Source organism: Phallusia mammillata, chromosome 6 (assembly GCF_965637545.1).
Source record: "Phallusia mammillata chromosome 6, kaPhaMamm4.hap1.1, whole genome shotgun sequence".
NCBI classification, from domain to species: Eukaryota; Metazoa; Chordata; class Ascidiacea; order Phlebobranchia; family Ascidiidae; genus Phallusia; species Phallusia mammillata.
In genome coordinates this window covers 26,859,597-27,142,742 of record NC_137257.1, presented here as the reverse complement: position 1 = coordinate 27,142,742, position 283,146 = coordinate 26,859,597, and the positions used below count along the sequence as shown (strand labels likewise).

The 283,146-nt window shown below is 37.0% G+C and overlaps 24 protein-coding genes, 7 long non-coding RNA genes, 1 other non-coding gene and 1 pseudogene across 39 annotated transcripts in view; 19 read left to right on the top strand and 14 right to left on the bottom strand.

The window, feature by feature from the left end:
* The window catches only part of LOC145232479 (aldehyde dehydrogenase, dimeric NADP-preferring-like), a 6,212-nt gene extending 2,741 nt beyond the window's left edge, over positions 1-3,471 (top strand). Inside the window, exons 8-12 of the mRNA XM_080097110.1 lie at positions 1-8; positions 562-728; positions 1,023-1,122; positions 1,296-1,438; positions 2,462-3,471. The exon at positions 1-8 is cut by the window's left edge and continues 156 nt beyond it. Of these exons, the coding sequence (XP_079953236.1) occupies positions 1-8; positions 562-728; positions 1,023-1,122; positions 1,296-1,438; positions 2,462-2,512 (469 nt within the window). The 3' untranslated portion in view covers positions 2,513-3,471. The remainder of the gene's footprint in view (positions 9-561; positions 729-1,022; positions 1,123-1,295; positions 1,439-2,461) is intronic.
* LOC145232478 (major facilitator superfamily domain-containing protein 12-like) lies at positions 3,465-10,907 on the bottom strand. Its single transcript, XM_080097109.1, has 13 exons — positions 10,733-10,907; positions 10,454-10,601; positions 9,789-9,999; positions 9,405-9,528; positions 7,623-7,746; positions 7,187-7,309; positions 6,649-6,716; positions 6,003-6,050; positions 5,646-5,783; positions 5,338-5,508; positions 4,684-4,778; positions 4,447-4,601; positions 3,465-4,189 (listed from the first exon to the last, which is right to left on the bottom strand). Exons 1-13 carry the CDS (start codon positions 10,841-10,843, stop codon positions 4,164-4,166), a joined length of 1,542 nt encoding a protein of 513 aa, XP_079953235.1. The 5' UTR covers positions 10,844-10,907; the 3' UTR covers positions 3,465-4,163.
* A 2,620-nt stretch (positions 10,908-13,527) lies between these two features.
* LOC145233739 (major facilitator superfamily domain-containing protein 12-like) lies at positions 13,528-21,798 on the bottom strand. Of its 2 annotated transcripts, XM_080098511.1 has the most exons (12): positions 21,658-21,798; positions 18,596-18,806; positions 18,336-18,459; positions 17,802-17,925; positions 17,145-17,273; positions 16,612-16,679; positions 16,191-16,238; positions 15,839-15,976; positions 15,266-15,436; positions 14,774-14,868; positions 14,169-14,323; positions 13,528-13,964 (listed from the first exon to the last, which is right to left on the bottom strand). In XM_080098511.1, exons 1-12 carry the CDS (start codon positions 21,782-21,784, stop codon positions 13,939-13,941), a joined length of 1,416 nt encoding a protein of 471 aa, XP_079954637.1. In that variant the 5' UTR covers positions 21,785-21,798; the 3' UTR covers positions 13,528-13,938. The 2 variants fall into 2 exon arrangements, with proteins under 2 accessions (XP_079954637.1, XP_079954638.1); XM_080098512.1 differs by lacking the exon at positions 15,839-15,976.
* LOC145233740 (uncharacterized) lies at positions 14,822-14,995 on the top strand. Its single transcript, XR_013861174.1, has 2 exons — positions 14,822-14,877; positions 14,953-14,995. It is a non-coding gene; the product is annotated as an uncharacterized LOC145233740 (long non-coding RNA).
* A 2,422-nt stretch (positions 21,799-24,220) lies between the features above and the next one.
* Positions 24,221-42,988, bottom strand: LOC145232198 (clathrin heavy chain 1-like). Its single transcript, XM_080096738.1, has 33 exons — positions 42,820-42,988; positions 42,513-42,720; positions 41,696-41,845; positions 41,551-41,623; positions 41,040-41,199; positions 40,468-40,632; positions 39,343-39,516; positions 38,876-39,073; positions 37,783-37,890; positions 37,142-37,330; positions 36,353-36,535; positions 35,950-36,087; positions 35,446-35,667; positions 34,711-34,834; positions 34,112-34,257; positions 33,577-33,720; positions 33,127-33,269; positions 32,460-32,694; positions 31,895-32,017; positions 31,357-31,502; positions 30,903-31,086; positions 30,269-30,461; positions 29,935-30,092; positions 29,508-29,672; positions 27,204-27,311; positions 26,818-26,985; positions 26,295-26,444; positions 25,834-26,025; positions 25,424-25,531; positions 25,248-25,361; positions 24,965-25,186; positions 24,819-24,894; positions 24,221-24,748 (listed from the first exon to the last, which is right to left on the bottom strand). Exons 1-33 carry the CDS (start codon positions 42,859-42,861, stop codon positions 24,582-24,584), a joined length of 5,076 nt encoding a protein of 1,691 aa, XP_079952864.1. The 5' UTR covers positions 42,862-42,988; the 3' UTR covers positions 24,221-24,581.
* A 1,869-nt stretch (positions 42,989-44,857) lies between these two features.
* LOC145232937 (crk-like protein) lies at positions 44,858-47,440 on the top strand. The gene is made up of 3 exons (XM_080097600.1): positions 44,858-45,568; positions 45,782-45,892; positions 46,292-47,440. Exons 1-3 carry the CDS (start codon positions 44,909-44,911, stop codon positions 46,406-46,408), a joined length of 888 nt encoding a protein of 295 aa, XP_079953726.1. The 5' UTR covers positions 44,858-44,908; the 3' UTR covers positions 46,409-47,440.
* A 538-nt stretch (positions 47,441-47,978) lies between these two features.
* LOC145232936 (dynein axonemal intermediate chain 7 homolog) lies at positions 47,979-56,355 on the bottom strand. Its single transcript, XM_080097599.1, has 15 exons — positions 56,181-56,355; positions 55,455-55,601; positions 54,811-54,951; positions 54,119-54,256; positions 53,645-53,782; positions 52,938-53,118; positions 52,707-52,793; positions 52,322-52,431; positions 51,657-51,747; positions 51,277-51,449; positions 50,401-50,626; positions 49,850-50,064; positions 49,183-49,347; positions 48,730-48,840; positions 47,979-48,368 (listed from the first exon to the last, which is right to left on the bottom strand). Exons 1-15 carry the CDS (start codon positions 56,181-56,183, stop codon positions 48,057-48,059), a joined length of 2,238 nt encoding a protein of 745 aa, XP_079953725.1. The 5' UTR covers positions 56,184-56,355; the 3' UTR covers positions 47,979-48,056.
* Positions 56,356-61,607: 5,252 nt separating this feature from the next.
* Positions 61,608-65,451, top strand: LOC145232371 (tetraspanin-18B-like). Its single transcript, XM_080096982.1, has 5 exons — positions 61,608-61,758; positions 62,230-62,424; positions 62,685-62,855; positions 63,725-63,973; positions 64,871-65,451. Exons 1-5 carry the CDS (start codon positions 61,696-61,698, stop codon positions 64,919-64,921), a joined length of 729 nt encoding a protein of 242 aa, XP_079953108.1. The 5' UTR covers positions 61,608-61,695; the 3' UTR covers positions 64,922-65,451.
* Positions 65,452-65,764: 313 nt separating this feature from the next.
* LOC145233547 (tetraspanin-9-like) lies at positions 65,765-74,605 on the top strand. The gene is made up of 5 exons (XM_080098297.1): positions 65,765-66,193; positions 66,670-66,864; positions 67,191-67,349; positions 73,901-74,101; positions 74,342-74,605. Exons 1-5 carry the CDS (start codon positions 66,128-66,130, stop codon positions 74,393-74,395), a joined length of 675 nt encoding a protein of 224 aa, XP_079954423.1. The 5' UTR covers positions 65,765-66,127; the 3' UTR covers positions 74,396-74,605.
* Positions 74,606-84,417: 9,812 nt separating this feature from the next.
* Positions 84,418-86,897, top strand: LOC145232372 (tetraspanin-18-like). Its single transcript, XM_080096983.1, has 5 exons — positions 84,418-84,546; positions 84,750-84,944; positions 85,719-85,889; positions 86,228-86,380; positions 86,568-86,897. The coding sequence occupies exons 1-5, from the start codon at positions 84,487-84,489 to the stop codon at positions 86,628-86,630; spliced, it is 642 nt and encodes a 213-aa protein (XP_079953109.1). The 5' UTR covers positions 84,418-84,486; the 3' UTR covers positions 86,631-86,897.
* A 3,079-nt stretch (positions 86,898-89,976) lies between these two features.
* LOC145232907 (uncharacterized) lies at positions 89,977-91,877 on the bottom strand. The gene is made up of 6 exons (XR_013860950.1): positions 91,455-91,877; positions 90,890-91,388; positions 90,793-90,819; positions 90,517-90,604; positions 90,243-90,361; positions 89,977-90,083 (listed from the first exon to the last, which is right to left on the bottom strand). It is a non-coding gene; the product is annotated as an uncharacterized LOC145232907 (long non-coding RNA).
* A 7,030-nt stretch (positions 91,878-98,907) lies between these two features.
* LOC145234576 (growth hormone secretagogue receptor type 1-like) lies at positions 98,908-102,225 on the top strand. Its single transcript, XM_080099288.1, has 8 exons — positions 98,908-99,019; positions 99,376-99,557; positions 99,929-100,093; positions 100,332-100,484; positions 100,745-100,890; positions 101,401-101,512; positions 101,575-101,703; positions 101,964-102,225. Exons 1-8 carry the CDS (start codon positions 98,942-98,944, stop codon positions 102,223-102,225), a joined length of 1,227 nt encoding a protein of 408 aa, XP_079955414.1. The 5' UTR covers positions 98,908-98,941.
* Positions 102,226-104,282: 2,057 nt separating this feature from the next.
* LOC145234116 (allene oxide synthase-lipoxygenase protein-like) lies at positions 104,283-110,522 on the top strand. Its single transcript, XM_080098893.1, has 14 exons — positions 104,283-104,366; positions 104,731-104,923; positions 105,470-105,595; positions 105,683-105,934; positions 106,270-106,354; positions 106,590-106,746; positions 107,264-107,518; positions 108,058-108,250; positions 108,450-108,530; positions 108,600-108,718; positions 108,792-108,911; positions 109,148-109,282; positions 109,801-109,899; positions 110,254-110,522. The coding sequence occupies exons 1-14, from the start codon at positions 104,340-104,342 to the stop codon at positions 110,431-110,433; spliced, it is 2,022 nt and encodes a 673-aa protein (XP_079955019.1). The 5' UTR covers positions 104,283-104,339; the 3' UTR covers positions 110,434-110,522.
* Positions 110,523-117,578: 7,056 nt separating this feature from the next.
* Positions 117,579-124,943, top strand: LOC145233373 (sodium-coupled monocarboxylate transporter 1-like). The gene is made up of 14 exons (XM_080098092.1): positions 117,579-117,736; positions 118,126-118,236; positions 119,083-119,173; positions 119,596-119,713; positions 120,121-120,188; positions 120,619-120,773; positions 121,222-121,362; positions 121,730-121,859; positions 121,967-122,055; positions 122,118-122,224; positions 122,519-122,679; positions 122,789-123,131; positions 123,537-123,724; positions 124,207-124,943. The coding sequence occupies exons 1-14, from the start codon at positions 117,594-117,596 to the stop codon at positions 124,279-124,281; spliced, it is 1,920 nt and encodes a 639-aa protein (XP_079954218.1). The 5' UTR covers positions 117,579-117,593; the 3' UTR covers positions 124,282-124,943.
* A 479-nt stretch (positions 124,944-125,422) lies between these two features.
* Positions 125,423-127,220, top strand: LOC145233374 (uncharacterized). 2 transcript variants are annotated; one of them, XR_013861072.1, is made up of 6 exons: positions 125,423-125,837; positions 125,935-126,070; positions 126,179-126,290; positions 126,471-126,533; positions 126,615-126,739; positions 126,859-127,220. It is a non-coding gene; the product is annotated as an uncharacterized LOC145233374 (long non-coding RNA). The 2 variants fall into 2 exon arrangements; XR_013861073.1 differs by lacking the exon at positions 125,935-126,070.
* A 636-nt stretch (positions 127,221-127,856) lies between these two features.
* Positions 127,857-129,695, bottom strand: LOC145233375 (uncharacterized). 4 transcript variants are annotated; one of them, XR_013861074.1, is made up of 5 exons: positions 129,225-129,695; positions 128,977-129,128; positions 128,774-128,885; positions 128,337-128,460; positions 127,857-128,217 (listed from the first exon to the last, which is right to left on the bottom strand). It is a non-coding gene; the product is annotated as an uncharacterized LOC145233375 (long non-coding RNA). The 4 variants fall into 4 exon arrangements; XR_013861076.1 differs by lacking the exon at positions 128,977-129,128 and adding an exon at positions 128,540-128,601 and having other exon boundaries at positions 129,225-129,679; XR_013861075.1 differs by lacking the exon at positions 129,225-129,695 and adding an exon at positions 128,540-128,601 and having other exon boundaries at positions 128,977-129,214.
* A 788-nt stretch (positions 129,696-130,483) lies between these two features.
* On the top strand, positions 130,484-136,721 carry LOC145232240 (sodium-coupled monocarboxylate transporter 1-like). The gene is made up of 13 exons (XM_080096796.1): positions 130,484-130,709; positions 130,954-131,064; positions 131,131-131,221; positions 132,442-132,559; positions 132,613-132,680; positions 132,738-132,892; positions 133,373-133,513; positions 133,749-133,878; positions 134,459-134,547; positions 134,756-134,859; positions 135,160-135,320; positions 135,698-136,004; positions 136,456-136,721. Exons 1-13 carry the CDS (start codon positions 130,567-130,569, stop codon positions 136,671-136,673), a joined length of 1,836 nt encoding a protein of 611 aa, XP_079952922.1. The 5' UTR covers positions 130,484-130,566; the 3' UTR covers positions 136,674-136,721.
* A 2,034-nt stretch (positions 136,722-138,755) lies between these two features.
* LOC145232238 (TATA-binding protein-associated factor 172-like) lies at positions 138,756-164,558 on the bottom strand. The gene is made up of 42 exons (XM_080096794.1): positions 164,475-164,558; positions 164,260-164,348; positions 163,840-163,966; positions 162,772-162,886; positions 162,480-162,611; positions 162,077-162,182; positions 161,903-161,957; positions 161,681-161,787; positions 161,378-161,501; positions 160,753-161,007; positions 160,534-160,612; positions 158,948-159,045; positions 158,555-158,698; positions 158,159-158,283; positions 156,232-156,355; positions 155,992-156,096; positions 155,529-155,675; positions 155,073-155,200; positions 154,730-154,913; positions 154,320-154,481; positions 154,037-154,127; positions 153,351-153,544; positions 152,805-152,982; positions 152,582-152,739; positions 151,830-152,060; positions 151,492-151,626; positions 151,080-151,146; positions 150,043-150,191; positions 149,448-149,600; positions 148,720-148,857; positions 147,773-147,909; positions 147,007-147,084; positions 146,439-146,568; positions 145,939-146,080; positions 143,268-143,398; positions 142,798-142,920; positions 141,760-141,937; positions 141,083-141,266; positions 140,417-140,546; positions 139,731-139,931; positions 139,230-139,413; positions 138,756-138,968 (listed from the first exon to the last, which is right to left on the bottom strand). Exons 2-41 carry the CDS (start codon positions 164,289-164,291, stop codon positions 139,255-139,257), a joined length of 5,436 nt encoding a protein of 1,811 aa, XP_079952920.1. The 5' UTR covers positions 164,292-164,348; positions 164,475-164,558; the 3' UTR covers positions 138,756-138,968; positions 139,230-139,254.
* On the top strand, positions 144,387-145,830 carry LOC145232239 (uncharacterized). Its single transcript, XM_080096795.1, has 3 exons — positions 144,387-144,605; positions 144,927-145,037; positions 145,366-145,830. Exons 1-3 carry the CDS (start codon positions 144,426-144,428, stop codon positions 145,516-145,518), a joined length of 444 nt encoding a protein of 147 aa, XP_079952921.1. The 5' UTR covers positions 144,387-144,425; the 3' UTR covers positions 145,519-145,830.
* Positions 164,559-165,164: 606 nt separating the features above from the next.
* Positions 165,165-170,189, top strand: LOC145234575 (uncharacterized). Its single transcript, XM_080099287.1, has 8 exons — positions 165,165-165,234; positions 165,902-166,063; positions 167,074-167,220; positions 168,114-168,256; positions 168,527-168,779; positions 169,031-169,133; positions 169,260-169,342; positions 169,433-170,189. The coding sequence occupies exons 1-8, from the start codon at positions 165,165-165,167 to the stop codon at positions 169,690-169,692; spliced, it is 1,221 nt and encodes a 406-aa protein (XP_079955413.1). The 3' UTR covers positions 169,693-170,189.
* Positions 170,190-172,078: 1,889 nt separating this feature from the next.
* On the top strand, positions 172,079-181,803 carry LOC145232040 (uncharacterized). The gene is made up of 10 exons (XM_080096542.1): positions 172,079-172,150; positions 173,505-173,672; positions 176,347-176,490; positions 177,815-177,951; positions 178,203-178,479; positions 178,954-179,031; positions 179,309-179,429; positions 180,293-180,372; positions 180,674-180,775; positions 181,058-181,803. Exons 1-10 carry the CDS (start codon positions 172,093-172,095, stop codon positions 181,801-181,803), a joined length of 1,911 nt encoding a protein of 636 aa, XP_079952668.1. The 5' UTR covers positions 172,079-172,092.
* LOC145232044 (uncharacterized) lies at positions 179,535-182,168 on the bottom strand. Its single transcript, XR_013860817.1, has 3 exons — positions 182,109-182,168; positions 181,048-181,858; positions 179,535-180,739 (listed from the first exon to the last, which is right to left on the bottom strand). It is a non-coding gene; the product is annotated as an uncharacterized LOC145232044 (long non-coding RNA).
* A 283-nt stretch (positions 182,169-182,451) lies between these two features.
* Positions 182,452-186,468, top strand: LOC145232043 (large ribosomal subunit protein bL9m-like). The gene is made up of 6 exons (XM_080096545.1): positions 182,452-182,532; positions 182,884-183,034; positions 184,953-185,071; positions 185,197-185,334; positions 185,722-185,823; positions 186,261-186,468. The coding sequence occupies exons 1-6, from the start codon at positions 182,452-182,454 to the stop codon at positions 186,324-186,326; spliced, it is 657 nt and encodes a 218-aa protein (XP_079952671.1). The 3' UTR covers positions 186,327-186,468.
* Positions 186,469-186,855: 387 nt separating this feature from the next.
* On the bottom strand, positions 186,856-198,541 carry LOC145232041 (inositol polyphosphate 5-phosphatase K-like). The gene is made up of 11 exons (XM_080096543.1): positions 198,482-198,541; positions 197,005-197,115; positions 196,258-196,366; positions 195,260-195,373; positions 194,818-194,987; positions 194,280-194,391; positions 193,975-194,052; positions 193,309-193,420; positions 190,435-190,559; positions 189,828-189,962; positions 186,856-188,826 (listed from the first exon to the last, which is right to left on the bottom strand). The coding sequence occupies exons 1-11, from the start codon at positions 198,493-198,495 to the stop codon at positions 188,578-188,580; spliced, it is 1,329 nt and encodes a 442-aa protein (XP_079952669.1). The 5' UTR covers positions 198,496-198,541; the 3' UTR covers positions 186,856-188,577.
* Positions 198,542-198,544: 3 nt separating this feature from the next.
* On the bottom strand, positions 198,545-200,444 carry LOC145232042 (dnaJ homolog subfamily B member 6-like). The gene has a single exon (XM_080096544.1). The coding sequence runs from the start codon at positions 200,350-200,352 to the stop codon at positions 199,444-199,446; it is 909 nt and encodes a 302-aa protein (XP_079952670.1). The 5' UTR covers positions 200,353-200,444; the 3' UTR covers positions 198,545-199,443.
* An 825-nt stretch (positions 200,445-201,269) lies between these two features.
* On the bottom strand, positions 201,270-209,620 carry LOC145233574 (transmembrane 9 superfamily member 2-like). 2 transcript variants are annotated; one of them, XM_080098330.1, is made up of 15 exons: positions 209,425-209,620; positions 208,745-208,903; positions 208,372-208,487; positions 207,937-208,066; positions 207,631-207,755; positions 206,924-207,020; positions 206,413-206,595; positions 205,959-206,060; positions 205,454-205,601; positions 205,041-205,098; positions 204,580-204,739; positions 203,183-203,334; positions 202,460-202,571; positions 201,830-202,001; positions 201,270-201,685 (listed from the first exon to the last, which is right to left on the bottom strand). In XM_080098330.1, the coding sequence occupies exons 1-15, from the start codon at positions 209,539-209,541 to the stop codon at positions 201,624-201,626; spliced, it is 1,893 nt and encodes a 630-aa protein (XP_079954456.1). In that variant the 5' UTR covers positions 209,542-209,620; the 3' UTR covers positions 201,270-201,623. The 2 variants fall into 2 exon arrangements, with proteins under 2 accessions (XP_079954456.1, XP_079954457.1); XM_080098331.1 differs by lacking the exon at positions 201,270-201,685 and having other exon boundaries at positions 201,771-202,001.
* Trnas-gga (transfer RNA serine (anticodon GGA)) lies at positions 204,338-204,411 on the bottom strand. Its single transcript has one exon. It is a non-coding gene; the product is annotated as a tRNA-Ser (tRNA).
* A 316-nt stretch (positions 209,621-209,936) lies between the features above and the next one.
* LOC145233575 (kelch-like protein 7) lies at positions 209,937-237,039 on the bottom strand. The gene is made up of 13 exons (XM_080098332.1): positions 236,910-237,039; positions 219,553-219,710; positions 219,107-219,227; positions 216,548-216,701; positions 215,668-215,885; positions 215,330-215,479; positions 214,811-214,934; positions 214,463-214,554; positions 212,699-212,900; positions 211,922-212,065; positions 210,835-210,993; positions 210,364-210,517; positions 209,937-210,291 (listed from the first exon to the last, which is right to left on the bottom strand). The coding sequence occupies exons 2-13, from the start codon at positions 219,663-219,665 to the stop codon at positions 210,171-210,173; spliced, it is 1,752 nt and encodes a 583-aa protein (XP_079954458.1). The 5' UTR covers positions 219,666-219,710; positions 236,910-237,039; the 3' UTR covers positions 209,937-210,170.
* On the top strand, positions 222,551-224,943 carry LOC145233552 (uncharacterized). The gene is made up of 4 exons (XR_013861135.1): positions 222,551-222,656; positions 222,960-222,989; positions 223,904-223,980; positions 224,171-224,943. It is a non-coding gene; the product is annotated as an uncharacterized LOC145233552 (long non-coding RNA).
* A 17,161-nt stretch (positions 237,040-254,200) lies between the features above and the next one.
* LOC145234099 (uncharacterized) lies at positions 254,201-256,934 on the top strand. The gene is made up of 2 exons (XR_013861273.1): positions 254,201-255,966; positions 256,385-256,934. It is a non-coding gene; the product is annotated as an uncharacterized LOC145234099 (long non-coding RNA).
* A 2,028-nt stretch (positions 256,935-258,962) lies between these two features.
* On the bottom strand, positions 258,963-261,565 carry LOC145233321 (uncharacterized). Of its 2 annotated transcripts, none has more exons than XM_080098032.1 (6): positions 261,304-261,565; positions 260,491-260,666; positions 260,223-260,286; positions 259,903-260,090; positions 259,671-259,731; positions 258,963-259,479 (listed from the first exon to the last, which is right to left on the bottom strand). In XM_080098032.1, the coding sequence occupies exons 1-6, from the start codon at positions 261,540-261,542 to the stop codon at positions 259,170-259,172; spliced, it is 1,038 nt and encodes a 345-aa protein (XP_079954158.1). In that variant the 5' UTR covers positions 261,543-261,565; the 3' UTR covers positions 258,963-259,169. The 2 variants fall into 2 exon arrangements, with proteins under 2 accessions (XP_079954158.1, XP_079954159.1); XM_080098033.1 differs by having other exon boundaries at positions 259,179-259,411.
* An 11,304-nt stretch (positions 261,566-272,869) lies between these two features.
* On the top strand, positions 272,870-273,600 carry LOC145234574 (zinc finger BED domain-containing protein 5-like; annotated as a pseudogene).
* Positions 273,601-273,653: 53 nt separating this feature from the next.
* Positions 273,654-274,373, top strand: LOC145233760 (protein FAM200A-like). Its single transcript, XM_080098540.1, has one exon. The coding sequence runs from the start codon at positions 273,695-273,697 to the stop codon at positions 274,205-274,207; it is 513 nt and encodes a 170-aa protein (XP_079954666.1). The 5' UTR covers positions 273,654-273,694; the 3' UTR covers positions 274,208-274,373.
* The last annotated feature ends 8,773 nt before the right edge of the window (positions 274,374-283,146 follow it).

Genomic DNA, 283,146 nt, shown 5'->3' with positions numbered 1-283,146 from the left:
TTACATTGGTAAGTTACATAAATGTTTGACCACCTTCTAACAAGGTGGAATGTTCAGCAAACAAGGCATGCAAAGGTGCTTGTGATTGGACTGTTGTTACAGAGCCTGTGTGGCTCAGTTGCTGGAACTAACCCATGCCTTTCCAGAAGTGGTTAAGAGGCTGTAACTAAAAAAAACATGAAATTTTTGAAAATCAATACCAAACCTTTTATGATTTACCACTCATAAATTTATGATCTGACTAATTGTGGCTTCTACAACAGTGTTTTAGCTGTTTTCTTATGCCACTGTTTTTGTTTGCGACACTTCACATGTCAAAAAAACAAAATAATTGCTTACATTTATCGCAACTTTGAATTTATGATAAAGCTATTAAACATACAATGCAAATTATCAAAGCTAATTTGTCAATCAATAATGGCATACTATCTGCATTTTTATCAATTTTATGTGAATGTTTTTTGTATGGCTATTTACAATGGTGTTGTCAGTGTCAACTTGGTGATCGGTTCATTTCATAACATAAACTAACAACTCACCTTACTGCATTCTATGTTCCAGCTCCAACAGTTTACCGAGACATTTCTATGGATGATACAATCATGCAAGGGGAGATATTCGGCCCGCTGATGCCGATTATCTCCGTTTCCGGACACGAAGAAGCGATTCGAATTATGAACTCAGGAGAAAAACCGCTTGCGATGTACGTTTTCTCAAACAACAACAAGGCAAGAAACTATTTGAAGTATAAGCTGTTGTAGAGCTCTTCTGGCAAATGTATTTTTATTAGAGCTCTTCTCGCAAATGTATTTTTATTCCAACATTTCCTATACAGGTCGCCTTCATCAGGGTAAATATCACTGAATGCGCATAGTAGTACAGTGCACGATAAAGGAATAAAGAGTTAAACGCAAGCTCATCACAACGCATCAAATAAAAATGCCAGAAGAGCTCTATAAACTTGAAACAATTTGAAGGTTAAATATTTGCAAACCTGATGACAAACTTGTGTTTTTTTCCAGGTTGTAGATGATGTTTTGGACAACGTGTCAAGCGGAGGAACAACTGTCAACGATGTTCTGATGCAAGCTGCTGTGCCCAATGTTCCATTTGGGGGAGTGGGTAAGATGGGTTTAAACTAAACATGGAAAACTAACAAATCTTGGAATATGGGTTTATTACGGTCAGTGGATAACTCATTGGCAAAGCTTCAATAAGTGGTTGAGATGAGATTAGAACCAACAACCTTGCGAGCACATGTGCTATTTTTCATAATTATCAATTATTATTTGCAGGCAACAGTGGAATGGGTTCGTACCACGGAAAGTTTGGATTCAACACCTTCACGCATGAGCGACCAGTTGTTCAACGGACACAGGGAATGGAAATGTTGGTCGAGTCGCGTTATCCTCCGTACACTGAAAAAAATCTATCTATGGTGGGTAGTTTAATTGTTATGTTGCAAGATTTTTTTTTATAGAAATCATTACAAAAACACTAGAGCAGGGGTCGCCAACCTTTACCACTCAAAGAGCCACTCAGACCAGTTTCACGTAGTAAAAAAACACTGGGAGCCACAAAGTCGTTTTAAAATTTAAAATAAAATGCAAAACGTTTTTAGTCTTATGGCATTCGACTTTTTGTTGTTAGCTAGTGTTTCATTGCATATTAGACACACTGGTATACTAGTCTCGTCAGCAGAGGAAACAACTTTACGTAGCGTTGCATGTTCTGTTTTTTTGCAGATTTGTATTCCTTTGTTAACGCGTTTGTTACGTAACAATTACCAAACAGCTATTGTTACGCGCGCACACACACTGCAAACAAAAACAGTATTGTCTCATATTGCGTATTAACCTGCGCGCCGCCAGTTTGCCTCTTTTATACTTCACGTTTGATGGTATAGAGATGGTGTTGCAGGTAACTACAACAAGCGAGTACAGTCATGCTACTGCACTTCTATTTTCGTGTTCGACTTTTGTGTTCGGCATGATCGTCACATAATTTTTATTCAAATGTACAACATTTGGTAAATTCAAAAACTGAGCCGCATCAGAGGGCTCAAAGAGCCGCATGCGGCTCCGGAGCCGCGGGTTGGCGACCCCTGCACTAGAGAAATATTAATAATAAAGTTACTGAGTGCCTAAATGTATAGTGTTGTACTTAGTTGTATATCACTAGCTAATTTATCTGCCATGTTCAGGTTACATGCACACACACATATGCAGAAACATGTAGAAAAATGTGATTTCCACACGATAGTCAAAACAATATATGCAACCTGGCAGAACTTTTTCCTGATTTAGTGCTCTGAAAGCAAATTTTGGCAAAAAGTTGCCCAGATTCGAAATATTTCGATACCGAGTACTAGTATCGATACCACTGAAATCATTCGATTCTAAGTACGGAGTACTCGTCCCATCACTAATGTCAACCTTTTATGAATTCATTTAACTTTCAGATTTCGTGGTTGATATCAGAGAAGAAAGGAGGATACTGCAACATTTTGTAACTAATTAAACATAATTTGTTCTGAAGCATATTGCAGTGGAAGCTGAATCCTAACATACCAGCATAAATTGCATATCCATAATGCACTTTTATTGTTCATTAATTTACATGTACAACCAGTTCAATTAGATAAAACATTGTCACTGCATTTAAGCAATCAAATTTTTGGAGTGCAAGTTGATTGCTAGCAGACAGGGTAAATCATTTTTTCTTCATGTTTACTGTAAGACAAAGATTTATTGACAAGACAAGGAACAAACTTTTGTCAATGCATTTCTGCTTAAATGTGTGTATGTTGTATTCTATTACATGTGAGGTTGTGTAATAAATGCAATTATGTTTTACGAACTTCGAACCTAATGCTTCAATTAATTCGTCGTTCTCACATAAACATGATGTTTTGCCACTAAAAAGCAAAGTACTTTCGTAGTAGACAACAACTTTGCCATTTAATGTTTGTTTTGAATTTGCAAGAAACCAAAAAAAAAATCATTAGTATGATACCTAACACATTTGTTTAAAGCATTATCTTTTACATCACACCTATCATTAAATGTTTTTAGTACAGAAGTTTGACATAACTCTGCATTAACTTAGAGTCTAAGTAAGTCTTAGACCAAGCAATCCACAAAATCACAGCTTTGCCCAATAACAGTCTACTCTTTCATGTTACAAGCCTATTTTCAAGACAATGAACACATTTTTGTGTATTGCATTTCAGCATAATTGGGTGATTGTTTTATTTCATGTAAGTTACCTGTTGTTAAAAATTTAATTATGTTTTAGGAACTTTGAACCTAATGCCTCAATTAATTTACAGTACTCACATAAGCATGATGTGCCAATGATAAGCAAATCAGTTTGTAGTAAACAACACAACTGTCAGTGCAATTTTGATATTCAAACGTGTGTTATCGAATTTACAAGATATCTAATAAATTATTTTGTGTGACAACTGAACGGAATGTTTTTAATGGAGTTGGTAAAAGTCTGAGCATAAGTTTCTGAAATGTGTTCAACCTATTTAACTTAGAGGAAGCAATCTACCAAACCACAGATTTTGCCAACAACAGTTTTTTGCGAGATGGAAAATATATTTAGGGGAAAAGATGGAATGTTATCATACGATAGTGATTGTCAAAAGACAAATATTGAAGGAAAAGAAAAAAACTTTACAAAGAAATAAAGTGCACAGCAAAGTTTGTAAAAATTTCTGACAAATTTTGCTAGGTGTGTAATGTTTTCATTATGTATCTAAAATTCATTTTGTGGCAAACACTGTTTTGCTAATAAAAAATAGAAAAATTTGAAGTAATAGATCTCATGACTTGAAGCAATGTAATGAGACAAATACAAGTGGAAAGCACAACTTATGCATTGAGGCTTCCATGTGGGTGGATTGCTTCATTACATAAAGTGTTATTGTTTGCAAGGAGAGGTTTTTTGTAAGGTTAAATTCCCAACATGAGTTCTTTCAAGCACCAGCATTTCATGGTTTCACGCCAGATAATAGCGATGTACCGATGCCAAAACAAATTTTGTGTGAACAAGGCAAATAACTGAACACAATGCAATACTGTAAGAGCAACTAATGAAATATTGCACAAGCTTTCACAGGTAATATGAAAAAGTTTAAGCATTCCTCTGTTGTTTCACTCAGATTGTTGGTCATCAGAACCTGATTGTGATAAACAGATGTATTGTTATGTAATAAAAGCACCAAGCCAATATATGAGAAGCTGCAATGCACACTGTTTCAACCAATAAGGTCCCATCATTGCAGCTGGTGACAAGAGATCGGCCGTATTGACTAGTGTAACCATACAACGGTACTTCTGTTTGTTGGGAGCAGCAAGAAAACTTATAGGTGGAAACATTGTGCACTGTCTGCAAGATGATTGTTTGCTCACAAATCTTATATGACATCATACATACCATTGTGTTGTTGTATGTTTTCAATTTGTGACGATGGTTTTATTTTCTTTGTGAATTTTATTGTAAATAATGAAATAAGAGCCAAGACCATAATTGCACCAATAACGTATGACATAACTCCACGAAAAAATACCGCACATCTGTTACATTCACATCTGAAAATGTAAAAAATACATTTAACAAAATGTCCTGCAAAAACCATTAATTTTTTACAAACACTGAACGCAGTCGACTCACAAACATGGATTGAGGTTTTGAATTATGACAACAGCAACTCCATTGGACACTTTGTCAGTTAAACTCATTGCTCCATAAACAAAAGCTCCGGTTCTCTGAAATATGTGTATCGTATCATGTATTGAATATTACGGTGTATATGGGTCAACTTTGAGCAACCAGCTATTAACAGAAGAAACAAAGACACTGATGAAGCTGGAGTGAATGAATACAACACAGGAGGCAGGAAAACTATCAAAGTTTCAATAGTTGCTTCAACATGCTGGAGATATGAAAATATGTAACTGAAAATTATGGTGCATGTGGGCCAGGATTTATATATTTCACACCTTGTAATCAGTGGTGGGATCACATTTTTTGTCAGCCAGGTCTATCACAAAAGTCATATCTTTAGCCGGTTCTGTTACAAAAAGTCCATTGACAGTAACCAGTAATGCTAACTGGTTCGCTGATCGCATAAAATTTTGTTAAACGGTTCTATAGAACCTGTGCGAACCGGCTGAATCCCACCAATGCTATAATATAATCTAAACCTTATCATCTATGTGAGATCAAATGGGCTTAACACAGTGTTACGAGCCTTTTGTTTTGCTTGAAAAATCCCATACAAATATACCTTACCCGAAACAGCGTTATCATTAGCAAAATACTTACAGTTGCTTTGCCGATGAGCTTTGCTGTCATTGATAGTGACATCACAAGGATGATTGATGTTCCCATCCCGAGAAACACGGCCATTCCGAACACCATAAAACTGTTCATGGGAATAAAGTGAGCCCAGATACAGGCTCCCAGCACCAACAAGCCTCCAAAGAAATAAACAACCTGCAAATATATTTTGGCTGTATTTGTGTGAAGAAATAAAATTGTAATTTCAAATTTCATCCTTTTTTTTCATTAGTATTTACAGTTAAATATTTTTCTGACATACTTTTCACCAAATTTTAAATTTTGTCACTGACCTCCTGTGAAATGAAACTTGTGACCGGTCTCACTAACACAGCAGCCAAAAACCCAGACAAGTAAACAACAAGTGGAACAACAGCAATGTATTGTTTGTGTAGTTTTAATGTGTCTGTCAAATACATTGGAATGTAGACCTACACAAAACAAATGATACTATTGTTTTTAAGTCCCGATAAACAGAAAGTACATGATAAAAATCAAATGTGTCTTCTGCAGAAAAAGTATAAAAAGCTTTTTTTAGTGTCACAATATTAAGCTTTAATTAGGTAATGAGTTACAATCTGCAACTTAGCCCCACATAAATTTTCCCCCAAAAAAATTATTTGCACCCCAACATTTAATTTAGATTTTACCTGTGAAAGGTTCACCACCAATCTTGTGCACATGTACAACATTGCAGTCTGCAACAACAAGTTTGTGCTTATTTAAAGAACGTTCACATATAATGTTCATTTAAAAATAACACACATACGAAGTACAGCAATTGATTTGTTTGAAGAAAAGTGTTTAAATTACAAGTTAGCATGGGACAATGCTAAACATGACATGCATTTTATCAGTTTCCTATTCTGGTGGCAAAGGTTTGGGTCACAAGACGTTCTGGTATTTGTATTACATAAAGTCCAGCACTGAGTCATGTTTCATTCATGTTACAAATCGTGCAAGTCACCAGCTCAATATCTTGGCACAAAACCAACTAAATTTGCAAGTGCTGGTTCCTTATACAGCTTTTGTCATAAGATCAGGTCAGAACTTTCAACTTTCTCACTCCACTGAATAAATTTGCATGTTTTGTTTGAATAAGAAACATTTCACCCATAATTATATTCTGATGTATGACTAAAGGGTATGACTAACTCCAACACAAATACCACAAAATGTTTTAAGGTAGAAAACATTGCACAGTTTAAGAGCCTTAGGTCAATTAATTTTAGCTTGAAGTATCCACTACACAATTTTACTGTTTATGTTTGCAGTAAAACTTTTTGATTCACTCACCTGATAAAACATTGGTTTCTTGAACCAGTCATACCAGTGGTTTATTGAGCAAGCGATTGTTGTTATTTCTAAAATAAATAAATAATGGTTACTTAATGCAATTTATTTTTATCACAATATTTCGACAAACTTCATCACAAAAAAACAAACAAATAAAAAGAAAGCTGAACAAAATGAAAAATGCCCATATTTAGCATCAAAATGGAGACAACTTTCAAAATAAAAAATTTTGCACAAATTTGGACACAACTCAATGCAGCACATATTTAAACCTCTGCAGAAGTTGTGCTCATCAATCAAATCACTGTATTACTTTCCACGTCTGCCAGACTCTAAACCAGACAAATAGGATTTTTGCCAAGCAAAACAAAATCGCACATTAGCAAAAGCGGTAGTTAGCAATATTTTGCACTTTGCAGCAATTCCAATCCAACAGAAAAGAAAAATGATGGTGTTGTTTGTCGTAACAGTGCAGTGTATCAAGTTCTCAACATATAAGTTTTATTTGTGACGACTTGCAATTACACAATTTTTGTACCTGGAGTTTTGATTTGAATGATTGGTGTGTTTTCATCCCGTCCCTGGATCAGTGGTGTGTTTTCATCCGGTCCATGGATGAGTTGTGTGTTTTCATCAGGCACAACCTGTCCTTTTGATTCACCTGCAATATAAGGCAATGTTATCCTATGTTGTAAAAAGCAGCACTAAAATGTGAAAGCATAAAGCCAATAAATGTTAAGCCGCAGACAGTGCACAATATTTTGACTTACAAGGTCTCATCAGTGCAGCTGGTGACAAGACATCTGCCACATGGGCTAAGGGCGGCCATCTAATAGCACTCCAGTTTGTTAAGAGTAACATGGTAAAAAGCCAGGCGTGCACTGTCTGCAGTTCATATTAAAATGGATGGCAACAGTTTTTTTCAACTCTTTATGGTTTAGTGCAACGATAATTTTGTTGATTAACTTGCTCACAATTTTCTGTGCAGAAATCTTCTGGTTCTATAAAAGAGTGACGCCGTGAAGGTCCTTCCTTTAATCCGAGATGAAAAATCGAAGAAAACAAAATTCCAGTTCCAACAACAATTAGAACAAGCGTCTGGAATATGCAAACAAAAGTTTGTTAAAAAACAAATACGATGAAGTTTATAACGAACATTTTTTCTGCTTTTAGGCAAAAAAGTAAATGGTAAACTAGAAGGGTGGCTTAGCACATATTGCCATTGCACAGACACTGTGACCTATTTCTTAACATATATTTACATCCGACACTTATTTTATATTGGGTCCCATATCATCCACTGTTTTTTATAACCTTAGTTGCTTCCGCAAGCAGAAACTCATGGGTCCCCACACATGCAAAGTTGTAAATAATGCATTTCAATAGATAACAATGAGAAAGTTTGGTATTGTGAAGACAAACACAGTGATCGGTGCTGTGCATAAATAAATATGCTATATGAAGTACAAACTATTTAAATTTATTCCATTCATACATTTATAAAGGTTTTTCTATTTTATGACTATCTGAGAAAAAAGTGTTAAATAGTGACAAAATAGGCCAAAACACAACAATCAGCTCCTATTAATGGTGAATTGCACTTGACTGTAGGAGTCTAGTGGAGTAAATGATAGAGCTACAGATTTTAACACAATAACCAACACCTACGAATTATACACTCTACTAACTGTCCAAGTTTAAATTAATTCATACATTGTTTAAAAAATGAAACCATTTTGGGGGTTAGTGGGGTAAATGTTGGGGGGACAGGGTTGAAGATAACAAACAACAACCATAAATAGCACACTGTATAAGCTGTCCAAATTTCATCAAATTCGGACAATGTTTTAAAAATTCACCCTTTTTATGGGGCTAGAGGGGTAAATATTGGGGTTACAGGGTTAAACACAACAATTGACACCAATAAATGACAAATTCTGCAAGCTTTTCAAATTTCACTAAATTCCAACACTGTTTAAAAACTCATCCATTTTAGGGGGTCAGTGGGGTAACTGATGGGGTTTAACACCCAAAAGTATAAAATATGAAACCACGATGACCCAATTAACAGTCATGTAAAATTTTATCCAAATCAAACAATGTTTAAAATTCTGACCACTAGAGGTGTTATCAGCAACATTCGCCAACGCTTCTGACGTCATAAGGCTGTTAATACCCCTCTGACTGGCACATGGAAAAACATCCACCAAGTAATGCACAAACACAAGTACCATATGTACTGGTGCCTTTACTATACCATTACACCACACAAATCTTTCGTTTGTGGTGCGTAGCAACATACAAAAACGTTTTACATTTTGGGGTCTAGCGGGGTAAATACTGGGGTTATCAAGTCAAACGAGCAGAGGACACATCTGCATGACCATATCTACCATCTGTGAAAGTTTCATCCAAATCCATCAAAGATTTGATGCCAAAAGTGCATGGACAAACTTCGGCGGAAAAAAGAAAAAACAAAGAAAAAAACAAAACTGAGTGAAATCAATATGCGTCCCCTTCAGGGAAGGGGACCCATAAATAGACAAAAACAAACAAACAATGGGAAAGATGACAACAATGCTTAAACAATAGTTGCTGTTGTTAGGTAACCCTTCATCATAATGATTCACCACAGGAAATGCTTTACAATCAGGCCAACACGATAAAATAGAACTGGACACAAGTATAGCAGAGCAACAGATTAGTGGCATCCACACTTTCAACAACCATCAATGAAAAAATCCAAGTGATCTTACCCGAAAAGCTGGTGCATCAGCAGGGGACAGTTCACTGTTTTTAGACGAGGGTGATGAGGGGAGTCCAAGCACCCCCCAAGCTACACCGTACACAAATATACTGCTTACAACTGTAAATGTATACCTGGAAAAGCATTAATATTAGAAGTTAATGCTTGTTGTGCTTTTGTAATAAATGTAACAGGGTTGGAGAGTTAGAAGTTAGGTTAGGGTCATCAATTGCGATGCCCTTACAAAAGCAGTAAAATAAATTGACCCGCTACTTGAGGCAAAATGGGTCCAAAGCACACTTCTATGCAAATGTCGTAAGAGTTTAAATAGTATATATGTAACTTTTCCCATCTGTTGTATATTTCAATTACATGTTTTAAGGAACAATTTTACCTGATAGCGTTAAGAGTAACTCTTTCCCCGTCATCATGCGTCAAATCAGGAATTAACGCGAGATGGTTAATTTGTGTTGCCGCCCAACCAAATTGAAATATAACGACAAGGGGGGCATAATATATAAACTGAGCATATTCTGGTGTGTTTTGTCCACAGCCAATACACTGCATGTACAATAATGGGAAGGTAAGTGCCACAGAAACAGAACCTAAACAAAAATAAAGCATTCACAAACCATAAATTTCACCATATCACTATTTCACAAACATTTGTGATACTTGGGCAGAAACACATGGGTTTAAATACATGTAACAATTTTAATCGTAATTTTTACAATAAAGTCCAGGGCTTTGGAATAAATTACAGCATCTAATACATTGCTTCAATTTCACAAACCGTGCACCAAATTTAATTTAACAGTGGCAATTTTGACAAATTTACTAACTTCAGTGAGTTACAGTGCGCAGAATGCTTTATTAACACTTTCGAACAACCGGTAAATCTTTAATCTAATAACAACTTTGTCCATTGGGTTACATTTTAACAACTTGACCACTAGATCGAAAACAACAATAATGCACCAAACCAATATTTAAACAAGTAGTATACCATCACTGAAAACACCAGCTTAAATGTACGATGTACACTGTTTGAAAACTTACCAACTAAGTGCCACGATTTTCTCCTCCCGTATTTACATGAAATATTCGATCGGTCAGATTCGAACCCAACAAAAGGTGTCGCAATTCCGTCAGCAAGTTGTCCGACCAGCAAAATGTTTCCAGCCATGCTGTTACTGAACTCCAAAATCTGGAAGACGAAATACTTGTTGTTATTTTGTTCAAAGGCTAGAGCAAGTGTTAGTAAATTAGTTTAGGGAAACTTTGTATAGCTTACAACATTTTCTTTCATGTATTATAAGCAAATACAAAAAAACTTACCTCATGAAAGAAAACTAATAAATAACTAAACCACATCGAAGCACAAAGATCATTAAGCACATGTCCAACTCCGTAACAAAACTTTTCACGTTTTTTCAATTCCCGATTCATAGTGCAACACTAATCAACAAAAATTATGTAAAAAAATATTCACATTCTGAAAAAATGATTTGTTGTTTAATAAATTAGTGTAAATCGACAATATTCTATAATTCTATTTGATACCTGAAATTTTTTAAACTTTGAAAAAGCATAAAAGCAGTAACTTTCTGAAGTCGTACTGTGTGGTAAATCTGCAGGTGCAGCCCATATAATATTATAACAACACAAAAATTTCTTTGTAAATCACAAGGAAAAACAACTTGTGACGTAAAGTTTAAAGTTATATAACTGTGACGTAATGGTAAAGAAGTACACTGTACATAAGAACAGTTGTTGTACAGCTACAAACGTTTGTTCTCAGCACATGATACACATAAAACAAAAACGTAGTTGGTTTATTTATTACCATTCTAAAACTATTGACAAGATTAAAAACGCCTTTGATACGTCATAATGGTAGTTTTCTGTCATAATTGATAGCCATTAGCCACATTGTAACAAATTATAGACAACACATTTATAAATACCTAGTAAACAGCCACAACTATGCAAGCTACATTAAACATACCAAAATAATATTAACACACAATAACATTTGTCAACAAAGCGATTGAAAGTAGTGAACCCGCCAAAACAAGGTCATAGGTGTGTTCACTCAAGCACGACGATTCACGTGCTCATGTGACATGACGTAACAATGTAGGTTAATTTATAACCCAACAAACAACCGAACAATGGCGTATGCTGGACGAGCTATTTTCATCTTGTTGCACCAAACTACACGCGAAATTGTAATGTTATGCATTAGCAGTGGTGGGATTCAAATTTTTTTCAGCCGGTTCTGTTACAAAAAGTCCATTGACAATAACCAGTAATGCTAACTGGTTCGAGACGGTTCTACATAACACATATTCTTTTCAGTTATATTTTATGTTCTGTTCGTTAAACCACGGTTTTTGCGTAATGAGTCTGCCGCCAAGCTGTCCGTATATCTGACACTAATTAACTTCTGCAGTTGGAGTAAATCCGTTCAAGCCTAAAAACCGAAATCATGTCACGTTATTGTGAAGCGATATTATATGTCACACTAACGATTCATTAATGTCTTTTGAAACATCAAGTGGTTGAATTTGTAAATTCATTTCGCTTCTGGAAATCTAATTTAAGTTTTGGCAAACCTGGAAGATTTTCTTCAAATAAAACAGAAAAGTAATGCAGCCAAAAAGTTTTTTTACAACATGAAACATTATTGCTGTTAAAGTATCACTCCAGCAGTGCTCAGCTTTTCGTTGTATTACATTTTTAGATTCAGTTATGTAACAATTGTCCGATTTAAAATACCATGGGTAGTAGCCTACGCCAGGGGTCCGCAAATAGTGGGTCGCGAGACCTTCCAGTCTGGGTCGCGAAATATATTAAATTTCCCATGAATATAAGCATCGCATCTACAGTATTAATGAATTTCGGCTTTTTTAACTTTTTCATTATTATTGCATTGTTACGTATGACTACGTAACTATGACATAAAGTATATGTAATAATGCAAAAAGTTAAGCACACGTATGCAAGCAAGCGTTTTCTGATTAGCTGTATTCTCAACACAGAGCCCACAGTTCTCATTTGTTAGAATAAATACGTTCGTTTACCTACTGTTTTATGTGAAAATAGCAACTGACAATAGCATAATAGCAGTCTTAATATTGATATTTAGTTGATCAGTATTTTCCACAACCGTACATGCTAAAATGCTTGGGTCGCGAGAATTTAGAGCAATTTTTTTAGGGTCGCGCCAAAAAGTATTTGCGGACCCCTGGCCTACGCCGCCACAGAAAGGTTGGGAATCGCTGGGTTAGTAGAATGGATTAAGCGTTGCGTCGTTCTAAAATGGCCAACCCAGTGTTTTTCGGTGGTTTCTTTTCCTGTCGAACCCCACCCTCTTTCCGTAACACGGGTGGTTAGTTTATTGGCCCCCTCGACTGGTTCCACCAACGTCACGTTGCATGTATTCTAATAGTGTACACCAGCCTCCGGTATCGAAAACTGCGGCAAATAAATACTTGGGTTTTGAAATGTACTGCATTCGCTTAAACTGCGGGTGTCCAACCTTTTTTAATGGGGGCCAATTTTTATCAGGTGCAGCGACGCCCACGGGCCAACGTTTTTTGCAAAGTTTTTAACTGGACAATTATAACACAAAATTTACGCCATTTAAATAAATTTTGGGATTTTGTTGCGTCAGCACCATGTATACTTTTTTTTCGCCGGTAAATAAAGTTCAATGGAAAAGCTTTTGCGTGAATTTGCAAGTAGCTAAAACCCAAAAACCTAATTCAAATTGTAGCGGGCCATACCCGACAAAATTTGAAACAACAGTTGCGGGCCACTTGAAATGCCGCTGCGGGCAGCACTTTGGACACCCCTAGCTTAAACCAAGCGGCAACTACAACGCATAATGCCAGCGCAAGAAAGTTTAGCTTGTTTAAGCAAAACTAACCACGCATCGCGCAGTAACCTCCTTCTGTTGTGTGGTTAAAGAAAAGGTTATCTGTAATAAATTCTTTTTTGTCAGTGCTATACCGAGTCCGAGTCAAGTCTTTTCACAACTGGGACTCGAGTCCTTTAAAAAAGGTGACTCAAGTCTCTCTAACACTGCATTAACTTAGACAGAGCAATCTACAAAATCACAACCTTGCCAACAACAGTTTTCTCTTTCATTTTGTCTGTTTTCAAGACAAGAAACATTTTTTTGTTACTGCATTCGAGCATAATTGTCTGCATGTTGTGTTTTGTTTTATGTGAGTAACTGTGCAATGTTTCCATTATCACCTCAAATTCATTTTATGGCAACAATTTTTGTGTGAACAAGGCAATACTGTAGTGCAGGGGTGGGCAACCCGTGATCCGCGGGCCAAATGTGGCCTATGCTGCTAGAAGCAAAAGCGAATTTCAACGAATATAAAGATGCGGCCCACAATCTAATCTTGGTAATTGTATTGGGCCCCACAGTGACAAAGGTTGTACACCCCTGCTGTACAGCAAGTAATGAAATAGTGCACAAGCTTTTGCAGGTAATATGAAAAAGTTCAAGCATTCCTCTAGTTGTTTCACTCAGATTGTTGGTCATCAGAACCTGATTGTGACAAACAGATGTATTGTTATGTAATAAAAGCAAGTCAATACATAATGCACACTGTTTCAACGTATAAGGACTTATTAGTACAGGTGGTGGCAATACATTATCGGTATAAGCTACTCCAGTTTGTTAGATTGAAACAGTGTGGACTGTCTGAAGGTTTATTGTTTGCTCACAATCCTTATATGACATCATACATACCTTTGTGTTGTTGTTTGTTTTCAATTTGTGATGATGGTTTTATTTTATTTGTAAAAGTTGTTGTAAATAATGAAATAAGAGCCAAAATCATAATTGCACCAATAACGTATGACATAACTCCACGAAAAAATCCAGCGCATTTGTTACATTCACGTCTGAAAAGTTTCAAAAAATATATATGTAACAAAATTTCCTGCAAAAAACATTAAGTTTGTAAAGACGGCTAGAAAGGTGGCTTTCCCACATATTTCCATTTTTACATTGTGCACCCTATTTATCAATTTACTACACACCCCATTGGTTCTACAAACATGACTGTTTTTGCAAGCAAAATGCAAATTAGTCATGGTAAAAAGGTTTTAAATTTTTTTTATAGATTTTTTGACAAAAAACATTATGCGTCCACTTCAGGGAAGGGTACCCGTAGAAGGGTGGCTTAGTACATTTTGCTATAGCATGTACACTACAACCTTTTTCAATCGTAATATATTCCCTATTTTTTACATTAGGTCCACATTAGCCAATGTCTTTATGACCTTGATTTGTTTCAACAGGCAGAAACACATGGGTCCCAAAAACTGCAAAAGACAAAAACTGTGACTCACAAACATGGATTGAGGTTTTGAATTATGACGATAACGACTCCGTTGGACACTTTGTCAGTTATGCTCATTGCTCCATAAACAAAAGCTCCAGTTGTCTGAAATGTGTAAGTTTGTTTCATGTTTTAAAGCTATCTCACATTTACACACAATATTAGCTATATCATTTCTTAATTTTACAGCAATCTGAAGCTTTCAATACACTCAAACCAGTCTGTGTTTTCATTGGCAATGTAATTATTGTAAAATCAATTACAATTTTGAAATAACTTTTTCGAAACTTATTCTAAAGATACATTTAGTCATGAAGTCAAATGGGCTTCACACAGCAAAGTAACAATACAAGCCAATTGTTCTGCTTCACACATAAATGCATTTCACCAGGAACAGCACGACCATTATTTTATCACTGAAATGTCCTCACCTTTTATGAACTTGACATTATACCTGGCAGCAATAGCTTATGTAATTATCTCTGGTTAACGGAATACTTACAGTTGCTTTGCCGATGAGCTTTGCTGTCATTGATAGTGACATCACAAGGATGATTGATGTTCCCATCCCGAGAAACACGGCCATTCCGAACACCATAAAACTGTGCGTGGGAATAAAGTAAGCCCAGATACAAGCTCCCAACACTAACAAGCCTCCAAAGAAATAAACAACCTGCAAAAATATTTGTATTATGTCATATATTTTTCTACTATTGTAAAAGCATAGAGCCAATAAATGATAAGCTGCAGACAGTGCACAATATTTCAACCTATAAGGTCTCTTTAGTGCAGCTGGTGACAAGAGAATTGCTTGGCCATTGTGAGCCAGTTTCTTCTGTGGTTTATACTCGGTTGTGGCTATGGACAGAATAGGTGAGGCATGGATTTTTAGCCTGTTACTCCTAACGAACTGAAGTGACATAGATGGCTACACTAGCCAATACGGCCGACCAGCTGCACTGATGAGAACTTATAGGTTGCAACAGTGTGCATTGTCTGCCGCTTTTCTATTAACATTTGCAGTTAAATATTTTTCTAACATACTTTTCACCAAATTTTAAATTTTGTCACTGACCTCCTGTGAAATGAAACTTGTTACTGGTCTCACTAACACAGCAGCCAAAAACCCGGACAAGTAAACAACAAGTGGAACAACAGCAATATATTGTTTGTGTAGTTTTAATGTGTCTGTCAAATACATTGGCATGTAAACCTACACAAAACAAATGATGCTGCTATTTTTAAGGCCTGATAAACAGAAAGTACACGATAAAAATCAAATGATTCTTCTGCAGAAAAAAGTATGAAAGATTTTTTTAGTGTCACAATATTAAGGTATTTATTGATGCAATAAGCAACCTCGTGCTTTTAGAATACTTTAAGAATTTTGCAGTTAAAGTATAGTGAACATGTTGGTCACATTTTACCTGTGAAAGGTTCACCACCAATCTTGTGCAACTGTACAACATTGCTGTCTGCAATAAAGTTTCTGATTGTTAAATATATATTTACATATTAAACTAAATTTCTATAAATTAGCAGTACATATTAACAAAATGCTTCACGAAGTACAGCGATTATTTTTTTATGAAGCAAAGTGATTCGATCACATTTTCTTGTTTTATTTAAACAAGAAACATTTCACCCACAATTGAATTCTGATGTATGACTACAGTGTATGACCAACTCCAACACAAATACCATGAAATGTTTTATGGTAGGAAACATCAAGTTAAAAACCCTAGTTTTGTTAAAAAACCTTGTTAAGTTAGCATAAATATCCGCTACACAATTTGTTTTCATGTTTGCAGTAATTTTTTTGGGAGTAAAACTTTACAATTTGCTAACCTGATAAAACATTGGCTTCTTGAACCAATCATACCAGTGGTTTATTGAGCAAGCGATTGTCGTTATTTCTAAAATAAATAAAATTATGATTATTTATTGCAATGCAAAATCAAGTCAACTCATTTTTATCACAATAAAACCCCATTCAAGAAAACTGCCCAAAATTGAGAAAACAGTAAAAAATTGGCACAAACTTTGGACACAACTCAATGCAGCACATATTTAAACCTCTGCAGAAGTTCTTGATCAAATCGTTTCATAACTTCACATGTCTACCAGACTCCGCTAAACCAGACAAATAGCATTTTTCCCAAGAAATAACACATTAGCAAAAGCGGTAGTTAGCAATATTTTGCACTTTGCAGCAATTCCAATCCAACAGAAATAAAAAAATGATGCTTTACAAATATTCATGGCCTTGTTTTTATTACACTTCATTGTATTAAGTTCTCAACATATAAGTTTCATTTGTGACGACTTGCAATTACGTACACAAGTTCAGAAAAAACGTTGCAATATTTGTCATTTTTTACCCGGAGCTGTGTTTTGAATAATCGGTGTGTTTTCTTTCGGTCTCTGGATGAGTTGTGTGTTTTCTTTCGGTCTCTGGATCAGTGGTATATTTTCATCTGGCAGTGAGACAACCTGTCCATTTGATTCACCTGCGATATTTAAGACGATGTTATCCCAATTTGTGGAAAACACCAATAACTACATTATATTAGATTTTAAGTTATATTAAAGTTTCTGTGTTTTCTACTTTTTAAAACAAGGTTCTTTGATGGGGTGATTGTGACCATTTTTGGAGTTGGGGGGGCATAATGTTACTGATTGTACAAATATAGACAAAACAACGCTAACTCTACCTCACAAGCAGATTTTTAACAAAAGCAAGGCACCAGAGGCGCATGTAATATTTGTTGTTTTGTGATCTAGAGAGCAAGGTTTGGCATTTAATTTGCCACAGGGGACACTTTATGTATTGTGATGGGCCATACCTTTAAATGGCAATGCGCTTTCCCATAAACTTGTTTCGCTTTTACACCTCAAATAGGCCTACTAGCACTTCCCAAATAGCAAAGTAATTGTATCATTTAATTCGGTGAATTTAGTGTAAGTTGATGTTGAATGTATGGGATTCTCCTCCACCAAGCTAGCCTATCAATAATTTAGTGCATTAACTTGCTCACAATTTTCTCTGCATGAATCTTCTGGTTCTATGAACGAGTGGGGTCGAGAAGGTCCTTCCTTTAATCCGAGATGAAAAATCGAAGAAAACAAAATTCCAGTTCCAACCACAATTAAAACCATTGTCTGCAAACAAAAAGATTTTGAAAAAAATGATGAACTAATATATAATGAGCATATTTTGAGCTTTTAGGCAAAAAAGTAAATGGGAAAATAGACAAAAACAAACAAACAATAGGAAAAATCAAGTTTATAGAGCTCTTCTGGCAAATGTATTTCTATACCTTACCAACGTTTTGATATCCTATACAGGGCGCCTTCATCAGGGTAAATAACACTGAATGCGACTAGTACAGTGCACGATAAACAACTTCACATTATGCCTGGCAGCAATACCTTATATATATACAATAGGCAAGATGACAACAATGCTTAACCAATAGAACTATGTTGCTGTTGTTAAGTTACACCATATCATAATGATTCACCACAGGAAATGCTTTACAATCAGGCCAACATGATAAAATTGATTTTACCTGAAAAGCTGGTGCATCAGCCGGGGACAGTTCACTGTTTTTGGACGAGTGAGGTGAGGGGAGCCCAAGCACCCCCCAAGCTACTCCATACACAAATATGCTGCTTAAAACTGCAAATGTATACCTAAAAAACAGTAATATTAGAAGTTAATACTTGTTGTTGCTGTGCTATTGTGATAAATGTGTAAATAACACTTCTATGCAAACCACATTAAGGTTTTAATAATAACTTATTGTACATTTACATGTTCGAATCCTACCTGATAGCGTTAAGAGTAACTCTTTCCCCGTCATCATGCGTCAATTCAGGAATTAACGCGAGATGATTGATTTGGGTTGACGCCCATCCAATTTGAGATATAAGAAAAATAGGGGCATAATATATAAACTGTGCATACTCTGCTGTGTTTTGTTTACAGCCGATACATTGCATGTACAAAAATGGATAGGTGAGTGCCAGAGATACAGTACCTGAACAAAAAGTAAAATAAAGATGTCACAAACTATAAATTTCACCATGTTACTGTTTCACACACTTTGGTATGATAATGTAAAACTTAGGCAGAAACACATGGGTATAAAAACATGCAACAATTTTGATCATTATTTTTACAAAAAGGTCCAGGGATTTGAAATCAATTGCACCATCCAATGCATTGCTTTGATTGACTTCATTCATTATTGGCATTTTTTCCGCCTTCGCCTTATAAGGTACTACACAATCTTTTAAACTACGCCATAACTAAAATTGCACCAAGTATTATGATTTTTAATACATTATTGTTTTTCGCACTACAGCCAACAAATCAGGCTATCATGCCTGAGGCGATATTAAACACCACACAACTAAAATTATGAAAAAACACAAGTATTCTGATTTCTGAACTGTTTGCCTGGTAGTAAAACTAAAAACGCGTAGCGTACGACTTCGCGTGACGTCATAAATGATTCGGTTGAATTTATTCGACAGCACTGCCGAATATTCGGTTACGCCGGAACCGAAAATTCGCCGATTCGGTACATCTCTAGTTTAAGGGTGAATGTAGAGTGGTCTAATTAAATGAGGAGCAACAGGCAAATTTGGGATCTTTTAACCCAGGGGTGTCCAACACGTGGCACGCGTGCCAAAAGTGGCACGCAGAGCATTTGAAAATGGCACGCGAGCTTTTGCACATTTAGATGAGATGGTAAACATTAGGATTTGTCACGCAAATTAAATTTGTTTCCATTGATTCTTCTTGGCCTTTATTTTAACTTATGTAAAGATTACCATTAGTAAAGTTACACAACCCCCAGTCTGCAGAGTATGGCAGTTCCCGACGAGATCTCGCGCGTGCAGGACCTACATGTTACGCGTGCGCGCGTGCACGACCCGTAAGTTCGCGTGCAAGACCAATTTCAGCAGGCGCAAAGCAAGTAAAAGAGGTCAAGACAGGCCAATTAAATGCCTTTGGTGCAAAATTTTCGCGTGCAAACCCCAAAACTTGGCGTGCAAAATTTTTAAATTTTTTTTTTTTTTTTAAAAAACAAAATTTAAAGCCTCCTTGCCATAGGCGTAGAGTTTTAAAAAATGCCTGGGGTGCGACTTTTGATCAATAGCGCCGATACCTATACCATGTGCAGTATATGTACCTGTACGATACTTCGGCGGTATGCGACTATACCGTATATACCAATACCTTTTCTGTGTTTTAGCTTGTAGTTTCTGTCACATTATACTGTAAATAGTCACTTGGCACATTTCTTTGTGTGGTTGGGGTGTTTGCTGTGCGTCCAATAACGTATGCATATACCGAAAGGACGATTTGCCGAATCAGTAATTTTAACAACGATTTAGTTTTTAAAGAACTTGTTACGCAGGAAATAAAAGTAAAACCAATTCACGTTTCAAACATAGCTGATCGTGTATTGTTGACGCCCAAACTTAGGTCATCTTGAATTAAGTTTGTGTCGTTGCAGTGCTTTGCAAACGGACATTAAACACGGCTTAGGAATCGGTAATGCAAACCTACATAACAACATCTAAAAGCGGGTATAAGCCCCTTGCATTGTTTAATGTTGGCCCATGGACTTCATTAACGAAAAAAATGTAATTATTTTTATTTCAGAAAGTTATTGCGCCACATAACACTAAAACGTTAGTGAGCGTGCCATTTATGTTGCGTTTCAACCGATGTCTGTTCAGTTAATTACGTCTTGTTTTCAGTTGGAAATACATTTTACAACCGACGTAACTTCAACAAAGATAAGTTTTTGACGTTACACAAAGTACTCCAGTGCCCCTTGCAAGCTATTTGCACTTGTGTCGCGTAAACAGAACAAAATGTTTCTGGAGTATAATAAATAAGTTTACTCGCACTTGACGACATTTTTTTCTAACCATTTAATAGGGTTCTACATATTGGCCAAATATTCGGATTGAGCCCGTGCCGTTAAGACGTTTAAGACATGGTTTGGAAAAAGTACCAAAGGTTGGCACGCGAGTATATTTTGAAACCAAAATTGGCACGGCGGTGTGTTCGAGTTGGACACCCCTGGCCTAAACCATAGGCGTGGAGTTTAAAAAAATACGGGGGTGCAACTTGTAATCATCGGCGCTTCTACCTTTTCGTAAACGTGCTTTATAAGCTGTAGTTTCTGCCATATTATGTTGCAAATAATCACTTGACACAATTTCTTCGTGTGGTCGTGACATTTTATGTACCTGCTGAACGATTTGCCGAATCAGCAATTTTAACGACGATTTAGTGTTAAGTAATTTGTTACGCCAGGCTATAAAAGTAAAGGCGATTCACGTAACGTAGCCGACTCAGTATTGTTGAGTTGTGGCGCTTAAACTAAGGTCACCTTCAATCAAGTTTAGGTCGTTGTAGTGCTTTCATTGCAAACAAACCACGGCTACAACACCTAAAAGTGGCTATAAGCAGTGGAAAGATTCAGCCGGTTCGCACCGGTTCTATAGAACCGTCTCACAAAATTTTATGAGACCAGCGAACCGGTTAGCATTACATGTACTAAAAAAATAATGACAGAAGGTTATTGCGACTAACAACGCTAAATAAACATAAAACACGTTTCAAAACCGACATAACTTAAACAAATGTGCGATTTTAAAGTCATACAAAGGTCAAAGCTGGGGGTGCGCGCCACCCCGCACTCCAGTGCTATTACAACAATTTTGTCCATTGTTACATTTTACCAACTTTCAGAGGCGTTTAATAAGACTACACAGTAGGCTACACCTTGCAACACAAGCAAGGTCCAAAACAGCAATAATTTGCCGAAAACAGACCAATTTAGTTTATGATGTACACTGTCTTACCAAATAAGTGCCATGATTTTCTCCGGCCATATTTACAGGAAATATGTGTTCGGTCTGATTCGAACCCGATAAAAGTTGTTGCGATTCCGTCAGATAGTTGACCAACCAGCAAAATATTTCCAGCCATACTGTTACTGAACTCCAAAATCTGGTAGATCAAATACTTTTTGTTGACAGTTTTAAGTAAACTAGGGTTCCCCTATTTCTCGACTTTATCGTTTAAAATGTATTTTTTAAGAAAAATTTCCGGTTGTACGCTTTTTTGCTTCTGATAGCGATTGCAAGTGGTGATTCGCTGCCAAACCAGCAAAAAACGAAGCGACTGTAGGTCCGTGTTATAGATATAACGCAACTAAGCGCGACTACTGCGTGGGAAATGTGAAAGTTTAGTGGCAACCTAGTATACACATAGTATATGCATGGGCGCCGGCAGAAAATTTTGCAAGAGGGGGCAAATTTTGGCTCATACTTTAATACATCAAAAATTTGTTACATATGAAGCCATAAATCGTGCACTTCACAATTGAGTTGCCTAAAAGTTAAAGCATTGAGCGATGTCACAAATCCCCACGCTGCCACTTTAATTAGGTTTGCTGCAAAATATGTTAAATTGAGGTACACTGAAATTCCAAGGGGGGTCAAGTGCCCCCTCTTGTTCCTACGTGCCGGCGCCCATGAGTATATGATACATAGCAAAGCAACATAGTATTGGAATATACTATGGTGGCAATGCACGCTAAAAGTCGCTGTTTCGGGAGCAAAAGAAGAAAGTGATCTGCCCAGTGCGCTCTAGGGTTGATTTAAAGCAACAATTACATTTAATAAGATGTGTCTTTTTTATATTTTGTTTATTGATACATGGCGTAATTTCTTGCCAGAAGTTTTTATTTATTTTTCGAGAATCGAGACTCGATTTTTTTCGAGATTTCTCGAGAATTTCTCGACAAGAAGAAACTCTAGTATCACTAACATAGTTTTGGGAAACTTGGTATAGGTTACAACTTTTTTTAAAAACTTACCTCATGATAGAAAACTAACAAATAACTAAACCACATCGCAGAACAAAGATCATTAAAAACGTGCCCGACTCCATAACAAAACTTTTCATAGTTTCGCAATTCTCGAGTCATAGTGCAAAACTAATCAACAAAAATTATGTAAAAAATATACTAATATTCTGAAAAATGAGTCGGTGTTTAACTTAGTATGTACCAAGTACGAGAGAACAGTATTCCATTTAACACCTAATTTTTTGTGCTGTGAGATAATACTGCAACCCGTACATAACTAAAACAAACCCAAATTCTCACACATAAAATATCTAAACCCGAAACGTAACTGGTTTATTGTCATTCTAAACCTTTTGACAAAGATTAAAAGGAGTTTAATACGTCATATACTTAGTTATCTGTCATAATTGACATTATAAAAAATTATAGACAACACATTTTTAACAACCACAACTAAGCAAGCTATACATTAAACGTACCGAAATAATATTAACACCAAACTACACTCGTGTTCGCCATATGTTTAATATTTCTGCACAACATATTCTGTTCACTGCACAACGCTTTTTCCGCTTTTTTGGTTTTGCCTGTATAACTGCAGTAACATTAGTATAACTTCCGCGGTTAGAGTAACTCCGTTCAAGCCCAAAGAACGAAATCTTGTCACGTTATGTCACAATAACGATTCATAATTGTAGGTCAGAAGATAAAAGCGGTTGCAATTTTTCGCTTTTGGAAAACTAATTTCGGTTTTTGGCGGGCTTGGAAGTTTCTTTTTTCAAATAAAACAGAAAAAGGGCAGCCAAAAAAACTGTTCTTACAACACGAAACTTCGTTCTGTTTAAGTCTTGTTTTTACTTTAGCCAATTAAAGCAGTTACTCCAGAAGGGCGCGTAGATTAGCGCAGTGCTGGGCTTTTCGTTGTTTTACATTTTTGGCTTCAGAACGTAGAGATTGTCTGGTTTGAAAATTCTTTCCAAGGGTGCTTGTAACGCGGTGACGATGGGGTCCGCGACCACAGAAAGGGTGGGAGCCACTACATGCTTGTAACGCGGTGACGATGGGGTCCGCGACCACAGAAAGGGTGGGAGCCACTACATGCTTGTAACGCGGTGACGATGGGGTCCGCGACCACAGAAAGGGTGGGAGCCACTGGTTTAGGAGAACCGATAAAGCGTTACAAAGTTCTAAAATGGCCCTTGTGTACATGCTGTTGCTGCCAGACATAATATCAAGTTTAAAGAGCTCTTCTGGCAATTGTATTTTTGTTCCGACGTGCTGTACAGGTCGCCTTTTACCCTAATGAAAGCGACTTGTATGGGACGTCTTCGAATAAAAATAATTGCCAGAAGAGCTGTATAAACTTGATGGCCCTTGTGAGTTTTCCAATCCAATATTCTACAAGGATTCGTTCCACATCCAACAAAATTTTAAAACATCCAATACAACCTGACCGACTGCAGTCAACATATAACGAACCAGATCACCCCCAAACTGCTATTGCACAGAGTAAAACACTTAAATTGTGAAACTAACATGATCACATCTTCACATTGCAAGATACACGCCATATTTATTTGATACAGGTTTAATGCAGCGACCGTGTAATACGAACTATACAACAATTACACGTCAAACTACGTAACAATTACATGTATGTGACGTCACAAAGTCATCAGGTCATCACGAGAGGGCGCACCTCTCAATTGGAACGAATATTTTTGCGAATCATTTTCAATATTTTACTTTTTGTCGATTTTTTTCACTAAACTCACACAAGAAATAACATCAAGAATGATTAGTTGTTAATTTGGCAAAACTACGCGCACATATTTCTACTGTTGCACAACAATGACCGAACAATGACATCGATTCAGTTAAATAAATGATTTTTGTAAAAATAAGCAACTTGTTTTACATTCCGAAGTTGAACCCGGACCCCGGCATCATACCCGGTGCTGCCCCCATAGGTGGAGCCCCCATCGCCCCAGGCATGGCACCGGGCATTTGAGGCATCTGGGGTGGCACGAAACCGGGTTGACCGTAGGTTGGACCGGCGGTGATCATTAATTGGGGATTATCTGCACAACAAACACAAAGTCATTACGTCACACACAGATGACACGAACACATTATGACGTCACAACCAACCGTAGACGATGGGTTTGTTTTCGGTTTGTTCCTCTTCCTGTTTCCTCACGTTCTCCGACGTCTCGAGTTTGTCCACCTGTGACGTAACACACAACAATGACAATGATGACGTCACACAGTGATGACGCACACTATCGCTGACGTACCCGGGTGGTGTATTCCCTCATGACTTGTATGAGGTAGGGCATCGCGTAATCGACGATCCCGTGTCTCCATGCTTGTTCCAACACGACATCGGGACGCAGGAGATCGTAGCAGGTGTAGAGACCCGCGGAGAAACACTCGAACCTACGACGGTCCAAAAACCACTCCAACAACTCCTCGGCCAACTCTGTGTCACGTGATTCACCGGCATACGTCATCGCGTCCTACGTCACAATGCGTATTGTTGTAGTGGAATGTTGTGATTGTTGAGACAATGAGTGTTACCTTGTAGAGGAGATCTTTCTTGCAGAGTTCGACCGATTGCTTCCATCTGTTGTTGCCCTTATACAAGTAAGCGGCGATTCTGCGGAACTCGATCAACTCGTGTTTCTCGAGTCTCTGCGCCGATAAAACACGAAGTTACAAGCGACAAACTCGACCGGGTGAAAGTTGAAACTTACCTGAGCCAAAGCGATTGTGTCGAAGTTGTCGTATGCATCGATCGAATTTCTCAGTCCAGAATAATCCTCTTCCTCAATCAACAAATCGTTCAGCGCCTCGTTGATCGCCTGTCACGTAACAAACACATTATGACGTTGATAATCACATGCCAGTGGTGGGATTCAAATTTTTTGTCAGCCGGTTCTATCAGAAAACTCATATTTTTCAGCCGGTTCTGATACAAAGGTCATGTTTTTCAGCCGGTTCTATCACTAAAAGTCCATTAACAGTAACCAGTAATGCTAACCGGTTCGCTGATCTCTAATATTTACGTGCGACGGTTCTATAGAACCGGTGCGAACCGGTGCGAACCGGTTAAATCCCACCACTGGGACCAAACTTCACGTTACGTTGTAATGTGGGACTGTACCTTATTGTTTGTGTTCTGGACCGATCTCAGATAAGGTTTGACAAGTGGCAAGCACGCCGCCTTGCGGAAGAACGCTACCGCCCTCGTGTGATCCATCCTGGGTGAGAGAACTGTGAGGAGGTCGTTGATCAACATCGGTTTGTAATCCAAGTAGAATTGAAGGGATTTGTAGTAAAGCTCGATGTTGGCGACCTGACGAAAGTTGCCAAGTTTTAAACGAGGGCAAAAAAGTTTTCAAGGCGCAAGAAAAAATAACAAGAAGTGATCAAATCAACGGAGAAACGCATGTTTAAACAATGATAGAACGCTATTTTGGATTTTAAATTTAATGTTTAAAAGTAACTTGGCCAACTTTTTTGGTACTTCTATACTTGAATTTGCTCGACTTAGCCAATCTATAATGATAATAATCGGTGACAACGATCGTTAACACATCAATAATCTAGTAGAAGCAACGTTACCTTGGTGATGATATCCTTGTACTGACTTTCCCTCCACGCATCTGTGGGATGAGCCATCATCGTCACCACAGCATTGTCATACTCCTCATATTTGTCGTACAAGAAAACCAGTTCGGCCCACAAGTGAGCTTGTTCCGCTGCACGGAGAACCTGAAGAGAAAAAAGTGAAAAATGTGTAGAAACATTGGCCGATTGTCTGTTGGTTTGGATGGATGCTTATTACACTCCTTTCAATCAAAGTGCTCACAACTTTATGAAAAAATGCCGACAGCAGTTTTCTTTTTTAGTGTTTCACGACAAGGTCTGTACAGGTCACCAAATTTTATGAAACGACACAAAATGGGGCAATAACATGTTATTTCCATGTGGTAATGGCTTCGCGTGCCAACATTTTTGGGGGGTAATAGTGAATTTTGCCAGCTGATCGTAATAGGAAGCAGAAAAAAGAGTGTTTTGGAACCAGGGCTTACCAATCTTATCTGTTTAGATAGAAAATAAAACTAAAGTAAAAATAAATTTCCACCTTTGGAATGTTGACTCTGGACCAAAACAATTCAAGGTGCTCCCTCATCTTTCCTGGCTTGTATTTCGAATAAAGGATCGCCAACTCTGTGAACATTCCCATGTGAGCGCGTTCTAGTCCCAAAGCAGCCTCTAACATCGTGATCAGCTCCTCGAAATATCCACGATCCTACAAACAACAACAAATTGTTTATCCACGAAACCCACTTAAAATTGTAGTTAGTGATAAAGCGTTCATCATTGTGTTGTTGTAAAAAAAACGTGGATTCTGAAAACTTTAGGGCGTCGATTATAGGCCTACATCTTTTGCCTTTTATTTCCATGTCAGGTCGTCAACCATGACAAAGTGAAGATACCACGTCAGAGGCGCCCTCCAGTGTATCTCACCTGGTAATAGTTGATAAGTTCTTCCAATTCATCGGCATGAACCACGATGTGAAGTCCACAGATTTGAGCGAGGCGGAATTCCTCGGCGTCCACACAAGCGAAGCAAACCTACACATTCAAGTATTAGTTGAGATGAACAATAATTCAAAACTGGGATCAGCCCTGGAGAGTTATCTAGCCTATGTTTTGCTGTATGAGAATGCTTGGGAGACCGGCTGATTCAGCATAACGCCTTCAATGGGCCTGGTGTACTATGATTTCTCCAAGTACCAGTTAAGCTGACAGCTAAACTTCGGGCAAACACGATATTTGCCCAACGCATGACAGTTGTTAGTGATGGGGATTGATTGAAACTTGCGAGTTAAATCAAATACTCGGTATTCTAATTCGGACACAATCGGATTACAACTAGAAGGGTGGCTTTCTGATATACTTCCATTTTATATATTCTATACGATATTTACCAATTTACTATACACATCATTTGATCTACACATATGATTGTTTTTGTAAACAAAAACTAATGGGTCCCCACACACGTGTTTGTGCGGATTTACGGTAAACAAATGTTGCGGTGATTTTTACATTCTTAAGGACAAATTTTTAGAAAGCATTAACCCAACAATAAAAAAAATTGTTCGTATTCTTTTTGCACTATTATTGTCATATAATTACAAAAACATTAAAAAAACGTAACAAAGACTTAAATCTAATCTCTTGCTTTAACCCAGATATAGTCCTCCAAGGTCGGGCAATTTTTTTTAGAAAGCTGTAACAGTTGTGTTACAGACACTTTAAATTAAAAAGCAATTTGCTACAAGTGTATACATAACAAATTGTTTTTCATTTAACTTTGTTTCGCAAAATGAGTACCATTGACCTGTAGTAACCTCTCAGGGTGCACACGCCAAACGACTGTTTGACCTTTTGACACCGTTTTCAATAGCACGCCGTCATTCGTGTTCAACAATACTGTTAAGCCTAATTTATACATGCCTTGAGTATTGACTCCTAAATTGATTGTTAAAAAAACGCTATGTTATGAAGAAAGTTCTGAGCTGTGTTTGTAATACCGACTAGTTGACCTTAAGTAACCCGTGATCATGCGGCGTTGGCCGCCAACGAGCATTTAAAAAAACATTTATTTGGCAAAAAAGTCAAGTTAATTTTTTCATCTTAACTTTTATTAACAAAGTTTTTCTTGACATATACAAAACCGAAGCACGGTTATTAGGCTTAAATCACGTCATAGGTGTAAAACCTTCGCCAAAACTAAAAATGTGAGTGATAACTTAATAAAACGACATAGCATTGCTGTGCAAAACAGCTGATTTCTAATCACTGAAACGATGTCTCGTAAAACGTCTGTCCGACGTCAAGCTGAGCCCTCCCGCTATCGTAAACCAGTGAGTTACTCTCTTGGTACTTCTGCCTACAGTGTCTTTCTTGACCAAACGAGCGTTAGACACATTTACGTTTCGGGGGCCTGTGGGTGAACCTCTGGGTCATACGGGGTCAAAATTCACATGGACCATCTTTAGACCAATATCTGTAATGTGTGTAAAATTGAAAAAGTTTGAACCATTCTTTCTTGACTAAAACGTGGGAACAATAGCCGCGCTAAAAATTTCACGTTTTGGGGTGCTGTGGGTGAACCGAGGGATCAAACGGGGTCAAAATTCACATGGACCATCTTTAGACCAATACCTATTATGTGTGTCAATTTGAAAAAGTTTGAACCATTCTTTCTTGACCAAAACGTGGGAACAAATCCGCGCTAAAAATTTCACGTTTTGGGGGGCTGTGGGTGAACCGAGGGATCAAACGGGGTCAAAATTCACATAGACCATCTTTAGACCAATATCTGTAATATGTGTAAATTTTAAAAAGTTTGAACCATTCTTTCTTGACCAAAACGTGGGAACAAATCTGCGTTAGAAAGAAAAAAAGAAAAAAGAAAAAAAGAAAAAAAAATATAGACAAAAACAATATGTGTCCCCTTCAGGGAAGGGGACCTATAATGACAACATAAATGACGTAATAAACTTGTTGTTACATTTATTGTTTTTAAAACTTTGATGTTCCACTTTTCAACTTTCAGAATGCAAGTTTCTCTTGCTTAATGTAGAAGAAATCATCTTTTGTTTGCTTTACGGGCTGCACTAGCTGCCGATCTCTCGTCACCAGTCGCACTTATGAAACCTTATAGGCCGAAACAATCTGCACAGTCTGTAACTTTTGCTTGGTTTCATTTTTTTGTTGTTGAAGACCTCAAGTGGGATTAGGTCAAGATTTGATTCTCACCTCCTTCCATGTTCTGGTGGAGTTCGCTTTTCTGGCCGAATCCACCGCAGTCTGGAACTCGCCCAGGTGAACCACGGTTGATGCGAGTCGAGCGAAGTTGGAAATGTTGTTGAACAGAACTTTCGCGGCTTCGTACATTTTCTGGTCGAAGCAACGGTCTCCAACCTGTGTGAAAATAAGGGATTGAAGTATCAGTTTTGAATTTTTGGTTGCATGTTGCAAAAAAATATTGAGAGATTGACAGAACACCTAAAAAGGTAAAAATTAAAAAACGACTGAGTTTGAATCAAAATGTTAAATTCGAAGAACCTTGTCAAATGATGTCTTACTAACACGGCCACACAGCCTTAAACCACTTAACTGTGTAGTTATTATTTATTACAGAATCTCCAATTAATTCAACAGTCGCATTGCAACACTAGGTCACCTGTTGTATGTTGGCGTTATTTGGTCCACTGATAAACTCTTCCAGGTCAGCGAGACGGTTGGTTTTTGCGAAAGCGAACACAAGTTCAGTTTCCACGTAAGATTCTCGGGCTTTCTTGCGAGCCATCTGCAGATAACGAACCAAATCCTCCCAATTCTCTGCAGAAAAACAGCAGGAATTTAATACAAGTCGAAGTGGGGTTTGACACTATTTGTATTTTATTTTATTTTCATTTTTTTTTTTTTTGGGGGGGGGGGGGGGGGGGGTCAAACCAATTTAGCCCGACATGTACACGTCACAACGAGCATTGACACGTCACAGTGATGACCCGCACCTGATTTGTTCGAAGCTTCGACCACTTCCATGTATGAGCTTGGATCGTCAGCTTTTATGTAAGAATCGATCGCTTCCTTCACCATTCCAGCGTTGAGTTGAGCCCGAGCAAGTTGCGACCAAACTGTCGGCTCGTTACAACGCTCGGCAAACTCGTAAGCGCGGTCCAAGTTGTTCACATGCTCGATCAAAACCTAAGGATAGGAGGTAAGTTATTTGTCTCAATTCAAATAAACAGGTGTTTTGTGGTGTTGAATAAACGTTTGGACAAAACACAGCGAGGAAAAGTGGTTAGCGCAACCGCCTTGTGCTCGGAAGGTTGCGGGTTCTAATCCTATCTCGGTCGAATGTGTTTCCCTGAGCAAGAAACTTATGCGGCATTGCTCCAACCCAGTGGAAACCGGATGGGCTGAACTCAATTGATGTTTCACAATTAAACTGCGATTGCATTAGGGAGTGTAGCACTTTCAAAGTCAAGGAATAATTTTATATCAATATTATAAACATTAAACTTAAAAAAATAATGTAAAAATATAGCAAACTGCAAAAGGGCTTCATAGGCTTATTTTAATCCGAATACTCGACTTTAAGAATTATTGAAAAGGTGGCAAAATTTAAATATCCGTAAAACTTACAGAAATGGCCGAAGTGTTGACGTCAAACTTGTTGAAGATTGCGAAAGCCTCCTCGAACAATTCGTTCTGTATCGCGATGTTAGCTATGTCAGGTGCATCGTAATTATCCAACTGCATGATGTAATCCATAACACGTGTGCTGTCTGCCTTGATCGCAGTGAGAATAAGAAGGTTCTGCAGGTTCCTGTCGAAACATAGAAATCATAAATATTAGAGATGGGCCAAAACATAGAGATAATAAACTGTTAGAGATGGGCCAAAACATAGAAATCATACATATACACTTGTATTTTTTGTCGTCCACTGTTGAAGAGCTATACTGGTTCATGTATAACATTGCGCAGTAATTGGTTCTCAAACTACAGATGTGTAAAAGCAAACGAATTTCCGCTGCTCGTAGTGATGCTTGGCGGAGCCCGCTTTAAGTAGCATTGTTATGTAAAACAAACAATACCTGTGGTCAGAGAACATGGAACTATCGAGCACAATCTTCTCCAGCAATTCAATCAGTTCGTTCGGCAAATCTGCTGCCATGAAAGCCTTCACAGCAACAGAGATTTCATCCGGGTCTTGGGCTTCACCGAGGGCTGTCTGCACAACCTGGAAACAAAAATATGTTGCATGAAAATACAATTGCAAAATGTTCGAGTTCCGTCTTGTCCACAATATAATGACATGACGGGCAAATTTTAAGAACATAACTTATGACAACATAAATAAACGTAAAACGCCGATTTGATCGCAATTACACAGATTTCTAACATATTTCAAGGCCTTTAAACATTTCATACAAAACCGTATTATTTCCCCCACCAGAAAATTTTACCTGGTCAATGTAATAAGTTTAATTTTGTCGTAATGACCAGACTGGCCAATTTTGAAAACAATTTATTTCTATAACTCATGACATCATCAATAAAAGTAAATAAGCAAAGAAGACCTTGGGCCATTTCATACAGAACGTTAATATTTCCACAACCAGCAAATGTTACCTGGTCAATAAGTTGCCTCCTGTACTGGTTGGTGTCATCCAATACTTTCCCCCACAATTCAACGTCCTTACGACGAACCAAGTAACGAGCCTCAGACTTGAACAGGGAATTCTCGTTGCAAAGCTGAAAAAAAGATAAAACTCAATCCACATGAAAGTTTTAATGTGTTGGTTGTGAAGCTGGTTAAATACGGGAAGTTTTATACAGGAATTTCCTCTTTTTATGATCAGTATACAGATTCCGGTTTACATAAAAGCGTTTTAACTTGCTTTAATTGTTCTGTGGAACAGATATTCAAGCAACAATAAATTTTACCGCAGTTCATAGGTTTTTAGCAAGTAAGTTATTACAAACATCAGCAAGAAGCCCATCTTCTTTTTTAGCTGTATTGGTGTGTTGATAAAACATAAATTTTAGCTTCAAAATCCGACTTAGAGCCAAAATCCGACTTTGACAAAAAATTTGAAAAACTCCGATTAATATCACAAATTTGCAAAAATCGTAGCTAAAAACTGCAACCAAATTTCCCTGCCAAACTGCTACTGGGTCAGAAAGTCCATCTTACCGAGATGAGCTCATCATCACAGAGTCCACGTTCGTAACACACACAAGCCATGTGAGGATCACGCTTCTCACAATATTTGCCAACAACACGACTATCGTAGAAGGGATTTTCCCGCAGAAACCTCTCAGGGTTGTTATTTGAATCGATGTAGATCTTCGCCAGTGCATTGTGGGTAGCTGGTTCCTCCGAACCCTCGTGAACCCGAGATTCCAACCAGGGAAGCAACAACTTCAACCTGACAACAAAACACATGCATTGTTGAACTCAATTCTCAGTGAATTTTTGTTACTTATCTTAGCTTTTCCAAAGTATCAGCCCATTTTTTGATGTTTTAACCAAAATTTTTAAATTTTTAAATCCGGATTCTTAAACAATATCAAGAACTCAGTTCTTAGTAAATTGTTTTGTTATTTATAAAACAATCATTTATAAAACTCAGCTCCTCTTACAAAACCTTTTGTTACTCTCAAAAGCCTAATTCTTTCACAATTATATACGTCTCTTTAAAACTTAATCCTTCCACAAAAAGGTCAATAAATAGTTATCTGGGCTTTTAACAATACTATTGTTTGTTTCAACTAAAATATTAACATGAACAGACTGTGTTAACAAAACTGCATATATCTGTGACTGTTCCTAACTTCAGAACCAATCAACAATTCTTCACCTGTTTCTCTTCTCCACTTCCTCCACGAGTTCATCAGTTGAGAATTGCCCTCGAACAACCAGGATGAGACTTTTGATGACGTCCTCCTGACAATCAACATCCAATAATCCTCCGACAACCACCGGGAGGCGAGAGGGATTCACCTACATGTAAAGAAGGAAAGTTGAAATTTGGAAAAGTGTGGTTGGAAAATTGAGTATCTTTATGTTACATATTTACATTGACATAAAAAGTATTTTGGTGTTCAGCTGGCAAAAAGAACACTAAAATGTGCAAAACACTTTGCAGTGACAACACAAACACAACCAAAAGTTATTTTTTCAGTTTTGGATTAAATCTAAAATATGTGAGTATGTGAACTTATGCTTGAAACTTTGTACAACTAGGTATTATTGGAAAATAAGAATCATCAACTAAGCATATGACTTTATTGAGAGAAATACCATTTACCTTCTGTACATAGATCTCAATGTACTTCTGCATGTTGTTGCGATATAGATACAAAACCAGATCGTGGATGAAATCGTAACGGTCACACACGATGATCAGCGGAAGTTGATCGGTAAGTTTCGCCTCCTTCAGGAAATTTTTCACCTGAAACGACGACAAAGTGGTGAAACACAAAAAAAATTTGTGGCATAAAAAACATTGTTGTACTAACCACATAACTAAACTGTCTATTACTTTCACAAATTTAAATAATAGAGCAATAAACTGCATGCTTTCAACAGTAAAGTGGGTAAACACAAAAAATAATTGGCTGTGTAAAATATGAGCTCTTTTTTTCCAAACCACACCATAAACCTCTCTATAACATCCATGAATTTGGATGATAAAAAATAACAATTTTGCAGGCAATAAACCACAATGCTTTAGTAACATCTTTTTCAGACATCCCAAGGTATCAACCTTTGATATTATGCCAAACAACAACTTATATATCATAAAGTATTGTTGCCTGCTACACTGTGTAACTGCCTTGTACCTTATCTGGATCGTAACAATTGCTCTCGCGACAAATCCTCTCAACCTCCTTGATCTGGCCGGTCTTGCAAGCTGCCTGGATGTATTTGAAGTGAACGTCAGGATCTTGGCTGAAATTCACGATCGAACCAAGGAAATAGAAAAGACCTGCGAGGAAAAATAAATGTGAAAACATGTACTGGATCTGTTAGATTTCAAGGAATTGAAACACCTATTTGTAATTCTAAGTTATTTGTCCTCTTAATTTGTTGTTTGCAACGGAAAAGTGCCTTCACTATACTACAGTGTAATCCAGAACTACATTTGTGTTGAGCATCCGCACGGTGTTACAGTGTACAACAAATTTTAAACCAGTTCTGTTAGGTTTTTCATTAGGATTAGGACTTAAAAAACCGATTTGGAATTCTAAATTATTGTTTGTAATACTGTTTTTCATGTCTTGCTAAGTTTTTTTGGCCAGTAAAGTTGGAAAGTTAAAATTTTTTAAGCAGCACTTAACGCAAGTAAAGATAGACATACAGCATTGAATAATATAAGATACAATATTGCACATTAAGTTAGACCTGCCACTAAAAGCACTAGTTGTGTGGTGTTGTTTACCTTCATAGCTCTTGAATGACTCAAACAACTCAATAAGTTTTTCGGTTGTCAGTTGTTCGTGGTATTTTGTGGCAACTTGCACACAGATTTGCAGATTCTGACGAATGTTGGCTGTCAGCATCGCCTGTGCGGGGGGAAAAGAGCAGAAATAATATATGAAGTTGCTATTATATTTACAATGTGGAAAACATAAGAGATGAAAGAGATTTCTTCTGGATAAATCTAACCTTGCTTAACCATGTTATTTGTAAAGGAAAATTGCAAAAAAAAATAATTTAAAGCAGCAGCTTGTATAAGATACAAATAAAAACATGGATTTGCTGCAAGAAATCACGAATGAAGTTCTGTCATATTTACAACGTTGAAAACAGAAGTGGTTTTCTTCTCCACAAAGATTGAGTTTTGTGTCATTTGTGAGGGAAAATTGCAAAAAAATAAAATTGGAGCAGCAGCTTGTATAAGTTAGGCTGTGCCTTGCCATATGGTGGTGAATGCTTGGTGACCGACTGATTCGGTATGATGCCTTCAATGGGCCTGGCGTACTATGCTTTATATATGAGTGTGCCGTGATCGCTGGTCTGCATCAACGTCTCAGGGCTGATCCCAGTTATTTATCTATGTCTTAACTTGTACAAGTTACAAATAAAACTTTGCACATAGATTTGTTGTAAGCTTCGACTGCATTGAAACTTCAGTTGGTTTTAAGAACAAGAAAATTGCGACTGAAATATTTACCTTGACGCATTCGAGTGAATCCTCAACGGACAAACTTCCGAAGTAGTTGACAAGCCACTCCGGGTTGAGCAGATGAGTGTGTATGATCGCACGCTTGATATCGTACAAGTCCGTGAAGTGCTCCAACGCACGTTGCAACAATCCTGCTTTCTCGCAGAGCTGAGCGACGTGAGCTCGGTCGTAGTGAGTGAACATCTGGTTGCCGAGGATCGCGTCTGCTACCTAGCAACAGATGAAACAACAATGGTTACATTTTATCTGAATATCAAAATAAAATACCTAGATTTCACTTCTGGAAAAAAAATCATGATAACACTGGCCAAACAATAACTTAAAACTAACATGGGTGACTTATTAAGAAACAAGTTTTTTGGATTACTACAAACTTTGTAATAAATTCTAAACCTCTAACTTTGGTTTTAGCAAGTTCAAACAAACAGAGGTTTTCAGCAGGGTAGGTACATGCATGTAGTTTGGTTTTAAACAGATTAATATTATCTGTACCTGTGGAGCATGCATCAAATTCATCTCAAGCAGACGAGTCTGTAGGGCTCCCTCCGCTGGTCGGTTGTTCTTGAGCGCATCAAGCAGAAACGCAGTACATTGCTGGATCAAGTTTTGCTCCATGAAAACATCAACAATCTAAACATGAAAGTTTTCAAAAGTTAACAATCAAATCTACAATAAGTCAACTTAAATTTCAACTTGAAAGACTTCAATGATCTTTAAATCAAAAGCACAACTTGGCAAAAATATTACGAAAAAATTCTTGCACAACCCAAGCAAGAGGTAGATGGGGCGAAACCTTATCTAAAGACTGAAAACACAACTTTTTTTAACTGAGCCACAACTTAAACAACTTGAAAAAGGGTGTGAGAGAAAAACTTCTGAATGTGAAATTTGTTACCTGAGCCACATCAGCCAGAGGTTCATCGTCCTGAACGAGCATCATCGCAAATTGTTTTCCCGTTTCAGGATTAACTCTCATCAGATTTCTCAGCAAGAAAACATAATCCGGAGTATAACCAACTTTCTTTGCATACAAAACGATCTTCTGGAACTGACCGGTCTCGGCAAAACACATAATCACCTGCAACAACACAGTGGTGAATATCTTGTTCAGTGTTTAACCAACCAACACATGGGGTAATCAACATATACTGAGCAAGGAATTGAAAAATGAATCTACCGATCACATTTTTTTTTACATTGCCTTGCTTGTTTATTCTACTTTGGTTACAAAACACAAGTTAAACTGTGGAACAACAAAAACTGCACTTTTCAGTTTATCTTCAAATATATTACTGTACAATTATTGGTGAATAAATAAAAGTGGCAAGTTTGAATTGGCCTAAAGGCAGTGAGTTGTTAGCCAATGTGTTTGGGGAAAATTGGTTTAATTTGTGTTTTAGGAAATGCCGATTGTGCCCTTGGTCGTGGGCAAAAAAATCAACATTAGTTTATGTCGGCAAAATCTTTAAATGAGGTTTTAATGTAGCACAGCCAAAAGTAGGCGCTAGAACGTGGCATGTCTCTAAGTAAAGCTAACATGTGTAGCACAGCCAGAAGTAGGGGCTGGAACGTGGCATGTCTCTAAGTAAAGCTAACATGGAATATTAAAACTAACACAAGTATCCTGTAAACTTAGAAAAAAGTAAAAACCCTAAAACCGCTCTGATTAATCTTTACAACCTACCTTTCCTGGCACATTGGCTCGTAGGTAGATGGAGAGAGCCAGAGTGGAGTCGTGAGGCTTCACAAGATCACCAAGCTCCTCCGAACATTCTAACTTCTCTTCTTTCAACCATTTCTCCATCAGCTGTTTACGTCCTTGTTGCAAAACGGGACGACACAACTCAAGCGACTCAAACTTGTTCAACTTGCCCTGAAATAAACAACAGAAAAATATACTTTTTAGGATTTGTTAATAAAAATAGTTTATTTTTGGTCAACAGTAGCAAATCAAATAATATTTTTGGCTCTGTGCTTTTAACTATACATACCTATAAAAATAAAACCAAATTATTTGTATTTGTAAAATCTTATGTTTTATTTAAGACAATTTTTTGAAAACATGTTTGACAACATCTCAGTCCAGCTTTGTGCGAAACTTTGCTCGTAAGTAACGGAAATGAATTATTTCTTTGGAAAATGAAACCAAAATAACTTCTGCTTTTGTGAAATATTACACTTAAATTATCTTCCACCATTACACAATGATTTTCAGATGAAACTGCTTGTTTTTTTAAGTACCGATATGACATGTTTCATCCTTATATAATATTTCCATAAACTCTTCAAGTGTAACAATGAATGGTTGAATCTACAAAAGTTTACCTGGTCAAGCAGAATCCCAAAGTACTGGAGCAGTGGTGGTGAACTTTGACCTGGTTGCATAGGAACAGAGAGAAACTTCTGAATGGTTTGAGATGTTCGAAGGATTCCCTACACAAACAAATTTCACAAGTTAAAATGCAACTGCGCTACAACATATTGTGTGATAATAAGCTTACTTCATTGTAGATAAAAAAAATGTGGCTACAAAAAAGTTTCTGGTAAGATGGCAATTTATGTCCAAAACACAAAAAGAGTTTAAAATATTGCCTTATTGTGCAAGGTGGTTGTATATTACATAATCTTGTTTTTAATGATGTAACAATTACTCTATTCTTCCTTCACAAACTAATTCACTTGTGAAATATACATTTTGTGATAATTCAAGCACACGTATTTGGTTGTAGGTAAAAATGTAGCAGTTGTATATTATATAATCTTGTTTTTAATGCTGTAACAACTACTGTAATCCTATTGCATTGTAGTAAGAATGAACCAAATATCAAGATAGCTGAATTGAATGCACCAGTGCAAAGTTGTAAAAATGCCGGTAGTTGCATTTAAAGTTGTGCTGGACAAACATTTACTAGAAACTGGTGGCACATCGATCAATGATTTAAAACAAACAGGGACTGCCTGGTGCCAGACCGATCCATCACTACTTATTACGTCATGGCTTCCTCAACTGAGGAGTGCAGCCCATGCCAAGCCACGGAAATATGAATGAATTATTTCCACTTGTTATAACTTGTTGGGACTTTTTGTATTGTTGTAAAAAAATATGCAAGCAATAATATGATCTCAAAACTACAAACAGATTTAAGTTGAATTCCAGATTTTTGGAAAATGTCATAATTTATGGAAAGTAATTTTTATAAACAACTTCTTGTTGTATTGTTTGATTCTTATACTTTTGTACATTAATTGTTCTCAAATTTCACCACATTTTTGAAATGGTCTTGGAAATATTGCACCTAAATGTTCAAATTCTCAGCAAAAGGTCGCATCGAACATTTCAGGCCATTTAAAGTTCTTGATGTTTAAACTTCTTAAACAAACTTTAGGGTGACACCAACTTGATAAAGCAATATGTTACCTTTGGTGCATTTGCCGCGACCTTCGCAGCCTCTGCATAGTTGCCTTGTGCAAACAGAGTGTTAAACTTGCGGGAGAAAAGCTCCTCTGCACCGGCCAGATTATTGCGAACAGCAAATCGCAAAGCAAGGTCTGGGTTCTGAAGAGTGTTGGTGATGTAAGGGACAACGTTCGTGTCATCCACTGAAACTGAGAGAACCTGACAACGAAAATATAAGATACGTTTTTCACCATAACAACATACCCATGCCACTTAATTCATATATACTTCAAGTACATCTACAATTTGAGGAACAATTATCAAAAAGTGTTTAGTGCAAGTTTTAAATAAACTACAAAAAGCCTTGCATCCCTCAATTTACCACACATTTTATTCAACATTATAGTTAATAGTCACTTTAGAAGCAAAACTTCAATGGACGGTGATTTGCATACATCCACCTCACACACACACACACACAGACGTACCTGTCCCTTGCGATTGACGCCGATCAAACCACTGGAAGCTTCATGGGGAGCAGTGACGAAGATTGTGTCGGCACTGATCCGGTTCATAAAGATGCACACTGCACTCTCCAGATCGTACATGTGGATGTAACCATACTTTGTCACCACAAACACTACGTTGTGCTTTGGTGAAACCTGGACAACGAATATATTCAGTTTTGAATGTAATACTGCACCCTTTACACACACATGAGTTAGGATTTTTTGCTGTGTGAATACTTTTTCCGATTATAACACCAACAAAACTAATTAGACATTGAATAAAAATGCCACATTTCAATACAGTATAATTTTTTACCTAAATAATATTGGATAAATACAACAAATATGTTTGTTAAAATTTCCAGGGGTTGGTGGGCAGTGTTACATTGGTATTATTGGATTTATAAAGGGGACAGAGCATCAATGCACCAACTGCAGTAGTAGTTCAATACAAGCAGACCCACTTAATTTGCACTGCTGCTATTTCCATGTTAACAATTAGCAAGTCCATTTAAATAATCAATACAGTGTTAAGGAGGGGATATAATAATAGAAACACCAGCCTGGATTAGTGTTTCTTAAACTTTTTTACCCAAATCGCTACTGTGATATTAACAATTTTGTGGCACACATAATGCAATGGCTACATCTTTTCATTCCAGTTTCCAGTTTCAAACTTGTTTGAGAACCACTAGTCTATTGGGCAATCACTATTGTTTAGTTACAAGACAAGTCAATATGTGTTGGGGATGGAATATTTGCTAAGAAAAGATCTGCTACAATCCTCTACAGAGCTTTGTTAAACACATTGTGAATCTTGGCAAATATAGCCAGATATCATGTGGAAGCCATGCTTTGATTTAAATTGAGTTTAAGCTTTCCATCTATTCCCATTGTTTTATCAACTGGCATATATATTTTTACTTTGAATAAAATGTTTGTGTGTAAAAAAAACAAATTTTGATTTAACAAATTGTGTTTTGATTTAAAATAGTTTGTCGTTTTGATTTAACAAAATGTGTGTGTAAAATTTTGAACAGATAAGAAACCCCACTTTTTGTTTCATATATTTTCATTTTTAGTTTCCACGAAATATTATCCCACCTGCATTGCAACTGGGAAATCGTTTGAAGCTTCAGGAGGGAAGAAAACGTCGACAGCTTTCTTCGCAAACGGTTGGTTTCCAGTGGCAGGCGTCCCAACTTCAATAATATGCAACTTGCCTCCTTGTGGCCCACGGACGGCAAAACAAAACAAAGTGGATTCCTCCTGTGTAAATATGATGTCGTATATAAGTTGGTGTCTAACAGTGTTTTTACATGTGCATGTGAAGACAATCATAAATAGTAAACCAAAGTGACAATATGGTATTATCACATACACACAAAGCTTTTTCTGTTGCATTTTTATGCTATAATATATTAATTAATTGTAAAATTTAGGTACACAAGAAACGGACTTGAATACTAGCTTTATTAGGATCAAAATTGCTAGCAATGTAGAATAAAAAGTAGACATATTTTCGTTTGTGCCTTATTTCACTGATGATGACAAATTGTTGTTGTACAAACGTTTACTCAATAAAATGTCCATGTTTTATTTTACATCGCTGTCAATTTTGTTCTTAGTAAATTGCAAAATTGTAGTCAAATGTGATATATTGAAGTCAGTAGTACCTTGTTTCCTTCCAATTTCATCTGAGCAAATGATGCAGCGTGTCCTTCGATTGGTTGACTCACTCGCCGTTCAACCGAGTACAACTGCATTGCACCAACCACTCGATTTGCTTGCGCTGAAATTCCAATCAACAGCAACCACTTCTGCTTGGCATCAGTCCTGATAATAAAGTAATAAAAAATATTGCCCGCATGTGCAGTTTATCATACAACTGGACATGTAACACTTTTTTATTGTAATATTAAATAGCCTGTTTAATTTACAAAATACATTCTAACAAGTAAGTTGGATTGTCTGTCTCTTTAGTATTTTACAAACTTGGCTTGTTACAGCTTTAGATAAAAAAAACTGTTAAGACCCAATGTAGTTTTTCAAATCTATTTTGAGAGATACTTAAGTTGGATTTGACTGTTTATTGTATTGTGGATTTTAAATTTAGCTGCTCAACACATATATATAGTGTGGAAGTGGCCTATAATTAGTTCATGTGTTTTATGAATGATGTTTCACCTGTAGTTGATGATTTGACAGTTCGCCAAACTTGCATGTTTATCAAACATTTTCACAGGTTGTTGAGAATCACCTGAAAAACAATCAACAAGGTTACATTCATCTTGTCCCTGGAATAGTTCAACATGTTAGTTGGAATACCAACCTTCCATGCTCCAGTGGTAAACTGAAGTTTCCGTCACCAAACCAATCATGTTGGTTGAAATCCATTTCCAGAATACAACATCCTCAGTCATTGTGTGAGCTTTAAGCTTCGACTTCATTTCCATGTTAAATATCTGAAGAGTTCTACCAGCTGTGGAATAAATACAAAATCATGAGCATAATGAGGTAATTGGACTTTACCATGGAGATAATCTATGCTTCACTGATTTTATATGTGGAACTCAAGTGACATGGTCCATTTGGCTAAAACTAGACACATTGTATGTGTATGTATAAAATAAATGGATCTTGAAATAAAACACTATTGTAAATTGTTGGTATATTATAAGATAGAATTTAATTGAGATGTTCATCCACGCCAATAAACATTCAACACAAAGGACTTAGTAAACAATGAGGATAAGCATTGACTGGCCACATACACACATCCATACATACAATACAAATGTAAGGCAAAAGGATACACTGAACAGAAATTATTTTATCAAATGTCACCGATTATATTGTTGGTAATGGTATTTATAGTTAACTTTACAGTCTTGCCTGGCAGTTTGTTAGCTACCAAGCAGGAAATTCAGTGTTATTATTGAGTGGCAACCAGTGGAGTTTTTTTCCTGGACACAGATTGTCCTGTCAGTTTAACTTGGTAAACAAAAATACTTTGGTTTGTTTGAAGAAAGGGAAGAAAATGAAAACTGCGGACCAAAGAAATGTCACCCCCGGTCAATATGTGTATTTTTTTGAGCGGAACTGGAGAAATATATTATTTTTTGAGAAAAATTAATACTGATTGGTACCTTTCAGGGCGATCACTTTGCTTGCTGGGTTCATAATTGCTGACTCAGCTGAAATTGGTCTTCGTATTGGATTTGCTGAGTCAGCAAGATCGATAATGACAACCTGGGCTTGTTCAGCAACTTTTTCTCGGACGCAGATGTATTTGTCCGACTCCATTGTAAGAGTCGAAAAACCAATGTTGGCCGCATTGATGCCAATGTTTTGCAGCTAAAAATATAAAATCATATTTATTAACCATAATTATTTAACTAAAGTCCATAATTATTTATATATGTATGTAAATAAACAATTTAAATGGGAACACACCTGCAAATGCTCTTGGAATTTGATGGGCAGATTTTGAGCCATTTTGTCACTTGTTACTTGTCACTTATCTTATCGAAAAATTGTTCGAAAAGAAATTAAGTTATTGACAAACAAATATTTATGTACAACTCTATCTCTCACTCGTTCAGTCTCCTGTAAAAATCAAACGTTTTCAGCTGGAAAACTTGGATAACACAAAAAAGAACCTTAGACAAAGAACCTTAGTATATGTGATTGATATTAAAAGTTTTTAAACTAATAATGGTTAACAACGTGGAACTTGCTAAATTTGTTCTAAAATTGAATTGTTATAATAATCATAAAACAAATTTAACAAACGAAACTTGTGATTGTTTTAGCCCCTTGCAAGCGAATCAAATCAACCAAAATTTCCGGTTTGGTAAATTTATCAGCGACATTGTGGTACTATGAACGGCTGGCGAAATTAACTCAACTCAAAGAATAAGACAAAATACGAATTCGTACAAAAATTTGAACAAAAAATACTTTTTTAGCAAAATTACCAGCTGCATAAAAGTCTATTACAACACACATTTCTTCAAGAAAAGTAATTTTATCTAAATTCCCGTCTTTTGGCGTCCTGAACGTTCAGTTCCCTAATCAGTAATCACGCGACATGAAAAGCCGACATCGAACTGAAACGTCACCGGCATTTATGACGTCATCCATTCATATGATTTCTCTGCGTTTAAAACAAATATTAGCGCTTTTGCGGGTGAATATAACATAAATTGACATTATTAACATTCTCAAGTACAAGACAAGTGTATAAAGATTGTTTTGGGCTGTTGTCAGTTGTTAGGTTATGTTTAAATTTTGAAACAAAGCGAAAGTATTTTTCCGAATGGAAACCGCCCATCAGGATCATGTGACCCGGAACTACTCAAGCGTGCACTTTCCCAAAATTGGTTCCGGTTTCTTTGTTTCAAATTAAATTTTGCAACAGACGCAAACACATTGTTGTTTTCCAAATAATCGTCATTCCCTGGTGTGGTACATTATAAATGTCGACAGTTTTGCAACGAATAATTTTTTTAAACCATCTCATCGCAAGAACAGCGAACAATTTGTTTGTTTCCAAACATAAGCCATGACCTGCTAGTCGTTGCCGTTCTAGGGTTCATACCCCGACCGTAATTGATGAATTAATGTATCAGGTTCGCGGCGGGTGCAGTTCCGACTCACGCAAATGAACCAACACAGTCTCAACATATGTGGGCTGCACAGCAAACAAATTCGTTTACTTTTATTCCTTGTAACAGACGTAAGCCGGATCTGATTGTGATCATATTCTACCAGTGTCGATTCTTATTGTGTCAAGTTCTAATCATTCTTTTAATTCAATTGTTCGCGGGTATAAGTTCCGCATCGCCAACTTCAGTACTTCACCTAACTTACGAGCGATGACATTTTGTGCGAGTGTAATCGTGACATTTGAAAATTAATTTATGACATCTATGAATGTGATAACTAACAAAATTGTTTAATTTTCACTTTTTACCCAGGTAAAAAAGGTATTTAGCCGCAAACATCAAGTGACAAGCAAATTTGATGTTTGTTTGTTTGTTTCCAAACAAATAACATTTACAACAACCAGTTCCGGTCTTATACTTTCTAATGTTGCAATACATGAACCATGGTGAAGTTACATATGATTTCGATGACAAGACCTGCCGAGCAAGTTCGTGATCGAGATTTTTTTGCAAAACTATTTTCGTTTTTGTTAATTTCGTGTTTTTTCACCAATACTCTGGGATGGGTGCAAAATACTTTGTGTAAGTTGTGAAAATATTTTAAATTAGAGAGTTTAGCATGTGATGGTGCAGAATTAAGTTGGCTCAAAAGAGGTGTGCAGGTTTAAATTGCTTATATGAGGGTGTTTTAATTTTTGTGTACAAAAAAACAATTGATATTGTTATGTAGTTTTTGGCTAGAAATATTTTCATAACGTAATAAAACAACTTTTGATTTGAATAGTGTATAGTATTTGACTATTTTCTGATTCCACTGAAACATTAGCACTAAATAACCTTTTTGTTCCATAGAAATTAACGCAGTGACATTAGTAATGGCTTCGGCCAATTTTGACTCACAAAATAAAGATTCCTGGTATTTTGGAAAGATTGGCAGAAAAGACACACAGGATAAACTCATCCAGCAGCGGCATGGAACTTTTCTTGTTAGAGACAGCACCACATGTCCGGGAGATTATGTTCTCTCCGTCAGTGAAAACAGCAAAGTCAGTCACTACATAATCAACAAACTGCAAAACAAACTGAAAATCGGCGACCAAACATTTGACTCGATGCCCGAGTTGCTTGACTTTTACAAAGTACATTATCTTGATACAACTACCCTGATTGAGCCAATATTGAAACCTGCACCGGTCGCACAGATCGCCGTTAATAGCCACCAGCCTACTGCATCTCCAACAAACGGACCGTCGCAATCGACTGTGGGTAAAGATGTAGTTGACGGCAGCAACACTCAGCGACGTGAACCTTCTGTCCTCGTGCGTGCTATGTTTGATTTCAAGGGCAATGATTCAGATGACCTGCCGTTTTCCAAGGGAGAAATTTTAGAGATAATTGAAAAACCCGAGGAAAATTGGTGGAACGCAAGAAATGCACAGGGACAAATTGGCCAAATTCCTGTTCCTTATGTTGAGGTTCACATTCCAAATAGGAATTCATCGCCAATAACATACCAGTTTCCTGGATTATCCCAAGTAAGAACGCTTATATTCTTATATGGTTCATTGAAGTTGGATAAAAGTTGGTTTACAAAAATTGTTTGTTATAGAAGTGGTTAAACAAATGTGTTTTCTGAAATGAAATGTTTTCTTCTTGGATAAATGTTGATTTACAAAATATATATTGTTCCATCTTGTAAGAGGTGGTTAAAAATTTTGTTTTTAAAAATATGAATCATTTCTTTTCAGACCATATCAAACCGTCCGGTTTCCATGCCAACGATAAGCGATCCTGTTTATGCAGAAGTTATTACGAGGCGCGTTCCGAATGCTTACGACCCTACAGCACTCCGATTAGAGGTTTGTGACATAACAATGGTATTTCACTTTCTGTATGTTTGTTAAACATGTGAAATAAAACATTAAAAGTCTGTTTTATTAAATCGTTGTTTCAGGTTTCATGATATGTTTATTTTAGGTGGTGTGTCACTTAATTATCACCCTAAGGTTAATTATAATTTGCCAGTTATTATTAGCACTAAACTGCAGGTGACATTAATGACTCCCAGTAGAATTTTTCATTTGCATTGTCTCAAGCCATTTGTTAGGCTAATCATGTTTTAATTACTTTTTCAAGAAAAAGGGCACTGTAACAGATCTAAAGGGATTTCAAACTATCACAGATGTTTTAGTAGTGTTGATTTCTGGTAATATATATGATTGTATTTTTTTGTGACTAAATGTAACATTTTTGTTAAGGTTGGAGATGTAATAAAAGTGACGAAGATGAACAAGAATGGGCAGTGGGAGGGGATTTGTAAGGGTAAACAAGGGGTTTTCCCATTTACCCACGTCAAATTGATTGACAAATCGTGAAATGCAACACACAAGCAATTGGAATAAAAAAATTTCCTGTCTTGTATGGATGAATGTCGCAGGGGGGAGTATGGAAAATAATTTAATATGTTTTATATTTTATATTTGCAAGATTGAAAGCATGTACATAAACTCGTGTTGATATTAAATCATATGTCACCTATGTGATTTTCTTGTTGTTTAAAACGTCAGTCGGATTTTTAAGTTTTATCAAATGTTTTGTTAATGATTTTTTTCTGCAATCCTATAGCACTGCTAAACAATACAAATGCAGCCAAAATATTAACAAACCTAAATGCTGAAATCGAAATAAGCTGTTTTAAAATTATCTTAAGAAACAATAAAGTATGTAAGACACAGCACAACAATGTTTTATCTTGTAATAAAGATTTTACGCTTTTAAATGTTTTGTTTGGATTTTATGCTGAAATAAGTTTTGTTGATTGCACGAAAATGTTATTGTTGTGATTCACTTATGACCGTGTTGCAATTGTTCATGCACGAAAAATTTACCAACAGAATTGAACTTGTTGGTTTGAATATTGTTGAGCAACATGTGAATGAACTGGATAAGTGTAATTTCTACACAATGAATAACAGTCGTCCTTGTTGCTATGCCAACAGTATGCACATTCGCTGACAGTTTTTCCTAAAGATCGTTTGTGTTTATCGATGTCTTTAGTCACTAAATACTTTAAGGTTTGGTCAAAATATTTTAGAAAACATTTTGATATCCCATTTTATGGCCATGTAAATTTAAAGTCAAAACTTGTTATTGAAAAAGTCATTTCTTAAACAATCCCCCATCTAAACACTGAATTGAATATGTGATATTGGTGCTTTTTTAACTTTGTGCCTTCGCATGACAAAACATCACTGAATATTATGTTGTTTATGGATTTGTTTGTAAATATGTTGATCGTTGTCGTCGCAAGTTTCTATTTTTCTCACTGCTGCGGCCTCGAGCCTGTAGCAATGAATGGTGGCGACATGAACTTCTTGTTTTAACCAATTATAATTAACTTGTCATTATAGTCTGTGTGATATTTTGTGTAAAGGTCAAAATTAGCATTGGTTGCCATCTTACTGTTTTTGTGTGAAGGAAAGTTGTAGGACAACAAATCATTGCTGTGTAGACGTTCAGTAGTTTCATATACTCCCATTGTTTTACTTGAAATGAGCAAAAGTTCATGATTAATTTAACTTGACTTTGATGCAAACTAACAAATATTCACTTTACACATGTTCTGCTTAGTTTTAGAACCAAGTATTTATTTGTGGCAAATAGTTATGGAGTTCATTATTAAGTCACATTATGCATTGTGATGTCATTATAAACAACCTAGTTCTAAAAATAGTTGTCCTTTTATTGGGTGAACTTAAATTCAGGAACTAAATTATGACATCACACTTCATCATTAAGTTATTTTCGGTGAAACAAAACTGTATCCTTGTATGACTCATCAATACCTTCTGTGACATCATAGCTTTCCCACTATTACAATGCAAAAATAAAGTGAGGTACTTTTTGAAAAAAATGCAAATTACTAAAAGAAATACTAGTTACTAGTTGTGTACCAACATCATAAAAATAAACTTTATTTCATCTTGTTACAAAAATATCATTGCTCATTTAGTAAATTACACTTTACGAGAAACTTATAACTTGAGTGGCTTTCAATAGAGTAAGCACAGTGTCCACAAAGAACATATCACAGCTGGTTGATCTTTTCACAAGTGACGTGAGTAATTTGCCGACAGGATCTCCCTTCAGTGATGTCATACGCAGAGCATGTATGACATCACAATGGTATTGTGCATCTGATGAAAGGTCGTCGCAGTAACTTTCGTCGTACTCCTGAAGTGCTGCTTTATAACAACGATCATTGGAGCATGCAAAAATCGACCAATCATCATCCGGGACTGGTCGTGCATCAGTGGTCACATACAGTGGTGCAGCCTTGTGTAAAAAAATATGAAAGGAAAAGTTTTGTCGCAAATCAAACTGATTTCACTAAAACTTTCATAATTAAATTATTTTAAACTGTTAAAATCTTGCAACAATCTGGCCATTCCGTTACAGAAATCAAAAAAATCATAATAAGGCATTACAGTTTCAAATCCTTCAATAGGTCTGTACCCATATTATAATTGGATACTGCATTTAGATAAAAATGATTTTGTTGATAAATAAGTTCAGTTAAATTGGTACTGCTGGTTGAAGTAGGTTGGGTGTGAGCCAGTTAAACCATAGTTCATATGCAACATGCAATTAGTAAGATTGACTGCAAGATCCAGCAGCAGATAAATTTGAGGCTTACTTGAAATAAAACTTTATTTTTTGGTGCCTCGCTATTCCATTTACTCCACGAAAACGCAAATGCTGACGACAACAGTGCCATCTGGTGGTAAATATAATCCATGTCCACATCCTGGGATGAAGAAGTTAAAATATTTCAAAAAGAAAAGCGGTATAAAAAATTGGTATGTCTTTCAGAACAACCAAATGTTAATTCTATCTTCAAAACACAGGTCAGCACACAGCAACCCACAGACCGTTAGCAGTGAAACAGAAGTGGTAAAAAATTTGTACGTTTTTCAGAAAAAACAAATGATAATTCTATCTTTAAAACAAATATCACAACGCCCTTAACAAACCCCAAAATGAGATATTTAATACCAGGCGTCAACACACAGACACTCAAAGTGAATTAAGAGTTTGATACAAGGCTACGCAAAACTTAACTTTCAAAAATGAAAATGATTTTCCAAACCTTTTCCTGAACAGTAGCAAACTTGTTAGCATCAGAAGCAGGAAATATATTTACTCCGGCACTTTGGATTTTAGCAATGAGGAGTTTTGCTGCCATCCAATGGCCATAAATATGTGAAAGTTGCGGAATTTCCTCGTCTGGTTTCACCAACATGCACTGTCGCTCCTGTAATAGAAACAATATTAACAAAAATGAGGTTGGTGTATTTTTGCGACAAGTTTCAGGAAAACATCGGAGGTCATGACAGGATCAGAATCCACAGCCTTCAAAGTGTTGAAATTAATATTTAACAATGTTGGAACCAAGTAGTTTACTGTTAGGTTATTTTTTAGTCGGTGGTCAGCCCTGCAGTACCATCAGTTATTATGGTACAAACTCAACGATTACAACTGTTGCTTAGGCATCCATCATCACATGTTTATTTCAGCTAGGGTCAAACAAATTAATATTTCAGATTGCCAATTTTTCTTGAAACAAAATGTCTGCAAGTTTGATTGACCTGTCATTCTGGTGAATTATTACCCAAGCTTTAAAATTACAACAACACAATATATAAAAAAATCGAAGTGTAAGATGTAATAAAGTACAACTTCAAAATTTAATGCAGTGGCGTGTAATCATGTCAGTGTTACAATTGGCATATTACCATTGATCGACATAAGCTCACCTTGACTTGGATATGGATCTCGGCAATTGCTGCTGTCACCGTAAGTTGTGTTGCATTGACACCTAGTGGTCGTAATTCCCAAGACTGGAACGGCATGTTCAGGTACGTGTCCTGCAAGAGGCAAAAACTTCCAAACTGGGATGTTTTGAAGTTTAAAATCCGTTTTTCCTCATCGTAATTTAAATCTGTGATGTTTGATGTTTTCCAATGCTTGTCTGCAGATGTATAAAATATTTGCACACAAAAGTTAAATGAAGTTTCAGTTTACATCAGTGGTTTCCAATCAAATTTAATTTAAAACCATGGAAAAAACGGTGTAGCTGGAGACGCATATATAAAATGTCCAATTTTGCCCTCCACTATTTTGAGCTCCATAACATTCCATTGTTGCACAGCTATTTCCAGCTTGGTGATTGCTACAGTACATATTTGTCACTATGCGTTTTTTTTTTACCAAGCAATATAAACCCAACCCAATTCAACAGCTAAAAGTTTGCCAATTATTACTTCATGAAAAAAAAAAAAAATTTAAAAAAATCCTTGATCCAAACCTTGATCGTCCCATCTAGCTACTTGTGGCTCCTCAAAAAATGAAACATTGTTGGGCAACATCATTGTGATCCCGATCGGGGGTTGCTGCTGCTCCAGGGGGGTTTTAGCTGGGGAAGCACCTTCTTCCCCATCTCTGGCATCTGGGGTGGCTGATGGGGCTCGCGAGGGGGTTTTCCTTAAATGTTCCGACGGGTATTTCACCTGGGTCAGCGGTTCATCAATGATCTGCAGGAAGTCGACAAAGGAGTTGATGAAATAGAACTAAAATAACATTAAAATTACAAATTTTTTCAAATTTTTTAAATCATTAAGTTATCCATCTATATAAATTCAAGATAAATACATTTCGCCAATGCCGCATCTCAGTATCTACAGGCAAGCACAAGACTATCAATTGGTGAAACACACATAAAACAATGATAAAAAATGCATAAAATTAATGTTGAAAACTGAACGTTGAAAGCTACTGCACCTGAAGTTAACATCAAGTAAGCTACACTGAGTAAAAGCATTACTGTGTAAACCAGCAGTACAAAAGACACAAAGACAAGATGAAAAAAATCTATTATAGGCAACTAGACACAAACTTAGGACTGTAGCAATTTTGCATTTAATGTTTAAAACAAAAAAATGAGAATCCTCATAATTTCTAATAATTGTCATGTATAATGTTGAACTACAACCAAATCAGATCAAAATCACAGCATAAAGGACACAAAAGACAAGATGCAAAATAAATATAATCCTTGGCATTTACACTACACACAAACTTAACAAGTAGCACTCCGGAAGTTTTGTGTTTGATTATTAAAAAAAATTAACATTTGTTTGTAATTTCTAATGATTGCCATGTTCAATGTAAAACAACAACCAACCTGAGTTAGGGTCCAACCTTTAACAACTTTAGGTTGGGGAGGCAATCTTGCGAGGTCGATGTGATACACCCCACCTAGTGGTGTACATTGTCGTAAATCCACAACATCCGGGTCAAGAATTTCGTCATCCTCCATTTCTATTTTGATTTCTGGTGTTGCACGGGATTCCCCTGCTGTGAAAGTATGTGATTGTAAACTTAAAAATTTTCAAAACATAACTTACAAAACACGATTTTACAAACAAAAGATTTCTTAGGTAAAACCAAAAACAGACTAAAAACTTTTGACAAGTCTGAAGTCGTGACTGGTGATTTACGATATACTACACACAGTAAAACCAAAAATTCACCACATCTCCGTTGTCAACAAACCAGTCTCACCATCTACATTGCTCCCTTCTTCTTTTCCCTCTTCTTTTCCTTCTTCCTTTTTCTCTTCTTCGTCCTTTCCCGATGTTTCACTCATTCCACTCTACATAATAAATGACCAGTTTATTGATGCCATTAACATTTTAACTTTGAGCAAATGGAGTAGCTACCCAAGGTATTCTGTTTCACCATGTCATGATTCGCAATGCTAATAGAATGCAACACTGAGAAACTATCACACATTATAGGTGGAGTTTTCCATCTTTAACACTTAACTGATTTATTTTTAAACTGCATCCATACATTTTTCCAACAACTAAGTATGCCAGGCCTATTAAAGGCTTTATACCGCATCAGCCGGTCTCCAGGCATTTCCATATGGCAAGGAGAGGCTAGAATACCTAGCTTGCGGTGAGATTCAAACCCATGACTGGAGTCATTTCAGGACTCGCGCTCCACCAACTGAGCTACACAGGCTCAGTGGTGAACCCACTGAAAGTCGAATCACAAGCACCGCTGCCTGCCTTGTATGCTGCACATGTCAGCTTCGTAGTAGTGGATCGCCAGATCGACCAGTAATCCGTCGGACATAAATTCATACTGGGATCAGTCCTGAAGCGTTTATGCAGACAACCGATGACGACAACTTCATTTATAAAACAGTTTGGGAAACCAACCTTTCTTCCATCGTTTGAAACAGATTTGTTTTCCTCGGCCTCGTCACTTTCATCAGTCTCTCCATCTTTCTTCTTTCCTTCTTCATCAGCAGGAACTTCAACATTCTCAGCTGATAAAAAATACAAATGGCTTATTTATTCATGCACATAAGATACACCCTAAATCGGTTTGCTGAGGACAAAAATTTTAGAGTCCCTTAATAAACAGAGCAAACCAAATATATTTTGTTTTCTAGTTTTCAAAAATTTATTGTCTTTACTGCATTAGTAAACATGTCATTTATTGTTTCATAGAAAATATTGTTAACGTTAACGGCTTAGATGATAGATGACAAACCATGTATTTTGAATTAAAAAAAACAGTAAAATATTCCACCATCTCTACCTTCTTGTTCAACTTGTTTCTTTTGCTTTGCATGAAAAGTGCTGCATTGGTGAGAATAATGGTCAAAGTTTTCTTGTAAAATCCGAACTGAAAAAAAAGTCAAAAATTATGTGATGTTGTCTATTTACACGTAGCAAGCACTTGGATTCTTTTTGCTGCACTAATAACACAAATGCATGAAAAATAAGTAGGTAAAATCATTTTTGTTAATTCTTGAATTGAAACCCTCACCTGCAATATCAGACATTGCAAGCAGTTTTGGAAGCTCAAACGTCACTTTTTCCGATTCAAACTCGTACCCTTTGAACCTTGGATTTTTATTGAGATTTCCCCATAGCATTATGACCTCATTGTCGCCCTTGACAACCTTCTGGAGGTTACCAGTTTCCGAATCTGCTTCGTAGCTCGCTTCCTACAAATGAGTAGAGTTAAGTTAACACCAGAGAAACAAACAAGTTATTAATGCAATAAATCATGGTACGCCAGGCCCATTGAAGGCGTTATACCGAATCAGTCGGTCACCAAGCATTCCCATATGGCAAGGTATATGTTAGTAATATCTAGCCTGTGGTGGAATTCGAACATACGACAGGAGTCATTCTGGGACTCCGTGATCGCTGGTCTGCATAGATGCTTCAGGGCTAATCCCAGTTATGAATTTATGTTCATCTTAATTAATGAAATACACTGTCATAAATATTACATCCTTTTTAACTTAACTGTTGCGAAAGCCTATTTTGTAAACATCTAAATAAATTTGGATTTACAAAATTAGAAAAACAAAACACTTATTTATAATTTCCTGTAAATTAATTTTTGGCCTTTAACTTAATTAAAAAAATATTCCAGTGCAACCAGCTACAGTTCATCCCAAACATACACGTTTGAATAAAATGGTTTAAACGTTTCAGTGCAAAAAGCATCTGAAGGTTTCTTACCTTCAATAATTTCAGTGTTGCATCGTCATATCTGGATAGAAGTAAACTTTGTAACGAGAGAATTGTTTGTTTGTATTCCAACGCAACGTCGTCACTTAATACACAATCCTCCAATAAAAAGTTCAACTCATCAATAAGCTGAAAACATAAACAAAAACGTTTTGATGTGGATGTGCACCTAAACATATATTTGTTTTAAATAATTGCAAAACTACTTTAGCTGATTTGTTTGGATCATTGTTGTCGAAATCAATGGAAAGAAATGCTTCTTCTGTCATACTCAGTAGTTTTTGCACTATTTGCTTTTTTAATTGAGGCTATTTTTAATCAACCCAAGAACTGTAGGATTTCACATACTATGTAACTTGTCAACGATTGTTTTTAACTTTCATACTTTTAAATCATTAATTTTCTGGCCAAATTATATTTTTTATAATATTATGCTAAAATAAAGTAAAAGCAATGCAATCTCACACTCAGTATAAGCACAGCATCCTCCAATACAACATTCAAATCAGGTTTCCCATTTTCTTTGGTCAATGAAATAAAAGTGTTGATTTCCTTGGACGACGTGGGGTCTGGCTTCCCTTCACATCTCATGTAACGCTCCCACTAAAAATTTTACACAACTGTGAGAATTGTTACACACAAGATAAAATATCTATTTATCACAGAGCCTTTAAAAACATGATACAAATACATCTAAATGTAATACATTAAAACCAATCGATGATAAAATCCTTGGAAAAACAGAATCAGTCGGTTTTAAATGAAGGAATATATATATTTCTAAATTTTATTTGCAATAGTTCCTGCTAATGTAGCAAAGAGGATATGATTAAATTGCTCCAAGCATTCCAACACTATTATTACATCACAAGTTTCCAAAGTGCTTCTTGTTAATTTCAGAACCAAGAAATTATATAAGAGTTTCTCAAACTTTTTAAACCCATAAGTGCACTTATTAAAAAACATAAATTTTAAGGTGCACTATTAAATATAAATGTGGAAAAATTCATAACATAACAACTTTTCATGTTACATGGGCAATCTCACTGTCATTTAACAAATTTGTCGTTCAACTGGTGTAATGCTAAACAAAATACTAGTCAATGCGATTATCAAACACATTTGCATGAGACCATCATCAGCCACTTGCTTTACACCTGGGCATTTGCTCTCCTGTCGTTTTCAACTTGTTCCACGGCGACGTCAACGGCTTCAACTTCTTTCCGTGTTTCTTCTTCCTCATTTTCACGAATCTTCGACAGAATCTCGAGTCTTTCAAGTTCCAACTGTTCCTTTCTCTACAAACAAATCATCATCATGTTAAAAACTTTAAAGGCTTTAATTTACCTTAAATATCAAATATAAGATGTGTGGCTTGTAAAGAGCCTTTTAGTGCTGCTATTTCGAACCCATTAAGTATAATCAACCTCTACTTCAGAATGCCCTAAACTGGGTGGTTAGATTCTAGGGCCTCATCGACTGGTCCCACCATCGTTCCCCTCAGTGGATTTTACTCACTCTGCACCACACTCACTTTCCTGTGAGCACCCACCACATAACGCTTTATAGTACGGTGTAGCTGCAGCGCGTTTAATCAGGTCCACCAATTGTGCCCAACACTTTTTTTGTGCTCCATAACATCTATTTTGCGCAGCTATTTCCGGCTTGGTGATTGTTTGAGCGCAATTGTGTCGCTATGTTTCTTGAACCAAGCGATAAACTCGACTCAATGCACATATAAATACTTTCCCAAGACAATAACTGTTTAGTTTTGCCATAAAATTAATGGAAATATTTTCACCTCCTTCTCAATTCTCTTCCTTTCTTCTTCTTCTGCCAGAAGTTTTGCTTCATCTTCTTCCACATTTATTTTCTCTTCCTCTTTCTTGTCTCCAGGGCGCCCTTTAGTGGGCGTTGACTTCCCAGACCGATTAGGTGATTTTGGGGGCTAAATGTTAAGATATTGCTTTTATGTGTACTTGTTAAAGAAGATATGTTGCATAATTTGTTAGATTGCAGCATTTTTTCAGTTAAAGAAGGAAATTGTTTATTTCTTCTTAGACACACCTACAGTGCCACCACCACATCGGCCGGTGGTTTAGGTGTGTTGACCGCAAAAACGGAGACCCCAGTAGTGACAAACTGCCACATGTTAAGCACCACTAATAATTATGCAGCAATTTGACAACACAACAGAGTCAGCGAAAACACAAGGCTACATACACAAGTTTATTAAGAAAAAATACTACCACAAGTTGAAGCAAACCGTCACAGGGAACAGATTATATATATAGCTCAGAATTAAATAACATTATTTTTTATTTAGATTGCAAAGTTTACTAATTCAATTCATAATCATCATTACAATACAAAAACGCAGCAATGCAAAATGTTGTTCAGAGTATGAAAAAACTGTTTACAATAAGAACATTTACGGAGGTTTCAAATTGCAATAATTTACTTCCGCTCAAAGGACACAACAAGAAACGTAACAGATAAAATACCGGTATTTTATTGTATTTCTTACCATTTTGATGTTTGGTGAACGAAGTTAAAAAACTGATAACCGCCGGCCGAATAAATTTGCACCATAACAAACTCTTTTTTAATCCGTTGCAGTTTAGATTAACAAACCTTTGTGGAAATGTTAGTTTTGCAACAACAAGGCAGATTATTGCAAAGATTGACAAGTTAAAATGTTTGGGCAAACTTATTTATGAAAGCGTGTTGTTAAAAAGTAAATGTGAAACAAAAACACGCAAAACGATTTTAAAAGTTGAGGATTTAATAAAAAATACTTTCCGCATCACTGCCTATCGTAGCGATGGCAACACTGCGTAAATTAACGGAGGCAGTGAATACTAAAAAGTTTTACAAAATAAATACAAAAAATAGATAAGTATTTAATTTGAACACTAAAAAAGTCTTTTGTTTAGGTACAAAGAAAAAAACGGGAAAAATATAGGCAGAGTAGAATTGCGATTCAGTGTGTGATGTTTTTACCAAAGTGACGCGAAAAACGTGATGATTTTTAATTAAAGGACATTTAACAAAGAAAAACAACTTGCCAATAGTTTCCTAGAATTGTGCAGTTCTAAAAATTTCATAATTCAATCAGGCCAAACAATGCGATTTTTTGCAACATGTTCAAAACATATTATGTGTTATGGGAATGACAAAGAAACTTTTTATGTCGAAATTCTGACTCAAATTATCATAGAAAAACTTTTGTTCAATAAAAAAAATGTGGCAAATTCACAATCATTTCGACAAGCGTACTTTGGCGAACAGGAAAATTAACTGTCGACGAAGCCTGGCACGCGTGCTAATATTTATCGTGTTTCAATCTATTCTGCGGCAGCACACTTGTGCGTTTTGTAATTTCACTTAGGCCTACTGCCCCGACAGAAAAGTAAAATAGTTGTAATTTGAAATTATTTTACTAAAGGTATTGAAAAAAAAAACAATCAAAAAACGGTTTGCTGATTATTGGCAAACAGGTTGGACATTTTAAACATTAATAAAGCTTGAAAAAGTTTTGTCGAAACTGCACACCTAATTTTCCGATAATCGTCTGTTTTCCAGATTATATCGCTTAGTTTTGTCCAAGTTTACATCCGACATATAAGCACAATACACCGATCCTTTTCATCGACGCGATATCGCGCCAAAATCGATGTTTTTCCATTTTCCATTGTTTTCCTCTCTTTGTAACAATAGGTTTCGAACGCATCCATTGTGTTGCCGTGACAACCTGAGGCAATAATCTCGTGGGGCTCAGTCGTGAAGAACACTTGAAACACAATGCGATCCTTGAAGAAAAGAAAAAAATATGTTTCTTTCTCCAAGTAGCAATCGCTTGCTGTAGCATAACTGAGAAATTATGACATTGTTTTCAAATAATGATAAAATGTTTATTGAAAAGGTTTACTATTTTAGAACAAAGTGAATAACAAACAAATGCAGAAAATACATTTCAACGCTTGAAAGATTACAGTTATTGACTTTGACAAGGCAAATATACTGAATGTAAATGGGAATTATAACCAATTTGTGTTGTTGGCAACTGATTTTGAAGAGCCCTTGATTTGTTGAACGCTCTATACTGATTACTGAATGTTGTTATTGCGAATGTTCAAGCTGAAACAACTGACAGAAAGGACAGTTGTGTGTTTAACCAAGCGAAACTTCGTTCAGCAACAAAATTTCGGCTGAAACAGAAAGAAACTGAGCGGTTCGGTGACTTAATTGTAAAGGTGACCTGGCTTAGTTACGTCATGAATGCCGATTGTGAGTATTAAATGGCTTGGAGGAATTTCAATGAGCAAGATTGTGGTTCGGGCGATTTGCCTCGGGCTTTTCACGTGAACATTAGCACGAGTTTACGCCTCGATTCAGTCGAAAAGAGGCGAAAGCCTTTTCGTGAACAAAGCGTTGACAAAAAAATTACTAAACGCCGCAAACGTTGTTAGTCAGAGTTCGTTTCTTCTACCAATGTAAATAATTCTATTTCTATTTCAGGTACTTTTGGTATTTTGTTAAATTTGACTTGTGAACATTTAAATTGATTTTAGGGTTTACAGCTGGTATCAAATTTGAATACGTTTCAAGCTATATTTGTGCCATGGTCTTCTTATGGCAACAATTCACCACAACTACAATTACTCAAGCTCTATATCATTGTCACATGATTGTTACGTCACTATAGAGAGGCGTTAGTTATTGTCATGGGAATGTTACGCAGCTGCAGTTATGCGCGATGGTAGCTCTTAACACAAGTCAGACCCGGTTTGAGATGAATGTTTCCACTGGTAACAGTTAACTGGTACTGGTGAAACCTGTTCGCGGTAATTGTTGAGTAATTACAGAAATATATTTATGGTAACGCGCGTTTCATGTCGAAACAAGGAAACTGTAATGTCTGTTTGCGGATATGTCGTTTTCATATAATGTAGTGTTAGCGCTAAACCCAAAACAGTGTTTGCGAATAATACAGGCATTGTTGCAACAATAGAGTGGAACATGTCGATTGTTGTTCACAATATAATGCGATTATTAAAATGTGCAGCATTGTTTCACTAAAGATTTGACTGTGACGTTTCAATGGTGCATTGTCATGTTAACAACAGCGCAGCTTGCTCGTAAATCTTTTGGCTTTGTGACGTAATATTAGGACGACGTATTGCGAAAAACGTTTGTGTTTTTTTAAGTATTGTGGCGTAAATGCCAGTCGTGTTAGTTTACGTCGAAAATTTTGGCGCATCGTGTCCTGATCATTCTGGAACGTGATCAATTGTCAGTGACTGTCACGTGATTCTAACCACGCCTATGCTGCTGTCCCTATATCTGCTCGCAGTGTTAGTGAAGTGGTGATGTCTTGCAGTGCAGTGAGGTTTGTAACCTGCAAAAGGCTGTAAATACACGCTTTTCGATTCGGACAATCTTGATAAACTAGCCATTACTATTGTGTTGATTCTATTTGAATAAGAACGACTGAAGAAGCCCTTTTCGGTGAAATATCTGTTGACTGATTTTGATTAGGGGGCACTGGTGCTTCGTCAATTAAATACTATTGTGCTAAGCGTTTTAGCGTTTTGATAATCTATGGTCAACTTCCGTAATGTGGAAACGTTTTGCGCACATGTATTCGCTCTTGATTTCTCATTAATATTGCGTCTACACATGTCAGCGTGTGGAACAAGCATATAGCTGCGTTGTAACAATACATTAATTGTTATAGTATTAAAGTAATTGCAGTAACGCAGCACAGTTGCACATCAAAACGTAGTTGCAGAATTGCAGCGACAGATAAATTGCAAGTTAGCTTTTAAGTTGATTGTTATGTCATTGTGCCTATTAAAAGTTGTGGAACTTTCCCATTGTCTCATGCAACAAGTGATACAGAATTGGATTGTTGCGTCAGAGATGAACAAATTCACTAATGAGTCTTAGGTGTTGCTTGCAATATCCTGTATGATATATTTCGGATTATTGTGAATGCAAAACACGTCAACGATACATCAACGTATGTTGTAAAAACATCCGCCCCTTGTGAGTCACAACACTGCTTTGTTACGTCACAATCCGTGATCTGTTGTGCGACTTTATAAGGAAAACAATTAGTTGCAGGGTATTGCCAAATTTACAGACAGATACAAGAGTTTTTTGCATTAGATTTCATATGAATACAGGTTGAGTGCCCGGCCATGCCCCATTGAGCACTGATAGGCCAGGAAACAGAGAAAAAGGCGTCCAGTGTGAAAACCAGAACGAAAAGTAATGTGTCTGTTTATGATGTCACAATTGCGGCGTGAAAACGGTAGTGGCGCCGTTCACAAACCGCGAAACAAGTGCATTTTTGTTTGTTAATTATTTGTAACAGTCAGAAAGTTGAACAGCTGTGAAGAAATTAAAAAAACATAAATTGCCTTAAAAGCTAAACAAACGTCGTTTACCAACTCCGCTGGGGAGAGAAATTACAGCTAAACGACACAGGAAAAACGTAGGGTATGTGAAGCAGCAGCAGTTAGTAACACCTCGTTTGTCTCAAGCAGGGTTTTACCATGTTCAACTGGCGTGTTTTTATAAATCTGACATATTTTGTTGTTGTTTTTTGCCGAACTGCGTTGTCATCAGGACATTAGTGCGTAAAATGTTGAGTAGAAACCCCATACGCGTTTCAGGAAGCGATCAAGCCAACGTGCTGTGTGTCGAACCCAAACTTATCAGTACAGCCACTAGTCAAACTAAACCGATGGTAGGTCTTGGTTAAAAAGCGCGTTTTTTGCACAGAAAATGGCAATAGTTAAAATGATTCACTTCAAACGGAAACTGCTGATATCGACTTTACTGTTGTGGCACAATTGTCGTTTGTTACAGCACAATGCGATCGTGTACGTGTTTATGACTTGTCCGGCCAGTTTTAATGCAGCAGGTTTTTATTTGTTACAAGTGTTAACAATAAACAACTCTTGTGCAGCAGAATAACGATAGGGCTTATGTGCGTGGGGACAAGTACTGCTGTATGTAGTTTTAACTGGGTACAGATGGAACGGTTTAATGTTGTGAGGGATTTGCAAAGTGTGTTGTGTTGTGTTGTGTTTACAGTCTGTTGGGTTGCAACACAATTTACAGTTGTTTGACATTTTTGAGTGGTAGACTATGTTTCTATTTTAACAATGTTTTGAAAACTGGCAACTAAAGGAGTTGATTTTAATGCAAGCTGTCCAAATAAATTCAATATTAAGCCAGTTCCAGTCAAAAACATGAGCGCTATTGTGTACAGCGTAAACATTTGCCTTTACAGCAACAATATATTTAACAATACAATGTTAAATGCATGGATTTAATTTAAGAACACAGACAATGCTTATTGTGAGGTAATACGCAGTGCATTTTGAAAGGACAAAGCATCCATTCGATTAAGCTTCATTCTAATACAGCAGGAAGCGCATTGTTTATCACAAGGTTCATTATTTAGTCACAACGCGTCATGTGATTCGTGATGATTACGTTGGGATTATATTTTCGTCTTTATACGTGGGATGATAGGCTGCTGGAATTATAATTACAGTCTTTCGTGTATAAGCCGTGTTGTCAAATTGCTGGGACACACTAAGATATGTTTAACTTTCTGCCGATTCAATGAATAATATATTATTCCAACGCTGCAATGTAATATATGGGGCTGTTTGTTGCATAAACAAACCCAAACAACGGTTTTTTTGAAGTCAAACAAGGCCATTGAAACCCAAGTTCTATAACAAGAAAACGTTGTAATACCCATTTTATTGGAATTGTCCGAACAGCAACCATATTTTTGCAAAGTTTGCTGAAAGACTAGTTCGAGCAGTGCAAAGTAGTGTACGTGACCAGTTATGATTATGATGCACGGCTGGAAGTGTATCTGGTCGCTGCAAATTGCTTCTGCAAACTTATTTAGAAACGAACCTCAATTCCATTGTGTTTCACAGGACGTAGGTTACTGAATAATAACTGTACAGAAATTTCCTTGTGACGAAACAAACAACCGAAACTTCATAATGGAGGGCTGCGGGATGAAATGTCTCAAATACACCATGTTTATTTTCAACTTTATTTTCTTTGTAAGTAAAACTTCAACAAAGTTAACCGTTTTCTGACGAATTAGGATCAAAGAACTAAAGAACTGCCATGTATTATGACGTCATACAGTTGTTTGTAGAGTCACGAGACTTCACAAAGGGGCCGAAAATAGATTTTTTGTGAGAAGTGCGATTATGGGCCCAGACTTTACGCAAACAGTACTTTCCAATACTGAGTAAATGTAAACTAGTACTATTCACTGTTTTCGTGGTAGCCAAACGGTTAGTGTCAAATGTATTAATTTAGATGTTGAATTCCCAATACCAAAACTTGATTTTTTTTATTGTTTAATGTGCTTGTTGCTCATATTAGTGTTTTTAAACACAAAAATCGCATAGATCACACACACACACGAAATATTGTTTTAAAAATACTTCATGTATTCAGAGTAGTTTACAGTTTGCCTGTTATAGCGTCTTACATCTCAGTAACACCTTGATATTGTCCAACAGCTTGCAGGAGGAGCATTGCTGGGATTGGGAATCTGGGCAGCAGTGGATTCAGCCAACTTTATGCAAATCGTCTCCACTAACAGCGCTATATTCGACGCTGTCTACGTCATAATAGCAGTGGGGGCGGCCCTCCTCATTATCTCATTCCTGGGATGCTGCGGAGCAATCCAGGAAAACAAATGTCTGCTCGGGACGGTAAGTTGTGACCTTCATGTTCCTGTCAAGGTCAAACAATAAAAGTCTCCAACTTCACATGTCGCTATAAAGCCCAAAGTGACGTCATACTACAAAAGGCGTGTTTGAAACTGATCTCAATTTTACATTGGATATTTCGTTAACTTTTCAATACCTAGTTAATTTGGCATGTGCAATAATTTAAAACGTTTTGTTATGATGCAGTTAAGCCTTGAAATAAAAATTTTGCCTCAACCTAAACTTCCGTGTGTTGTTGACAGTTCTTCGGCATTGTTCTGATCATCTTCATTGTTGAAATCGTTGGAGGAATCCTCGTGTTTGTCTTTTACCCGAAAGTGACCGAGCAGATCGTCCAATCCATCAACCAATTCGACGACACTGCAAACCCGAAGAATGACATCACTGTCGCATGGGACACAACACAAACCCTGGTGCGTATTGCCCATAGCAACGTGACGTTGGTGTGATGTCACGCCCTGGATTACTTGAATAAGCTATATAAGTTTAAGTTATAAGGCACCAACACTTGCAGTCATACTTACTTTGTGTTTTTGTTGGTAAAAGTATAGAGTTTACTTTAACACAGGGGCGTGCAACATACGGCCCGCGGGCCACAGTCCGGCCCGCCAAGCTGTTTAGTGTGGCCCCCACCAACGCACTGATTATGATAAAAATGCAATTCTTCTGAGAATTTAGCAAAATTTTCCCCAAGGTTTTGGTATATCTCAAGTTGCTATACGTAACAAATATAAGCTTAATCGGCGTTTTCCAACCGGTGGATCATGCAGCAGTTGCAACTTGCAAGTAGCCTACTGCACCGAATGTGACGTAACAATGGCCTTTGTCTAGTAAACAATTGTTTTGTGCGAAAGCCAGTGTTGCGCTAAAACTCTATGTGTGGCCCTCGCTTGAGGTCCGGAATTGGTTATACGGCCCACCGACGAAAACTGTTGCACACCCCTGCTTTAACACCATCAGTCAACTTTGATACAATGCGTGAGAAGGAAAATGAACTAGAATGTAAATACGTTTGAGGTTGAACGTCATCAGTTATGACCGCAACACGTTTGAACTAGGCTTTCATAGCACACCAGGTCTATTAATGGCGTTATAACAAATTAAGTCAGTTTCCAAGCATTCCCACATGCCAAGGCGTAGGCTATAGAAAAATCTAGCCTTTTGTGGGATTCGAACCAACGACAGTCTCTCTACCAGCTGAGCTACACAGCCTCAGTAACGAACCCGTCGAAAGTCGAATCATTTTGGTTCATCGTAACATTCAGATGTTTTTCGTTTCCAGTTCCAATGTTGCGGATTCAACAGTCCAGGAGATTGGAGATTGAACACGGCGTGGACGAAGCAGCCAAATTATACTCTTCCTATGTCGTGCTGCAAGAGAGACCTCATCTCAATCACTGGAAACTTCACTGATTTGGTCGGGTGCAAGAATGAAACTGTGGGATCGTTCAACAACATCGGGTGTGAAGCGACACTGAAGACAGCGTACTGGATCGTGGGTGGAGTCTGCCTGGGAGTTCTTGCTGTAGAGGTGAGGACTTGTGTTGTTAAAAAGTTGTCTTACATGTGAGTTGTTGCTGCCATTGACATGGACCCCAAAGCAAGGACATTTTCTTAAACAATATTTTTTTCTAAAACACTGCCCTTCAAAATAAGGACAAATCTTAGAAATAAGGACGGTATGGCAACCCTATATATAAGCTGTTGCTGCCAAGCATAATATCTCTGTGTTATTTACCCTGGTGAAGGCGACTTGTATAGGACATCGAAATGTTAAAATACTGCCAGAAGAGCTTTATAATATTAAAAGCAGCCATCTTAACATTTATTGTGATTATTTCAAATCACAAACTTCAGTTAAGCAAGAGTTGATTTTTTGTCGGAAAAAATTGGTCCCGAGTAATTTTGTCGAGAAGTATTGCATAAGTTTCTAACGCAATATACCCTTAATGTATGACAGTGAAAACATTGAGCTTAAGTTTTGTCAGATTTTAGTCCAATGTGTTAATTTTCAAATTGTAAAGTTACCCATATTCATATGAAATGTTCCGGTTGCATTAAACGACACTGCCCATATGACGATTAAAGTTACAGTGTGAAAATGCTGTAGTTTGTGGATTTGCCGCAGTTGGTGTGTTGATATGATATAAAAAGAACAGGATTGTAAAACCTAAACAATGAAAAGCATCATTAAAACAGCTCTTTCACATTCTTTTATTGGCGACAACTCACTAAAATGCCTCTGGCTATAAGGCAGCCAGGATTATAAGTGCTTGTAAATTATATCACACAAGTTTGGAAAAAGTTATTTCCAGGTTTAATAGCTTTCTTATAAAAGGCAAACATATTTTGTAACATACAAACATAGTTACCTGATGGAAAATGTTGAACACTTTGTACCCTAACATCACCTTTTCTTTTCTTTCAGTTGCTGGCCCTCATCTTCACTTGCTGCTTGTACAGATCCGTGGACAAATGAGCACGTGACACAAAAACATCCGATCGTGACGCCTGTACATATTTTTCCCGCCTTAAATCGTGTATAAGTGCAGTTATTATTGCATCATAATGTGGTACCAGCTTTCGAATGTATTCACCGACCATAACACCCATTGTTATAGCCACTATACAGTTTGTGCAGTCATAGAAAGCCCTCAAACCAATGAAATTATTCGTCCATGTTTTGATTTCAAAGTTTATGACGTCATGTTTTGTCGCAAAGTTGAATTATTTTTGATTTCTATGTTGCGCCAACTTTGGCGACGTCATTTTGTTAATGTTATCCAAATTACGTTTAAATTACAATTGCGTTTATGTTACCTAATCCCGACCTTGCTCATGAGTGACACCTTGTGGAGAGTTGCTTGATGGTGTTTTACACTAATGACGTGCAATACAATCGCCATGCATGACCGGTTTTAGTTTACAACAACTCGAATTTGTTGATATTTTGTTGCTGAAGTTGCTTTGTTTAGAAATGAGACGCACAAATAAACTTTCAAACCGAAACATTTTGGTCTTTTACAACAAGTATTACGTCATAGGAGAAGTTGACATTGATTCGATTATTTATCTTCCTAACAAGTCTAATTATTGTCAAACAATACTCACGAACAATCGCGATTGTTACAAAAGAGAAAACTCTTCTGGTGTAACCGTTCGCCTACTCAACGCGAAGATCGAGTTACCTACGTCACAATGGGGTCGTCGCAACTTCATTGTGACGTAATGATAGCTGATGCGCCCTGGAGATCACGTGATTCGCGGATCGGTTGTTTTGAGATTTTGATGTGAAAAGTTTTCTTCGCTCAGTTGAAACTTCAGGACAACAGTTGGTTGTTTCAGGATTTACTAAAAAGCAATGGGAAAACCAGTTATGAGGGGTTTGAAAAAGTTTGGTAGCCTACAACAAATGTTAGTTTAATATTTAATGTTTGTCGGGTTCAACTAGGTCAGCAGTTTGTAAACCAACACAAAATATTGAAAAGTAGCTTACAGTTTTCACTACTGATACAGACAATAGCGTTTGTTGAAAGTTAAAACGTCCTATAGCAAAAAGATTTTATACAGCACGATGTTTAACAGTTAACGAACAGATTTATAACTTACCGAATTGGCCTGTGCAATTCTTTTACAGGTAAAAACGAAAATAAATAATTCGTACATATTTTATTAAAATCGAAAAATGGAATCAAGTTATATCAACGGGTTCCATAGAAACGCAGTGTGCTTTTTCAGCTTCTTAGTAGCGGTAAGTACAGCTATATTTGTGTACATCTATTAACTAATCGGCTCTAATCAGAGTGCCGTGAATTGGTTGAGAGAAAGTTCAAACCAAAAAATAGACAAAGGGGTTAAACCTCACTTTGGTTAACTTGGTATTTGTTGAAAAGGAGTAAACTGAAACGCATCACGTTCTTTTCAGAAGTAACTTATGACATCAACAAAATTATTAGTTTGCTGAACACACAAGGCCTGCAATGGGATCTAGACAGTGGTGGGATTCAAATTTTTTTTCAGCCTGTTCTATCAAAAAAGTCTTATTTTTCAGCCGGTTCTGTTACAAAAAGGTCCTTTGACAGTAACCAGTAATGCTAACCGGTTCGCTGTTCTCATAAAATTTTGTGAGACGGTTCTATAGAACCGGTGCAAACCGGCTGAATCCCACCACTGGGTTCAGGTCTCTAGCAAGGACCAACAATAAACCGCTTACTTGAAATGTTTCAGCTTGGTGGCATCGCATTGGTGGGGGTGGGCACATGGACGGCCATCACCATTCGTGAGTTCCCCAACTTGCTGGGTGAGGGAAACGGGATTTTTGTTGCAGTTCATCTCATGATCGGGGTTGGAGCTGCGATGGTCGTATTCTCTTTCTTCGGATGTTTGGCAGTTTGCATCAGCAGCAAGTACCTCCTCATCGCTGTAAGTCGGTTCTAGGGGTTGGGAAATTATTGTTATCAATATTTTACAAACACAGTAACTTATCAGCGAATGGAATAGTCGAAAAAAAAATTGTAAATTCAAATGTATTGTGATTTTTTTCATACTGTTCAATACAAACATGAAAAAAAAAGTTTAAAATGCCAATTTGTTTAAACCTTTGCCATACTTCATTTTTGGCCGTTTTTTTAATATCACTTAAGTTAGTACTTTAGAAAGATAAATTGGCTTTTATTTAACTTCGAAAGATCAGCTAATTCCATTTATCGATATACTGCAGTCGTAAATAATTCCTTGCTGTCATCCAGTACATGTGCATCATCTTCCTAATCTTCCTGGCGCAAATGGTCGGATCTGTTCTTCCATTTGTCTTCTTCCCCATAGCAACCGACGAAGCGCAGAACAGCATCCGTCGCTATGGCAACGATACCAGTGTCAGAGAAGGCTGGGACAGAATCCAAGGAGTGGTAAGTTATTGTTACCTAAAAATCAAGCTACAACTTTTTTTCGATAAAAGACAAAACAATAGTAATGTTTTTGTTTTAGATTGTTTTCACAACAATTTAGTTGAGGAAATCCCTTTAGCGAGTGGTGATTTTTAAATTTTTCCAACACGAAATTAAAATTACTTAAAAGTAGGCTTGCCATACGTCCCGGTTTAGCCGGGACTGTCCCGGTTTTAAGGGTCTGTCCCGGTGTCCCGCCCGGTTAGCCGATATGTCCCGTTTTTTTAAGTTTATGCAGCCATCCGGTACGTCTAATTGACTCTCACCTGTGTTGCTATTAAAAGTGGATTGTCTTGCTTTGGTTTGTTGTTCACTACATTCATTTTGATGAAAGTGGCATTGTTGCATCACTGTATAATTGTGAGTTGATTGTTCCTGCTTTCATTGGATAAGTATAGTTGGCTGCAAGATAGTTTGCTAGATTTGTGAAGCACTTTAAAGTGTGACAATCAGACTGCTAAAATTTTTCTAAAATGCCTAAAAGAAAATGTAAATTAACTAGTCAGCTCAAAATAGACTACCCATATATACGAGAGACGCATGATGACAAGGTTCACTGTGATCGTTGTCGGTCTGTTTTTTCAATTTGTCATGGTGGTCGATCAGATATCAAAGAACATTTGGAAACCAAAAGGCACAAAACTTCCATTGAGGCAGCAGCGTCGTCAACTCAACTGACAACATTTTTCAAAAAGGTCAATTCAAACGAATCTTTAATCTCAGCAGCAAAAGAGGCTACATTTGCGTTTCATACTGCTATTCATGAAGGGACTCGACACCTTGTCGTTGGTGTTTGAGCTTACAATCACTAAGATCGAGTCCAACCCGGTACCCAAACGGCAATGCGCCATCCTGGGTATACGTCTCTGAATAACTACCTTACCTACTATGATGCTTTACAAAGAAATGAAACAAAATGCTGGATCGAACGTGGCCCAGAATAAAAACGTTCGCGTTCCTGCTGACAACCCACAGAGCCCAGCAGGTTCGAAAAATAAGTTAGGCTCCATTGAACTCTGTAACCAGACTAAGATCCTTTCACTTAACATCGAGGGAAGTTCAATGCCCAAATGCGAATATCTTGGGAAAATCCTCCACCAACACAGAGTGGACATCGCATTACTCCAAGAAACCCACGCTACAGCAACATCACCGGAATCAAAGACCCGAATACCAGGATACACTCTTATTTCAAAAATCTGCCATGACAAATACGGGATATGCACCTATGCCAAAAACCCTTCTGAAGTGACAGGATTGCAATCAGTCTTAACATCCAACAACACTCACAGATCAGCAGTAAAAATCAAAGAACTAACGGTTGTTAACTTGTACAAACCACCAAACAAAGAATGGCCGAATCCTCCTCTCCCACCCTTTCCTCGCCCCACTGTTTACATTGGGGACTTTAACAGCCACAACACCGACTGGGGATATAATGAAAACGACAAAGCAGGCGAACAATTAGGACAATGGATAAATGACACAAATCTTCATCTACTATACGACCCCAAAACCCAGGGTACCTTTCATTCCTCAAGATGGAACAAAGATTATTCAACAGATCTATGCCTCGTATCAAAAAACGATAACCTTGATCCATTGCCAGCAACTACAGAAATTCTGCCCTCCTTTCCACATAGCCAACATCGGCCCATAATAACTACAGTTGGATTAAAAATTCCTATCATCAACTCCCTTCCAAAAAACAGATGGAACTTCGAACAAGCTGATTGGGAAAACTTTGCTAAAGCCGTGGGCCAGACATGCATCCATATTCCTCCATCAGCTCAAACAATACCCAGATTTCACAAACTAGTTTTAAAAAGTGCAAGACGCTACATTCCAGGAGGTAGACGAAAAAGGTATGTTTCCTGCTGGTCAAAAGAAAGTGAGGCCTTGTTCAAAGCTTACGAAGAAACAAATGACAATAATACAGCAGACCAACTATTATCATCGCTTAATAAAGACAGGAGAAACAGATGGATCAGTACAGTTGAGAATCTCGACTTCAAACACTCAAGCCGTAAAGCATGGGCACTTCTACATAAACTGGACCTTAATTCAACATCAAAGCCCAAAACTGCAGCTCCGATAAGTGCAAACCAAATCGCAAAGGAAATTAAACAACGAGGACACCATAAACCAAACCACACTTTTGAAAAATCTGTAAGAAAAGAATATCAACAACTATACCGCACATACACGGAAGATTCCAACCTGTCATCACATATACTAATGTCAGAATTAAAAGAGGCGCTAAAGCAAACAAAAGCGAGCAAAGCTGCTGGAATAGATGGAATTTACCCAGAAATGCTGAAACATCTAGGAAATAACAGTCTTCAATGGCTGAGGACCGCATTGACAGACATTATTCAAACTGGACAACTTCCCAAAGATTGGAAAATAGCAAAAGTGATAGCAATTTTGAAACCAGGAAAAGATCCAACCAACCCAAGCAGTTACAGGCCAATTTCTCTTCTATGCTGCACCTACAAAGTTTTGGAAAGAATCATACTTGCCAGAATAACGCCACTAGTCGAACCATTCTTACCCTCTGAACAATCTGGGTTTAGAAAACATCGTTGCACCAGTGAACAAGTCCTTGCTTTAACATCACACATTGAAACAGGATATGAACTAAAAAACACAACTGGAGCCATATTCGTAGATTTATCAGCTGCCTACGATACAGTATGGCATGATGGTCTTCTACTAAAACTAGCCAAAATAATAAAATGCAGAACCATGCTGCGAATCATATCAAAAATGACAGGTACTCGTCGCTTCTACACATGTGTAGGTTCCGACACCAGCAAAACTTTTAAAATAAAAAACGGGGTACCTCAGGGCTCCGTACTGTCCCCTACACTATTCAACATATACATCAGAGACATGCCTAAAACCAAATGTCTTAAATTCGGCTATGCGGATGACTGGGCACTAACTTATCAAGGAAATTGTCTAACAACGATTCAAAACCAACTCACAGCTGATCTCACCACTCTCCAGGAATACTTCACGACATGGTATCTACAAATGAACACCACTAAAACAGTGACAACTCTTTTCCACCTGAACAATCACCGCGCAAACCAACAACTCAATATTATAATCGATGGAAAGCAACTGCCAACGGACCCCAATCCGAAGTATCTTGGAATAACATTAGACAGAACTTTAAATTATAGACAACATTTGCAGAAACTATCAAACAAGATAAAAACTAGAAACTCACTGATCAACAAACTAGCAGCCACTAGATGGGGAGCAAGTCAATCAGTCCTGAGAACATCTGCCTTGGCTTTGTGTTATAGCGCTGCAGAATACTGTGCTTCAACATGGGAGCGTAGTACTCACAATAAAATTGGACATCCAACTGAACAGAACAATGCGAATAATATCAGGAACTCTAAAATCCACCCCTATTACTTGGCTACCAACAATGAGTGCAATACCTCCCCCACACTTACGACGCAGAGCATCAGCTATGAAGATGATACAGAATCTTCAAACACTTCCAGAGGAAATTCCCCTCACCAAAATTATAAGACAAGCACCAAAAACACGTAGACTAAAATCCAGGCATCCAATCTACAACTTAGAGACTGACAACACTTTCGATATGACTGAAGAATGGAAACAATATTGGTTTAATAACATGCCCGCTGGAGGAGAGCTAGTAGACGACCCAACAACTCCACTGCCAGGTTTCGACTTAGCACATAGACGTCACTGGGTAGCAGCGAACCGACTGCGATCAAAACACGCTCGCACTGCCCACATGCTTCAACGCTGGGGCGAAAGAACGAGTTCGGAATGCCCACACTGTGGAGCAAATAAGCAAGACACAGACCATCTTGTCCTAAAATGCCCCACAACCAAGTTACAAGGTGGATATCGGACAGTACATGAATGCGATACAGCATTCAGCGACTGGTTTCAAAATATATCCGATCACATCTAAGTTTTTTGAGACGTGGAAATCATACGACAATATATACTGCTATTCATGGACACAGCTTTAAAAGTTGTGACTGTACGTCCAAGTTGATTGCAAAATTGTTTGATCCGAAGTTTTCCCTGGCAAAAACAAAATGTGAATCAGTTCTTGTTAATTGTATTGTGCCGATGTTAGCGGCTGAACTACGGCTAGAGTTAGACAAGGCTAATTTTGTCACCGTTACAATCGATGCTTCGAACAGAAAAGAGATCAAACTTGTTCCAGTTGTGGTTCGTTACTTTGTGCCCGACTTGGGCTTAAAAGTAAAGCTGTTGGAGTTTAAATCACTTGGTGGTGAAACTTCTGAAATACTTAGCAACTACTTAGTGTCCATTCTTGACCAAAATGTGCTGAAAGAAAAACTTGTTGGATTCTGTGCGGACAACTGCAATACTAACTTTGGCGGTGTAAAAAGAAAGGGGTAAAATAACGTTTTCTTCAAAGTAAGGGAAAGCCTGAAAAGAAATATAATAGGCATTGGATGTGCTGCTCACATTGTTCGCAACTGCCTCCAACACGCAGTGGATACGTTGCCTGTGTGTGTGGAAAGTCTTGTAGTAAAAATCTACAAATACTTCCACATTTACACTGTTCGCGTTACCGAACTGAAAAATTTTTGCGACTTTGTCGAAATTGAATATCAGCGAATCTTGCAACATGGTAACACCAGATTTTTGTCCTTGTTACCAGCTTTGCAAAGAATACGTGATATGTTTGAAGCTCTAAAAAGTTACTTTAAATCCCAGGAAGGCTGCCCAACACTAATCAGAAGATGTTTTGAAGAACCATCGCAAGAGCTTTATTTGAAATTTGTCCACGGCTTACTGAAGTACTTCAACGAAATTATTTTGAAGTTGGAAAAGGAAAATGCCAGTGCTGTAGATATGGCAAACGTTCTGTCGGAACTAAAATTAAACTTACGTGAAAGGAAGGAGATCAGCTTCATTCCCTACCAGGCACTGTGTCTTTTAGAAAAGTTGGAAAACGCGGGGGAAGTGGATGGAAAAGTATTCCGTAAACAAACAACAGAATTTTATCAAAAATGCCTATCATATCTGGATCTTTATGAGGATGCTTATAAAGATGTGTTACCTCATCTTTGGATTGATCTAAAAGCAGATGAAATATCATGGCCTAGTGTTCTTTCATCGGCAGAGCACATTAACACCCTGTTTGGGATTCAGGTAATCAACAGCGACTCCCTTTTCGACGAGCATGTGCTAATCAAACGGTATCTGTCTCAACATGACAAAAACGAAAGCTGGAAAAAGAAATGTTGTGAAAAAAAGTGGGTCGAGATGTTTGCCTTCCTTTCAGAAAAAAATGTACTCACTCCAAACTTTCGAAAGGTGATGGAATTTGTATTTTGCTTACCAGGGACTTCGGCACCGGTGGAGAGAATTTTTTCCATTATGAAAAATATATGGTCTGACAATAAAAGCAGAATGTTGGAGCAGAATGTAAAAGCCCTTCTGACATGCAAAATTAACACTAATATGTCATGCTGCGATTTTTATGACAAAGTTAAATCGAACAACGAGTTCTTAAAAAAAGTCCGAGGTACAGATAAATACGACTGGACCAAAACGTAAATTGATTGCGTGTTTGCTTTTTGTGTTGCGTAATTCGGATATCGTTGTTCGTTTAAGTTAGGTGGTAGAGTAGTGGTTGAAACAGATTTTAGAGTAGATAAATAGATTTTAGCTTAATATTCCTCAAATTTATGGATATGCTAAAAAATGAATAAAATGTAATTTATTTGCTGTGTGATTGTAGCGTTTCGTTTGTGTCTGTAAGGTTTAGTGTGTTTGTGTACGGGGTATTTTTTGGACAGTATCCACCCCAGCCTTCCGCCTGTCAGTAAGTTTCATTTTCAGGATAAAAATCGTATCGTCTGTTTTTGATGTAAAAAATACCGCATGTTTATGTCGTTAAAAATGTTTGTGTTTTCTGCTGCGTTCGCAAATACACAGCCAGATTTTCTTGATTATGATCAGGTCAACCACCTTCAGGCAGATCGTACAGAAGAAGTCGCGACGGCGTTGTCTCATATCAGTAATATCACCTACTATGCTAACCTTTGTTCCCCCAACACAGAAGAAACTGGAAAAAAATGTTTGGAAGTGTCCCGGTTTAAAGTAAAAAAAATATGGCAAGCCTACTTAAAAGTGAACCATTAGGGAGATTTACATCAAACAGACCCAGAAAAAAATATTCTATCCACAAAAGCGGACGAGCATGTTGTCTGATGTAACAAAAAGTTTCATTGCAGTTATCAACAGCCTAAAATGGCATTAAAGCAAGAAAACCAATAATGAAACTATTTAAACCCAATCACTAGGAAAATTGAAACCTGCATGAAAAGATTACAATTAAGAAGCTAACATTCAAACATTCAATTGAAAAAAGGTCGTTTAAATCGTACACCACTCTACAAACGGAACTACAAGTAATTAAGTTGTCCAACCTGCAGCCTTGTGTAGTTTCACACTCCCGTCTTCCTCCGCAGTTGCGATGTTGCGGAGTTCGAAACCCGGACGACTGGCAAGTTCTTCCACAGTTCCCAACTCTTCCAGCAAGTTGCTGCTCCGATCGACTCACCACTTGTACCAGCTCATCCATTGCATCGTACGAAATCGGATGCGAGGAAAGTCTTAGAATATTTTTCTACGTCATCGGTGGAGTTGGGTTCGGGATTCTGTTGGTAGAAGTAAGAAAAATATCTTTGAGTTAACAAACTAATTCGGTATTACGCCTTCAATGGACCTAGCACACTATGATCTTGAAATTTCAGCCAATGTTTGAATAAGAATGCATGCCGATTTTTACGTCTATTTGGGCTGTTATTTTAATTATTAAAATGGTGAACAGATCCGTATACAGTGTTCCAAAGCTTGTTTAAGTTATTTTATTGTCTTTGGAGGTATATTAATTTGAAAATATTTTTCAGCTTCTTTCGTTATGCACAAGTGCGTACGCACTGAGGCAGCTCGTAAACGCATGACGTCACAAGTGATGCAAAACTACACGCCCTGGACACACGATGGCGCTGGAGTACATGAAGGGAATTTTTCGCCTTTTAGCTGATCGATTTTTGTGTTTCAAGCGTTTTTCGCAAATTATTTTGTTGATTTGTATTTTACTTCACTTACATTGTTTGTCTACGAAAACGTTTTAGGCCTACCCTCTTAACAATACAGTAGGAATATTTAAAGATGTGATTATGACAAAAAGTTGTTTCGAGAGACATTTTTGTCGCCAGCAGAACGTAATAAATCCGTAAAATACAAAGGATAAAGCAGAAAAAGAAGTTCAAATGAAAAGGATAAAAAAAACTTTCAAACTTCGCAATTCAGTTTTAGCGGCGTCTTGTTCCAACGCACAGTGGTTAAAAATGGAATGTTGGTTAAACAAAAGATCAACTCCTCTGGGAGATTATGAATATTGCATCGCTTCCACTCCCCGCATCACTGAGGTCAACAGAGGTCGTTGTGACGTAACAGACAGCTGCGGGTGGGGGGGGGGATTATTAGCGCAGATGATTCTGTTGCTTCGCACAACAGCAGACTGACAAACCTGTGTTCTAGTGTTGGAAGTATGAAGAGCTAGACGGTTTGAAACGCTCTGCTCAGTCATAACCAGTGGGTGTAATTGTAAAACAGGAAAACTGTTTAATCATAAACATTACTGCCAAGGTAGTGGTGTATAAAGACAACAGAGATTGTCGAAACGTCTGAACGATGTATTTTTTATACACCACTACCTTGGCAGTAATGTTTATGATTAAACTACTTTTCAAGTCCGTGTATAGTGTTCCTAAGGAAAACTGTTATTGTAGTTGATAGCTTGTTTGTTTTATTGTTTGGATACGTCGTTTTGCGTGTGTTTGTGTGTTTTCCTACATTAAGGTGAAGCAATGGTTGAATTGTATCAGATAAATGAGTTAGACTACAAAACAATATTTCAAGTCAGCTACAAATTGCTGTGAAACGTATTAAAAAGAAAACTATTATTGTGTTGTTTGTTTTATGGTTTGGATAATTAGTATTGAAGGGCTGCCAAGATTTCTTCTGCTATGATTTTCTGCATGGTTTAGGTTCAGTTGTAATGGAAAAACAAATTGGAATGCACGGTAATATTTCAAATCAGCTACAAATATGTGTGAAAACGTATTAAATACAAAACATTGCGACTTTTTATCAGAGCATTTTGCGCCACGATTAAACGGAAGTAATGAAATTACATTGAAACTTAATTTCCCACAAGATTTGGACGAGCACTGCGGCTTTCATCAGGTCGTCGCTTCACTTGACTTGAAATCGTCAACCGTTGCACAAAAAGGCGCCAAATTACAGTTCTGTGTTCCATTGGGAGCTCAACACAATGAAATAGAACACAAGCCATTGTGACGTAAAAGTCGAGAGCTCTCAACGCGTCGCGCGTCAACAGAGAAAGAGATTTAAGAACGAGCAGTTTGAATTATTAGGGTCCGCAGACAGAAAATAAGTTTCTCGAGTTTAAGTGAATTTTTATGTAAAGGTCAAACCAAACCCACGTTGACCTGGAGTAACCATTTAACCACGTGTTTATTGGGGTTATATTGGCGTAAACAGGAAGGACATCTCAATTTGGTCGCTGTCGTATTGAGTTGAGGAAAAGTGTTGGACAATGTTTTGCTGGCAGTTGTACTAATATACAGAAAACTGTTTGGTGAACAGTGAGAACTTTTTTAACGATACACATTAGTTAATTATTGTCTCTTAAACTTTATAAACGCTGTTTTTACTAAATCTGTAACTTTCAATTATGCATGTCTTACTGTGTTAATCCTTATACCAAGCAACTTTCAGGGTGCTCTATTGAGACAAACTAAAACATTGCCGTATATTTTACACTACTGATTTACTAAAGTGAATATTTCGAAGCCTTGCAAACAGTCAATCTAGGCAGCGCAGTAAGTTTTGCATGTAGTTGAAATCCAGCATTGGTTTTACGCAGGTTTGAAACCACCAACCTCAATCAACACAAACTCGCACTGACTTGTTTGCTCAAAAGCACTGCTACCTTCATAACTGCGAACAACTGCACAGTGAGTTTGTCACTTGCAAAGTGGGTTGTGAACGAGCTTCGTGCAGTCATCCGTATCAACGGGTGTCAAGTTAAGGTTTAATTAGGTTTTCCAACGAGCTTCGTGTTGCTAAAAGTAGCGATGTTCAGGTTAAATGTTAAGAAGCTTGTATTCATGCATTACTGCAAACCAGGTTAGAACTTAGAAGTCATCTATGTCATAGATTCTATGACTGCCCAAAGCGTTAGAATGTGCCATGCATGACTGCGGAAAGCGGGTTAATAGAAGACATGCATGGTTACGCAAAGCGGGTTTGGTAAGAGTTATTTATGACTGCGCAAAGCGGGTTAAAAGAAAGTACCAACAAGTGAAAGTTGATGCAATCTTGCCACATTCTCTTGAAATCACAAAACCGCGAGCATGGTGTCAACACTCAGCACAGCATATATAGGAAGTTCTTATTTGGGCTGATCGTGAACAACACCTCGTTGCTGGTTGAACTAGCAAGTTTGTGATTGAGTAGCGTGAACATGACGTCGACAATCCACTTTTTGCAGAGGAAATAGTTGAGCTGTGCAATTTATTTTCATTCCCTCGCTTCTGCCTCAAGCTCACTACGTGTGCACTCAACCGTGAACCACGTGACGTATCGATTTGCGAGGAATTTGTGGTAACGGTGGAAATGTCATTCACAGCAGGTTGTTGGGGGTGAAATGTGCTGCGACTGAGAGGGGAGAATAAAAAACAGGAAGTTTGTGTTTGTCGAACCCGACGTACTGTTGTTGTTGTGGCTTGTGTCTAGGTACAAAACAAAAACAAGGTTGCTGCCTAGTTTATTTTAGAAATTTGCATTCGAAATATTAAACTGCGGTAAATGCTAAGATTTTGAATTTACAAATTAGGGGCTCGTAGTTGTTTTATGACAGATTTTGTACAATCGTGCAAAGTTGTTGTTTTACTTTAGACAATGTGGACATAGCTTTGGCAGATCAGCGCTTCAAGTGTATTGATTTTCCTCAGGCGCCGTAAACCGCCAAATGCATTGTGGTTTGGTTTGCCACTTTACTAGAAACTAAAATCCAACATAAAAACGCTGTGAGCTTAATGGATTAAATTTTATGCGACGAAACTTTAATCTGTATACGTAAAGTATTTGGTAAAACTGTTTTATTGTAGTATATAAGCTGTTGCTGCCAGGCATAATACCAAATTTATAGAGCTCTTCTGCCAAATGTATTTTTATTCCGACGTTTCGACGTCCTATACACGCCTCCTTCTTTAGGGTAAATAACACTAAATGTCGATAAACAGACCAAAAAATACAATTATCAGAAGTGCTTTAAGGTTGATATTTCATGGTAGGTTGCTTAAATAAAGGTTGATTCGGTTAAGGTAAAGCATTCCTATTTTTACCCACACATTGAATACAAGCAGACCGCACAATAGTAATTCATTTGTCCTTAAGCCAACGTATTACTTGGCGTTCAGTGATGCTGAAAATTGGCCGGGCGTGATTCGGAACAACTCAGCCACCAAAGCACATTTCGAAGCTTTCGACACTTCAGACTAATTCAATTTCGCCGAGGCCCGTTTAGCTCGCATGACGTAATAGGTGTGAAATATTCATGAGCTGTAGAGAGCTAATGCATGTTGGGAGAGTGAAAGGATATTTATGTGAGCGAGAGAGTGTAAGTGTGTGTGTGTGTCGCCCAGCTCAGTATTTCAGCAATCCAGCGCTCTGGTCTCCAAGCAATGTTGGACAGTAATTGCGTTTGGGAGGTTAATTCAACAAGATTTGAGTCTTACAACAACATTGAGTCTGTGTGGGTTTTGTATTGCTGGATGACCGAAACTGTTCAGCCACCCCAGAGTAAGGTTGAGTTGAGTTTATTTCGCTTTGTGAAAGACAACGTAACGACACAATTGCACTAAAACAATCACCAAGCCGGAAATAGCTGCGCAACGTTGAAACGTTATGGAGCGCAAAAAAGTGATAAAAAAAGATTTAAAAGGAATAAATTGGTTTAAACTTTCAAGATGCAGCTGTTGATCATAAACTTAACTGTCTACAATCATTGCTGTAATTGAAGACATTAAACATTTTGTACACGTACGTTCAAGAATTTGATCCAACTTTTTGTGACGATTAGAATATCTTCAGCTTATTATTATCTTGTCAGTAATTGGGCGTTTTCTTGCAACGTCGCCGGTTTGAAATGCATTTTCCACGTCATAGAACAACCTAAACTTAAATACGTCATTAGCTATCACTTATCACGGGGAAATTCCTTTTGCGTGAAACTATTTTTGCAAATAATATATCACCTGACTATACGCATCCTGGATTTCACCACGATAAATAAAGTCATAGATCACGAGTTGTTACGTCACAATCCCCTGTGTGCTAATTAGTCAGTTGCATAGAATAGAGACGCGGTGTGTTGCTTTGTTCGTTCATAATGCGGACGTTCTTTGTCGTTTGTTGTAGGTGGCATGATTGTATTGGAATGGTTGTTGAAACAATTGTTAATTAGGAGATGTTAATTGTTGCTGACAGGATATACCTCGTATGGTGCAGTTCACCAAGGTTTTGTAATTGTGGTGCAGTAAATTATAAGCGCGGTATAAGAACATAACAGTAGTTGTAATTTATCCTGGAAAATTATAGGTCAGCTCAAGAAGTCAGTTGTAGTTACCATTCACAAAAACAACATTTCATGTTGGAAGCAAATCACATAGGTCTGCTCGCGTCGCTACAATGTAATGCGTCGCTTTTAATGTACAACCAATCATGTGTAACCTGAAACCGTGGCAAGTTGGGTGTCTAACGTAAAATTGTCCACCTTTTTTCCCAGTCCCACCTTACTATGTAAAGGTTAAGGGACCAGTTTTGTTTTAGGAGAAAATCACAAACAGAGTTGGGTTGAAAGGCATTCGCAAAATCGCAACCATTTGTAACCAGCGGACCGAATACTGTGTGAAGTAAAACTATTTTCACTTCAACAAAGCTGTGTTGTAACGTTGTTGCCATGCGAAAATGTTAGAAAGTCGCGGTGGAGGTTAATCAACTTATTACACAGGGGTCAACAAAAATTGTTTGGTTAAAGAATGTTTTTGAAATGGGAGTAAAAAGTTTTGGTTTTTGTATGCTTAACTGAGGTTTGTAACTAACTTGCTTGTTTGTTGAAATAAGACACCAAAATCAGCACAGCACTTGTGCTCTGTTTGTGGTTTGTGGCGAATCAGTAAGTGAGCATTATTGCATGATTATAACGAGTTAGAGTAGACGATACTCAAACGACTGTGTATAGAAATGTTGCTGAATTACTGGGAATTATTGTAACAGCCTCCCTTCATAACAAGCAGTGGTTTCTGTGCGCAGAGGTTTATTCACATCCCCTCGGGCTAATCTGCTTGAAGTGCTGTGCTGTATTTAGTGGTTTACGACTGTCAGCAGTTCTTCTATATTGCAGCTGTAGTGGTTTGGTTCAAACTAGTCGTTGTGCTTTTACCGAACATTGCTTTGCAAGTTGTTGTGTATTTGAAACATTTGGTTGACTAAACTGTAAGATAGCAAGGTTAAACCGGGTTTGTTGGACTATACTTTTATAAAAGTTGCTTTGTTAAACTAGTCAACGTGACTTTTTGCAACCAAAGTTCAATTCGTTGCATATTATTATGGGTCCCCTTCCCTGAAGGGGACACATATTGTTTTTGTCCGTATTTTTTTTTTCTTTTTTCTTTTTTCTTTTTTCTTTTTTCTGTCTAACGCTGGCTTGTTAGACGCGTTTGGTTAAGAAAGAGTGCTTCAAATTTATTCAAATTTGCACAGATGTTAGTTATTAATCCGAGTTTGGTCCCCGTGAAATTTGACCCCAAATGACCCAGCGGTTTACCCACAGACCCCCAAAACGTAAAATGTTTAAACGCTCGTTTGGTCAAGAAAGCGTGCTTTAAATTTATTGAAATTTGGACAGATGTTAGTTATTAATCTGAACTTGATCCTCCAAAAGTTTGACCCCGAATGACCCAGCGGTACACCCACAGGCCCCCGAATCGTAAATGTGTCTAATGCTCGTTTGGTCAAGAAAGACACTGTAGGCAGAAGTCCCAAGAGAGTACGTTTACGAATAATAGGGCAGAGCGGGAGGGCTCGGCTTGACGTCGGACAGACGTTTTACGAGAGGTCGTTTCGGTGATTAGATATCAGCTGTTTTGCACAGCAATGCTATGTCGTTTTATTAAGTTATCACTCACATTTTCAGTTTTGGCAAAGGTTTCACACCTATGACGTGATTTAAACCTAATAACCGTGCTTCGGTTTCGTATATGTCAAGCAAAACTTTGTTAATCAGACTAAATATGAAAAAATAAACTTGACTTTTTTGGAAGATAATTTTTTTAAAATGCTCGTTGTCAGGTTGGCTGCTGCATGACCACGAGTTACTTAAGGTCAATTAGTAGGTATTACTAACACAGTTCAGACCTTTCTTTCGTCATAACGTAGCGTTTTTTTTAATCAAATACTCAAGGCATGTATAAATTAGGTGAAACAGTGTTGTTGAACACTAAGGACGGCGTGCTATTGAAAACGGTGTCAAAAGGCCAAACAGTCGTTTGGTGTGTGCACCCTAAAAGGTTACTACAGGTCAATGGTACTCGTTTTGCGAAACAAAGTTAAATGAAAAACAATTTGTTATGTATACACTTGCAGCAAATCGCTTTTTAATTTAAAGTGTCTGTAACACAACTGTTACAGCTTTCTAGAAAAAAATTGTGTTTAAAACCCGACCTTGGACGACAACATCTGGGTCAAAGCAAGAGATTAAATTGAAAGTATTTGTTTCGTTCTTTTTTAATGTTTTTGTAATTATACGACAATAATAGTGCAAAAAAATACAAACAAATTTTTTTATTGTTGGGTTAATGTTTGTAAAAATTTGTTCTTAAGAATTAAAAAATCACCGCAACATTTGTTTACCGTAAATCCGCACAAACGCGCGTGTGGGACTTCAGCGAAACTAATCTTTGATGCTTGAATAAACATTTTTGAAACTAATCGATTGTTTTGTTGATGTTTTTGAGTTTGTTGAAAACATCAACACTCATGAGGTTTCCCGCGTAATTCGGCGCCGCTTGACGCACTTGTTCCACCAGAATAACAATCACGTACTGTCGCGTCATTGTGACGCAACAGAGAGGAGAAATACGTAGGTGGGTCTCGTTTAAAAATACCAAAGAATTCGAGTGGAGTGGTGCGCAGAATAACTGATATGACGTATACCAGTGTTCTTCAACCTGTGGGTCGCGACCCCAAGTGGGGTCGCCTAAACTTTTTCTGGGGTCGCTATAAATTCAATTTACTGGCGTTTAAATTTATTACCGAAAATGATATGTTTTTTATCTAGTTCACAACCTTTGCTCATGTTTTGCAGTACAGCTTGCTACCTCGTGTCACAATCTAATCATTGTGATGCTATGATCGATATAAAACACAAGTTGTCCTACCCCATTGTTACGCGATAAAGCACCATGAATGACATATTGTGTCCAAAATAATACAACGGGTACTGACGAAAATACATAAATTTTCTAAGTTCTGCAAACTGGTAAGCTTTAACGCGAATTATATTGGCCAAATTAAATGAAGTTTTTTGGTTCTAACATTTGAGCGTAATAATGCACGCTGAATGCTAATATTTTATGTCTACTTAAACATTAAGTTGGCATATTTACATGAAAATAGTTTCAGTTTCGGCATTACTTCAAATATTCTTCTCTCTTTCGGAAAAAAAATGGGGTCGCATGAAAATGCTGATTCAATTTTCTTTTAAATTGGGGTCGCGTTCAAAAAAGGTTGAATGCCACTGACGTCACCATAGCACATTGTCAGACCATGAAGTTGAGAAAGTTTCCAGATTCTAGTTTGCGTGGGTTCATGTGGTGAGAAATCACGTACAAAAAGAGTTTAAATTAGATTTAGAATTTCACGAACCTTGCGCACACGTTGGGTGTCGTCGATGAAAGGAAGTTATACTAGTTTGGTGTTGCTTGAAAGTTTGTTTTTTTCAAATGATTTCAAGTTTGGTGTTTAAATAAACGTTTCAGCTAATACAGTGTAATTAAGTTGGGCATTTTTCGTAATTGTTGTACGATTTAGATTTAGGGTCGAAGGTTAATGTAAGGGTTTGTCGTATTTTTGTGTCAATGTTATTTTATGAACTCAACACGTTAAGAATGCGACTGCGCGAGTGTGAAGGTCACGTGATTATGTCACGTCATATACTCTGCGCTTTCTCATTCAGATGTGAAGAAATGTCAGAAGCGTCACGTTTGGGCGTAAGTGAAGTGTCGGAAAAGTTAAGGTTTAATGCTAGTGATGAGAAAGTTATGATAGTGGATTTAAATGAGAGCTCAAGAGGGGTGGGACTCTTATAAAACGAATTACAAATTTTGTAAGAATGTTTTCAGTAGGTACAATTACATTATGGTCCAATCAAGTGTATGTGGTGTCAAAAACACATGTAAATCACGTCATAATGAATGTTCCATTTTTGCATATACGTCATCGGATTCGAATGTTTTTGTGATTTAGCTTCAACTGCCAGTACCAGGTTGTCATCTGCAAAACAACATGTCTATCACTAGCATTACTGTTGTGTTCTGTACAGGCTCCAGCAATTGACGAGTTTTGAGGTGAAACAGTGTTGTTAAAAGTCATTTTTTTCAATGAATACACGAACATAGCAGCAACGTAAAAAATTTCGGTCTTTATTCCACCAAGTTACCTAATGTAATTTGAACCAAGTGGGTTAATTCAATTTTAACGAATATGTCACTTAATTAAATTTCATTTTTTCATTCCTATTTACAGCAACATTTTAAAAATAAAGTTTTCATAACAAACCTACACAACCATATCGCGTTCTATGACAGCTTGTGACGTCACAACCAGCAATAGCGGTTCCTCCCCGACATCGCGTTGAGCAGGAATCGCGGTTTGGCATATTCGTCCTATTTGTGTCGGTCCAATCCAGGGTAGTGAGATGTTTGATAAACTGCAGGGAATGAATGCATTGTGCTTATCAGTTGTGATGTAATAAGGGCATTGTGTTAGGTTAGTTGTATTGGAATGAGTGCATTGTGTTGGTTAGTTGTGAGATGTGCCAATGTTCTATATCACGACAATAAGTTGCTGAATTCATTAGGAATTTTACTGGCGTTACTAATATAGCAGAGCAGTTTATATCACAACGTTTCAGTTTAGCATGATCGCCTGTTAAGACTTTTCTTTACATGTGTCATTGACAAAGCTTAAGAAAATCAAGGTTTTTTGCTTGGTTAATTTAGAAACGTAGTTTTTGAGGACTTACAAACCTATTGGAAGCTTTTTTTGCCACCTTACACGTGTTAACCAAACTGCCAGGGTTGACTTCACAAAACTTGTTGGGAAACCCGCTTTAGTAGCGCTAAGTCTAATGGGTGACCAGCGCAAATACAGTGGCGCTCGTCAAATTCGACTTGTCGTCATTCTTTACTACCGGGCCTGTTGTAAACACAAGTTAAGAGGTAAAACTGCCTCCCCCCCCCTTTTGGACAGAATTTCGTCTCCATTGACTTCTCCAAACGCATTATTCCGTCACAAAAGGTTGACAAACACAGTGAAGGTTTGTGAATAGACTGAACAAATGTTAAAACGTTTATAACTAGGATCGCTGCTTCACATATTGTGCGGGTATTTAGATGAGAAAGTTGCTTTCAAGCACGTAGCACTGACTCAGTCCATACTAGTGCCTGTTTTAGCGAATGTTTTCCCCTTATTTGTCACCCCATAAATATTTTAGCACTTTACAGAACAAATATTGGAAATGTTTTGAAGTTGGGATTTCAATTTGTAGTTGGATTTTTAGCAGGATAGTGTTGTTATTATTTGAACTAGTTGCTTGGTAAAAACTTTAACCAAATCTTTACTTTTTGACAGAAGTTAACGTTATAGTCAAAAGTAAAAAAAATATCTGACAATCGCAATGGCGGGATCTTTAAGTTGTTGCAAGTATCTCATGTTTTTCTTCAATCTGCTCATCTTTGTAAGTATAACTTTCAACAAGTTACTGCGTGTGGTCTGCTAATATCATTAAATTAGCCCATACACCAAAGTTTAACATGTTTCTGGCAATAAGCTTGCATTAACCAACCTGTAAATTTTCACGTTTTTAAAAGAAAAGTTTAAAGCATTTTCACCTGATTGTATGTTGAACGCATAAATATCTCCAACTCATCCGTTTTACAGTTGGGAGGAGCAGCATTGCTAGGTGTTGGGATCTGGGTGTTGGTGGGAGCTGATACATTCCGCCAGTTGATCTCCAGCGATCCTGCCATATTCAACGCTGTCTACATAATCATTGCTGTGGGATGTTTCCTCTTCATTGTCGGATTCCTGGGATGCTGCGGAGCAATCAAGGAGAACAAGTGCATGCTAGCCACGGTATGACGTCACTGTTACGTAATCACATGCGTCACGTTAAGCCTATGACACCATATTGTTGTTTCCGCGAAATTTTTTAGTTTTGAAATTTTTTCCACCCTGTGACTATGACTGCAACAATTTGGTTACGTCACAGCACCAATGACGTCATAACCAGTGGTGGGATTCAGCCAGTTCGCACCGGTTCTGTAGAACCGTCTCACGAAATTTTATGAGATCAGCGAACCGGTTAGCATTACTGGTTACTGTCAATGGACTTTTTGTAACAGAATCGCCTGAAAGTATGACTCTTGTGATAAAACCGGCTGAAAAAACATTTGAATCCCACCACTGGTAATAGGTAATTAATAAGGAAAATTTAACTACTGGCGTCATGGTGCTGTGGACGTGCGAAGTTGTGTTTTGTAAAACAGAAATAGCGCTTTTAAAATTTTCCGATGGAACGTTATTATTGTTTAACGCACAATGCTTTGGCGTTGTTGGATTTGCACTGAATTGAGAAATTTCTTTCAGCAAATTTGTAGAGTAGCAGTAAAAACACGTCTGCTATTGTTCCGTGCAAGTTCAATCTAACTTTATGGGCGTTGTCAAGTCGTAAAACATCCGTTGAACTTTTACTGTTGCTTATCCTGCGACGTCTGCCATAAAACAAACGCACTGAAAATCGCATGTAATTTAAATATTGCGAGAAAAAACATGAACATTTTCACGCACCTTTTTTATTCATCTTTAACAATACAACTTATCATATTCAAACATTTGTTTTTATTCCAGTTCTTCGCTCTTATCCTTGTCATCTTTGTGCTGGAAATAGTTGGTGGAGTTTTGGCTTTCGTCTATTATCCAAATGCAAAGACTGCTGCACTCAACTCGATGAAAATCTACAACGAAAACACTGAGGCTGGGAAAACTGCTAAAGCTGCCTGGGATAATTTTGAAAAAACGGTGAATTTAAGTTTGATAAAATCTCGGACAAAACAAATGTAAACGACAACACAGTTTACTAACCCACTCCATATAAAAGTTAAAACCAGAAAATATGATGCATAAAGAAATGCATTTTAGTGTTTGCATAAGATCTGGCAACAGTAACATACTGGATGTAGGTGCTCACAATGTTTACTAAAAACAGATGCATTGTGGAGGCGTATTTAATTGTTGGTTAAATTTTCCAATTTTGCAAACGATCATAAAATTTTATAATACATTGAGGCAGTGAAAGTCAGAAACTGTGTCAACACTTGCACAATATGCCTTGTTTGATTTTTTCGGTTTGATTTCAGTTCCAATGTTGCGGATTGAACGGACAACAGGATTGGATAAAAGCTGGAATTCTTCTTCACATTTGTGCCAACCCTACTGTGGGATGCGAATCCCAAATCAAGAATTACTTCTGGGTCTTGGGAGGAATTTCAGTCGGAATTCTCTTCGTAGAGGTCAGTAACTGTTGACTTGTTCCGCTTGATCAACCAAGCGAGATTTGTAAGCCGTTGAAGCTGCCTAAAAAAAAGAAATGCATAAAATAAGTAAACTGCTAAAAAAATCAGTTAATTCAGGGCTAGTTGTTTGTTGTTCGATTATGACGTCATGAACGGTTTGGAACCTTGTGATTGTCTTTTTCAGCTCCTTGCGATGATCTTCGCTTGCTGCTTGTACAAAGGAGCGGATAAGGAGCGATACGCATGAGTGAACACCACCCAGTCACGTGACCGATACACATGAGTGAACAGTACTACTTTACGGTCACGTGACTTATGTACATAGCAACCGAACAATAACAACAATGTGAAGCTGCCCACAGTTATGTTTCCTCCTCATTATTTGTCTGTTACGACATAATCGTGTCTTTATGACGTCACACTCGCCGATGTAGACTGCCCGGATTTGTAAATTGCCTTCTTGTTTTCTTTCGAACTCGGCATTATTACTCAATAAACGTAATAAACGTAAGAATGAATGTTAACACAGGGCAAAGTAAACGTTTGTTTCAAGGTCAATTTCTCACACATCTCACGATTTAAAGATTGACTGAAATTTGCGTCATAATAAACTTGCAAATAGAAGAAGACGCGTCTGTTCAGATTAAGTTCGCTCTGTGAGTTCACTGGTTATTTTCGCCCCACCTGATTCCTGCTTCTGTATATTGTTAGGTTTCAAATACGTCACCAATTTAAATTCTGTAAAAAGGTTATTTATTCCAAAAGTAATTTCTTTGCTGCGACGTTTTTACCAATCAATGAATGCCGCATTGCTGCTATCGTTTCACGGAATCCTAATATTTATTAACAAGCTTAAGGAAAACCCACGTCTGTGTCAAACAGATTGATCTCTTTAAAATTACGGCAATGTTTTAAACTTCCATTACAAGATCCATTTTCAGTTTATAAATATTTCAAACCTGGGTTCTTCTCTTTTTGTTGTTGAGGTTATAAATAATTCACCAGATTCGCTGATGGCTTTCCATTGCGCGGCTGATACCCCACAAAGATTTACAGAGTAGCTAATGGCGTTTAGAAATGCAAACCTAAATACGCTAGTGGAGTTGTTTGCAACAAAATAAGGTGAAGACGGTTTTAATTTACTTCGCCACAAGAAACAAACAAATTTTATCCAAATACAGTTTGTCAATTTATTCAGTAAAATAACGTCCCAAATAGACTTACGTTTATAAATACTGGGAGTTACATAAAAGAAGAATGATAAAAGGCGCGAAAAAAGAGTCGCGTAAAACCAATAGTTTGTAAATGTTTGAACGATTGGCAGTTGTTTCGAAACCAAGCTTTCTGTATTTTAAACAACCAATTGAACAAGAATAAATAAAACTTTCCACCGCTAGATGTCACAAGAGGGACAAAGGTTGCTTGGGAATATTTTGGAACCTTAAACAAAACTATCAGCCTAAAGGTGACGACACCCAACAACAGCTTTTAGGCAAAAGTCGTCAGTTATATTTGCATTTTGTTTTAATTTACAACATGCAAATTAATTTCACAGCACAGTTTAAACCTCAATGCAACAAAAAAAAAACAATATCAACAAAAAATAAACAATGAAATAATCCCCGTCAAAAAATGTCGATTTTCAACCATTTTTTTCTGATGTTTTGGACAACACCCTCCAGTGTATAAAACGTATTTTTTAGAATATTGCCATTCACACAAATATCTTATTTCATAAACATTTTAATTTACAAAGTAATTATTGCTGAGCATAGAAATCGTAAACCGGTTCTGCGGGTTGATCTTGGTTTGAAAGCCATTGCACCGCGTCAAGGTGTCAACCCACGCAATGGGTTTCGTCTAAGGCAGTAGAGAAACCCTTGTTCGGTGCAGAACCACAACCGAAACGAGGAAAACAGACTGGCGCACAAAAAGCGCAAACACCTCGATGAGATCGTCTGAAATACATTGATTTTTTTATGTGTATGGAAAAATAATGATACAGATAACTGGGTTATACTTACATTACTAAAACAGCTTGATTTCGGATGATTGTACTGTATATATCCGGAAATCCCACTAAACTGCCCTGACGGCTGACGATGGGGGTTTACTCGTTAAATTTACGAACCAGTCTTTGTTTATCAAGCCAAAACATATGCCGGTATAAAAATTAATTTGTAATTATCATGAGTGCCATAGTCATAATTTAAGTTGTATTTATAATGCAATGCAGAGCTACATAGGAAAATTTTGGATGGCTTAGAAATCCGGAAAGTGTTTTTACATTTTTATTTCATAAATTATCACCAGTTTTTATAATTATCGAATCCCATAAAAATTTTTTTGTAAAATGCAATCTATTTATGTTTAGCTATTATGAGTGCCGGTTGTAATTATAACGCAATGCTGCATGGGATAAATTTGGAGTAGGTTTAAAAATTCGGAAAATCGTAATTATCGCTTTTTAAAATTTTGTTTTATAAATTATCACAAGTTTTTGTAAATCTTTTAATCCTTTATAAACTCGGAATCTTGTTTTCACCGGAACAGACCAATATGAGGGACTGTGCACAGACCTCCATATAATGTGCGGATCAAAAAATAAAAATAAAAACAAGTAAATAAAAAAAAAAAGAACAAAAGGAAAGAGGAAGAAAAAGAGAAATAAAAATAAAAAATATAAACAAGAATAAAAACAAAAAATACAATAAAAAAAATAAACAAGGTTCCGGGAATTCTGTGTTTTAACTAAATCATTAATAATTATTTTTATTTTTTAGACAATAAACTCGAAAATTTGGTAATTAAATTTCTGCAAAAAAGCGGAGAACTTTACTTTTATGGAAAGTTTCAACCGAACTTTTTGTTAATTATTTGATTTTTTAAAGGATAATTTTGCAGAAATTACACCAACAAGCGAATTAAGTTTAAATCATGTGTCTTTTAAAAGGCATTAATCAGCAAATGATTAGATTTATAAATTTGGATTTTTGGCTCATTTCAATTCAGCCAGTTAAACCCCCTCGTCGCTGCTCGTAAACTTGACTCAACTAACTGACTTTGAATCTGAAATGCCTGGAGAGTTTGGAAAATGTGGTTAGAAATTAAATAAATTGATTGATTCAAATTTAGTTAAATTCACAAAATCTTATGTAATACAAAGAGTCTGTCGTGCTTTGTGTCTGGTTGGTATAAATTATGCGAGATTAAAAGTGACATTTAACCGGTCAAAGCTTAAAGTTTGAATTTAGAGGTTCACCCAGGGTTGTGAAACTATTAATTTAACAGAAACAAACAACAAACAAATTTGTGTCAGTATACAACTATACGGTAGAATGTTAAAATATTGGACATAATTTCGCCGCAGAGTATCGCATAAAATTACGCAAAAGTAATTTAATGCGAAAATATTACAAATCAATAATTATACTAAACATAAATAATATTTTAAACACCGATCCGCGATGTACGGTTTAATTAAACTGAAACCTCGAATATTGTAGTAACCGATACTGGAGCGTTTCTTTCCCTGCAGCTGTACTGATGGATAAAATAATTTGATTATAATGTTGGTTAGATTTGTTATAGCTGACAACCCTGGGTGAATCACACGACAGACTCGTAACACAAAACTTATCCGGTTTGAAGTTGATGGAAACGTTCTTGTATCGGCCGGTGGAAGTTGACTGGAGGATTCCTGAAATATACATGAATGTTTGGTCAAAGGGAGGAATAGTATAAACCCTGTTGTGGGATATTTGTTTATAGACGTGTTTTTTGGAACCTTATTCAAAATCGTTAAATTTCATTTACCAACTAAAATAATGTATGAAGATATAAAATAGAATTATTTTACCTCATTTCCGTTTTTCCAACAGTTTTAATACATTCCGTTTCCGTTTCCGTTTCCGGTTTAGGTCTATGTTTTCCTTTACTCTTCCGCTGTTGCTCTTTCTCCATCTAATGTTGTTCCTCCTAATAACATAATAATCATATGTTAATGTTATTAACATATACAAACGTAAGCATAGCGGCACAGACGTGTATTTTTAAATCACTGTGGGTTCACAACATTTTGACGGTAAAAATTACAACAAGTGCATTAGTTGTTAATACGGAAAAATTGTTACCCCGATGTTCCCCTTTCACAGCTCCTTATTTTCCTCCTCCTATTCTCTTGTTATTGTTCTCTTCTCCTCCTCCCACTCCTCCATTCAACTGCAAAACAAACTCTTTAAACAGACTCTATAAACTTGACACTATGCCTGGCAGCAATAGCTTATTTATTTATCTTTAAACAGACAGTGGAAAATATTTTTGTTACAAAAATAAAAAATATGAAAAAACTACAACCCCCTCTAGTGGCGGATCTTTGTAGCGCGCGACAGTATGACGTCATTCCATACCTTCTACGTCATCAGCAGGTGACGTCACTAGACACATGCACACAACACAAATTTTAAACAACATCGTATTTGCCGAGGTAATATGAGGAAAACTTACGTTTCATCAAGATTTCGTCATTTCAGTAAAACTTCTCATTTGTTGTCGTTCGTTTCGCATCACCGGCTCCAGTGACGTCATACAAGCGTGACAAAACCGTGTTCTATATTATTTAACCGATAATTGTGACGTAACAGTGGCAGTGCTTATGGTAATTTATATTAATTCTGTATTTTTTTTTGTAAAAGCGTTTTTTCGCGACATATAAGCGTTAGAAACCAGAACCTCATTTAAAACCCGCAAAACTAACATGAGGAGCTGTGCACACTCTCCATATTAAATAGTGCGGCGAAAAAAATATAAAATAAGGGTAAAGAAAATGAGGAAGTGAAGTAAAAGAGAACTGAAATATGGTAAAAAAACAAATGAGGTTCAGGGTGTGAATTGACACGAATATTTATTTTATCGCATTTATCAAAGTTTCGTTGCAAACAAGGTTTTGTCAACAGTTGTATGACGTAATGATGTGTGGCGTCATCGGCAGGAAAGATGGGTGAAGCTAAAAACATAAAATTAATAAGTTACCACAAATCGCAGTGCGCAAGGTCTGTTAAAGTCTTTGCACCGAATCAGCCGGTTACCAAACATTTCCATATGGCAAGGCGTAGGCTAGAAAAATCTGCGGTGGGATTCGAACTCAAGACAGGAGTCCTTCCGGGAGTAGCGCTCTACCAACTGAGCTGCATGCACAGGCTCAGTGGTGAATCCGCCGAAAGTCGAATCACAAGCACCGTTGCCTGCCTCGTACGCTGCACATGTCAGCTTCGTAGTAGGGGATCGCCAGATCGACCAGTATCAGTTAAGATGAACATTAATTAAGTTATTACAAGATTAGACGAATAACAAAAACAAATTAAAGCTAAAATGAAATAATTTGTTTAATTTATCATCATAGGAATTTAAATTGTGTTGTTGCTATAGATGCAAGCAGACAAGTAAAAAAGGCATTTACAAGCACATGTTAAGGTTGGGCAGATAAAATATTGTATTAAAATGGTAACAAATAGGAAAGCATGAATTTGAAAACCTGTTTAGCACTAGATCACAATTTACAGTTAAAAATCGACTACTACCAGAAAACGTAACTTGCTTGATTGTTACCAAACTTACCTCGTGGTTTCGTTGCCTCCGGAATTTGACGAGAAACAATCAACGTGGGGCGCTTCAAGCTGGTCTTGATTACTTCAACATCCAGCAGTTGTTGTGTAAGGTTTGTTCCAAGCAAACAAAACTTGAAACTGAACTAATGGTATTGCTGCCAAAGACACAAAAACAACTATATTGTGCATAAATAACCTAAAAATCTTTCCAAATGTGAATAAAACTAATTGCAAAACTTTTCCCTTAGGCAATCTGCTTAATTATTCTCATGTAAAATATTTTTATAAAAGCAAAGGTTATGGATGAAAGTTTAGAAAAAAAAACTTAGTCGTTCACCCTTTGGTCTTACTTACATCCATTGCTATTATAAGGCTCATTAGTCTTCATCCACCAAGCAACAGACTGGGTGATTCCAGCTTTTCAATTACGAGTATTACAGCAGCTTAACTTTTCGATTTTTTACCACTAACTCTGTATTCTTTAACCTTCAAGTACAAGATCTACACAATCTCTCACTCATTCCCCTTCAGCCTTTTATACCAACTCTCATGCCCCTGAGGATCAGCTTCGTGTTCCTGAATCTTCGCGCCAATTTTCATCAAAACAATATTAACTGAGACCAAAAGAAACAAACATGTTTTCCCGGTTTATACTGGTCTTGTACAAAGATGTCAACAGTAAATTTTATTTGCCAAAATTCACATTAATCGACTGCACGTGGTTTTACTTTTTTTAGGTTCCACCAAGCTACATCAACTGGTTAAAACCAATATTTTCGCGTTTATTATTTGATACAGTTTTGTTATGCTTGCGTGTGGGTGACTACAAACGTCAAAGTATTTATTACAAGATGTCGCTATTGAGTCATAGCTTCTAAATAAACAATGTAATTGTTTGTTAATGTTTAACAAATTGTTTATGCAACAAACGCGTAACGGTCAAAAACCCTTCCGAAAACAGTTGAAATGTTGCACTAACTTCATTTTGCATTAAAACAACTTACTTCAAAGCAAACGTTGCCGCTAGTGGGAGCAAGAGCATTCAATGTTGTAAAGTTCCGAACCATTGAAATCGAATTTGATGCAATGAAAATTTCATTTGGATTCAAACCGACTAAAACAAGTTGCCAACTGTAATGCAAGATAGAAAACCTGTAGTGTAGGAGTCGACAAACAAGTAACAGGGTGAAAGAATATCAACAGGTTTAAACGGGACGAACCAGTTTCCACAAACCTGACCCACTTAATGCGTATGATTTTATAAAACTTACATATTAAGCAAATTTTAATCAGATAATCTCAATATCGAGGTGATGTAACAGTCGGAAGCAATAAACGTTCATGACAAAACACAATACGTTTGTCCATAGGCACAAATCCTGTTTTAAAATTTGGGCATCGTTCCAATTAGTGCGGTGATCACATTCCAAAACGTGTTCGCATAAGGCGGACTTGTTAACATCCATGTGTTTGACTGCCACTTTGTGTTCTTTGGGGGCGTGAATTAGACTTCGCTTTGTTTGACCAGTGTAACTCGTATCACAATCACGGCAAAAGACCTGGTAAATAATTTCCGTACAATGTTGTGGTATACTGGCATCTTTTGGTTTTGGTAGTAACTGCCGAATTGTTGCCACTTTTATGATCAGAAGAGACAATATGGACTATGTCAAGAATCCATGATAATCCACGTATTTTCTTGGTATTAATTTCCCAACTATCGCATCATTGGTACGAAATCCTAAATTATTTCACAAGATATTATCCGTGCGTTTGAAGAGGCCAAATTTGAGATTGAAATTGTATTGCAGAAGACAACAACACAGCCTACAAGTCACGCAAAAAGGGCCGGTTTTCTTTCGACAAACTGAAAAATTATCCAACAGTGACAAGTTGCCCGGAAGAACCCCCACTAACTTCGCGTTTGCAGCATTACTCAGTTTCAGCATCGTTCCAAACCCATTGTTAATCGCGTTTCGATTATACGAGACTTGTTTATGTCGCGAATTTCGATTGATCAGCAAACTTCGTTATGACGTAACAATACCTGACCTCGGCGTCAAAACAATCCGCTCTGAAACCCGATTCTCAGTTGCATTGTGATGTCACAAGTTGATTGATGATAAGCGGATATTGAGGTGGGGGAAACAATAGAAACGCGCGACGGAGGGTTTGTTTTGATTCGAAAGTGTTTCAGGGCAGATTTGGAACAAACAAAGTCACAGAGTTGAGATTTTAAAGCTGACCTCGACAATGTAAGCGAATTGTTTAATGTAAAGTTCATCCTAGAAACAAAATTTGCAAGAAAAACGGTTTCCAGCAAAGTTTTCCGTGTTTCCATGACAACGCGACGTACGGAGACCAAACTAAATGTCACGTGACCTTTATTGTTGCACCACAAAGCATCCGGTGGCCGCGGTGGAGACAATTAAAAGGAGAAAGTGAAAAAAAGCGGAAACAAGGTCGCTGTGATTAATGTGAGAAGGAGATTAGCTGAGCTTAGCCGGTAAAGTTGGGTTTATAACCAGTGGTGGGATTCAAATTGTTTGTCAGCCGGTTCTATCACAAAAGTCATATTTTTCAGCCGGTTCTGTTACAAGAATCCATTGACCGTAACCAGTAATGCTAACCGGTTCGGTGTTCTCATAAAATTTCGTGAGACGGTTCTATGGACGGTTCTATGGCTGAATCCCAACACTGATTTTATGCGGAAACAAACAAGAAAATGTTGACAGAATCTTTCACCAAATTCAGATGAGGAAAAACTTCATCAAATATTTATCGTCGCTCAATTTAACTCAATTCCAAATCTAGTTACACGCTCTGTGACGTCACAAGGCAATACCGGATGACCTTGTTTTGAAGGTCAATTTTTAAAAGCAACGTGAAAACCTCGCGGAGGCCCAAGCGGTAAACTCATGGTGTCTACGTGACATTGGAGGAGTGCAGATCAGATTACACGAAAGCAGATGAGAGCAGCGTATGTGCACGTCCACTTTATAAGTCGGTTATAACTTTGTGCTTGCTGCAGTTGCAAAGGTGGGACCTACTAGTGGATGATTTGTAGATTTTGTGTTTAGACATTTGCAATAATTTGAAATCTCAGAACAGTTGCAGATAAATAATAAAGTTTTGTTGGGAGATCGATAAAAAGAAATGTTGTGGTAGAATAAATGAATAATAGTAAGTTATGAGCAAAATTATTAAAAAGCATATCCCTACAGTTTCTTTAGATTAAATATTTAAGACTTTTTTTGTATTTGAAAAGTTACTCAAAACAAAACCGGTTATTCATGTCTGCAACAGACCGAGTATGAAACAGCCAAACTACTCGCACAAGTCAACGTTACTCGATTAACTCTGTCATTTGGCGGGGTCAGAAACAGTTAAGAACATTCGACAACCTTTCAAGCGCCGAAAGCTGATATCCCAAACAATCTCTGCTCGACATTGACCTTTACATAAAGTGGTTTCCGACTTTGTGAGTATTTCGGGAACTTTTAACGAATCTGCAAACGAGCGCTTCGACATTTTCAACGAATAATTTGCGGTTAAAAAATTGTTTCTGTGTTTCAATTATGACGTATCAAAGCTAGGTCGATTGTGACGCAGTAAAGGAGAAAACAAAAAGTCCAAAGGATTTCAGAAAAAAGTGAAAAGCTGTCGAAATAAAATCGGCCGTCGTTTTGAACTGATATTTCAGATTCTGCTTTATCCTTCAGTGGAAAAAGGTTTTTAGTGAAAATTCCAGGTTTAGCGGGAGATAGTTGCGACAGTAAGCCAACAACCTATGGGATGATCGACAATTTATCTCAACGAAGTAAAATTGCTCGAGAAAATAGCGGGTTTCCATGGTAACCAACATAGTTACAGGGCTCGCGACGTGAATTATGTAATTTCATAAAGTATTCGATGCAGGCCGGTCGAGTCGCGGGTTTTACGATAAAATTCATTTTGGCAGAATCCGGGTTGGATATGATACAAGGGAAAAACAACAGCAGAGTTTTAGGCGTGAGTAACCGGGTTGAGGCAATGGCGGAAAAGTTAAAACTCGTTATTCCACCAGCCAAGATAACAAAGCAGGTAGAAACTGTAGAAAGTTGATGAATGAAGTAATTATTTATGCTCTGCTGCGTTTAAGTGCAACACAGTTCAAGTTGAAAAATGTGATTTTCCCAATTCAGTGTTTTGTTGCAAACTTAGATTGTAGAGTTTCCATAGATGTGAATATGGTTTGTTTTCCAAAAAAGGCAAGTTTCATTCAGATTTGAGTTGAGCTTGTCAACCGGCACGTGATTATTGTCATGCCAACAGCGAAAAGGCGCACAAACTCTGTTACGTCACAATGCAGTGTGATACCAAACCGGAAATCATCGAACGAAATTCGCACGGTGATTCCCCGAAACAGGAACTTAACAGGACGTCACGATACAAATTGAGCTTGAAATTGAATTACGTCATCGGTAACGAGGAGCGACGGTTGAGATGAGTGAGTTCGTCTGCGAGGTAATTAAGCTTGGCATGTCCGGTGACAAATAACATTTAACTGGGTTGCTCAGCCTGCAACGAGTAAAGGTTGTAATTAGTTTTAGTCGTTTCAGATTTGTTTGAACCTAAAAACAGGTTTGATAACTAGATTTGTGCAGTCAACCATGTAAAAGTAGAAAAAAAGCAAGCAAGAAAACTTGATTTGACGAGAAACAATTTGGTCTCAAACTGAATTGCAGCCTTTCCCCTTCCAAATTTAAGCATTGTCTTAATTGGCTTTGCAATTAGTTTCAGATCAGAATAATTAAAATCGATTTGTGAAAGTCCAAATGTTTTCACATTGCCAGTGTAGCTTACAGCCAGGACACAAATACACAAATGTATTAAAGATTCCCAGGATCAACTATTGACTTTAATATAATCTCATGCGGAGTCTATTACACAACAGAGGTCAGTTGTATTCCCTTGCTGATGGTGGTAAGTCTGACAAAGTTGAACTACGGCCAGAAGTTTTCCCACATGAAGCAAGTTTCAAACTAATTGATCATGTTCAACACTAATAAAACCAATGGACGATTAAAACCTTGGTAAAACAGAATCAGTCGGTTTTAAATGAAGGAATATATATTTCGCCTATGTGGCATTATCAGTTCCTGGAAATCGAAATACAAATCGATATAAAAATAAGTGCTAAAACAAACACACTAAAATGAATAAAAGCGGTAAAACAGTGTAACAATAAAGCAAGGGATTGCTGTTACTAAATGCTAAAGCTATCTGATCCACCCCAAAAACCAAACCAAAACAAGCGCCACTCTGGGCACCGAATCGAGCGACAAAATAAAGATGAGACGTAACAAGTAGAACAGGTACGCGCATGCAGGGAGATAACAACAGCGGTGAGTGCCGATGGAGTTTTTAACGTACTCGAGGCAGGACCATTGCTTGAATATTTATTTAAGCGTCCAGGGCTTTTCACAAAGGTATTGCAGAAACAAGTGGGGATGTCGGGTTTCCTTTTCAAATAATTAATGTGATTGCTGGCGTAATGTCGTAAAAGTTCTTTTGTCATTTTTTTCACTGTAATTAAATGTTTTCCAAATCGCCCTGTGTCCGCGCCATCGTACAGCAAACGAGTTCTGGGTTGTCTCCAGTTATTATTCCATCGGTTTGCTTGTAATATTTTCCATCATACTTCGTTACGACATAGTCGATGGTAAACAATGTTAGGTGCAGTAGTTGAATCTGTCCCTTTCTGCTGAAGTTCGCCTGTTCTGAAAGCGCTTCGGAAACTGCATCTTTGATCAGTGACCTCGGAAGGGTTGGGTACAGTGCAACGACGTCTGCAGCCGTTGTGATAATGCGACGTCCTATTTGTTCAGCTCTATTTAGGTTTGCTTCTTTCCATATTTTCACATCATCCACGTATTGCGTGCTGTCCCGACAGTATTCCTTGATTTCCGATTGACAGTATCTCACTGCAATAGGTTGCAGGATGTATTGGATCATTGCGCTGACTCGAGACAGTCGTACGGGAGTGTCTCGGGCCACAATAGTTGTAAGCTCGCTTTGTGTTAGCTTGTGCGTTTTTAGAAGTGGATAAGCATATGCAGGGTTTCGGTTGTCAAAGTATTTCGCGCGAGCGCCCGAAACTCCATGGTAGTTGTGCCCATTAACCTTCACACCAACTGCACACAGAAGTATTTCTTCTGATATTACAGCTCCAGTGTATAGAGTTCTTTTGCGTAACATTCGCAGGTTTCTCAAATTGCACCACACTTTTTGCAGTGCTTTGCGTTGAGCCATCGTCAGGTTGTTTCTTGTATGAAGTCTTTTCGAGCTCTTTTGTCTAAGTTGCGTAGTTTTGCTTCCGCAAGGTCAACGTAAATGGATGTTTCCGCATCCAGTTGTTCTTTGTTTGGCCTGGAATTATTTGGAAGCCTTGGGTATGTAAGGCAGTGATGAGACATAGTCAAAGGACGGTTTATATTTAAAAACATGTGCCCACTCGACTCGTCTTATGTGCGAATGAAAGTTTAACCACTCCTCGTCTCTAACACGATTGCTCCAATCCGGAGTATGCGCAAAACCAAGCCCACGGGATAGTAATGATGTAGTGTTATAATTTTCTTGTTTATGGCCAATTTTCTATTTGTGTATGTTGTCTTGGTCTTTCCTGAGGCTTGCATAGGCCTGTCAATCAAACTTTCGGGCCTAAACGGGCTTCCCAAAAACGAATCGGGTTCGGGCCGGGTTCGGGCTCTAATTTCAGGCACGTTTACAACTCAGTATCGACGAGAACTTGACACTAAGCCATGCTGTTGATGGTTTTAATCTATTGCTAAAGTTGTCGTTTTGATCGTATTCAACATATTACCTCATTGCACTTAATAACATTCATAACCACACATGTATTGTTGCAGATTATTATGTCTGTGTTCAGTTTAATATTTTTGTGTCAGAAATGAATTATTCTGTTTCGACAAATCCGACGGTCGTGTTTCTCCACAACGGAACTTCGCCAGCTACAGAGGATCAACAGGTTCGGATAAGTTTTAATGGTTACTTCGCTAAGTCAACACGCAACTGCGCTACCATTGTTGCATACATTGCTTACAGGCGTTTAAATACTAACCAGTCAAAAACGAAAAGTAGTTATTGCTCAAAAATCGGGAAAGCAAATGTTACTTGTATACAGCCCACCTAGTTAAACAGATGATCTTTTGTGGATTTGACAAGAATATTTTAAAGTTACGTTGAATTTAGTTACTGTTCTTAACAACTAATCCAAGCCTCACGCAATCTGTGTTACTAATTTCAGCTAAGCTCGCAATTATAAAGCAATCTTACTCAGCTCCCCACAATTTTCATTCTCAAACTTTCCCTCTTAACTTTCAGATCGCGATAGCAGTGGTTGTCGGAGTTTTGTGGGTTTGGAGCACGTTTGGAAATCTCCTCACAATCCTCGCAATCACAATCCACAATGGGATGTTGACAAAATGCAACCTCTTTATCCTCAGTCTCGCTGTGTCCGACCTCGTCTCAGGGTGCATCGCGTCGCCACTCTGGTTGTACAGGAGGTGGGAATTAATCGAAGCTGAACAATTACAAGTATTTCTCAAACTGTGCGTCGCGACGCCCTGGTGCGTCGTTTCAATTTTCCAAGGGCGTCGCAGAATAGTTTCGTTTCGTGACTTTTTGTTGTTGTATTAATAAACACAACTTTAATAATAAGTTTCCTCATTAACTTTTATTTGCTGGCGCGTCGCAAGTCCAGAAAAACTTGTCCAGGGGCGTCGCAACAAAAAACTTTGAGAACCACTGAATTATACCAATGTTACCTCACACAAGATCCAAACAATGTCTAACTATGACATGCTTCATTATTCAAACGTTTTACGTCTATTTGGGCCATTACTTTCCTCATTAAAACTTAATATTTACTTTTCAGAACTTGGGGATTTTATGACTGGAAATGGGGACAATTTCTCTGCAAACTCTTCTGGTTCACCGATGAATCTACGTCATACTGTACGTCACTACACATTGCGTCATTCGCCGTTTGGAGGTTAATCGGGGTCAAATGGCCGCTTCGATTCGAAACCATAAAAATAAGGTACAACAACGAACAAGCCTTTCCAGGTCGAAATAATCTGCGTCAAAATTCAGACAATTTGATTGTTAATTAGGTTACCTTGCTGATTTTTCTTCCTTGAAATATTTTGTTTCGGTCAATGCAAATATAATTTACTGCAACCTGAGTCCGCCATCAGACGCATTCGTTTTAAGAAAATATGATTAGGTTCAGGCGGGATTTGAACCCCTGACCTCTTACGTGAAATGCGGTTTTTCAGGACGGTTAAATTATGGCTGATCGTTCTCTGGATTCTTGCGATCGTCTTTGGCGGATTCGTGTTCAGTTATTTCTACGAATCCACGCCTAAAGTTACGGAAGGTCGAGTTTCAAGCAGTTGGCCGATGTGCTCGATACGGCTGAGTGAACACGGGTACGTCACGCAACAGTGGATTTGTGACGTGACTGACTAGCGATAGCAGGATTTTAAACAAATAATTAACACTTGAATAATTGCTGTTTGAACTAGAGTAACCTCTAATCAGCTTTGTGTTAATAAAGTTCATATCACGGGCCTAAATAAAAGCGTTTCGAAGTTAGACTTTTACTTTTGAACCCAAGTTAAAATAATTATCAGGCAATTTTTTTACATTTGAGTTGGGTTGTTTAACTTTGGTGATATTTACTTTTTAGAATTGAACAACATTTAATTTATTACACCTTCTCCTCATCCACTTTTATGATCGCTCCGCTCATCTTACTTACCTGTACCTCTATGTTGCTCGTCAAAGAACTTTACTTTAAGGCGCATTTCAAAAGCAAATTGAGGAGAAAAAAAGGTTTGTTCCAACCGAAATAAGTCGATGACAATGTTTGGGTAAAACAAACTATTTAGCAAAAATCTCCAAAATAAGAAAAAAAATAAGTCGATGATAATAACAATGTTTGGAGGGCAAAACTGAAATTTTAAACTTTTTTTGTGTTTAAAAAGCCCTTTGGCAAATATATTTTCAAAATTATGTCACTTTAAATTGCACAAAGCTCGTTAACATCTCCCCTTAGGTGCGCAAACTGCAAATTAGTAATGTTACTAGCGTTGTAACTTTTTTTTTTAAATGCACTGAAGGCCGTGCGCACGTGCTCGCATGCGTATCCAAGCAGTGTTTCTGAAAAAATTGCACAAATAGTGCAGATGCTTACCTTATTTAAAAAGAATGAACTAGCGGTCTAACTAACTTTACAAAAGAGGTCAACAATGGTCCGGTACGCCACCTAGTGTATGTTAGACTTGCTCACTTTATCCACGAAAGACGCCACAGATAATTTCACTACAAACTTTTCACTCACAGAAAAGAAAGCTTCGATGCAACTTGCGCTTATTGCGTCATCATTTCTCTTCGGTTACATTCCCATGACAACCTACGTCATGTGGACGACGCGCCAAAAGAACAAACCTCCATTGTAAGTTGATTGTGACGTCATCAACACTATTGTTCTCCCAACAATCGCGTTACAATGAACAGGTTCGACTACTGGTTCCACGTGGCCGCTTACTTCGCGCTTCGTTTGTCGGAATGTTTGAATCCGCTCATCTACAACATCGCTTCAGGTCACATGAGAAAAGCGTCACGTGATGTACTTCTCAGGGCCAGGTAATTGTAACCAGTATTATTCTCTGAAACAAATACAATATCAAAGTTATAACGCCCTTCTGACCATTATATTTGATTGCAATTGCCAGAACAGCTAAATAAATTGATATTATGCCTGGCAGCAACAGCTTGTACAAATACAATATGTTTGCTAATCAATACAGAAGTTGTTTAGAGAAAAAATTCTCCTCTAAAAACCAAGAAAAAATTATTAATTACAATACCTAAGTGTTACTTGACTTTGTAACGTCACTTTGCAGAACGTGCGGCCGTCGGCGCCTTCAAAGTGTCGCTAGTCTCGCTCGGCTTAATGTGAGCGCTGCAAGGACGACACCTAGTGTTAGCAGGCGCTCTCCCTCTCCACGTACCCCCAGAAAAGCGACCCCTAGTGTCAGCAGACGGTCCACGTCACCGCGCACCCCAAGAAAGGCGACACCCAGTGGGCTGACGACGCCACATCAAAATGGCCACGAACAATTTTTATCCGTGAAATTTGCGTTGGTTGAAAGCAGTTTAGTTTAAATCAGTGGTTCCCAAACTTTTTAATATTTTTTTCTAAACGGTCCCCTTGTCATTATTTCGAGGGCTCGCGGTCCTTAAGCCTAAATGTGTATTTCATTAAAAACGAAAGTTGATTGCAGGATTTTAGCCAGTTATGCAAAATTGCGCATAATAATCATCCAAAGACAGCATGTGACATCACAAACAGGACAAAAACATTACGATTGTGAGCGAACAATTGCATTTATTATAGTTGTCATTTAATAAAGGCCATTGTTTAGCAATGGAGACAGTCGATTCTCAATTCTACTTTGATTTAAACTTATTTAGTGGCACAAACTGACGCCAAATAAGATTATAGAATTACTTCAATCGCCTCGCGGTCCCCTCAAAATTGCCTCACGGACCCCTAAAGGACCGCGGACCCCAGTTTGGGAACCGCTGGTTTAAATAAAACTAAAAAATATTTATTAGTAAATTACAACAATTACAATTCGGCAACGCATGTGATAGGCGGAATTTTATATATTCTGTTCCTTGTCGTGAACAGCTGTGGAATTTTCAATTGCTATGATTTCACTTTGCGAAAATTTTATTTTATTTACTGCCTAAATACGTCCCCGAAATATTTAGCTAATATGGAACTTTGCCGTTTAGATTGATTTTAAAATCATTGCCAGTCCATCAGTTCAATACCTTAAAGCAGTGGTCCCCAAACTTTTTTCTTTTAAGGCGCATTTTAGAAAAAACAAAAATTAATTGGCGCACTTCGAACATTTGAATAATTTTTTTAGCTGACAAAGGCACTAACTATGAGGTCATAAAGCCGCTATACAGGTCACTCTCATAGTTAAATAGCCTTGTTGAACGTCTCAGAGACGTGGAGCATGTTGGCCTAGTGGTCTAAGCACCTGGTACTACTACTCTACTTGATTGATTTTAATTTCAATATTTTTTTGCGGCACACCTAATGACATCTCGCGGCACACAAGTGTGCCACGGCGCATAGTTTGGGAACCACTGCCTTAAAGCTTAAATGCACGAAATTATATTTTCATTATAATTGGATTTATTTAAAAAGTTAACAACTGGGAAATTCGGGCGAACACATTTTTTTCACAAACACAACCATTGGTGCCTGACATAAGTTATTTTCATATTTCCAAGCTAATTGCATTAAAAGGGTTGCCATAAAAGTGTTTCTCATTTAAATATTTCATTATTGGAACGGGCCATAACATTCATTCATCAATAAGCGAGATTTTAATACGGAAAAAATTAGTTTGTTTTTGTGGCTTTTTGTGTGAGATTTCTTACACAAATTTTCTTCACACTTGAAACTTTCCGTCCTAATGTGCCATAACCGATTATTGGTCGCGTTGTTTATTTTGTATGCAACAGCAAAAAAATAAAATAAAATCTTTTGCTATATCATGTGACGTCACAAACAAACAACAGAAAACAACAACACCAGTTTGTTTGTGGTAAAACAAAAATGAAAGAAACCGAATATTATCCTTTCAAATTATGTTTTACAACACAAATAGTTGAAATTTGCTTCCGTAATGGTGCTTGCTAAATAGTGAAGTAATTATATGGTTGCTCTTTGTCGGTCCTTGGACTTGGCGAACCAGTTCTCTCATGTAGTTGTTTCCACAAAGTGACAGACATTCCATAACCCACATTATTCAGCGTTTTAGTGTGCCCAGGGAACAAGTTGCTTGGTAGATGATAAGGTTGCACTTTTGCAGCTACCATGAGCAGAAGTTTGCCCAGAAGCGTGTCATTGCATAATAAGTAAGCTAAAGACAATACACGTGGTTTACACATAGGCCTGAGACCTGTAATGCCCCAAAGTTTTGTAACGGTCAATATCTTGTCACCAGCTGCACTGAGTAAACTTTGCTGCTTAAAGAAATGTTTACAGTCCGATTGTGGTTTGATTTTGACCAAAATATAAAATAACTCTTCGATGGATAAAGAAACCCACGCACATCAGCTATCTCATACAAAGGGGGATTGTCGTCATTGTGTGACGTCACAAATGACTCACGTGTTTGGGAAGTGGGCTGATATTAGGTGGGAGGTTAATAACAACAAACCAAAGTAATAGTTGGTCTGCGCGCAGATCAGAAATGGAGGAGTTTAAACTGACAATTAAGGTAAGGGGCTTCGGTTTCTGGCTTGCAAAGTACTGCAGCAAGCCCTTTGGTTTATTGCATGTTCGGAAACCCACTTCAAGCTTGCAAAGTTGTGCATGTAACAAGCGCTTTGGTATATTGCATATTAGGAGACCCGCTTTAAGCTTGCAAAGTTGTGCATGTAACAAGCGCTATGGTTGACTGCACGAAGCTCGTTAGGAAACCCGTTTTAAGCTTGCAAAGTTGTGCATGTAACAAGCGCTATGGTTGACTGCACGAAGCTCGTTAGGAAACCCGTTTTAAGCTTGCAAAGCCTTGCATGTAACAAGCGCTGATTATTTTAAACAACACCAGAAAAGCAGATTTTATTTTTTCGTCATCGCAGACAAACGATCGTTATTATTCCGCCGGAACAATAGCTACCGTGTGTGTGAAGATCGTAGGAGCGGACGGTAAATGTACGAAATGGAATCCGCTGGACTATTTTTTCAAGAACGATTTCCAGAAAGGTTCGGTTGAAAGTTATTCGGTTTACAACAACGATGACGAAGTTGGCCAACCCGTCATGCTTCACTTCAGTAAGCTCAACTTTATGTATTTCTTTAGGAAGAAGGCTTTTTTATTCACAAACGTAATAATGCTTTGTATGAGTAAGTTTGAACCGCCATTTAGTTTCACGAACCGTCCCAGGTTACAAAGTACTCGTTTGGGTTTTGTTGTTTTGCAATAAATGTTTTATTAACGTTTATGCGAAACTTGGATAAAAATGCGCCAAGATTGAACCCACGGTCTGCGCTAGTCTGTGTTAGAATAACGCAAGACAAGTTTGAACACTGAGCTTTGAAAAATAGGTTGTTGTTAGGAAAAGTCGAAGCTAGTTGAAAATCACGGGTATATACTGTTTAATAAAAGTTACACAAGATGGATGATTCCCAGTTCACGTGTCAAATAATACAATTTAATATAATTTACCACAATGTAGAGTGTTACAGATCCACCAACTAACAATGGAACTCGCGATCACTAAACGCTCGATGATTTGTTAATTACGTCACGTGACTCACCTACTCGGAAATGACGTAACAAACGGAAACACATCACATGATTTGATGTTGTTTGTGCAGAACTGAAAGGTCTCACGACAGACGCGTGGCTTTGTGACGACATAGTTGTCGAACATAAAGGAATCGAATACCAGTTTCCGGTTTACGATTGGTTGGAAGAAGAATTGGTGATTTTGCGTGGAGAAGGTACGATTTCTATGAAAGAAATACGTTTTTTATGTTTATTTTATTTAATTTCAAACTAAATTGTGTCAAAACGATTTTGCAAACTAGCGGTTTTGCCACAAAAAGTCACAAACGACCACATTCGCGCCGCTCGCAAAGCTGAAGTCGATCGCAACCGCGAAATATTTCGGTGGCAGCAGAGAGCAAGTAGCGAAGATGAAATGGGTTGGGGAATCCCCCGGTATATCGACGACGAAGGGGTATTACCGAGAATTTTAAGGGAAACGACGGCAAAGCTGATTCAGAGCAAGGAAAACTCGTGGAAAACGACCCTGAATGAACTGAGAAATCGATTTAGAGGTCAGCAGGGTTGTGATGTGATTACCCGAAATATTCGTAATTAAATACACATTAATTTGCCTGCAATCTTGAAAATTAAGTTACTGACAAAAGCGCATAAAGCCCATTATGAATGTTGGCAGGATTTGCGCTACAGCCTTTTTGCGCCACATGTTGCCAACACTGATGATGTTGTTAACTGTTGCCTTATCTAAAGAATATCCGTAATAATACCGACAAATACATGTCACGCTGAGTTAGAGCTTCAGGGAATTAACTCTAGTATGTTTGCATACTAAATCATTTTTTTCTTCACTTATTTTTTCTGTGGTTTATCTCACAAAGTTTTGTTTCAGGACTTTTCAAGAAGCTTCAGTCACCAGCAGATTACAAGAGACTTTACAAAAACATCGGGGTTGAAGATCCGAAGTTTATAGCAAGGTGGAACACTGTTTTTTACCCCATTATTATCATGAAAAATCCACAAATTACTTGTTTGCACAACACGCATTTGGGCGTTTCAAACACAGTTAAAAAGTCATAACTTTAAAAAAGAATAAAAATACAAAACTTTAATTAAAAAACAACAACTAAAAATACAAACTTTAAAATGTGTAATTTTAATAATTTGTGCATTATTTCGAACCTTTTCTATTATGGCGTATGAATGGAATAGATGGAGACGCGACGTTGAAGTTGGAAGACAAATGTTGACAGGGGTTTCCCCTCTTGACATCGAAATTTGCAAAGTTATTCCGGAATATTGTCATATTTGCGACGAACATGTTGACCGATTGTTACCTGAAGGGTGCTCGTTACAATCTGAAATGCGGGTGAGTGAAAATGTTGGAGGGGATTTCTCTGCGTTGATTCAAGTTTATTTCGCTTGGTGAGAAAACATAGCGAGCGCTTCGCATTAAATCTAAAATAATCACCAAGCCGGAAATAGATGCGCAACGTTAAAACTCCATGGAGCGCAAAACAGTGAGGGCAAGATTGGTGGATATTGGATAATGGCGCAACGCGCTGCAGCTACACCGTATTATAAGGCGTTATGTGAATCAAAATAAAGCCAGGAAAAGTTATCTAACAGCTGAAAAGGAACCAAGTGTTACTTATATCAACGGATTGAACCGAAAGAGTTTTTCATTTTGTGTATAAAACAAGCTAACAGTTTCAAGAAAAGACATTTTCAGATGCCCAGGAGTTTAAATTTTAATTGCAATTTAGGTTAGGCCGGAAAAAGCACACGCAAACATTTGCCTTATTATTTAAATTTCGATTTATACTCACATTCCTAAACAAACCTTAATAACAACGATTCGACCTGGTGGTTTGTTTCTTTCACAGACGGGTCGGATCTACATCGCAGATTACACGGAAGGGGTCGATGTGAAGCGAAATCACAACCCTCAAACGAACTCGATCTACTTTCACGCAGACTGTATTGCTCTCTTTCACTACTCCACAGAAATCGGGTTCAGGCCGATCGCGATTCAACTCATTCCCAATGATGATGACAGTATTTTCACACCGGCTGATGTCGAGTACGACTGGCTGTTGGCGAAAATGTTTATGCGTTCCGCATCACTGAATTTTCATCAGGTAGTTTGTCCCAAGATATCGGTCGAGCTACTAACACAGGAACTCACAATACACATGTTTTCTAAATTCCGGTAGGTGGCGCGCAAATATTTTAAACGCAATTTGTGCAAAAAATGCTGACGGTTAGGGCTATTAGGGTTAGTCTGAGTTTTCATGATAAGAATAACAATAAAATCAACCCAGTTCTTTATGTTAAATTTAGTCCCCTTATATCACAAAAGTCATATTTTGCAGCCGGTTCTATCACAAAAGTCATATTTTGCAGCCGGTTCTGTTACAACAAGTCATATTTTCATTGACAGTAACCAGTAATGCTAACCGGTTCGCTGATCTTATAAAATTTCGTGAGACGGTTCAAAAGAACCAAGGTGGCTGAATCCCACCACTGTCCCTAGCCCCATCCCAGAGTCTTACTGTTAACTTAAACAACTGCGCTCTTTACGCCATGTATCGAAATTTAGCAACCCTTTTCTACTGTGGGTTCTTGTGTTAGTAGTAAGTATTGCCTTCTTAATTCCACAACGATTCACGCTTCACAGGCCAAATACAGATTCCTCCAGACCAACCTGGTTTGTGAAACTTTCTGCGTTGCTCTCATGCGGAACCTGCCATGCTGCCACCCAGTGTACAAATTACTGCGACCACATCTCCGCACGGTGGCGCACGTCAACCGGGAAGCAAGAAGTGATGACGTCAGCGAAGATTCCGACGTCAACAAGTGTCTCAGTTTGAGTGAGTGGGAACGCATTTCTTTTTTTTAAGTTTCTGGTTCGTAAATTTAAAGTAAATTCCTTAATTTACTTTTTTTCAGACACAATGGGATCTCGTTCGAATAAAATCATTGTTTCAACTTTGTTTTTCCTATTTTTTATATTTTATTATTATTTACATTTATTTCCTATTTTAATTATATTAACCAGAACTTTTTCAGATACAATGTCGTTGATGAGAAAAAGTTTTGAAAAATTCCATCTTGATGATCTGAACATTCCCAAAGTATTGGAGCGGAAAGGTGGAAATTTGTGTAGATATTTACCCCAATAATCTTCAATGTTTGACCCAATCACTTATTCCTCTCCAGGACTTCTCGACCCCGACCTACTTCCCAACTTTTACTACCGTGATGACGTCATAGATCTGTGGAAGGTCGTCCAAATTTACGTTGGTGACGTCATCCGCCATTTCTACGAATGTGACGAGGTGAGAACAGCGCTACCCAGCGGTCAAATATAACTTCGAATTTTGCAAACTAACATGTTTTCCCGCGTAACAGGACGTGAAGCGTGACGTTGAACTGCAAGAATGGACACTGGATGTCGCTACTGAGGGTTTCGGGTGGCAAGATGACAACACTAGAGGCGTACCGGAGCATATTAATTCTGCTGATGAGTTGGTAATATAAAAGAGTTAAATTTTTTACTTCTTAAACAATATTGACAGTGGAATTCTATTTTGGACGTTTATTTTTTCGCAGCATGTCGGTATTTAAATCCATGAATTCAGGTTACAGATAAAATAGTTTTACTTTCCGTAAAATGAAATGAGTTTTACACAAGGCATTCTTGAAAACATAAACATGCAGCTACTAAAACTTCACGTGTTTAAACCCTGTTATGTTTTGTACTTCAGATCCACATTTGCACAATCATTATTTTCACGAGTTCGGTCCAGCACTCATTGCTTAGCAACGGTCAGATGGAAACTTACCAGTTTGTTCCCAATGCTCCAAGTGCTATGAGGCTGCCCGTGCATAAGAAGGGACAGGTAGTAACATAAATGTACAGGAGTAAAATATATCATCTTTATAGCATGGTAGTTTTATGTAATAACTTTATTTCTGGTGCATCATTACTGCAAATCTAATTACCAGTATAAATACCAATAAAACGAATAAAACAAAATTGCCACTTGTTATTTGTCGAAACGTTTGTGTAACAAAATGTCTACGTTTTGTTCAACATCGCTGACAATTTTGTTCTTAGTAAAGCTACTCTTTAAGTCCATGTCTTGTATGCATAGGTGTATCAGTTTTATAAATTCAGAAACACGTTAAATAAACTCAAGGGTATTTTTTACAGCGGTAAACACAAAACACCTGCCTTAATTTGAGCATTTTTTGGTTTAGATGTTAGTTCAGAAAAACCACTTAGTCGTTCACCCTTTGGTTTTAAAGATATATATATTTCGCTAATACAGCATCGTCAGTATCTACGAACAAGCAGAAAGTTGGTTTTTGGTTTACAATTTAAATTGTCGATTGAACTAACGTATTTTCCGCGCAGGGCACATTGGAACGCATCATGGAAACGCTTCCTGACATTAAAGCTGCAAACACTATGATCTCATACTCGTACAGTATGTCAAAGTTCACCAGTGATGAGGTTAATTGGAGCAGATAGATAAACTGGCACTGGTTCTGGTGCTTATGTATTAGAATTAAATAATATTACATAAGCCACCTGAATTTTTAAAGGCAATTTGCTTGAAAACGTCAAACATGTTTTTTGTTACATCTTAAACTGCTCTTAAATGACCGTTGTCCGTTCGAAATAAGCATTAAAATGCGGATGCTAAAAAATTCAATTAAAATACTGGACTGCAAAGAAGGTTGGACGAAAATGAATCCGGTTAAATGCTGCCCATTCTCTCTGATCAATCTCTCAGCTTATTATGAAAGCTACTATTTCAATAAAAAGCACTTCGAAAATTTGAGCGAAATTTTTTACAACACACAGGTTTTCTTGGGGGAAACACTGGAATCGATGTTTGTTGAAGATTCTGTACGGGAAACACTGAAATCATTCAAGCGTTCACTGGATGAGCTGGGTGAAAAATTCCGGAGACGCAACGAAAACCTTGAATATCCGTATATTGCGTCACAACCCGGAAATATACCAAGAAGTATTGTCAACTAAATGTTGAAGTGAACAATATTGTGTCGTGGATTTGTTGGTGGCTTGGGTTGCGTAAACTAGATTACATTGAAATAAACTTAGTTACACTGGATATTGACTTGGAAAGTAGCTTGCTAAAAACATGCCAGCAGAGAGCTTTTGTGAGGTAAAGACAAAATTCATTGATGATGTACAGAGGCGAAGTTTAAAAACTTGCAATAAAATGTATTCTATAATTAACTTTTCTGGCTGCAATTTTTTGTCGAGATTCCATTCAGATGAAAGGTTAGTTTGAGTCAGTAACAAATAGCCCCCAAAATACGAAAATAAACCGAGTTGCGACAAAATTGAATCAGAGCTTTGTGTTGATTAAATTCACAATAAATTTGCGCTGTAGAATTACATTAGTTACAGTGTAATGCGAAAATCACGACATTTCCGTATTTTATTCTTTGCTTTTTAACGCTGAATCACATTTTTAATCAAGGCAACAGTTTCCATGGTTACCACCTCGATATCGAGGAAGTGACGTAAGATTTTTCAAGCACTTAACAATTACCGGAAGTTACCTGCTTACCGGGTTCATTTACCGAAGATTCACAACGATTAATGAACAAAACTTCCGCAGTTATAGCCCCACCGTGCGGCACAAAACAACAATAATATCTAAGTTTGCATGAAGAGAAAGGCTGTGGTGGTCTCTCGTATGTGGAATGTCAATATTTGAAGTTTGAAGTTTGTGAAAGACTCAGGTTAAACCCTTGCAATGCCTCGTTGTTAATAAATGCGAGTAGAGAAAAGTTAAAAGTGCAGAAGTTTACAGACGCATGGTAGCAGAGGAGAGTGTGAAGTTTATAGTATTTGCATTACTTTTACTGAAATGCCAAAATACTTGGTTACTACTAGTTAAATTACTTATTCAATGTAAGAATAGATAGAGATTTGGTAAACAACTCAATGAACCAGTTCATAAGTCGCGTTGGCAAGCAACTTTTAGATATAAGTTTCATGGCAATTGTGTTTAAGTAAAAAGTATTTGTACGCAATATAATTTCCAAGATTTTTAAGCAATGCATTTCATATCTGCATTCCTTTTTACTAAAGTAGCATAAATACTTGGTTACTTCTAGTTAATTTAACTTACTAATTCAATGCTTAGATGACCACACTAAGCCTCTTTACATGGAGCGTTTAAGCGTATTCGATACGCATTTCTCTCGTTTTCGAAAAAGAAAAAAGGCAAAGCGTATTAGACTTCTCCGATTCTCGATGCGCTCGGCACAGGTGGTTTGAATGCGCTTAGGCACCAATACGCTTAGGAGAACTCTTTTGTGAACAAATAGGTCAACTTGAAACCATATGTATTTAGTTTAATTTGGTGCCTAATATAACGGGGAAATTTGTAGTTAATGCTGAACATACGTTCCATACACCAAGTTACATATTTCATTAATTTGTTCGTCCAACTGGTGCAAAGTTATACAAATTAGTCGTTTTTTTATACATATAACGCACAAGAGACTCTAATGAAACAAATTTAATAGATTTGTACAGTCATATAAAGGATTTTTTTAATGTGCTACATGGCCTGGGAATGCAATACAATTTTAGTATGTAAACTTAGAAATCAGCACGTATTACTATTGGGCAATGAAGATTCCAACTATTCCTGAGGGTTTAACTGTTCACAATAAACAAATTCATACATTTGGTATGTCTAAACTCGACGCAAACAACTGCTGCACACAAATTAATTCAGATTTTTTCGGAAGAATAGACTAAAAGTCTAAAAATACTTTAAAATTAACAATTAAGCGGCCTTATGTTTGTATATCACTTTACAATAACCACCATATCGTTTTTGCGCAAAGCTGAAAACCTTGAATGCGATTCGGCTCGGCAACATGCAATTTTACGCTTTAGCGAATCGAAATCGTGACTACACACAATGCGCATCAACGATACGATTCGTTTGTTAGCAATCAGTTAGTGCTGGTTAATATTCAAATCGATTTTGGGCTTTGACAGACGATATCATGTTTCACGTGTTCAAAGTATTTACATGTAACGTAATGATATTGGCCGTTGCACGCAGCAATCATTGTTTGCAGGAAATCAAACCAGAGGTCCAGACATGAAAAGATCAAATGCTACGTCTTATTAATGCCATGACATTAAACCAAGGTTATTTATAATTCATTATTGGCGGAGACCAGGGTCGCAAAAAACGCAATCAAATGTTTATTGCACGTTGCATACTGTGCGCCAAGTTTACTTCGGTTTATCTAAACACCAATTTCTGTGGTGTAAAGTAAACCGATAATTGATGGAATCCTAGCTAGTGTTGTTTGAACTGAGTGGCCTGACGAGATCAGCGCGCAAAGCGTTGCAAGGCACTGCACGCATTTTTACTCTACCACAAATTGCATTAGGTTCGTATTTCTCTGTTTTGGCAACTCTTTAAAAGCGCTTTACGAACAAACTTTCAACAGCGTTGCCTAAAATATGTAAGTTCAGGGACCCCTTTGGAAATATGAGAATATAAGTCCATGTGGTGTGTTGGTGGTTCAAACACTCTGTCTGAAATATAATCACATTGTACGTTGACTGCTTTGCAATTTTGTGGCCGATCACCGCATTTACAATCTGTGACTATGATAAAAATATGCGTGTTTTAATGTTTTTGCTTAAGAAAAGAATGACTAAGTTGTGTTGTTGACTACAAATATCTCTTTCGCAACGTAAAGTAACCACATTGTGCGTTGGCTACATTGCAATGTAACGTCAGAGAGGAAACAATTCGTTAAACTTTTCACGCAGAGCGATCGAAGATTGTAATTTGTTGACGAGTTGCACGATTTAATTCAAAAGCTTTTCTGATTCCACAATATGATGTTTAAGTTAAAGCCCCTGGGCTTGACAACTGTTGACTGCAAAACAGGCTGTATGCCCTGCAATATAAAGTAGCAACAGAGTCGGTTTGTTTATGGTTCTGAGCTACTTTAAACAACATCCTGCAAATTCTAAGATGCTAATCTCACTTCATGCGCACATAATGTAATGTTTATATATCAGCACTCCTTAACCTTTACAAGCACATACCGAACTTGTACAGGTTGTTGTTTAAACTCTTGCAAAACCTAGTAAACATTGCTTCAAGCGAAATCTTTTTGTGATTTATAAAACTTCCGTCAAACCACTTCCGTCAACAAAGACCACTTGAGGTCAGTACAGGGCACCAGAAACCATGCGATCAGATGATTTATTGGTTCAACGTCACTGCTTGGCAGGTTGACTTGATTCGGTGTTCGGTATTTAATGTCACGATTCACGGTGGATCAATCTCACATACAATGAGGCAGGTGTGTTGCAAACTAAAAATATCTAGTGGGAAAGGTCTATGATCAGAAACGTTTACGTTAAAGTATAAAATGCGCTATCAGCCACCATTGAGTTAGAACGTTGAACGGTCACAAAGGGAAACCAACTAGAACGTACGCAAGGTTTATTCCAAAAATGTGTCAGTTGAGTTAAGTTGAGTTGATTTCGTTAGCTTAAAAAACATATAGCGTCACATTTGCACTAAAACCATCTCTAAGCCGGAAATAGCTGCGCAACGTTGAAACCTTATGGAGCGCAAAATAGTGAAGGGCGCAATTGATGCGCTGCATTTACACCGTATTACAAGGAGTTAAGTGACGGGGTTCACAAGAAAGTGAGGTTGGCGCATTGTGGGTAAACGCGACTTGGGGTGAGAGTTTGTGTAATTCTGAGGTTGGAGATAATAATAGTAAGGTTATAACGTCACTGTAAAAGTTTGTGACGTTATAGTAGATCAGTTTTGATGCAAATTAAATCATTCTGCTTTAAGAACGTTCGCATTTTACCAGAAAAAAATCTTACACAAAAAATAAATTTTCTTACAAGATTTTATCAATTTGAATTGAACCCGCGCATAACACTAAGTGACATCATAACCATCCGGTTGTGACATCACAATTCCTTCCGGATCATTTTCCTACAACGTCATTTATCAGTATCAACCTCATTAACGTGGTTTAGATCATTGTTTTTAATACTTTGTGTTTATATGACGAGTTTCGTTGTGAGTGAGTCAATGTGAGTTTACACTGTGATATATTGTCGTGTTGAGGATATAAGCTGCATGTTGGTCTAAATCTGCAGAGCAGACAGAAAGTTTTGCGACAAAAAAGTTGGAACCTTTACGTGCCTCAGACTATGTAGGCGAAAAATGCGAGAGCTGTTTTAAATTTAGAATAGTTGTAAATACTTTATACCAAGGGTGGGCAACCTACGGGCCACGGGCAACTTCCGAGCGGCCCCGCGCGACCCAATCAAAAAGAAGAGGCAAGATTATTGGGTGTATGTAGGCTTGCCTTGGAACTGTGTCATAGATTGTTTAGCATCCTATAAGCAACACTGTTTAAGGGTAAAGTTACTGTAGTTCACTTGATATTGTACATATACACATCGAATAAATACGCGGTGAAGTTTGCCTACACTTTTATGTATTGCATGAGCATCGCTGCGGCCCGTCTCCACAACTTCTTGGCACGTCTATGCAAATACGTTGCCCACTGTTGGTATATACCAGGGGTGGGCAACCTTTGTTGCTGTGGGGCCAAATACAATTGCCAAGATTAGATCGTGGGCCGCACCCGTGTATAATACAAGGTGAGTTTTCTTTGTTGCTTACCAAACATGCGTATCTACAAGTCAAATTAGCATTTGATTACAGCCACAAATTGCCAGGTCGCAGGATAATAGCATCGGGCGCATTAATCTGCTCAAAAATATATAATGGATGGACTCGTTTGCCAGTACATTTGAAATCCAAGCGTCTCTGCGGGCCTCACTACGTTTAATCGAGGGCCGCAGGTTGCCCACCCCTGGTATATACCGTAATACGAATGCAACTACGTAAAATTTCGGTTATGATTTTTTGATGTTTTGTGTTGGACAAAATGTGTAAAAATTTGTCAAAACAGCTTCGGTAGATTGTATAAAACATAGCTGAACTCGTTGCACAATCTTGAACAATCTTGTGTCTGTGACTAACGACTTCCTGTGAAGTGCGGAAAAGTTTCAAGTTTCAGTTCCTGTATGCGGAAGACGTGTTGTCCGTATGCCGGGTGTTTTACGTTGCGCTGCTAGGACGACTTTGAGCTTAAACCGCCGCAAAGTTCATTGTCGGCGCATTTAGAAAGTGTATGTCAAATTTTGTCAGGATTCTAGTCGTAGAAAATAGGTAAAAGGTCAACGGTCGGCTTCTGAGTTGTAAGTCGGACCAGTTGCTGGACCTGACCTAATCTCAAACAGCCCCAAAACTCCTAACGATTTGGGTTCGGGCTGCAGTTTTAAGCCCGTTCACAACTCTGGACTGCTTGGCTTTTATTCCAAGCAACGAAACACTGTGATTATATGTATTAGTTGTGTGATCTTTTTTCAGAAAACTCACGCATCGAAAAAGTTATGGAGGGGTCAGATTGCAAACATTTTTGCTAAAGATATAGCAAGATCACATTTGTGTAATTTGTATTTTGTAAAGATATCTGATAGGCTCATTCAGGTTTTAGTTTAACAAAATTTGGGTTAAGCTCAATAATTTCGGGCCGGTGTTTTACGAGATCGGCGTTGCCTTCATTGCTTAGTTGAGCACTTTCCCAAAACAGTGCCTGTTGAAATTCGGACACACCTAACATTATGTGTGCGTTGATGATAATTAACAAATTGTTTGAGTGGTTAATTACCGGCCGATAGAAAGGTGGTGGCGCTGATAACAATGGGTTGGTGAGTTTAAGGCGCGTTTTTGAAAGTTTCTGATCACCGCGCAATGATTGTTACTTCACAATGGCAAAGCAGGCAAAGCGGAAGTTTCGTGTCATACCAAGTTATGTGTTGAAGTATGTTAATAAATCTTCAGTGTAAATTAAATTTGAGCTGCAAAAATTTAATCTGAAATAACAATGGCACTTAGTGATATGGTAAAAACAAAGTTCAAACATAGTTAGAACGTTTTAGTGGCAAAATATTTAGAGTAAGGCTTGCTGTGAAAAGTAGAGTTGTAGCAAAGTTGTTTCGCACAAATAACTTCGATTTGAGATTGTGATTTCGAAGTGCAAGCAGTATTTAACTCCATTCATAATACAAAGACTGGATTGGCATTTATTTAATCGAATCTTGACCACAAATAACGCTAACGAGATGTAGAAAAACTTACATGATGAGAAATTTGTGTCCTTTTACTCGAATTTGTTGTAGATATTTTAAACTTACTCGGCACGTCACTGCCCGAGCACATTTAAAACTATTTTACAATAAGTCCATTTCCGTCCATGGTCTTGTAATTAACATTATCCGAATACAGGTCACTAATATCATTAATTCACTTTGTAACATAGACTCACCTTTGAACCGTATTCTCTAACCTTTGAACCTTCCCCCACATTCACGTATGTTTCGTCCACCGTGGTATTTGCACCAGTGGGTTATGACTTCGACATTCAGCCGATAAATTGCCACCAGTACCGCAAATCAGTTTCACATTTCCCCTCCATTGTGTTGGAACAATTCCACAACCACGAGGTCTTGGAGGCTGATTTCTCTGTTTCCGACCAAAACCCGCAGTGTGGGATTTAAATGTTTATAAATCTCTGCGCAGAAACGTGAATCCAACACCTAGACTTTAGTTTGAGTCCACAAAATGTATTTGCTTGTAACGTCGAGTATTTCTAACAAAACTGCTCGACCAGCAACACTCGCTTATGTATTTTCTTGTTATTTGCGCAGAAACACAATCATGCTTATTGATCGCAACTATATTAAGTTACAAATCACATGGAAATATTGCTTGGACAACTAAGCGGTGCCTCAGTTTGAAAATGGGTTAAAAAAATGTAGAAGTCAACTTTGGTAATGCTAAAAACAATCATTACTTTTAGTTCTTTTTACAGTGTATAGGCGTACTGCAACCCGAACACGTGCCATGCAGTTTAGTTCGACTTTTTTGTGGACATCTTTGATGAAAATATGTGCAGATAAGAATATTTTTTTGAAACACAGTACTATGTGTAGAGCGACGTTATAATGCTTAAGGTGACTTTCTTGTTTTGAAATTCAACAAAACGTATATTTTTCAGGTTTTATAAAAATTATCGAACATGCAATTCGTGCATCGAACGTTCAGCGTGGCTGATTACGTCATATTTGGAATAATGCTTGTCGCGTCAACAGCGATCGGCTCCTATTACGCAATAAAGGATCGGAAAAAGAAGAACACAGATGATTATCTGCTCGCCGGGAGGTAATTTCCCTGTTTTGATACACTCCACTTTAACAAAAAGTAGTAGTGAACCTAAACAAAAAATTGCAGACGTGTTTGAGACAATGGTCAGTTTGAAAACATTTTAACCGCGGTTGAACGCACTAAGCTCGCTCGCGAACCAGGTTTATAAATGTTGTTATTCGTCGCACAGCAAAAATAACTAAATCAGAATTCATCACTGACCTGATAATGCAAACTGACAATGTGATGAATTCAAGTTGAACTGGAGATGTAATTTGCAAGATGGCGTTTCCACATTGTGATGTAACAAACCTAATTGGTTTTATTGTTGCCCATCGGCTATGATTGAAAGCCTTTGCAAAAAACACCAGCCAAATATGCGATATATAGTTGTTTTATATTCCCAGGTCGATGAGTCCGTACCCCGTGGCTTTTTCACTTTCAGTTTCTTTCATGTCAGCTGTTTTGATTCTTGGCACTCCCGCTGAAGTTTATAGATTCGGGACAATGTATGGTTGGTAAGTCGAAAAAATGCCGTTTCACAGAATAAGTTTCGAATTTGATGAACATTAATTACCAAAAAAAGAAAGATAATAATGGGTTCAATACTTTCACAGTCTTCAATTTAAATTGGAAAACTTTGTAGATAAACAAATCGTTACATTTGAAAGCATGTATATGTGTGTACACAAAACACGCGTTCAAAACATGAAAGTTTTGCAACCAATCGTTTCTGCACATTGTTGGCAAAAACATCAACTACCTTGATTTTATTTATAACTTCAAGTGTGTGAATTTGGCTGGAGAACAAAAGTTTCGTGGAAAGGAAATTGTTTGCGTTGAACAAATCCAATAACAATCCACTTTACACCAATGAGGGTGGTTATAAATAGAAAAATGGCCACCGATGAAAACACATCAAGTCACTTCGTGCAACAATTGACCTGATTTACACAATACTTTTTTAGATGACAAAACTTTATTTTCTAACTACACTGAACCATTAAAGCGAATTAATATTACGAAAAATGGCAAATGACATTTTTCTTCGTAAAATCTCCACAACTTATCGTGACTTTGCATGAAAATAATGTTTTGAAAACGCATGATGATAAAAAAGCTGCAGACAGTGCACACTGTTTCAAACCATAAGGTCTCATCAGTGCAGCTGGTGACGAGAGATCGGCCGCATTGGCTAGTGTAGCCATCTAGCAGCACACCAGTTTGTTGGGAGCAACAAGCAGATAAGCCATGCCTTATCTATTCTGTTCGACAGGATTTATTATTTGCAGAAACCAAACGTTTTTCTGTTTGTCACTTTTGTTGTGGTTTTGCTGAACAAAAACAAGCTCTATTGTTTCCAGGTACATTGCCGCTTTTCTCACGGTGACGATCATAACAGCTGAAGTTTTTATCCCAACCTTTTACAACATGGGACTCAGTTCTGTGTATGAGGTAAAATTTCTGTTTGAGGAAAATTGTTCACATTATAAAATATTTCTACGAAAAACTATATTATTTAATTTAAGTATAAATCTCTTAACAAAGATGGTCTGTCCAATTCTTTTTGCCTTTTTCTTTGATTTACAAGCTTGGGTGTTTAACTATAGAGACCTAATAAAAAAATGGCAATTATTAGATGTAAATGTGTGATTTTTGTATACATTGGCCTGTCCGTTTCTTGTCAGAATTTTCAAAATTAAACAGCGTACAAAATTGTTTTTGAAAATCAAAAAATCGTAAACTGCGTACAAACTTGTTGAAAATCGAATCAAAATACTGTTTTTACGGTTTATTGCACGAAGCTAGTTTGTTAACCAGTTTCATACTTGCAACGCTGCACATGTAACAAGCAGAACCTTCATTTATTTCTGCAGTATTTAGAATATCGCTTCAATCGCCCAGTAAGGTTAGCAGCCACAGTGATCTACATGATTCAAACAATCCTATACATCGGGATTGTTGTATACGCACCAGCTCTCGCTCTCAACGCAGGTGAAATAAAAACTAAATTGTGAAGTAACACGTTAATTTGGGGGTAAAAATTTCAAATGAACTGATTTTCACAGTTCGTCAGAAACGTTCGCAAACGTTATTTGTCTTATTTATTCAAAAACACCAAAAACTAAAATATTTAACTGAAAATCGACTTGTTTTGTTATTCTAGTTAGTAGGCTACATCTTATGTGTTATATTCAGAAAGTGAAAAGTGAAAAGCCAGTGAGTTAATGCAACATATTCTTGTCGCTTTTTATCTCATAATTAGCCAGACATCAATCTTCATGAAATTAACGAATAAATCCGTACATAATAATTCCAAAATGAAATATTTAATAAGCAGCAGACAGTCCACACTGTTTCGACCTATAAATAGCTAATGTTTGTTTAAACATTTTTTTCAGTTACCGGACTGAACCTGTGGGGAGCGGTTGTTTCAACAGGGATTGTCTGCATTATTTACAGTTCACTGGTAAGTTTCGGGAACGACTACTGCCCACTAGCGGTAGAATCTGTATGAACAAAGCATTTCACTAAAACTAACGTAAATTTCGCGGTCGCTTGGTTTGAAGGAAAGAGTGAGACTAATTTTAGAAACAAATCAGATTAAGACGAGGTTTGCACACCAGAATTTCGTCAAGAAAACTGGAAATGATTCAAAGATTTACTGTAGGAGTCTACATTTATACAGATTCGAATCTGACCGCTCTAAGTGTTATGTAACGACATTTTGGAATATGAAAGTTTAGTTAAACAAAGTGGTTTTGAAGACCGGCATTAAATTTTGCAGTTTAAAAGTGCTTTATAATGCCGAACAGCATGACTATAAAGCGCCTTTCTCCCTCGCGTTACTTCCAAGCAACAAAGAATAGAATAAATCAGCCCAAATCTCTCATTCTCAGGGTGGATTGAAAGCTGTCGTGTGGACGGATGCGGTTCAATGTGTATTCATGTTGATCGGTTTCATCGCGATTCTCATCCAGGGATGCATCTTGATGGGTGGGATCGAAAATGTCTGGAGGAAGAGTGTGGAGGGAGGAAGGATCGACTTCCTCAGGTAAGTTAAGGAAAACCGAAGTTGAGTAAAGTTTAAAGGAAAACCCAAGTTGGTTAAAGTTTAAAGGAAAACCGGAAAAATGTCGAAAAATTGCTAGAGATATGAAAACCTCAGGGTTGCGAGTTCAAATTTACTATAAGCTTTTTTCAGGTTTGATTGTGCACAACCTGCTTTAGTCAAAGCCCAAATTTGTCCCGAAATACCATTTTTTTGTTATTTCAGTAATAAAAGTAAAGTACATTTAATCCCTACTACTCTTTTGCTGTTGCACGCCCATGTCATTTTCCTTTTACTCGTCTTTGCCAGTAAAAAGGATATGTTAAGTGCCCGGTCAATTATGGCAGCCCACAAACGTGACGACAAAACGTTGTTGAAATAAAACTGTCAGAACATTAAATACCGAACCACTTTCTCTGGCCGACTTTTCAACACCAAAACATTGCTGCAGGTTCGACACAGACCCACGAGTTCGCCATTCATTCTGGTCGATCAATGTGGGAGCGATTTTCATCTCCTTGTATTTATGGGGAGTCAACCAGGCTCAGGTGCAGAGATATTTGTCCTGTAGATCGCTCAAGGATGCAAAAATGTGAGTTCATTTGTAAAACCGGGAAGACTTTCAACTATGCTTGAAACACTTTCAAAGCGTAACGATATTCGTGCAGTAATGCACTTCAAAATCTTGTGCCCTTGTGAAAGAAAAACAGCTATAATGAACATACATTCATAACTGGGATCAGTCCTGAAGCGTCAATGCAGACCAGCAAACACGGCACACTCATTTATAAATCATTGCACGCCAGGACTTGAAGGCGCTGTACCAAATCAAGTCGGTCTCCCAAGTATTCAATGAAATATGACAGGGCGGAATTGGCTAGAAAAACCTAGCCTGTAGTGGGATTCATATTTCCTATGATATGAGCAGCAATTAATTGAAATTTATTTTCATCTTTCAGTGCAATCTATGTGAACTGGGTTGGTTTGCTTCTCCTCAACAGTCTCGCTATCTTATGTGGTTTGGTGATGTACGCTTATTACAAAGACTGCGATCCTGTGAAGCTAAAAGTTGTTGCAAGACACGATCAGGTACGGTACAAACAGAATTACAGTTAAGGTACAACACCAACAAACAAATTTGCACAGAGCTCAAATGTATGCGTATTTAAAAAAATATGTTTACTTTTTACAAACAGCTTATCGCTTACATGGTTCTGGACATTTTCCAAAACAACCCAGGGATGCCAGGAATTTTCTTGTCGAGTGTTTACGCAGGAAGTTTGAGGTAAAACTTTGATCACACATCAACTGCAATTTCCTCATCCTAAACATAATTATTACCCACAGTTCCGTATCAACCGGTATCACGGCTTTATCGAGCGTCACTGTCCAAGATTTCATGAAACCTTGTCTCCCAAACTGGAGCGACGAAAAGTTTTTCTGGGCTTCTAGAGGTAAATAAAATTAAGCGTTCCTACTCGCGATATCAGTAATCAGATAGAATTGTAACATTATGACGTTTTTGGGGGACACTAAACAAGCGAATTTGAAGTGATTATAAAAAACTCGTTCATTAAAGAAAAGACTGGGCAAAGACCCTTTACCACCCTTAGCAATTTTTTGAAAAAAGACGACAACAGCACTTTTTCAAGTTTGCTAAAATCTTTGTACAAAAACATAGATTTATACAAAAGATTTTTCTGAAAAGTGATCTACAACAATTTTGCATAATTCTTTTCGTTTTCCAGCTCTCGTGGTGATCTACGGACTGCTCGCAATATTCTTCGCGTACCTGACGTCACAATTGGGCGCGATTCTTCAAGCCGCGATCAGCATAATGGGGTTGGTGGGAGGACCACTTGTTGGTGTGTTCACCCTGGGGATGATATTTCCATGCGCTAATTCCATTGTAAGTTGTCGCTGTATTTTAGTAATGGGTTTGCCCGAGTGCTAAAGTCCAGACAAATACATGAAACAATTTGACCAACAATCAACACATAAACTTATTGTTCCACTAGGGTGCGCTGTGCGGCCTCCTCACAGGTGTAGCTTCCACCACGTGGGTTTTCATCGGCTCAAAAGTTTACAAACCTCTGCCCGAATTTTCTCGTGAACTCAGCTACAGCACGACCATGTGCACCAACCTCACCACCCCAGCTACTACGTCAGCGATGATGATCACGTCATCACCGGTAAACATGACGTTAGCAGTGATGACGTCATCACCGGTAAACATGACGTCACCAGCTATGACGCAGAGACCGCCGATAGCCGACTTGTACTCGATGTCGTATGTTTACTACAGTGCTTTCGGGTTTCTCTTTACGATGGTGTTTGGGCTGGGAGTCAGTTTCGCTACTGGTAAGTTCTAGACTTGTTTGTAATGTTGTTTTGCTTGGTTTCTTTACTGGAAGAAATAACTGTTACTGCTTATATAAGCTATTGCTGCCCGGCATAATATCAAGTTTATAGAGCTCTTCTGCAAATGTAATTTTATTCCGACGTTTCGACGTCCTATACAGGTCGCCTTCATCAGGGTAAATAACACTGAATGCGACTAGTACAGTGTACGATAAACAAAGGGAAAAAGCACGTCACAACGCAACGAAAACACTGCGCGATAACGAATGATTCGGCCTCTAAACAACTGTTAATTGGAGTTTAAATGATTCATTAGCTTGGTCTGTGAATTTTTCCGCTAGTTTCTGTTTAAAAATCACATTTTTATTTGTTAACAATCATCACACAAGAGCCATTGTGACGCAGGCGGCTACAAACAACGCAAGAAAGTTGACCCTAATCTTCACTATCCTATCTTCGATCATTGGCTCTTCTCATGGCTGCCATCTAGTGTGCGGAGGAAGTGTTGGTGTGGGGTAAAACGTGACGCGATCGGGTCAAGGTCGGACGAAGGTCATCAAGATGTACCGATTACCATGACAACCGAAGCCCTGGTTAGTGACGTAGTAAAATTTTTGTTCTCAAAACAAAGTTAACACTAGTGATGGGACGATACCAGGTTTCGATACCGAGTACGATTACCGAGTACTTAAGTGTAGTGTTGTACTTAGTTGTATCACTGTCTAATTTATCTGCCATGGTCGGGGGACACACATGCATGCCAAATAATGTAATCTCCACGTGATAGCGAAAAAGATATACGTAAACTGGTGGAACTTTTTTCCAATTTTGTGCTGTCCGAAGCAAATATTGGCATAAAGTTGCCCGTATTCTTATGGTGTAAATCGGCCTTTGGTACTCGCACGTTGGTATCGAAAACTGAGACAAAATATTTCGATACCGAGTACCGAGTACCGGGTACACGTCCCATCATTAGTTAACACACGGTTGGAATTTAAAAACCTTAAAAACTGTTTCATAATGTTGCTGGTTTTTGTTTAATATTTACATTTAAAAAATATTTACATGTTTTAAGATGTCGAATAATCACGAGGAATCGCCAATTCCTGCGGGAGAAAAATCCAAAGTTATTACAAACACTGACCCCTAGTGGAATAACATCAGGGAGACTTTACCACGTGGTGACGCAGCGCAGTTCGTCACCAAACACTTCTTCATCTGATTCTGAGTAAATAATTTCTTATGTTGTGTTTAGATTCAAAGTAAAACATCATTTGTGGTTCATCGCAACATGTTTGGTTCACCAGTTACAAAATGTTCATATAATATTGCTAAGTTGTGTCGCCTTATTTGCCAATATTTGAATATTTTTTTATATTTCACCAACTTTATGAGTTGAGATTTATCTATTGCATTAAAACACTTTCAATGTAACACCATTCACATAAACCAACGTTTTTATTTAGCCTGTCTTGATTTATGTCATGTTGTTTCTTTTTACAATTTTACTGTTTTTCGTTTGTTTGTTGAAACTGTCGCCTTATTGTAAAAATATTAAATCCAAGTTAATATCACTTTATATCACAAAAAGTCAAACACTCGATTACCATCATATTCAGTGTCTGTTGTATAATTGTAACAAAATTGTTTTCTACGCCGTACTTCGTATTTTACTATTGCAACAATCGTACTACGACAGTTTCTCACAAAATGTAAGCAACGTTATCACACGAGTAAGCTGTCTCATTTCATTCATAGTCTAGATAAGAATATTTGGTTTAATTGATAGCAGACATCAATAATAAAGAGAAAGCAGAGTGTTTTGTGCATGTAAGGCTGATTTTTAAGACAATGACGTGATATGAACTATAAACAAGCAGTGTAACAGGTTAAATTGGTACTTCAATATAAGCATTCAGATCGGTTGGCGTGCCATGAAAAACCACCTCGTGTGTCGACCTTGGCACGCATGCCTGGGGTTGCCGACCCCTGTTCTAAGTTAAGTGTTTCACTGGGCATTTTGAAAATTTGAACCAGTAGTAGGCCAGCAAATAATCACATGACCGCCATTATATTAGAAACCTGTGTGTGCAAATAACAGGTTGGTGAGATTGAAAACACAAACACATTGCACAAAAACCTGTTACGACACTTTATGAAATCGCGTCAGTATTATTTGAATTCGGGGAGTTGTGACGACATAAAACTAATTTAGGATTAAGTTGAAAATCGCTGGTTTAGTTCAGCAGCAGAATACACAAACCACACTAGAAAAAACAGTGTGTTGTTTCAACACGCCGGTGTGTTTCAACCACACTAACGGTGTGTTTTAAGAACACGGCAGGTGTGTTGTTACCGCGATAATCGATGTGTATTCGCTAAACGACACGCCGCACGGGACGAACAACACGCCAGGTGTGTCGATTCAAGGTCAAGGTGATCCGTTTCAAGTCCAGAAACACAGAACAACACGCCGCCGTGTTGTTTTGTTGCTTTCCTTCTTTCCTTTTGACTTTGAAATCACTCAACCGTAACGGCGGGAACGCACGAAACGGCTGCAAGGTTCTTTTTTTACTTAATTGACCTAAAGTAAGTAAATTGTTAAGAGACTCAATATCAAGGCTAATAGGAGTTAATTGACAAGTTTTAATGTATTCAAGACTTTTAGACAATGTGAACAGGATGGTGTTTCAAATCTAATAAAAGGTTGGTCTATTTACAATTTTACATACATTTGTAATTTGTGCATATATAAAACATATGTTTGTGCATGTTGTAATGGCTTGTTGTTTTTTTGTATTAGGCTAGCCTGTTACCAAATGACTGAGTGAAGTGGTTTTCTTAACAACTTGGTATCTCTATCAAGTAGAACACATACAAAACATGCATTCAAGTGACCTCTATTTGCATTTTTTTGCCAAATTATTACAGTTCTGTTGGTAAGTGCTTGAAAGTGGTAAAGAATTTAACTTTCCACAATATCAATTCCTTTATACCAGAACTTTCTGCTTAATGATTACGTATTTCAAGTGTATAATTTGTTGCAGAGTCCTGTACAAAACCTAATGATGCATCTGGCCTTACTGTGCATAACATGGATTATTGAACAACCAAGGGAATTCTTTGATGGAATTAATTCTGTTACAAAGGCAGCATGTGGTAGGCATTAAACCAAATCTTTATGGCTGAGTTGCAAACAAGTAAACATGTATGAGGTAGTTACATTTAAGAAAATACATCTTTTTTTCATTATGCAATAGCATATTATCATAGTGTTCTTGTTGATGGATACATTACTTATACATTATACATTGCTTTATATACATTACTTGTTTTTAGACAATCAACATTAAGAGACACTCAATATCACTTGCTACCAGAAATCTTGAAGGGACATTTGGTGTGTGAGTTTAATTGCCTTTTAAGTAATCGGCCTCTTTGTCCAGCATATTTTAAATATATATGGTGTTTACTGTTTTGCAGATGGTAAACGTAACTGATGTTCTCAAAAGTGCCATAGGGGAACCTTTGCACAATCATATGCCGCTGCTTGTTTGTGAAAGGAAATTGCTACAAAAAAAAGAAATGTTGTCATCTTTGAAACACAGGTATTTTCATTAGATCCATTAGTAACTCCAACAAACTTTTATTTCATGTAACCTTAACTATTACAATCACATTAACTGGCAGTAAAACCTTATTTAATAACTGGTTATTTACTTTACAGGACCAGTTTGCAACATCGCCTGGTTATCCAAGTGTTGTTGTCAATAAAAATGAAATGAACAGGTTTTCTTTAGGTTTCAATTTTTCATTGTAATGCTTGTTATTTTTACTGTAGTGATATTGAACATGCCATGACTATGCATATGACATATGCCTTGTTGAGTACATTACAATTATATAGCATCTGACATGCAGTTGAACTTTTGTTTTTGTGTGTATTTTTTACCTGTGTTTTTCCCCCACCGTTACATTCATGCCATAACTTTGTTTCGTTTGTTCTGTTAAACGTTATGTTCTGTTTCTTCGATAAATGCGCTATTTCGTTGGTATACGGTACTGTTTACAATAAAATACAAAACGGTATTTGGTGTGTCATGCTTTATAGCTCTAAACAACACGCAACACGCGTGTTGTATGAGTGTGTTCAAACAACACACCAGGTGTGTCGCAAAACTGCAGCTTGAAGCAACACGGCGGGCGTGTCGTTGAACAACACACCTCCAAACAACACACCACCTGACAACACGGCGTGGTGTGTCGTGTGTTGTATACGGCTTCAAAATTGGCGTGTTGTTACAACACACCGGTTCTTCTAGTGCATTGTCGCATGATCGCGCACTATTTATACGACAATACCACACCAGGTACTTAAATCCACTTGAACATAATCGTCGTTCCAACTCACGTATCTGAGGTTTTTATGGTAGCTGGAAAGTTTCTACAGATTTTAATTTGTTCTGAGCAATTTGACGACACTTGAAATATACTAGAAAAGCCGGTGTGTTGTAACAACACGCCAATTTTGAAGCCGTATACAACACACGACACACCAAGCCGTGTTGTCAGGTGGTGTGTTGTTTGGAGGTGTGTTGTTCAACGACACGCCTGCCGTGTTGTTTGAAGCTGCAGTTTTGCGACACACCTGGTGTGTTGTTTGAACACACTCTTACAACACGCGTGTTGCGTGTTGTTTAGAGCTATAAAGCATGACACACCAAATACCGTTTTGTATTTTATTGTAAACAGTACCGTATACCAACGAAATAGCGCATTTATCGAAGAAACAGAACATAACGTTTAACAGAACAAACGAAACAAAGTTATGGCATGAATGTAACGGTGGGGGAAAAACACAGGTAAAAAATACACACAAAACAAAAGTTCAACTGCATGTCAGATGCTATATAATTGTAATATACTCAACAAGGCATATGTCATATGCATAGTCATGGCATGTTCAATATCACTACAATAAAAATAACAAGTATTACAATGAAAAATCGAAACCAAAAGAAAACCTGTTTATTTCATTTTTATTTACAACAACACTTGGTTAACCAGGCGATGTTGCAAACTGGTCCTGTAAAGTAAATAACCAGTTATTAAACAAGGATTTACTGCCAGTTAATGTGATTGTAATAGTTAAGGTTACATGAAATCAAAGTTTGTTGGAGTTACTAATGGATCTAATCAAAATACCTGTGTTTCAAAGATGACAACATTTCTTTTTTTGTAGCAATTTCCTTTCACAAACAAGCAGCAGCATATGATTATCCAAAGGTTCCCCTATGGCACTTTTGAGAACATCAGTTACGTTTACCATCTGCAAAACAGTAAACACCATATATATTCAAAATATGCTGGAGAAAGAGGCCGATTACTTAAAAGGCAATTAAACTCACACCAAATGTCCCTTAAGATTTCTGGTAGCAAGTGATATTGAGTGTCCCTTAATGTTGATTGTCTAAAAACAAGTAATGTATATAAAGCAATGTATAAGTAATGTATCCATCAACAAGAACACTAGAATAATATGCTATTGCACAATGAAAAAAGATGTATTTTATCAAATGTAACTATCTCAAACATGTTTACTTGTTTGCAACTCAGCCATAAACATTGGATTTAATGCCTACCATGTGCCGCCTTTATAACAAAATTGGTTCCTTCATAGAATTCCCTTGGTTGTTCAATAATCCATGTTATACACAGTAAGGTAAGTTGCATCATTAGGTTTTGTACAGGACTCTGCAACAAATTAAACACTTTCAATACGTAATCATTAAGCAGAAAGTTCTGGTATAAAGGAATTGATATTGTTGAAAGTTAAATTCTTTACCACTTTCAAGCACTTACCAACAGAACTGTAATAATTTGGCAAAAAATGCAAATAGAGGTCACTTGAATGCATGTTTTGTATGTGTTCTACTTGACAGTGATACCAAGTTGTTATAAAAACCACTTCGCTCAGTCATTTGGTAACAGTCTATTCTAATACAAAAAACAACAAGCCATTACAACATACACAAAGCACAAACATATGTTTTATACATGCACAAATATATGTAAAATTGTAAATATACCAACCTTTATTAGATTTGCAACACCATCCTGTTCACATTGCTAAAAAGTCTTGAATACATTAAAACTTGTCAATTAATACTCAATTAACTCCTATTAGTCTTGATATTGAGTCTCTTACTCATCAATTTACTAAGTTTTAGTCAATCAAAAGAAAAAAGAACCTGAAAAGCCGTTTCGTGCGTTCCCGCCGTTACGGTTGAGTGACTTCCAAAGCCAAAAGGAAAGAAGGAAAGCAACAAAACAACACGGCGGCGTGTTGTTCTGTGCTTCTGGACTTGAAACCCATCACCTTGACCTTGAAACGACACACCTGGTGTGCTGTCCGTACTGTGCGGCGTGTCGTTTAGCGAATACACATCGATTATCGCGGTAACAACACACCTGCCGTGTTCTTGGAACACACCGTTAGTGTGGTTGAAACACACCGGCGTGTTGAAACAACACACTGGTTTTTGTAGTGTAAGTAAACAAACTTGGTGCACTTTACATTCAATGGTAAAATACAAGAAGAATAACAGTCGGATTGCGGTAAAAGGATTTGCATTTCATATTCGTTATTTTCAACTTTAAATGCAGTTGCTTGTCATAATTTTGTTTGATTCAGAAATTTGACTGAGAATGTCGGTGAAAATGTTTTTGTTTCTTGTTTGTGGTAAATTATTGACAAAATTTATTATAGGTTCAATTTGCACAAACAATTTGAAACAAAGGAAATAAAGGATACCGTTTGGAAGTGTTTTAATTGACAACGATCAGTAAAACAATTCAAAGCCCAAAAAGTTGTGAGAAAAAAAAGGTGAAAAAAGTAACTTACTAACTTAATAACTCACGTTTGTAACTCATGTAGCTCACAGTTCAACAAGTCTCGACATTTCAAACTATCTTCAACTTAAAGTGTAAACCTCGAAGGGGGGGAAAAGTCGATTGTTGAAATTCCAGAATAGAGAGAAGCAGTGTGACGTCATAAGAGTGTTGACGATTCCATGAAAACACCACGAAACCATCCAAGCGTATCCATTGTTGGAATTCGAGAATACGGAAAAAATGTAAAGGAGGGTTTAAAATGTGGTTCCTTGTTTCAGGTTTCAGTTGTGTCGTATCGTTACATTGCAAACTTAAGATTCGGTAATTGTATATGAGTTAAATTTATTTCCAAAGCTATACGTTTTGAAGGACACTTGTGTTAGGTTAGAAACTGTATTGTCTGAATAACCAAAAGTCTTTTAGAAACCCGAAATAAATTATAATTGGGTTACAGGGAATATTTCTAATTGGGCAGATTTTCAAAAAAGGGCAAAGTCCGTTTGAGAACATTTGTGTTATTTAAGTGTTGAACTTTGGTGCAATGGATCTAAGCCCGAAAAGTTTCTCGGCACCCGACTATGCGATATTCGCTCTCATGTTGGCAACATCCACAGTGGTTGGGTTTTATTTCGCAATCAAAGACAGAAAGAAGCAAAACACCGAGGAGTATTTGGTTGGTGGAAGGTTGGAAAACTTTCTTGTTGAGTTTTTTTGATAACCGGAATAAACGTCTAACTTCACTGAATGGCCTGTGTGCGGTCGAATATTGGCAACAGTGTAAAATTTAAAACTGTTAAAATAACTTTCACTACTTGCAAAAAGGACTTAAATGTACAACTACGTAAACAACTACATTTTGTTGACAAATGTTGCTACTGCAAATCACTGTAATAAATATTTTAAAATTAGTTTGCAATCATTTCATTAGATCGATGAGTCCTTATCTCGTGGCGTTTTCACTTTCTGTGGGTTTTATGTCATCAGTTCTGGTGCTTGGATCGACAGCAGATGTTTACAGATTCGGCACAATGTACACATGGTGAGTAACGCATAGCTTGCGGGTTCGAATCCCACCACTACCACCCTATTACATTTGTTCCTTCAGGTTTATTTTCGGGTTTTTCGTCGCAACGGTCGTCACAGCCGAAGCTTTCATCCCAATATTTTTTAAGTTGAGACTCACAAGTGTTTATGAGGTGAGGTTGGATTTAGTATTTTGCATTTCAACATTAAATTGATTTTAAAAAATTTGTAAAACAGAAAAATAAACTTCAGAGCTTTTGTAGGGTAAGCTCCAAGTATGATTGCAAATAAAAAGTTTTCGACTGTGATTTAATTATTGGTCTGATCAATTTAAAATCAAACAAGAGAAATTTGAATCTTTCAACAAAAATCCTCTAATACCCACAAAATTATTTACCACCAAAATCGCATGAGAAAAATATGCAAGTGAACTTGAATCACTGGATATAAACCCAAACTTCCAGGCAAAACCTACAGTCACGTCTGTTAAGTTTTAGTGGTGTTTGTGTGGGTTTAACAAGCCTTCAGCACAGATAAACCACAATACATAGATTGAAACCAGACTTGTGAGGCAAATTCAGTAGAAACCACAAAGTTGATCGTGTTAGTTGCGGAAGTTTATGTCTCCAAAGTTGCACTTAGTCAAGAGTGTTGTCTTGTTTGGTTGAATCGTTGTGAACCTGACAGTAAATCACAAAAATGACATTTAAAAGTTTTTGCTGATACATCTTTGTCAACATTGAAATAAAACCAAAGCAATTTCCTTTGAACTGATTAAAACTTCTTCATATTGTTGCAAGTACTTTTTGGTATATCAGCCTCTTTTTCTATTGTCCGTTTCATTGCTGAAATGCAATTAGGGCGGATCTTATATTTCTTGCGCATTTATCCAGTAATAAATCAGCACATAGAAACTCTTAGAAACAGAAAAGATACGCTCTATATCAGTGGTTCCCAACCTTTCGTGGACCATGGCCCCCTTAACGTAACTTTTTGGCCTCGTGGCCCCCTTCAAGTTACCATGTAGGACCTGTGCCCCCCTTAAAATGTAAATAGCAATCTCGCGTTGGAATGCGGTATTAATTTTGGCCTTAAACAGGTCTAATAGAGTAAATGAGTGTGATAAACCGAACTATAAACAAATAGTATGTGAAATAGTCCATTAAATTCGGGAATAAAGTTAAAGTGAAAATGACTTTTAGTGGGTGTTTCTTGTGAATGTACGCCGGTGGCCCCCCGGAACACAGCTCGTGGCCCCCGGGGGGCCATGGGCCCTGGTTGGGAACCACTGCTCTATATAGTTTATTCATAGATTCGCGTACCTTATTTTACAAGAAACGAATTACCCACAGCAATATCAGTTTAAAGACAACATTATTTGAACACCGTTTAGTACCTTGAACTACGCTTCAACCGTCCCGTGCGTTACCTGGGAACTTTGCTCTACTTGACACAAACTGTTCTCTACATCGGAATCGTCATGTACGCCCCAGCACTGGCGCTCAATGCAGGTTGGTTTCTCGTAATGTTGAAAAATTTGAAACTGACGTAGAGTCTGTTGCAGTGACCGGATTCAACTTGTGGGGAGGAGTTTTATCGACCGGGGCAATCTGCATCGTGTACAGCTCACTGGTAACACTTCAGCATATTTTGCAACAATAACTCGTCGAAACATATTCTGCCTTCCAGGGCGGTTTGAAAGCTGTGATATGGACCGACGCGATTCAGGCGATTTTCATGTTGACCGGATTCGTTTCCATCATTATACAGGGAAGCATCAAGTTAGGTGGATTCGGAAACGTTTACAGAAGATGCGAGGAGGGAGGAAGGGCGATTCTGTTCAAGTAAGAACCGGTTCCGACTGCTTCCCTCGTTTATGATCTGTGTGGGTTTCGGGTATTTACCGTGTAGTAACCGATTCGTTTAAGTAAGACCCGGTTCCGACTACTCTCCTTTGTAAGTCTGTATCGGGTATTTCCCGTGTAGTGCCGATTCTGTTCTAGTAAGTATCGGTTCGGGGCATTGCCATTCTTTAACGTAGGCACCGGTTCGAGGCAGTTTGCTTGCTGTAGGCAATTTTGCTCTGGGGAAAACCTGTTCCAGGCATTTCCGTTATATAGGGGATTTTGTTCCGCTAAAAACCGGTTCCGCTATATTTTGTTCTGGTGAGAACCGGTTCCGGGTCCGTTTTGAGGCAAATGTTACGGTAACTCGACAATATATTTCGAAAACTTTCATATTTCACAAACATTTTTCTGATTTTCTCACAATATTCAATTTCAAACTCCGATAAAAACATGTTTACAAATATTTTGTTGTTGTAGTTTTGATCCGGATCCACGAGTTCGCCATTCGTTCTGGTCGACGTCAGTTGGGTTAACGTTTTTGGGACTTTCCCTTTATGCCGTCAATCAAGGTCAAGTTCAACGCTATCTGTCTTGTAAATCCGTAACTGATGCAAAAAAGTGAGGCTTAACACTGTACCTGTCTCGTAAATCTGTGAACTTTTACGTATTATTTGACAGAGCGATTGGTTTGATGTTGGTAAAAAGTAGCGAAACAAACTCCATCCATCTTGTAAATCTGTAAATCATGCTAAAAAGTTGGTAAAAAATCGGAACTTGTCTAGTAAATTTTTGAACGGTGCTGAACAGTGTTTATGAAGACCCATATTTGCACATCCAATCTTTTATTTGACAGAGCGATTGGTTTAAACATGGTTGGATTGTTGTTTTTCAACGGGTTCGCAGTCATGGTCGGGATGGTCATGTACGCTTACTACCACAACTGTGACCCACTTTCGCTTAATTTGATCAATAACCCAGATCAGGTAAAATTAAAGTTGGAGCCTCGGTTCTGCATGGTAAAGCATCCAGGATAAAAGATTTTGGTGAAGTTTTAGATGATAGTGAAAATAACGGCCCAAATAGACTTTAAAGCGACCTACTTTATTTTTTAAACGTTTCGGAAAATGCTCATGTCATCATCAGTGATATGAAGGGTCACATCAGTTTATGTCCACTTGTGTCACGTGAAGAAAGGAAACAAGTATGGCTTTGAGGTTTACAAATAAAGAAATAGAGTTTTTTAGTTGAGAAGAAGAAGAAAAGGCAAAGACTTTTTCATTAATGGTCTGATGTAAGCAAAGATTCAAATAATGCTCGTGGTAACATGTACGTTCAACAAATAAAATTGTGGTAAAATCTGTTGCGTTCGCCTTGTTCCACGATGTTGAAAAAAGTAATTCTAATTCCGTTGCAACTTTGTTCAACTTCTCCCGTTTTTAAGTTGCATTGACATTACACTGTAACAACTTATAAGTAACCGAAAATGTTTACTACATTTGTCACATCGGTAAAATAACCTGGTTCTATTTGAATAAGTAAACTTAAACCTGCAACTTTGTTCAGCTTCTCCCGTTTCTGGTTCTCGACATTTTCCAGAACAATCCAGGAATGTCAGGAGTTTTCCTCGCATGTGTTTACTCGGGATGTTTGAGGTAATCATCAGAAACTTTTGATAAAATGAAACAAACAAACAGTTTATTAAGCTTTGTAGGGATTCAAACATCTCCATGAAAATATGACTTCCTCATTTTACTGAAAACGTCTCTGCTGCGCAAAAGCAGCTCTTACCCTAAAAGCAAAATATAGGTTGCGGAACAACAGTTTCCCCAAAACCAATCAACAATAATTGATATTTTCCAGCACTGTTTCAACCGCGATCACAGGCTTGTCAACTGTCACTGTACAAGATTACATCAGACCTTGGTCTAGCTGGAAAGAATCGGTTTATTGCTGGATTTCAAGAGGTTTGGCAAAAATATAGAAAGAAAGCTGCAAACAGTTACCAACGAACTGGAGTGCCGTTAGATGGCAACACTAGCCAATCGACCTCTCGTCACCAGCTGCACAGATGAGACTTTATTGGTTGAAACAATGTGCACTGTCTGCAGCTTGTCATGTATTGACTTAATCCTCTCATAGAGAAAGAAAGCCTTGCCAAAAAAACAATTTCGTTACTTCATAAATGCACGATTTATTATGTTTGGCCTTAAATTTTCGCATTCTAACACATTCCTCTTTAAACTTATTAATTGTTTTTTTTTCAGGACTCATCGTCTTTTACGGCATGATCTGCATTCTTTTTGCGTATCTGACGTCACAATTGGGCGCGATTCTCCAGGCAGCGATCAGTGTTTTGGGGCTCGTTGGAGGTCCCCTAGTGGGGATTTACTCACTTGGAATGTTGTTCCCCTTCGCAAACTCGTGGGTAAGTGAAAAATAACAAAATGCAACAAATGGTGCAAGAATCGTCAAGAAAAGTTAAAAAATCTCGTAAAGGCATCTCGTTAAAAGCCTTTTTTGTTTTCCGCAAAACCGACCGAGCAAAAGCAAATCAGCCCCTGCGAAGATTGTGGTTACATTTCATGCAAACTTATTCCGTGGTTTTATATCACGATCCCTCTTTTACTAACTCACATATAATCCACTTTACACTAAAATAAACGCTTTTCACATCATGTTTAACCTTCGCTGTTTGTTGATTCTAGAGACTGGCGATGCCTGTATAAGAATATTTAAACAACTTCTTGTCAACTGATTTAAAGTCATAAGTATTTGCTTCTTTATAATCCACTTTACACTCAGGGAGCATTGCTAGGTTCGTCAACCGGCCTCGCCATCAACATCTGGATTCTGATCGGATCCAAATCTTTTCCTCCACCTCCTCAATTCTATCAACTCCTCGCGGTCGCCACGACATTCTGCCCCAACGTCACAACCACAACTGTTACGTCACCCGTCGCCACAACAACCAATGACGTCACTGCCCTCCCTGTTGCGGCTGACGACCGTCCTCCAGTGGCGGATTTGTACGCAATGTCGTATCTCTATTCTACTCCGCTTGGGTGGTTGGTGACGGTTGTGACTGGGATCATTGTCAGCCTTGCAACGTGTGAGTTGTGGATTTGAGGTGGTTGTTTTTGAGTTGTTGGCGTTTGGCAGTTATAGGGCTCAAGTCTTGTTCCAATCGGCATAAGTCTTCGTTTGCAAATATCTCTGTTTAAAATTTCGGGCGCACCACTCAATGGCTCCCTTTGAAGGAAATACCAGCATATCTATCAAATTTATAGAGCTCTTCTGGCAGGTATTTTTATTCCGACGTTTCGACGTCTCATACACGTCGCCTTTGTTAGGGTAAATAACACTGGATGCGACTAGTACAATGCACGAAAAACGTCGGGCCAAAAATACAACTGCCTGCTGGCAACAGATTATACATATCTCCAGGTCCTTTGTTCGCTTTAAAATTTTCCGCTATTAACACTTCCAAACTTCAAACTGATGGACATTTGTGTAATATGACGTCATGTTTTTTGCACGTCATTTGTTCTTTGTGTTGCTAGGCGGGCACAGAAACCGGAAGAAAGTCGATCCAAAACTGATTCACCCTTTCTTCGATCACGTGATATTTTGCTGGCTTCCTATTGGTGCACGCAAAGCTTGTAGATGCGGAGTGAAACAAGAGGAAGAAGAAAAGACGCACAAAACGGATGAGAGGGACGTTGAATGTCAGGCAAAGGACAATCCGGCTTATACCTACGACCAATCGAGCAGATTGTGAACTACACCTCGCATTAGATTGCAGAAAGATGCTGAATGCATCAACGTTGTCTTGTTTACTCTTTGCTGTTATGTTGAAAGTTTTGAAAAACTTGTTCATTGTTCCTGAATGAAGTCGTGCTGTTGTAAAGTTTAATACATGATGGGCAGAGTATGAAACGGTGTGGTTTTGAAAATAAATCGGTAGATTTGAAGTTTCACCCAAGTACTACCGGAATCGTTTTCGGCAAAAAATGGCACTTTTCGTCAACAATATGCATAATAATCCACAAACTGAAAACAGCAGCCCGTGTGCAAACGGGATAAACAAGATAATTGTTTGCCCAATAGGTGATCAGCAACTAATTACGCCAGTTGCTTTTGTGTGGTCCCAGTTGCTTTTGTACAGACAAACTTCGGCTTTGCAACGTGACGACTTGCAAGCTTGTGGTAAAACAACCACGACTTTCTCGAATCACGTCTAGACCACAATTCGCCACAACATGATTAGCCACTAAAAAATTTCCGGGCTTAAAACTAAGTACCACGCAATCCACAATCATAAGATTGCAACAAATCACATCGTAAAATCGTGAATTATATCATATGATTTGTGACTTTGCACCACGTAAAGTTATTTGAATCAAAATTTCAACGAAGGCCTAGCTCAGGGGCGGGCAACTTCTCCAGTCGGCGGGCCTGATATGGGAAAATGAAGTACTTGGCGGGCCGGATTCCTGAATCGATACATTAATCGCGTATTTATCCAGTGATTTAAAACGGATTCTTGACCACCTAAACCAGGGGTCGCCAACCGGCGGCTCTTTGGTTCCTCCATATCGGCTCAGGTTTTGGAATTACCGAATGTTTGAAACATTTGATTTTAAAATCTGTGACGATTTTGCCGGACACACCGCGCTTCTGAAAAGAAGCAAGCTGGCGGCGCGCAAGTTGTTAAATACTGTTTTAGTTTGCAGTGTGTGTGCCCGCGCAACAATACCTGTTTGAAATTTTTATGACACAAACGTGATAAACAAATAAATACAAATTAGCGTCTGAAGAAAACGGAACATTTAACGCTACATGGGGAGATTAATTTGCTTTCACTGCTGATAAGGCTGGTTTACCAATGTGCCCAATAATATGCAATTAAAAAACGCTTATGAAGTTGCATTTCATTTCATAACGACTTTGTGGCTCCTAAGGTTTTATTTACTATGTGAAACTGGCTCGAATGGCTCTTTGAGTGGTAAAGGTTGGCGACCCCTGACCTAAACCAAATACAATTAAGAACGTCACAATTACAATACAGTCCAAACAATCTAACTGATATAACATAAAATTATTCACCACAGCAAATTTAATGCATACACCACAGACTTAGATACTGCTGAAACACTAGCTAGGCTACACGTGTGGAAACAAATGAAACCGTGAAAGCAGGCCACACTCATGGTTGGCAGTTATGTCGTAACAATGGACGTATGGTGCAATGGTAGCAACGACGGGAAGGTTTTTTATTATTGGGGAGCGTTACTGTCCGTTACAACTATAATTTGACATAGTAAGCAAGTAGTGGGTGATTGTGGCCGCGGGCCGCATTATCATGTAAGACCGGAAACTGTCCGCGGGCCGCTGAAAACCCCGTCGCGGGCCGTAGGTTTCCCGCCCCTGGCCTAGCTTGTCGATTCTAGCATATACTGCACACCGCAACGGTTTATGGATGTTGTTACTTTGTAAACTAAACACACACACGATTATCTGCTTATAAAAGCAGGACTTCAACTCTTACTATGTGCCTACCGCCATCTAGTGGAGAAGTCGTGCCGATCTTCGTTGCAAGTTTGTGTGGCAAATATCATTATCAAAACTTCAGGAATAATTCGACCGGTTCGCATTCCATTTCCATGGCACGCGAAATTGCCGATTAAAGACAAAACAACATGCAATGCCAACCACTATCAAGTCTGGAAGTCGTAAAATGGAAAATAATTTCCTCGCATCGCTGTTGGAAAAATCTTCAATAGCGCCCGGGTTCTACGCTTTTTGTTTTGTAACGTCACAACCACAAAAAATCTTTCTGTGTGACGTCACAAACCGGAGCTTGGGGGATTACCCAGATTTTATTTACTGACGTCACATTTGTGACGACATTTCCCCGACAACAAATGAGCAGCAACATAAGGTAAAATAACAAAACAAATCTCTTTGTGACGTCAACAACAACAACAATAAACTGGACAGTGGGTAATAACGGATGAGATGTACGTTCCAATAATTTCATCAACAAATCCAAAAAGTTGAAAAACACAAAAACCTGCGGAAAACAAAGTTACAACTTTATGATGAATTATTACCCAACAATGGATTACCAGCAGTGGTGGGATTTAGCCGGTTCGCACCGCTTCTATAAAACCGTCTCACGAAATTTTATGAGATCAGCGAACCGGTTAGCATTAATGGTTACTGTCAATGGACTTTTTGTAACAGAACCGGCTGAAAAATATGACTTTTGTGATAGAACCAGCTGACAAAAAATTTGAATCCCACCACTGATTACCAGCAACATAACAATCACCTGAATAATATACTCCACTGGATATTTATTTGTCATTTAGTGATTGAATGAAGTTATCGAGATTGTATTCCTCGTCATACTGATTCTGATCCCATAAATCTCCCAAACTATCGATCATCGCTCGAAGACCTTTGCTCGATGATTTGCCTCCGTCAGAAACTGCTTTCGGTTTTATTTTGGAATCCTGGAAAAGTATTTTTAATTTATTAAAGAGAAAAAAAATTTCATTCATTGCAAGTTTTAAAATATGCCTAAATTAAAAACACAATTATATTTTAACAAAAAAGTCCAACAATAAAATATGAACACTTATTAAAATATCACAGCAAAATGTAACCACACATATTTGAAAACAATAAAACACATAAAATCAAGTGAGCAGAACTGGATTTAAGAAACAAACTTAAAATAAACATTTCAAGTTTAATTTAATTATGTTAAATAATAAAATTTAAAATAATGGTTAATTAACAGATCAATAAATAAATACATGTTTTGTACCTTGTCAACATTAAACAGATCAAGAACTTGTCCAGTTCCCATACTTTGTAAGCCTCTGTTATCCTCGCTTACAACAGTATTGGCAATATTCAACTTAAATTTCTGTAAACCCAATATCTTCTCCTCCATAGTGCCTCTAGTGATCAACCTGTAAACATTCACAACTTTCTTTTGTCCGATCCGATGTGCTCTGTCCATCGCCTGTGAAAAAAATTGTTAAAATTGAGTTCAGTTTATTTCGCTTGGTGAAAATACACATAGCGACACAATTGCACTAAAAACAATCACCAAGTCGGAAATAGCTGCGCAACGTTGAAACGTTATGGAGCGCAAAAAAGTAAAAGGCAGAGTTGGTGGATGATGCCAAAACGCACTGCAGCTACACTGTCATTCACATTTATCTTATTTTTTTTAAATTTTTCTGCTTTTGAACACTTGACACAGACTTAACAAGGTTGATTAAATATTACTATTACAAAATACCATACAAAGGGACCCGACACCTTATTGGTGGTTAGGCTCACAAACACTAAAATTGAGTTCACTTTGGTACCCAAACGACAATGTACCATCCTGGATACAGTTCTCTGAATATCATACGACAATATATTACAAAATAAATGGATTATTTGCCAATGCTTTATACAATAGAAATAGTGCCACAAAAATTCTCCATATTTGTTCACCTGCAAATCAACCATTGGATTCCAGTCGTGCTCCACAAACACAACTGTGTCGGCCCCGGTCAGATTTAACCCAAGACCCCCAACTTTTGTTGTCAGTAGCAACACGTCAATGGAAGGGTCATTGTTGAATCTGGATGAAAAAATATGAAGTTCTTTTCGTAAAACTAAGGAGTGAATATATATTGAACATGTTTAAGCTTCACACCTAAACACAAACAACATTTGAAACTTCTAAATGAGAAATAATCCAAAGAAAAGATATCTGTAAGCTGAAAAGAAATTAAACAGCCGAAAAAAATTAAAGGCTTGATATGTATTGAACTGTTTCAAGTTTCACAACACAACACAAAAACACATTCTAAACAGCTGAATGAGAAAATTAACCAAAGAAAAATATCTGTAAGCTGAAAAGAAATTAAACAGCCGAAAAAAATTAAAGGCTTGATATGTATTGAACTGTTTCAAGTTTCACAACACAACACAAAAACACATTCTAAACAACTGAATGAGAAAATTACCCAAAGAAAGATATCTGAAAGAGGATAAAAACTTAAACAGCTTTGTACAACAAAAAATCACATGTTGACAAAATCCAACACAAACGAAGACAAATATATTTATTTACATGTCGATTAAACACAGAAAAGAAAAATCTTCAAATCTTACTTTGACACGATCGAGAACCTCTGATTAGCGGGGATTCCCCCATCTAATCTCATGAAAGTCACAGTTGGCATGAGAGTTTTGAAAAGGTCGTTCTGAATAATATCGAGCATGTTGCGATGCTGGCAGAATATCAAAGCTCGGTGTTGACCGACAACTGATACTTCACCATCATTGCTCGGTGGAACTGTGAACAAGATTGAAAATTATAGAAATAATAATCACAACTGAACTGACAGGTCAAAACATTAACAGTGTCTTGGACAATACACGAATTTAACCAGAGCTAAAATTGACAAAATTATTAAAACTTATTGCTAAAATACACAAAAAAACTTGTCCAACATAAATAATAAAATAAGTTAAGACATCGATAGCTAGCTGGGATCATCGATCACGGCACACTCATATCTAAATCACAGTACCCCGGGCCCAGTAAAGGAATTATACTGAATCAGCCGGTCACCAAGCATTCAATCCAGTCATTTAAGAGGAACGTAAATTCATAACTGGGATCAGCCCTGAAGCGTCTATGCAGATCAGCGATCACAGCACATTCATATATAAATCACAATACGCCAGGCCCATTAAAGGCGTTGTACCGAATCAGTTGGTCACCAAGCATTTACCACCATATGGCATGGCATAGGCTTGAAAAAAAAGGAATAAAATATATCAACCTCCAATCCCACAATCAAGTAGGAGTTGTTTTAAAGATGGAAGTTTCGTTGCATGTTTGATGTCGTGCAAAGAACTGCCTGATGATTTCAGCTGAGTCATGAATCTCTTGTAATGAGGATGACTCGGCGAAAGTACAAAACACGGATGGTTGCAGACTTTCTGAAGATACTGCAGTGCCTAAAAACACAAAAACAACAACTGTTTTTATTTTACACAGAACAAAGCTATTTTTTCATAAAAACACACTGCCAGCGATGTAGAATAAAACGTATTCATTTTATTAAACAGACGTTTCGACAAAAACAATTGTCATCATCAGTGACAATATAATGTACAAGCGGAAAAAGCGCGTTTATATACACAAAACGTAAGGAGAAAAGGTTCAGTTAACTACGTCACATTGATAAAAGGTTGCAAACAAAAGAAATAACGCTAAAACAATGATAACCAGTAGGGATGTGCCAAAACCGCAAATGTTCTGTTTGGTCGAGCACCGAGCATCTCACTTTAATGCATTGTGTGCATTATGACGCTCGGTGCATTATGACGTCACAAAAATCCCCTTTCTACGTTTTAGCTCTACAAGATCTCTTACGTCACCGGCGATGTTTTATTAAGCTGTACATGCCCTTTAAGTACGCGTTTTTTCCACTATTTAATACATTTGAAAAATCATTTGTTTTTGTTCATAGACACCCTTTATAACAAATTTAACGCTCGGGTCAGTTTGTGCAACTGCTCGGCCGAGCACCGAGCATTAAAAACAGCGATGCTCGGTACCGAGTACTCGGCTCGGCTCGGCTCGGCTCGGCTCGGCTCGGCTCGGCTCGGCTCGGCTCGGCTCGGCTCGGCTCGGCTCGGCTCGGCTCGGCTCGGCTCGGCTCGGCTCGGCTCGGCTCGGCTCGGCTCGGCTCGGCCCATCCCTAATAACCAGGTGTTAAAAAGCCATTTTGTTGAGAGTTATACCTTCAACTTTTGGTAATATTCAAAAGTGCCTACTCGAAGACAGGTTTATCAAACGACAAAAACTATTTTACCTGGAACACATGTGATGCATCCTTAGTAACAGATCTCTGATCAATTTCATCATCAACTTTACTGATTGAAGTTTCAGCATCTTTTCTGGCTTGGGACTTTGCAAAATCTTCGTAAAGTTGGAGCTGGAAATATTACCAGCAAAAAAATCAACTATGAAATCCAGACAAAAAGTAACAACTGCAAAATGTTTTTAACAATGGAAATTAGTGCTAACTTTAAGCTTGACATTAATTAATTCCAACACAAAGTTTTTTGGGTAAATAATATTATTACAGATTTTTCAAGAGAATAAACAAGTTAAAACTATGGGAATGTTAACACTTTCTAACCAAAAAAGCTAAAAATGTATGCTACAGTGTGGAAAAGTAATTAGCTAATTTAAAACTAAGAAGAGATGTCCTATTTGCAGAACAATGTCTTAAACTGTTGTGGTAAATTACTTAACCAAACATTCAGCTGTCGTGTTTACCTGCAGTGGACTGAGATCACAATAATAATCCTGAATTATTTTTGGTGGTAAATCTTTTAAAACATCTTCCTTCATTCTTCGAAGCATGAAAGGCAAAACTTGTCGATGTAATGCCTCCATTGCGATCACACCTGAACAATATGACAAATTAAGCGCTACTGAAGTCAAAACAAGATTGACAAAAATATACCCTTCTTAGTAGCCCATGCAGTTTTCACACTGGGATTGGAGGGCACATGTATTCTATTACTAACACCAAATCGTGGATGGGTATAAAGTATGTGAAATAAGCTTACTTGGCATCGATGCTAAAGTTGTTCAATAATGCATTGTTTTATACTAAACATCCTAACTACCCATTTTTTGTGGCTGAAAGGTTGGAATACATGACGATACCAACTGAAAATGATGGGAGTTTATACCAGGTTGTATCTTAGTGACAGATCAACCTTATCGAAAAACAAAATTAAAACTGATAATTTAAATGACAACAGTAATGTAGTAGCAACAGCATTGTGGTATTTTACGATGGAATTATTGCAACGAACACTCTGTATGCATAGGAGCTCCTGCTCAGGTGTTTACAAAAAAACTTTTTCTGCAGTGACATAACAAAGTAAACAGTACAGAATGTCACATGAATGGAAGTTAATTATTAAAACATTGACCCAAGTTAAGTACACAAACTAGAGCTTATTATGGAAGTTGTGTAGATACAGTGAGTTCGATTGCAAGATCATTAATGTGTTTGACAAATTTTCAAAGCTAACTGCTACCCAAACATTTGGTTTGGTTTTGGTTTATTTTAGTGAGAAATACAACAGGTATGGAAGAGACTATTGACAGATAGTTATGGCCAGTGGTGGGATTCAGCCGGTTCGCACCGCTTCTATTGAACCTTCTTAGGAAATTTTATGCGATCAGCGAACCGGTTAGCATTACTGGTTACTGTCAATGGACTTTTTGTAAAAGAACCGGCTGAAAAATATGACTTTTGTGATAGAAGCGGCTGACAAAATATTTGAATCCCACCACTGGGTGTGACTTATTTGAAACGTTGTTTTTTGTGTTTTAGTTTTGATTTTCGGAATGAAAAACAACCATTATCTATTTTGATAGACTTTAGGTAGTTTATGTAACAATTTGTGTACTTGTGCGATGGCTGCACAAATTATTTTTCACATCGTCACAACTCTACAAATGTTGTCGCTCGTTTTGGGATTTGGAACAAATAATTTTAATCCACAACAAACTGACAGTTTGTGGGTTGAAGTTGAAAGAAACCAAAGAAGTTTAGAGTTGGAGGGATGTGGAGACGACGGGGATGGAAATGGAGATGTTAGTTGGTGTTTGGCATATTAGGGAAAATGTAATGTGTATTTTTTAGTTGCTGTCTAAGTTAGTTGGTGTTTTGGTTCTGGCATTTTGAGCAGAGTTAAATTTTATGTAAAAATCGTTTTTGACTTAAATACTTCAACAGAATAGTGTGTTTGATTTAATGCAGAAAAAAGATGTGTTAAAAGATTTAAATACTGCCTATAAAAGTGTGTGAAAAATATGCAAGATATATTGGCTCAAACAGCCACATGTGCAAACAGTAAATATCGTAAAAGTGTTTAAGGTCAACCATCACATATCACAAAATATATTTTCCAACAGAATCATGAACTGGTTTCATCACTGGGAGTTGTAGAGATTCTAGCAATTGTAATCGGTGGAATTATCGTTTCAGCGCTCGTTGTGTTTTTCGGAGCATGTGCTTGGCAAAAGGTCAGAGTTCAAAAAATAATAATTAGATGTTTATAAACAACATAACAATATTTGATTTGTTAAAATTCTACATAGTTTTGGAAAGAAGTTAATTTTTAAATCTGTAAAGTGTTGTGTAAAAAGACGTCAAATATTATTTTTATTTTTTGCCATAAATTACACAACTTAGATGGTTAATTAAGTTTTTCTCAGTGAGCCATTATCCTGATAAAATTGTCTCACATGGAAATTTGAAAGCATATTAAAACTGCTGGAAGACATTTGTGTCATAAACCATCACAATGTGGTTGTATTAAAAATAATGTGGAGTTAATATTTGTTTGCGCAGGTCCAACGAACTCGTACTGCTGAAACTGCACATGTCATATACACCGATGATGAAAGTGCTTTAAACATGGTTGATTATGATGAACTCAGCATACAAAATGGTCGATTATCAGTTGATTTGCCTCAAAACACACAAACAGAGAGCGACACATGACATCATAATGACTTATTATGATTGTGCAATTGTTATTGTTGTGTATTATGTGTGTTTTACAACTTAAATATTGCTGCCGTTTTTTTGCTCTTTCAGGAATACTAAATAAATAATTTAAACTGCTTGGTTGGTGGGTACAGGAAAAGAGGCATATGAATACTTTCTCTGTTGCTATTAAAATCAGATTCACAGTGGCCTTGTGTGTGCCCAAAAACATTGAAAACTATATCTTTTGAACCAAATAAACTTTCTAGACAGTAAATATGTAATGGAATCTAGAAGGTAAATATCTTGTGACTATTTATCAATACAAACCCTCCACTTCACATACTTTGGTGTATGCATGAGTGCTTGAATTATAATTCTTTTTGCTGATGTTGGGAAAATTAACTTTTACGATAGAATTCCCAACTTCCTTACCCTCTTCTTGTTCTTTTGATGAATTCTTCGCATCTCGACTGGCAAGAATCGGTTTCGTGAATCGAGCGTTGAATTCCTGCTCGGATCCGAGGAATCCAGGAACAAGAAAATCAAACAACGACCAAAGTTCCAAGACGCTGTTCTGCAAAAAAAAAGTTTACACTGAAAATTTTTATCAGTGCAACAATAGCAACAAAACAACAAGTTTATGTGCGACGTCTTTAATAATGTTTTTTTTTGGCTGAAGCCATCAATCAATGTCCGTAGTTGGCCAGACTAAATTGTTAACTTTAAATAATTTTGATCCATGTGGCAACTTGCTTAACCTTGCATTTAAGTCTGTTCTGTTGCCAATGGTGTATAGTTGACTTGGTGTTTACTCTGAATGTGTTGATGTGTCAACTAACGTATATGTGTTCTATGATTCCCTTTATTTATTGTGGCTGAATGGGGGCAAAAATACAAGTAGTAAACATGAAAATTAAATTTTTCTTTCTTACCTGGATTGGGGTTCCGGTCAGAATCAGACGATGATTTGAAACAAGAGTTTTGACACATTGCGATATTTTGCTTTTGCCGTTTCTGATTGCATGACCTTCATCAAGGACACAATAGTTCCATTCCAGTTTACTAAAATGCAACAATCAGTTAATTAATCACGCTAGTTACAAATTACTTCCCACAAACATTTCTGCCCTTTTGAAACAAATTAATTCAATTGTAGAGATTGGGAGCATTCAGCCAAAGCTTGGCCTGTGAATTTAATTTCAAGTTACACAACGTAGGTTTGCAGAGGCAAAAACAAATTTAATCATAAACATTACTGCCCAGGTACCGGTGTATATATATAGAATACATCATGCAGACGTTTCGACAATCTCTGTTGTCATCATCAGTGCAGGTGTCTGATGACAACAGAGATTGTCGAAGCGTTTATGATTAAATTACTTTTTAAGTCCGTGTATAGTGTTCCAAAAACAAATTGTTATTCAGTTCCGAGACACTATGCACAAATCCATGCTACTATGTCAAAACTCTTACAAACGTGCATGATTGATTTAACATTACCTGAAAAATGTGACATCATTTCTGACCACCTCGTACGAAGCAATAACCAGGTTGTGGGATTTTACTTTGTCTTGTAATCTGAAAATTACAATTTGTATGAAAACAAAGATTATGAAGAAGCCATATCTATCGTATGAACTGTGCTTTTACAGATGTCGTCCTGAACCAACATGCGGTCAATACAGATGATGCAAGTTACGGATAATCATAACTTAGTAAACAGAAGCTTTCAGTGCACCTGAATCAATCTGTGTTTTCCGTGTTGCAATGTATTTAAATAATATCGATTTCGCCGATATAATGGCATCCTCATCTATTTGAATACGAACTGAGGATGCCATTATATCGGCGAAATCGATATTATTTATTTACAATACATTGCAACACGGAAAACACAGATTGATTTAGGTGCACTGAAAGCTTTGGTTTACTATCATAAAAAGTTATTCCAATTTCATTTAATATCCAATAGAACAGTGGTTCTCAACTAGTGGTGTTTATGGGTGGTCCACAGAAAACCCACCGAATTTGGTGATATTATATATTGAAAGAGGGTCAAAATAGTGATTGTTAATAATTTTGGCACACTTCTTGAAAATCGGTTTTATAGAAGTATCAAATCAAAATGGTTGTTTTGTATGCGTACTTCAATCTTGCTCAAAAATGAAATGGTTCACAATATTATTTTTACTGGGTCGGTGGTCCATGGCCCGGAACGAGTTGAGAACCACCGTAATGCTTCAAATTTGTCGCCACACAATCTCACCTCGCTCTCTCTTGTGGGTTTCCTGCGTAATGCAACGGAACAAGATGATCACAAAACTTGCTTACTTCCTCCACCCAGTGGCCAGTTAACGTCGGAGGACAAACGACCAACGAAACGAGGTGACGACAGGATGATTGCTACGAAAAACATCAGTATATTGAAATAAACATTTTCATCACAACTATCAACATAAATTGTCTTGGAACAAACCGAATGACTTTGCACCAATTTTTCTAGACCAAAAAATTTTTTCACATTTTTTTAGCTTATTTGTCCCTTGCATAACTGTTAGGGATGGGCCGAGCCGAGCCAGAACCCGAGTACTCGGTACCGAGCATCGCTGTTGATGCTCGGTGCTCGGCCGAGCAGTTGCACAAACTGACCCGAGCATTAAATTTGCATATTCATGCCCTGCCAAAATACGACACTAGTGTTCGAAAGGGTGTCTATGAACAAAAACGAATGTTGCTTCAAATGCGTTGGATTGTGGAAAATGTGTACTTATGGGGCATGTACAACTTAATACACCGCTTGTGACGTAAGGGACCTCGGAAATCTACAAAATTAGCATGGAATTGGGAATGTTCGTGACGTCACAATGCACCGAGTGTGCTCGGCCGAGTACCGAGCATTAACGTGAGATGTTCGGTGCTCGACCAAACAGAACATTTGCGATTTTGGCACATCCCTAATAACTGTGATTCGATTTTTTGATAACCCAACATGCCTTTAAAAAACGACAGTGTCTGAATGTTTGACCATTACTGGATGTAGTTAGGTTTTTTAACAAATCGTGGTAATTTGGAATAAATCACCGAGATCTTTCACAAAAGCCTTGCCATAAAGGAAAGCTTGGTGACCAGCTGTTTTATTATGAGGACTTCAATGGGCCTGACTTACTATCATCTTTTACAACGGCTGTTTATCAATTTAACAGACCAACAAACCTTTAATTTCTGCATTTTGTAGAAATGGTCGGATGCCACAATACAAATAGTTTGCAAAGTTTTTCCCAGACCCATATCGTCGCATAATATCCCGTGTAGTTTGTATCGATTCAAGAATGCTAACCATTTCACTCCGTCCTGAAAACAAACAATTACTAACAACAGAACCCAACAAACTTGTTTTTGAAAGTTGTATACTTAATAGGGATGGGCCGAGCCGAGCCAGAACCTGAGTACTCGGTACCGAGCATCGCTATTTTCAATGCTCGGTGCTCGGCCGAGCAGTTGCACAAACTGACCCGAGCGTTAAATTTGCATGTTCATGCCCTGCTAACACATGAATGGGTGTCCAAGAACAAAAATAATGCTTTACATGGTGGAAAATGCACGCTCCTGAGGCTTGTACAGCTTAATACACCTTTGGTGATGTAAGGGACCCTGTAAAGCTAAAACTAGCACAAAATTGGTAACGTTTGCGACGCCACAATGCACCGAACGTGCTCAGCCAAGCACCGAGCATTAACATGAGATGCTCAGTGCTTGACCAAACAGAACATTTGCAGTTTTTGCCCATCCCTAAAACTTAACCGTTTCTTACACAAAGAACCTTAATCTGTATGTGACAAATTTGACTGTTACAACTAGTTTAATATATTTCTTTCATGTTAAAGGTCATTGAAATTGCTTAAATAAAATATGTTTCATAAGTGTTTTTTTGTAACATTTACCTCCTGGTAAGTTCTGAGCTTTGCGTTTATAGTGATGGGAATTTGGTAAGAATCGAGCGCACGGTTGTCGAATAATTGTTCGAGAAATCTTCGTTCTGTAGCTTTTCTCTCCAGCAATGATGAAGGCATGTTTGGTGGGTCGGGAATGCTTGTCTGAAAAAATTGTGAAGATGTTATTTTTCCACAACCAAATCAATCATAGTGTTAACAACAAAAAATAAGTGCCCCAAAGTGGAGAAAATTTATGTAAAAACAAAGAACACTTCGGAAGACAATACAAGGATCTGTTCATAAGTTTATGAACGAATGTACCTTCATATCACTGATGATGGCATAAGCATTTGCCAAAAAATTTGAACCATGAGGCATGTCACTTTTTTCTGTGTTTATGATTAGACGTAAAGAACACTTTATTTAAAGCTTGATAACCAATCATATGTGGCTAATTTGCCAGCTTTTGATGCAAGAACCAACTAAATGTGAAAATTTGTGCTATGCAAATCCCAGACCAACTACGCACTAAAGAGTAAATGCCTGTCATCAGGTATTGGTACAAAAACTTTTGTTTGAGTTACGTAACAAAACATGAACCCACCTCTACTGGCATAAACTGGATGAGCTGTGCGAAACAGTGTGTAGAAAGCAATCTGATCTGCTTGTCGTGATCACTCATCCTACCTAGCAGTGGTACAATGAGCAGCACAGCATAAGGTACAACTCCTATTCCCATCGACTCAATCAGACCTGTCAAGCAACAAATCACAGCATGTAAAGTCCACAACAGGTTCTGTGTGATATAAAATACAGCTAAAGTTTTGATTGCAGTGGATTTGATGCCCAAAAGAGGGTTGGTGCTCTTCCCACTAAGCCATATAGGGTAATGGAAAGTCTCCCAAAATTCAGATGCTTATGCATGGTAGATATGTAACTAGTCAGTATGAGGGTGCATTTAGCAGAAGTTAAGGGGTAAATATTCTCAGCCAAACAGCGGAAGTTAATCGCTTCCATTTGGTATACACATTTTAGAATTTGCGGTTTAACAGGGATGGGCCGAGCCGAGCCAGAACCGGAGTACTCGGTACCGAGCATCGCTGTTTTTGATGCTCTGTGCTCAGCCAAGCAGTTACACAAACTGACATGACACGAGCATTAAATTTGCATATTCATTCCCTGCTAACATATGAAACTAGTGGGCAAAAGGAGATCCAAGAACAAAAACAACTGTTACTGTGAGATGCTCGGTGCTCAACCAAACAGAACATCTGCAGTTTTGGCCCATCCCTACTATCTGGTGATTTACCAACTAAGCTACACAGGCTTCAGTAAAAAGTTTTTCAAAAGACAAACCACAAACGATATGTCCTCGTACAGCCAAGTACGACAGTGGATGTTGTAAGCATTAACCAAGAGTTGGAAAGGTAAAATATTCTGACTCATATACATTAAATCATAACTCATACCAGAATTAAAAGTTTACAATTGGGACAAATATGACACTGCACAAGCATTTGCTTCAAATCAACCAACACTTTGCCTAAACATTAAAAATTCACTTGAAACAGTATTGCACAACATGCAGCACTTTTCTGTTGTTTCATCGAAACAGTTTATTATGTTATAAAGCGAACTTACTGGCAACAGCTTCAAGAGCACCTCTTCGCTTCACAGTCGGTCCACTGTTATCCAACTGGGGGGTAATCTGAAAAAAAAATCAAACAGTCGTTCACAAGTCTCTCCACAATTAAAAACAGCGTAAATGTTACAGATTCAGTGGGAGCATTTGCTGAAATGTTTGAATTATAAAGTAAAATACATTCAGCTCTATTTTGGATGTTATTTTTGTCATTGAACTTATATAACAAAATGTTAAGTTAAATCATTTGTCTGTTGTTTTGACAAGAACATTTTATTTTCAGATTTAACACTTTAATGACAAATGCATCTTCTGACTGTTTGCCAAAAGGTTATTCTTTGTTTTCAGGCAAAGAAAAAACGCTAGGTTTTTGACCAACAAACTAGCAATCAAGAGAAACAATTAACAAACCTGGTCAACAAATTGTGGCATAACTTTATCTGGGAAACATTTTGCAAGTTCGGCCAAACACCGAGAAGCGACGTATCTTATGTGAGAGAGAGGGTTCCAAACATGAGAGAAAACATATGGAAGCAACGACAAAATCTAAGAGATAAAAAAATCAGGTCTAAAAAAATATTAGGTATTACTTTTGAAATAATTACAGCACAGCAAAAGTGTGAACCAAATTACTAATTAGAAACACATACATACAAGAGCAGCATCATATCTACCACAAATATCATGTCACATTGTAAGTAACCGTCAAAAGAAAACCAAACTAGACAGGCTCACTGATGTAAACTGACCTGATTTTTCACTTCGTCACTTTCCACCACAGAAACAATAACTTTCAGAGTGACCAAAGTTTGAGGAATCCCCGTGACATCATCAGTGCTTGGACCGTTCGACTCTGAAACTTGTAAACTTGATATTTTTGTCCATAAATATGGAACAACGTGAAATAACTTGGATTTGTGGAGTTTGCAGATGGTTTGAAGACAACATTCTGCACCGTTGCTCGCAATTGTGTTGTCGATCTGCAAAGAAAACAAAATCGAATATCTACAACTATCCAAACCTTGTTTGACTGACATTCTATCATTCAGACGATATATGAACAGTTTTGTAAGAGACAAGTTTAGTACAAACATGCGGATTAAACAAAAACAAAAAATGGATTATCTAGGAAGGTGAACAAATCTTTTTTTGGCTTTTTCCATGTAATTATTAGATGTAATAACTTATACCACACAGCATTTATTGATATCACTTATGATGGCGTGAGCATTTACCGAAACGTTTGAATAATAAAGCATGTCGCTTTTTATGTCTATTTGGGCCGTTATTTTCCTCATTAAGCATTTACTGATTTTTGTGATACATAGTGTCCTTTTTCAGCAATGCAACAGTTAGCATACAGTATTGGGCTTGTATGTACTACATTTGTCTCTTACAAAACTGTTTATATATCAACCATACTATAATGCCAGTCAAAGTTTGAATAGTGGGAATTAATTTACAAAACAGAAAACAGAAAATGACAAAACAATTCTCTCACTTTATTCTGTGATTCCTTGTCCACTGTTTCCATGGCGACCCGCTTTCTTTTCTTGCTGTTGATTTCGGCTGATGACGATTCTTGTTGCCGTAGCAACGTGATTATTGCGTTACAAGCAAGATGGTCACATGACAAGTCACATGATTTTAATATTTCATCTGCACAATAGTTGTAGAGTTGTATTTCATTTTTAACCCGAAAATTAAAACTAAAAAAAACTTACAAGAAAATTCAGACTTTATCGATTCAAGAGTAGGACATCTAGTGGTTGCAGAAGTGAGCGAGACGCAGAGATTTCGAACAAGTTTTGTGTTCGGACAAGGTTGACGTGAAGCACATAGACCGAGTAATTGTGCGAGTGACGACGAAACTGATAATCTCGTTGTGCGGTTTTCCTCAGTCTGTAACAAAAACATATTTACATAAAAATGTTCATTCATACACATGGAAGAAATAAAATTAGGCATTAATATTTATGTTAAGCTGCAGACAGTGCATACTGTTTCAACCTATAAGGTTTCATCAGTGCTGATAGTGACACATGATAGTGACACGAGATCGGACATATGGGCTATTGCAGCCATGTAATGGCACTCCAGTTTGTTTGTTGAAATATAAAAGTTATACATCGAAACATTGGGCACTGGCTGCAGCTTATCATGTATTGGCTTAATGCTTTTTTTATTTATGTTTATTTCTAACATTAAACCTGGGACTATAATCCTGTTTTATGTCCAAGCTATATTTGACCTCAGTATAAATATTTTACCTTTACAGACTCCATAAGTGGTCTGATAACAGGATTAAGTTTTTCTGGTAACTTCCATGTTTCACAACCTGCTGAAGTGGCAGCAAACACAATCGCTTGTGAGACGTAACATTTCACTCGACAATCCAACATTGCTTGAGTTTTCATCGAATCTTCAGCTAACTTGCACAACAAGTTACGTTGGTTGGAAAGTTCTAAAACAAAATTGTTTGATTTATTGGGGGTTTTGACAAATAACAAATTTTATGATTTACATTGAATGAACTTTGCAAACTACATGAAAACAATTAGTGTTAAACCTTTACAAAAGAAACAACAGGAAATGCGATCAATAGGGATGGGCCAAGCCAAGGCAGAACCCGAGTAATCGGTACCGAGCATTGCTGTTTTTGATGCTTGGCTGAGAAGTTGCACAAACTGACCAAAGTATTAAAATTTCACATTCATGACCTGCCAACATTTGAAAATAGTGTTCGAAAGGATCGCTGGTGACGAAGGACAAAACTAGTGTGGAATAAGGAATGTTCATGACGTCATAATGCACCGAGCATCCGTGGCCGAGCATCCAGATTTAACGTCAGATGCTCTGTGCTCGACCAAACAGAACATTTGCTGTTTTGGCCCATTACTAATAATCAACTTTCTAATGGCACCAATTATGGAGTTGGGTGAGATAGAAATCATACCTTGCTCTGCATTTGTGATTAACGACGGAAATAAAGTTGAACAAAAATGATAAACTTCCTCAAATGAGTAACTTGACTTTTGAGGAAAGTTCTGAAAACAAAGTTTGATTTGGTCAATGACAAAATATCTATAAAACACTTGGAAACTACAGTAACCAATAATTACACTTCCGAGACATTCATGCTGCAAAACAATTTACAAAATACAATAAGAAAAAATTAACCATTACCACCAATCAGTTTTCACGGTGTGTTTGTACATTTGAAATATTTGTTCACACACCTCAATATTTTGAATTCCACGTTGGGACAAAGCACAAAGTAAAGCTTTCATGTCAGTTTGAACTTGAATAAATTTCACAGTGATTTCGCTGAAATAAAGATTTTCAACATGAGCTGTCGTCAACATTTGATGAAGATCAGCAGACAAGCTTACAGGAAAGTTCTGAAAAATATAGTGACATTTTTAACTCAAAATCGTAGTGGTAAAACCACATGACAAAGTGGAGAAAAAACATGAAAAAAATGAATTAAACAACAACGATAAATAGAAACCAAAGTCAAAGCACCCACAAAAATCAGAGCAAAAACTTGTGATGAAGTTTGCCGTTAAGCTTAGTTTTGTGGAAACATTTTTGAAGTAAAACACAAGTCATACAAAACAAAATTCAGGTGTTTTGAATCGCAACCCACTTTATTTTCTACCACCGTTTCCTCCCACCAACCAGTGATCGTCATGGCAGCAATTATTCGTTGCAATGCAGATTGTGATGTCATAAAATTGCCTAGTTGATGTTTGACGAGAGTAGAAATCTGCTCTGCAGTGACACCCGGTGGCTTGTCTGCAACTCCATGGCAACACAAGGCTCCGGTCATTCTAAAAGTACGATTTTGTTTTAGGTAACATTTTACATCACTTAACCAAAAACATAAGGATATTTAAAACTCCCTTCGGATACAACATGTTTATTATTCATGATTGTTTCCAAAATTCATGTCTATCGGCCACCAAAATCAGTTGTTACTTTACTCTAACCTTGTCACAGTTTCTCTTGTTTCCATGACGTGCTCAGCATATGTCATACCACCACTGGAGGGCACCATTGCTGATGGTAAACCTCCGATAAACTTCTGTTGATCGTTTGCTGATGTTTCTGTTGGTTGCTGAAAAAAAACTTTCCAAATCAAATGGGTCACACTATTCATAATCACTTCAAAGTGATTCAAATCACTAACACTGGTTTGCATCACGTTTTTCAATGCGGGCCAAACATTTAACTTACTACAAACACTGACAAGGTTAATTTTTATACATTGGAACTAGTTGCACACAAACTTATTTTGACTTTTCAGGCACAGAAAATAATCAAAGAAATGAATATAAATTTAATGCTCGAGTCAGTTTGTACAACGGCTCGGCCAAGCACCATAAAAAAAGAGTTTTGACTTGGCTCGGGTCATTCCTACTATATAATTTGTTGTGCTAACTTACACCGGATGGCGCCTCATTCTGAGTGAGCATCAGAGATTCGAATGGAACTCCCATTGGTTGGCATGACAACACACTCCATAATGGAAAGATTTGAAACAAATTCAATCGAGCTGCAAACTCACATTTCCTCAAAACCAGCAAAAATATCTGGAACATTTGTGGAAATATTTACCAAGGAAAGTGTTTATTATAAATAAAATTTGGGTAAATTTTAACAACAAGTCAGCAAACAGAATATTTCTACAGGTAATATTAAGTGGATTGCCAGAACCCTTAAAATGTATTTTATTTCAAAAAACGATGGCCTTATAATGTGCACAGATCTGTGATACATCACACAATTCAGAAAAACACTAACAAACATGGCAGATTTTATGATTCAGAGATACTATTGGGCACAAATCATCAGTTTCATTATGATAAAACACAATTCAGTGCATCACTGACAAACATGGCAGCGTACCTCCTTAGCAAGTTGTCGGATCACAGCTTTTGCTTCAAGTAAACAAGATTGGAACAAATTTGACAAAACTTCAACGCAAATTGGGGTCAACCAAGGTATGGATTCCTGAAAAGTGGAACACCATAAATCAGATAACTGACCAAACATGAATATGTCATGTTGTAGATACAAACAAGAAACTAAATAACTTGATCAGATCTGGAACATTAACAAAAATGTGAAAACAGTTTAGTAACAAACCTGTGAAGAGTTAGACTTCACCATTGCTTGCAAAGTATTAAGTGATGCTTTTCTCACATCTGCTGATGTGTGATGGAAAAAAGGAGACAAACGTCGGGTAAGATTCCCAGGGTGGTCGGTAGCACTGCGAAATGGATATTAAAAGTATTTTGAAACAGTTTATTCGCACAAAGAGAAACATGAAGAAACTGTTATTAACATAAAGCAATAAGTTTAAAACACATTTAACAAATCCCTAAAAGGTTGTTTCTCAACCAGGGCCAATGGCTCTCAATATAAAAACAAGTTGTTTTGGGGGGCCATGGGTGTAGGCCTTCACTAGTGGCAGTAAAAACACCAAAAGATAAACACAAGCATGGTCAAAATCAATACCTTAGACTTGAACAATTAAAACATAATCAGTGTCAAAAACAGTTCAAAAGATATTAAAAACTAGAAGGGTGGCTTAGCACATATTGCCCTTGCATATACACTATAACACATATTTTTATTTCATATAAAAATATTTTACACTTATTTTATATTGGGTCCCATATCATCCATCGTCTTTTATAACCTTGGTTGTTTCTGCAAGCAAAAACTCATGGGTCCCCCACACATGCTGCAAAGTTGTAAATAATACATTTCAAGAGATAACCATGAGAAAGTTGGGTGTTGTAAGGTAAAACACAGTGTTCGGCACTGTGCATAAATAAATAGGTTATAAGGAGTACAGACTATTCTAATTCAGTCCATTTATACATTTTTGAAGGTTTTTCTATTTCATGGTCTATCTGAGAAAAAAAGTGTTAAATAGTGAGAAAATAGGCTAAAACACAACAATCAGCTCCTATTAATGATGAATTGTATATGACTTTAGGAGTCTAGTGGAGTAAATGGTAGGTACTACAGAGTTTAATGGAACAACCAACACCTACAAATGGTACACTCTACAAACTGTCCAAATTTCATTCAATTCAGACATTGTTTAAAAAATTGAACCATTTTGGGAGGCTAGTGGGGTAAATATTGGGGCAACAGGGTGAAACACAACATTCTACACCTATAAATGGCACACTCTACAAGCTATGTAAATTTCATTCAATTCTGGCATTGTTGACATAATGGACCCATTTTGGGGGGCTAGTGGGGTAAATGTTGGGGCAACAGGGTTGAACATAGCAAACAGCAACTATAAATAGCACACTCTATAAGCTATCCAAATTTCATCAAATTCGGACAATGTTTAAAAAATTTACCCTTTTTAGGGGGCTAGTGGGGTAAATATTGGGGTTACAGGGTTAAATAAAACAACTGACACCTATAAATGACAAATTCTGCAAGTATTTCAAATTTCACTAAATTCTGACACTGTTTAGAAAACTCACCCATTTTAGGGGGTCAGTGGGGTAACTGATGGGGTTTAACACACAAAAGTATAAAATATGAAACCACGATGACCTAATTAACAGTCATGTAAAATTTTATCCAAATTGAACAATGTTTAAAATTCTAGAGGTGTTATTAACAACATTCGTCAACACTTCTGACGTCATAAGGCTCCCTCTGACTGGCACGTGCAAAAACGTCGACCCAGCAATGCACAAACACAAGTATGTTATGTACTGGTGCCTTTATTATACTATTACACTACAGAAATCTTTCGTTTGTGGTGCGCACCAACATACAAAAACGTTTTACACTTTGGGGTCTAGCGGGGTAAATACTGGGGTTATCAAGTCAAACAAAGCAAATGGCACATCTGCATAAATATATCTACCATCTGTGAAAGTTTCATCCAAATTCATCAAAGATTTGATGCCAAAAGTGCATGGACAAACTTCACCGGAGAAAAAAAAGAAAAAAAAAAACTGAGTGAAATCAAGATGCGTCCCCTTCAGGGAAGGGGACCCATAATGAAGCTCAAGAGCTAGAGTAACAGACTAACCATATTTTGTTTGGAGGCAGTGTAGTTATGATTTGGGATAGCAGTAACATAACAGATTGTGCTGAAGCCGTTAACTCATCGTAAGATTTCAATGAGTCCCATAAAATGACGAGCAATGTTTGTAACTGAAACACAAACGTCATTGTTAGTTGCTGAAATAATTACAGTAAAGTTTTAATCAACAAGAGCAAAGGCTGAAATATTTTTAGCAAACAAATTATTAACACAGTATGTTGGGAAAATAATATGTCACATTTTATTGACAAAAACTTTTGCAAGATTAAGGATATCCAACTCAAAGTGGATAACTGGTATATACTTGTCACACCACAACAAGTTTTTGAAAGTTAAAATGTGGAACAACACATTGTAGAACAAAAACAATCAATTTCTTACATTTGTTTCATTTTCTTCCTGCACAAGGATTTTGGTTGTGGGGAGTAAAGCTTTTGCAGAAACACTTCGAACGTCTTCGTCAGAATCTTGCAAACCTCGTAAAATTGTCGGGAAACAAACTGAAAGAAGTTTCCTCTGAAGATCCTGAAAATCAAAATTAAATATTTAGTGAACTTTTCTTCTGTACCTTAACAAGACTTTTAAAACAGAAAAATAGGAAAATGACACAATGTAATATTTTTTTTACTCAAATAAAAAACTACAAAACAAAAATCAGCTATAAAAGTTTACACATTTTAACATCACACTTACGTTAAAATAAAGTTATAATGTTGATAAATACATAAAAACATTGCGGAAATTATTTATATGAAAACTTTTACAAATTCCCACCTGCCTGACGGCGACAATATATTGGAGTGACAACATTGAACTTTGCCGAACTTCCCACTCCTTTTGTTGGAACAAACTGAGCAGGATTTTTACCGTGTCTGGAAATAATTAAAATAAATTTATGAATGGCAAATACTCATATGGTTCGATGTAACCTGGGGATTTTGAATCTGTGAAAAATATTGACAGGAGCAAAACAAATAACGGAAGATGTCACAAAAGGTTGTGTAACTTGTTGCACCAAAAAAAAACTAGAATGGTGGCTTTCTGATATACTTCCATTTTATATATTCTATACGATATTTACCAATTTACAATACACATCATTTCATCTACACATATAATTGTTTTTGTAAACAAAAACTAATGGGTCCCCACACGCGTGTTTGTGCGGATTTACGGTAAACAAATGTTGCGGTTATTTTCAAATTCTTAAGAACAAATTTTTAGAAAGCATTAACCCAACAATAAAAAAATTAGTTTGTATTTTTTTGCACTATTATTGTTGTATGGTCATGCAGCAGCCAACCTGTCAACGAGCATTTAAAAAACATTTATCTTGCAAAAAGTCAAGTTAATTTTTTTATTTAGTTTGATTAACAAAGTTTTGTTTGACATATACGAAACAGAAGCACCCTTATTAGGTTTAAATCACGTCATATGTGTGAAACCTTTGCCAAAACTGAAAATGCGAGTGATAACTTAATAAAACGACCAGCATTGCTGTGCAAAACAGCTGATTTCTAATCACCGAAACGACGTCTCGTAAAACGTCTGTCCGACGTCAAGCTGAGCCCTCCCGCTCTGCCCTATTATTCGTAAACGTACTCTCTTGGGACTTCTGCCTACAGTGTCTTTCTTGACCAAACGAGCGTCAGACACATTTACGTTTCGGGGGCCTGTGGGTGTACCGCTGGGTCATTCAGGGTCAAACTTCTGGAAAATCAACTTCAGATTAATAACTAACATATGTCCAAATTTGAATCAATTTGAAGCACTCTTTCTTCACCAAAACAGCGTTACAAACGAGTGTTTAAAAATTTTAAGTTTTGGGGGGTCTGTGGGTGAACCGCTGGGTCATTCGGGGTCAAATTTCACGGAGACTAAACTCGGAATTATAACTAACATCTGTCCAAATTTGAATAAATTTGGAGCACGCTTTCTTGACCAAACGAGCGTTTACAAATTTTACGTTTTGGGGGTCTGTGGGTGAACCGCTGGGTCATTCGGGGTCAAATTTCACGGGGACCAAACTTGGATTAATAACTAACATCTGTCCAAATTTGAATAAATTTGAAGCACGCTTTCTTGACCAAACGAGCGTTACAAACCAGCGTTAGACAGAAAAAAGAAAAAAGAAAAAAAGAAAAAAAAAATACGGACAAAAACAATATGTGTCCCCTTCAGGGAAGGGGACCCATAATTAGTACATCGAGGACAAAGTGACCAGTCCCAGATTAGCAGTGGTGCACTACCAAGTGGACAATGGGAGTCCAGAGTCACAAATTTGTAACTCCTTGGCGAATGACAATCAAGACAAAAGTGAACACACCATGGTACACAGGCATATAGAATCAATATCTTACCAAAAACATGCTTTTCTTCATGTAAACTTGCCACAATGCTAAGTGTCTGGGCACAAGATTCTCTCACAGGTGCAGTCACCTGAAAATTTAGGGTTTAATAATGGATGTAACAAAAACATGAAAGACATCTTGAAAAGCAGCAGTATTGATTCCATACAATTCATAAACACATTTTAGTGACAATAAATCTTTTTTTTTACTTCCAGCCATTTTACTAACCTGATCTGATATATAATCTGCGAAGCGATCAAGCGTGATGACACAAAGTAACCTTACAGCAAGGTCACTCAACCATGACTGATGACAGATTTGGAGTTCACTTGAGGTCATGTCCTGTCTCTTTCCACAACCAATCCCATGTTTCTTAATTATTTTGCGCAAAGCTAAACAAGCTCCGTGCCTCATTTCCCACGTGTGAGAGAATAACATGTTCGTCAGTTCATCACAAATCCACTCAAACGGCCAACTTGTTAACTGATAAAGTAAATTATTTCACATAAAGACAAGAAGCCACTAACAGATATAAATAAGTTATAGTTCAACACCAACATTTGCTAGTGTAGACATCTAATGGCTCTCTACCTGAGCCTTTTTGTCCATTCTCTTGTCACCAGCTGCACTGATGAGACCTTACAGTGTTCACTGTCCGTAGCTTACTGAATATTTTGTATAATACACAAAACCGAACACACCATGTTAAACGCAAGTCATAACATTGTAATTTGTAATAGCAGTAAAACGAGCTGGTTATTATTTCCATGAAAGGCTCAGTTTAATATTGTAGGCCCTCATCACATAACACCTCTTTATGGCAACAATTTAAACTTTAAAAAGATCTTTTTACCTCATTAGGGTCAGCAGAATGTTTTGGAATATTCTCCAGTGAAAGTTCCGACAAATCAACTGATGAATCATTTTTACCCGATTTGCATTTCTTCGTTGATCTCGAATCACCACTTTCAGCATCTCTGTGAAAAGTATAAAACACCCTTGAATAAAACACTGAACTATTGACCCCAAAACAACATCATAATGCCAAGTCAAAGCAAAAACTATCCTGTGCAGAGTTTTAGACTTTTGGAGAAGAATATTTCCTTTCAAAAAGGTGAGAAAAATGGCCAACAATACAGAAATGACAAACACTTACTGCTTTCTCTTCTGTTGTTTCATTAGCAACCTCGCTTTCCGCTTGGCAAGATTTTTTTCACGGTTGCTCATTCCTTCAGTTATTTGTGACATCACAGATGTACAGGGCTGTTAACAAACAAACAAGAAACACTGAGATGCGATTACTAAACAGTGTACAGCTAGTCATGGGAACAAACCATTACGTTAAACACAGATGATCAAGATTTTATTTTTAATTTACCTCCTTTGTTTCATCTTTAGTTTCTTCTTGTTTGTGCATTTCCAAATCTTCATCCCTTATGAAAGGATAAAAAAATTTCATTATAAAACTTTGTCCTATAAAGCACATTATAAAACATCACATTCACAACCCACAAATATTTTATGTTGACAATTTATGCAAAGTTAAACTCACTTGAACAAATCATCAGATGAAACTCCCAGTGAGGTGTCGTTGGCCAAAGTCAAGCCTAACCGCTTTTCCAACATTCGACGTTGTTTCTTTACATGATCTTTTAGGTCTAAACAAAAACAAAAGTTAGACCAGGCTGAAATTGTTTGGTAGAGCACTTGCAGTAAACAACAATTCTCCATCTATAGTAAAGCAGCCAAATAACAAATTTGATCCATAGAAAGAATGACAACTAAACTGATGTGAAAAGGATTCCCTCTACTGGTGAAGTATGTTTACTTTTACTGCATTTTTTGTGAATTATGGACTTTATTTTAAACAGGGTGTACAATAGATCTCAAAATTAACGGTTAAAAATCAATGAGGTTTTGTTCCAGAAGAAGTTGGTAAACTGCAAAGTATGTACCTGCATTATCTTGTACAGGTTTGTACTCATCGCCAGATGATCCAAGCAACAACTGTGAACCACTGAGAACTCGATCAACATCAAATTGTGAAAGCTGAAGTTTGTCATCACAGCTCAGAGGTTGGGCATCCTCTGCAAGTTGTAAATTAAACCGTCATATTAAGTTACACTAATATATATTTGGTTTGAAGCAAAAATGATCACTTACACAAAATCTAAGCAAAGAAATGTTTAGGCAATAAATTGTAAAATACGAAAAATAAAGAGATAACTGTAATTAAGCAATGCTTACCTTTCTTAACATCGGGTTTAGGATCCCATTCTGGGACTTCATCAATTACAGCTTTAATTGCTTCTGCAGCTGCAATTCTGGTCGTCCATTCATTGTTGCCAAGATACACCAGTAACTATGAAGTATGAACGAACAATTTTTTGTGACAGAATTTACTTAAAACTAGAGATGTACCGAATATTCGGTTTGCCGAATTTATTCGGCCGAATCGATCATTTTTGCAAAGATTCGGTTTCGGCCGAATAATTTGTTGCGATTCGGCCGAAACCGAATCTTTTACGAACACAAATTTAAATCGTTAAACGTGTCTTTTCTGCTTATTATGGTCCACGCAATCTTTCACAAGCCCAAACATAACGAAAATTGCGTCAATGTTTATCTTTTTCAACACATTATCGTTTTTCCCACGGTAGTAAAAAAATTAGTAATTCATTGGTAGGTTGCCAATCATGCTTAAGGCAGTTTTAAACCCCACAGAACTGAAATAAGGACGAAACACAACTATTTTGCACTGGTTGCCTGGTAGATGAACATTTTTTTCAGTCAAAAGCGTAGCGTACGACTTCGCGTGATGTCATAAATGATTCGGTTGATGCGGCCGAATTTATTCGGCAAAACCGCCGAATATTCGGTTTCGGCCGAATCGAAATTTAGCCGATTCGGTACATCACTACTTAAAACTATAACTAATGCCAAAGTATCTTTATACTGCAGGTTTGAGAGGTTTTAGATCAATGCTCCCACACCCCATATATTATGTTTTAACTGCCCGGCTTTGTTTCAGTGCCCTGTAATAGCCCCATTAATCTCCAACACCCCCTTAATTGTTGCAACTGCCCCCAAAGGGGTGTTAATGCCCACTTTAATTTTTTTAGATGGAGCCAAAGTCAGCATTACAATAGTTGTCTTTTAACAATCCAACACAGTATTGAAAATGTGGCAAACCAAATAGCATTTTTAGGATAAGCAGGTAACGTTAAACAAAGTCCAACTAGTTTTGTTCATAAAATGTCTTTTATCCTGAGATAATATGCTTTTTTACAACAATAAAAGTCACACAAGATTAACCTTAGCCAACAAGTTGTTTAGTTCATGCGGGTATTTCTTCTGAACGTCTCCAAGCTGTTTTGCTGCAGCTTTCCTCGTTATCGGACTTGCTCCGTTCTCCAGCAAAGTAAATACTCGCTCCAAACGACTACAGACATATTTTAAAGTGCAGCATCGCATCAAATATGAGGATGGCAAAACAAGTTTAACAACAAACTTTGTGACTACCTCATGATTTACACAAAATTTAAAAGTGTGGCTTAACACTAAATACAACGACAAAACAGATACCATTAGAATAAGGCAAGTACTTGGAAATAGAATCATTTTGGACTTTGGAGAGACTAACTTATCATTTACACATCTGCCATCATAGTTGCAGTTTAAAAGCAATTTAACTTTCCACAAGACATACTTACATTACATCTGATTCAAACTTACCTTCCAGAAGCTGTTTTCGATGTGCTGGTCATAACTTTGGAACGAATCCAAACAACCTTTTTGTTCGACTTGCCTCATCAAAAACGTTTCTGCAACAAAAACAAACAACATTCACACGAAAAAATTGACCAAATAAATATACACACGATTATATCAGGTCTCCAGGAATAATGTAAGCAACATGTTACTCGATAACCAACAACAAAACGACTTACGTATTTTGCGAACTGCCACGCAGTCCGCACGCAACGGCGATCAAACACCGAATGTTTTTATACTTGGTACCATCTTGCTTATATCACGTGCCAACCTCCAATAACGCTCTCTGGTTGGCTGGAAATATTCACTACGCAACGGGTAAAATTATGACATCAAAACAACGCAACGTTTTGTTAAATTAACTCTTTTTTCGGGCGTATTTTACTTTGTACTAGCATGTATAATATCTAGTTGCAAGTAAATTGGTTTGTTAGTAAGTAGATTTAAGTATTAGTTTAAAATCAAATATTTTTTTGCAAATTTTTACCCATAGTGTATCAGAAGGAAACACCTGATTCTGTAGGTGGCAAGTACTGTCTAACAGATATTTGTTTTATAAAAACGTACATTAGTATTAATTTTATGTAAAAACAAACAAAATATACATACATCGACAAGTAGTCAATGTAACCTGCACGAATTTTACTTCCTTATAAACGTGCGCTGCGTAAATTCAGACAGAAAACGTCATCACGCCATGACGTACTAGGTGTCTGTGGTGCAAATTTTACTACACGAAACTCAGACAAAAGTTGTATTTTTGGTTTCTAGCTTCACTGATAGATCCTGAATGTGAAAGATTGTGCATTTAAACGGTTTGTTTTTATTTGGTTTCTACAGAACAGAAAAAACTGCACTTTTTAATCATGGTTATCAGACTATTTCAGAAACTTTTTGGAATTATGTTTTTGTGCCAAGGATTTGTTTTAGCCAAAGGTAAGTTCTAACTAAATGTGTTAGTTTTGAAAGCATTATACCAGGGGTTCCCAACCTTTTTTCGATCTCGTACCACTTGGACGCTTTGTACTGCCACGCGTATCACTTCTTGCAGAACAACTAATTTAATCGAATCATATTTTATTAAGAATAATAATATTGGCCTTCTGAAATAATACTAAAGCAAATTTAATGATATTTTTGCTTTTCTTTACTGTCCACCAATTGGCTGAGCAATCATTTGCGGTAATCAACGCCCACTGTCCCACAGCGTTGTATGGCTTTTCAAAGCAACTGTGCTTCTTGTTGGCAATTGACATGACCTGTAGTTTGTAGATCGTAATGATACGAAACAACAGAAATAGTTACGTAACAATAAGAAGAGGCTTGGGGAAATTTTTTTGTAAACAAAACCAGATAAACAAAATAGAAAGTTGTGAATCCAAATTTTTGTGAAAAAAAACGAAAGCTACTCGCGTACCACTTAAAAAACCTTCGCGTACCACCGGTTGGGAACCACTGCATTACACCTTTTAACGTTGGTAGGAAACTTGGCGAAACAGACGGATTTACGAGAAATAAAAAACTATGCAAGCAATCTACATCAAAATGAAAGGCAAATGATTTGTTGATGTTACAATTTGATAATCACGATTTTGTTTGTCAGACTGGCATCTTCACAATGATTCAGAATATTTCTTCTCCACAAAACGAGTGAATTATGACAGAGCTGTGAGAGAATGTTCGCGACTAAACGCTTCGTTGGCTGATTTTTCAAGTTTAGATGGAAGCGAAGACTTTGTAAGAAAAATATTGGGACAGAAAGCACGTGAGTTAGCTATTGTATTTGGGATCTTCAGAAAACCTAAAATTTTCCGGTTTCTCTATGTTTAGATTACGAAAAATTCCTTTGTAGAAATAAACTTAGGCAAATAGCTATATACATAGACTTCCAAAAGCTCATTACAGCTATTGCTCTGCCACGCATACACTAAAGAGATCAGGGAGTCGAACCGGAACTGAACCCGAACACGCGAACCAGTTTGAGCGGTTAATTTCATTAAACCCGAACCGAACCCGAACCGCTAATTACATTTTCTGAAAACCCGAACCGGAGTTGAACCCTATATTTTGTTTGGCGTTGGACCCGAACCGGAACCGAACCAGTAAAAAATGCAGTCTGTTTTATATTTTTTCATGTTTTTAAAAACAGCGCACTGAAGAAAACGCGAGATAACGCTTATAGGGCGTGTCAAAAATTAACAGTGCACGGGCAAAATTCTTTAGGAGTTTGATAAGGCCAGGTAGATGATGGGTAGAATTAAATTGAAACGAATGGAAATTTGAACCGGTTTAAAAACCGCGAACTGGTTCAAACCGGATAATTTGTCCAAACCGGAACCGAACCCGAACCCTTAAAAACAAAACGACAAGCGGTTCGACTCCCTGAAAGAGATCTTGTTTAGACATAAAATGTTTTTTTGCACAAAATAGAAAGATGTTCGGTGCGCAGAAACAGCTTTCAGACTTCTAGACGAAATGCTTTGTTTATTATATCTCTGGTACTTAATAAAAATTTGGTATTGAAGCTACAGATTATATTGAAACGTAAAACAGCACTAAACGTACTGTTAATAACATACTTACAGTATTGATGCCAGGTATGTTAGTACACTATTTGCTTTACCGGCTGTTGTATGTAACTTAAGTTTTAACGTCCCGTTCTAGACTTACTCGGTAGGGAAGGATAAATACAAACTTTTCATTTTATGACAAGAACTGAAAACAGTGTTGCAAAATTATTTATTTGAATAAACTATAAAAGCTCGTATTTTTCAGCGTCGGAGAAAACCTTCTACTACATCAGCAACGTCACACAACACAGCAATAAAGTCGCAACCGGGTTCTGCCTTCTCACTAACTCGATACAATTCTGGCAAGGACCTTGTACGGAGAAAAACCCGTTCATCTGCAAACGAACACTAGGTATTAGGCAAAGTGAAATGAAATAGTTTCCAACAGTGCTTTTAACCACTACCATCACACAATATAATCATTGTTTGAACCAGAGGTTTTCGGAAAAGAAATGTTGCTGGGAGAGGTTTCAAAATATCGAATTAAAATTGCTGTATCGACATGAGTGATTTTTACCACCTTGAAAATTATCTGTTAAAATTACAAAAGCTATTTGGTCGCTGGCTTACGCTGAGGTATCCAGTTTGACCGGTGGTACTAAATACCGCATGTGGCCGCATGTGACCGCATGTGACCGCATGTGGCCGCATATGACCGCATGGTATACCGCATGTGACCGCATGTTATCACACGGCAGGAATCTTTGAAGGACTTAAATATGCTTTTACGAAAAAATAATTTTGCGGACTTTTGAAAGCGCTTATGGTTAGAGCTATTAGGGTTGGGTGAAGGTTTGAAATTAAAATCAATCTAGAATCTGGTCTATTTTACCCCTGAATTCTTACATTTCACATAACATAGTGCACTTTAAGAGGAATCACATGCGGTCACATGCGGCCACATGCGGTCACATGCGGTCACATGCGGTATTTAGTACTACCCCAGTTTGACCATGGATTATCTGCAACTCAACAGCGGTTTTAAACCCAGTTTCTACAGATCGATAACATAAATATATAAGTTTTAGATTGCCGATTCGTATAATTTACAAATAAAAAAGTAGAAAGTTACTTCTTCGGCAACAGGATTGAATCGCGTTTAAAACATTACCATTTGCAAAAAATAACAATTTTGGAAAAATTAAAAACACAAAGAAAACACAATCTCTTCATCAGAACTTAAGATTGATCTTTCAATGTCCGCAATACTTTCTTCACTGTTTCACTTTACTACATTGCTTTTAGGAAGCGCGTGGAGCCAGTGGACACAATGGAGCAGGTGTAAACGGAGATGCGCCAATCAGAGAGCCAGAAGGTCACGTGTTTGTGTGACGTACGACGCTCAAGCGAGATTAATTTGCGCTCCTGGCAACACCAAAATGACGCAGGTCAGAAATTGAAGAAACTTTTTAAAGTTTGAAATTCTTTCTAAAAATTAAAAAATTATGGCACTAACGTGGCTGAATCAAGCCTATTTGTTATAAGCCACATCAACTTTTTTGATTTGCCCGATGTTATCGAACCAACCTACAGGGTTTATGGCAAATATTTGCACAATGAGCAGGTCAAAATGTGTAATAGCACATCACCTAATTACCATATGGGTAACAACGGGGTTTGAACCCAGCACAATTCGACTTCTATTTTCATTTTCGCAGTGGAAGATATGTAGGGTTGGAAACTGCGCGGTATCCGATCTCGTTGACTTTATTCTTCCATGTAACGCAACTTGTGGCTTCAATGGAAGTAGAGAGGAACTTTTCCACTGCCCTGATGGGATTTTAGAACGCGGTAAATGTGAAATATGGAAGTTGGTAAATTGTGTGGGTTCGTGCGACATCAATATGAAAATTCAACTCGTCAATGACACAAACATGAGTGGAGTTTCCCAAAGGAACTTCGGAACCACAGGTAACCTTGTTGAATTAAAACGTTTTTCTTTAAGCGCTCACTGAAACCAGCCAGTCTTTCAAAGATCTCGTTATTCAGCATCAAACCTTCATAAACTATAAGTGAACTATTGGTTTAGCTGTTATTGATCTTAAAGCGGACCATGTCTATGTGAATGGCGTTTAAACCAGCAGTTTTTGTCCGCCCTAACAGTTTTCCCCACTTTTTACTGCTGATTACTCTTTTTTTTCTTGACTATTTTTTCTACTTAGATGCGGATAGGCAGAAGACAATTTCGCCTCTAGTGGTGGGAATTTCGTCAGCAGTTCCGGGTTCGATTCTCATAATTCTTATTGCGCTGTTTCTCTACAGAAGGTGGGTAATAATAGTTACAGAACGAAAAAATTATTAAAAAAAAACATTTTTGCATTAAAGCTCAACGTTAAACGATAAACCGTGTACACGATATTTGCGCTCAAAGTGTTTTATATTTATTCTTAGGAAAAGAAACCACCGAAGACAAAACAAAAAACAAGTAGAGAACGACCCAGTGGACGAAGTTGTACAAGCAACGGCTCCCCCACGTATGTTTATCTTCAATCGGACAAAAGTTCCAAAACTTGCAACAAAATCTTTACAGTTCGATTGACATAAAAATGTTTTTGCTCAAACAGTTCCAGTTAGACCGAAAGACGAGCAGCAGGTGGCGCCAGAGTTTCGCGAAAACCTATACTACGAACTTCCGCCTCCTCTGCTGAAGAAGAGTCACGAATATGTCAACATGGTGGGGCTAGAGAGCGGGAGGTATCTGGGAGTTCCCCCTATCGACCCCACGTCACCTCTGTACGCCGAGATGAAAGGATTCGTGAAGTTGAGACGAGGAAGTGATGAAGATTCGGAACCTTACTCCACTGTGGCACCTGATATGGAGTAAACGAGATCGAGTTTTTTGGGAAAATATTATGGACAAAAAATAAAAACAAAAAATAAAGAAAATTAAAGATCTAAATAACGACCCCAAATCCTTAAGATGGTTGCTAAATAATTCCCTCAGGTAAATTTAATTTCTTGTTTTGTAAAGAATGCCAAAAGAATATGGAGTAAATGAAATTGAGTTTTGATCAAATAGTCCAGTGTTGTTTGGGTTCAAAGGAACTTTGCTGGAAATTTTCGGAAAACATTTCGGACAAAAAATGCTCAATATAAATGCTAACTTAAATACGGACAAAATTCTTAGTAAAACTTGCTAAATAATTCCCTAGGTTAAGTTTAGTTTCTCATTGTGTAATGAACGCCCGCAGAAAGTCGTGGTTGTTTGGTTGGACAAATCTTTTCATCGTTTTACTGTTAAAGATTTGGGTTTTTCGTCTTTAATTCAACTTGTGTTGCTAAAACCGCATCAGTTTCTAATATTTACGTTGTGAAATGCATCCTGCCTCAGCTAATTATTCGCATTAAAAAATAACAGAGACTAATATGCAGTTCATCTGTTATGCGTCGATATCCAACAATCAACCTTTTAAGCATAATTAGGCTTAGGCGCTACTCAAGGATAAAGCCCGTACGTAAAAATTGAAAAGGACAATTATCTATAACTGCTTATTGCGTAAATACAACAAAACCAGCAAGTTCATATGAAGTAATACAAAACACGTAACGTATAAGATTCCTTGAAATGGATGTCAGTCCTTCAGCCATGTTAGTTCACTTAAACCAAGATCAAACAGGTTCATCCGACCGAGCAAGACTAGAAATTGTTGTTTTCACCAAAAGCCCCAAATATCGTGACAAAAAACACGACAGATCACTCCTTCAGCTAAGACGACTTCCGCTGTCAAGACGCGCTATGGTGACAGCATAATTAATCGACTATGACGTCACAAACAAGTTGCGTGCGATTCCACACAGACTATATTGAGCTTCTGATGAGAGTTTAAGTGTTCAATCAGAAAAGTAAATGGAATTAAAAAAACGACCAGAAGGATTTTGTGTAAAATACACAGGGCACATACTTTATGTCAGAAAGCATATACGTTGAGCTTATTTCGTGTGGATTTTTATGGCAAAACGTACAACATGCTACACCGACAGTGTACGTGCAGCAGCTTAGAACAAGATATCAAAAATATACCGCAAAGCTATGCAAAAAGGGCGTTAGAAACTTTTGATTTTGAAGTTGATTTCAGCACAAAGGTTAATAGTGGGGCATCGCAAAGTATTTTCCATTTTTAAGCTTTCGTTTCCTTTGAAGAATATTTTGTACGTCTTGCTTTGCGCGTCAGTAAATCACGCGAGGGGGCCAAAAGCCAGACTGATTCCTTATTTGGTCATGGCGCAATGATAGGAATCACGCTACGCAGCTGACGACGTTTGTTCATGGTTGTCACATCACAGTGGGATGACAATGGTAGAGAACGTTTTCCATGAGGAATGGGTTGGTGTATGGGGCTAGATTTACCCCACGACAGTTGATCTTACCCCTATACAGTAAATTTGATAAGTTTAGGTTGAAAGTTTGGTGAGCAAAAGTTACTTCAGAAATGTGGGCAAAAATGCGGTAAAGAACTTGAGGTAATGTTTGATCGTTGACATTAGCCGAGGAGCTCGATCGTTGACATCAGCCGAGGAGCTCGATCGTTGACATCAGCCAAGGATAGAAAAAACATACAAACTTCTGATGTAGAAGTTGTAAGGTTGGGAGCCGGCTAAGTAGCTCCAGCACAAAGTCGTTGAGACAACTACTGTCTGCAAGAATTGCTAAACTGAAAGCGGTTCGTTAGACACGGGTTAAAATTCAGCTTGAAAAGTGTTCTAAGAAGCGAGTAACAACGAGGAGTGCAAGTTGTTAAGAATTTAACACACAAACACCGACAAAAACAACCTACAGGCTTTAAACGAATTTGTTTATTGCTTAAAAAACGTCAAACTGGTTGCTATTTTAGAAATCGTGCGACATTTGACACAAAGTAGAAATATGATCTACTTGTTATAAATACAGCTAGGTGTTTGTCATTACATGTTTCTATGGCACGTCATCTCGTAGTTTGCGTGTTGTCGTCATATGTTTAGTTTGGTGGCAAAGTTTGGCCAGAATTCAAGCTTGTTTTGGTGAAGCAGAAGTGATGAGTAAAACTTGTGAACCGATGAATTAACTTCGTTGATTCAAAAATTTCAAACAGTCTTACAAATCTGACAACGAAATACTTGTCTATGATAAGTATTCTAAGTTGTATTTTCTAGGTTGGGCGCATTGAATGTACTGCTGTATATGGTGTAGTATGATTCTTGACGATTCCTGTAACATTATTTTTCAGGTGGTTTTAATTTAGTTGTGATGTTGATGACAGAATTCCTTTTGAGTTTGATCATATCTGTCGGTGTTTGCAATGGAAGTAAGAAACTAGTTTAACTTAGAATAACATTAACGGACTTAAACATAACTGTCTCACAAGATTTTTAAAAGTTTTGTTTTTGGTCGGCTTTTTTCTCTCTGATTTACAATGTTTTACGAATTGTTGATCTAAATGATAAAATTTAATGCATTTTAGGACAGAAACTTGTGTAATTTGCAGGTTAACCTACATATAACCTAAACGAATAATGCTAATTCAAGGTTTGGGGGCTAATCTTACATAGCCTATACACATGTTAATGCATATGGCTTGTACTTGATTTAAACGATTGTAGAAATCTCTTCGACGTTGCTAACATGGAAAGAAACAGTGAATAAAAATTAACTAAATCTAAATTTTTATGATCCAAAATATATGTAAAAGATTTAATTATAGGCTATGTTGCTTTCTCAATTAACTTGCCAGAAAATTATACATTTAATCAGTGATCGTTGACATCATGCGTACTATTTGCGGGAAAGAAACTGTAATAAACAGCAAATTTCGCATTAGAAAATGGCTAATAACTAAAAATCAAAATCACCGTGATCCAAAGTAAATGTAAAACCTTCACCCGATGCGTTTGTTTAATTTAAGCTTAAAAACACGCTCAGAGGTCGAAATTATCAGTAGTGACCTGCAAATGAACTGAAATCGAGACGACAATCTCACACAAGTGGCGCAATTTAATTGATTTTGGCAATAAGATTTTTATGGCCGTCTGGTCGTGAGAAATTTTCAATCCACGAAAACTCGGGTTGATTCAAAACCGGGAAGTTCCGCGAAAAACGGCAGAAATATACATGACGTAACTCGTCGCAAAACAACCACATGTTCGCCTCAACTGTACAGAGTTTAAAACACAAAGCTTAAATAATATTTCCTTCTCTGTGTATCAACCAAATGGAAGATTTTTTCAGCGGCGGAATTGAAACACAATGAACTTTCTAAAAACTGTTTTTAGTTTTATTATTATGTTTTTGTAATTTTTTTTGTTACAATGGTCACACGTTTATTCTACAACTTTTGCGTTTAACAAACATTTCCACCCAATAGACTGAACTGCAGAGTAGCCCAAACTATGGGGGAAGGTTGTAACCTTCAGCCAACATACAATTGGCCTCTCCGTTATAACTTAAACTCAACAATAAAAGCCTAAATCGCTTGAAACATTAAGCACTAAAGACTTTAATTATTTTAACATAAGCTTAGTTGGTTTTATAATTTTCAATTCTTAGATAAATTTTATAATTATGAGTCTGGCATTGCTCCAAAAAGCAACTTTTGAAATCGTCAACGCCATCCAACCTTACTGCAATGAAATTAACCAAATCCAAACTTTATTTCTTGCCAGGTTGGGACCGCGATGGAGAAAAGTTGTCGGAGTATTTCGTTTCAACGCAAGCAGTGGTTTACAGCCAAGCAGAACTGGAATGTCAACAGCGCCATGCAGTGATCGTTTTGCTGATATCAACCGACACCGCTGAGCACGATTACATAAAAAGCCTGCTGCAAAACACGGGTGGGAATATTATCCTATGTTTAAGTTTTAGTGACGATATTTTCCTTCACAACATAATTTTGTCAACCACTAGACTTGGCTATTAGTTTTATGTTTCGGTTGCAATGAGCCCCAAGGTCAAAATCGATCCAATTAACACTCTACTACATTTACGTCGTTATTTTACTTTCTTTGTAACTTATAGGAATGCGCACATAGGCGAAGAATGTGTGCTAATTTGTTGCACAGAATAACCGTACATATCGCAGATCTTTCATTAAACCTCTGTACCCAGTTAGTTTATTTGGTAAATCGACTTTCGAACCGAATTCGGGCTGTAAACAAATTTTCGGGTTCGGGTCTAAAGGACCAAGTCAATGTGGCAACTCTGAAAATAATTAATAACATTCAAACTTTGATATTCGCCTATTCACCGTGCCAACAAATATAAAATGTTGAAACGTCACCAAGAAGGAAATAGCTGCGCAAATTAGAAACTTTGTGGAGCCTTTAGCTTATACTACTAGTGCACCAAGTTTCAACAATATTGACAGCAAAAGTATGCGTGCAAATATATCGCTGGGAAAACTTTCCGTTGCCATTAATTGCACGATCTCCCCGGGTTTTGTTGATTTCTGTGACGAATGAAACGCAATTTGAAAATTTGTTATGTTTTGAAACGTTGCATATTTTGAGGTTTTGGTATTTTTCGGGAGGAAACCGCTGCCCTCAACAACAGTGGAAATATGCTGCAGACCAAGTGTGAAATATTGTTGTTTAATTTCCTACCATGGCAATTACCCACAAATTTGTGGAAGATTTTTGATTGGAGTAATAAACGGCTCTATAAGGCGATTTTTTTGCAAGTAGTTAGGGTCGTTGATGAAAAGCTAAAATCAAATTCAGCAATAAGGCCATTTTGCTTTTTAATTGAGATCTCTTAAAACGACAAACAGTCTAGTGAAAAGTTTTCATAACATTAACATGACATAAACTTTTCTAAATGAAAGTATAGAACCGCCCAGATATTAAGGTTTAATAAAGAAAAACGTAAACACTAATCACAACAAACAAGTTTGCTCCCACAAACCGGTTTATTTATGTTCGTGCCGCAAACAGTCTGAGCAGGACTCGTAACGTCACGATGCGATATGAGCTGGAGAATGGACGCACGAAAACCGACGGGGAAAATTCAAACTCAGCCAAAAAACAAAGCCAGACTCGCTGAAACGTGACTTGTGCTGAAATAAACACTTCATCGATCAAATATGAACGCAAAACTGGCGGGCTACTTGACTCAACATGGGGACAGTAGCTATAGGGCAGTAGTTTTTAACTTCTGGCCCATTTAAACAACCCATATTAACTGACGACCATCTTTCAACTTGATTAAAATTTTACTCTGGACAAAAGAAAGGTCTGACTTTATTAGTTCTTCCAGATTTCTTGCACAACTGGCAAACCTTCCATACGCCACACTGACACGCTTGGTAAGCAATCGTGTATCATCCAACTTTGCTGTATTTTTCTCATACCCGCAGGGGCCATTTTGTTATGTGGTCTTTTTAAGTGTTTAGTTTTATTGCTGATTAGTATTTTACTCTTATGTTTTTACATAAAAAGCTTTCCCGAACCCCCACTAAAATTGCTAACATGGTTGAAAACAGGACCTTGTACATTTTATACTAGGATATATTTGCTATAGTCTCGCATTGAATAACAATAAATCATTGGATAATTAGGTCTGTAATGTGAAAGAAATTGGTTGCGCAACTGAAGTAGATGGAAATTAATCAACTTAACCGTGACGATTTCTGCAATTGCTTAACGCTTTAAATTAATCATTTCCTGAACGTCCGAAGGCAACGCAAAGTTCACAACATCGTCAACCCACCAAACTTAGTAAGTTTCGTATCCATTCGATTTTGTCACAACACGGCGTAGCAAAGTCATGTATCAGGTCATTTCCCTGGACCCCACATGGCGGATTTTTCATTCAGCAACATTTTTGTGGCCTAAACCCGAAATCGTTTATGAGAAGCCCGTTTAGGCCCGAAAGTTTGATTGGCGTGCCTATACGTTAAAGCCTCAGGAGAGACCAACACAACAAACACAATTGGTCTTGAACAATGCGTTTTAGGGCTGTTTGACATTAGGTCAGGTCCAGCAACCGGCCTGACTTATAACTCTGGGCCAAACCCAGCTTTTGGTGCCCCTTGTCGCCTCTACGTTGGTTTGAAACTTACCATGGAACAATTACGGTGTAGTCATACTTCACCAAATGTGCCCGCTATAACAATTCAACGTTGCGCAGATATTTTTCCGACTTGGTGATTGTTTTTGTGCAATTGTGTCGCTATGTGTTCTTTCACCAAGCGAAATAAACTCAACTCAACACGAAACACCGAAGCAAACGTTCTTTACCCAAAATACTCCACACAAGATTCCTAGCTTTCCACGTAAAACCCCAAAACCGCTCCTCATAGAGTCAGAGTCGAGTCCAGAATGTGTTTTTCTATTCACACCAGGCTGACAACCTGTGTAAAGTAACGGTGTAGAATGTGAGCGGATGCGACGCTTCTTTAATGTACTGCGTAGTTTGTGAAGTTATTGGCACAGATAATTGCTTTTTTGTCATAGAAACGTTTTTATTTTCCAACTTCAAAACATAACATACCATCTTTAAACATTTCAGATGTTTACTTCGCCCGATTAGCCGGTTTGTTTGACGTCCCGGTGGGAACCATTTGCTCGGCCATCCGGAAAAACCAGACAAACACCCTTATTGTAACCAAACCCTGCAACGAGCCTCATCGTTTCGTATGCAAGCGCACAATCGGTAAGTAAGGTATTTTATGGACCATCGTATATCATCGCTTATCCTCTTGCATAACATTTTTAGATGTTTTTTACAATACCAGTGCAATTAACCTTCATATCTTTCCCATGTAATACTGGTTAGTTGTGTCAACGTCAAAACTAAGCATGAATCAAATTCAAAGATTAAACCAATTGCTCCAATTTGTTAAATGTGATGGATTAAAAGAGTTTTGCTGGGGACAGCACAAATCTTGCCCAGCTTATCCCACTTGTTCTTCTGTTGAACTATTTTACTGAAACTTTAGGTTAGGAAATGCTGTGTTGTAGTGCAATGTAATATCTCATGTTATCGGGTGGAAGGGTTTACCAAAGGAACCAAGATTTGCATTCAGGATAAGGTTTTGTCACATACCAATTTACCCCACAAAAAAACAATTTAAACTAGAGATGTACCGAATATTCGGTTTGCCGAATTTATTCGGCCGAATCGCTCATTTGTGCAAAGATTCGGTTTCGGCCGAATAATTTGTTGCGATCCGGCCGAAACCGAATCTTTTACGAACACAAATTTGAAGCGTAAAACGTGTCTTTGCTGCTTATTAAGGTCCACGCAATCTTTCACAAGCCCAAACATAACGAAAATCGCGTCGATTTTTACCTTTTTAAACACATTGTCGTTTTTCCCACTGTAGTCAAAAAAATTAGAAATTCATTGGCAGGTTGCCAATCATTCTTGAGGCAATTGTGAACCTCACAGAACTTAAATGAGGACGAAACAGAACTATTCTGCACTAATTGCCTGGTAGATAAACATTTTTTCATGTCAAACCCGTAGCGTACGATTTCGCGTGACGTCATAAATGATTCGGCCGAATTAATTCGGCAAAACCGCCGAATATTCGGTTTCGGCCGAATCGAAATTTAGCCGATTCGGTACATCACTAATTTAAACTAGATACACCAAGTTCAGGAGCCATCTTACATTTAACGTTACTAATTATTTCGATACACTGGCAAATAAATCATTCATTTTCATTGAAAAATTTCCTGCTGCACAACAACCGAAACAACAATCTGAGATTCAAACCTCATTTGCATTGGACTGAAAACAGATTTTTCTTTTTCTCATTAAATTTCATTGAAGTCAATTTACAACCCACATGTAAATAAAACAAGCACTTTTCTATGTAACCATACTTACACATTGCAATTTGAACAAAAGTCCCCGATCTTTACTGAGCTGGATTACCAGCTTTAAAATGTGTTTAAACCAATACATTACCAGTTGTTAAAAATCCTTTTAGTCTCCCAATAACCACCAATAATGTTGTGCTTATTTTTAGGAAACTCATGGGGCCAATGGGCAAGTTGGTCGGACTGTGGAAGATGTTTCGAACATAATGTTACCAGAACAAGGGAGTGTGTGTTGTACAATGCAAATGGAACAAATTATTGTCAGTTCTATGGAGAAAGACTGGAGGTTAGTAAAGCACAAAAACATATGCAAGTTTTAAACCTATACACATATCTGTTTATACACCTTATCATGTGCATTATAGCCCAAATATAATAAACAGTGACAGTTGTTTCAGCATAAGCCATCAGCAGCGAAATAAGAGGGTCAAAGATTTTTTATCTGCAACAAAGCAGGCAACTTGTTACATTTTGTTGGGCCAGTACATTCCTCATTAAACATAAAAAAGATTTTATCCCACACGAATGTTTTTGCAGCGAAAGGTCTGCAACGAAGGCTCATGCAGGGGCACGGATGTTGAATTCCTAGTAGGAGCATGTAATGCCACTTGTGGAAAGCAAGGTTGGGCCACTCAACAAATTGCGTGCAAGAAAAACATACCAATACAAACCAACTGCAAAGGAATTCATCTTGTGAAGTGCAATGGCTCATGTAACCCGCAACCACCAGTAACACCAACAACAACAAGTTCGTCAACGACTATAAGTCAAACCAGAACAAGCACCACAGAAACTTCCCCCACATCATCTGCAGGTGATTTCACATGATATGATTTAAATCTGCCACTGGGCCACAATCATGATTTCCAGCTACCCAAATTGATAGCCTGGTTTGGTCAAACTTTATCTGCAGACTTTTAACTCATCTAAACATTTACAAATAGATAACACACTCGAAAATATAAACATTTAGGTTTAAACACAAAACAAAATTCAATGACGAAAACATGACTTTTTAAATTTTTCGATAAAGTAAATGACAATGGTATTTATTTGGCAGTAATTATACCACATGATGTTGGATAATGCAAATCACTTTCATAACCTTTAAGGATCGTTAAGCATTTGCATTCATAAAATATCATTAACATCAGCCAAATATTTATGAATAAAATAAAGTTGATTCAGGATGTAGTTTGGTATAAATTTAAAGCATGCTTAAGGTATTAATCCAACCAGGCAGCAATAGTTTGTGTGTGTTACTTTAACCTTTTTGTTTCTTATTTAGCAACAACAAACAAAAGTACTTCTGAGGCCAACCTAACAACAACAGTTGGTACATCAAATAATTCCTTTGTCACTGCAGGTAAACATTTTATGTAGCAAAACTAAACTTACTCATTAAAAGGCTACTCTTAATACAAAGATTTTTCGTCTAATTACCGGAGTTAAATTTTGCTGTTCATCAGCAGTAAATAAAAATCATTAACTTTACACATCTGTAAAGCATCAAAAGGACAATCGCAAAATATGTTTATGCACGGTATTATGCAAAACAATTACTACATAACAATTTGGGTAACAACCAAACTTATTCAGCTTGGAATATGATTGCATTTCAATTGAGCTTGTGTATATTTTAGAACTAACAACAGTTGGCATGATTCCTGCGGAGAAAAACATGTACATAATAGTGGCATGTGTAATTGGAGCTCTTTTCGTCGTGGTCATTCTGATTGTGGTTATTGCCTGCTTCATGAAAAAGTAAGTGCCAACTATTTATGCAAATAATTTCCTGATATGTCATCTACTACACCCCTTACCATGTGCCAACTGCCTTGACATGTCACACTAGATGCAAAGCATGACTGAAAGTTTGAAAATATTTATTGCAAGTTTGGCTTATTCCTAACATTCCTGAGGTGAATCAGTGCATGTTAGTGAAAGACAAAAAATAGTGACACAATTGCAATAAAACATTCACCAAGCCGAAAATAGTTGCTCCACATGAAGATGTTAAGGAGGGTAAAAAAGTGAAGGGCAAATTTAACATAAAGCTATACCTGCAAAAAGCTCTCCGTTTTTAATTTCCTCAATGTTGTGGTTGCTATTTAAAAATGCCTTGTTTACACCAACTGTTTCCCTTTACTGTTAGTGTTACAAAAAAATTGGCAACGATGAAACACAATTGGTAAATGGTGGCTAAAGGCAATGTAGTTACATCATTTGGGTTTGCTCATGCTTTATGAAAAAGTTTCCTTACACCAACCTTCTTCTAATCACAAACATTACTGCCAAGGTAGTGGTGTATATAGAATACATCGTTCAGACGTTTCGACAATCTCTGTTGTCATCATCAGTGCATGTTTTCTATATACACCACTACCTTGGCAGTAATGTTTGTGATTAAACTACTTTCCAAGTCCGTGTATAGTGTTCCCAACCTTCTTCTGTTATGTTACTGTTACAAAGGTAGTTATTTAGAGACATGTACCCAGGATGGCGCACTGCTGTTAGGGTACTGGGTAGACTCAATCTTAGTGATTGTAAGCCCAAACACCTAAAATGTGTCAAGTCCCGCGTACCCAATCACATTTAACTTTGAGACAATTCTGTTTACATTTCAGGAAGCGATATGCGAAGCAGGTGATCAGCAGTGTACCTGGAGCCCCAGCTCACCAAAACTCAAACCATGATGCTCATGAAAGTGAGTAACAAGTTTAACAAGACTCACTACATCACTTATACAATTAACAATAAAAAACAAGCTGCCGAAAAATACTAAAGTTATACATCGCTTTACCAAATCCAAAATCACTGCTTATTTCAAGTAGCATACCTGAACACCAAACACAAACCAAATATTTTAAAAATACACCAACTGTATGGCAAATAAACATTAAGCATATCATAAGCTCTTTGTGCCCTAAATTGCATGAGGTTTTAACACAAACAATTTCAACACAAATGTTTACATACAAAGCAATATAAGAGTTTTTTTAACACAGTGGGTCCTTTCAACAATGACATTCCAACACCAGATGACCTTGAAGCTAATGGAAGGAGAGAATCACCTGACGGGATCAGCAATCAAAGTCAAGTTGAAACAGGTAAAATTTTTACAAAGAAAGCTGTGACTTACGTGTTAGGTTTGGGACCTTCACTAATACAGACATGCACTAGACTACACCTTTATTCAACAAAAGCTGTTTTGTTCCATATTATGCACCCTAACATTCTAAAAACTTACAATTCAGGGATGATTCTAAAGCCAATGTTATGTCACAATTTTGCAGAAAAAAAACACTGTTGAGTTGTGCAGTGTTATATTTTGCACATAACTAAATGAGATAAACAGTAACAAAAAAGTAATCAATCATACCTTTCTACAGAGCATCAAGGTGAAGAACCACATGATATTTATGACAGAGTTCCTGATGAGAACCATTATGAGACAGCAGACGATGTAACAACAAAGTTCATATTTCCTTCAAATATTGAAAACACAGCAGATCCAGAAACAAGCACTCACATCGAGGATTATGATGAAATCAAAGAAACAACCACAAAAATACAACATGAGGTGGTAGAAATACAACAAGATAAAACAAGTGATGAGGTAGAGGAAAGGCCTTTACTGCAAGACAGTGCAGATGAACAAAATACCACCACTGTTAAAATTGTGGATGACATTGGTTACGACACAATGGAAGAAGTACAAGCAGAAATGACAAAACTACAAATAAAACAAGGAATATCACCACGGACACAAACTCCTGAAACTATGACAATTCCACGAAAGTTTGCACCAGGGACAATTCCAAACGAAGTAAACTATGATGAAGTTATTTTAAAGGAGTCTCAAGGTCAAAATAACAATATTGGCGAACCAGTTGAGATTAAGTTTATTGGAATCACGGACAATTCCCAATCAACATACGAGCAAATACCTGATAAGCAGGACAATTTTAATGGATACAAAGATGAGCAAGATTTAAGAGAGGCATATGACAACCTTCCAGTTGTAAAATCTACTTATTCCAGTCTATCACTGGACAGAATACATGCATTACCTGCGAATGTTCCTCCAGAACAGCAGTTTGCCACAATTGATTACAAAATCTCATCAAATAAATAATAGCCACAGCCTAGCCACAAGTGGTAGATGTTGACATGTAAATGTTATGTGATACCTAAAACCAGAGTTCAAACATTTGTTTCCTTTTCAAGAAAGTTTTATTGAATACATTTTTTTTAAATATGCAGTAGAACTTCAATGAACTGTTCAATGTGCTATGTGGTACAGATATACAAAAGTTGTTGTATAGTTTTCGTGTTGTTTGTAATGGGTTGAGGTTAGTCAGCACAAAACAAATTGCCAGGCTGTTCGCTAAAGGACAGAAAGGTAGTTTTAAATCGACAGAGCACACACAAGCAACTCACCAAGTTTTCCAATGATTCAACAAATTTTGAAATGAAAGCTCGGTCAACAAAAACAAATTTGAAACGGCGATCCATCTGCTAGTTTTGGCGGGAAGTTGTATGAGTAAAGTTGATAGACAACTTGCAGGTCTGGGTTTGTTGCTAATATACTAATATGCAAAACGACTAACTGATGCAGGTATTATCAGTAAAAAAACGGTTTAAATTGAAATATTTGATACAAAGAGATTAAAAACCATCAAAACACATTTCACAAAGTGCGCATGCTGCGAGGTATACGTTAAAGTATTTTTTCCCATGCGACTTTTGTTGTCGTTTCAAAAATGCAAAACAGATAAAAAACATGTTTTTCCGCAAATTACTTCAAACAACTTCTAGGCAGTTGCTGTTGCCATCACAACACAAAGTTACTTGTCTGGCACTGGTAAGTTTAATTTGTCACTTACGTGTTTTACTATGTTGCAACTTTAGCATAGGAGAATATAACAGTAAATTCACTCATCAGTCGTCAGTCGTCACAGTGCATAAATTCACCAATGTACAAATAGATAGAGTCAGCTACAAGATTCGCCTCTTGTGGTTTCAGCTACACCCTTTTGTTTTAACCCTTAACGTTTATGTGCACTGTTATTATGTTATTCTTGCCACTAAATCCTATCAATTAAAAAGGAATAACATTACGAATGTATTTTTGCTGCTAACATATATATTGGGTTTCCTAAGCTTGAAACTAAACGGTCAACAGTAGGAGACTTACATAACATTTCTGTTCCAGGCACACACAATTAAAGTGAAAAGACACCATGAAATTGAGGTGGACAGTAAAGGTCAACCAATCGAAAACTGGAAGAATTACATTTACACAGTGGATTATATCGAAAAGGGACCAAAAAATTTGAAAGTTATTTTGAATGAAGATATGTTAGGTAACAAACTGGAACTGAACTGAACGTTTTAAAATTGTAAAATGTATACACCTAAATCTATGTCGTTTGGTTAAAGAAAACATGCAACAACAGCACTAGAACAATAACTAAGCCTGTTGTATAACTTTCAGCATAGAGTGCAAAACACTAGTTGGCACAATTTAATAGAACAAGGGTGAAGGCAATGCAGTTAAACCCATTTCCCTTTTTTGGTTCTTGTATCAGCTAAAATCAGTTATAGACTTGTAAAGTCTCATTTAAAAGGATTTTTCAGAATGCAAATGTGTTATGTGAATTGGTTTGATTCCTAATTATGGGTCCCCTTCCCTGAAGGGGACACATATTGTTTTTGTCCGTATTTTTTTTTCTTTTTTCTTTTTTCTGTCTAACGCTGGCTTGTGAGACGCGTTTGGTCAAGAAAGAGTGCTCCAAATTTATTCAAATTTACAGAGATGTTAGTTAATAATCCAAATTTGATCCTCCTGAAGTTTGACCCCGATTGACCCAGCGGTTCACCCACAGGCCTCCAAAACGTAAAATTTTTTAAACGGCTGTACTGACTAAAGTACAGCATCTTGGAGTTTCATGCTTTGTTGTTTGATGCAATGTAAAGTTTTTTAAAGAATTTTGTATCTTTTTTTCGGATTCACCCATTTTTTACCCTTTAAACCCCGAAATAATCGGCTTTAGGTTTAAAGGCAGAAATACATGCCCTATGGTGCAGAAATATTTGAAAAAGTTAACAATTGTTTAAGCAGGGTATTCGTTTAGTATTTAAAATTTTGTCAGTTACCTTTACAACCCATAATATGTGTATGCTATCAGTCAGATATAAGTCCCAAGGGAGGAATTCACTGGTTTACGATTAAGGCGGCAGAGCGGGAGTGCTCAGCTTGATGTCTGGACAGAGGTTTTATGAGACAGTCGTTTGGGTGATTAGAAATCAGCTGTTTTTTGTGCAGCAATGCTGTGTCGTTTTTTTGAGTTATCACACACATTTTCAGTATTGGCGCAGGTTTTACACCTAAGACGTAATTCGAACTCGATAAACGTACTTCGGTTTCGTTTATGTCAGGCAAAACATCGTTGATTAACATAAATATGAAATTTAATAAACTTAACTTTTTCGAACGCCGCGATAAATGGTCTTTAAATTCTCGTTGTCAGCTTCGCCGTCTCATAACCACGGGTCACTAAAGGTCAACTTGTAGGCATTACAACACCGTTACGAATTTTTCGTCATAACGTATCTTCTTTATTTTTGACAAATCAATTCAAGAATCAGTACTTAAGTCATGTATAAATTAGTCTAAACGGTATTGTTGAACACTAACGACTGCATGCTATTAAAAACAGTGTCAAAAGGTCATTAAACGGTCGTTTTTGCGAAACAAAGTTAAGTGAATAACAAGTTGTTATGTATACCTTTGTAGCAAACGACTTTTTTTACATAGTGTCTAATTTTCTAATACAACAGTTAAGGCTTTCTAGGAAAATTTGTGTTTAAAAACTGAACTTGAACCACAATATCAAGGTCAAAGCAAGAGATTAAATTGAATGTATTTTCCCCGTTCTTTTTTCACCGATTTTTTAGTAATTATATGACAATAATGATAATAAAAGAATACGGAAAAGAACTTTTAAAGTTAAGTTTATGCTTTGTGAAAAATTTGTCCTTAAGAATATAAAAATAACCGCCACATAGGTTTACCGTAAATCCGCATAAACACGCGTGTGGGGACCCATTCATTTTTGCTTGCAAAAACAATCATGTATGTAGATAAAATTGTGTATAGTGTAGTAAATTGGTAAATATCGTATAGAATATATAAAATGGAAGTATATCAGAAAGCCACTTTTCTAGTTTTAATAAATTACATTGTAATAAATTTAATCTTTTGCAAATGTTTTTTGTTAGATGTTGGCGTCAAAGGTGAAATTGTTGATTTACCGAAGTCAGTTTCTCGATACTTATTGCGAAACAACCTTGCAATGTATGCCTCACCTGAGAACATTAAAGAACATGTTGTGAAATATGTAAGTGTGATTTTCAAGAAAAGTTGGCTTTGTAAAGTAAAAAAATTAATGTGGGATATTTTTGTAGATTGTAATAATATGCAATTGGTCTTTACAAAAATTGCAATGATATTTTGTTGTTTAAGGAAACCAAACAAACCCAAACGATGACAGGCAGGAAAACAGCGATGTGGCTCCAACACCAGGACGTGTTCAATATTCAGCTTCGGACCGACGTTGAATGGAAACTTACCCCAGAAGTTCTGTCAAGATGTTTACTGAAGGTTTGATGGTTTTGTGAGCACAATTTTGACAATCTTCATATAAATTGGTTTTCGTATATGTCCCCCAAACCTGTTTGAATTTGTTTTGTATTACTTAGTCTGTCATTACTGTGATAAAGGCATTTTGAATGGAACATTAAAACATTGATTCCTTTTTCTAAAACTGCTGAACTGGCAAATTATTATCTTTTATATTATGTCTGTTTATTTTTACAACTTAAAAATGTTGGTTTAAATGTTGTGGATACACACACTTTTATATTGGTTTGTTGTTTATACAGCTTCTGGTGATTTATAATAAATAGTAGCATAGTAATGGGTTTTAACGCTTTGTCAAAACTAAGAACATTTTGTGCTTCCCGTAACTTTAGCTTTTCTTTATTTCAGTCAAACAAACTAAACGCACCCCCAGAAACAATCACAATGCCTGATTATGACATAACAAACTTGGATGTGGGAAAAGATGTGGAACATGAAATCAAATTATCTGTAAGTTTGGTAACTTTTAATAATTTAACTTGAAACTAACAAAAGTGGATGGTAGTTGATCTATTATAGACAGACATATGATTGAACCACATATATGCCACATTTTGTTGATAACTGAAAAATACAATTAAATGAAATACTCTCAATAATTTGGTTTATGTAAAACTAAGCACAAGTGCATGCAAGTTATCAAAAGCAGTAATCTGTTATTAATAGAAGGGATATCTACTCAGATATGCCACGTTTTTTCAATTAAATTAATATGCAATTAAATGAAATATTCTTGTAATATGCTGCAGTTTGGTATAGATTATTGGTTCCAATCTTCCAAAGGTCGTGTCCATTCAAGTAACCTTTCAGGACCATGCAATAAAACTAAATTTAAGATAAACTTGATGTCTTCATTACATTTCAACATATTTGATTTTTTGCTACAGATTAACCAAGCGGAACCAGTTACGATAAAGATCAAAATAACTGAAGCAAAAATGGAACAGCAGTAAATCTTCAGCATCTACAGGAAATCTGGTGAAAGGATTGGAAATAAACCATGAAAAACTGTTTCTATTGTCTGTTCCAAAACAATGTTGCATTTGCTTAGGAAGCTGAATGTTGATGTTTGGAATAAAGTTTTAAATGCAAATATTTCTCCTGAACTATTGGTTATTGAACTGAACAGCAACAGACCCTTCAACATGCAGCATGGTCATTAGTAGTGGGACGAGTACTCGGTATCGAATGATTTCCGTGGTATCAACACTCATACTCAGTATCAAAATATTTTGTCTCAGTTTTCGATACCAACGTTCGACCTAAGTACAACACTATGTCAATCGGTATCGAAGGTATATACACTTAGTACTCGGTATCGGTACTCGCTTCCGAATCTGGTATCGTCCCATCACTAGTGGTCATGGATGATTACCACTTATGTGATTAAAACACCTCAAGAATGGAAAATATTTTCCTAGTAACGAGATCAGACAGTGAATATCAAGGAATACATATAATTCACCTATTTATGCTGAATAATTTGGCTTGGTAAAGATTTTATTTTAGTTAACGTAACCCACTTTACAACAACAGACTGATAACAATGTTAGATTAAACAAAATTACTACACATCATGTTAATGAACAATGTGAACCACAATTACAAGGGTTGTGTCCATAGATATTAACAATTCACAATGCTGTGGTTTTTTTGAACCAACTTAGCAGTGGGAAATCTGTTTTTATCAGTTGTTGTTGTGGGATTTAGTAGAAGGAAAACTTAACAGTGAAGAAAAGACGCCACAATTATGAAGTCAGTAAAACAACAATTGCAAATACATTCATAAAAATTGAAAAAAGTTAGCAACATTATCTTTGTTATTGTAAGCAGAGAAATGAAAAGGGGTAATGGACTTTTCCACAAACAATTCATGTTTTTTTGTAAGTCTATTCTGCAGTTTGGCAAAATGTAGAATTATCAAAATAAAAAGATCCCTGAAATTAAGTTGACAACAATTTGTAGGCAAGTAAATTAATGCAAGTTAAAAAACTTTTCCAAAAATGATTAATAAAAGTGTGCAACAAATGAAGTTGGTCTGTGCAATTCTAAATCACTTACCAGATTGCAAATTTACCAAAATCCAAATTTAAACAATATTTACCCCAGAGCACCAAAATTACAAAATTTTATGTGGAACCAAAAATGTGTTTTACAAAAACTATCCAAATAGGCACCAAAATGTCACAATGTTTGTTCATAAAAAATTTCAAGTTGCAAAAGTAAATATTTATCAGAGTTACTGTAAATATCAACTAAGAATGGCTGATGCAAATGCAGGGACATGAGACAGTGGTTGACAAACTGTAACTCGACACGCACAAACATCAACAACATTTCCTGTGTTTAGCATAAGCAACTTGCATATAAAAGTAATACATGGCAGATAGCACTTCGTATTAGACCAGTGGTTCTCAACTCATTTTGGGCCATGGACCACCGGCCCAGTAAAAATAGTATCGTGGACCATATCTTTTTGGAGCAAGATTTAAGTACGCATACAAAACAACCATTTGGGCTTGAAATATAATTAAAATCGATTTTCAAGAAGTGAGATACAATTATTAACAGCTAACATTTTGATACTTCAACATGTAATATGCAATCATTTCTAGTTTATCACCAAATTTAGTGGACATCTTGTGGACAACCCAAAACATCATCATGGACTAGTAGTGGCCCATGGACCACCAGTTGAGAAACACTGTATCACACAATACTTATCGAGATGTTGGATTGAATAAAACACTAAACAAAAAATTAATTAAGAACACCAGCAACGGATTTAAAGGTTCGTGAGGAATAAATCAGTTTAAACAACAAATTTAAGCAGATTAAGATACACATCTGTCTCATTTTAAAACTCCTGATAAAAAACAAGTAATTTTTGTTGCATGTTTTTTTGTTGCCTTTGGAGAGGTTAAGGTTTAAGATTAAAATTAAGCTGTGGTTTTAAATACAAACTTGTAAAAGAGTTTAGAGATTAAATTTCCCATTCCTCTACTACGCACAAAAATACTTAACAAATACTGTCATCATTAATGTTTAACAATACAATGTAAGAAATATCTAGAAAGCAATCAGTGAAAATCAAAAGGTGCTAATTTAAAAGTATTTTTACTACAGGGGTGTAATAGATTTTGAATCAATCAAATATCTTCCAATTAGTATTGTAAATTATGAAAGATAATAGGTGATCTTCGATTAATTTTTTTCAATTTTTGGAGTTTCAGCATTTTTAGAAGAAGGTAGAAACTTAAAAGGTTTGCTGAGAGCGAGGAGACAGTTCATCTTGTTGCTATAGTAACCGACACAGTAAAGTTTGTCGGGATCAACATCGGAAGTGGAAACGAACTCGTATTGACATATTTTTGTCTCGGTTATTTTATCTGGGTCTTCACTCTCCGGCACATAGATCCATGTGATGTGAGATCGGAAGTCCGTCAGGTTCCACTGTTAAAACATGGAAATTTGTTTGAGTGTAAGTAAACATATTCAATAGATAAGCTTGTGTGGAGTTTTCAAGGCATTGTTCAAATCATTTTTTGTCTGATTTAAGATGAATGAATTCATACTGGGATTAGCCCTGAAGCATCAATGCAGACCAGCGATCACGGCACACTTGTCGATAAATCATAGTACGCAAGGCCTATAAAAGGCATCACACCAAATCAGCCAGGCACCAAGCATTCCCAATTAGCATGGCGCAGACTAGAAATATCCAGCCTGCGGTGGGATTCGAACCCACAACAGGAGTCTTTCTGGGACTTGCGCTCTACCAACTGAGCCGAAAGTTGGACTTTTCTAGCCTGTGCCTTGCCATTTGCTCAATGCTTGGGAGACCGACTGATTCGGTATAATGCCTTTAATAGGCCTGGCATACTATGATTTGTCTGATTTAGTTGTAAAAATCAAGGTTTTAGATTGTTTCTACTTCACCAGGCATGTATGCACTAGCATGTAATGAACAAACACCATAAAAGCTTTTATTTGAATAACCTTGAGTATACAAATCCTGGTAAATTGATTCTGGGAATCTTTGAAATCTTAAATCTTTAAATTTATTCTGGGAAAATTTTTCTATTTTCAATGCCTTTTCTAATTTTATTCCCGTTATTGCTCTATACACACTGAAGATGCTTTCTAGCGAAGTTAATTTGTTTTTACAACACTGTCAACACTGATTTCAGCCTGGAAATACACGAGTATAGCAAATATGTGTATTAGAACAACACATGATTGCATTTCATTTTCTCAAAGTTACTGAATGTAGTGTAGGTTGCTTTTCACACTCTGCAACATTCAGTTTTACAAAACTACTTCGCATTTTGTTTTAGTGCAATTTGTTATTAGTGTTTTTGTTGCTCTCATTAGTTTTGTTGTTTTACCACAAAAAATACACTGGTCTTAGATGCACAACTTTTCAATTGCTACAAACAAAAACTGATTGTTACCTCATAAAGAGCAAGATAATCACTGGAGTCTTTGTGCATTCCGAAACTGTAGGAAACTGCAAGAAATCCTGGTTCATCTATTTCCCATTTTCCCACAGTTTCAACACTTACCAGTTGACTCTGTTCTTTGCCAACCTAAAACAGAGTACACCCCACAGTTGAAGAACGTCAAGTTGTACAGATATACCGCAATTTGTCTATAGCAGGGGTACACAACCAATTTTTATGGACATGTATATTAAAATGTATATACTGACAGGTGTCCATTAAATAAAACATTTTTGCTAGACATTTTCTATCTAAAACTGATTTAGAAAAGTTTCTTTTTACATATCATAAAGTACATCTTAATTCTGGTAATTTGCAAAAAAAACATAGCCACCCTGGCAGCATAAAGAAAAAATGAATTTACACTGCATACATTAATTGAAAAGGTTGTGTCCTAAAGTAGAGAAACAAGGAGTTATGAGACAATTTAAAAACTATTTGTTTTATGTTTCGCAAAGCACATTAGCATTTGAGAATCAAAACGCTTGAGTTTTATAACTAACTATTTACAGCCGATCTTACATTGCCATACAGTGCTAATGTATTAACTCATATTTACATTAAGGTTGTACACGGCTGTGACAGGTTTGTGGTCGCTTGTGGTAAATTGTGGGTGGGATTTATACGAGCCCTTCACTTGAGCGATGTACGAACTGCTGTCCTGAGATTTTTCTTTTTTCAAATCTAAAAAATAGTAAAGTGGTGTTAAACTAGAATGGTGGCTTTCTGATATACTTCCATTTTATATATTCTATACCAGTGGTTCTTAACCTTTTTGGTGTGGTTTCCCACTAAAGTCAACCACCAACTTCGAATTTCCCACTCTGTTATTTTTATACTGATGTTTTGTGCCCTACGTTAACGTAAAAAAAATTCTTTTAATGAAATAATTTCGTGAAGCGATTTGGTCTGGAACTCCAAAGGTATACTACAATCTTATTTAGTTTAAATAGTGCTTCTGTGAGAGATTAAAGTTTTTGGAATATTGAAGAGTCTCCTCTACTTGCAATAGGCATTTATTGCATCACAATGAACAAAGGAAAGGCTTTTATTCGCGCACAATAGCAAAGTCATTGATACTTTAGTCTTGTCTGTGATGTAACAAACGGCCTTTGGATTTATATGTGTCTTGTAAGCCTTGCTGAAATTAATCTTACATGTTTTTGCTGAAAAATATTATTAAAGTAACTTTCAACGATTAATTCAAAGCCGGGTTCGACCCGCGGGCCCGAGTTTGGTTACCTGACTTCGATAATTTCCCACCGAAAACATTAAATTTCCCACTGGTGGGAAATTTCCCAGCGGTTAAGAACCAGTGGAGTACACATGGAACAACAAACCCAACTTCAAATTACCCACTTGAAATCCTCAAATTCCCCACTAGTGGGTAATTACCCACCGGTTAAGAACCACTGTTCTATACGATATTTACCAATTTACTATACATATCATTTGATCTACACATATGGTTGTTTTTGTAAACAAAAACTAATGGGTCCCCACATGCGTGTTTTTGCGGATTTACGGTAAACAAATGTTGCGGTGATTTTTTAATTCTTAAGAACAAATTTTTAGAAAGCATTAACCCAACAATAAAAAAATTTTGTTTGTATTTTTTTGCACTATTATTGTCGTAAAATTACAAAAACAATAAAAAAGAACGAAACAAATACTTTCAATTTAATCTCTTGCTTTGACCCAGATATTGTCGTCCAAGGTCGGGTTTTAAACACAATTTTTTTCTAGAAAGTTGTAACAGTTGTGTTACAGACAATTAAAAAGCGATTTGCTGCAAGTGTATACATAACTTTTCATTTAACTTTGTTTCGCAAAACGAGTTTTTCATTTAACTTTGTTTCGCAAACGAGTACCATTGACCTGTAGTAACCTTTAGGGTGTACACACCAAACGACTGTTTGACCTTTTGACACCGTTTTCAATAGCATGCCGTCCTTGGTGTTCAACAACACCGTTTGACCTAATATATACATGCCTTGAGTATTTGATTCAAAAAAAAAAAAACGCTACGTTATGGCGAAAGAAAGTTCTGAACTGTGTTAGTAATACCTACTAATTGACCTTAAGTAACCCGTGGTCATGCAGCGGCCAATCTGACACTGAGCATTTAAAAAAAACTTTTATCTTGCAAAAAAGTCAAGTTTATTTTTTCATATTTAGTTTGTTTAACAAAGTTTTGCTTGACATATACGAAACCGAAGCACGCTTATTAGGTTTAAATCGCGTCATATGTGTGAAACCTTTGCCAAAACTGAAAATGTGAGTGATAACTTAATAAAACGACATAGCATTGCTGTGCAAAACAGCTGATTTCTAATCACCGAAACGACGTCTTGTAAAACGTCTGTCCAACGTCAAGCTGAGCCCTCCCGCTCTGCCCTATTATTCGTAAACGTACTCTCTTGGGACTTCTGCCTACAGTGTCTTTCTTGACCAAATGAGCGTTAGACACATTTACGTTTCGGGGGCCTGTGGGTGTGTCACTGGGTCATTCGGGGTCAAACTTCAGGTGGACCAAGTTCAGATTTATATCTAACATATGTCCAAATTTCAATAAATTTGAAGCACTCTTTCTTTACTAAACGAGCGTTACAAACTAGCGTTAAAAATTTTACGTTTCGGGGGCTTGTGGGTGAACCGCTGGGTAATTTGGGGTCAAACTTCTGGTGGACCAAGTTTGGATTAATATCTAACATATGTCCAAATTTCAATAAATTTGAAGCACGCTTTCTTCACTAAACGAGCGTTACAAACCAGCGTTAAAAATTTTATGTTTCGGGGGCCTGTGGGTGAACCGCTGGGTAATTTGGGGTCAAACTTCAGGTGGACCAAGTTTGGATTAATATCTAACATATGTCCAAATTTGAATAAATTTGAAGCACTCTTTCTGGACCAAATGCGTCTCACAAACCAGCGTTAGACAGAAAAAAGAAAAAAAGAAAAAAGAAAAAAAGAAAAAAGAAAAAAAAAATACGGACAAAAACAATATGTGTCCCCTTCAGGGAAGGGGACCCATAATAAATAAATGTACTGTATGGAAATAAGTGTTTGGTATGAGACAAAAAACAGTTCTGAGAAATAAGATATGAAATTGAAACAAGCGAAAATAAATTTTAGTTTTTATCACATAAAAGAGCCTAGTGCTTTGGTGCAAAACTCAAATAGGGTTTCAGACCCAAATTTTCTCACACACTGTAGTCCATGCTTCACTATGTTCAACTATTTGCTTGTTGTCATATACAGAGTTGACAAATTTCAATCCAGCGAATATTAATCTGTCCAGAACAATGAACGAACTGAGAAATAGATCTCTAAAGGGCACAAACTGATTCTTTATTTAACTTTCAGTAAAATAAACTGAACTAAAAAACGGCAAACATCAGCTAGAGGTTACAGCAATAAACATCTTATTTACCCATAGAAATCATGTGCAGGTAATCAGGGTTTATTCTCAGAAGAATTCTGTCAGTCCAAGCTGGTTTGCGTTGTTTTTCGCTTGTGTCGAAAGTACTTGTCCCAACGTCGTACTAAAATACAAGACATTCATGTAACAAAACCTTAATGCTACTGGTCTCTTATGTTTTTAGTGATAATCATTGTTGGCTGTATAGCTTAAAGGCAGTGGTGGGATTCAATTTTTTTTTTGTCAGCCAGTTCTATCACAAAAGTCATATTTTTCTGCCAGTTCTGTTATAAAAGATCCATTGACAGTAACCAGTAATGCTAACCGGTTCGCTGATCTCATAAAATTTCGTGAGACGGTAGAACCGGTGCGAACCGGCTGAATTCCACCACTGCTTAAAGGTCAAACAAAAGTGATGCCATACAAAGCAAATCCAGAGGTATAAAATGCAAATAAGTTAAACATTGGTAATTATGCAAACACTACAAGGTCATAAAATTATATTATTAGTCAGGTGTGTTCCAATTATTGTCTGTCTGTTAGTTTGATTACAAAAACAGCAACAAGACAAAAGTATTATGGTGTAACAGTTAACAAGAATAATTTGTCACTCTTTACTCTACAATTGAGCAACTCTTATATCGACTGGAAATGAGATTCGACTCCGACCAAACAAACCTTATAAGTTGGTGAAAAGGTGATTTCTTCCTCTTGAAACTCACCCAGAAGTTTGTCTTTCTTCTGATGTTTCTTCAGCTGAAAGTAAAAACTGGTTAACATGTGTTTGCATGAATAAATGCCCAACACAGAACAATTATATGTTTCGATAATATTTTGAAACCAATTTAAAATCTAACAGCGCCAATATTAACTTCCCTACTTTTTTGCTTTTACAACAATATATCAATGTTTAAAAGAACACTGTAATGCTTAAACCCTTAACAACAACAAAAATCCAGATTCTGTGAAGTATAAAGACTCACCTGATCGCATTCAAATAACTTTTGGCATTTCTTCGCATCAACAGAATGTATGATGTCATCACGGGTGATGTCATCAATGCGGAAGTTGGTGTCTCCAAGCCAAAAACATGCACTGCAAAGTATAAGCAAAGTAGTTGCTTAAAATTATAAAATACATTATGTCCCGATTATCTGGGTCCCAGAAAAACTGTCTTGGGTCCGAATCCCATCATGGGCCAGATTTTTTTTAGCCTGCACCTTGCTATATGTAATTTCTATTTAAATAAGTGGTTTGTAATGAGAAATATACAGACTGATTTGAGCGTGCTGAATTTGTCAGCTAAGTAATGTCAATAAATGTGACTGGAATCATGTGTTGAGCATCAGTGGATCAGGACGATTTCTGTATTAGTACAACTTTATACACCTTTGCTATGTGGAAATGCTTGAGAGACTGGCTTGTTTCGGTTTGGCACATTCAATGGGCCTGCTGTCCTCATAATTTGTTTTTCTTGTACGAGCTTTACAACACAGAGATATTGACAGAATTGTTGCTTACTCATGGCTCATAATAGTTGCTGTGTCATCAAAATCGATCCCCTCGATAACTTGGTGAAAGTTTTCAACCCGATCGTCATCGTTACTGAGATGCGCTGCAAGATGGGTGTTAACGAAACATATTTTCTCACCGTAGATCCATGTAGACACGGCAACTCCACCTTTGTTGCCCTGAAATACAAATAGATAACAATGATGAGGAAAACTATAGTATAGTTACTACTGCAATAAGCGTTGACCTGCAATGTTTAGGATTATCATATTATCGGATAATAGTGTGGTACACAGTTTCCCAATTTCAGACCTAGTTTAAAAACAGTTGTTTCTTGTCTCTTTATTTTCCGTTATGATTTTTTGCATCATTTTACTACAACATACACAATGCCCAGGAACACAACATAATGTGGAAAAAGCAAAAGTTTTGGGATGTATTTTTTACTCACCCATCCACCGAATCCAGTTCTTTCGTAACTTGTTTTGACAAATCTGACAAATGGAAGATGGGAAAGTCGTGCAAAAACCGACAACGACATTCCTTGTAGACGCACACTTTCAATCTGAAACAGAAAAAAGGAATCATTTGTAAACTCAAGGGTGGGCTAAGTTATGTGCCATCAGTAGTGCTTAGTCTACTCTAATTATGTGTTTGTCTGAGTATTAAGTATTGCATTTGTCCCGCTGAACCCAAAATATGTGTTTTTGGTACCATCTACTTAAGACAACGTCGGCCTACTTTGTTTTCAAATGCAAACCGGTGAGGGACAATAGATAAAGATAAAAGAGGTAAACACATTTGGCTAAAATCCAGTTTGGTAATCTGACAATACTAAAATGGTTCAGTGTTTATCTGCCTAAACAAATATTCTCCCATTACTTTTTTCCATCCCATTTTATTTCAACACAATAGTAGGTTTATTGATTATTAAACCCCCCATGACAAATCAGAACTTGAACAAGCAGGCACAAACATAAGAGTGTAGCCAACATCAAAGGAATAGGACGCTAAGCCTGTAAGCTGATTAAACAAACAATGCCTAAGACAGGGTGTGTCTCTTCACAATATCTGATAAATTCAACACAGCAACACATATTCACGGCTCACTAGCTAAATTGTATGTTGACAATCCAAAACCAGAATATACCTAATTTAAAATTTATTACAATGTACTTTATTAAAAAAACCGTTGAAATTGCAACCCACAATTTCAATGGCATTGTTCACTATCTTTTTTATTTACAGATTAAAATTAGCTTCACAAACTCATATTGTTTGGTGATGTTTTTTTTTCAAAACTAATGCATTGATTAATTTAATTTTGCGTTGTCATGAATAAAAATCATCAAATTGCAATTGTAAAAACTTTTGGCCATGAGTAAGAGTGCAAAGTTACATATCTGCACAGAACAAGTTTGACTGAAAAACACAATGACAACATCTAACCATGTAATATCCATGCTGCGACAAAAACTCAAACAATGCTTTTGCCCACTCATCATAGGAAACAAAACTTTTGGCCGTCTCTGTTGCCCCTGTCGGTATTTCCTGCAAACTACAAAAACAAACAAAATTTGGTTTCAATCAAGTGGAAGCTATGTATTTGAGTCGAACGAGTAATGTATTTTTTCAGCGACAAACATAAGAAATTATGTTTAAATCAGGGCATTTCTACTGGCTGTTTATGTCTTATTAAATTGCTTAAATGGTCATTTTGCACACAGTCTGCCTAACTGTGATTCATCGAAGCATTTTTTAGTCATTAACTATCACAAAAAAACATCTTAAATCTACAGAAGAAGAGCGGCATACTACGGTTATTGCCTTTTGTCTTTTGGATAAGCAAATTTATTTTATTGTCAAATTTAGGCATATACATGAAATAAGATTAGAGCAACATGCTAGATGGGATTCCAACCCACAACCTTGCAAGTTAAAGTCCTTGAGTTTTCTAGTCATCTTTGACAAAATTACTTTTTGGTTTAGTAAATATTAAAGCTCAATTATGCTTCGGTTTGTTTTACGAAATAAACTCAACTTGACCACCGAATTCAGTGCAAAGCAAAGCCTGAGAGCACTTTCACATTTAAGTGTTTAAATTAAAACACAGCAAAGTTATTCTTGCACATAGTTCCAGGTCACGTTGTGTAACTTGGTGAACAAACTCAATAAGGTATTTATTTCACAACGAACCCGATGGCATAGAGATCATAGGGATTGTCATCTTTCAGCTCGAGAAGTTTGTGAAAATCTGCATCAGAAATTGGTTCAGAATTTCCAACATTCCAGGTGCAAATGTAAACGCTAAATAATAAAAATACAAATGTAAATTTATGTTGGAAACTGTTTATTTAAACGCTAAAATGTAAAGTCCAAATATGCAAACAGGATCCTAAAGAAGCAGCAAAAAAAACTTAACAATATATAGAAATATATATATATATAGTACAAAACACAGTGATTTTTGGCGAATCTCCTAAGTTGATAATATATGTAAAAAGAATAAGCTCAACCAGCATTTTCTAACCGGTGGGCCATACAGCAGTGTGCAAGTACCTCACTGAAAGTGACGTAATAATTCCCTTTGTCTAGTAAACAATTAATTTTTTGTGAAACCAGTGTTGTGGCGAAATGCTGCATGTTTTATAAAGTAAATATATTTATGCTTTAGAAGAATTTAAAATTTATTGTGTACACGAAAAAAAAATTGTATGGCCCTCGCTTGATGTCCCAAATTGGTTATATGGCCCACCAACAAAAAATGTTGCACACCCCTGGTTTAAGACATTGGTGCAGATTTCTGGTAAACTTCTACATTAATGTTTTTTAATTTGGTAAAATGCATGTTGTGAGCAAACAGTACATTTCTGAAGCAGAAGTTATTGGCAACTACTTCTAAGCTGTTGGTCCGAAAATCCTGTTCCACTTATTTCTAATCTACATGCTGGAGAATTTAATCTTTGGCCTAATCCACTATGAGAAGATTATCCAATGACAGTGGCACAAAAATCAATATGAAAGAGGTCTATTGTCAAAACACCACATCATTCAATCACATATTTTAATGCTACAAATGTAATCGAATAATTTTACAGAAGGTTATAGTAGCAGATGCATATCAAGATTTTAATGTCACCAACATTTTTACAGACAGGATCGAATTATAACATTTAAAAACTTTCCCAACTTCAAGTTGTTGTCAACAGTAGAATTAACTATTTGTCCAAACCAAATACAAACACCTGTTATGTCTTACTTACACACTGGGGCGAAGGTTTTATGTCCAGAAATATTATCTATAGGAATATAATATGTTCCAAAAAAGCTACTAAGTGTAAAACACGAATTGTACATTGTACCACATGAATATCTTTCAAATAGTATGACAGACAGAAAAACAGTATGTCTTTATCATTATCAGGACAATTTTAAATACATTTCTTTGCAAATGTTATTGTTCTGTTTAAACATTTGTGGCTTGTTTCAAAAAACAAACACAACCTTTAGTAAAATAATAAAATATCTAGGTTTGACAAGGTTGTTATTGTAGACAAAAACTTTTAGCGTAAATCACTTAATAAAGAATGTATACATTTAATTAGGTCAGTTCCAATTAAGTGCGTTTTTGTGTGAAATGTACATGGAAAAAGCAACTTTTAACAAATCTTACCTTAACTTTTTCATCTTTGATGCACAATTTAAAATTATCACAAATAAAATTACAACACACAGATCTGAAAAGAAATGCGTAACTCATTTTTGAAATATGTAAACAAGATACATTGCCTATATACATAGCTCTACATTGCATGCTGTAATGGAATGTATAAGCTGCCCCAATACACACAAAAACATGCCTAATAGTAAAGCATACACAACAACCGAGATCGGTGAACAATCCTGTACCATGTGCAACAATCTAATGTATATAATAATAATTACAATGTGTTGGTACAATGTGATGTTATCAAAACGACTAACCAAGTAATAAGACCAGCACCAAACAGATGCATAACTGATTTTTTCTGTGTCGTGTTTAATGCAAAAGAGTCAGTGTTTCATACAAACATCATAGCCAAATGACAGATAATCAACAAACAAAAGAAGTACACGGATATTTGTGATCTACGAATTCGTACATAACTTTGCGTTCGACATACCGTATATGGGTATCTAAAAAAATGATCTCAGAAAAAAACTCAAAGCGTTATCTTCTACAAACTTCTGCTGCGACATTCTGCCAAAGTTTGTTGTGTTTTTTTTCACAAGGAACTTTTTTTGACTTTTTTTGAAGAAAATAAGCATATTTTTCACAGAAAAAAGTCATTAAATCTACTTATCTTAACAATATTGACATAAAAAACAAATGCACAATATACAGCGATCACATTCCTTTAACAATCAACAAATATTATTTCTACTTTCTCAGTCATTTGACCATTTCACATGAAACAGTTGCTTTGTAAAACTGTAAAGTAACAAATAAAAAGTAAAATTAATATTATTTATGTTTGTACAAAGAGTTGAAATAGACTTGACCAAAACTACAACCAATTTGCTATCAACAGTAAATACATTTACATTAAGAATGAGAGTAACAGTAGTAATAAGCAACTGCTGAACAGTTTCAGTTTAATAATTCTTGTTGTGCTTTTTGTCACTTCCATGTTTTTTTCTTCGTTTTGAATGGTCCTTTAGACTCTCCTGTGTTGCAATCCTGATAGCGTCATCCTCATTATAATAGTTGTTAATATCATTAGGAAAATTATGAAAACTATGTCCCATATGTTGGTGACGATGAGAACTTCGACTAAACCCCGGTCCGTCAACTGATGACCCTCCATTCTCTTTGCTCAATTCAATGGCCATCAATTCATCGTCAGGTTTTCCGTCAACCATCAGTGAAGTTAGTTTTCCGTTTTTACGCACTTCCACTCTTTCTTTGCCATTTTCCACAACTTTTTTTGTCTCCACTCTTTCCCCGTTGACAACTTTTATACTTTTTGTGACAGATCGATGACCTCCGCCCCCACCAAAACCACCAGAACTAAACGACGTAAAACTAGAACTCCCTCCACCATCAAAGAAGCCACCACCCAAACCACCCATGTCAGAAAAGTTACTAAAAGTTGTGAAACCACTTCCACCTCCGAAACCCATGCCAAATGGATCGTTTCTACTTCTCTGCGACGCGCCGTTTTGAAAACCAAAAAGTTCTGCAAAGGGGTCGGAGCCACCGAAAAACTGCCGGAAAATGTCCTCGGGGTTGTGAAATTCAAAGTGGAAACCTCCAGGCATTCCTGACCCACCAGCACCTCCAGTCAAACCATCCTTTCCATATTTGTCATAAACTTTTCTCTTTTCTGGGTCTGACAGAACTTCATAAGCTTCTGATATTTCTTTAAACTTTGCTTCTGCTTCTTCTTTATTGTTTGGGTTTTTGTCTGGATGCCATTTTAGGGCAAGCTTTCTGTAAGCTTTTTTAATATCAGCTTCGTTTGCGCTGCGTTGAATTCCCAATGTGTCATAATAATCCGCCATTACGAAGGACGGTATCACAGAAAAACGGCCTCAAACAATTAAAAGCTATTTGTGCATTCCTGAAATACAGTTTTTACTATCTGTTTATTAATTATTTAAGTAAAACACAACTAATAAATCAACGTTAAAGAAAAAACAAATTGGTTCCTTTTAAGGTGTTGGACTGTAGGTTCAGCACAATCTAATCCACTTTGAAACAACTGACAATAATTTCTTGAGCTTTTATAACACAATCGTGTAAAACTTCAATCAAAATCAAATATAATTGACATGCTCTGTTTGTTTATTTTAAATTTGCGTCAAACCACATTCGTAAATTACAACAATCCTCGCTTTGATACGAAACAGGAACTAATCGCTCGCTTGGCTCGGTTTCAGATTACCCCTGAAATAAAAATTGTCATCATTTATTCAATACCAGGGGTTTTCCCTTCTAGAAACTTCGAATGAATCATCAATAAGTGTCCGATGTTGTTTTGTTTTAATTCCGAACATTTATTTCAAACAAAATTAATTTACGGGCCCCATATAAATCGCTTGGTGTCCCTTTACATTGGTTGGGTCAGGATTAAATCGCTCGACGCACTTTTAAATCGCTGGGTTGCTAATTTACATTGCTCCGTTAATTTTACAAGCGTTCAATTACCGCTACCAGGTGTTTTATTTTACAAGTTGCACGTTTCAAATTTGGCCAAAACATTGTACAGCATGCTTTGCTAACAGAGCTTTAAATGTATGTAGGTTAACCAATCTAAGCAACCTTTAAAGTTTGACAAACCGTTGGTTTACTCAAACGAAATAATCAATTTAGTTTGTAATAAAAGTGATTTGTTGTGTTTTGACTTGGAGCACCACAAGGGTTTTTCAAAAGCAGCATACGACTCATAATCCCAGGTCGACAATTCCTGCCACACAACTTTCTTCACTACTTTTATTTTGGTCACCTAAATGTTACATTTCCCAATCATAACTACATCTCATAACATATTAATGTGTTTTGCAATAAACTGGTGTCACAACATACAAGTAAAAATATTCAAATAAAAAGTGCATCTTTACATTTAAAACGACAATGCAGTAACACTTTAACTTTAACAGGTAAATTTTACAAGAATGTGGAATAAATATGGTTGAGGTAATTGTACAGAGATATGTCGATCTGAAAATCAGGCTACAAAAAATGAACAGTTTTTGAAGCTCTGTGTAGTTTGAAACACTCATGATTTGTTAAACAGCTAGCAAGCCAAGATTTATTAGGGTTGTTTAATAAATCAATCATATTTCTTGTAGATTTTCCTCAAAAACCAGTAACAAGATAAAAATCCAACAGTTCCTACAGAAAAATATTGTTTTAATTGTTAAAAATAAATAAATAGACATTGATATACAATTGTTTGTCCGTTTTTATTATTTATACAAGAGTTACAAACACATTAAATATTTCTGTAAAAGAAGTAAAAAATGAAAGGTTGCTCACCACAGAACAAAAACAATAATGTGGTCATGATTGTTGTGACACCGAAGTAGGCGATGAAAGTCGCAAATGTTTTTGCTTCAACATGTTTAATATAGAAGTGTGTCGCGTAAATAAACAGATATACAGCAGTAAATCCAGCTGTAAGGAACGACCGCCACCACCACCGATAATCCTAAATCAAATGAAATCAACAAAACAATTGTGGTTTAACATTTAGGTCTAAGAATTCATGTTTAAATCAACTCATGTTGTTAACATACAATAAACAACAGTTTTCATTAAATCTACCGTAGATTACAAACTGTGGCTCACTGTTTTAATTTATTTTCACCAATACATTTTTAATTGGACTTCCAAACATATTGGTATAATGAAATAGGCTATTGCTCAAAGGCACAATGTAAAACCAACTATTGCAATACTTGATTATATATTGGTATAATGTTCCATGACAAGAACCGCATTCATAAAAACAACAAACTATTTTCAGTGAATGTTTTAGTGCAATTTTGCTTCACCAGGTGAAACTCAACAAGTCCATTAGAAATACTGATTTTTTGCAATGAGAAAAATTAACAATCACCAAACTAACTAACTTGAATAATGTTTTAACGAAAACCTGTTTCTCACCTCAGCAGTTAAGTGCAGATAGCAGAGTAGAATTGTGACAAGTCCACATGAGATGCTCAAGTTAACCAGAGCTAATAATGCGTAACCGAAACATGTGTAGTATTGATGGAACCTAAACATTTTAACAAAAGTTTACAAAACAACATAACTAAACAATAACATCACATTAGTAATCATAGCACCCCAGGCCTATTCAAGGCATTAAGGCGAATCAGCCAGTCTCCCAAGCATTTCCATCCATACAGCAAGACACAGGCTATAGACAAATCCTGCGTGCGGTGGGATTCGAACCCATAACAGGAGTCTTTCCAGGACTCGCGCTCTACCAACTGAGCTACGCAGACTCAGTGGAGAATCTGCCGAAAGTCGAATAACAAGCACCGTTGCCTGCCTCATATGTTGCACATGTAAGCATCATAATAGGGGATCGCCAGTTCAACCATATCAGCTGAGATGAATATATTCAGACTGGGACCAGCCCTAAAGCGTCAATGCAGACCAGCAATCATGGCACACTTATCGATAAATCACAGTAGACCTATTGAAGGCTCCAAGCATTCACCAAATACTATTTAGGTTTAAACTGAAGTTGACCGAAGAAAAAAATGACCCAATAAACCCCAAAACTATTTTTCTCTCCAGAAAAATTCCTTTTAGCATACCTACAATGGCCATTGGTACGCAATTGATAAAATTTCAACCAGCTAATATGCTTTAACTTACCAAATAGAATTAAGGATGAAGAAAAATGGAATAAAAATCGTCCCAAATGGAAGAAGTCCACCCAAGATGATTGAAATTATGGGTTTTTTCAAACAAGAATTTTGAGGAATTTCTCGACATTCAGAATTTACAAAACCTGGATGGTGAAATTTCTGTGAAAAAAATATTTGTTTTTGGCAGCAATTTTGTTGAAAATGGGAAAGTTTGATTCATTTCTAATAATAAACTAGAATGATGGCTTAGCACATTTTGTTGTTGCATTTACACTATAACCTATTTTAAAACATTAATATATTTCCTATGCTTATTTTGTATTGGGTCCCATATTAGCCATCGTCTTTTATAACTTTAGTCGTTTCTGCAGGCAGAAACTCATGGGTCCCCACACATGCAAAGTTGAAAATAATGCAATTCAAGAGATAACCATGAGTAAGTCGGGTGATGTAAGGTAAAACACAGTGATCGGCACTGGGCTTAAATAATAATACTATGTAGAATACAAACTAGGGATGCGCCGAGCCAGAGCCTGAGTACTCGGTACCGAGCATCACTATTTTTGATGCTCGGTGCTCGGCCGAGCAGTTGCACAAACTGACCTGAGCATTAAATTTGCATATTCATGCCTTGCTAGCATAGGAAAATAGTGTTCGAAAGAGTGTCTATGAACAAAAACAAATGATTTTTCAAATGTATTAGATTGTGGAAAAACGTGTACTTCTGAGGCCTGTACAGCTTGATACACCGCTGGTGACGTAAGAGGCCTTGTAGAGCTAAAACGTAGAAAGGGGATTTTTTGTGACGTCATAATGCACCGAGCGTGCTCGACCAAACAGAACATTTGCAATTTTGGCACATCCCTAGTACAAACTATAAAAATTTAAATTAACCACAGATATTGTGTTAAGTATTTCCTATTTAACATTTTTTTTAAAGATGGACACATATGAATAGCAAATTCAAGCTGTCCAATTTTCATTCAATTCGAACATTGTTAAAAGGGTCACCCATTTTAGGGATTAGTTGGTTAAGTTGTGGTGCTACAAGGCAAAACATAACATTGATAATCATAGTATGCCAGGCCCATTGAAGGCGTTATACCGCATCAGCGGATCTCCCAAGCATTCCCATATGGCAAGGCACCAGCTAGAAAAATCTTGCCTGCGGTGGGATTCGAACCCACGACAGGAGTCTTTCCGGGACTCGCGCTCTACCAACTGAGCTACACAGGCTTAGTGGATAATCCGCCGAAAATCAACTTGCAGGATTCCTGGGGAGACTGGCTGATCCGGTACAACACCTTTAATAGGCCTGGTGTACTATGATAATAAACAATGCAGGTTTTGTTGTCGAACAACATTCACACCAACTAACACATATCAAAACAAACTGTTGCTTACAGCTTTTCTCTGCCCCAAATAAGTCCCCAGAATTGTAAGTGGTAACATTCCTCCAAACCAGATCAAAACAACTTCAGCAAAAATCCAAGCAGAAACCGCAGCTGAACTTCCATGATTCCAATATATCAAGTTTACAGCAAAGAAAATCATGAAAATAAATCTGAAAATAACCAATTATAGTATTAAAAAGTCAAAAGTATATTTTTAATGACCTTTAGTGATCAAGTTTTTGGCTAGCATTAAATTAAAGAGCATTACGATAAACAATTTCTATTCAAATTAAATGTTTTATGTTTAAACAGTAAATTTGTTTTTAGTGGGCACAAATTTTGGTGTCAATATATTGAAATTGGTTCATCACAATCAAATACTGTATATTTCACAGTTTACCATTTATTTTTACAGTTTGAAAGTGTGGCAAATACACTACTGTATTATAAGTTTATTATTCCAGAACTTACCCTGATATTGACAGTGAAGTTAACACAGCATTGGATTTCCAATCTTCTCTTTCAAATGCTAAACAAATATTTAAATATTTTTTTATAACCTATAACACGACAACTACAATAATTTTTGGGCAATACCATATATTTGAAACAAAAGCTTAAAACTGTTATTTGGCTAATATTTGTGTCACAATTCAAACTTTCTTCTCTAACACCATGTTTTTCAAATTGCAAAACTTGTCCAAACCTATTTTTGTATTCAGTGTATTTAAATGCGCTTGTTTCCACTTGTTTATTTTTCACTGATGACGATAATTGTTATTGTCGTAACATTTGCTTTATTAAATGTCTCTGTTTTATTCTACATCGCTGGCAATTTTGTTTTTAGTAAAGCTACTCTTGAAGTCTGTGTCTTGTGTACTTACTTTTGTAAAGTCTTGCAGATTTGTAACCAGCTAAACTTCCAAAAGAAACAAACAAAGTCACAATTGTTGTTCCCAATGCTCCACGATTTGCGGGGGATAAAAATCCCAAAGCTCCTGAACATAATGTGATAATTGTCGTCCAAAATATCTGAAACCAAAAACATTTAAAACGCACGGATCTGTTCATAAGTTTAATAGTGAAAATACCAGCCAAATAGCTGTAAGTGGATATAAACGGGTGAAACTGATGTGGCCCTTCATTTCACTGATGATGACATGAGCATTTGCCGAAACGTTTGAACAATAAAGCATGTCGCTTTTTACGTCTATTTGAGCCGTTATTTTCACCATAAAAATATTTAAATAAAGCTTTATGCTATATTTTACAGTTTATTGAAAGAACCCGTAGAAAATAAAATACTAGCATGAGGCAAAGTTTTTTGTTATGTAGTAAAGGAATGTTTGTCTCAAATTTGTTAGCTCTTCAACAAATATTTTTTGTTACCTGAAAACCAACCCCAACGAATACAGAAAACATCTTTGGTTTCGGGGGAACTCGAAAAACATCGCAACGTAAACTTTCCCATGGAGATTCAACAGGGACAACCTGATATTAATGAAATAACTGACTGATAATTACTGGTAAGTATTAAACATTGTGCTTCACATCTAACTGTTTTTATGGTCACCTGATGCATATATATAAAATACAATATGTGGATATAAGATACAAAGTTAAACAGGCTCATAATTACTGATAATGTAAACATAAAAATTATACACAAAAACAATATTATCAAGACCCAAAAAATGTTTTGCTACAAAAGCTTTGTTGTTAGTTTTTATCATAGTTACCAAACAAACATGACCTAGGTTTTATAACATAAGATCCTTTTTAAACAAGACAGAAAACTTATTGCCATCCATGTCTAGTCATTTGTAAGTTCAAGTTCACCTACTTTCATTTGTTTGCTTGCAGCAATCCGACTCTTTATTCTTCTAAAGTACAACAAAGCGAAAGAGAGAAGTAGAAACAAGTTTACAATCCCTGAGTTTAAGAAAGAAAACCACAGCACGTTGGTATATTGAGTGGAGTTGAAGATGTAACTCCACCGGGTTGCCCATTCGAGATTATATTCTGGCTGAAATGAAATATATTACAATTTTATATACAATGAGGAGTGAGCCAATAACTTACAGTAACCCTTATGACCTACAGTAACCCCATTACACCTGTTTAACCAACTCTAACCATTGTATTTTCCTATAAATTAAACTTGAAAGCCCACAAGAGGCAAAGCTATGTAAAAACTTATGAAAGCATGTATGATTGTATGTGCATTTGCAAAAACAATAAAGCATGTCGCTTTTTACATCTAGGGCCGTTATTTTCATCATTTAACTTGAACAGATCTGTATGTAATGTTCCATGTGTGATTATTACTACACTATTAACGAACGATCGTTTACCTGAAAATAAACACTGTATGTATAGGGAATGTTGAGCATTCCTTCAGATTTGCTGGGAATAGCAAGAGGTGGTCCACTGCAGTAGTTCTCCGAGTAGCTGCAAAGCAAAAAAATACTATGCTAACAGCTCCACCAAATCCATTAACCCTTTATATTTTAGGATAATACAGTTTATGTATAAAACCAAATGTTATGTTTCAGTGTGAGAAACCAATCAACACATCATAAGCTTAGAAGGAATTGTTGATAATAACTAGTGATGCACCGAAGTTTCGGTTGGCCGAAACATTTCGGCCGAATACGCTGTTTTTCGATGTTTCGGTTTCGGCCGAACTTTTTTGAAAATTTGGCCGAAACCGAACTTTTTGATTGCATGGAATTAATGCCTAAACTATCATTTTCGATAATACAAAACGTCACAAATTAACTAATTTTGTGTCTATAAAATACGAGCTACGTTGTGTGCAAATGTTACAATTTTAGTAGTGCTTCCGCATTGTGAAAATGATTTTTATTTGTCATAATTTACTTCACTCGCATCAACAACACAAGGCTCAGTTAAAAACATCCATATAAACGGGGGATTTTAGGTTCGGCCTGATTCGGCCGAAATTATTCGGCCTTATGGCCGAATATTCGGTTTCGGCCCGAACCTTTTTAGGCGGGTTCGGTGCATCACTAATAATAACAGTGTATGGATGTTGTACCTTTTTGGTGCCAAAGTAGCTTTTACTAATCTGCTGATTCCTTTATCATGGAGAGAAGGACGAAAGTAAATGACAATGTCCACATGGTTGAACAGGTAAAAAGTATCTGCTTTGTTGAAAGCTTCCTACAAAAATGGGAACATAATACTGATTAGATACATGCAAACAAAAACACTTACCCTAAAGGAAAAAAAATGATACAAAACCCCCACAGTAAAAACCACATGTGTCATTTTCTGTGCAGGTTTTTAAGTACCACAACTTTGTGACAAAATATATTGCTCAAATCAACTAAAAACAACTTACATTTATTCCACAAGCCCCTTCAGCTGTTCCTGCTTTGTTTACATAACAACCGATAGGAAAATTTGGAGTACAAAATTCTGTAGAGTCAATGGTTTCATAACACCAGGAAAGAGGCATGTTGTCAATAATCCTGTAAAATACAAAAAACAAACTGTGTTACCTATACTCCAATACCACTTACTGCTCGACAAAGTAGAAGAGGCAAACTCAGTACAATGTAATTTCGCTTTGAAGCAGCTCTACTTGGGTGTTTGGCTATCCAACATCATTTACGAAAATGTACTCTAAGAGAGAGAAATTAGTTTTATAAACTTGGTTAAAAGTGACCCAACTTGTTAAATAAACTACATTTCTCAAGTGTAACTTTCAAACCCTAAACAAAAAAAGTTAACGATACAAGCAAACAAAACGATTATCTTCAAATTATTTTCCTACCACCAGTGTGTGTAGGAATATAAAATCCCCTGTTTCAAGAACTCAAGTCTCTCATCTGAAGAATTGTAGCTTCTTCGACAAACTTCGGTGCATAGATTATTTGTATCGAAGGAAAACTGTAACATGAAATGTTCACATGAAACTGGAGACAATATGAGACTAACTAACAATCAAAACCCTTCTTGTTGCAAAACCAGTAACATATAAACTCATGCAAAGATTGATAACTTGCACATGTCAATACATTAAAGTAGTGTACTGTAACTTTGTAACTATATAGTTCACAAGTGAATACCATTTCAATAAACAGTAATAGCATGAGTACCAAGGCCAAAGTATAACGATAAATTTTATAGTATGCCATAGTATTTACTTTATAGGGTGAAGTTTTTATTCTCTCCCCAAAAAGTTCCTGTCCAAGATTCTGATTTATTGGTTTCGATTCGTTCCCACAGAAATCGAATGCACTGTAGTCGTAAGAAAATAAACCCAGACTCGATGTAAGACGATTCACAAACACTTGAATAGCAGTCTAAACAAAGTAAGAAATGCGTGAAAAACTCTCACACATAATATTCTATTGCAACTATTTATACATCAGATAATGTATGGCCCAATGCAGTTGTGTTGCCAAGTTATAAAGATTTGAAACCCACTGCTAATCCGCTTCCTCCTGCAGTGCAGTTATTGTACCAGTTAATTTGGGTCTAATGTGAAACATGAGTTTATTGCTACAAAAAGGCAACTTGGTATTTTACTGTAAATATGTTTCAGCATATGATAGAACCAAGAGTATTCATTGTAATTACTTTAGGATGTTATACCAACATAAAGTTAAAACAAGATAAAACTAACAAGCAAAAATAATTGATAATAAATCTGCAGACAGTGCACACCGTTTTAACCCATAAGGTATCATCAGCACAGCTGGTGATAATAGGATGTATTGACTACAGAGGAAACTACACTGTCTGTAGGCAGCCTATCATTTATTAGCTTAATGTTTTTACAAAAATAATTAAAATTGATTAAGGTAAGAATTTGGCAATTTACCAAGCATGTTTTGTTGGTTCCACTCCTGCAGTAATCCTGTGGTGGGAGTCCGGGCAAGTAAAATGCTTGACATGAGAAAGCCAACATCAAAACTAAAAGCAGAATGTGACGAAACATTCCTGTTTAACGGTTAAACTACTCAGACGTGAGATCAAATGTAATGTGTACTAAAAATAAAAACAGTGGAGTTAAACTACAAAGTATTTGTGATACAAACCGTGTTGCTACACTTTCTAACAATTTTTTGCTAAAGCAGCAAAGCCGCAATTTTACAAAAAACAAATCCAAATAATTAACAAAAACATGCTTTGACGTCATACATTTAAAGGGAATTTCCCATCGCTCGATATTCTCACTTCGTTTGGTGTTGAGCTCAAGTTTGGGAAAACACAACGAAATATGGTAGATTTTATTTCCAAAAAACACTGTTTTATTTAAAAGGCGCCTTACTAACAACAAAATAATATACGGTATAAGTCGGACTGTTTTATGAAATTGGAAATTTAGGAATATTTTTGCTGATATAGTTTTATTTTCGCAATTACGGTAAACAAGTTTGCCGACATTTTATGAGATATTCCAACAGATATGTCGAGGGGGATTGTATACATACATTTCTTTGTATAACACTTCAATGGCACTCAACGTGTTAAAGGACGATTAAAATCAATTTTGTCATTCATTGCAGAAAAAACAACATTTAAATTGCGCGCTTTTCACAAGTTTGAATCGATAGCTTTGTGATGTCATAAGTATGCAGCAATGGGTGAGTACAAGAATTGTTCGTTTGTTTCGAAGTCGACAATCCATTCTTCATGTGTGACGTCATATACCTCAATTGTGCTGTGGGTTTTATCCGTGTCGGCTCTGTAAAGTAGCGGATTAAATAAATTGAGCACTGCTGGGCATTGTTTGCCTTCCAAGGCCCCTTCTACTTACCCCCCAACCACGTAAATCTTTTCTTCCAGTGCGCATGCGCGGGCGCCCCTCCGTTTGTTGTTCATAGAAGCAACAGACATCCACTTGTTGGCGCTGTGATCATATTTTTCCACCGTTTCCAAGGGAGTCCGCTTATACCCCTCACTGTCGCCACCTGGAGGAAACAAATTACAAAATTTGTTTTACCGCGGGGAAAATGTTTCAACGCAAAATCAAATACCACAGAAAAGCATATTCACTCTGCTATTTTTACCACGAAATACTTTTTGGCAAGGCAGTGGTTGTTTGACGTTATTTTTCGAACTTTTGTCAAACCATCTAATTACTTTTTACCACAATTGTCTAACCAAAATTCAGACACACTTGCCATGTAAAAAGTCACAGAAATAAACCAGGAAAAATGCATAAACGAACAAAAAACCCACAAATATCAACACCACAATGTGTTTGTTGCGTCACCACAGCACTCACCGATGGCAAAAATCTCATCCCTCACCACCGCTGCGCTCAACCAACGTCGCCGTGACGTCATAGGTGCTATCGAGCGCCACCTTCCGGTTCTGGGGTCAAAGCTTTCGACGAGTTCAAGAGGTCGAACCCGGTTGTGGCCGCCCAACACAAACACACAACCTGGAGAGAAACATGAGTTTTTGTTGTAAGCTACTTGACGGTTTTAATTCAGTTATAAACCAACCAGGATAAAACAAAGAAACTGAAAGCGTAAAGGGATAAAATGAAGACACTAGAACGTAACAAAAACGCGAGATTGTTTCGTTTAATCAACCCGCTTAAATAAAATACCAATTATACTCAAATGTTATTGTAAAATATGATTTATATAGAATACATCATGTAGACCAGCGGTTCCCAAACTGGGGTCCGCGGTCCTTTAGGGGTCCGTGAGGCAATTTTGGGGGGACCGCGAAGCGGTTGAAGTAATTCTATAATCTTATTTGGCGTCAGTTTGTGCCACTAAATAAGTTTAAATCAAAGTAGAATTGAGAATCGACTGTCTCCATTGCTAAACAATGGCCTTTATTCAATGACAACTATAAAAAATGCAATTGTTCGCGCACAATCGTAATGTTTTTGTCCTGTTTGTGGTGTCACATGCTGTATTTCGATGATTATTATGCGCAATTTTGCATAACTAGCTAAAATCCTGCAATCAACTTTCGTTTTTATGAAATACACATTTAGGCTTAAGGACCGCGAGCCCTCGAAATAATGACAAGGAGACCGTTTAGAAAAAAATATGAAAAAGTTTGGGAACCACTGATGTAGACGTTTCAACAATCGATATCATCATCAGTGCAGGTGCAGCATGTTTTTAAATAAATTAATTTTATCTTTTCACAGTACGCCAGGCCCATTGAAGGCCGAATCAAGCCGGCTTCACAAGCATTTCCATACGCCAAGGCAAAGAATAGAAAAATCTAGCCTGCGCTGTGGGATTCAAGCCCACACCACGAGTCTTTCAAGGACTTCTTATTTCTTTGTGCTGAATCACCACGCTTGATTTTAAACAGTAGGTTATTGGTTTAATCCCCGCCCTCACCTTGACACGAAACCACCGCATGAGCGGTTCGTCGCTCGATCATTTCCGCTGCTCTCATCCACTGATCTCGTGTCGTGTCCAACGCTTCACAGGATGAGAGGAAGGCCGATTTTTCGTCAGCTCCTCCAACCACTATCACTTTGTCTGGAATCAACAGGAAAAGTAGGAAGATAATTAAAACGTAAAATTAGTCCAAAATGGCGATGAAATTCATTTTGATATTAGGTTTGCCAAATGCTGTTAATTGATAATGTGTGTTATGTAGTTTTTTGGCTGCAAAAAGTACAACAAAAGTGTAAAAAATGTATGGAAAGCAATGTTTACAGAGTTAAAAAGAGAAAAATAAAACTTGCTCGAGTGGGAATAGCGCGAAAGAGTGAAACTTTAGGCGCATGAAAAGACATTTATAGCCAAGACAAATAATGTGGAATCAGTTAAATCTGGGGTCGGCAACCTTTTTTGTTCTGCGGACCGTTTTTGAAACTAAAATTTTATCGCAGACCGGACTTTAAAAAACTTCAAATATTTAGCAATGAAAACGCTTAAATCAGTTTATCATCCCCGGGATACATGGGCAAAAGGTTTTGAAGGATTTAACCTGAAAAATTATACGGCCCGGTAACGAACTCCTCGCGGACCGGCGGTTGCCGACCACTGTGTTAAATGACATTGAAAACAAAACAATAAAAAGACAAACTAGAGCAAAGTAAAAGATTGACAATTTGGACAACAATGACGAGTTAGTGGAGTAAAAATGTTGAGTGGAATCACTCCTACCGTTGATTGCTGTCATCCCGAAACAGAATCTCCTCTGTTGCATCGGCCTTAGATTCGTCCACTGTCTGGGAGCATCTTCACACAGATTCAAACACTCTATCGAGCTGGTGACGTTTACACCGGCTCTGACCTGCCCCCCAGCGAGGAACAGTCGGTTGTTGAGGATGGTGGCCGCGCTGTCGTAGCGTGGTGTTATGTTCGGCTGCGTAGAAAGGAGCGTGTTTGTATTACGGCAATTGTCATACACCAGTGTAACCATGCACTCGGATAAATATAACCCATTGGTTAGTTGGCCATCTACAGCCAGTGTTGTTGCCCAAATTCCTGCAGTAGTCGTTACCAAATTTCAGAAGATTGATCGCGTATGTCAACCCTTAATGCAGTTGTTTCCAACCTTTATCGACGAATTCCTCACTTAACAACTCAAACATTCTCATTCCTCCCCAATAAACTACATAGTAGATGCTAAACCTTACAAAGATCATTTAAAATTGGATCTCTTGTAAACTTCACAGGTAATGTTGCCAGAGCTAATGTTGACACTTTAAAGCAGGGGTTCTTAAACTGGGGGGCGCGCCCCCCTAGGGGGGCGTGAAGGGTTCGCAAGGGGGGCGCAGCACAATCTGGCAGCAAAGTTTTCACTTGCAAACAATTGTAAATTAATGCATTGGAATTATGTCGGCGCTGATTTCGAACTTATTGTTTAAAGTATAAACGCTTCATTACATTGAAATGGATGTCCAATTGTATTAACCAAACTTTTCCCACTGCGGGCCGCCGCATAGTTTACATGCCCTAGTGCCGTCTTCTCAAACTTAGCCCATGAGGCGATTTTTATATGGGCGCCAAGATATGGTCTTTTTAAAACCCCATTTAAAATCTGTTAAATTATATAGTTAGTCTCATCTTACAAGGAATGCTTGTATATTATGTCATAAGTGACACAATAAGGCAATTGTTTGCGCACAATTAACACTTTTTGTTTTGTCTGTGACGTAATAAACTGGGTTTGGATCAATCCTGGGCGTTGCAATCCTTTGAGAGTCGGTAATATTAATTTTACATGTCGTAACAGTAAACTTTCGTAAGGAGTAGATTAAGTTTTGACAGTAACAAAGTTATCAATACGATTTGGCAAACCAAAAATTGGGTCGCGAGCCGGATGAAATGACCTCGCGGGCCGTAGTTTGGTGACCCCTGTACTATATAGTCGGCTGTACATTCTTTATTTGTGAGCAATTTCGAATTAGAGATTGCCCTGACTTTGAGTGAATCAACAATTTCTGGGCAACATCTGCGTAGTTTAAAAGAATACTGGCAACGTGTCTCTGTGTTCGCAAAAGCCTACTTTTTCGCAACTTATCAGTGTTGAAGTGGCTTTTTCCAACGTTCGGAACTAACTTGACAGTAGCTTAAAGGGGACCTACCATGTATGTTGTTTCCAAAAAACAAGACAAGCATCATTAGTGCTAACGTTTTTTAGGGGGGGCGTGAGAATAAATAATTAGTGTAAAGTGGGGCGCGACCGAAAAAGTTTAAGAACCCCTGCTTTAAAGTGTCTACAAACCACATGCAAAAATTAAAGTAAATTCCTTTTCACAAGTTTTAAAATTCTTCCTGGATAGAAACCACTGCACCAATGAATCCCAATAACATGAAACTCATTATCACCACTTTTGTTCTCAACGCAAACAGTTGTATGTCGCAGAGGTGATAGGGGGCGCTATAGTGGCCATGTTAAGATGCCCCCAAAATTAAACTCACCACGAAATCTTTCAATTGTTTCGTTGCAAGATTAAGTTCTCTGACGTCATTGCTGATGCGGTCAGATCCGATGAGCAGAAGCTTCCCTTGTACTGTAAGATAAATAAATCTGGTTCCAAAAAGGACGTAAAAATATGTGATTAAAATGACAACAGCAAAAATATCTGATAAAAATCTTCAAATCAAACGACCCGATTGCGGACTTCACAGAAAAATAATGCATTAAAAAGTTATCTTATGTTTTTTTTACCCTAGATAGAAACATCCAAAAATTAAATCATAGATTGTTTCCGCATGGAATAATACAACGACTAGTTACAATTATGGCGCTATTAGAAGCCCACGTACCTCCAACGGCACCTTCATAAACCGCTGCAGGGGGTGACACCGAATTGCTTCGACTGTGGACGAGTCGGTCGTTTAAAACTTTAAGCAGAGTTTCCTTTAATTCCTCAGATTCTCGCATTAATGGCTGAAACAGAAAATTTAAAATAAACGGAAATAATTGGAAAAAATCTTCTCTGTTTGATTTTCCAGATAGCATGGGTATGATGCATTTAGCTTCAATTTGGGCGATTACAATTTCTTCTTGATTACATTGTTATACGCGATCAACTGGGGTCGCCTAAAGCAGTGGGCCCCAACTTGTTTTAGGCCATGGACCACTAGCCCCAATAAAATAACTCGAATGGACCACTTCATTGTTGAGAAAAAATACAGTCAATTTTAATATATAGCCTACTAATTATATCTTTGGGGTCACCGCAACTTGGCAAATGTTATCAAGGGATCACGGCACCAGAAAGGTAGGGAACCGCTGCACTAACCGGAATATATTCCAACTATAGTTTAATGAAAACAACTAACCTCGTGATAAACGACTTCGTTGAGAAAAACTGAAGATAATCTTTCCATGTCGATAAAAATCATCAGCTCCGGAAGAATAACTCTCCGATCATCCGGGTCGTGTCGCACCCATCCGATGAGCTTACTGTACATTTCCTCTTCATTTATTTTCTGCCCCATAAGAAGGAAAAAAAATAGTATGCACATTTCAGGTGCACTGGCAGCTTTACAATATGACAATGACGGCTTGCATAAACTTGGAAACTGTGATTGAGATATAAAATGTGTTCAAAAATAAGATTTAACATTTGATTTTTTAAAGAAACAGTAAAAAATCTTGGCTAATTTTTTGAACATACCGTTTTATCCCGGTTTTTAATGAACACTTTAAGCTCATCCGATCCGCTTCGGTTGAAATCCTCCCCTCTGATGATGTCAACAGTATGACGTCGTATTACGTCATTGGCCTCTTTTACGAGGTGAGGGAAGTTGTGTCTTTCCCCGATAGATCGGATGAGCTGGAAGTTTCCGGGAGTCAGCGCTTCCGACAAGAACTTGATGCAATGAGCTTTCGCGTCTGCATGAAACGATGTTGACCAGTTACAATGTGACACGTGGAAGTTACTGATTGGACAAGCTACTATGCTAGGTCTTGAGCCAAGTCAACGACATGTTTAACATTCTTACATGGCGATTTAAAGAGTTATGATCACAACGCACGGGTTACAGTAAACCAGGCTAAACCAGGCCTACTTACATTTACCCTGATGAAGACGACCTGTACAGGATGTCGAAACGTCGGAATAAAATTACATTTGCCAGAAGAGCTCTACAAACTTGAAAAAAAAATGTCCGAATTAGGCGAAGATCCGGATTAACCGATGTCGATTAGTTAAGCCTTGCAACATTACAAATCATTTGTACCTCAAGCTTTGTCCGAATTAAGCGAAGAACCGGATTAACCGATGTCGATTAGTTAAGCCTTGCAACATTACAAATTATTTGTACCTCAAGTTTTGTCCGAATTAAGCGAAGAACCGGATTAACCGAAGTTTACCGTATAAAGCAACTCTGCCTACTTTAAGTTTCGTAAAACATATACATATTTGGCCATGGTTAAATCGAAAACAAATGCAACAAATACAGCCATTATTTCGGTGTCACATGAAAACAAAAACAACATTTATATGATTGTCAGAATCTCAACAAGGATGCGAACACAACAAGTAAGTTTTTTACCTTCAATTTCGAGAACCTCGCTCGCTTCCAGAATATCACAAACGTTGTCACGTGATATGACGATCTTCTCGGTGTAGATGAAGTCGATCAACTGACCGACTACGTCAGCTCTGACGTCACTAACCGTGATCACGTGCTCGTACTCGTCACTATTCTGCAAACACGAGAAAAGATGGATGCCATAGTGAAATGTTGGGACAAAAGTTGCCGTGGTATTTTTCTTGCATTTTATTATTCTACAACAATTAAATAAAATCAAAGATCGATCCGCCTGGCAGACTTGTTTAATTTTGGATTAATCTGAAGCAGTGGCTCTCAATCTGTGGTTCGTGCTACTAGGGGATGCCGGAACTTTTAATGTGGTACGCGAGTAGCTTTCTGTTGCTCTTAATTCATGTCAAATCTAAGGACTGTAACTGAACTGACCCAACTGATCAACCCTGGTTTAGGGCGAAACTCATGTCCTGGACATTCTTCTGAAATAGCTGATCTTGTTGCTTTTAGAAACATACTATCATGGTCAAGGAAAACCGGCCCTTTATCTTGGTCTAAAGGACAAGGTTTAGGTAGTACGCAGCGATAAAAAAAGTCATCAGCAGGTACGCGATTACCATAAAGTTGAGAACCACTGAAAAAAAAGTTCGCTATTCTAAAAAGTTCGCTATTCTAAAAAGTTCGCTATTCCTATGGGCCAAAGCCGAATTGTAAGTCGGGCGGAATTTGGAGTCGGGTTCAGGTCAAACACATTTGTAGCGCAACTTAATCTAGATAGTTCCGACTCTCGCGTGTACGCTTTGTTACAAGAAAGTTTGGATTTAGGAAGTAATTGGGATTGTACCTGTGTGTTTGGGCGTGGGTTAGCGTCAGTTCCTTTTACAACGCTAAACCGGAACTCCGAATGTAAAAATTATCGACATTCTGATTCTTATCAGGGACCTTATTAAGGGATCCGGCAAGGTGTGAAGAAGGATATGGTTTGAAACAGTAATTTGTGAAAAGCTAGAGAAAGATTTAAACAGCAAGCATATTTTAAAAATATCAATCACTCCTTTAAGCTTCATAAACAGCAAAAAGCGGCCATGTGAACCATACGAGGCAGGCAATGGTGCTTGTGATTCGACTTTTGCCACTGAGCCTATGTAACTCAGTTGGTAGAGCGCGATTATCGAAAGAACTTCTGCCGTGGGTTCGAATCCCACCGCATGCTAGATTTTTCTAGTTTGTGCCTTGTCGTATGGGAATGCTTGGAGACTGGATTGATTCGGTTTAACGTCTTCAATAGGCCTAGTGTGCTATGATTTAAACAAAGCTGACATGAGATTCAAACCTGCCCACACATGAGAACAGGCGCGCTAACACTTTAGCAATCTTCATCTGATATTATATCGACTCAAAGTCCAATCTAAAACTGACAATGCACCCGCAACCGGATATCCTGTGCACGGAATTTATTTGTTAAAATTCGGCTTTTATTTTCCTCACGGTTGACCGAACTCAGCCTCTACAATGAGCTCCAGTGTTGTTCCGGTTCAATGCGCAACAAAAATTCTCAGAATGTTGAACTTTATTGAAGTGGAAAGTTACTGGGAAGTTTGGGCTAATAAGGCATACACAGGGGGACTTCTGCAGTAAAATCCTCTTTTTCTGAAACTTGGTTTTTGTTTTCACGCAGCTTGTTGTTATATTTGGCGTCCCAAATCTTATTTGTTAGAGAAATTTTACAAATAAATAAATTAATTTACAAAAGCATCGAGCCAATACATGATAAGTTGCAGACAGTGCACACTATTTTGACCTATAAGGTCCCATCAGTGCAGCAGGTGACGAGAGATCGGTTGTATTGGCTGGGACACTCCAGTTTGTTGGGAGCAACAGGCTAAAATGCCATGCCTCACCACATCTGTTGAATGGCACAACTGGGCACAAACCACAGAGGAAACTGGCTCACAATGGCCAAGCAACTGCTTGGAAACCACAGTGATGTCGACCCAGTGACATTATATCTATATTAAAGCAGCGAGCATCTACATACATGACGAGCATAGTTTTCCAACCTGTTACTCTTAGCATACTAGAGTTCCGTTAGATTGCTACACTAGCCAATACGGCCAAATCTGGTTTAAATGTCACCAGCTACACTGATGTGACCTTATAGGCAGTGGCGGGATTCAGCCGGTTCGCACCGGTTCTATAGAACTGTCTCACGAAATTTTATGAGATCAGCGAACCGGTTAGCATTACTGGTTACTGTCAATGGACTTTTTGCAACAGAACCGGCTGAACAATATGACTTTTGTAAAAGAACCGGCTGACAAAACATTTGAACCCCACCGCTGCTTATAGGTCGAAACCAGGGGTCGGCAACACTTTACTTGTCATTTTCATTAGTGAATGTTTTCGCGCCGAGTTTGTGCCTGCTGATGTTTATAGTATACAGAAAACCGCATGATATTTTCCCTTTTGATCACTCAATCCAGTCCTTTAAAATGAACATAAATTCATAAGCCCTGAAGCCCTGGGATCATGTTTTAGGGATTGAACCAGCACACACATAAATACCTGTCCAGTGAACTTGTTGTGGAAATAAGCGGAAAAACTTCCCAACACCATCTTGTTCGCCTTAAAGTCGCGGTCGCCCACCCTTACTATGACGTCATTGTAGTGGCCGAGCTGCCGGTGGCTAAAATACATTGTGACATCATAGTATAGTTAATATTTCTTTTTGCAAATTATGGGGTCTGGTAAAACAAAAGAATGAAAATTGCAACCAGCCATTTACTTCAGACAAAATAAGCAGTTTTTCTTGCAAATAGCTTCAAACCTTCGTTAATCATAATTATAACTAAAAACCACACATGGAAAATCAATCTTTTTTGCAAAACTACCGCCTATAATTTAAACAAATACTAAGAACTGGAAAACGAAATAACTAATCCTTCAAAAAAAGTTACCAATTAATCTTGTTGTAGGCACTTACGTTTTTGTACACATTGTAACCTACTGACCTTTCAGCAATGTTCAACAAACAAGTGTAATGACCAGTGACGTATTCCTTTTCCTCAATCGCTATTACACGCGAAAGTTGAAGTTTTTCGGACGGTTGCATTATCACATACATTTGATGGGTTGTGATTCGGTTATGAACTGCTAACGTAACATTTCACTGTAACAACAATACAAGCTATTCGTTTATAACTTATTGAATTAGATGATGTCAGAACAAGTACAGGTTAGAAAACGGATTGCCTACTATATAACGGGGAGATTGCTGGTAAAACCGACGATGAACAAGAAATAATTGTTGCTGCGTTGGGTCTGGGAGATATTTTACAAAATATACACGTTTTTCTTTTACTTAAAACAAACATAAAAATTGGCAGAATCAATTATGTCAACAACCCTAAAAAACGACTATCAACTTATGCCAACTCTTTTATATTCAAACTTTCTAACCAAATAAAACATAGTTCAATATACAAACTGTGGTTTCTGAAATAGGATTATAATTGTTTGAAGAATTATTTTTAACACTTTTTTTAAATAATTACACTTAACAACGAAGATTTAAGCTGCGCTGTAACCAACGAAATCGTCTGCTAAAATAATGTGGACATTAAAATTTATGGGAAGTAAATATCGTGCTTCTGTGTCGCAGGACGCCTTGCCCACCAAAACTTTGTCATCTTAGCTTATTTAGTTTCATCATATCTCATACTTGTAACAACAACAAACTCTGTACCACGGTGTAGGCGTTACATAAAACCACAACTAGCATTTCAATATTTGCATTGAAACTTGTAACTTACTCCGCTCAAGTCTATGCACAGTCGCCTCTAAATCGTCTATTTGCATGCAACCAATTTACAATGCAACACTGTTGGAGTTTTAGGGAAATTCCGGGGTCAAGCAGCGGGTTTCAGTTCCAAGTTAAGCGGGGGTGGATAAAGGGGGCGGGGAAAAAACCGGGACAAAAATTCCGGGCTGAAAGTGGGGTGAAGTTACGAACTGGAAAATTACATTTAATGCCAAGCGCGTATTCGGAAATTTCCGTGATTCTATGTGTTGCGGCAGATTACTGCAACCATACAAATTATTTACAGATTTTCTTTTGCTGCCGGGTTTAGTTGAAGCAACTTTGACAGTTTAAATTTATCAACCGTTTTTAGACGAGCGCAAAGCGAAAAATGCTGGCTGAAGGAGGGTCGAAAAGACAGAGCTAAACTTTTTTACTTCAAATACGGGTTTCCTATAACGAGTCATGAACCAAAAAAGTGCGTTGTCAACCATAGCGCTTGTAACCTGAACGACTTTGAACGCTTGAAGCGGGTTTTCTAACGAGCTTCGTGCAGTCAACCGCAGCGCTTGTTACATGCACGACTTTGCAAGCTTAAAGCGGGTTTCCTAACGAGCTTCGTGCAGTCAACCACAGCGCTTGTTATATGCACGACTTTGCACGTTCAAAGCAGGTTTCCTAACGAGCTTCGTGTAGTCAACCCTAGCGCTTGTTACATACACGACTTTGCAAGCGGGTTTCCTAACGAGCTTCGTGTAGTCAACAATAGCGCTTGTTACATACACGACTTTGGAAGCTTAAAGCGGGTTTCCTAACGAGCTTCGTGCAGTCAACCATAGCGCTTGTTACATACACGGCTTTGGAAGCTTAAAGCGGGTTTCCTAACGAGCTTCGTGCAGTCAACCCTAGCGCTTGTTACATACACGACTTTGCAAGCGGGTTTCCTAACGAACTTCGTGCAGTCAACCACAGCAAGCGCTTCTGATGCTTGCGGTTTATGTTTTTCCGAGCAACCGGTGGACTCTGAAGACGCGATCGAAAAGCGGAACTTCTGCTCTACAGGGTTTCGTAAGTATTCTTTCTCGTTCGAAACGAACACAAGTTGAGGCGTTGGCAATTGGTGCTAGTTTTTACTTTTTTATATTTTTAATTCTTACATTTACAAACTTTCTGCTTTAAACAGATGTGTCTTTAACCTGAACAATCATGTCTGTGAAAACTACGTTCTAAACAATATTAAGATAAATGACATCACAAACACTTGCTATAAAGTCTAAACTTTTTCAAACCACGGATTCGACAAGGAGTCAAAAAAATCGTTTGTTTCGCTCTGCAACTGTTCACATGCTGTACTGGGTCTTTATCACGCTTCAATGAATAACAGCAACGAAAACCTCAACAAGAAATTCCGCGTCATGCATGATCGATTTTTAACTCACTAGCGCCTTTTAGTGGTAAGAAAAGTAACTTATTGCAAAATTGGGAGGAAAATTATCATTTCGATAAATCGGCCAGCTTGAATAGACTAGTTATTGACGTGTTAAGATTTTTGTTCACCAATCTTTAACAAAACATCTTTGACTTGATGCTGTTGGCAGCTGCTAGCTATGTGCAATTTATAAGCCAGGAAAATGTAAGCAAACCACACCTAATACAGTAAAGCAGAGACAGCAAATCAGATCATGGGGGATTCCCCGTTTGTAAAGACATGTTTTATTGCAGGAAGTTTTGAGGAAACAATAGATTCCATACGGTTCTTGCCCCTAAATTGGGTATTGTTACGAACGTATAGACCACTAATTTCAACAGTACGGGTTCTTAGTAAAGTGTTCAGCTTTTTTATGTATGAGTGTAGAGCAGGGGTCGGCAACCCCTGGCACGCGAGGTGGTTTTTCATGGCAGGCCAACCGATTTGCGTGTTTATATTAAAGTAACAATTGAACCTGTTACACTGCTTGTTTATAGTCTTTATCGTATCATTGTTATGAAATTCAGCGTTACATGCACAAATTCAGCCTTACATGTTTTCTCTTTATTATTGATATCTGCTGGCATGAACCACTATTATTTAGAAAAACTTTGGCACGCGAGGTCATTAACACATGGAAACAACAAGTGAATTGGCATGCGTCGCCTAAAAGGTTTCCGACCCCTGGTGTAGAGTTTAAAATAACCAGAAACACCGTATCTGTTGATTGTCGTAGGTTTAATGATGTTTGTATTAAATGTGATTTTGGTGCTGCTTCTGGTTTTAAGTTCAAGTGATGCGAGTGAAAATGACACAAGGATAGATTTTGCCCCTGTCAGCGGAAGCGAGTAAGTTTTTGTGGCAGTTACTTGTTAGTGAAAAAATTTGATACAAATAAAATTTGATGCGGATTCACGATGTCATAGAAATTTTTAAAAAGTGTTTATAATTATTTCGTGATTGAACTTTGCTAGATGATTTGTTATTTTGGAACACTATATACGGATCTGTTCATAAGTTTATTGGTGAAAATAACGGCCCAAATAAACGTAAAACGTTTGAACAGTAAAGCATTTCGCTTTTTACGTCTATTTGGGCTGTTATTTTCACCATAAAAATTTGTTATTTTATTTTACTATTTTTGATTTTAGGATCGACTTTTTGACGAGTAACAATGGCGGGTGAGTCAGCACTTTTGCAACCGTTACTATAGTAACCCCGTGTGTGTTTAACAATATTACCTTTTCAACGTTTTTTTTTTCAAATCGCTTTTACAAATCAATCTTTTCAATTGGATATATTTAGGTAAAACCACTAGGGCTTAAACATGATTAGGTGACGAAGCATATGAGCAAGCGTTTAATCACGTTTATCTCGTGAAGGCACAAATGCCGAGCTTAACATCCTTTGGAGTTGACTTCAACGACTTCCCATGTATACAATAAGTTTGCTCTGGCATCAACGTTCGTTAAAACATATGCTGTTTAACATAGCAGGTTTAATTGACTTCAGTCATTATATATTGTGTGAGAGGTTGCATTAGATGGACTACAGTTTGGTCCGTAACAAATCCATCAGTGAGAGTTTTTTCAATGTCGGTCAAGTAAAAAAAAATATTTACGTTGTATACAACTCCCAGTTTTAGGTAGAATATACACGGATTTGAATAATCTGGGCAAAAAAAAAATTAGAGCCAGTGTTTGTGTATAAAACATGGCTACATGTCGACAATTACTTCTGTCATTATCAGGTCGTCAACTCCTAGTCTAATAGTGCATTGTGCGCGGCTGAAACGCACAAAATATGTCCAATTTACTTACGTTGTTAATGTTCTGTCTGATGTTTACTTACATTGTTGGAGTACCCACTACAGTGAATGGAGGGTTTGTGAACATTTTTGTGGAAATATTTGTTTATAAAGTGTTTTGTTATTTCTGTTTGGTCATTAATTGTTGTTTAAATAAATTGCCCTTCTTTTCAATTGGACAATTGCGACCAAACCGCAAAATCTAATCTGCACGGAAAGGTTTACACCAAACTATTTGAACTTAATTCAAACCGTGTTTGCAAGTCTAATGCGAAACTTTGTGTGAAGGTTTTCTGTTCCCTGGGACACAGATGATGAAGTGTTTGATCGTTTCTTGGAAGACAATTTCGATCAGTTTATGCAAGGTAAGTATTGCACAAAATTCTGTGCGTTTTCTAAATTGGACAGTTTGTAAAATCGCACTTCAAAAAGATTCAAAAAAAGTTGCAAAAAATGATGTCATTTCAACGACGTTATTCAGTGGTTACCAGATTTGAAATGAGATAAATGTAAAATTGATTCATGTTAATTGCTTTAAGTGATTTTGTTTAGCAGATTTCGAAGATTTAAATTTTCTAAATGAATTGGGATTCTAATGTCTAACTGAAGAATGGATTGACCTGAAATTATGGAATTTTTATGTTGTCGTCCTATTACTGTTTGATTGTAAAGAATATTGGATTTTCGACGCATTCTACAAAATGTTTTTGTTTTTGTGTGTTTTTGTGGTAAAATAAAAAGCAGAATCCAAAATTTCACATAATACAACAACAATTGTTTTTTTACCAACACTTATCCCTAAGTTTTAAGCAAATGTGATTTTTGTGTGGAAAACTTTCGCTTGTTTCATCGGAATTTGTAAAGTTTTGTTTTCGTTTTGAATTAATGGAAACTAATGTAGTTGGGTAGTTGGCAGTTCAACCTCAACTTGTGGAAGCTTGGAATTTTAAATCAAGCTTTACTTTTTGACAAATGAATAAACCGAATAGTTACCGAGTGGCTAATGGGCCTTGACAATTTTTTTCTCAAACAAACTATTGACGTGTTGTGCAAGTCTTAATCGTAGCTTCATAATACGGTGTAGCTGCAGCGCGTTTAATCATTCAGCCATGATCCATCAATTGTGCCCTTCACTGTTTTGCGCTTCATAACGTTTCAATGTTGCGCAGCTATTTCCGGCTTGGTGATTGTTTTAGTGCAATTGTGTCGCTATGTTTTCTTTCACCAAGCGAAACAAACTCAACTGATTTCAAATTTTCCTGATGTAAACGAATTGCAACCCTGCATGGTTACAATAAACAAAATCGTTTATCAGAGCTCGATGAAGAATTGGAGAAATTGAACGGTTTTCGACAAAACGTTAATCAGACATGTATTCAAACGTAGAAATCAAACGTTGCAATTGCCCAGTTATCGGAATAAAAAAGAAAGAAAAAACGCGTTTTCGCCTCCAAATATACTTTCCATTATTACACTGTAACTTAAATTTCAAACAATATTGAAAATAATATATATATAACAGAAACTATAATTAGAACATAGAACAACCGAGCCATGTTAATTCAGCAACATTTGCACAAATATCAAACTTGGTTTAACAGAGGAAGTTTTGGAAACCAGTGTTTCACACTTCCCGTACATTAGGCTGGCTCTGGTGTAAACTTCCAACAAGGCATTGAAGCACAGGTTGTCAAAGTATGGGGTGGCATTTAACTTGCAATATTGTCTGGTTCTGTCAGGCATAACATATAATCTAAACTTAACGCCTCTTTTTCGCTTTGTTCATTGCGGTTTTTACTTTGTAGTGTTTTGACCTGATAAAGCAGTTTTTAACAGGAATTTGAAACGTCAGTTAAAATAAGATATTATTTAGTTTATATTTAACTTGCAACTTAACATTTTCAGCTGTTTAAAACGTTCGTTATGCGCTGTGTTTCTGAAACGAATATCAGTGGTAAAAAAGAAATAGTCATAGAGCATTAGTTGTAACACGTGTAAGTTTAGCTTTAACCATCTTGGTGTTTACTTTATTGTACAGGTGTTAAGCATACAAGATGTACAAGTTGATATTGTTGGGCGTCTGCTGTTCAATTTGCATTTTCGGGATCACTAACCCGTCAGTTGGTTTGTTATTTGAATGTTTTGTTGTTGTTATCAAGTTACTAACCTTATTCCGTCAATTCGGCTCTTTGTTTACAAACAGGATAACTTAGTCCTAAAGTTTAAACAGTTTTGAAATTTCAGGAAAACTAATCTCTCTTTGATTTTAGGGGTGTTCATATAACATCTATCCTCGGTGGGTGAGTCGGCATGTTTTCCCATTTGTCGCTATAGCAACCGAGTGTGTGTTTCAATATTTTTGATAATTTTTAAGTAAACCTTCAAGCAACAAACCGCGAACGAATATTTACATCCGTTAATGTTTTTTGTTTTGTTCCTATGATCAGTTAAATTCATTTTCGCTAAAAATGAGTGAACATGGCAGTATACTAAAACATATGTTAGACATTGTGCCGGCGACTTCACGAGAATTATTAGATAAAATTCATCGGTTTCCGACCGTTGTAAGTTTTCGGAAACGTTGTATTACGTTTTTTTTTCTGACCATTGTAAGTTGTTTGTAACGTTGTATTACGCTGTTTTAGGGCACTGCGCACGTTAAGACAAAATAGATTAACATGTCGTGTATATTTTTGTTATTTACGTGTATGTTGATAGACAGACCACAGCCAATTTCAAGCCACCGGGTTAATAAGCTTGTATGCGTTAGAAAGCTTGTGTTTATGATGCGCCGGTTTTTACATCTCCTGATTTTCACCACGTCACCTACTATTCAGTCTGCTGATGGCTTTATGAGCTGATTAAAATTAAAAGTAAAAACTAGTGATGTACCGAACCTGTCCTAAAAGGTTTGGGCCGAAACCAAATATTCGGCCACAAGGCTGAATCAGGCCAAACCTAAAATGCCCTATTTAATCTATGTTTTGAACTGAACCTTGTGTTGTTGATGCAAATAAACTGGTTTATGACACTCCAAAATCACTTTCAGTGCATGACTAGTAAAAACCAACGACAGTGTTTGCAAGCCTGATTTAACAAGCTTATTTTTTGCACAGAATCACCATACCTTGGGATGAAGACCATCAGGACTTGGAACTTATTTCGGACAAAAGTTTGGACAAATTGATGCAAGGTGGGTATTGTTTTAACACAAATAAATCTATATCCATGAATTCCAGACTGAAAACTTTGACAAGTCTGAAGTCGTCCACCGTTTTATTAGACATATAATATATATTTCACCTAAGTAATAGGCATCGTCAGTATCTAAAAACAAATTCCAATTATTTTTTATATTTTTTTGGCAGATGTCATTGAAGAAATCTTCGATATTTGATTTCCGACAAATTCCTCAGATAATAAATCATTAAAAAAGCGTTTGTGGTACATCAGAAATTTATGAATGTTCATTTAGATTTGTTTCATTTACCGTTGATGTTTTGTTAATCAGATTGATTTGATGATTTTGCTGCGAAATGCTCAATAATATTGTGCAAATTTTGAACTTATGTTTGGTTTCGTAAAAAATGCCAAAAAAAACCAATAAACTACTTCAAATGATTTGTTTCGTGTGGTGTTGCTGAATGATTTAGGTCTGAGCTGCAATAAAAACTAGCAACGCCAGGATTACAGCAAGTAAGCATGTATTTGAGCCCTGGGGTTTATAAATATGATTTCAGTTTATTTTGCTTGTTGAAATCGTAAGAGCAAAATTGCATTGAAACATTTACTTTGTCGGAGATAGCGGCGCAGCGTTGCTACGTTATGAAGCGCGAAAACAAAAGGCACAAATGGTGGATAGATGTCTAACGCACTGGGGCTAATACAAAACAGCTAAAACTTATACAGCAGCATTTGACAAAGTCCACATTGTTACATCCCATGAAAACACAAATATCCAACATGAGTTGGAAACGGGATGTTTATCAAACTTTCATGTGGATTTCACATCACAACTTCCTGTGTATAAGTTGAGTTCACTTCGGTGCAAACTTCCAGCAATACATTGTGACATATGTTGGTTCGGGATGAAAAGCAAGTGATCAAGTTTAATCTGTTTGTTGCGGACGCTGTACGACGTACCAATATAATTTTGAACAAGCGTTTGCTTTGCTGTAAAAATGTGGGCAATCGTGTGTAACTTTGCAACAAGAATATTGAAAATAACTTTTTATGTTTGAGTCACTTTTATTGCACAGAAACGAACAAAACGACTTTGTTCGGATCGGGTTCGGATCGGGTTCGGATCGGGTTCGGATCGGGTTCAGGCTGGGTTCGGGCTTAGGTTTCTTTAAAAGAAAACGAGCTTGATTCGGGCCTGACTTCACACTCTGTGTCAGTATTTTTTTTCAAATAAATTTAACTACCAAAGTAACTAGTTACTGAACCACAAAGGCGTTAAAGACCATAGGCTGTAACTGTATATTGTAGGTATATCTTTTAAGGTCAATTTTCACAATGTAAAGAAAATTATAAAATGTTGCCGATTATAGATGAGCAATGTCAGGCTGATAGCAGCAGACAAAGCCGCCAAATTAGAAGTTTTGTTGGCCTAATTAAGATAATCCTAATCTGCCGCTTTATGCTTCAAGCCACTTAGTTGGTGAAGTTTTTGTATGATGTTTGTTGCCAATACGTTCAAAATCGGGACAAGGCCATAAAAAAGCTGTTTGTTAAAGGTTTTCAAAAGACTTTCACACCTTAAAAAATGTGACAAAGTAGAAAATACCACGTTAAAACATTACACGAGGACAAAAACGTAGAAACTTGGTTGCGTACTGTTAAGCAACTTTCCCGTCGATTTCACAACAACAACTTCCTATATGGATACTTCCACCCATCAGATTTTGTTTTACACAAAGTTGCAGGAAAAGCATACGTTGCGAAAGTTTGTTGTGCATTTCTTACTTGGGTATTTGGCAGATAAAAAGTATTATAGGTTTAAATCACATAAACATAAACCATGTACAAGCTGACTTTGTTGTTCGTGTTTTGTTTGATGTTCACTTGCATTGTTGGACCGCATACTTCAAACAATGGCGGGTAAGTTTTGTTGATTATAACATTTTGTGGTTTATTACGTTGTTGAATTATTAGGTCTGACAGAAAATTGACACGCGCAAGCCTATGTCGACACTAAAAAAACTTTACATATTGTCTTGAAATACTTCTGACAATCGTGTTAACATAACGTTGTTCTTATGTGTGTAATTTTTATTAATCCTACTTATCTGTTGCTCAACCGTTTGAAATAAATTATATTAAAAATATTTGCAAACCTGGTTACAAACTTTCCACGCAGAGCTGGCGTAACTTGGGATGAGGACGCTGATGAAGGTTTGGAACAAATTTCAGAGGAAAACTCGGATCAGTTGATCAGAGGTGAGAAAGTTAAAACACTTTTGTCCTGAAATTTAATTTGTAAACTTTAAATTTCATTGTGAAAAGTTTAATTGATGTCATAAGTCAGTTTGTTTGATCGAAATGATATGATGTTTTATTAAAAGTGAAAAATTGTTTGTCAGATGTCGAAGAGCTGGATTTGGATTTTCTAAATGAATTGGGATTGTAAATAGATTGAAGAAAGGATTAAAGGTTTTCGATGGAATTGGCGTATTGTTCTTGAAATGTAACAAGCTATTGATTTTCAATGTTTGCTTTTCACCGGAGTAAAATAAATACAAATTTGGTGGAATTTTGCGGCTGTTTTGTATTGATCCAACGAAAAGTATTATCAGTTTATCAGCAAATAGAACAGGCAAAACTCATTTATTCCTTCACAATTAACAAGAGAAAGCCGTAAATTTTTGTTTTAAACCATAATGTTTCCTATTCAACTTAAGTGGTTGTTTTGCTTTTCAAATAAAATCAAAATAGAGTAAAACTTCAGGCGGACAACTTGCAACAAATAGCAAGGATAACGCACCTACAGACTTCAGGCGGACAACTTGTAACAATTAGCAAGGATAACCGAAAACGTCAACTCGGCCAAAGTCTGACAAGCAAACAAAACAAGCAAATGCGAGGATTCCATGTTTTATAGTCAACAGTGAAGTTATATAGAGAGACACAACAAATGCACAGAATAGTCGACATACTTTATTCGGAAAAGGTGTTTGTCAAGTTTGGCAAAGCCAAGCTATTAGGTGCGAGCTAGTGTCGCCAGAAAAAAAGAGTTTAAAATATGTTTTTTTTTTGGTAAACAACAATCGCGACCAGAGAGATCAACGTTTATGTTTGTCAGATGGCGAAGAGCTGGATTTGGATTTTTTGAATGAATTGGGATTGTAAATAGATTGAAAATAGGATTCTGTCCTTGGATTTTGAATGTAACCAGTGTGAGAATGTTTAGTATTTACTGAAGAAAAATCGAGAATTGTGTAAATATTGTTTGTACATTGTATCGATTCAGTCCCACCATTATCAGTCTACCAGTAAACGTTAATGCATGTGTTGGATGGTAGTCAGGAAACATGCTTTTTCTTAACGCAGCTTTGAAACCTATGGCTAGACGCTTTAGAACATAGCAAATAAGGAACGTGATGCAAAGCCGCTGTACCAAGTAAATTATGCGTTGTGCAGGATTTAACTATATAATACCCGTGCAAGTTGACTTTTCTATTTTGTTTTATGTGCAATTGCATTGGTTGCAAAAAATACATGACGTTCTTAATTTTGCTTTACAGCAGTGTTTGACAAAGTCCACATTGTCACATCCCATGAAAACACAAACATCCAACATGAGTTGGAAACGGGATGTTTATCAAACTTTCATGTGGATTTCACATCACAACTTCCTGTGTATATGTTGAGTTCGCTTCGGTGTAAACCTCCAGCAATACATTGTGACATATGTTGGTTCGGGATGAAAAGCAAGTGATCAAGTTTAATCTGTTTGTCCGTGAGTTGTCGGTGTGAATCTCCAAGTATTAAACAGCTTCAACAAAACAGAGTTGTTATGTGTTGGAAGGCAGATCTGTGGTTGTGTGGTCGGTCTGCTTGCCTGGAAGTAGATTTTGTTTGTTAGTTGTCTCGTATGTAACTGCGTGAACATATGTTGGGTATTTAATATCAATAACAGTTTGTTTACAAAGTTAGCTTGTTAAAGAATACGGAGTGTTAGAAACATTTTCCTTAGCTTCCAATATCAGCTTTTCTTGCAAACTTGTTGCTTTTGAAAAAACTTATTTCACATATCATTGAAGAAACAAACAGCGCTGCCACATCTCAAACGCATAGATTATTTCTAAACCCGTTTAAATCATGAAAATCTTTTTGATCGTTTTTTGTGTTTGCAGTGAGACAGAAGAGATGACAAAGTTAAGTTTGTTGGTTGCCATGTTGGTTGATCCAGGACACAGCAACCCTAAATCCCCTGTATTGGTGAGCGTCAATGGAGGGTAAGATGGTTTGTAAACACAAATTACAAAATTTGAAATTTGCTTGTCAGGGAATGTACAACCAAGATATAAATGATCCAAATAATTTGCATGAAATTTTTCGTAGGGTGTCTATTCCCTGGGATTTCGAAAAAAAATAAAGATCTTAAAATGTTCGAAGATCTTCTCAGAGGTGTTGCTTACAAGATCTCACTTGAGGCGTTTGCAGTTTGTAACTTATCTAATATTAAGTAAATAAACCCGCAATGCTGCGGTTTAAACAACAAACCATAAATCTTCCCAGTGATATTAAATTTCCTCTTAAATACCTTTGTCAAGTCGGGAATCGAACCCACAACTCCACGATTAAAATACTGATGACATAAAATTAAACAAATTTTCCTGCAGATTTGGAAGATGAACTGATTGAAGAAGACAGAATGAAAAGGATAAACTGAAAATATCGAAACATTTATTAGGCTGTGAAACTGAGTTTGAAACTTTATTAACTTGTTTTATGTGCAACAAGTCTTACGTTATGTTGCAAAATAAACAGGTAGAGACACAAATTTAAATCATGCTGAATTTAATAAAATCATCAAACAAAAATACTTTGGTGGATGTTTGTGTAACTGTGCGTCACAACCATAAAGAACATTTATGTTGGATGTGACATTTACATGTAAAAGCCGATTATTTCGTTTTCTTGAGACTTAGACTGCAATGAACGCCCTGAATACCAACACTAAACCAATAGTGCATTGTAGGGTTGATGCAAATGTGGAAAGTTGGTAAGTTGGAAGTTGCCTGCGTTTATTAGTTCTTGTTCCGTAGTTGCCTTGTTAGTTAACATATGCTTGGGTCGTTAACATCAACAGTAGCTTGCATGCAAACTCAGTCTAAGTGTGGAAGACGGTGCTGACAACGTAAGGGTTTAAACATTATGGCTTGCATTTAGGTTTTACATTTAAAGCGGGTTTTCCTGAAGAGTAAACATTAAATCAAAGAGCTTTTTTGAAACCGCATTGTCGTGGTTTAGAGGACAAAGTCTTTTCGCGAAAATTATGTGAAGAATATTCTTCTTTTTATTGGCAGCTGGTTTTAAGCAGAAGTTATGATGAAGTTAAGTTTGTTGCTCGTTGCTTGTTTGCTGATAGCAATGTTGGTTGAACCAGGATGCTGCAAGAAGAGAAAAGAGAAGAAACCAGCCGTAAAAGTTCGAAGTGTCAACGGAGGGTAAGTTCATGTGTTGGAATAAATCAGAGGCGTGCAAACCTGTGGCCTGCGGGCCAAATGCGGCCCATTGATTAAAGGTCGTGCAGTCTGCAGAAGCTTGGAAATTCAACAGTACTGGAAAAAATCTGACCATTACATGTTTTGAGCAGATTAATGCGCCCGGTAATATTTTACTGCGACCTGACAATAATGTGGCTAGAATCAAATGCGAGAGGTAACTCAATGTAGGCATATTTGGTATGCAACAAGGTAAAATCACCTTGTGTTATATAAAGGTGCGGCTCGCTATATAATCACGGTAATTTTATTTCGGCTCACAGTGACAAAGGTTGCACACCTCTAAAGTTTCCAAGACTTTAATATCATTGAAAGCAATCGGAGTATTTCACGTGATATTTACAGGATCACTATCGCATGGGATTTTGAAAGAAGCAACAATGAGAATGAGAAGCTGAAAATGTTGGAAGATCTTCTTGAAGGTTAAGAATTGTTAAAACCTGATTTCGGCATATTAAAGGAGGCGTTTGCAATTATTTTGATAAAGCTAAATATGGTTAAATATTGCACCAACAAAAACAAAATGTTTATTATACAATATACACTTAGAATAACCCAATATTTTAAATGTGAAAACCTAAGTCCGACATGTAAAAGTTGCATTAACATTTATTATTATCAATTAATTAAAGTCGTGTCGAGTATTGCACCAACGAAATGTTTCTTATGCAATATACAATTAGAATATTCTAGTACGTTACATTTTCTGCATGGACACGGGTTCGAACATATTACTTCACATTTTGTGTGTGTAGATTTCGAGGAAGAACTCAACAGTCGGGATATTTGACAAGACAGAGGACAAACCAGAAATCGAAATCCAGATGCGACAATGCTTCAGATAATTTTAAAAATAAAAGTTGATTTTGCAAATTAAGGAAAAAAGTTGAGAGCACACTTAGTGAATCAATGTTGGAAACGCTGCTTCTCCACTAAGACTTACACAAAGAGTGCTGCTGGAATTTCGGAAGAACAAATAGAAAAAAATAAAAAAAACAGCAGAAATTAAGAATGCTGATTTCATTCCGAAATTTTCAAAAAAATATTTTAAGTAGATGATAGGACATACTTCTGAGTTTGATAGCCACAAATAAATAAGCTGAACGAAAAGTATTCCCGTGCCAATAGTTAAACATCCCGTGAAATAAACCAAATTTCCAGGGAGCTGGTCCACTCTTAACTGTCAGGAAACTTTTATTAATTTTGAATTCGTTTGTTCCTTGTCACACATCATATATCAAGCATGTACCCAAAGTTAAAGCACGATGAAACAATTACATAAAACGTGTCAGATTTCCTGAGTCTATAAAAAGCCAGAGTCTATATTTAAACTTCGTTCAGCTTCATACGCTTTATACAACAACACCTTTGCTTAATCCTATGTACAGAATCCATAAGATATAGCACTTAGTCTGATGAGTCTGCATTAAGATTTCGCTGGCAGCAAACGTTTTACACAACGCACAACATCAGAAGTGTAAAGCTCTACCGAACTGCAACAGAAAAAGGCGCTGATTACACGTGTAGCGGTTGCGAGATAATTTGTGCAAACTTTGCAATAATTGTTTACCAAAATAGCTCGGTTTTGACTCGCTAGCTGAAAGGCTGCGAGGAAGTTAAAATGAATAGCAACCAAATCCCACTGTATTGACAAATCATGTTCGGACTTTGTAATATTTCCTGTCGCAGTTAATTAGGATGTAAATGCAACTGTGTGATCTGGTGTTTGCGAGCTTTAACCGTATGTTTTGTACCGTGTTGTGATTGGACGTTACTTTCTGTGGAAATTTGTGCAAGAGCCAATGGCCAGAGCATAGTTGTGCAGTTTATTGCCACGTGTTATGAATTGATAAAACGCACCGCTAATGTAATTGGTCACAACAGTTTTAGCCCAATAGCAGTTAACTTAATTTGCTTGCTGTTCAAAATGGTTGCTTTAGAGTAATGTGTTTGTTGCTAGTAGAACTTGAAATTATGAGTAAAGGTTGTTATTATTACTTTCTAACGACTTGTTTTGTTTCTTAAACCTTCTATTTGAATAAGCATGTTGATTGAATAAACAAACTGACGTGCAAAACCCTTGTTGATCGAGACTCATGACATTGATTGATGAAGGAAACTCTGAAAGTGAGGACGAAAGTACAGGTAGCCTTTATCTACCACAACGTAATACCGATTGGCGTGCCACCGCGCCGTCCGCTGGTTTATTACAGAAACGTATACAGAGACTGGTGCGCTAGACTGTTTGTTCTAGCAGACTATTTTGAACTCCCGCCTAGGGAAGAATTCATCGAAGGTGTTTTGACTAAAGACATTGCCGTGCAAATAAGTTCATTCAATACCAACCGAAGGTATATCATCACAACGTATAGCTTCAATCAACTAATCATCAGAGATCCAGACGAGGCTGATCGTTATCACGATCTATACGCTATACGTAAATTTACCAACATAAGCACTGCGTTGTTAAGCAGCTTACGAAGGCAATTTACTAAACCTTTGTACCCACAAAGTTTGGTGCTTCCCGAAGTTTGGACACAAGATCTCACCATTCGTTCCGAGACCGTTGATTTACTTCTCGTGTATCACGCAAGTGAAATCCCAGCTGAGAGAGGAGAAGGTGTACACATTTTCACCATCCAGACAATAATCTTTGAACCCGAGCAAACTGTGGAACCCGAGGACATTGCAGAAACCGAGGAGATTGCAGAAACTGAGGAGACTGCTAGGATTGAGGAATTCTAATTTCAGCTGCCCCACGAAAGGTGAGCAGAATTTGAAATTATTCTTGGCTGTTGTTTGATTACTGCTTGCATGTATTTTGTTGAATGTGTATGATCAATAACGGTCAAACTGTCTAAAACAATTCGCCAAGCAACTTGTGGGAATAACCCAAGTTTCCACGAAGTAATCAAATCGGCTGTTAGCCAAGGTACGCGCAGTAAAACGAAATCTAAAGATAAAGAAAAGCCTAAACAACGTACCGTTGCAATACAGACTCCGTCAGTTGTAACCATGACTACGCCAAGTACTAGTGGGTCCTCAAAACAAACGACGCAAAGCGATAATGTTGTTGAAAATCGCAGTGATAATGACAAAGCATCCGCTGGATTTGAATATTGTTGTCGTTTTCTTTAAATGTAACCAGCAATGGATTTTACATGACAACATGCAAGAATGATTGCTTTTCACTGGAGTATAATAAATGCAAAAATCTGTGAAATTTAGCTGGTGTTTTTATTGATCCAAGGAATGGTATTATCAGTTTATCAGCAAATGTTCATGCATTTGTGGGATATTGCACAAATATCAAACAATATTAAAACCCATGGTTAGACATTGTGCAAGATTTAACTGTATAATAAATGTACAAGTTGACTTTACTATCTTGTTTTATGTGCAATTGCATTGGTTGCAAAACATACCGTACGTTTTTTTACTGATGAAAAGTTTTGATGGAAACTTAAGATGTCAACGCAAATGTTTTTTTATTGTTCCCAAAGTTTTAGAAAAAAGTAATTGTTTTAAGGGAAAACTGTTTGCCGTATGTTTAAAGAAAAGTGGCTGTTAAAAAAGTCTTTGTTTAGTTTTAACCCGTCAGTTTGAAGAGGTTGTTCTAAATTTTGCTGACGAATAGTTTCGATGAAAACGTTAACACATTTTTTCATTGTTTCCAAAGGTTTCGGAAAAGTAATTGTTAAGGGAGAAAACTCTCTGTCGTATGTTTTAAGGACAGTGGCGGTTGCAAAAGTCTTTGTTTAATTTTAACTCGTCAGTTTGAAGCGGTTGCTTGGTGCTGATGCAGTTGGCAGTTTTATCAACTTCGCCGATTTAAAAACTTTAAACAAACTGATGATAAGTTTATTTTGGGTGGTACAAAATCGTAGCGGCATAATTGTCACCAAACCAGTATAGTTGTGTAGTATTAGAACAACATAAAGTGCAAAACGCGCAGGTCACAATAACGGATCTTGCAGCTACACTGCAAAAACTTGTAGTTAAACTTCCAAGATAACATTTTTTGGAACAGCAAGAAGTTTGTCGTGTATTTGCAACGATGGGCAGGGAAAAAGCCTCAGTTTTATTGGTGTGGATTTAGCCTTTTTGTCTAATAACTTCACGACTTTAATTTAATTTGGAAATTAGGCATGTTTGAAGCTTACAAAAGTATAAAAAAAAATTGTGCTTATTGCAGGTTTAAATCTGATAAACATAAAAGATGTACAAGCTGACTTTGTTGTTCGTGTTTTGTTTGATGTTCACTTGCATTGTTGGAGGGTATACTTCGAATAATGGAGGGTTGGTATAGTTGATTTAAACCTTTGGTGGTTTATTACGATGTTTTATTATGAGGTATGACAAAACTTTGCCACCCGAGAACAAAACAACGGAAAATGTGACATATTTCCAGCCGTGTCACTCCTTAAAAGACTTAACACTTTGTCTTGATATACGGCTTACATTTTATATATTGTAGGCTACGCAATTTGCTCATTTTCCTTATTGATGATATGTTTCCTTATGTTAAAACAAGTCAAAACAAATCCAAAATATTTACAAACCTGATCACAAACTTTTGTGCACAGATCTTCCGTACCTTGGGATGAGGACGGAGATGAAGATTCGGAACAACTTTCGGAGGAAAACTTGGATCAGTTGACCAGAGGTGAGATGTGAGATGTGCACAAACTCAAAACAGCTTTGTCCTTAATTATGAATTTGTAAAGTGTAAAAATGAATCAAATAACTTTACATAAACAATATATAGTATATAAAGTTACATTGATGTCATAATCCATTTGTTCGGAATGACATGTTAGTTATTTAAAGAAAAAAATTGTTTGTCAGATGTCGAAGAGCTGGATTTGGATTTTCTGAACGAATTGGGATTATAAATAGATTGTCGATGGATTTGAATATTGTTGTCGTTGACTTTAAATGTAACCATTGCAAGAATGTTTGGTGTTTACGGAAGAAAAATAAATACAGAATCGTGTAAATATTGTTAGTACATTGTATCGATTTAGGCCCAGTATTACCAGTCAACCAGCAAATGCTTATACATGTGTGAGGTGGCAGTCACCCTTTTTTTTAACGCAACTTTATATCCTATGGCTAGACGCTTAAGAACAGGGTCGCACAGCAAACAAGGAAAAGGAACATGCAATTGCGTTGGTTGCAACAATACCATGCATATTATTCTGCTTCATTGTTTCCATATGTTGCGAAAAAATTAATTGTTAGGGAGAAAACTGTCTGCCGTACGTTTTAAGGAAAAATTTTACGGTTTCAGAAAAAGTGGTTGTTGGGAAAAACTGCTTGCTTGCCGTATGTTTTAAGAATACTTGCAGTTGAAAAAGTCTTTGTTTAATTTTAACTCGTCAGTTTGAAGCGGTTGCTTGGTGCTGATGCAGTTGGCAGTTTTACTAACTTTGCCGATTTGAAAACTTTGAACAAACTAATGAAAAGTTTATATTGGGTGATAAAAAGTTCGTAGCGGCATATTTGTACCAATAAAATCACTAACCCAGTGTGGTTGTGTAGTATTAGAACGGCATGAAGCGCAAAACGAGTAGGGTCACAATAATGGATCATTGAAGCTACACTTTAAAAATTTGTTGTTAAACTTCCAAGATTACATTTGTTTAAACAACAAGAAAAATTTGGTGATAACTTTTATGTTTAGCTGCATCAACTTCACTTAGGTTTCAACTAAAAATAAAAATTGTCAAGTCATCAGCCATAATCTGCTGCAAAGATGAATAAACATACGTTGATTCTTCTGCTCGTCGTTTTGGTCGTCACAAACCTTGCGAGGTCGGCTTTTGTCGTCAAACCAGGAAAGTCAAGATTCATCAAGTAGTAAATAATTCAATTTAACAGGATTTTTTTAAAGTTACAAACCCAGCTATAAATGCTTGTGGTAAATCAAGTATTTTATCGTGTGTTGCTACCGATTAGATTTAACCACAAAAATGTTTTTATTCCCGCACACATGTAGTTGCAATACAGTTCGGGTTTGGCTTTTAGTTGGACTTTGCCAAATTTGTGTCATAAATGTCGACCTGTTATAAATCCGAAATCGGGTCGGGTTTTTGTTTATACTTTCGCGTTCGGGATTTTTCGGGCCTGTCCTCATTTCTGCAGGAAAAAAACTGTTTGTGCTTGTGATGGAAGCCTTCAAATATCTGATCCAAACCGGAAATCAAAACGGTGTATTTCCGGCAGCGTTGTGTTGTGCTACTTTTTAAACCAACTTGTGTTTTGCAGTGGTGATTCAGATCAACTGGAAGATGCAGACGACCGAGAAAAACGAAGTAAACGTCACTGAGTGAACCTGAACCGAAATACAAGAGGATTCAGTTAGTTGCATAACGGTTAATATTATGTTCTGGATAATCGCATCAAGATTGGAAATTGTAATCTTAGCATGAGGTTGAAAAGTTGGTCAATCGACCTGCTGCGTTTAAAACAAAAAAATAAGTTGCATAAAAAATACTGTATTTAGATCGAAATCAAAACATCTAAGCACAGTTATTTGTATTTTATCGCGTTTTCCAGACATTCAAAGTCAAATCGAAAACAACTACGCACGGCCACCAGGGGGATAAAGTCACCGTGGTTTGACCAATCAGCTTCAAGGGCGCCCATTTCGAATTGTCACCTAAAATAAAATAAATCATCAGATCAGTTCAATGTGGGATTGTTGTCAAGTTTAATAATTCTGAAATAGGTCTGACAGCGGCTGTTCACAGTATGTGGCTTACGCAAGAAAACGCAAGTTGTATCGGATGGAAATAGGATTTTTCGAGTGGAAATAGCTGCGCAGATTGAGATGGTAATATAGTTAAAACTTAACTGCAGTATTTTGCAAAGTTCACATTGTCACATCCCATGAAAACACAAATATCCAACATGAGTTAGAAACAGGATGTTTATCAAACTTTCATGTGGATTTCACATCACAACTTCCTGTGTATAAGTTGAGTTCACTTCGGTGCAAACTTCCAGCAATACATTGTGACATATGTTGGTTTGGGATGAAAAGCAAGAGATTAAGTTTAATCTGTTAGTCCGCATAAAGTGTTTGCAACATTGCAGTGAGTTGTCGGTGTGAATCACGAAGTATTAAACAATGTGTTGGAAAAAACAGAGTTGTTTTGTGTTGGAAGGCAGATATGCGGTTGTGTGGTCTGGTTGTCTGGAAGTAGATTGTGTTGATTAGTTCTTGTCTTGCATGTAATTCCGTAAATATATGTGGGGCCGTTAACATCAAAAACAGTTTGTTGACAAAGTTTGTAGCTCGGTACGAAAAAGACAATGTATTGGAAGATCTTTTGTTAGCTTTAAATAACAGGACAAATATTAATTAAGCCGATTTCAAATAGCATTGCAGAAAAAACAGCCCTACCACAGCTTAAACGCATAGATTTTTTCTAAATCCGCTCAAATTATGATTGTGTTTGCAGCGAGACAGAAGAGATGACAAAGTTGAGTTTGTTGCTTGTCGTTTGTTTGTTGGTTGCAATGGTGGTTGAACCAGGAAACAGCAAGAAGAAGAACATAAAGAAAACCACAATCCCGAAATTATCCCCTATAAAATCATCCCCTATAAAATCATTCCCTATAAAATCATTCCCTATAAAATCATTCCCTATAAAATCATTCCCTATAAAATCATCCCCTATAAAATCATTCCCTATAAAATCATTCCCTATAAAATCATCCCCTATAAAATCATTCCCTATAAAATCATTCCCTATAAAATCATCCCCTATAAAATCATCCCCTATAAAATCATTCCCTATAAAATCATTCCCTATAAAATCATCCCCTATAAAATCATTCCCTATAAAATCATTCCCTATAAAATCATCCCCTATAAAGAAATCCCCCATAAAATCATTCCCTACAAAATCATTCCCTACAAAATCATTCCCTATAAAATCATTCCCTACAAAATCATTCCCTATAAAATCATTCCCTATAAAATCATCCCCTATAAAGAAATCCCCTACAAAATCATTCCCTACAAAATCATTCCCTATAAAATCATCCCCTGTAAAATCATTCCCTATAAAATCATTCCCTATAAAATCATTCCCTATAAAATCATCCCCTATAAAATCATTCCCTATAAAATCATTCCCTATAAAATCATCCCCTATAAAGAAATCCCCTACAAAATCATTCCCTACAAAATCATTCCCTATAAAATCATTCCCTATAAAATCATTCCCTATAAAATCATTCCCTATAAAATCATCCCCTATAAAATCATTCCCTATAAAATCATTCCCTATAAAATCATCCCCTATAAAATCATTCCCTATAAAATCATTCCCTATAAAATCATCCCCTATAAAATCATCCCCTATAAAATCATTCCCTATAAAATCATTCCCTATAAAATCATCCCCTATAAAATCATTCCCTATAAAATCATTCCCTATAAAATCATCCCCTATAAAGAAATCCCCCATAAAATCATTCCCTACAAAATCATTCCCTACAAAATCATTCCCTATAAAATCATTCCCTACAAAATCATTCCCTATAAAATCATTCCCTATAAAATCATCCCCTATAAAGAAATCCCCTACAAAATCATTCCCTACAAAATCATTCCCTATAAAATCATCCCCTGTAAAATCATTCCCTATGAAATCATCCCCTATAAAATCATCCCCTACAAAATCATTCCCTATCAAATCATCCCTTATAAAATTATCCCCTATAAAGAAATCCCCTATAAAATTAATCCCTATATCGATGACCATCAACGAATGGTAAGATGTTTTGTAAACACAAATGACAAAACTTGAAATTAGTTGTTAGAAAATGCAAAACCAAGTTATAAATGATCTCAATATTTTGCATAAAACTTTTCGTAGGGTTCCTATTCTGTGGGATTTCGAAAACAACGAAGATCTTGAAATGTTTGAAGATCTTCTCAGAGGTAACAAGTGTTGGTTACAAGATCTCACTTGAGGCGTTTGCAGTTTGTAATTTTTCTCATAATAATTAAATATATCCGCAATATAAAGCCGCAATGCTGTGGTTTAAACAACGAACCATAAATCGTCCCAGTGATATCACATTTCTTCTTAAATTCCTTTGTCAGGTCGGGAATCGAACCCACAACTCCACGAGAACAAAACCGATGAAATAAAATTAAACAAATATTTTATGTTCTTGCAGAATTCGAAGATGAACTGATTAAAGAAGACATAATGAAAAGGATAAACTAAAAATATCGAAGTTGCCTCTAACACCTATTTTGGAAACTTAACAAGATTTTTTATGTGCGGTTAATTGTACGCTTCGCTACAATGTAAACAGATTTAAACAAGTCTCGCTGAATTGAATAAAGTCAACAAAACAAAACAAACTTTGGTCGATGTTTTTGTAAATGTGCATCACAGGCATAAAGAACATTTATGTTGAATGTGATCTTTTCATGTGAAAGTCGAATAGAGAGACTTAGACTGAAATGTGGGCCCTAAATATCAGCAGAAAACCTATACTGCAACCTATTGTGAATTTAGAGATATAAGGAAAGTAGACACTTACCGAAAGTTTGCGGAACATTATGTGTTGGAAATGCTGAAAGTTAGTCGTGTCAATTGTTTGTGGTTCTTCTCAAGTATGAAACAACATCAACAAAACTGTTTGCTAAACTCATTGTTAAAACGGGAAGTGCATACGGACGTTTGGTATGGATGGGCGATTTTAACGAGCTGCAAGCACTGTTTTGTATTGGAAGGCAGATCTGCGGTTAAGAGGGCGTTTCCTCTGCCTGGAAGTAGATAATGTTTATTAATTCTTGCCTTGTATGTAATTCCGTGATTAACATATGTTGGGTCGTTAAAAGCAACAACACTTTGTTTACAAAGTTAGTTACTTCGCAAGTAATAGACGGACTGTCAGAATTATGATTGCTGGCTTCCACTAACGGATTTCCCTACAAAATCGTGCTTTTAACTGTGAAAAAAGTAAATTGACCCGATTTCAAATAGCATAAGTAAAACAACAACAGCTGTTCCGCAGTTATATCACAGATCAAAGCTCTTGAGTTCGCTTAAATTGCAAAAAGGTATTTTTATCGTTTTGTGTGTTTGCAGAGAACCAGACGCGCGGCGTAATGTTTCTTATGTTCACAGTTGATTCCAAGCAGAAGAGATGACCAAGTTAAGTTTGTTGCTTGTCGTTTGTTTGTTAGTTGCAATGTTGGTTGATCCAGGACACAGCAAGAAGAAGAAAAGAAAGAAAACCAAAATCCAGGGTTTGTCTCCCGTATTGGGAAGAATCAATGGAGGGTAAGATGGCTTTAAACACAAAATACAAGTTCAATTGTGAGGAGTTGGTCACATACAACCGAGTTACAAACGATGTAAATCAGGTCAAATTGTGACATGTGAGTCGCATGCGGTCCATCAACACTTTCGGCTGACAGTCAGGCAAATACAATGCGTGTTTATATACGAGATAACAAGTACTTTACGACGCTATCAACGCGTTTAGTTAAAGTATATTTGGGTTTCCAAACCTGGCGTCGATTAGAACAGCAAATGAGTGTCCCTATTTATGGTCTGCCAAGTATTTGTCCTCATTCATTTGGCCTTCCATCTTCCCAGCCTTGGAACATTTTAAGCTAAATAATTTGAATTTTTTTGTTTCATAGTGTTTCTATTGCGTGGGATTTCGAAAACAACGAAGATCTTGAAATGTTCGAAGATCTTCTCAGAGGTAACAAGTGTTGCTTACAAGATCTCACTTGAGGCGTTTGCAGTTTGTAATTTTTCTCAAGTAAATATATCCGCATTATAAAGCCGCAATGCTGTGTTTTAAACAACAAACCATAAATCTTCCCAGTGATATCACATTTCTCTTATAAACACCTTTGTCAGGTCGGGAATCGAACCCAAAACTCCACGATTACAAAACTGATGGCATAAACTTAAACAAATATTTAATTTTTTTGCAGATTCCGAAGATGAAACAATTGAAGAAGAGAGAAGAAGAAAATGATGAAATGAAAAATATTGAAGTTGTCAATATTCTGATGTGAAACTGAGTTTGAAACTTTAATAACTTGTTTTATGTGCTATTAATTTTACGTCATATGTTGCAATGTAAACAGAAAGAGACACAGATTTGAATACAGATAGCTGAATTTAATAAACTCATCAAAACGAACAACTTTTTTTTGTAAATGTGCGTCACAGAAATAAAGAACATTCATTATACTCGAATGAACGCCCTGAATATCAGCAGCAACCAACAAAGTTATTGTGGGGTTAATGCAAATTTGGAGAGTTTGTAAGTTGGAAGTTGTATGTGTAGTTGCATTACTAGTCAACATATGCTTGAGTCGTTAACATCAACAGTTGCTTGTTTGCAAAGTTGGTGTTTATGTGAAAGACGGTACTGACAACGTAACAGTCCAAAAGCATTGGTTTGTATTTAGGGTTTTACATTTAAAGCGGTTTCCTAATAAGTATTCTACCATGACAAACATTAAATCCAAGAGCTATTTTGAAACTACTTTGTCATAGTTTAGAGGACGAATCTCGTTCCCGAGAAATATGTAAAGAATAATGCTTCTGTATTAGCAGCTGATTTTAAGAAGAAGTTATAATGAAGTTACGTTTGTTGCTCGTTGTTTGTTTGTTGGTGGCAATGTTTGTTGATCCAGGATGCTGCAAGAAGAAAAAAGGCGAAGTTGGCTGTAAATGTGTTGGAAAAAATCAGAAGTGTGCAACCTGCGAATGAGGCCCATTGACCAAAGGATGTACGGCCAGCAGAAACGCTGGGAATTCAAATTTACTGGCAAACGAATCCAAATGTTTTATATTTTTGAAGCTGATCGTTTATGCGACAATAATGCGTCTTCAATACAATGTGAAGGTTAGTAATATGTGCAACAAAGTAAAATCACATGGTGTGCGGCTCGCGATATAATCACGGAAATTTAATTTGGTCCACCGCGAGGGTTGTATACCCTTGAACTTTACAGCAATAATTGACAAAGTTCACATTGTCACATCCCATGAAAACACAAATATCCAACATGAGTTGGAAACGGGATGTTTATCAAACTTTCATGTGGATTTCCCATCAGAACTTGCTGTGTATAAGTTGAGTTCACTTCGGTGCAAACTTCCAGCAATACATTGTGACATATGTTGGTTCAGGATGAAAAGCAAGTGATCAAGTTTAATCTGTTAGTCCGCAGAAAGTGTTTGCAACATTGCAGTGAGTTGTCGGTGTGAATCTTCAAGTATTAAACAACATCAACAAAAGAGAGTTGTTTTGTGTTGTAAGGCAGATATGCGGTTGTGTGGTCTGCTTGTCTGGAAGTAGATTGTGTTTATTAGTTCTTGTCTTGCAAGTAACTGCGTAAACATATGTTGGGCCGTTAATATCAAAAACAGTTTGTTTACAAAGTTAGTAGCTCGGTACGAAATAGACAATGTATTGGAAGATCTTTTGTTAGCTTTCAATAACAGAACAAATATTAATTAGGCCGATTTCAAATAGCATTGAACAGCCCTGCCACAGCTTAAACGCATAGATTTTTTCCAAATCCGCTCAAATTATGATTGTGTTTGCAGCGAGACAGAAGAGATGACAAAGTTAAGTTTGTTGCTCGTCGTTTGTTTGTTGGTTGCAATGGTGGTTGAACCAGGACACAGCATGAAGAAGAACATAAAGAAAACCACAATCCCGAAATTATCCCCTATAAAATCATTCCCTATAAAATCATTCCCTATCAAATCATTCCCTATAAAATCATCCCCTACAAAATCATCCCCTAAAAAATCATTCCCTAAAAAATCATTCCCTACAAAATCATCCCCTATAAAATTATCCCCTATAAAATCATTCCCTATAAAATCATTCCCTTTAAAGTCATCCCCTATAAAATCATCCCCTACAAAATCATTCCCTACAAAACCATTCCCTAAAAAATCATCCCCTACAAAATTATCCCCTAAAAAATCATCCCCTAAAAAACCATCTCCTACAAAATCATTCCCTAAAAAATCATTCCCTACAAAACCATTCCCTACAAAATCATCCCCTAAAAAATCATCCCCTAAAAAATCATTCCCTACAAAACCATCCTCTAAAAAATCATCCCCTACAAAATCATCCCGTAAAAAATCATCTCCTAAAAAATCATTCCCTAAAAAATCATCTCCTACAAAATCATTCCCTAAAAAATCATTCCCTACAAAACCATTCCCTACAAAATTATCCCCTAAAAAATCATCCCCTACAAAATCATCCCCTAAAAAATCATCCCCTAAAAAATCATTCCCTACAAAATCATCCCCTAAAAATCATCCCCTAAAAAATCATTCCCTAAAAAATCATTCCCTACAAAACCATCCCCTAAAAAATCATCCCCTACAAAATCATCCCCTAAAAAATCATCCCCTAAAAAATCATCCCCTAAAAAATCATTCCCTACAAAACCATCCCCTAAAAAATCATTCCCTACAAAATCATTCTCTAAAAAATCATTCCCTACAAAACCATTCCCTACAAAATCATCCCCTAAAAAATTATCCCCTACAAAATTATCCCCTAAAAAATCATCTCCTACAAAATCATTCCCTACAAAATCATCTCCTACAAAATCATCCCCTACAAAATCATCCCCTAAAAAATCATCCCCTAAAAAATCATTCCCTACAAAATTATCCCCTACAAAATTATCCCCTAAAAAATCATCCCCTACAAAATCATCCCCTAAAAAATCATCCCCTACAAAATCATTCCCTACAAAATCATGGGATTACGACAACAACGAAGATCTTGAAATGTTTGAAGATCTTCTCAGAGGTAATAAGTGTTGGATCTCACTTGAGGCGTTAGCAGTTTGTAATTTTTCTCATATTAAGTAAATATATCCGCAATATAAAGCCGCAATGGTGTGGTTTAAACAACAAATCATAAATGTTCCCAGTGATATCACATTTCTCTTATAAACACCTTTGTCAGGTCGGAAATCGAACCCACAACTCCACGATTACAAAACCGAGGCCATAAAATTAAGGAAATATTTTATTTTTCTTGCAGAATTCGAAGATGAAATGATTGAAGAAGACAGAATGAAAAGGATAAACTAAAAATATCGAAGTTGCCTTGATTTAAATCTGAAACTGAGATTAAAACTTTAATAACTTGTTTTATGTGTTATTAATTTTACGCTTTGTTACTATGTAAACAGATAGATACACAGATTTAAATACAGATTACTGAATTTAATAAAGTCAACAACAACAACAACAAGTGTGCTCGATGTTTTGTAAATGTGCATCACAGGCATAAAAACATTTATATTGAATGTAATCTTTACATCTGGCAGTAAGTCTACATTGTTGTTGCGGAGTTGATGCAAATGTGGAAAGTTCGTTAGTTGGAAGTTGGCAGTGTTTATTAGTTCTTGTTCCGCAGTTGCCTTACTAGTTAACATATGCTTGAGCCGTTAACATCAACAACATTTTATTTGCAAAGTTAGTGTCAATGTGGAAGACGTTGCTGACAATGTAAGGGTTTGAAAGTGTTGGTTTGCATTCAAAGTTTTACATTTAAAGCGGGTTTCCTGAATAGTATGTTACCAAGACAAACAATAAATCCAAGAGGTTTTTTGAAGCCGCATTGTCATGGTTTAGAGCAGTGGTTCTCAAACTTTTTTATTGTCGGGGCCAAATAGTACTATTTTAATTGTGTAAGGATCCACAAAAAAACGAGACCCTTTAGTAAATCACTAAAGATTATTACCTTGAAAGCTAGAATAGCGATCTTTGGTCGTTTTATGAGGTCTGGTGCGAGCCGCAAAATAAGTAGTTGGGAGCCGCATGCGGCCCTGAAAGCCGCGTTTGAGAATCAATGGTTTAGAGGGCGAAGCTTGTTTCCGAGAAGTATGTAAGGAATAATGCTTTTGTATAGCAGCTGATTTTAAGCAGAAGTTATAATGAAGTTACGTTTGTTGCTCGTTGTTTGTTTGTTGGTGGCATTTTTGGTTGATCCAGTATGCAGCAAGAAGAGAAAAAAGGCGAAGTTGGCTGTAAAAGTTCGAAGTGTCAACGGAGGGTAAGTGTATGTGGTGGAATAAATCAGGGGTGTGCAACCTGTGGCCTGCGGGCCAAATGCGGCCCTTAACTAAAGGTTGTGCGGCCAGCAGAGACGCTGAGATTTCAAATGTACTGGCAAACTTTTCAATTTTTCAATTATTACATAAAAATTATACAAAAATTGAGTACAATTATAATACATTTTTGAGCAGATTAATGCGCCCGTTGCTGCTTTCTGTGACCTGACAATATGCGACTAGAATCAAATGTGGATTTTACTTGTTAACTCAAGATAGGCATATTTGGTACGCACAAGCAAAATCACCTTGTGTTGTATAAAGGTGCGGCCCGCGATCTAATCACGGTAATTGTTTTTGGGCCTACAGTAAAAAAAATTGCACACCCCTGGTCTAAATGTTTCCAGGACTTATAATATGATTAAGTGCAAGTCGTCTTTGTAGTTTGAAGTAATCGGAGTATTTCGCGTCATATTTGCGCAGGGTTTCTATCGCGTGGGATTTTGAAAGAAGCGACAATGCGAAGGAGGATCTAAAAATATTGGAAGATCGTTTCAAAGGTTAAGAACTGTTTAAACCTGAGTTCGACATCTCAAGAGAGGCGTTTGCAATTAATTTTTATAAAACTAAACATATTCGAATATTGCACCAACAAAATGTTTCTTATACAATATACAATTAGAATATCCTAATATGTAACGTTTCCTTCATAAAACCAGGCTGGGTTCGAACCCACATCGTCACGAATAACAGAATATTACAAGTTTAAAACAAAATTATTTTTCTGTAGATTTCGAAGAAGAGCTCAACAATGAAGATGTTTAACAAAATAAGGACAAAAACCAAAATCTGGATGCAACAATGCTTATTATTTAAAAAATAAAAAGTATATATGTTGCGTACCTTATGACAAAGTAAGTTTGAGTTGATTTGCAAACTGCGAATGTGATAAAACACAAAAAAGTTGAGAGCACAATTAGTGTATCAATGTTTGTAACGCTGCATCTACACCTTCACCAAGACAGAGACTGCTGGAATTTAGGGACAGCAAACACGAATAATACAACAATAGCAGAAATTAGGTGGATATTTGTTTGTGTTGATTTATCCTATTGGTTGACCAAATAGATCAGTGGTTCAAAACCTGAGTCAAAAGAAAACGTTTTCGACGCCTGACCTTACGTTATTCCGAAATATTTTAAGAATGCTGGCTTTAAATGAAGTATCCAACTATTTATTTCGGTTCATAGAAAGATTATTGCATTACTAAACGCCAACTAGACGCTCTCTGTATTGCATGATACGCCAACTGGGCGAATTTACTATACATTACAAAAGAACGAACTATCGAAGCTTGTCGTAGCTTCCGAGCATGGCTCGATACACGTACGTACTTTTTATTACTTTCCCACGAGGAATGAATACTATTATACTTCATGCAAATAATTATTTACATCAATATACTTCTGAGTACCATCTCAATTTTAGGTTTAGTCTGAACATCGGCTAGCTTGGGGGTGCATTGGGGGTAAACCTGCAATCACAACTTGATTTCATGTTCTACTTTATCGAACATATTCATTTTTTGTACAATTTTATCAAATATAGTCAGCCAAGACTACCGGTTCAATTGCGAAGTTTATTGCCTGCCCAATTGTAACACATAATAATGAATTCGATTCTCAGGCAATAAATGCGCTGCTCTACCGCAATTACTATGTCCTATTGTTACACACTAAAACGTAGCAACGTATGTGTGAAATAAATGTCATTGTTATTTCGGTATACTGCTTGCTATGTTATTGTTTCCGAACGAAGTGACATCAAACTTTGATTGTGACCAAGAGCAGAGGACATTTAAATTCACCATACTGACAGACACAGAATTTCAGCGATGCAGATGTCTGAAGACTGGAGACAATCCATCTCCAGAAACAAAACGTTACGCTCGAAATGCGATAATCAAATTCGATAATTGGTGTGGTGTAAAAGCGAATGTTGTTTGTTTGTGAATAATCTATATGCTCATACTGTTTTCAATGCTTAATGAAGAAATTCTTGTATTTGTGCTGTAACTTATGTATTTTTGAGTAGTTGATCCAGAAATGCACAGAAATCAACGAATGATTAATTATGTACTGTTTTGTGTTGTGTATGACATGTATTTTCTTGTGCTCCACTTTCATGCCCAATCCCGCAATGACCATATGTTGCTCAGTGCTCAAAAACATGGCGGGGGGTATTTTGTAGCGGTTGCGACATAATTTGTGCAAACTTTGCAATATTTGTTTACCAAAATAGCTCGGTTTTGACTCGCTAGCTCAAAGGCTGCGAGGAAGTTGAAATGTGTAGCAACCAAATCCCACTGTATTGACAAATCGTGTTCGGACTTTTTCCGGTCGCAGTTAATTAGGATGTAGATGCAACTTTGCGATCTGGTGTTTGCCAATGACAGAGAAACGTGTTTGTAAATCTGATTTAATATTTTGTTCCCAGAACCACCATACCTTGGGAAGAAGCACATCAGAAGTCTAAACATATTTCGGAGCAAAATGTGGACGAATTGATGCAAGGTGGGCATTGCTTTTAGCAGAAATAAATCTATATACATGACTATTTCTTCATCTTTTTGGCAGATGTCATTAAAGAGCTCTTCGATATTTGATTTCTGACAATATAAATCCAACTGAAAAAAATAATTGTGGTACACCAGAAATTTTTAAATTTACACTTGGATTTATTTGTTTATCCACCGTTAATGTTTTGTTAATCAGATTGGTTTCATGTTTTTGCAATGGAGTAATATTCTTCAAATTTTGAACTTTTGTTTGGTTTCGTAAACAAATACGGAATAATATCAAAAAACTACTTCAATTGATTTGTATCTTGTTGTGTTGCTGGATGATTTTGGTCTGAGCTTCAATAAAATCTAACAATGCCAAATTGCAGCACGCATGCAAGTATTGTAAGCTTCGTGGTCGATAAATAGGATTTGAGATGTTTGAGTTCAATGGAGTTCAGTCCCTTTGTTGAAATCGTAGCAACACAAATGCACTAAAACAGTCATCCTGCGCAACGTCGGCACGTCATGAAGCGCGAAAACAACAAAAGGAACAAATGGTGGATAAATATCCAACGCACTGCAGCTAACGCAAAGCAGCCAGAACGCGCTCAGCTGTTGTAAGCGGTGGTGTAGACTTCCAACCATTTATACAGACGTGGTATAACACAAAGTTGCGTTATGTTGCGAAAGTTTGTTGTGCATTTCTAACTTGGGCATTTGGCGGAGGAAAGCCTCAGTTTTATTTGTGACAGTTTAGCTTTTTTAGCTTTAAGTACAAAACGTTACTTTTATAGGTTCAGATCATATAAACAAAGACGTACAGGCTGACTTTATTGTACGTGTTTTGTTTGATGTCCACTTGCATTGTTGGACCTTTTACTTCAGTCAATGGAGGGTTAGTTAGTTTATGTAAACCTTTGGTGGTTAAGTTGTTTCAATGTTTTAGGAAATGAAATAATGACAAATCTCCAGTTCGTGTTACCGCTGTAAAGTCTAGTCTTCAAATACTGTTTATGTTTTCAACATTTGCTTACCGCTTTATGTTTTCTCAATTTTCTAAACTTTACAAATCAAAACAATTCAAACATATTTACAAACCTGATCAGAAACTTTGCGCAGAGCTTCCGTAGCTTGGGATGAGGACGGAGATAAAGATTTGGAACAACATTCGGAGGAAAACTGAAATTGTGCCTAATTCACCATTTTTTGGTTGATCCAGGATGCAGCAAGAAGAGAAAAAAAGCGAAGTTGGCTGTAAAAGTTCGAAGTGTCAACGGAGGGTAAGTTCATGTGGTGGAATAGACCAGGGGTGTGCAACCTGTGGCCTGCGGGCCAAATGCGGCCCTTAACTAAAGAATGTGCGGCCAGCAGAGACGCTGAGATTTCAAATGTACTGGCAAACGAGTCCAATTATTATACATTTTCGAGCAGATTAATGCGCCCGGTGCTGCTTTCTGTTACCTGACAATATTCGACTAGAATCAAATGTACTAACAAACGAGTTTAATTATTATACGAGCAGATTATTTCTGCGGCCGGACAATAAAGCAGGTAGAATATGCAATAAATTAAAATCATTTTGTGTTATATAAAGGTGCGGCCCGCGATCTAATCCTGGAAATTTAATTTAGATGCACCATGATAAAGGTTGCACACCCCTGATCTAAATGTTTCCAAGACTTAAAACATTTTCAATTGCACGTTGTCTTTGTAGTTTAAAGTAATCGAGTATTTTGCGTGAAATTTTCACAGGATCACTGTAGCATGGGATTTTAAAAGAAGCAACAACGAGAAAAAGAAGCTGAAAATGTTGGAAGATCTTCTTGAAGGTTCAGAATTGTTAAAACCTGATTTCGACATTTTAAATGAGGCGTTTACGTTTTTTTTTATAAAGCTCAACATGGTTAAATATTGCACCAACAAAATGTAAAACCTAAGTCCGACATCTAAAAGTTGCATTATCATTTATTATTACCAATTAATTAAAGTCGTGATACAGTCGAGTATTGCACCAACGAAATGTTTCTTATGCAATTCATAATTAGAATGTTCCACAGAACATACGTATCATGATACGGTACATTTCCTGCATGGACTTGGGTTCGAACCTATTACTTCACTTTAAAAAAATATTGCAAGTTTAAAACATTTTTTAATGTAGATTTCGAGGAAGAACTCAACAATGAAGATATTTGACAAGATGGAGGACAAACAAGAAATCGAAATCCAGATGCGACAATGCTTCTGATGTAATGGAAAATTTTAACTTTGCAACCATGACTTTTCGTTCCATGGAATTTATATGCTGCTTTTGCGACATATGGTATCGAGCGGTGTAACTTTACTGTTCCGTCGGTTCTCATGATTCAGTAACTGTTGAAGCACATATTCAGTGTCGTTGTTACATGTTCCCGTCTTCCTGATATCTTCCGACAGCCTGACCATAAGACAGGCTGTTGCGTAAACCGGGTGTTTCGAAATAGTTGTGCAATCCATTGCAGTGCTCCATATCTTTGCAAGCGTTTAATATAAAACAAACTAATAACTGATGTGAGTAAAAGAAGGTACTGTTTTGCAATGATCGCACGAGAAACGAGTATCAGTTCAAAAGCCAATGTTTTATCTTTGATCTCTCTCTGTCCCACCGTATCCTTTCCTTGAGATAAATAAGACTTGATGTGTGTTGCGTAACCAGAATAAAAGACAAGAACTAAATTGATCTTTTGTCGATCATGTCGGCTCTAAGCAGCAAGCGTTAAGAATCGTAATAATGAACTTACTCGCTACTGCAGACGATCGATACGAGCCACAAGAAGCAGAAGAATTAACAAGCTTTCAAGTAAAGAATAACATAGCCCAAGAAACTCAGCTGACGCCGGAGAACATTTCCAAACCAATAGTCACTGCAGGGCAATTGTTATTCTATGCTCACCGTCGTCCCCGCACATGCGACCACGTCATCCTGGCATGATGCAGCAGACCTTATAGAACCATTGCTAGAAATTTATTCAGTCAATCTACAATAAGTAGCAGAGGCAGGACATTCCACGTCTTTATATCCGGTTAAACTTGATCCCTGAGAACAACTTAAACCGTTGACTAGTTGCGCATCCAACAACATGAAAGCAACCAGCAAGACTACAGCAAGTATTTGATTCATTCCTGTCGCTTTAAAATTTTCTAAAACTCCGAAATATATTAAAAACACTGTTGAAACTGAGCAAGGCCACCCTGAAATAGTAGTATTTTAAACGCAAGCGTGTTTTGTCCGTTTTTTTCAACCATGCATATATTCCATTACCTTTACTTAACGCTTAACACAAGTTACAGAAAAAAGTTAAAGAAATTAATGTCACAAAAACATAGACTCGCAGCGGAATAAGCACCAACCACAGACAAGCGAACTCGCCTACTTTGTTTCTTGCACAGCATTTCGTTATCTTATTTATGCACTTGTAATAGTTAAGGTTTCAAAGGTTTGTTGCTTTATTTTCAACTTTGCGTTTGTTTGTATTTGCAATCCACTTTTTTGTGTTGACATGTTCTCATGTACAGTTTTATTCATTTCCTTAATCAATTGCTTTCTCGCACAATAATTTAGAAATCGACGTGTCGCGCTTGTGCATTGTAATTGGACCCAAAGATCACGTGACTTTGTGACTGCCATGTTTCGTTTTCGATCTGAGGCAGTTCTCGCTTGGGCCTCGTGTCGTTCGTAGTGTTGTGAGTGCGGTGGAAAAACGTGGTAGCGTTGTGATCTCAAGTTGCGTTGTATTGGAACATTGAAAAGCGCTCTGTCGTAATCTAATGTTATTGTCTTTGCATATTATATTAAACGTGTTTTAGAAGAGATTATATATTAGTACTTTTCATAAGCTACTAAGTCACCCGAAATCCCATTGTATCGGACCTTGGACTTTTAATTCAACATACATCGGACTTGGATTTTTAATTTCAAAACTTGTATGTAATTGTCGTGACGTAGCCATTTGTCACGGTCAAACCTCACCTTTTTTCTACACAAAAGCTTGACCGGCTATTAAACCTGTTTTCTAATCACCACGATGGTCATATACTGGCTTAAGGCTATCGTTGTATCGTTTTTAACTTGTTAACAGTAACCCACGTATTACTTGGCTTCCAGCCATGTTGACGTTTTTAAAATCAACCAAAAGAATAATTACGGTTTAGAACTCAGTTAATCTTCTCGGGCGTACGTTTTTACAACTACGCTGGCATAACAACAGGTGACCTGAACTCTATAAAGACCGACGTATTTTAAACTAAAAATCAGTTACCAAGAGTTACCAAGTTCATTAGACAATAGCGTGCTTTGGTGTAGCTCACGCGTTGGCGTTGTGACTTTTGTGTTGCGTGTTTAACCTTTCGTGGCATGCCTTATTGAAATACAATGGGAGAACGTTAAACCAGTTTTGCGTGCTTTAGGTTTAGTTGGGTTTATTAGAGTCAGATATACGGCAGTGTTGTTAATTGTCTACCCACGGGGTCAGTACAAATTTGGTGACGCCCTCTGCCGTGATATTGATTTCCGCGCATTTAACCTTCTGATTGAATCGCTGTTAATAACGCCTAAATTAATGATGCAGAGAATTGCTAACTTCGTTCCCGTTTCTGTAAGCGCTGCGACACATTGTTATAACACGCCTTTCCAGTCTGTGTGGACTGCACCAACGGTATTGTATTACTCTGAGACTGAGCTCCGCTCAAATTATTCTGTCAAGTTTTCAGATAGTGCCCAGGCCGCATCGTTATCGAACCAGCCACCGCGTGCACCGTATTCTACGCCTCGTTATCCAGTTTATCCTGCGCGTAGTTTTGGGATTGGTGAACTAAATCGCTGTGAAAATGGGTTTAGTTGTCTCCGCGTTGAACGAGGTACAAGCGAAACGGATTAGTCACGTCATTTTGGGTGCTGTTGGTGGTTGTCTTTCGTATGATGTAAAACAGGCTCTCATACAGGCTTTTGGCGTTAACCCTGTTGCTGAGGTACAAGAGTCGCTTCCCGATGTTAAGTTGGAAAGTAAGCGCCCTAGTGTCTCTGTCGATAGTTTGGTTCCTCCGGGCGATAACCAAGATGTAGTACCGGTTGCCGAAAAGTTGTTGAACCAGTCGTTTTTTGTGCCTGATTACGGTTTGTCCATGGAAGCATTGGCTGAAAACGCTGATCAAATCGCATTGATTAGCGAACCAACGAACTTTCAGTCTTTTAAGGAAAGGGACACAATTGTCGCCGGCAATAAACATGTCGTAGTCGATGCGTGCCGATTCCAGCAACTCGTTAAACGAAAGGCCGGATTGTTTAGATCCGCAGGCGATCTGAGAATCGGATAGCAGGTAAGTATAATTATTGATTGACTATTGTTTACGGACGAATTTGATTACCTAATAATGATATTGCCTACTCCCTATACTTTTAATCTCTACCTTGCGATTGCTAATCTTAAAATGCAGCAACTGTACCATGTTTTGACTATAATTTTTACTGGGAAATGTCACCTTTATGCTTAATACGGTCCAAAAAATATCTACTTGCCTACATATTTAGAAATCTTCGTCTCTCTCGTACAGCAGTTATTGGGGCCGTTGCACTCAAGGCAACAATTATTTCATTTTTATTACCTTCTACCTACATGTCTGACCCAATAGTCTCTAAGTCCTTGCACATAAGGACTGCTTCTCGCTATGGACTTACAAGCGAAAGTTGGTCATTAAGGCATAGAAAATTGCACACCGTTATCATTCATAGATAAGCATATTCTTGTTTGGTTTATTACTAATACTCTTACATGGCAGTTTGTTTGCTCTAAATAGTTAGCGTCGCAAAGTTGCAGATTTAATGTTTTGTTTTTTGAGTGTAGTTTTACAGATAGATCAATGCTACTGGAGGTTCGAACGATTTCTATCGATACTGACGACGACTTGTCAAGCAGTAAGTACATTATCGTCTTTATACGTCAAATCACATTGGCCTTGCTCACGCCAATACAGCTATAAGCGTTCTAAGAACCTTGTAGATTGGCCTTCTAATAACTACCTTGATAATAAAAAAACCATCATGACATTCGTTCTAAGTACCTAGTAGGTTGACCCTGTATAAAAATAATTTTAGATTTGACATGACTATATGTGAAACCAAAACGATAAATATGAAATGGTGTTTAATCAATTAAACGTGCTAAGGAAAAATGCAGGAGAATGCTACAGTAATAAAGCGGAAAGATGTTAAAGCAAATGCATGTTTATTGAAATACAATGGGGGAACGTGAAACCAGTTTTGCGTGCTTTAGGTGTAGTTGGGTTTATTAGAGTCAGATATACGGCAGTGTTGTTAATTGTCTACCTTGAAGGTCACTACACCATCAACAACTTTGAACAACGAGGTGTTGTATATTCCATTCCCTGCGCCGAGTCACCGTTAATATACATCGGGGAGACTGGAAGGTCACTCAACACCCGACGAAAAGAACATCAACGGGATGTTGCCAACAACGACGCGAAGAAGTCGGCCCTCTCCAATCACGCGGTATCATATTGATTTCAATGCGGCGTCTGTTTTGGCCTGGGGGCCTGACTACAGGAAAATACTATTTCTTGGGTCATGAAATATTCATCAACTTGGCAACACAATAAATTACTAAACAGACCTGATTCTTTCAACGTGCTACAGGCTATTGCTCAAAGATTAGAAGCCCAGTCATTCGTTATCGCGCGGTGTTTTCGTTGCGTTGTGACGTGTTTGCGTTTCATTCTTTTTTCCTTTGTTCATCATGCACTGTACCACGCGCATTCAGTGTTATTTACCCTGATAAAGACGACCTGTATAGGACGCCGAAACGTCGGAATAAAAACACATTTGCCAGAAAAGCTCAATAAACTTGATGTTGTGCCTTGTCAAAATCTGGTTGAGCTAAACCACAATAAGTCGAAGAAGCAAGACATTACATTGGTGTATTATCATTTTGTGCGCACTTTGTACAATAAGTTATCTGCGCACCCCATAAACACTAAAACGGTAAGAAATACTACAACACGTGTCGGATTCCATTTACTTTTAATCTTCACACCTTTCCTAAACTTATCAAACTTTCAAAAACAAGTAAAGCTGTCATAACGGACTGGAAATCAGTCTCGGCTACATGGTTATGTTCGGTGGTTCAGCATTCAAAAGTCCAATATTTAACAGTGTTGAAAAATCAGGTAAAAATCAAAGAAACCTTACGATGCCTTCACAATAAGCGAACGGAATGTTTTTGTTTCAAATATAAAATGTTATACTGACGCTAATGGTCTGTCGCTCTCGCTCTATAGTGTTAATGTGAAGTACTTTGGCTGAGCTGGTGGTAAGAACATACCATTGTAAAGTCTGTTATGTTTTATTTTTCTATTAATGGGGCGTGATTCCACATGGTTTGAAATTGCATCATCCAACATGGTGTCATTTCGCGAATACCAACAAGCCTTATGGCAACACAGACAATGACTCATTTCCGTCAAGTTGCACATTACACTCTGAACGTTTTACCTAAAGAAAGCAGGATGTAATGTCCTTTGCACAAGGCTCGGTTTACTCGGATGAGGACAAAATGTTAAATCTTGCCGTGGTTAAACATATACAAAACCATTCATCATCAAACCGATAACCGGACGCATTTTTCCTCCTAACTGCGTGACGTTTATGCGCATTTACTCTCTTTTAGTGTGTTAAAATGAAACGGACGTCGCATGCTGGGGGAGAGAAGATGTATGCTTTGGCCCCTGGTTAATGAATGCTATAGTTAAAGATATTAGTATTTAAGCTCCAATTCAAAGCAGAATTATTTACCCTGCGGCAAATTACAAGACACGTCGCATCATGGAATGCTCGCAAAACGCACGCGCTGAAACAAATCATAAACAGAGCGAAATTTGCAGTTTGTGTGGGTCGCGCTGATTGTTAAACCGATGTCAAGTTAGTCAGAGCGGCCGACATACTCTAGCTGCAAAAAAACGAATTAAGTTATCTATTTAAACATATAAGCTATGTTGCCAGGCTTATAACACAGCCGGCTTTCCTACGATTAGGACAAACGATTTTTATTGTAGCAGGTGTTGTTGCTGTAGCAGTTGTTGTTGTTGCTGTACTGGTAGGAGTTGGTGTATTTGGCACAATTCCGGAGTTACACGCATCAGTTTCGAAAGCGCAAAGATCAGCTACACTTAATGCGTTACGTTCGTCATTCTTGCAACAGACAGCCGTTCAGTTGCTGTAAAAGTGGAAGTTACATAGTTAGTTGGACCATTTCCGTAGTTTTTGAAACTAAACATGATTTAAGATATTTACTGCCACAAAGTTCTTAGTATTTTGGTAAAAACATTGCAATTAAAAGATTTTTTGAAAACTTACGTTTTGTTATCACAAATTCCATCTTTACAGGCGGTAGTCGTCTGACATGATACCTCGGTTACTGTAAGTCAAGTAGTCGTACTCGTAACACAGACATTATGACGAAACAAATTTACTGTAGTTTGTTTTCGTGTCATGCTAATCTTTATAAAACCGCCATGGCACATTGAGCAAACAAATTTGATCAAATATTTTCGCAAGCAAAAAACAAAAGCAAACAGAATCAACTCTTCTGATTTAAAATCTAATGATTAAATTTCGTAAGTTTTTTTCTTGTGCAAAAACACTGAAAACTTTAAACACAAACAAATTATCACCTTACTTGATTTGCCTTGAAAAAACTTCACAGACACAAATTGTCGTCAAACTTTACCCTATGAAGATATGTTAAAATCTAAACCTCATGTGCGTCTTCCTTACCAGTGACATTCGAGAACAAACGACTACACTAATGCATTTTGCACTTAATCACGAAAATACCTGTAACTCAACTTGATCACAAGGAACGGTTGTTTGAACTGCATTATACATCCATGTAGTGAATGTGATTATTTATTTCAAGCTTAGTTTACAACCTGCAGTGATGATGACAACAGCGATTGTTTAAACAACGGCACTTATAAGTATTCTATATACACAATCTTACTGGTGGTAATGCTTTTGATAAATGTTTGTAATTCGATCCGTTCGTGTTCTAGATGTATGCGCAGTTTAGTTGTAACAAAAACACCAACCAATAGTGTCATTAGTTAAATCAAAAACCGACCCAGAACCACAAGACACATTGTCATCAAAATATTTGTTTGTGCTGCGTGTTTAGCACCAGATGTTGTTGCTGCTGTAGTGGTTGTAGGTGTTGTTGTTGCTGTATCGGTTGTAGTTGTTGTTGCTGTTGTTGTTGTAGGTGTTGTTGTTGCTGTAGTGGTTGTAAATGTTGTTGTGGTTGTAGTTGTTGTTGAGGTTGTAGTTGTTGTTGCTGTCCAGGTTACCCCTACATTGAGTTTAGCCACACTCATCATGTTACAATCGTCGTTTTGGCAACAGGCAGCCACACAGTTACTGTAAAAAACGCGTGCATTTTACTCATTAAAATAGATGTCTTAAACTAAAAATAATATTTTGAAAAATCGGACTTTTAAAATTTGAAAAACTTGCAATTGTTGGTCGCTCTCATCAGTTTATGTTTAATTAATTATCTTCAGGTCGCTACTGTAAGTTCTTGACCACTCTAAACCTAAAACATAACTTACGTTCTGTTTCCACAAAGTCCAGCATCACAGGCAGCCGCTGTCTGACATGAAACTTTGGTTGCTGAAACAGAAAGAAGTTTTGGGTTAAAACCAAACGACTTTCAATCTCATTTCAGACAACTCACGAACAAATCTTTGTTTCTCGTTTCAATCCAACTTTTACAAACCACCATCAACAATTTCACCTTTCAGTTATTTAATTCATATTTTGTTGGTTCAGTTAAGGACCAACCTTCTAGCTTCCCAAATGGAAAGTTCCCATCTTCTGTTCTTCCACACCGATAGCCCGGAGGACAAGTGTTGGGCCCGTAAATACTTCCATGTCCGACTTTGGTGACACAATGCACAATGTTGTTTATGTCACTAACTGGTCGAACGTTGCACTCATCCGCATCATTGCAACATGCCGAAACACAATTTCTGAACAGAAGAAAATTTGTGATTTCATTTAACAAACCATCCAATCTTTTCCAACTTGTTTGCTTTCGGAAAAGCTCAAAAACCTTTGTAGATCACAGACTAGAATGTTTTAAATTCACGAAATTTACCCACGTAAAATTGTTGCAGAGCATATTGCAAGTTCTTTTTGTCGAACACATTCCGGTTGTTGTTGTGACTGCAAACATAACTACGTTACAATGGGAGTTAGTTAACAACGTTGCCTTATGTCGATTCTTTGTGTTAAATACTTTGAATTGAGTATTAATTGAACTATATTATGAACAGTTGTAGAGAAATGAATAAAGAATTAGTCCATCTGTTGGTTTATAAATAAATGCGGAATTCCATGTATTCACTTGCCAAAAAAAACTTTCCTCACCTCCATCAATAATGGTTTCCCTCCTTGCGCAAAGCTCACTCTCCTGACATGTTTTCTTCTCACTAAGGGTTCCATTTGTTGTTGTTCCCGTCATACAAGTCACCTCATAAACTATACTATAAATGGTGTTGTAGTTGCAGTTTGGCCGATCGTTGCAACACACTGACCAACAATTCCTAAAGATATCTTCTTGTCAATAATCCTGCTACGAATATGAAAACGTCATTATCCAACAATGTCATTATAGGCATTCTACTAATATGGAGTGTTATGTTTTGATATAAACATTGCCAAATGTGAAGTTCATTACTAGTCATATGTCTCTCAGTAAATCAAGATGATATATCTTGCCATGGTTGCTTTTCAAAATGGCTTTGATACGATTCTTATCCATCGTTGCCTAAAGTCACAGTGCGAAACGTTTTGACATTTTAGCAAAGTTGCAATTATTCCGTTGTTTGTTTTAAGCCCTTTAGGCGAACGGCAAATAAGCTTTCATGTGTAGCTGGTTTAGCCATTGTTTTCTTAACAATCTGTTTCATTTATTTCCTTACCCTTGTTTGGTTCATTGTTTCTAAAACAACCCCCACAAGCTCAATGACTATTTTCTTAACCCTATAAAACCTGCTTTATTTAACACTAAATCCAAAAAATGTACAGCTGCCATTTAAGTGAAGTGCAACTAAGCATTTTAATCAACCGATGGCCGCTGAACATTTTAAAAACATGTCACTCTAAAGTAAAGTGTTTTTTTTTTTTTTTTTATTTCACTTACTTAAACCTCCAGTTGGAATCATAGAAATTGATACTTACGGGACTCCTGCGCAAAGTTGATCGCATGCGACGAGGTCATCCTGGCATGATGCAGCAGATATCTTAGAGCCATTGTCAAAAGTTGTTTTTGTCAATCCACAATAAGTAGCAGAAGCAGGACATTCTGCGTTGTTAAATCCAGGTGGATATGTTCCCACAACACAGTTTAAACTGTTGACTAGTTGCGCTTCCAACAACATCAAAGCAACCAGCAAGACTACAGCAAGTATTTTGTTCATTGCTGTCGCTTAAAACTTTACGAAAACCCTAAACATTTTAAAAATTTGTTGAAACTGAGCAAGGCCACCCTGAAATAGTGTTATTAGAAACACAAGCGTGTTTTGTCCGTTTTTTCCAGCCCTGCATATATTTCATTACTTTTACTCAACACCAAACTTCCAGATGCCATTAAACAAGTTACAGCAACAAGCCAAACAAAATATTGCCACCAAAACATAGACTCGCAGCGGAATAAGCACGAACTATAGACAAGCGAGCTTGTCTAAGTGTACAACAAAAGTCTACAACGGACATTTTTGTGCAATGACCCGGCGAGGTTAAAGCTATTAGTACAGACTAGGAATCAGCCTGGGCTACAGGGTTATGTTCGTTGGTTCAGCATTCACTTGTCAAATATTCAACAGTGTTAAAAAAAATTCAAAGAAACCTTACGATGCCTTAAAAATAATCAAACGGAATGTTTTTTGTTTCAAATATAAAATGTTACACTGACACTGATGGTCTGCCGCTCTTTTTAACGTAAATTTAGATCTTTTCCAACAAGCCGTTGTGGCAACACACACAATGACTCATTTCCGTCAAGTTGCATATTACACGCTGAACGTTTTGCCTAAAGAAAGCAGGATGTCATGTCCTTTGCACGGGGCTCGGTTTACTGGGATGATGACAAAACGTTTAATCTTGCCGTAGTTAATCGTATATAAAACCATTCATTATCAAACGATAACCGGACGCATTTTTCCTCCTAACTGTCGTGACGTTTATGTGCATTTACTCTCTTTTTAGTGTGTTAAAATGAAACGGACGTCGCATGCTGGGGGAGAGAAAATTAGTGTATTGCCCCCTAGTTAACGAATGTTATGGTTAAAGCTATTAGTATTTGAGCTTCAACTTAGAGCAGTTTTACGTACCGTGCGACAATTGCAAGACACGTCGCATCATTGAATCCTCGCAAAACGAATGCGCCGAAACAAAATGCTAAACAGAGCGAAATTTGCAATTTGTCTGGGTCGCGCTGATTGTTAAACCGATGTCAAGTTAGTCAAAACGGCCGGCATATTCTAGCTGCAAAAAACAAATCAAATTATCAATTCATAACACATAAGCTATTGGTGCCAGGCTTATTATCAACTTTATAAAGCTCTTCTGGCAAATGTAATTTAATTCCGACGTTTCGAAGTCCTATACAGGTCGCCTTCATCAGGGTAAATAAAACTGAATGCAATTAGTATATGCGTTGTGACGTGCTTGCCTTCCATTCCTTTATTTCTTTGTTTATTGTGCACAATACTAATTGCATTCAAGGAAGTACCCGAGACTGCCCAACAATACTTTTGACTTCATCAACAGACGAGCCCACTGGAATAAAGTTAGATTTCATTTCCGCAATTTGTGATAAGACCTACTTGTGTGCCTTGCACAGTTTTAAAGCCTTTTCCAAAGTTAAGTTTTCCTCGCGAAGAAGACACTGGCGGGTTTTGTCACATAAAATCCCACACACTAACCTATCACGTATAAGTGAATCCATCAAATCACCAAATTCACACGCAGCAGCCATCGTTTTTAAGACCGTGGTAAAGTTGCCATATGTTTCACCAGGCATTTGAGCCCGAGAAAAAAACTTGAAACGCTCAAATGTTAGATTACGTCTTGGGCAGCAAAAACTATCAAACTGTTCCACAATGCAATCAAAGCGCAATTCAGTTCCTTCTTTAAACTTGACGGTATTGTAAATTTCTTGTACTCTATCTCCGAGCACATGCAACAACAAAGAACTTTTTACCTTGTCCGATTTACTGTCGTAACCAATAGGGTTGTTCAGCCGAATCGATAATTCCGCTAGGTGGCAGCACCTTCCGGTCATACATTGCGTTGGTTTATGCTGGAGACAATAGACATTTACAGCATGCCGATGCACAATTTATAAACAGAAGAATTTTTTTTTTAACAAAACTACATTACCATGAGAATTAACAACATTGCCTTGTGTCGGGCCTTTGTGTTAAATAATTTGACTTAATTGTTGAGCTATATTATGAATAGTTATAGAGAAATTAATACAGAATTGGTCTATCTGTTGGTTTATACTCGAATGCGGACTTCCATGTTTTATCTTGCCAGCTTTCCTCACCTCCATCAATGATGGTTTTTCTCTTTGCGCAAAACTCAGATTTCTGACGTGGTTTTTTTCTCACTAAGGGTTCCATTTGTTGTTGTTCCCGTCATACAAGTCACTTTATCAACTATTACGTCCACAACGTGGTAGTTGCAGTTTGACCGATCGTTGCAACACACTGACCAACAATTCCTAAAAATATCTTCTTGTCAAAAAAAATCCTGCTACGAATAGGAAGACGTCATTATTCAACAGTGATATTTCATTTAAGCATTCTTAAAATATTTCGGAATTACGAAAGGTCAGGCGTCGAAAACGTTTTCTTTTGACTCAGGTTTTGAACCACTGATCTATTTGGTCAACCAATAGGATAAATCAACACAAACAAATATACACCTAATTTCTGCTATTGTTGTATTATTCGTGTTTGCTCTCCCTATATTCCAGCAGTCTCTGTCTTGGTGGAGGTGTAGATGCAGCGTTTCAAACATTGATACCCTAATTGTGCTCGCAACTTTTTTGTGCTTTATAACATTCGCAGTTTGCAAATCAACTCAAACTTACTTTGTCATAAAGTACGGAACATATATACTTTTTATTTTTTAAATAATAAGCATTGTTGCATCCAGATTTTGGTTTTTGTCCTTTTTTTGTTAAACATCTTCATTGTTGAGCTCTTCTTCGAAATCTACAGAAAAATAATTTTGTTTTAAACTTGTAATAGTCTTTTATTCGTGACGATGTGGGTTCGAACCCAATCTGGTTTTTTGAAGGAAACGTTACATATTAGGATATTCTAATTCTACTGTATATTGTATAAGAAACACTTTGTTGGTGCAATATTCGACTATGTTTAGCTTTATAAAAATAATTGCAAACGCCTCTCTTGAGATGTCGAACTCAGGTTTAAACAGTTCTTCACCTTTGAGAAGATCTTCCAATAGTTTTAGCTCCTCTTTCTCATTGTCGCTTCTTTCAAAATCCCACGCGATAGAAACCCTGCGCAAATATCACGCGAAATACTTCGATTACTTCAAACTACAAAAACGACTTGCAGTTAATCATATTATAAGTCCCGGAAACATTTAGACCAGGGGTGTGAAACTTTTGTCACTGTGGGCCCAAATACAATTACCGTGATTAGATCGCAGGCCGCACATTTATATAACGCAAGGTGATTTTACTTGCATACCAAATACTTGCCTACTTTGAGTTAACTTTCGCTTTTGATTCCAGCCGCATTGTCAGGTGGCAGAAAAAGCAGCACCGGGCGCATTAATCTGCTCAAAAATGTATAATAATTGGACTCGTTTGCCAGTACATTTGAAATTCCAGCGTCTCTGCGGGTCGCACAACCTTTAATCAATGGGCCGCATTTGGCCCGCTGGCCACAGGTTGCACACCCCTGGTCTATTCCACCACATGAACTTACTCTCCGTTGACACTTCGAACTTTTACAGCTAACTTCGCTTTTTTCTCTTCTTGCTGCATACTGTATCAACCAACATTGCCGCCAACAAACAAACAACGAGCAACAAACTTAACTTCATTATAACTTCTGCTTAAAATCAGCTGCTAATACAACAAGCATTATTCTTTACATAATTCTCGGGAACAAGCTTCGCCCTCTAAATCAGTGATTCTCAAACGCGGCTCTCAGGGCCGCATGCGGTTCCCAACTACTTATTTTGCGGCTCGCACCAGACGTCATAAAACGACCAAAGATTGCTATTTCAGCTTTCAAGGTAATAATCTTTAGTGATTTACTAAAGGGTCTCGTTTTTTGTGTGGATCCTTACACAATTAAAAAAGTACCATTTGGCCCCGACAATAAAAAAAATTGAGAACCACTGCTCTAAACCATGACAAAACACCTCTTGGATTTATTGTTTGTCTTGGTAAAATACTCTTTAGGAAACCCACTTTAAATGTAAAACTTTGAATGCAAACCAACACTTTCAAACCCTTACGTTGCCAACACCGCCTTCCACATAAACACCAACTTTGTAGGTATAATGTTGTTGATGTTAACGACCCAAGCATATGTTGACTAGCAAGGCAACTGCGGAACAAGAAATAATAAACGTAAGCAACTTCCAACTTACAAACTTTCCACATTTCTATCAACTCCGCAACAACAATGTAGACTTACTGCCAGATGTAAAGATTACATTCAATATAAATATTCTTTATGCCTGTGATGCACATTTACAAAAACATCGAGCACACATGTTGTTGTTGTTAAACTTATTAAATTCAGTAATCAGTTATCTGTAATTAAATAACACATAAAATAAGTTATTAAAGTTTTAATCTCAGTTTCACATTTAAATAAAGTCAACTTCGATATTTTTAGTTTATCCTTTTCATTCTGTCTTCTTCAATCAGTTCATCTTCGAAATCTGCAAGAAAAATCAAGTATTTGTTTAATTTTATTTCATCGGTTTTGTTCTCGTGGAGTTGTGGGTTCGATTCCCAACCTGACAAAGGAATTTAAGAAGAAATCTGATATCACTGGGAAGATTTATGGTTTGTTGTTTAAAACACAGCATTGCGGCTTTATATTGCGGATATACTTACTTAATATGGGAAAAATTACAAACTGCAAACGCCTCAAGTGAGATCTTGTAAGCAACACTTGTTACCTCTGAGAAGATCTTCGAACATTTCAAGATCTTCATTCCCATCGTTGTTGTTTTCCAAATCCCAGGCAATAGAAACCCAGCGAAAAAGTTTCGTGTAAATTATCCAACTCAAAATGTTCCAAGACTGAGAAGATGGAGAGCCACATTATCGTTTGGCAAATTCTTGCCGCAAATAGTAAACCTCATTTGTATTGAAGAACTAACTTTGCTGTTCTAATCGACACCATGTTTTGAAACCCAAATATTACCTAAAGTAAACGCGTTTATACCGTCATAAAGCACTTGTTACCTCCTAAATAAACACACATTGTATTTGCCTGACGGTAAGCTGAAAGTGTTCATGGGCCGCATGCGATGCCAGGATTTCATCGCGCCTGATTTAGATCGTTTGAAACTCGGTTGTATATGTCCAACTCCTTACAGTTGCCAAAAAATTTCAAACTTGAAATCACTGTTTAAAACATCTTACCCTCCATTGATGCTTCCTTGTACAGGGCGTATAACCGGGATTGTGGTTTTCTTTCGTTTCTTCTTCTTGCTGTGTCCTGGATCAACTAACATTGCAACAAACAAACAAACCACAAGCAACAAACTTAACTTCGTCATCTCTCCTACTTGGAATCAACTGTAAACATAAGAAACATTACGCCGTGCGTCTAACTCGCTGCAAACACACAAAACGATAAAATACACTTTCCTAATTTAAGCGGGCTCAAGAGCATCGTGATATAACTGTGGTACAGCTGTTGTTGTTTTACTTATGCTATTTGAAATCGGGTTAATTTACTTTTGTTACAGTTAAATGCACAATTTTGAAGGGAAACCCGTTATTGGAAGCTAACAATAATAATTCTAACACATCGTCCATTTCTTGCGAAGCAACTAACTTTGTAAACAAAGTGTTGTTGATATTAACGACCCAACATATGTTAATCACGGAATTACATACAAGTCAAGAACTAATAAACATAATCTACTTCCAGGCAGAGGAAACGCCCTCTTAACCGCAGATCTGCCTTCCAATACAAAACAGTGCTTGCAGCTCGTTCAAATCGCCCATCCATACCAAACGTCCGTATGCACTTCCCGTTTTAACAATGAGTTTAGCAAACAGTTTTGTTGATGTTGTTTGATACTTGAGAAGAACCACCAACAATTGACACGACTAACTTTCAGCACTTTCAACGCCTGGTCTTCCGCAAACTTTCGGTAAGTGTCTACTTTCCTTATGTTGCTTAATCCACTATATGTTGCACCATAGGTTTGCTGCTGATATTTAGGGCCCACATTTCAGTCTAAGTCTCTCTATTCGGCTTTCACATGAAAAGATTACATTCAACATAAATGTTCTTTATACCTGTGATGCACATTTGCAAAAACTTCAAAGACGTTTGTTTTGTTTTGTTGACTTTAATTAAATTCAGCAATTATTGTTTAAATCTGTTTACATTGTAGCACAGCGTATAAATAACCGCACTTAAATAATTTTATTAACTTTCCCAACTACGGATCACATCTGAATAAAGGCAACTTCGGTATTTTCAGTTTATCCTTTCATTCTGTCTTTTTTAATCAGTTCATCTTTGAAATCTGCAAGAAATAAAACATTTGTTTAATTTTATGCCATCGGTTTTGTAATCGTGGAGTTGTGGGTTCGATTCCCGACCTGACAAAAGTATTTAAGATAAAATGTGATATCACTGGGCAGATTTATGGTTTGTTGTTTAAACCGCAGCATTGCGGTTTATATTGCGGATGTATTTAGTTAATATGAGAAGATTACAAACTGTAAACTCCTCAAGCGATATATTGTAGTCAACACTTGTTACCTCTGAGAAGATCTTCAAACATTTCAAGATCTTCGTTGTTTTCGAAATCCCAGGGAACAGAAACCCTACGAAAAGTTTTAGGCAAAATATTCGGATCACATATAACTTGGTTGTACATTTCCTGACAATTAAATTTCAAGTTTTGTATTTTGTGTTTACAAACCATCTTACCCTCCATTAATGCTCACCAATATAGGGGATTTCTTCATGCTGTGTCCTGGATCAACCAACATTGCAACCAACCAACAAACAAACAAAAAGCAACAAACTTAACTTTGTCATCTCTTCTGTCTCGCTGGAAACACAGAAACGATGAAGTACTTTGTCATAATTTGAGCGGGTTTAAAAAAAATCTATGCGTTTAAGCTGTGGCATCGCTGTTTGTTTCTTCAATGCTATTTGAAATTGGTTTACTTAATATTTGTCATGGTTTAATGCAACAAGTTTGCACAAGCAACTAACTTTGTAAATAAACTGTTGTTGATATTAACTACCCAACATATGTTCATGGAATTACATACAAGGCAAGAATTAATAAACAGAATCTACTTCCAGGCAAAGGTAACGTCCTCTTAACCACAGATCTGCCTTCCAACACAAAACAACTATGTTTTGTTGATGTTGTTTAATACTTGGTGATTCACACCGACAACTCACTGCAATGTTGCAAACACTTTATGCGGACTAACAGATTAAACTTGATCTCTTGCTTTTCATCCCGAACCAACATATGTCACAATGTATTGCTGGAAGTTTGCACCGAAGCGAACTCAACTTATACACAGGAAGTTGTGATGTGAAATCCACATGAAAGTTTCATAAACATCCTGTTTCCAACTCATGTTTGTGTTTTCATGGGATGTGACAATGTGGACTTTGTCAAATATTGCTGTAAAGTTTTAACTATATTACCATCTCAATATATGCAGCTATTTCCGACTTGATAAAGCCTATTTCCACCAGATACAAACATGCGTTTTCTTACGTAAGCCACAAACTGTGAACAGCCGCCGTCAGACTAGGGTTGCCATACGTCAGGATTTTCCCTGACATGCAGGGAATTTAGTGTTTAAATCTGCGTCAGGGAGAAATGTTAAAATGTACTTAAAAGTCAGGAATTTAAGAAAATATATAGGTATACTATGAAATAAATGTATCAATGGACAAAATCTCTATTACGTAGCTACAACCGTGTCTATACCATGAAACGTAAAGAGGTAAACTGGCGGCGGGCAGGTTAGCGTTACTGTTTCGTTTTGTACTGTGTGTGCGCGCGTACCAATACCTGTTTGTTACTAATTGTCTAACAATACGCGTTAAATACAGAAATAAAAATCCGCGTCTCAAGAAAACAAAGCGTTCGATGCTACGTGGGAACGTGGGAAGTTTTATTTGCTTTAACTGTGTACCTAATATGCAAGGAATTAACTAACAACAAAAAGTCGAATGTCATGAGATATAGAAACGTTTTTACACTAGTTGCATTGTATTTCAAATTAAAAAGATCTTTAAAAGGGCGGCTCCCAGTGTTGTTGTTTTCTGTGACAATTTGAAATTGGTCCGAATAGTTTTCAGAGTGGCAAGGGTTGGCGACTTTAGAGTGGCAAGGGTTAGTAAGCTAAGCCTAATAAACTTAACTAAACAGAAGCACAAAGTTAATTAACAAGGATCAGAGTATTGTATCTTACGTTTTCTCGTGTCACTGTGAATTCCGAATATTCTAAATTTATTCCGCAATAGAAGTAATTGGATCGCAAAAAAGGTTAACCCAACGGTTCTCAAACTGGGTCCTTTGGGGCTCCGTGAGACAAAGCTGGAAGTAATTCTGTGAGACGATCGATGATTCTCAATCAATGTGAAATTGAGAATCATCGACCGTCTCAATTGCCAAACAATAGGCTTTATTGCATGTCAACTAACAAAAATGCTGTTGTTCACGCACAATGGTAATGTTCTTGTCTTGTCTGTAGTGTCAGATTTGGATCATTGTTATGCAGAACTTTACATAACTAGCTAAAATCCTGCAATCAATTTTCCTTTTTCTGAAAAACACATTCAGGCTCAAGGACAACAAGCCCTCGAAATAATGGCAAAGAGACCGTTTAGAGAAAATAACGAAAAAGTTTGAGAACCACTGGTTTAACGCAACTGAGATAAATTTTGTCAGGGATTGTGTATCATAAAATATGGCAACCCTATGTCAGACCCTCTTCAGAATTATTTCACTCAACAACAATCTCACATTGAGCTGATTTGATTATTTATTTTATTTTGGCGACAATTCAAAATGCGCGCCCTTGAAGCTGATTGGTCAGTCAACGGTGACTTCAACTCCCTGGTGGCACTGCGTAGTTGCTTTCGATTTGGCTTCGAATGACTGAAAGGGATGAAATAAATTTGATTATGTTCGATGTTTTGATTGATGGAATGAGATATATGAATGAGGTATTTTTATGTGATCTTTTTTGGTTTAAACTCAGCAGGTCGTTTGACCAACTTATAACCACATTCTAAGAAAATAAATTACTCAGTGACGTTTACCTCGTTTTTCTTGAGCGACTGCTTTTTTCAGTTGATCTGAATCACCACTGCAAAATACAAGTTGGTGTCAAACGTAGTTGCACAAAACAACAATGCCGGAAATACACCGTTTAACCTCCGGTTTGGGTCAGATATTTCAATCACAGGTCTCCAACACTCGTACAAACAGTTTGTGACTGCAGAGTAAAGGACAGGCCCGGAAAATCCCGAACACTAAAATGTTTACAAAACCTTGTTTACAAAACCATCTCACCCTCCGTTGTTGCTTCCCAATACAGAGTTTGGATGCGGGGCAGTGTCTTTCTTCTTCATGCTGTGTCCTGGATCAACTAACATTGCAACTAACAAACAAACGACAAGCAACAAACTTATCTTTGTCATCTCTTAAGCCTAACATTAAAAACAAAGAAAATACAAACTAACAAATACAAAATAAAAACATTTTTTAATTACAACTATCCTGCTACGATTTTACCACCAAAACAACTTAATTTATCATAAGTTTTTTGTAAAACCAAAATTTTACCGCATCTGTCCACATGGGAGAAAAATTAAGTTCACCAACCCCAAAAGGCGCAGGAACAACTGGATAACGAGGCGTAGAATACGGTGCACACGTTGTCTGGCTAGGCGGAATAAACAACGATGCGGCCTGGTCACTAGGTGACGGCTTAACAGAATAATTCGTGCCCAACTCAACGTCAGAATAATACAATCTCGTCGACCTAATCCATACAGACGGAACAGGCACATCATAACAATGCGTCGCAGAGCTTACACAAACAGGAACGAAGCTAGCAGTTCTCTGCATCATAAATTTAGGCGTTGTTAACAGCGATATTATCAGAAGGCCAACTGCGCGGAAATCAATTTCATCATGTCGGGGTCACCAATATTGTACTGACCCTATAGTAGACAATTGATAACACTTCCGTATATCTGACTCCCTAATTAAACAAACTAATGTTGTTAACTAAACCTAAATGACGCAACACTTCAGTAACATTCCCCCATCTATATTATCGACAAAGCATAATACGACAGCGCAATTTGCGGTTAAACACGCAACACAAAAGTCACAACGCCAACGCGTGAGCTACACCAAAGCACTGTTATTGTAACTAATGAACTCTTATGGTAACTCTACTGACTTTAAGTCTGAAATACGCCGATCTTTATAGCGTTCAGGTCACATATTGTTATGCGGGCATAGTTGTGAAAACGCACGCCCGAGAAGATTAACTAAGTTCTAAACCGTAATTATTCGTTAAATTGCTTATAGAAACGTCAAATGTAACATAGCTGGAAGCCGTTTAAGACATGGTTCCCGTTAACACGTAAATTAGAGATACAAATATAGCCTTGATCAAGTTTATGACCGGTGCAGTGATTAGAAAACAGGTTTAAACAGGTTTAATAGCTGGTCAAGCTTTTGTGCAGACAAAAAGGCGAGGTTTGACCGAGTTTGGCCGGGGCAAATGCGTCACGATTAGGGCATGCAAGTAAATGATTTGAAATAAAGTATTAAAGTCCAAAGTTCGATATGTTTTGAATTAAAAGTCCAAGATCCGATACAGATGCCAAAACGCTTTTAAAGATATGGATACTGCACGCTACACCACTTTATCATTCTTGCTCTTTCCAAAGTTTCTGGTTATTTATTGGTTGACGGCTCTATTTTCGTCGACTTTCAGGAGGTTTTCTTTGAAATCTTACGTGCGTGTTCCAGGCTTGTTTATTTCAACACAAGCAACAATGAAAGCAATTGTTTGCGCATAATTCATATCTTGGAGTTGTCTGTGATGTCACAAACCGCTCTTAGATCATTGATTTGCGTTACCAAGCAAATAATATTTAGGTGAAATGAATCCTAAAAGCTGTAGTGGTAAAACTGAAAAATACTTTAACTTCGTTGTGCTAGGGCAGTGGTTCCCAAACTATGGTACGCGTACCACTAGTGGTACGCGAAGGTCTACAGGGTGGTACGCGAGCAACTCATTAAGTTCACACCAAACGATCGCAAATGATCTTCTAGTGATTATCGTAAGCATTATTTTAATTCACACAAGTCACGTAGAGCGTGAAATTTCATACTATATTCTCTACTAAATTCTAATTCCTTGGTGTATTGACACATTGAACTGTAAAGCAGGGTTTCTTTGTGACGAAATAGGTTCATTACGACGTAATGAATCCGTTATTACGACGTAATAAATCCTTAAAGTTATAGTTTTTGTAATAAGCTAGTAGTTGTGTTGACAGTAGCACTGTAGCGAGGGCGGTAAAAGTTTGACTAATTTTTGTTTAATATTTACGAGCCGTTGGTTACTAAAGGCTAAAGTTTAGTAACATGTCAAAACGAAAGTATAGCCCAGATTACGGGTTCATAGCTATCGAGCACAGAGGAGAGTTACTGCCGCAGTGCGTAGTATGCATGAAGACTCTTGCTAATGCAGCAATGAAACCCAGCCTGCTCAAACGCCATCTGGAGACAACTCATGCTAGCAACAAGGACCGAGATGCCAGTTACTTTCAGCGACTTGGCGAGAATGTTAAGCGGTAACGCTTGGACAAAACTGGCACTATTTACCAGAGGAAAAGGGGCATTGTTAAAGCGTCGTATGAAGTCTCCCTCCTGGTGGCTGAAAACATGAAGGCGCATACAATTGCAGAGTCTCTCATAATGCCAGCAGCGAAGATCTTGGTTAGACAAGTGATCGGAGAGGAAGCGGTTGCAAAGCTTGATAGTGTGCCCCTATCTAACAACATTGTGAAGAATCGAATAGAGGAGATGTCAGTCGATATCGCTGACCAAGTAATTGCGGTAGTTAAATCCTCAAAGTTTGGGTTTTCAATTCAACTGGACGTCAACGGACGTAACCAACTGCTGTCAGTTACTTGTTTATGTTCGTTTTACGCAAGATAATTCTGTCAAGACAGAGCTACTTATGTGCCAGGATCTTCCCAGTACAACAAGAGGAAAGGATATTTTTAACATTGTTAACGATTTTTTAGACTGAATGAATTGGACTGGGGAAAGTTGGTTGGATGCACAACAGACGGGGCTCCGTCTATGTCTATGCGAAATTTCCGAAGAAATTGTCTGTCATCTTTCACAACTCAAGACTGAATTGATGCATTACTTCCCGGACTTTGCATGCTGTGCTTACTCCGCGAACCCGTTCTTCGTTGATCCAGCCGATGTGCCTGTGGGAACCGGGGAACAAGAGGAGCTAATAGACATTCAAGCTGATGAGACAGCAAAAACGATGCACAAGGAATGTTGTCCTATAAACTTCTGGCTGAGTATGGTGTCATCGTATCCTACGCTAGCCAATCATGCTGTTCCCCAGTTATTAATTTTTCCGTCTACGTGGGAGTGCGAGCAGGGGTTCTCTGCTATGATGACTATTAAATCGAAGAAACGGAACCGTCTTGTTGCGCCTGGACATGACATTCGATGCGCTGTCAGCAAAGTGATTCCTCGCATCGACCAACTGGTCGAGAAAAAACAACTTCATCCATCTCATTAAAATTGTCTTGTGGTTTTGTTAATTTTGACTTGAGGGTTTTAATTATCTCATTCAATGGTATTCATTAAACATTTTGCCTATCATTTTTTATTTGTGAATTCTAGGGTTTTCTAACAATTATTGTAGGTGGTACGAGAACGCTGCATGAACAAAAAAATGGTACGCGAGTAGATAAAGTTTGGGAACCAATGTGCTAGGGGGTTTAATTGACTTGCTTTAGCATTGAATTTATCTTGGACCGCGGATCCAATTTGTTTCTTTAAGAAAATGAAATGGTTTGGAAACCACGATCCTAGGCTTTTGAAACAACTTATGCGGCCTTCTCAAGTATCAATAAAATGTTGGTTCGCCTTCATTAACGTAAATGTTCTTTATCCATTAACTAATCCTATGCACTAAACACAAAGAACTAAACGGATTCTGAAGTTGACGCTTTGATGATCAGACCAGAGACTACTAAGCAGAGACTGCACACTGCGATTTTGATAAAGATCGGTTCCGCTTGAACGCGACCAGTAAGATTGCGGCGTTTACAATGGAAAAGGATAGGAAAATGTGGTGTTGTCGTCTGTTTTTTCGTGTTTACGTGAAGCGTAGGCTTTTGAATTAAATTTTATTAATTGGTACATCAACTTGACTACTTTTGAAAACATATTGAAGAAAGAAACTTTGCGCAGGCGAAAAAAACGGCATAGGTGGCGATTGAATGTATGAAATTTGCTACCAATTTTTCGGATGTGCATGTATGACGAAAAATGAACCATTGCCAACATGTATAGATTATATTTGCGAAAAGAAATGTAATACGAATTGCTGGCAGTTACAAATGTTCTCAAAAGAATGTAACTAAAATTTTAAATCTGTTATGCCTTTTTGTTCTGGTACTTGTGTTTTTTAAATATCAATTCAAGCAGCTCAAACTAACCAACCTCATAGGTGTTGATTCCAGATATATTATTTTAATGAATATCAGGATGAAACTGGAAACAGCATATGTTCTCAAGGGAATGGCACTAAATTTTAAAATCAGTCATCATCAAATAAAGACCATGCCAGGCCTTACACATTTGAAATGCAATCAGTTTTGTCATTTCGCTTTTTGTTCTGGTAGTTGTGTTGTTTTTTAATCAATTTAACATTTTTACACAAAAGTGTTTTTAGAAGTTGTGTTTGCAGCTTAAACTATCCAATCTCATAGGTGTTGATCCCAGATATATTAATTTGATGTTTAGGATGAAACTGGAAATAGTATCACTCATTATTTTAATCAATATTGCCATTAGTTTTAATATATAATTTTTGAGGCATTTGACAAGTTTTACGGTATTGCATTTAAAATACAATTGAGGCTGGACTGTTTTCAAATCAACTGCCTACTTTTTTGTGTGTTTTTTGTTTATTCCATCATTAAAGCAAACTTTTTTGAACTTTTGTACATTGTTCAGTCATATATTTCATCTATTGTCTATCTTTGAGTTGTGACATTTTCATTTGTGTCCATGTGGTAAAATTGGCAAAGCAACCACTGCATCTGCATGTAACTTTATTTTTTCTACCAGCTAAAATACAAATTTATTGTTTTGCAGCAAAAATAAAAAAGTATAAAAGATACACTTTGGAATTGTCTGTCTCTGAACTTTGAAGTAGCAAGGTGCATACAAATCTAGTCTGTTACAAAACATAACAGAAACTGCTGATTTAATGGTAACAATAAACTTGTGACTTGGTTCCACATTTGATGAGTTTAAGCATGTTGCTGTGGTGACGCAACTCCATCTTTTTAAGTCAGAGCCTATCAACAACTTATTACCATTCTAAAGTCACTGTATTCTAGAAAAAAAATACCACAACATTAGTTTCAAAAGAAAAGTTTTACCACAGCTCTTTTAATTTCAGTTCAACAATATTAAGACAAATAAATCGTTTGGGAGTAGTGTATTTCAGTCAATACATTCTTAGTATAGGAGAGAGCTGTCGACAAAAACCTGCAGCACAACTTAAAAGTAACCTATATCCAATTTTGCCTAAACACATGTGCTCATATCAGAAATCTCACTTTCTGCCACTACCTTGGGCCTGTATTTCAATGGGCCGGATGGGTGTTTTACCTTTATATCTTTTAAAAAGTATTCTAGTTTGTTTAACAACCAATAATATCCGATTTGAAAGTCTACGCTTCACGTAAACACGAAAAACCGACGACAACACCACTTTAATCTCTTAGTGGTAGCGTTCATGCGGAACCGATCTTAATACTTGCAGAGAACATTTTTATTTTTAAAACACAAATAAAGTTTAATAAGTATCAGATTAAAATACCTAAAAATCTGAATAATTAATTCAAACTTACATACAAAATTTTAGTTTGATCCGTTGCGTATCGGCAAAGATATCGCCCCATTTATGTCGTCGCTAAATAGGCAGTGTGCACAGAGTTGCAAGCGGGCCCGAAATCTGAGCCCGAACCCGGCCCGAACCCGAAAGTATAAGCCCGAAGCCCGGCCCGAACCCGAAACGTTTTTGAGAAGCCCGTTTAGGCCCGAAATTTTGATTGACAGGCCTATCCAAAAAAGCCTTGCAACAAAGGATGAGAAAGAAAAAGAGAAAGACAACAAACACAATAAATAATAGTAGACAATGGGGTAAACAACACGTTTTAGAGTAGAGTGGGCATTAGGTCAAAGCTAGAGACTTGTTACTTAGCTGAGTGATTTTATTAAAAAAAAAATGGCGGACACGAAACTTAAAGTCAGGCCCGTTTTAAGCCCGTTTTCTCACAAATACCTAAGCCCGAACCCGGCCCGAACCCGAACCCGGCCCGAAAAGCCCGGCCCGACTTGCAACTCTGAGTGTGCAGTCTCTGCTTAGTAGTCTCTGATCAGACTAAGTTCGCATTGTTTCATCACAATTATGCATCACAAACGTTGAATTTTTTAACGTAGTTTTATATGGGTACGAGTTAAAGTTTCATTACTTTTCTTTTGTTAAACACTCGACGAATGAGTAAATCAAAAAAAGTTGGTCATATTTGACTAGATATTAATATTTTTTAATTTACTAATGACGCCGCAGTCCACGGAAAATTGCCTCGAGGGCCACATCTGGCCTGCGGACCGCGTGTTGGAGACCCCTGCAGTGCATAGATGATGTATCATGGAGTTCAAACAACCGTTTCTTGTGATAATGTTGACTTACAGGTCTTTCCTTGTAATATGGTAAAGTGCAAACTGCATTAGTCGTGTGTTGTCGAATGAATGATGCACAGGAAGTTTTAGATTTTAACACATCTTCATCGGGTAAAGTTTGACGACGGTTTGTGTTTGTGAAGTTTTTTAAAGCAAATCAAGTAAGGTAATAACTTGTTTGTGTTTGAAGTTTTTAGTGTTTTTTTGCAAGAAAAACTTACGAAGTTTAATCATTAGATTCCAAATCGAAAGAGTTGTTTCTGTTTGATTTCGTTTTCCTTGCGAGAATATTTCAGCAAACTTGTTTACCCAATATGCCATGGCGCTTTTAAAAAATTAACACGACACAAAAACAAACTACAACGATTTTGTATCGCCATATTGTCTGTGTTAACACTACGACTCTTTGGCTTACAGTAACCGAGGTATCATATCAGACGACTGCCGCCTGCAAAGCTGGAATTTTCGGTAACAAAACAATAGTTTTTTTTTTAAAAATCTCTTAATGGCACTATTATTACTAAAATACTAAGAACTTTATCGCAGTCAATATCTTAAATCAAGTTCAGTTTTAAAAACTACGGAAATCGTTAAACTAACTATGCAATTTCCACTTTTACAGCAACTGCACGGCTGCCTGTTGCAAGAATGACGAATGTAACGCATTAAGTGCAGCTAATCTTTGCGCTTTCGAAACTGATTGTTGTAACTCCGGAATTGTCCCAAATACAACTCCCACCAGTACTACAGCAACAACAACAACTACAGCAACCACAACAACTACAGCAACAAAAACAACTACCACTACAGCAACAATACCTGCTACAATAAAAAAAATTCTCCTAATCGTAGAAAACATTCCGTTTGCTTATTTTCAAGGCATCGCAAGGTTTCTTTGAATTTAAACAGATTATTTAACACTGTTGAATATTTGACAAGTGAATGCTGAACCAACGAACATAACCTTGTAGCCCAGGCTGATTCCCAGTCTGTTATGAAAGCTTTACTTGTTTTTGAAAGATTTTTAAGTTTAGGGAATGTGTGAAGATTAAAAGTAAAATGAATCCGACACATGTTGTAGTATTTATGGCCGCTTCTGATGTTAACGAGTGCGCAAATAACTAGTGCGCACAAAAAGATTATATACCGATAGAATGTCCTGCTTCTTCGACTTACTGTGATTTACCTCAAACAGGTTTTGACGGGACGATAGTTTTTTTTTTCAAACATGCCAAGATGACGCCACTGCATGCGATAAACTCTGCGCAGGAGTCACGTGTTTATCTTGAATCAGTTAATTCAATTTGCCGTGAGAAACTAGCTACATAAGCTGAAGTGTAGGGCAAACAACGTATGAAAAACAAAGACGATTGTCAACTTTAATATTCCTAATGACGCACTGTTCATTGAAGTCTTGAATAGACCTTTAAATTAAACATGGTAAAAAGCGTTTGTTATTTAAATCACCCTATACCTTACTCGAAATTAACACATATTTGAATAATTATATGTTTTTCCCCAATCTTAGGAACATACCGGTTTAGTTTGCTGACTGTAATAAAGCACAGATATTAGCAAACTCGCAGCAACAATTACTAGTTAAAAACAAATCGACCTTACACAAACCATGAAAGGTCGGTTTGTGAAAGGTCAAAAGCAAAAACATTTAGGTCAAAACAAAAACGTTTTATATTTTTCCAAGTAAAGAACACATCAGCTATAAGCTTATAAGAGTGATGGTGAATGGAACAGAATGCTAAGAATTTCTTCGGCGTAAGTTCTTTGGTTAAAACGAGAAGACAAGATTAGCCCGAGGCCTCGATGCAAACAACAGATTTGTTGCTGCGGCAAACTTAGCTAACACACAAAAATGCGATGGTGAAGTAAGGTACCGAGATCGCATGAGAATCTTAGCAGTATCTATTTGTACAAGGTCCGAACTATGAGAACTTAATATGGACACCGTTTTCCGATCCACTGGATAATCTAAAACCCATTCAAGTCCAAAATAATTCAGTTGCCTAAATATAGCCAGCGTGTTCGCCTGAGGGCTTTAAACAAACAACGGAATAATTGCAACTTTGCTCAAAATGCCAAAAACGTTGCGCACTGTGGCTTCAGGCAACGAGGGATAAGAATCATAACAAGGCCTGTTTAAAAAGCAACCATGGCAAGATATATCATGGTTGATTTATTGGATGGCAAGATATATCATGGCTTGATTTACTGGATAGACTAATGACTAGAATGATCTTCACATTTGGCAAAGTACAAACCATAACACTTTATATTAGTAGGATGCTTATAATGAAATTCACAGTTTAACAATGACGTCTTACTATTCGTAGCAGGATTATTAACAAGATGATATCTTTAGGAATTGTTGGTCAGCGTGTTGCAACGATCGATCAAAATGCAGCCACGACGCTATAGCTAAATTTGTTGATGAGGTGACTTGCATGATGGGAACAACAACAAATGGAATCCTTAGTGAGAAGAAAACATGTCAGCCATCTGAGTTTTGTGCAAGGAGAGAAGTTATCACTGATGGAGGTGAGAAAAGTTGGCAAGTTAAAACACGGAAGTCCGGATTCGATTATACACCAATAGATGGACCAATTCTTTATTCATTTCTCTACTATCTTTCATAGCTGTGTTAAAACAATGGTCAAGTCAATGTTCTTAGCACAGAGGCTCGACACAAGGTAACGTTGGTAATTACATCTCATTGTAACATAGATATGTTTGCAGTCACAACAACAACCGCCATATGTTCGACATACGAAACTTGCAATATGCTCTGCGACAATTTCACGTGAGTAAATTTCGTGACTTTAAAATATTTTAGTCTGTGATCTACAAACATTTTTGAGCTTTTCCGAAAGCAAAATTTTTTCGAAAATATTGGATGGTTTGTTAAATGAAATCACACATTTTCTTCTGTTCAGAAATTGTGTATCGGCCAGTTGCTATGATGCGGATGAGTGCAACGTTCGACCAGTTAGTGACATAAACAACATTGTGCGCTGTGTGACAAATCTCAGACCAGATGGAAGTAGTGTTCGACGCAGCACTTGTGCTCCGGGCCATCAGTGTGCAAGAATAGAAGATGGGAACCAAAAAGGTTGGTCCTTAACTTAAACAACAAAATATGAATTAAACACTTGAAAGGTGAAAATGTTGATGGTGGTTTGTAAAAGTTGGATTGAAACGAGAAACAAAAATTTGTTTGTGAGTCTGAAATCCGATTGAAAGTCGTTTGCTTTAAAATCGAAACTTCTTTCTGTTTCAGTACAGGAAGTTTCGTGTCAGACAGCGGCTGCCTGTAATGCTGGACTTTGTGGAAAGAGAACGTAAGTTTAATGGTGAAAATAACGGCCCAAATAGACGTAAAAAGCGACATGCTTTATTGTTCAAACGTTTCGGCAAATGCTCATGCCATCATCAGTGATATCATCATATTTGGGCCGTTATTTTCACCATGAAACTTATGAACAGATCCGTATATAGTGTTCCAAAGAACGTAAGTTGTTTTTAAGTTTAGACTGGTCAAGAACGTACAGTTGCGACCTGAAGATAATTAATTAAAAATAAACTGATGATAGCGACCAATAATTGCAAGTTTTTTAAATTTCCAAAATCGGATTTTATTAAAATATCTTTTTTTACTTTAAGATATTTATAATAAGTAAAATACATCTTCTTACAGTAACTGTGTGGCTGCCTGTTGCCAAAACGACGAATGTAACTTCCTGAGTGCGGCTGAACTCAATGTAGGGAGAACCACAACACCGGATACTACAACAGCAACAACAACTACAACCTCAACACCTACAACCGCTACAGCAACAACAACACCCACAACCACAACAGCAACAACAACACCTACAACCACTACAGCAACAACAACACCTACAACCACTACAGCAACAACAACACCTACAATCACTACAGCAACAACATCTGGTGCTAAACACGCAGCACAAATTAATATTTTGATGACAATGTGTCTTGTGGTTCTCGGTTGGTTCGTGATTTAACTAATGACATTCTTGGTTGGTGTCTTTGTTGCAACTAAACTGCGCATACATTTGCAAATCGAACGGAGAAAAGATTCGTTTGAATTGCAACAATGATTGTAAATACTTAACCTACATAAAGACGTTTTATCGAATAACAAAAATTAATTAAAATCATTACTGCCAGAGAGATTGTGTTTGTAGAATAAATATTAGTGCAGTCGTTTGAACAATCGCCGTTGTCATCATCAGTGAAGTTGTCAACAAAGTTTCAAACAAATATTCACATTTTCTACATGGATGATGTATAATGCAGTTCAAACAAGTACACAAGACACGGACTTGAACAGTAGTTTTATTAAAAACAAAATTGCCAGTGATGTAGAATATTTTTTTTTCACTGATGACAACAATTGTTTTTGTCGAAACGTTTGCATGGATACGTTTCATTCTATGTCGCTGGCAATTATGTTTTTATTAAAGCTTTGATATAATTCACTATTAATCTTTGGGCCGCTGCAAAGCAATTGAGATGCACTGCCTTAGATACATCCGCACTTGATAAAATTAATGTTGGTTATATTTAATTGATTTAATTTTGGGAACTTTGGCTGAATGTGATGCTCTCCGTGCCGGTGTTTCGTAAGTAAAATAAAAGAGAAAAATGATGAATTATCGGCCTGTTGCATCGATGCAGATAATTGCAACGTAAGAACAGTAAAATAATAAACATAACGTTACGATATAACTTACACATTACAAAAAACGCATCAAACTGATAACCAGGGTTGTCATCGCCTTGGATCCCGAAATAAAGTAAAGGCACCCATTTGTATGTGTTTTAAATTCTCAGCAGCTTTACGCAATAAAGCATTTATGTTGTTTGAAGTCTTAAATTTGTAATTTTATTATTTTTTGTTATTTCAGCGAGAATATGCCAGCCGCTTTGGCTAACTTGACTTCGGTTTAGCAATCAGCAACCCAAACAAATTGCCTCCTGTTTTTATCTGAATAATCATCAAATTCCGCTCTGTTTCACATTTTGTTTCGACGCCTGCGTTTTGCGAGGCTTCGATAATGCGACGTGTCTTGTATTTTGCCTCGGGAAAATAAAACTGCTTCGAGCTGCAGCCTCAATACCAATAACTTTAACGTCGCCGGGTTATTGCACAAAAATGTGTTTTGTAGACTTTTCGTTGTTAACTTAGACTAGGGTTGCCATATTTTATGAAACACAATCCCTGACAAAATTTATCTCGGTCGCGTGAACCCAGTTTTTCTCAAACTTTTAAGTCCAAATGTGTTGACGTAAGTCTGAGTGTGTATTTCAGAAAAACGAAAGTTGATTGCAGGATTTTTATGCAGTTTTTTTTTACGAGTTATGCAAAATTGCGCATAATCTGACATCACAGACAGGACAAAAACATTACAATTGTGCGCGAACAATTGCATTTTTGTTAGTTGTCATGCAATAAAGCCTATTGTTTAACAATGGAGATGGTTGATTCTCACTTTCACTTTGATTTCAACTTATCCAGTTGCACAAACTGACGCCAAATGAGGATATAGAATTACTTCCACCTTTTTTTTCTGGGCAGGCTTCTGTTTGGTTAAGTTTTTTTTTTGAACCAAAACGATGGAAGTCACAAGAACCTTTTTAAATTTGAAGAAAAATGCCACTGTAAAAATGTTCTTATGTTACACGCATTCGACTTTTAGTTGTTAGTTAGTTCCC

Bases quoted from the DNA above. Each gene is read 5' to 3' on its own strand.
- LOC145232936 (XM_080097599.1), bottom strand. The intron at 54,257-54,810 runs GTGTAAAGCAAG...TAAAATTTTTAG, and splicing joins ACAGGAGAGCAAATGCCCAG to TGGGAGCGTTACATGAGATG. The intron at 51,450-51,656 runs GTGAGACTGGTT...ATACTTTCACAG, and splicing joins AGAAGGGAGCAATGTAGATG to CAGGGGAATCCCGTGCAACA.
- LOC145234576 (XM_080099288.1), top strand. From the start codon at position 98,942: ATGAATTATTCTGTTTCGACAAATCCGACGGTCGTGTTTCTCCACAAC. The intron at 100,891-101,400 runs GTTTGTTCCAAC...TTTCACTCACAG, and splicing joins CAAATTGAGGAGAAAAAAAG to AAAAGAAAGCTTCGATGCAA. The intron at 101,704-101,963 runs GTAATTGTAACC...GTCACTTTGCAG, and splicing joins GATGTACTTCTCAGGGCCAG to AACGTGCGGCCGTCGGCGCC.
- LOC145233760 (XM_080098540.1), top strand. From the start codon at position 273,695: ATGAATTGGACTGGGGAAAGTTGGTTGGATGCACAACAGACGGGGCTC.
- LOC145233574 (XM_080098330.1), bottom strand. From the start codon at position 209,541: ATGTTTCGTCACATTCTGCTTTTAGTTTTGATGTTGGCTTTCTCATGT. The intron at 208,904-209,424 runs GTAAATTGCCAA...TACTTTGTTTAG, and splicing joins GAACCAACAAAACATGCTTG to ACTGCTATTCAAGTGTTTGT. The intron at 208,488-208,744 runs GTAAATACTATG...TTCATGTTACAG, and splicing joins TAAAAACTTCACCCTATAAA to TTTTCCTTCGATACAAATAA.
- LOC145232478 (XM_080097109.1), bottom strand. From the start codon at position 10,843: ATGAATCGGGAATTGAAAAAACGTGAAAAGTTTTGTTACGGAGTTGGA. The intron at 4,602-4,683 runs GTGAGTCGACTG...TTACATTTTCAG, and splicing joins CAAAACCTCAATCCATGTTT to ATGTGAATGTAACAGATGTG. The intron at 4,190-4,446 runs GTATGTATGATG...TATCACAATCAG, and splicing joins AAACATACAACAACACAATG to GTTCTGATGACCAACAATCT.
- LOC145232239 (XM_080096795.1), top strand. From the start codon at position 144,426: ATGGCTGCACAAATTATTTTTCACATCGTCACAACTCTACAAATGTTG. The intron at 144,606-144,926 runs GTTAGTTGGTGT...ATTTTCCAACAG, and splicing joins ACGGGGATGGAAATGGAGAT to AATCATGAACTGGTTTCATC. The intron at 145,038-145,365 runs GTCAGAGTTCAA...TTGTTTGCGCAG, and splicing joins GAGCATGTGCTTGGCAAAAG to GTCCAACGAACTCGTACTGC.
- LOC145234116 (XM_080098893.1), top strand. From the start codon at position 104,340: ATGGAGGAGTTTAAACTGACAATTAAG. The intron at 108,912-109,147 runs GTAATATAAAAG...TTTGTACTTCAG, and splicing joins TTAATTCTGCTGATGAGTTG to ATCCACATTTGCACAATCAT. The intron at 109,283-109,800 runs GTAGTAACATAA...TTTTCCGCGCAG, and splicing joins CCGTGCATAAGAAGGGACAG to GGCACATTGGAACGCATCAT.
- LOC145232372 (XM_080096983.1), top strand. From the start codon at position 84,487: ATGGCGGGATCTTTAAGTTGTTGCAAGTATCTCATGTTTTTCTTCAAT. The intron at 84,547-84,749 runs GTAAGTATAACT...TCCGTTTTACAG, and splicing joins TCTTCAATCTGCTCATCTTT to TTGGGAGGAGCAGCATTGCT. The intron at 85,890-86,227 runs GTGAATTTAAGT...GTTTGATTTCAG, and splicing joins GGGATAATTTTGAAAAAACG to TTCCAATGTTGCGGATTGAA.
- LOC145234575 (XM_080099287.1), top strand. From the start codon at position 165,165: ATGGTTATCAGACTATTTCAGAAACTTTTTGGAATTATGTTTTTGTGC. The intron at 165,235-165,901 runs GTAAGTTCTAAC...TTTGTTTGTCAG, and splicing joins AGGATTTGTTTTAGCCAAAG to ACTGGCATCTTCACAATGAT. The intron at 169,134-169,259 runs GTGGGTAATAAT...ATTTATTCTTAG, and splicing joins GCGCTGTTTCTCTACAGAAG to GAAAAGAAACCACCGAAGAC.
- LOC145233575 (XM_080098332.1), bottom strand. From the start codon at position 219,665: ATGTATGTGATAATGCAACCGTCCGAAAAACTTCAACTTTCGCGTGTA. The intron at 216,702-219,106 runs GTATTTATGTGT...TCGTGTTTGCAG, and splicing joins ACAACAAGTTCACTGGACAG to AATAGTGACGAGTACGAGCA. The intron at 215,480-215,667 runs GTATGTTCAAAA...CTTATGGGGCAG, and splicing joins TTAAAAACCGGGATAAAACG to AAAATAAATGAAGAGGAAAT.
- LOC145232042 (XM_080096544.1), bottom strand. From the start codon at position 200,352: ATGGCGGATTATTATGACACATTGGGAATTCAACGCAGCGCAAACGAA.
- LOC145232041 (XM_080096543.1), bottom strand. The intron at 194,392-194,817 runs GTAAGCAACAAT...TATACTTTGCAG, and splicing joins GCAACTATTATGAGCCATGA to TGCATGTTTTTGGCTTGGAG. The intron at 193,421-193,974 runs GTTTGTTTGGTC...CTTGTATTTTAG, and splicing joins CCTTTTCACCAACTTATAAG to TACGACGTTGGGACAAGTAC.
- LOC145232043 (XM_080096545.1), top strand. From the start codon at position 182,452: ATGTTTTTCCGCAAATTACTTCAAACAACTTCTAGGCAGTTGCTGTTG. The intron at 182,533-182,883 runs GTAAGTTTAATT...TTTCTGTTCCAG, and splicing joins AAGTTACTTGTCTGGCACTG to GCACACACAATTAAAGTGAA. The intron at 185,824-186,260 runs GTAAGTTTGGTA...TTTTTGCTACAG, and splicing joins AACATGAAATCAAATTATCT to ATTAACCAAGCGGAACCAGT.
- LOC145233739 (XM_080098511.1), bottom strand. From the start codon at position 21,784: ATGGCTGGAAATATTTTGCTGGTTGGTCAACTATCTGACGGAATCGCA. The intron at 18,807-21,657 runs GTAAGACAGTGT...CTTTTTGTTCAG, and splicing joins AAAATCATGGCACTTATTTG to GTACTGTATCTCTGGCACTC. The intron at 14,869-15,265 runs GTAAGTATTCCG...TACACATTTCAG, and splicing joins AGCTCATCGGCAAAGCAACT to ACAACTGGAGCTTTTGTTTA.
- LOC145232240 (XM_080096796.1), top strand. From the start codon at position 130,567: ATGGATCTAAGCCCGAAAAGTTTCTCGGCACCCGACTATGCGATATTC. The intron at 131,222-132,441 runs GTGAGGTTGGAT...AACACCGTTTAG, and splicing joins GACTCACAAGTGTTTATGAG to TACCTTGAACTACGCTTCAA. The intron at 135,321-135,697 runs GTAAGTGAAAAA...CTTTACACTCAG, and splicing joins TCCCCTTCGCAAACTCGTGG to GGAGCATTGCTAGGTTCGTC.
- LOC145232238 (XM_080096794.1), bottom strand. From the start codon at position 164,291: ATGACCAGCACATCGAAAACAGCTTCTGGAAG. The intron at 162,887-163,839 runs GTTAATCTTGTG...CATACTTCATAG, and splicing joins TAAACAACTTGTTGGCTAAG to TTACTGGTGTATCTTGGCAA. The intron at 159,046-160,533 runs GTAAGATATTGA...AATTATTTCCAG, and splicing joins TGAAGAAAAGCATGTTTTTG to ACACGGTAAAAATCCTGCTC.
- LOC145232040 (XM_080096542.1), top strand. From the start codon at position 172,093: ATGTTGATGACAGAATTCCTTTTGAGTTTGATCATATCTGTCGGTGTT. The intron at 172,151-173,504 runs GTAAGAAACTAG...ATTTCTTGCCAG, and splicing joins TGTCGGTGTTTGCAATGGAA to GTTGGGACCGCGATGGAGAA. The intron at 179,032-179,308 runs GTAAACATTTTA...TGTATATTTTAG, and splicing joins TAATTCCTTTGTCACTGCAG to AACTAACAACAGTTGGCATG.
- LOC145232371 (XM_080096982.1), top strand. From the start codon at position 61,696: ATGGAGGGCTGCGGGATGAAATGTCTCAAATACACCATGTTTATTTTC. The intron at 62,425-62,684 runs GTAAGTTGTGAC...TGTTGTTGACAG, and splicing joins ACAAATGTCTGCTCGGGACG to TTCTTCGGCATTGTTCTGAT. The intron at 62,856-63,724 runs GTGCGTATTGCC...TTTCGTTTCCAG, and splicing joins GGGACACAACACAAACCCTG to TTCCAATGTTGCGGATTCAA.
- LOC145232937 (XM_080097600.1), top strand. From the start codon at position 44,909: ATGGCTTCGGCCAATTTTGACTCACAAAATAAAGATTCCTGGTATTTT. The intron at 45,569-45,781 runs GTAAGAACGCTT...ATTTCTTTTCAG, and splicing joins AGTTTCCTGGATTATCCCAA to ACCATATCAAACCGTCCGGT. The intron at 45,893-46,291 runs GTTTGTGACATA...ATTTTTGTTAAG, and splicing joins CTACAGCACTCCGATTAGAG to GTTGGAGATGTAATAAAAGT.
- LOC145232198 (XM_080096738.1), bottom strand. From the start codon at position 42,861: ATGGCTCAAAATCTGCCCATCAAATTCCAAGAGCATTTGCAG. The intron at 37,891-38,875 runs GTAACATATTGC...TTGTTTGTGTAG, and splicing joins TCGCGGCAAATGCACCAAAG to GGAATCCTTCGAACATCTCA. The intron at 37,331-37,782 runs GTAAACTTTTGT...TGTTTATTTCAG, and splicing joins TTGGGATTCTGCTTGACCAG to GGCAAGTTGAACAAGTTTGA.
- LOC145233373 (XM_080098092.1), top strand. From the start codon at position 117,594: ATGCAATTCGTGCATCGAACGTTCAGCGTGGCTGATTACGTCATATTT. The intron at 122,056-122,117 runs GTAAAACTTTGA...TATTACCCACAG, and splicing joins GTTTACGCAGGAAGTTTGAG to TTCCGTATCAACCGGTATCA. The intron at 123,132-123,536 runs GTAAGTTCTAGA...ATTGTGACGCAG, and splicing joins GGGAGTCAGTTTCGCTACTG to GCGGCTACAAACAACGCAAG.
- LOC145233321 (XM_080098032.1), bottom strand. From the start codon at position 261,542: ATGAACAAAATACTTGCTGTAGTCTTGCTGGTTGCTTTGATGTTGTTG. The intron at 259,732-259,902 runs GTTGGTCCTTAA...TTTCTGTTTCAG, and splicing joins TCCATTTGGGAAGCTAGAAG to CAACCAAAGTTTCATGTCAG. The intron at 259,480-259,670 runs GTAAGTTATGTT...CGTTTTTTACAG, and splicing joins GGACTTTGTGGAAACAGAAC to TAACTGTGTGGCTGCCTGTT.
- LOC145233547 (XM_080098297.1), top strand. From the start codon at position 66,128: ATGGAATCAAGTTATATCAACGGGTTCCATAGAAACGCAGTGTGCTTT. The intron at 66,865-67,190 runs GTAAGTCGGTTC...GCTGTCATCCAG, and splicing joins GCAAGTACCTCCTCATCGCT to TACATGTGCATCATCTTCCT. The intron at 74,102-74,341 runs GTAAGAAAAATA...AATATTTTTCAG, and splicing joins TCGGGATTCTGTTGGTAGAA to CTTCTTTCGTTATGCACAAG.